Source organism: Sander vitreus, chromosome 13, assembly GCF_031162955.1.
Source record: "Sander vitreus isolate 19-12246 chromosome 13, sanVit1, whole genome shotgun sequence".
Classification (NCBI taxonomy): Eukaryota; Metazoa; Chordata; class Actinopteri; order Perciformes; family Percidae; genus Sander; species Sander vitreus.
This window is the reverse complement of record NC_135867.1, coordinates 4,498,230-4,786,587: the sequence shown is the minus strand read 5'-3', so window position 1 is coordinate 4,786,587 and position 288,358 is coordinate 4,498,230. Positions and strand designations below refer to the sequence as shown.

Here is a 288,358-nt window from a genome sequence, read left to right as displayed (position 1 = left end):
TGCTTGCATCTTCTGCACATTGACCAATTTGAGAATGGGATGATTCTCAAATTACCTGAAATGACCCTTTCCTCTGTGCCTGTACAAAATGACCACAATCTCACTTGGTTACCCAGTTTTGAGTTTTGTCCCCTCTATATTCCTTTCTCAGAAGCATGTATCTGACTGGAAACCAGAGATCCGCCTGCCCCATTACAGTGAGTATGTGACGCTGAACGGCCTGGACTGGAATACAGAGTATGAAGTTCACGTGGTGGCAGAGAATCAGCAGGGCAAGTCGGAGCCTGCCATCATCTCCTTCAGGACAGCTACAGACCCAACTACCATCCCAGGTACTATTCCCATCATCCCACCCCAAGCATCCCCACACACCAGCCACAGTGCACCAAGGCTTCCACCGTGACCAGAAAGGCTCTATTATTTGGATACTTGACTTTTACCAGGTGCTTATTCAAAGCTTGCCAGCTGTAGGGTCTGACGTGACTCATCTGTCTCTGCCTGTTGCATTGGAGATGTGCACCGTTTACATGCATGATGCACAAAACTATGTGAAATGAGCACAAACTGTGAAATGTATGCAGTTGTAGTTGTGAATAATCAAAAAATATATTCCTCCACTTCGAAAGGATTGTATCACAGCAATATGACATTATTATCACATGAAATGTTTACTTAAAGTTAGAAAAGTAAACCCTTGTTTTAGATTAAGATTACGTTTAGGTTCAGGGAACTAGTCCAGTAGGAATGGTTATGTTTACATCCATACTAATTAAAAAAAAGAAAATAAAGATAAATTATGGCCAGAGTGAGGCATTATTTCAACTTAATATGTTGGCATTAGAGTCGTTGCTGGTAGGACTGTAAAATTCTTATTCTTGTTTCAATGCTATGGAGCAGAGAGCAATTTGACATTCTTCAATAGTTAACAATTACAGGGTTTATAGACTAAATGACAAAGCAATTGAAAAGACTGAACATTAAAATAAGAATCAATTTCATGGGCCAAGAAAGTTTAAGCATGCAAGGAATATGACTCTGCTTTTCAGTAGCTCCTACTTTCCTTAAAGACAATGCAAAGGTCAAATGTAAAGAAAGATGCACATAGGCGTGTAGGTACGTAAAGACAACAAGGCTACGTGCTCATGTGTTGTCGTCAAGCAGTTAGAGTGCCATGTGTGTATCAAAAGTTACTGAAAAGTCAAACTTTTGTATCTGGTGCATCCAAAGTTTATTTTCCTTTTACTGTACTCTCTCTGTCTCTCTTTCTATTATTAATGCCAAACTCCTGCTTATTTCCAGTTAAGTCTCCTCCACCTAATCCTTTACTCTTGGAGAAGTACATTTCTCTGTTTTTTTTTCATGCACGTAGCACCTTATTGTCATTTTAAAACATTGTGCTCACTTCACAAGATTTCAGAGACCAGGCTGCACAATAACTATTGGATCCATATGACGAGCAGAGGCATACGCTTGCTGTATTTTTTTTCTGTTCCTTGATGCTCTGCTGCTACAGATAAAACTCAGCATCATGGTACTCTGCTCTCCTAGTCCTCAGTAGCTTCTATAAGGCAGCTGTTACTGCTCAGGTTCAGTGAGCAATGAAGTGGGACCAGATATCAGTCAGACCCAGAGCACTTTGTCCAGTTAGTACCAAATACTTCTCTACCCAGGTGGTCACGGTCAGCCTTTGCACTGTTGTTGTGTGTACGGTGCACATTTTAACTTGGGCTGCCTCCCCATTGCACTATACCTAGGCCATAAAACAGGTTGAACTTATTTCTCATCAAAATATTTTTCTTCTACTGAAAAACAACCCTGTCAGGTTTTCTTTCTCTCTGCATCATCCTCTCTTTCCTACATCCTCCCCTTTAGTCTGAGGGTTTTCTTTTCTTCCCTCACAAAAGAGATCTTGAAGGTCTCAACCATTTTTCCTTTCATCTGTCAAGTGAACATCGAGGAATCTTATAAAAGATGACATCAAAATTACAGACAAAATTTCAGGCAAATTATTGGTCTTTTGCATGACAGATTTATGAGAGATGAGACATATTTATGTGAAAGCAAAAGGAATAATTATGGATTACCATTGGGAATTGTTTACCATTTCATCTTGCCTTCATGCAATGTTATGCCCCATAGTATACTAGATACAATATATTGTTGTTATATTAGAGTACCAACTTAAAGACCACGATGGAACTGTGGTGGAGACTTGAATATGTTAGAAAAGACACAGAGGACTTTTTTGCCAACAAGTCCTCCACCCCATTCAACCACGTAGGTCATTTGTTTCCCTACTGGTGAAAACAGATCAACACGTCATCATACCTAAACATAATGGTCACAGTTTTAAACATATGTTTAATGTTGCGAAACCGTCAGTTTGGTTAGGTTTAGAAAAAGATCGCGGTTTGGGTTTAAAGCTATAGTGCGTAGTTTCTATCTCTCCCATGAAGTATTCTAAGTAATGACAACAAAACTGTCGGCGCGTCCACATGATACAAGCCTTCCGTGGTCGTGGAACATGACAAGTTACGTCTCTACGTAAGTTAAAATAAGTCAACTTTGACTTTAGGGAACATGAGTCCTGTGTTTGTTTGACCCATCCATCCATTCCGACCTCAACCCTATGCGGACGCACATTTTTGTTTTTGCAAGCTGGTAGGGGAAGACTCATGAATATTCATTTGGGAACTCATCCCTGATTGGCTCGCCCTGACATTCTTACCCTAACCATAACCAATCCCACTCCTCTTGCCTAAACCTAACCAACCCAACCAGAGCAGGCAACAAGTACTAGCCATTCAGGGATGAGTTCCCTAATGAATATTCATGAGTCTTCCCCTACCTCCCTGCAAACAAAAAAATAAATAGGCTATGCGGACTCTGTCGCTCTTTATACTACGTCGTCTGACTTACTCCTTTGCGCTGTCATAATTACTACAGCCACTAGAGGTCGCCGCCATAATAAATGTAAATATAGGTCGTAATTAACTGCTTGTACAAACAACCTATGGGGTCATTTTTTGTGGGAGGACAGTCTCTTTCTGCAGGGAGTGGACAGATAAAAACAAACAAATTTCAAAATGTGGTAATACTTAGTGTAATAAATGTGTATGTTTCCAGAACACAGGTCCCTTTTGTGAAGAACAAAAAATAAACTGCAATTACAGTAACTCAAATAAAGACAGAATATTAACCTGGTTAAAAAAAAAACTTACAATACATCCTTAATATTCTAATGATGCCCCTAAATTCCCAAACTAATCCACAGCTGGAAATGATCCACAACCGATGCAATAATTACACCTATTAAAATATTTGTTTCACACTACAGTGCCCAACTGTTTTTTTTCTCCCAGTGTAGATGGACCAAGTAATAGAATACACTTTATTGTCCCTAAGGGAAATTTTTCTTGGGTATAGTGCTACAATCGGTTGCTTCACAACACAAACATGTAACAGAAAAAAGCATTTTAAAGTCAACATAAAAACATAAACATAAGATCAACAAAACATTCTAGGACATAAAAGAAGGACACACATGATTGTAGAGACAATACGACATAGCACGAGCCCAGGTCGCTACAGAGCCGCGCCCCCGGAAGTGATAGGGCATCTTCTCCCACTGGCTTCCCACCAGTGAACATTGACAACTGTGTTTGATGGAGCAGTCAGAAAGACCACTGCCAGGGATTGTGCCTAGTTCCCTCTACAGTGGTGGGCCAAAGCGTTGTCCCAAACAAAAATTAAACCAAAAAAATGTACAATACATTCCCTAAATCCCCTCCCTGTTAAGTTTCAGAACATTTTAAAGTGATCATGTTCCTTATATATTTACATTATGACAAGAAAAACATTTTCGTAAAGAGAATGGGCGAGGGGTGAGGAGGGTCTTCATCTTACCTCCCTCATCTTTTTTCCACATTCTCTCTTCAGGGTCCAGAGCTGACCTGAATATATAGTGTGTGGCCTAGTTAAGTGGGGATGCAGCCCTAACAGTCTTTGCATGGTGCCACTTGGCAAACTGGATTAATCTTGTCTGTTCTTTACTGGAGACCCTTAAAGTCAATGGCTGCCAGTGCATGGCACATCCAGAAAGCAGTTATTTTCTGTTTCATGCACTTTCTGGGCAACAGCCATATAGCAGTGGGAGGTTTGGATCAGTTATAATACTACCAGAGCAGTAGTTCACATGGGCCTCATCCAAGTCGGTACCCCTTTAATTCCCATAATTACTTTCATTTTCTGTTTTTTTTTTTTTTTTTTTTGGGGATGTCTAGTCTAACTTTGAAGTAGCTGCTGTTTTTTCTTCACTTCAAGACATGTGGGGAATTGCTGAGGTTTCTTTTTAGCTACTACATCTGTATTTAATTTCAGTAGGTTCAGTGCTGTTCTCGGTAGTGTTGGCTTAAAACAGCAGCTCTTTAAAAAAAAGAAAAGAAAAGAATATGTACTGACTCTATGCGCTAAATTGGCACTGTGAGGCAAATGTCGAATGCAGGGTTGATCCGAGGTTCAGATTCAATCTGTTTAAATTAGTTTTTGCTTTTCATTTTTCAAACACATGCTCAGAAAGCATTTACACACATACAAAATGCCACAAAACCTATCTACCAAAGCGAATATATTTTAAAATGAAGGTGTTAGGTTGCCTCTTCTTTAAAAGAAAATGATCTGTTCAATCTGTTTCAAAAGCCTTTCTATAATTTGGCTTGTGTAGTTTCTGTTCTCTGCAGGTACAGCTGGGCAGCATTTTTGATCTGGTTGAAATGCTGCCCACCTGTGGAAAGATAATACATCACTATAATTCTCGTGCCAAAACGTGTCACAACTACGAAAATACGGCACAGAAGTGGCAGGTGTTGACAACTGATTCATCCAAATCTCCCCAGCTAAGGCTGAAATTGGAGTTAAACTACAAGAAAAAACAGCTATTAACTTTTGCAGTGTTGATAACATGAGATTGCCCATTCATCCATGTCATAGACCTGACCTTCATAACCAGCTTCTGTTTTGGATGTGTGGTTTTGCATGGGCCATTCTCCCTGCCATGACCAGTGGTGTAATGGTAGCTGAAGAAGTGGCTCTACTGTGAACCTCGCCCCGCCCTCTCCTTTCTACCTGTGTGCACATTCACACCAACCATCTGTCTGGTGTTGGCTACAGTAGTAGACTTATTTGTGCTTTTAGTACTTAATAATCAAACAAAACAGGTGTCAGAATAATGGTTTTCTATTTGTTAAACACAAAAGAGCTGCCGCATTTGTCTAACAACATTTTTTTTTTTAGACCCGATGATCGCTGCTCTTGTGTTACGCCCGTCATACGTGTTCTCTTTTGGGAGATGACGTGCTTTTTCCAACATTGTCTCCTGGAGCATTGATATTCCACTGATTGCAACAGCAAATATGTTTTGAAGGAAGCAAAAATGCCGCCTGGATTACAGTTTGATCGACATAATGAGAAAATGTTTTCGAATGAATGAATCTGCAATGTTGCAAAATGGTAATTAGAACATAAAATGCAGCAAATTTATCAACATAGTTATGTTGTCAGTAATAGGTGAGTATTCCCTGCTACAATTTCACAAATCAATTAAATCTGATTAAAATCCATATCTCATAATTACTAGATTTGTGTCTGTGTGATGCTGTTGCTTTTGCACAGCAAGTCAGGAACTGATGCGGCAGCAGCAAACCAATCCAGCATCACTGTTCTACTGGCTTATAGGGGAGCTGCTGATTGGATGTTCAAATTTTCATTTTTTTTTCTTCTGTCAGTCCGTATACCAGCCTTTGGCTCACACTTCCAAAGACACACGTACAAATATCTAGAGGCCCTACTGTGTCCATAATTTCTCCATTAATGACCCGATGGGTGAATTAATGATGTTTTTGGATTAGTCGTAAGTACTTGCATTTACCTTATACTGTATGTTACACCACTGGCCATTACAAATGAGAGATAATAGCCTGACTCCTGTGGATGTGTTCTCACATCCAGGATGCCGTCTATGTTATCCTAAACTCTGCCACTGATCTGCACCATGACGAATTCATGTAAAAAAAAACTTGTCTTTCTTGTTTAAACTGAACCTTAAAGCAGAGAGGTTGGACTGTAGTGTCTTTGAAACATCTTCCTTTCTGTTGTCATTCCCCATTCCCTTCACTTGTGTGACCTTCCACCCATGCATGCCGTGTGCCATGTGTCATTTTGCCGTGCTGCTAACATGCTATGACTTCTTTTTACTTTGATCCTCTAATTTGGACCTCCCTTTTTTATTCCTCAATTCAGTTGTATTTCTGTAATTCTGACCTTAATTTTTCTATCTCTCTCCCTCTTTTTCCCTCCTGCTTCCCTTTTCTCCGTGTCCTCTTCCTGTCTTCATGTGTGATCTTCTTGGGCACCTATGGACCATGACATTGCCATACACACAAATATCTCTCTCTCTCTCTGTGTTTGTGCTTTTATTATGTTTGCTTTTTCTTCTTGTCACTTGTGCTACGATTATCACTCAAAATACTCTAATGTGGACATTGGACTATATATAATTGTCTTCTGTGGTTGGTCAACAACCTCAGCTACCCTCGGTTGCCAATGTGTGACCTACAGTCTGGCAGCTCTTCTGCTGTCCGTGCTGACTGCGCTCTGGCTCTCGTAAACTGATTTTGTTCAGGGAGAAAGAGGGAAGTCTGAGCCTTTTGAAATCTTTGGGCCCAGACTCCTTTTTGCTTTCTATGCCTTTTGACCCTTGTGCAGCCACACACAAGTTGGGGAAAAAAAAAAAAAAAGAAAAAAAGATGGAAGAGTCAAGACATTGGTTTCATGACGTTATTACAGGGTGCTCAGTAGTTGCATCATTCTCAAATTTGGGGGGGGATTTAGATTCTGTTAATATTATTGTTTTCATCTGTTTAATGTTGTATATGAATATATTGAGAAAGGGAAACATTTTAGAGGGTTTTGTCAACGATACAACTTGGACTCGGGTGCTTTATTGAGATACAGTGAAGACAAAGTGTTGCCACTTTGTCTTAGATTAGTAACACATTCATAATGCCTTAATGTGATCTTAAGAAGGGGTGATACAATACAATAATTACCTTACACTGTTTTGATTATGTGTCTACAATGTGCTAACCAGAAATGGCAATTGTAAAGAGACTTTTATTTTGGAACTTATTGCCTATTAAACAGACACATCATTCCACTGTTATGTCACAAAAGACATAAAAGCATGAACACTGCATGAAAGCTGACACAAGGCATGATCCAGTATTCATTGATGTGCTATATTCAGCTGCTTTGAAGCTTCCCAGTCAAGCATTATGAATGTGTTAACCAGGTGAAGAGTACACATGCTGTGCCTAATTTCAGTTTTTTGGGATACAAGCTTGAAATGTCCTGCTGTACAAAATGATGAGGGAAAGATAACAATTGCAGATAAATTGGATATTGGTTATGGTCAGAGTATTCTTTTTTTTTTTTTAAAGACACTTTATTAATTTCCGACATTATAATATGCTCACTTTCAAATACATTATTATGTGGCCGCTTTGTCAGGAGAGGACAGAAGGTTGTTGCAGAAAAACTAATCATGTTTTGTGAAAAAAGTGTATATACTCTTTTCAAACTGACCTTCAAGAAATACAAGAGATCAGCTGTTAGTTTTTTTTTTTGTTTTTTTTTTGACGGTTCATGTTGTCTTTTTACCTGACAGCAGAGAAAAGTAAAAAAAAAAAACATGCGTGCAAAAGCTGTTAAACACTAAAACTTTCATTTTCAATAATGTGAAATTATTCTATTCTCTTGAGACATTTTTGTAAGTACATATCAGTGTATTTCCATGTAACCATTGTAGGGTTGAAATAAATTGTTTCTTTTTTCTTTCATGAAAGAAATGGCTTTCTGAAACTTTAGCGACTAAACATGCTAAGATGTGTGACACAGTACTGACTTATACTGACTGTTTAAGGCCTGGATTGTCAAGCTGATTTTAGCCCTTTTTTTCCTCTGGAGCTTTAACAAAATGTCTGTATTCTCAACATGGCATCATGACTTTGCATAAATATACACGCCAACTTTCTTAAGCCAAGTGGCGTGTTATCCGTACGCTTTTTGAGCTATCCGCGTGTATGTCTACGCTGTATAGAGCGGGCGTACACATACACGCCATTTGGAGTGTTATCGTCACTTGCCGTGTTATCGGTATTTGCCGTGTTATCGCAAGAAGAAATCTACGGTTGAGTTTAGAAAAAGAACGACGGGGTTGGGTTTAGTAAAAGAAGAACGCGAACAGTTGAGTTTAGGAAACGTCACACGCGGGTCACACGCAGGACAAGGAAAGGTCACATGCGGGGACACGATCCCCGGTCTCCTGGGTGAAAGTCCTGTGTTTGACCCATCCACCACCCTGACCAACCTCCCTACGCGGATTTTCACCCTTTCATACTACTCGCTACGGCGTAAATTCAAACGCAATCGCAAGGTGATGTTAGTCAATGGAGGCCAAACGGCGTTGATAAACACGCCAAAAAGCGAGTATGCATCTTGATAACACGCCAATAATGGCATTCGAATTGGCGTGTCATACATACGCCACTTCATGAGATCAGTCTGGTATTCTGCATTCAGTGTTGCATTACACCACACACGACTGTTCAACCCAGATGTTAAAAGATTAGTAGCCTGGCTATAGCCTAATTGAAGAAGATACAGTATGCATTTGAACAAATAAATGAACAAATGGTATATAACATATAGAGGCTTTGCAATTATACATGACTCATTTTTTGTAAAACTAGAAACTTTAATTCCAACCTCAGCTTCTGTTAATCAATTTGTTTTTGCATACAGGGTTGTTTTTCAAATAAAAAACAACAATACTCAAGTTTGACAAAGATACAACAATGCTCTTTGTTAGCAACACAAGCAGCTACTTTTTGAGCTATATTATAACCTCACTTTTAACTTATAATATAGGCAAAAAATACTGCTGTCAACCAAGAAAGAAACCAACTGTGCAAAAATACAGCTTCCGTTACTGTTAAGTTGTCTCATTTCATGGCAGTACCATCTCTATTTCAAAACATTTAGAGATTGCGTCTTTTTTTTTTTGGCATAGCAGGCTAACTATCCAGCAGCCTAGTATAGCACAAAATGAGATATTCATTTTAATATGCAACTACAAGAAATGCTTTGGTGAGGGTTACTGAGGGATTGTGGTTTGGGTTTTAAGAAAGTACTTCTTAACTTTAAGGTTAGGGAACCTTCATCATGGTTAAAAGAACAATTAGGAAAGATCATTGGAGACTAGAATCATCTACAGCCATGATCAACAACAGTTCAATGTCAGAGCATTAATAAAGCATTGATACATTTTCAGTAATCAGACAGATGTGAATTTGTCTTGGTAATGAAAACATCGTGGCGAGGTTGCATTATGGCAACCAGAAAGAGAAATGCTTTTTCTTTCAAGGCTATAGTTAAAATGTGTAAGTAACTCCAAATAATAGAATATTCTATAGAATAATAGAAAACAAAAAATATTGAAGTATCCACGACTTTTTTGTTCGCATTTTGCCTTCTGCTCTTTCCTTGTACTTCAGCGTGGTGTTAGTAGAAAAACAGAACATTTAAGCAATCAAATAAGAAATTCACTATTTTACAAAAAGAGAATACTTTTGTTGTCAATTGCCTATCAAAGATGTTCTCACTGGGTTTTAAGGGCTTTAACACCAAGCATACCATGTACTCGACTTCCCATTTGAAAAACAGAATCTCAAGGTTCCATTTGAGACAGCCTGTGGCAAAGAGCACTTCAATTCCAAATAAGCAAATGTCAAATGTTTTTCTATCTGATTTGTGACTTTTTGAAGGGGGCTTTTGGAGGGAATGTAAGGTGAATGTACCTCAAGAGGCTCTCTGCCTCCTTTGGATGAAGAAGCACCATACAACTTGCTTCCTTGCTTGCTTCAACCTTATACACCTGAAGGCAGAATAGCATTGATATGTGGTAAAGCTCTGAATCCCCCAACAGGAATTAGAAGAAAGATGAAGAATTATATTGGCAGAAAGTAATAAATAAATAATACTTTTTTTTTCTTCCTTTTGGTAGTTTCCTTTGGACAGTTCGCCCTGCCTCATCTCTTAAAAAAAAGGGCCTTCTGGCCTTCCTTCCTCAGTTGGGATCTAAAACGAGACTTGTATTCCTTCAGTTTATTATCCCTGACACTGCCGTTTCATCTCAACTAAGTTTTGTCACACGGATAATAACAGCTTACGACTCCCTCGAGGGGTCGGTGTTCTTTTTCACTTGTTGGTCCCTGCTGTTGTTCATCAGTACCTACTGAGTAATGACAGTGCTGATCAGTGCTGAGTGATTTGAATTGTTGCTAATAAGGAGCTCCATCTAAAGTGTGCGCATCAGTCTCACTTGCATTGCATATCAACAGAATATTTCTCTTCGGTGAAGCAAACGGTGCAGTCGCCCGCTGCATACAGACTATACAGCCAGAGCGGCTGTTATTGTTCAGGAGTCACTCTCTTCGCATAGCAAACTATTTCCTCCAGTTTAATAATAATAATAATACATTTTATTTAAAGGCGCCTTTCTCAGCACTCAAGGACACTATACAGGATACATAAGGCATTAAAAGGAGCAAAAAAATAAAGAATACAACAACAATAAAAACAACAGAAAGAGGCAGAGCAATTGACATCGAGTGGAAGAGGCAGTTTTACAGTTTTGTGTTTTGAGTTTCAATTTGAAATGGGGGGAATGAATCAATGTTTCTAAGTTGGGGTGGTAATGAATTCCAGAGATGGGGAGCAGAGCGGCTGAATGCTCTGCTCCCCATGGTGGTGAGACGGGCGGAGGGGACAGACAGGTGTATGGAGGAAGAGGATCTGAGGGAGCGGGAGGGAGTGGGGACCCCGGAGGAGATCAAGTTTGTCAGCTTGATTGGGTTAATGGGGTGTTTATATGGATAGGAGTTTTAAATCAAATCAGCCGATTTGCGTAGTGAATGAAATGAAGCGAGTTATTTTTATTCTGTAATCTAGGAATGTTCTCATGACTTTTATCTTCTTGTCATTTTCCACAATTTAGTTTTCGCTATCACAGAGGACTACGTTGTTGTTTTTGTTCTGTAATCGGATGGAAATATATGTACAGTACATATTCTAAATCGGATAGAAACATTTAGTATACAGCAAACATAAAACAATCAGATTGCCTACAGTAATCATCTCTGTAAACAATATTGTCACTCTGTATTAAATTAGAAGTTACATTTTTCTGAACGCTTCCTCCCTGCATTAAAATTAGTCAGCAATTATTTGGGTTTTTTTCAAGTCGATGTACACATCAGTTTGTGGTGCCAGTTGCCTCGCTAGTAAGTGAACTCTGAAATCCTCATTTAAATGCTGATAATCCCATCCAGCCACACACACTGCCTCCGGCATGAAGAGATTTCAAAGATCTTAATCAGTCAGTTGTCAGCAGCACTCTGCTTCCTTGCACCCAAGAAAACAGAATCTGAAGCTCATGTTGTTTTAAAGGTGGTGCAGTGCCACACTGTGGCTGAACGCTGATGGAGGACTTATTGGAAATAAGGTCCATGCAATACCTAAATAAAGGTCGATTAACAGATTAAAAAATATAACCAAGGAACAAAAGGAAAACAACAAGATAGTAGCTATAGTAAAAGCCATGAATAAATAGTTGGGATTGATTTAAATATTTCAGCTAACTAGAATATGGATTGAAGTATGGGGATATTTACAGTTTACACTCGTGGTTCCCTTTTTTAAATTTTCCAAAATTCATGTTCACCTCACATATAGAATCTGTATTTGCTTCCTCAGAATCAAATTCAAGTCATTATGTTTTTGTTATCTGTCGATTTTTCTCATTGATCCAGTTAGTATACCAGGTTAAAATGAAACTATTCTCTGGTTTGTGGCACTTGTTGAAGATATCTTCCCTTCTTTAAAGGCTTCATCAGTGACTTTTTAAAGATTACATTTTTGGGCCTTTATTTGACAGGACAGCTTAGACTTGAAAGGGGAGAGAGAGGGGGAATGACATGCAGCAAAGGGTCGCAGGTCGGAATTGAATCTGCCGCTGCTACGGCGAGGATCGAGCCTCTGTACATGGGGCGCACACTCTACCAGGTGAGCTACCCAGGCGCCCCAAGACCCAGGGTTTTAAACTTGTCAGGGTAGCTCACATTATGAGAGTATGGCAGTCATGTGAGAGTCATCAAAGATTCATCCCAATTCTATAAGACACAATTAGACTAAGCAGATTAGGAGTATGAACAGTGACAGTGACAAAATAAAGTACACTCTAAGGAGTCACTGTGCCTAAAAGATTGCTTGATTTCTGAGTGTGCTGTTGATTTAGGCTATAATATTTTCTATAATGCAATGCAGGAAGGAAATGGAGAGGCTACTCACATCTACACATGATTAAAACAATTGGCTGGCGAGACAGCTCGAGTGATTTTGGAAAACCATAGAAATTCACAGATTTGTCTGTCGGGCGTCATTTCATGTTAGTAAAAACTACATTGATTTCTCGTATGGTAACCTCAGAGACATAATAATGTGACTTTTAGTATATAGTACACAGTCTGCACAATATGTGCAGTATAGAACCCAGCATTAGGGCACCGGTTCAGAAGTACTAAGGGTGATGCCTCTGACCGTTGAGCAGGGCTGCTGGACGTGTTGGAGAATGTGGAGGCGGGCGGTGATGTTACAGCGGCGGATGGGTGGTGTTAACACAATGTCTGCCCCTCTACAATCTTGTAAGCCATCAGATAAGAAAAAAAGCAAAATTGTGTTGGACGATAGCTGATGGGTTTGGAGATTGTATTTCGAACAATGTGTTCTGCCTCTTTTGCTCTCCCCCGGAATGTTTACCTGCATGCATCCAATGCCCGCTTTAACATAATCCAAATATTACTTGGACTACAGACAGAAACCAGAACTCTTCCGATACCAAATTATTGTCCCGTTGCCTACAGAATCTGCAATCGTATGCATATATCTGTTTATAGAGATTTGCCCCTCTACAATATGCTGTGCCATGTATTTTGGGGGGGGTCGGTCTCTGCATTGTAGAGATCGATACAGCCCTCACTGCACGTCAGTCCATAGAGATGTAATTTATTCCCTCCCAGCAATAGACTTGCCCGTCCCAGAGCGACAACCCCATGGGTTTTTTGTAACGTTACCGCGTAAAGCATCAGCCTCATCTGGCTAATTTTCTGTAGTTTCTGTAACGTTAACGTCTGCTGCATTGTCACCCAAAGCGGCAGTAGAGCTTCAGGGGCAGGCTTACCAAAACACTGAGAGAGTGTAGTTTGTAGTTTGAATGTGCTTTCATTTCATAAATCTACTTTAGTGATTCACGTTAGTTAATTTCAAATTTGCGCAGAGAATGACCAAGCATCTGTGTTGTTGTTCCTAGGTGACTCGCAACACAGATGGGTGAATTTATGAACGTAAGTGTGAAAGTTCTCTCACAAAACAATCATAGTTACGTAACGTTATCCTTGCGTTTTTGTACGTGGGTATATGGAAATCCTTGACCTTTCCTACTGGGTATACTCCGTATAACTGCGTGTCACGTAGACTACACCACTGGTCCCTCTGGTGAAACAAGCATTGCCTCACTGTGTTGCCAGGATGAGTGCTGATAACAAACAAAATGTCTTTACCTCTACTTCTACAGGCTAATAAATAGTTTCATTTGGATTTGGCCATGTTAGTCATGGCTGCAGCAATTACCTATTATCTGCAAATATTGCAGACGTGTTGGACATCATTTTATAACAATTTCCTTTTCTGTGTGTGTAACCATGTTTTAACAACATGAGTTTGTAAAGAAAGAGCCACCACAGGGTCAGGCAGAGTTTCTGAGGTGAAATATAAAAGTCTGTATGGATATTGTGCATTCCCATCAGTAGCTATTTGAATGCTCCTTTTGGTGCTATGATATGTACATTAACTGACAATATAGAGGTTTTTCATTAGTGTACTAGCACACAAGTCTGACAGATTTTATATGCTGGACAGTGGCCAGTTATTGATTTCTCAGGAATGTCAGGTTTTTTTAGTGAAATTGAGGCTTGATACATGCAGTCTGTTATCAGCAGTCTTCTGGGAAACTGCCGCAGTACTGTACCTGACAAGCCTGTAAAGAGAAATGTTTGTGTAGTCCATCCTGACACGAAGATTTGTGCTTGCTCCCTCAGCGAGAGAACTCTGTGAGAAAACCCCGGTTTGCCACGGAATACACGCCATGATGTATTGTGTCTGTTAAAATGCAAATGAAGCAATATGCAAAGGAAAACCAAGCGTTGTCTGCGACACTGTAGTCACTATAAGTACACAGAGCTGTGGCATGCTCCTGCTATTTTGATCACAGCCATCAGAGAAAATAAAGTACTACAGTGCAGCCAAGGATAGGGAGATAGTGATTTTAAATGAAATGTCTAGATTAGCCATGGGCTGCGCTTTCACTTAAAAGTATTTCTGTCATACAGTTGCAGTAAACACAAACATAACATGTTTAAGAGGCGTAAAAATAATTGTAATTTGTCATATTGCAAAGCCTGTGCAGCAGTGGCTGTCGGCAAGGTTTGAAAAAATACACGAGTGCATATCATGCGCCATTGAAGGCCACGCTTCTACAGGATTTGTAAAGACGTCAATCCTGAAGTCCGTATTTTAAAACTGAATATGTGTCAACAACTGTCCCACTTCAAAGGCCCAGATCATTTTGTCCATCCTTTGCCCTAATCTGTGTAATAGTTTAATGATGCGTTCAGGTGCGTTCAGACCATGCTTGTGAAGTCTGGAAATTTACGATGTCAATGGTAAATGTGTCACATAAACTGGAGCAATGGAAAAGTAATTGCAGGATGTGAATAATGGAAGCCAGGGTTGAACTAAGTGCCATTCACACATTCACCACCATATGGCTGTTTATATCCTGAGCAAATATTATGAGTGTATAATGAAGTGACATGTCAACTCATACTGTAATTTAAGATGGATCAGTCAAGTGTTAAAAGTCAGGTGTAGTTTTATATGACGGAAGGGTTAGCTGGTCACTCCAAATCACATTTGTTTTTGAGTACAGGATGAGTCTTTCGAAAAGACTAAAACTGATGAAAATTTTAGGTATACTCATTCTACTGTTGGTTGTACACGTAATATTAAAGGTCCAATGTGTGGGAATTTCTCCCATCTAGCGTTGAGATCATATATCGCAATCAACTCTCTCGCACCACGCAGTTCAAAGAACGTATTACAGCTACGGTAGCCTTCACGCTTCAAAAAGACGGTCTCTTGCTCTTTTCAATATCCTTTTTCTTTTTCTGGGCGAAGAAGAAGAAGTCTGGAAATTTGGATTTTGAATAAGTGTGGTCCTCCATGTTTCCTTCTTCAAACTTGCCGGGGCCGGGAAGCTACGATACCCATTAGCAGCAATAGCAGCACCTGTGAGTTTATCATGTGACAGTGAAAACGCGAAAGGCGGAGCAGTATGTCCTGTATGTCCCTCACTGTAACCTAACGTATTTCAAGATGGAGCATGAATATGGAGCGTCTACCCCAGTTCTCTTAATACATCCATGAGTTCATGCAAATGCAAATGTAAAATTTCAAACCAATAGGAATACTTGGAATTGATGGTGGAGGTAAATATTCATGAAAAAAAGGTTTGTGAACGGGCAACACAGATTTTGATAATGAACAACTAAACACGTTACACACTGGACCTTTAAAGTGCACAAACAACAGTGTAACAACCAAACACATTCTCGCTCCCATCGCTTAAAATACGGACGCTTGGCCATGTGCCTTTGAGCCCTTTAGCGTCATATCTAAACGCGGTTTATTTACACGCGCTTTCTCTTTGTCTTCTATGATGAGTGTGTCTTTGTGTGATCAATCAGCTGTATAACAGAGCAGCTCTAAACACCCTTGCACATATGTTTCGTTTAGATCAAATTCTGTTGTAGCTGCAGGAAATATATTGATGTGACGGTTTGGCCAATATCTGTGAACAACATTAAACAACAAAATGGGCACAGAATTTCAGGGTACACCACTTTTAGTTTTTTAACTGTGCTAATGTCTTTTTTGTTCATTTTTACTAAGCTTTTACAATGTGCTGCAGGCTATGGTGAAGCGGCTATTATATATACTGTACTGTATGAGTTCATACTGTAGGTCCAGTGGTGCAGACCTGCAAAACCTATTTGCCGTGAGTCTATTTCCTGCTCCTTATCCCAAACTTCAGGGACATGGGTATTATCAGGTTATATGCTGTAAATTTACAGATGGTCCTCAAACTGCAGTGCTCACATTCTCCTCAGGCAGTTTAATGAGCTCTCAATACAGACACTGGCAAAAGTGACCTCACTAACCTATGTAAGAGAGACTTTCATTTTAATAAAAAAGCCTTAATGTCTCATTGGGTTCTGAAAAGACTGTCTGAAGGGACATTTTTAAAGCCGGTTCTGCATCTGGTTCCACCTTCATGTCCTTTCATGGGACAACATCAAGGTGACCACTTTGAAAAGCATACTGCGCACCACTACTCAAAGGCTCAAAAGGCACCATGCAGCACAATGTGGGTAAGTTGAAAAAGATTCAACTTCATGCTAATGTCATCTGACGCACGGGAGCAACAACCTGTAGACAACCAATCCGTTCATCTTGATTCCCTCAAGAAACAGAAATTAGTTATTTGTAACTCCACACAACTATGTGAAAGTACTTCCAAATTCTCTATATAACTACGGTATAACTTAAATGGGCTCCCGGAACATGAATTAAAAAAAAGGATGAGTCAAAACAACATTGCCAGGCAAACACACTCCTCAAGTGCTGGTACAGTGGCAATGAGAAGGAATAACCACCCAATCAGAACTGAGTGTGAGATATCATACTGCATGCTACTACTTGTGATGTGATTGCATATAACCATGTTTGCCAGGGTCTTTGATTATTTACATTTTGGGGTCCATGCACAGCCATTATGCACTGTGAGTCAGTAAGTAAGCATTGCACCACAAATGTTTTTCCTGTTTGAAGTATTGTGGTAAGTAGCTTGTGTTATGTCTCTGTGAAGTGTAAATCTGGCTGCATGTTGTTTGTTTTTTTGTTCAATCTCTTGTCATCATGAATGGAGAACATGCAAATCATTGAGCAGCAAAAACTTGACTGATGTCATCGAAACATTGAATGCTTTCAGTTTTTCCCTCAAAGAATACTTTTTTTTTTTTTTGCTTTAATGCACTCGCAGGTTGCATGCAAAGATGGGGATTTGGCTACCGTTTGTTAGTCCAGCCTTGTTCATCAAATGCCAAAACGAATGTTGCGAGCTACGAAAGCCATTGATGAATGCAAAGCTGCAAAGCCTGAGCTGCCTTGGACCTCCAAATCTTGTTTACTCCATCCCTTCTACAAACTGCATGTGCATTTGTTTATGTGGAATAATCGGAGGGAGAAAATAACCTGCATTTGCACTTTGCCCTCAAAATGTGATGACTTCTTGCTTATGTTGAGATAAACAGCTGCTCAGATAACCCTCTTTAACCTTTACGTCTCCTAAGAAAGTTTTGAAGCAGCTATAAAAAAGATTGAATGGGTACTGAGAAAAATCCATTAAAGCAGATAGTTTGTATTCACTCTTTGTAGGGGGTATAACAGTGGGGAGGGGAGGGCTGGCCTATGAACCACATCCCCTATATTATCTTCAAATAAAAATCTGTTATGCGTTTAGTTTTTCTGTGATGGATTTGTTGCAGATAGATTGTAATTACAATGTATGTCTAGTCCAGTGGTCTGCCTTTGAAAGTTATAGGGTAAGAACATGGATGCTTACAAGAATTTCTTTCTAATGTGAAGCAATGTTTCCCAATAAGCAAGTTGGCAAAGAATGGGAAAACTGTCACTTAAAAAAATTAATCATTTGACTATTTGTTAATGTTTTTTTGGTATTTTGATCCAAGGCCAAGAAAATGAACAATATAAAAGTCTTTCATTGTCTTTTTTTTTCTGGAAGTCAGGAAGTCACAAAAAAAGTAACTTTTTATACCTCTCTAAAATGAAGCAGGGATTTAATGATTTACTTTTAAAACGTTGAGTAATTAAAAGCCAAATTTATTGCAAGTCAAAATTCAAAGCCTCTGACGAAACGTGCCCAAACTGTCTTTACAACTACTGGATGGATTGCCATTAAATGTGGAATCATATCAGAAATAATATCTGGTTTGTATTTAGTATACTGTCACTCAGTTCTTATTAAAGAAATAAATATAGAACCCTATCAGTTTTGTAGATCCCGTTTGTCTTCACATACAGATTTAGATTGTGATCTGTGTTTTATTTTCTTCTTTGGAAGTTCTGTGATTGTGTGTGCAATTGAACACCTCATGTGTGTAGGCCATAATGTAAATACCAAGTATCTTGAATAAAAGCAGAGATGAGGGTATTATTTTGTTTCAACATATTAGTTTCCGGGTTGTTCGGGCATGATTTGTCTCCAACTTTACTCTCTAATAAAATGACACATTTGAGGTCTTGACAACTGGTACCTGAAGTGCTGTATTAAAAGCTTGACCGCATTCCTCATCATCTTTCTCCCTCTCTCTTTCTAACTTTCTTTCTATCCCCTCTCCCTCATGTTAAACCCTTTCCTCTCCCCTAACACCTGTCCTCCCCCTCTTTTTCCTGCCTGTTTTGCTTGTGTGTCCCCTCTCCCTGTCGTAGACGCCATGGACGGTGGCTCAGGCCTTGGCACCGGAGCTATCGTAGGCATCCTCATTGTTGTCTTTTTCCTGCTGTTGTTGGGCGTGGATGTCACCTGCTACTTCCTTAACAAGTGTGGACTCCTCATGTGCATTGCTGTGAACTTCTGTGGGAAGGCCGGGCCAGGTGCTAAGAGCAAGGACATCGAGGAGGGCAAGGCAGCATTCACGTAAGTGAACATCATCTTATGACACATTATTTTCCATGTATTGCTTAAAGCTGCAGTAAGCAATACTGCACAAAGATTGTTGATGTTAAGGAAAAACTCAGGAGCTGCACAACTCATTTCACATACGTGAAGAAGGTTCAGGAGACCTTGATAAATCACACAAGGAGCATTGAATGAACGCTCAATTGAGGAGACAATTAAGCAAGCAGTACAGTACAACCACAATGTGTTATTGTGCAGTGCCGTCCCAACTCTCTGAAGTTCCTGTCCTCCTGAAGGTGTATTTATACTCATGCTGGAGACGTTACATTTAGCTGAACCTTGAACAAAGATATTGCAGGTGCCGTTAACACAGATACTAAATCGTGTGGCTGGCCCACCCACCTCCAAAAGGAGACATGCCTGAGACAAAACATTCCCTTATCATGCAGCAGACAGGACAGAACAGATTTGGATATCAGAGACTGGATGAATACTCTCGTCCCCTTTCCTGTGACCTATGATGATCTGATGTCGTATAGTGTGTTCCATTTAGGGGGAGCGGGGTGTTTCCGACTTTGACCTCGGAAAATCTGACTTTTGAGTACAAATGGCACGCACTATACGCTTTCCCTTTAGTCTCGTCATACCACAAGATGGTGTTTCTGGAAATTCCACCACAGTTGCTATTAGAACTCAACTGCCAAACAAATACAACCCCCCTTCAGAAGCTCCGCCCCCCAGATTCAGGGATAGATAACTACTGGTCGCCCTTCATTAGTGGTTATGATGCAAGCGAAGGCTATACAAAATGTAAAAATGTGTTGCTGGAAGTTGTAGCCTATTTGTTCACCTTTGACAAAGGTGCTGCTGTGTGACAGCTTCCTGCTTCCAGTCTTGGTGCTAAGCAAGGCTAAATACGCCCTGGACCTATTGCTACTGATCTTGTTTTTTGAATTTGCATTCGTTGCTAACGAGCATATTTCTCAAAACGAGGGCAGTACTCAATCTCAGCTACATGCTATTTCATTCAGCTAACCTATACTACACCCTGCCTTTGCTAGATTATACAAAGTGTTGTAATAATAATAATAATAATAGTTACTATACTACTAATTATTATATTAATTCTAGTTATATAGTGCAGGGGTGCTTTGATCAGACTCCAATTCCAATTCCAACTGCAAAAGTTTTAAAATTCACAGATTGAAATTGTCAATTTGCTTCTGAAAACAGCATGCCAGCAAGCATTACCAGTAAAATCTTCAGAAGTGTGTGTAACATAACACTTTTAAACATCTACTCATGTTTAAATTCATGTATTGCCTTTGTTTGATCAAAAATTCTAAACTGCTCACATGAGCTTTACTGAGAGTGAATCATGATTATGTACAGAGCTGATACTTAGCACCTTAGATCTAAACATGTTATTCCCAGCAAGCAAATAAAGCTCAGCACAATCAGAGAGCAGTGTTGTGATAACAGACAAGCCCCCAGGGGAAGCCTACTACAATCATCGGTGCTGCTGGAGGATGATCCAATGTTGGAATGAGAGAATTAGTGTGTATTTGACAGCTTAAAGAACGATACAGGTGTTTTTGCATGTTTTAGCCACATTGCTGATGATCACCAGAATGCTCCTCAGGGTTTCCCCCAGAAAAGTTGTTTAGCCCTGTGGCAAGTGTCCCTCGTCACAGACTGATGACAGAGATAATGTCCAGCTCAATAGTTTCTGTGATAACAGAATCATGGACGGAATGGCGAAATTCAGAATTTAAAAAAGCTATAAAACAGATTCCATAGGGCCCTACATTAAGTCAGTGCTAAAATATAACTGGAGATTTGAAAATATGACTACGTCTAAGTTTCCAACCAAGCCGCCCCACTGTAACTCTAGTTTAATAAACGTTGTAAAAATACATTAAAGCTTTAGTGCGTAATTTTTTTGGAGGTGGTTCGCGATCATGGAAGGCTTGTATCATGTGGACGCGCTGTTGTCATTACTTAGAATTCCTCATGGGGGAGACAGAAACTACGCACTATAGCTTTAAAGTAAAATGCCCAGTGGCTTGGTCCTGGTGGGCCACCAGGCTTGCTTCAAGTAGACTTTCCTGTTGCATGTGTGTGGTGGGGTGACCGTGTGTTACAGAGCTAGATTTTGTCACTGTGTATGTGGGACACCTTGTGTTGCTTGTATGACCTAGCATAGTAGGCCAAGCTCTTCTGGGATTGTCCGATGTTTAACAGATTAATAGCAAATAAAGTCAGTGTGATAGCTTGCTAACTGTCTGTTGCCATCTGACAACAGGAAGGATGAGTCTAAGGAGCCCATTGTTGAGGTGAGAACAGAGGAAGAACACACCCCAAACCAAGGAGGAGGGGGTCCCACTGAGCCCAACGAGACCACACCTTTGACAGAACCTGAGTGAGTATGGAACAGGACCACTTCCCCAGTCCAGGGGGTGTCCCAGACTTAGGCCTATGTGCATGGTATGTTGATAGAGAGGTGAATCAAATCTTTGGGATACTCTCAACAAAACTCTTTTTTATGAACATGATGTTGGTCAGACCCAAACTAGATTCATATATCGCGACACAGTTCCTAGTTTCAACTATACACATGATCGGCTCTGACATCCTCCGAATCCACATTTATTTATTTTTTTTCAATTAAGAGACCCGCACCCGCATGGACACTCCTCGTCAACTGCTCCCTATGGGATGTATGTAACCGTGATGATATGGTAACATATTACACTGAAGTAGGCTGGTTTTAAATAAATAAATGTACATACAACACATACAACGCTTGCAGCTGTTGCATATGACATTATCCGCTATTAATCAAAAATGTTCATTTTTATGACCCCGGCCCACCCAATCCGTGAATTAACATGCTGCTCCAAACTCCCAACAGTATGTTGTGAAAAGGTTTAGGTGACATCCCTGACTATGGATATCCCAAATACAGACCAAGAATGATTTACACCAAATGTTAGCACTCCAACCTAGTCCTAAGTCTAGAGACCCATTCAGACCAACAACAAACCCTGCTTGTTCCTTTATTGTACAACGCATATTAGCATCCTGATCCTGAAACTCCTACATTCTTTCTATAGTCTATTGTTGTATTATTTTTAGTTTACCCCTCCACAAATATTGTGTTGCTAACATTTTGATTGTGTAGATTTTTACTTTTCCACTGCAGCACAGTAGCACTCACTCTGCCTTGTTTTTTTTCCTGACCTGCACTCTCCCTCTACCCCTTTTATTTCTCTTGGTGTCCTTTTTCTTTCTTTCCCTCACTTTTCTGGTGGCTCCACTCCCCTCTCCTCCCTTGTTTGTCCTGCTCCCCACCAGGCCTGCCGCTGCAGACACCACCTCCACGGTGGTAAACTTGCTCCCCTGCACTGCCACTAACTCAGTTGCTGAGAGCTTTAGCACGGCGCAGAGCAGTCCTGCTAGTGAGAGCACCACGCTAACCACCAGCGCCTCCAGCCCAACCAAAGCCGCCCCTGCCAACTCCTCCCCCAAAAACAGCCCTGCTGCCCAGTCCAGTTCACTTAACGCTAACACCCAACCTGATGTTGGGCCCCTGGTCGACCTGAGCGACACCCCTAAAGTTCCCAACCCAACCCCCCTTGTCTCAGAGCCAGTCAGCACGCCCTCTACTAATGCCGACGGGCCACAGAGCCAGCGTGACGCAGTCAAAGCCCCTGACAGCACCCAGAATAAGGACTCACAAGTAGACGGCCCGACCAAGGATGCGCCCAATATCCTGTGCACAGGCTCGACCACACCAGCCCAAAATGAGTATGAACACTTCCATACCCCCATTATTCAACTTGTCTCCTCTGCTCTGGTAGCATCCCAATAGCCCAAAAGTGTGCCATTTTTAAAGGAAAAATCCACCCTATAATGCGAACACAGTGGTGTTGGTGTCAAATAATCACATGCACAATTAAGCACCTGTCAGGAACAGTAGGCAACTTTTAGGTTTGATCCCACCACAAGTGTTATGATGTTGTACCATGCCTTTACTGTCCCTGCATTTTAGCTGAGTAAGTTAAAATTATTATCTAGCTTCATCATTTTCAGAAAAATTCCAAAGCTTTTGATTTGATTTTTCACTGTACTCGGTCATAAACAAGACAAAGTTTGATTGAGGTCAAGTAAGGGCAGTGGAAGAGTGTTGGAGATAGTTAAAGGTGAATAACAGAAACAGCACAATTGTCAGGCTTTCCATTATTCTGAAAAGCTTACCTGCGCACAAAAAAGGGGAGTTAAATTTTCAAACAACCTTCTAGCTAGTAGCTGAGATCAAAAGATTCTGCATCTTCATTACGTTGTGAAGGAGCTCAAGTGTGCAAAAAAAGTGACATTAAAAATAGCAGCGAAATGTGTCAGTCTCTTCGACATCAGTGCTCCTAAGCGCCGCTGCCTTTCAGAAGATTTTGACGATGTTGCCTGATCACCCGCTGACGATATGTTTGGCTGTAGGCTTGGCACCAGTTTTCGATAATATATGTATATTGTATGAAAAGATCCAGAGGCAGTTTCCACCAACAACAACAGCAGCCGCATTATACCTGAATAAAATGCAGCCAGAAATGATGTTGCCGTTTGTAGAGGGAGCACAGCTGTTCTTGTAGATATGAATAAGTTTTCAAAAGCTGTATGACCATTTGTACATAAAATCACATTTGATTGAAAACATGTAAGTCTTTTCTAGGGGTAAAATATCTTTGGTGACATTTTAGAGTAAACAATTGTTGCTGGTTAAGCAAAATTGGGTACATCAAACAAAAAACAAAAACAAAATGACATCAAACAAAAAACTAAATTATTTGCAACTGAGGTTGATGATTATTGTTGGAACATTTAAGGGTGGATTTTTCCTTTTAAGAAGGCCAGATGGTGGCCATGCAGATAAATGGCACAGGAATACAATACATTGGGATGCCACCAGTGCATGCCTGTCTTCATTCAACCACCACCTCCACCCTCCACCTGTTTGTTTGCTCACTTAATGGAGTCAGCCTTTCTTCTACCATACAGCTTCTTTATATTTCACCCAAATTACCTCTGGGATTATACAGTACAAGCTGCATTTTGTTTTAGCACACCTTGTTCACACACCAGGTCTCACCAATTGATGCTTCTAAACCCAATGCTACACAATCGGACATGTTCCAGCAGCAATGTGATCCGTAAGTGGGGAGAAATTAATAACTTCGGCAGCCAAAATTAGAGCTCTCTCTGACGTTAGCATGTAGCCACATGGAGTTATCAGTGGACTGTACAAAAATAGCAGCAATTTCTACCGTCACAAATCACCAACAAAGACTTCTCAACCAAAAACTACACAACCGGACATGTTCCAGCAGAAATGTGATCCGAAATTTGGGAGAAAATAACATCTGCAACCAAGGCTGCAGGTTTCACTGATGTTAGCATGTAGCTCCATGTGGCAGAGTATGTAATGTAAACACTGCAGTAGCGTGCCTGCCTGGGGCAGATGACCATATATTGAAAACCGTCCCAGTATGACGTCATATCAAGCAGAGAATAGTTAAAAACCAGACTGTTCAGAACAGTGTGAAATCTGAGGTTTTGGTTCACAGGGATTTCTTTTATGTACATTTACCTCATTATTTGAAGCTTTGGCCATGTTGAATATGAACATCCGACATTGTAACATTATAGATATGACAGAAAATAGGGAAAAGTATAATAGGTCTTCTTTAACAGAAGCAAGAGGACTGCCAACATAGATGCGGTAATGACGAAATAGGCATACTGTTGAAGTAGTTGCATGACATGGATTGCATCCAAAAACATTATCGATTTGACAGAAAATCTGGAAAAGCATAATAGCTTTTCTTTTAATGTTAACAACATCCACATGGCTGCAAAAGATAAAGCCAACAGAGCTTAGTTTGTCTCAGCTGGAGTCTGTGAGGACCAATAAGCTTTAAATCCTGCTGCACACCAAGAATGAGAAATTCTTGTTCATTCTGTGAAAGATTAGATACATATCTTTGTGTGGAGAACTCTACAGAAGAAAGCCGTTCCTTTCTGTCATGCAGCGGTGAATTAGCTTGTTCAAGTAAATTCAATACTTGTCACAAAGTGACCTCCAGCAGCACTGCCATTGTTCTGTGTCCTCTTCATTTTGAAGGTGAAACAAAATGCCAATCTCTGAATCACTCCAAGACACCTCTGTTTTCTCTTTTAAATTATTGTAGAAAGTCAGTATTTCAGTAGTTCTATGATTTTAGAGTTACTGTCCCTAGGAGTTTGCAGATGTTCTTGAATCCTGTCAGGCTGTGAGGATGATGAGATAGCTACATTATGGCTGAGGATAGTCTATGTCGACGACGTTTCATTTACAGGATTGTTCCAGTACCATTTTCGGCCGGATGTTCCTCAACTTCCACTTTCTTTGTGTTAGCATTCTAATCTCCAGTCTGTTTGAGAAACATCCTCCGAGCTAGAACCAACACTCAAATTATGTTTACTTTTTTCTTGAGAGAGCCATTTTAATTTCAGAGCTCGCCTCCCTACGTGCACATGTTCCACCGAAACTATTTTGCAAAAGCACCATACCTGCATCCGGTGCTTAGCATTACCCAAGCCGATTGTGATTGGTTTAAAGAAATGGTAATAAACCAGAGCACGTTTTTCTCCCATCCCGGAATGTTGTGGGAACTAGCTCGACCTTCCTGTGGACGAAGGTCTGGCAATGTGTGACTAGGCTGAGGATGAATTACAGAGGCTTACTGACAATCACTCCCCTTTCTCTCCCTCCTTTATCTTACACTCTGCTCACTCAGCTAGCCAGAGGAAGATGTCAGTGATAAAGTATGGGGAGTTGAGAGCTAGTTGGAAGCAGGGCTCTTGTCAGCTCAACATCAACTTGATATAACTAAACTTGTCAGTGGAGGGATTTTTCTTCATAACTCGTTGACAGAACTGAAGCACAGCTCTCTCGCTGATGTATTTGGCGATCCTTCTTCTGCATCCCAACACTGAAATGTCTTGTCAGGCTTTTGTGGGTTCTTGAGGGACATACTCAGCCTCAGGACCCATTTTTCTCTCTTGAGTAGAAAAACATCTTTGCAGACTATTTTCATAGGCTACACACGTTTAAAACATTTCAAAAGAAGCTTTCAATCAGTTAGTGGTGCTTTGAATTGCTCTTGGTTATGTAAGAGCACCCTTTAAAGTGTTTCAAGAGAACAATAGCCTGGATTGTTCTAAAAGGGTGCTTAAAGTACATTAGTTAGAAGTATCATTTGCTTTTGTGCTGTAGTGCCCATTTATTTGAGAGTGACATAGTTGTAGATAGTGCTGCGTGAAAGAGTTTTACATTTTAAAGGTCAGACACTGCAGCAAGGTGGTCATAGAAGAGAGGGTTGGAAATGGTTTCTCTCAGACTCTGTTTAATGTGCAGTGTTACCACTTGTTGACTAAACCGGTCCATTATACTTTGACATTATTGTCTTTGTAAAACTACCGTAATCTCATCGTTGAACTAAACTGAACTAAATTAAGTGTGAGAATGAAATGTGTTAAGAACACTTAAAGGTAACATCACTATGAAGTCAGATTAAAATGTGCCGAAGCACCACAAGGTACAAAGCACAAGAAGTATCCTCCAACTTTAGAATTAGAATTATTTCAACGGAACGTGTCCAGGAAGTGCAGGAGTGCAGATCGATGCTGACAAGAGTATGAATTTGGCACAGTAGTTGAATAGACACGTATAAAACTTTGAATAAGCTTAGTTAGTGGGTTTGGTCATGCCTATGACAGAATTCTGTTGCCTGATCACACCTACAAAGTACTGTAGTTCTCCAGGAATTTAGGACACATTATTTAAAGTAACATTAGGGATCAAAGTTTTCAAGATCACATCTAAAGACATTTATGTAAAGGCTGTTTGGATGTATTTATGGATCCTGTATATGGGACTGTCCCTGGCCCTGACTTTGTAAGGCCAACAGAGAGCATGTATATGTGTCAGCAGGGAAGAGAAGTGTATTGATTTAAATTGTTATTTGAGACCTGGCACAGAGGACAGAAGGAGAGATGACTGTATGTGACACAGCAGTGAAGCACCACTTTTTTTTTTTCAAAATGGAAGCTGCAGCAAAACATCATTACAAATGTATTCCAACAAGGGTACAATTGCAAAAAATGTTCGACTTAAGTGAAGTATGCTTTAAAGTCTCTTTGTCTTGGTTTAGTCCAGACAGCGTGTAATCCTCTTGTGTATTGTAGTTTGTGTTGTAGGTTATGCCCCAGTCTTTCATTCCTTCATACATTGTGCCTACTGTACCGGCCCTGTCTCATTCCACATCAGCATTCATTGTTCCTTGAAAATAGCTGTGACATCCATGTACTCTTATTTGATGTCTGGCTAGGATAGTGAGCTTGATCCCATTATGTGTGAAATGCATTCAGTTCCAGAAGGGAAAACAAATTCCCTCAAAGCATCTTGCATGTCCCCCCCACCTCCCTTTTTTCCTCCTTTCTTTGAAAAATTACACAAAAGGCAGCTCAGAGCAGACAGTTTAGCTGTGGGAGAGAGAGCCTTAATGATTCACTGTTAACAGAATATTCTCTCTTTCTGGTTCTCTCTCACTCCTGTGTTTGTCCCCATAGCGGTAAGACGGTGAAGGACGATAACACCAAAGGCCAAACGGAGGTGAAGAATGCCACAGACGAGGTGAAGACAGTTCCCAACGAGGCTCCCCAGACGAACGGCAATGAAAGTAAAGCATAATCGCCACACCCAAGAGCAGTGGGAAGAAGATGGTGGTTGGGGTAGGGAGAGTGGTCGGGTGTTGGTTTTTAAGGTTAAAAATGGGGGGGGTCACAGTCACTGAAACCTCAAAGCATTGTCACAAACCACCCCACCGCTTCAGAAAATAACAAAAAGCAACAGAAAAAAAATGATTGGTCTCTTTCTACAGTGTCTTCTGACCAGGAAAATGTAAAGACCTCATGCACATGCCTTAGTTCTTTTTACGTCAGTTTATAGTTGTTTATTTGTCATGGGAAAAAGCAAAATTCATAAGTTCACTCTCTCGTATGTAATATTAAATTGATAAACTGTTAAATACAGACACTATTTTCCGGTAGAGAAACATGGTTGGACTGTAGCTTTACTTCACAGATTACTGCCCTTGTGATGTACACACATGTAAGACTGGTACTTTACCAATACTACTATTCTTTATGCAGTATGGTCATCATCGTGGTAATGGAATAAGGGTCTTTCTTCCTATGTCGATATTTTGTTGTGTTTAAATAATGTGCAGACGTTACTGCCTATTTAGCTTTTTTAATGTGTAATTTCCAGGGCTAGAGATTAGAACATTAGCATGCCTGTTTTTTGCAAAGTTACTGTATTTCTGTACATGTTGCTGTCATTTTGGTTCCTCTTTAGATGTTTTTTTTTTTTTTTTTCTTAAATGTCTCCATATGGTTCTGGTCGAGAAATCGTTTAGCCTAAGCTATGAGAAACGAAAGAAGACACCGGTGAAAGATTTATCATGCTATTAAAGTCAATGTTCAGGGGGTTTCAACCCTGTCTCTCTAAAAATTCTGTTTCTACAGTACATGTATATTGGTAAATGGTTTTGCCTAAAACAAATGATTTTGTTACTTTGCAGATACTTTCATTAAAATGTTTATTATGTTGATAAAAATCTTAATCTGGATGACATTATGTTTCTATCAAAGCCGATTTCCTGTTAAAATAAGCTGTATATGAGCGTCTTTTAGGAGACAGGGTTAGGTTGGGTTCGGGGTAAGAAAATGATCACATTGAAGATTATAGCTGTGTTCCTTTCCAGGGGCCACATCCCTCAAAGTCCAGTTTTCAAGACTGAATAAGTCATAACAGATCAACTCGGGTGTCTTTTTCCAAAGGAGGAAAACTGCCTTATTTTGCCTATATTTGATGGAAACTACTGGTGTTTCCTTTGAGTCTAAAGTATCCTAAATTCCACCAGTCAATTGTTTATACTGCTTTCAGTCCTAATTAACTCATTAAGTCCGAAAATATTTGATATGACCAAATATACCAGGTGTGTTCCAACCCGTTCTCACTCCGAACTCGTAAAATACGGACGCTTGGACAGTGGCTGTCAGCGTCAGATACGACGTAAAAAGCACCCTTCAGCGTGTGTGTAGAACTCACCGGGCATAGTAGCAGCTACACAGCGCTTGAAGATGACGTAGTATTAAGAGCGACAACGGTAGGGAGTAGTATGAAAGGCCGAAATTCTGTGTAGGGAGGCTGGTTGGGGTGGTGGATGGGTCTAACCCTAACCCCAGAGACCGGGGTTCGTGTCCCGTGTGTCATGTTTCGTAAAAAACCAACTGTCCCGTTCTTCTTTTCCTAAACCCAACCGTCCCGTTTTTCTTTACCTAGACCCAACTGTCCAGTTCTTGTGCTGTTCTTGTTTTCCTAAAGCCAACTGTCCCGTTCTTAACTGAACCCAACTGTCCCGTTCTTGTCCTACGTGTCACGGAAACATACCTTTTATTAGCCCACCCACGATCTTTTCCTTAACCTAATTGTGTCAAAAGTGACGCCAATAGTCCCGACCAAGCGCGTTTAGATAAAGTCTGTTTAGATATGACGCTAAAGGCGACTTTTAGCGCCAATAACAATGCCAAAGGCACCTGACCAAGCGTCATGTGTTGTGTGTTCAGGTGAGCACTGGTAAATATTATATATGAGCTGGACCAATGAAAAAGGATTCTACAGGTTGTAAATAATGGACTCCAGACTGAAACCCCGTTGTTTCTTCTTGGGAGTTGCCCAGTAGTGGAAGTTAAATAAGTTATATAGACAGATTTTTCCAGTGTGTCTTAATATTAAACTCCAGAACTCTGTCTGAACTATAAACTACTCTGGGCAGTTTGAGGGCAACTTCCTGTTGGTCAATTCTGACCTCACGAGTTGATGAGGACCAAACAATAGTTTTAGTCTCTGTGATGCTCGGGATGAGTACTAGAAATGATGAATCCTCTCTAGACGTCTAATCTCAGGAGCTCGCTATCGATGCCACCACTCGTAAACCACGTTCTTCGAAGGAGGTCGCGCCTGTAATGGGACACAGCTTATGTGCGTGTTGTTAATATTGTCAGTTGGTTTCTTTTTCTCCTTCTCTCTCGCACATACACCTCACCCTTTCCAGAGGTCTTCTTTAAACATTTGGGATCAGTTGTTTACCTGACAGTCACATCAACAGTGACTCAAAAGGCCACATGTGATTTGTTAAACAACTTCAGTCAGCAGGTTTGAGCTGAGAAGTAGACATGTTTGTTGAGAGAAAAACAAGGCCGTCAAACTCGTTGAATTGTTGAGACACCAGTTTCACCTGCCTGCAATTGGTCTTGAATATCACATTCCGTTTTTTTTCCCTTGGGGTTAATCATCTCTACCTTCTTCTATGGTTCATAGCCATTGCTGCCTTCTCTGTGCTAGCCACTATTGTCCACTGCTTACTGTGTAACTGATTGGCCCGAGGGCATTTCTGCACCTCTGAGACATCTGTTTCTCTCAGCCATCGTTTTTTTTACTCTTTCACCACAACTGTTGTCAGTGTGAGTTTGTGTCATCACTGCTTCCACCATCTCACAGTTAAGTCTTTAATTAGTGTGTGCCTGCAGTGATGTGACATGTATTGTAGGTTTAGTACAGTTTATCACACTTTATTCTAAATTCACTTTATCACTCTTAGCACAAGGACCACTTACTGGAAATATGTTCTGGAAAATGTCTGGAAATGATTAAATGAGCTGCAATTGACATGGATATTTGTCTTTATCTGTTATGCCTGGCCAGATATTAAAAGCACTCTGAAAACAGGAAATTTAGATTTGTTAGGTTGAACAAATAGTACCAAGACACAAAGAGAATACACACATTGTATGTAGTAGTGTGTTTGGATGAGTTTTAAAGGACTACACTGACTTACTTGGGCAGTTTACCCAGTCTACCCAGTATCTGAGAGGACTGATTACATGGTCTTTATCGGTGTCTCCTATAGATATATCTGTTCATTGTGCATGGTTAAGACAAATAGATAGCTAGCATTATACTAAATATAACTGAACACTGCATGCTAGGCAGCCAACACCTGTTGTGTATTTATTTTAATGTAAATTTTATAATTTTACCGCTGAAACAAATCCCAAACTGCTACAACCATGGAAGCAGGCATTTAGTTTTACATGTGGCAGTGATTAGCATCCTTGCTATGTTTGGTGGGGCAAGTCTAAGTCTGGATGGTTAGCGCCAGGCGCTTAACATCGTGCGCTTGGATCATTAAAATAGGGCCCCTTAACTTGCTAGTGTGGAACTGAGAAAAATAATACAAAAAAAAGTTTTTTAATTGTCCAGCCAAATGAATTATAGGTAGGACACTCTAAATCTGGCAATTAGATGTTTTAGTAATGAAATGTATCTACATAAAAAATCTTAAGATTAAACTTGAGTTTTTTACTTTAGACCTCTATTTTGAAGTTACTGTACCCCGCCTTTGTATTGTCTGCAAAAAGTGAGAAGTCACGCCAAGGCAAAAGTAAGTAAAAAGTAAGTAAGCAGTAACTTCCACATTATCAATATTTGGTTGCCGATCACCATTTACAAAATCATTATAGCAACACCTGTATAAATTCTAGTGATCATTGCATGTCTTTTTGATGATTTACACTTACTTATAGCCATCTATTTATTGCTATCCTGTACACTAACTCAATTTAAGCATTCCAAAACAAAGTCAAAGAGCGGTAACTGGTGTTAACGGTGTTCGGCCTTGGTTTCTCCAGGGCTTTTGGAAGTTACTGTTATGATGACCCATTATTTTCTGGAAAAAAGACAACGAAATTGACTCAAGATACTTATCCACATGATAAAGGATGTCTTGAATGTCCCAAAAATGTACTCATTTTTGACAAAAAACAAAGTTAAGGCCTTTTGCCTTTGCACGGCAGAATTGGCTATGGTTCTTAGCATACTACATACATGTTAACTTTTCAACATGCACACTGGACAGAAATATCTAGACACAGTTGACTTTGTTACCAGTCCTCTTTACATATAACCAACAAGTTACAAACTGTAAATGAAATGTAGTCTAGCCCTTTCAAACTAATGAAAAAGCCCAAGCAGTCACAGGTTTAAGGAAAACTGCTGAGTAGCATAACTCGTAATGTGGCTTAAATAGAGAGACTAATACTGGGTCTGTGTCTTTAAATGAATGTACACACTCAAGCCAATATGCCTTTCAGTGGTCCTTTTCAACCAAACTGAATGGAGAATAAATCTTTTATGATCTCTTTTAACTAACCAGGAAGGGAATTGGTGTGTGGTGTTTAAAGATGTCTCTTTTTATGCAAAGAAAGTCAATAAAAGGATTTAAAATTGTTCTCTCTCAAGCCATAGTACCCCGCTGTAGATTTGGAAGGTAAAAAAAAGTGAGTCTGACCTGTTTTTTTGTACAGTGTCCCCCCGCCCCCCACTTTAGACTGCAAGTTAGTGCACTGTGAATGTGTGAATCCATTGTGTCCTTCGTCATAGAGTTGAGCAAATAGATTGATTGTGAAAAGATGTAGCTGATAGTATGGGACAGAATTTCCCAACGGCAACATACAGAAGTCTAACAGCAGCAAACTGGAAAGACACAGTGCCTTTGAATAAGAAAGTGGTGGCATGCATTCCATTCCTCTCAGTGTCTGTGCATTCAAAGTTTTACATCTCCAGCTTCCTGCCGATTTGCTTTTTCATTTACTACATTTCACAGGTTTGAGTTAAGCAGTGCTTTGTTCAAATTGTGCCAGATATTCGGAATGGCTGAGTCAGTGTGTTCTTGTATATACGATGGATCCCTAACACTGTCCGTGTTAAATTAAACGATGATTCTGGTTTACTGCTGACATCTTATATTTGTATGTTTTGCCATAATGTCTATCGTTATAATGAACATTGTACTCGCTGAGAACTGGGGAGGTTGCAACATCAGTAAAAAGAAGTCCAATGTAGCAAGTAACTATTAGCAATTCAAAACCAACCCAACATTTCAGATGCGCTCACTTTCAGTCTCATTTTCAAATAAAGTGGTTTACAACCTGCCTAGTCTAGATCCACGACGTTCCACTTCCGGGATTGCTCCTTTGCCACCGGAAATTCCACCGTATGTCCTTATTTTGGGCCGGATTTCCGTTCCCTAACGCTTTCTTTGTGTTGGAATTTTAAACTGCGGTGGATTTCTGAGGACTATGGTTAACTGCTCCTCAGATCTCTGCAGGGTAAATCCAGACAGCTAGCTAGACTATCTGTCCAATCTGAGTTTTCTGTTGCACGACTAAAACACCTTTTGAACGTACACATGTTCCACCAAAACAAGTTCCTTCCCGAGGCTATTTTGTGGCAGCACCGGAGCTCCGTGCGACGCTTTGTGCCGCCCATGATGATTGTGATTGGTTTAAAGACATGCCAATAAACCAGAGCACGTTTTTCTTTCTCTCATCTATGTGGTTTAGCCAGACCCTCCTTCGCAGCGCTGTAGAGGAAAGTCTGGCAAAGCGAGATTACAACCTGCCTGACTGCTTGTTTTTCACCCGGTCAACAATAGCTTGGTTTTTGTATTCAATTGCTGAGCGAATGTTAAGCAAACTTTGTTATGTTGCAAAAAAGAAATGAGAATTAGGCGTGTTTCCATCAACTGGTTAAGAGCAAATAAACTACGCTACAGCGTAGTCAGAAGTTGGTCAGAAGTTGCCACTATAGGCTATGCATGGCTGTAATCCGCTAGTAAACAGAGTAGAAGAAGTAGAGGCTGCTTACCGGAAAGAAAACAAGTCACCTTGGACGTCTAACCATGGATGTATTATAAGAACTGGAAACAGGGTTCGAGGCAGAGCCCCGTTCATTCCTATCAGAGTTGGCTCATGAAGCCTTCACGGAGCCAAAAATGACCCAGATGATTGGCACTGCTTACACATTGTGTGGCCCATAGAGCAGGTGCACTGGAGACCTCTGCCGGCCAAGCCAGATACTTCCGGTTTAGCGCTCCACTAACTTGAATAGGGATTTAATCGTGCGGCTCTTCTAGACTTTCCAAATATTATTGGACCGAATGGATCAAATTCTGATAGAGAAACAAGTCATTTAACGGAGGTTGTGATGATCGAAAAAATGTATCCACTGATTTACAGACATGTCTTTCGCCATGTGAGTCTATGGGGAAAAGTCAAAGCAAAGGCATTTCCATATCCCATTAAGCACATCGACTATTTTTTAATGACGGCAAAAGCCAGCTTGAGGGAGCATTAAAACGTTTTGTTGTGCATTTTAAGGAAGTTTTATTGAATTTTGGCATTTCCGCACAGCTTTTCTAATGCGATATTCCATGCAATTATGTGAATGGAAACACAGCTAATGTTAGCATAACAAATTGAAATTATGGCAAATGCTACAAAAATATGAGCCAAGCTGTAATAAACCAGTATTACTCTTACTAATTTTGATTTGGACATACTGACACCTCAGCCAAGATGACTGGCATCACATGAGAACCACATTTAGTTAACCATTGCATTACACACGTATAAAACACAGTGACACTTTGCTCAGGACCCGTATTCTCTAAAGTATCTGAAATTGTTGGATTTGTCAAAAGAAAGCATGCAAAAATATATTAGAAATCAATACAACTGTTTTTGATATAGAAAGAAATAATGAAGGCTTCATGTATTGTATTGATCTTCCTTCAAATGTTGTGTAACTTGTAACCTGTTTCCCAAACGTTTGTTTGCTTCACAAAGCTCTGAAATGTACTAAAAAAGGGAGAGTTGTCGTAAGCAAATGTTACTGTTTCTGCTGAAATACAGTGTGAAAATAAGCATGTGAGTTGTTGTTTTTTGTCCACAAACAAGCTTGAAAATGTTCTGGAATCGCAAATGTGGAACAAGTTTCTGTGCAAGTTTACATAAAAACTTTTTTCTGCCCATGTCACTGCTCCTGCTTTGTGGAGGACATCGGGGGAGCCTTTCCCCTTTGTTCAGATACCTCAGAAATGCAAGAATGACACAGAGGCAGCCTTGCATTTTTCTCTTTGAGGTCACAACTTGATTCATTCAGAAAAAGAAAAAAAAACATCTAGCAGATTTTTTGCATCTTGCTCAGAGTTTGACAAGGAGACAAAGCCACATGAATTTTTCAGTGTTTGAAAAAGAGAAAAACATCATGCCAAGGTTCTCTGTCTCACAGTAAGAATCACCAACACACAACTGCTTTATATTCCGTCAGTGCCAACAGCGTGTCACTGTCATTGATCCAGAGCTGTTCTTCAGCTCTACTCTGTAAACAACAGCTCTCACACTTTAGGTCAAACATTGGCAGGTCTGCCTGTCCTCTGTCACTAAAGACTGAGTACTAACTGAGGAAAGAAGGAAAAAACATTTTTACTTTGCATTCTGCCATAAATTCCTGTGTTCAATAAAGGTAAAGAAAAACCAACATTGTAAAGCTTTTTTCTTTCATTTCAATGATTATGTAGTACTTTTTAGCATGTAGTACAGACTCATACTATATATATATATATATATATATATATATATATATATATATATATATACTGTATGTACTGAATATATATACTATATATATATATACTGTATGTACTGAATATATATACTATATATATGTATATATATATATATATGCTGTATATACTATATATATACATACACACAGTATATATGAATATGTTGAGTTAGATTAAAAGGCATATTTCTTACAAACAACAAGAGTTAAGTATTATGAATATTGCTGTTAAAATACCTTCTTCAATGTCAGAACAGTAATAAAATATCTGTCTGTACGGTACTGGTAACGTATAGATATTGTAATACAGAAGAACACTTAAAGAATTGTCCAGATGAATTACACGTCAGACATTTTTAAAATGTGTAAGATTTCACCAACATTTTGCTATATTTGTTTTATAGCAGTTGAGATATGGTTAGAAGTTGGTGGATATTCAGCAATAATACTTGCGGTAAAACAATTTCACAATTTAGAAAATACTACTTATACTGAATACTAATCTGCATAAAACTGCTTAAACTATATCCTGAGTTACAGGTAACAGTACACAGTTAAATATTCCCAGGTAAAATATTTTTAAATAGTGGACTTTACCACCTGAATGTCTGTGATCTAAATGTAGCCTATTATCTATAAATAGATATATGAATGTTTCTCAAATCTGCAGCAAAGATCTGCAGAGCTTAGCAATTTAAATGAATTGTTAAATTGTAGTAATCTCATAAGGATTTATTAATGCGCTAAATCAGATCTAGCAAAGGCTGCAGCATGAAGTATTGCACAAAATTAATACAAAAGAAAAATGTCCTGTTCTTGCTTAAAGAACGTCGTTCAACACGCAGGAGCAGCATGTTTGAATGCCTTTTCTCCCCTTTGCTTGAGCCTTGGGTGAACACCAAATATTCCCCAAACTCCAATCATTTATGAAACTAAACACAACATTTCTCTTCATATTTCTATATTTTTTAACATAGAACATACAGAACAAACAACTACAATCAAACAAGAACCAAAACCCTCTCCCACCCCCCACCCTCTGCGGTCTCTGGGAAAACAAAACAAACCAATAAACAAGAAAACAAGACAAAACAGAAATCACACCTCTTCTAGTCCCTCTCCTCTACTTCTTGTGATGCTGAGGTCATTAGGACTGATACTTGTGCTGCTGCGTATTTCCATAGGTCTATAGTCGATGATTTGGCTTTGTTAATTCTTGCTGTAGAGAGCTCCAGCATAACTATGTCTAGGAAGTACGCCAACCACTGTTTTATACAAAGCGAGTGGGGGGGGGCAGCATTGAGCTATCATTTTCTTGGTTGCGGTTGAGCCGGCTAGCCAAACTTTCTTCTGTCTCCCAAGCAGGTGTAATTTAGAGTCGTCATTAAGTAACAAAACAATCGGGTCAGTAGGAATTCGACTTCCTATCAGATCAGATATTATTGATGTTTTTTATTCCAGAACTCATGCACTTCACACACTCCCAGACCATGTGCAGGAAAGTTCCAGTTTGTTCAGGTTGACAGAAGCAGATTTTTATTTTTAAAGGCCAGTTAATTCATGGATCCAGGATACTATGCATCCTGATAAAGTTCCCTTGGCCTTTGGAATTAAAATAGCCCCACATCATCACATCCCCTTCACCATACCTAGAGATTGGCATGGGGTACTTTCCATAAGATCATCTCTCAGTGCAAATCAAACCAGCTATTAGGCTAACTGAAATACAACCATGCCAATATCTAGGTAAAAGAAAATTGGTGTCCTTAAAGGTTGGAGATATATATATATTTATTTTTTTTATTTTTTTTTAATTAAGCCATTAAAATCAATTTCCAAAAGATGATTTTTTATTTTTATTTTTAGTCAACTTTAGAATGGGTGTATTCACTTATGCTGAGCACTGTAACATATAAGCACGGAATCTGAACAGTGACATAAAAGGAGAAGCTGAATGGTATTTCATTTAATCTAATAAACACGAAAGTGCAACTACACTTCATGAGAATCTGATTTAACAGTGTAACTGTTATTTATAATTAAACTGTGCTATCATGTCAATGTTCTTCTCTGGCTTCTCTGTTAAATGGAGAGTAAACAGAAGGGGGAAAAAAAACGTAAAAGCTACATTCATACACACATACATACATCACCTATCATTTAGACCAGGGATCTTCAACAGGGGGTCCAGGACCCGTCGTGGGCCCTCAGAGTCAATGCAGTGGGGCCTCTAAATTATTGTTCATTTTTGAAAGGTTTTTCAAAAATAAAAAGTCTTTACATGAAACCAACATATTATTAGCAAATATAAATCCCCACTGACAATAGGATTACTGGCCTATAGGTAAGGAAGTCACTAAGGTAGCCATCCACAGATACAGGTAATCCTGAGGATTCACTGTGCCACATGTATGTTTTAAAATTAAAACATGATTTATAAAATCATGCCAACAATTATATGGCTATTTTAAAAGCTTAGTATTCTATGCAAAAAGGGTATGTATAAAGGCTTTAGGCAGCCCTACACGTAATTGTAGGCCGAGTTTATTATGCAACTTCATTTTATACACTATATGTAGTATGGGGACCCTGCTCCATCACACTCTCAGTTAAGGGGTCCTTGGCTTAAGAAAAAGTTCAAGACCCCTGACGTAGAAACATAAACTTACTCCCACCCAATCACAAAGGCTGTTTAGTGTGTATCCATGGACCATGCAGCTGTGAATATTGACCACAAGAGAGCAGTGTGTTCCCAATCTAGAGACAGACTGAACCTGACATAGAGTCGGGCCCAACACTGTACAACAGCAACATTATTTACACGATAAAACTTTCTTTAATTATTAAAAAATACAATTGATATTAAATTAAGTGCATTCCGTTATGATGTAGTAACAAAAAAAAAAAGGATGTACTAAAATGTCTAACTAGCATCATCACATACATTGCATATAATTAAATACCAAGTAAATAACCACAACGATCACTGATGCACTGACCTGTGTGGAACTTTCGTTTGTGCTCAATCAGAGCTTTACACATACTTCATTAAAAGTCTTCTATGATTTTAAGAAATTCTTTGATTTGTCCAAAAGGTGGCAGACTAACTCAATTCAGCAGTAATGCCCACATGTTCTGCTGGATGGAGGAACATCAATTAAATGTTGGTCAAAGTGTCTCTAAAGTAAATTAGAAATATGACTAACCACAAATGAAGGTTACTCATACTCTTTGCAAACCACACATGGCATAAAACTGTTTTATATTTATTTACATTTAAACACGCAGTGGTTTGTCACACTGAGACAGAACCCTTAAATGTGCAGGAAGTGTCGTTTTGGATCTGCTCTCCATGTTTATCTGAATGACTAATAAAACTGCAATGAGGACACTAAAAAAGGCTGGTCAATTTGGGTTTACGAGTTGATATATTCCACCACATTTCAGAGGGAAATTCTGTTCTTTTTTTCTCCACAACATTTAGTTGACAGCTGGAGATACAAAATACTTTGTACTGTATAAGCAGCTCATACAATATGATTCACTTCCTAAGAGACTGCATATGGATTTGGGTGTCACATGACATTCATCTGTTTCTGTTTAGCATTGTGAAAGGAATAATTCCACAGCACCAAAGTGCTTTTACGCCTGATGATTGAGTATATTTTATTGCTATAACGTCTGTAAATTTGACTTTTTGAATGCAGGACTTGTAATGGAGTAATTGTAGACTGTGGTTGTGCTATTTTTACTTAAGTAAAGAATCTAAGAAACTTTTCCCAACACTGGAACAAACAATGACACTGGGAGACCTGGAATAGTTGGAACAGGAGTCAGTTGTTTCTCCAATCAGGAACAAGGTTTGAATCACCTGATACACTCTAAACGTGCTCTGTTTAGTCCTTAATACACGTGTGAAGAATCATCCCCCTGTGAAAGACACTGCACCATTTAGAAAGAAAAAACAAATTTGTCCGTCATTTATTTTAGCGATAGCATTGCCGGCTTTGTTGTTAAACTCAACAAATCTTGTTTATTGTGTGTCTATATGGATATCTTTCATGCAGGTTGTTAGTGCTAATGTTTTATCTGTGAGCTGTAAATTAAGCGAGTTCATGGCGACAGTAGTCCCGGTTAGAAAAGGTTACAACCTACCCCAAGCAAAATTGTTGGTTGTATTGTTTTTTGTCTTGGAAAAGAAAGACAGACAGAGGGTACACAGTATTATGTTAAAAAATCATTTAGGTACATTTCACCCCAGTGTACTGTATATCACAATGTTACATTTCACCCCAGGGTATGGTGCAACTAACCCAGACTATGGGGTTAATTGTAACATTTTACTCCTTGTGTTTGAGAGTAAAACATGCAATTTACTGTTTGGGTTGCAAAGATAACAGCTATGCCATTTAATAGCAGACACATGTAACTAGTTTGTATCACATTTCGAACACACAAAAGAGCTCCAAGATATAGCTCTTTTGTGTACAGCTCCAAGATACAGACATAAATGTCAAAAATGTTACAACCAACCCCTGATTCATAGGAACCCTAAAATCCTTATACTAAATAAAAATGATAAGACATTTAGACATCTACTCAAAGCTTCATGTCATTCCTCTCCCCCTCTGCTGCAGACTTCATTTCACTGCCAACACGAGCCCCTACTTTACACACACCAGATTAGGGTCCTTTTCAGGGGAGCCATCCCTCCCCCATGCGATAACAATGGTCCAGTGTGGTCCTCTATGCCCTGGGATTGATCCTACACACAGATAGCTAAAGGCAGATAGCCCAGCTTCGTGGATATAACCTGTCTCAACACTCATTTACTTCTGCAGTCAGACACACACCGCCTGCAGTGAAGCTTGGGTTAAGCCGTAAGGTACACACCTCACCATCTCTTGGTTAGAGGGGACCGTAGTTAACGTGAGGTAATGAGTTAATCAGTGAAGTCCGTGTGCCATTTATATAGCTTTCTGTCAACCTTTCGGCATTATCAAAGGTGCCATGTGTGGCATGTTTTAAACATCGCTTCACAGTCAGATTGATCAAATTGAAAGAAAAAAAGAAACCGCATGTGTCACGTCACCCATCAGTTTCTGGATGGCCATTCTTGTTTGGAGCCAGAAAATTAAAAAAATAAATAAAAAGTGAATTGGGCTGTGAGCTGGTAGGAGCAAGTGAAATCAAGTACAGCTGTGCAGTGGTGGAAGAAGTATTCAGATCCTTTACTTAAGTAAAAGTACTAATAACACACTGTAAATAAATACCCTGTTACAAGTAAAAGTCCTGCATTGAAAATGTTACTTGAGTAAAAGTATGTAAGTATTATCAAGAAAATGTACTTAAAGTATTCAAAGTAAAAGTACTCAATGCAGAAAAACTCACATTTTAGAAACTGGAAACGATCCAAACAGTTCTGTCAATCAAGTAAGTGTTTGTTTGGCTAATCATTTCAGCTGGACTTGTAGGCCGTTATGTTGATGGATAGTTTCATTTATGATTTTGTGTGCAAAAATCTACATTTGTAAAGTAACTAGTAACAAAATCTGTCAGATTAATTATTATTAATCATATTATTTGGGGTAGCTCAGTCAGTAGGGAGTTGTGTTGGGAACCAGAGGGTCGCTGATTCAAGTCCCCATCCGGACTAATAAAGTATAAATTATTATTATTATTAATGTAGTGGAGTTAAAAGTACAATATTTCTCTCTCAGGTGTAGTGGAGTAGAAGTAGAAAGTGACATGAAAAGAAAAGACTCAAGTAAAGTACAAGTACCTCAAATTTGTACTTAAGGGTAAATGTACTTATTTACATTCCTCCACTACAGCTGTGGGATTGGCTGAGACACCTGTCAATCAAGCAAATATGCCTTCTAACACACCCATCTGTAATCCTTAACATGTCATGTTGTAATTTGGAGACAGCAACTTGTAGCTATTTACTGGACCTGCACCCTTAGCATATCACTACGTCTAGTTTCTAGTGTAATTATGGAAGATCTATATGTCTATACATTCAATATTCATTGTAACAGATTATAATCTGGTATTTTGAAGGATGATTTTGGCTCATTACAATGTGGGTCTTATTTTAATGGATTGCCTTATTTGGCCATCATTTCTATGAGTAATTATAACTTTACACTGGTAACATGATGAAGTTGCTACAACACAGTCCAACGGGGCAAAAAAACACAAGCAGTCAGACATTTTACATTAAAACACCATATTAGCATGTAATGGGGTGACAACTGCATTATGGCCAAGTGGTTTGCAATAAGTAACGTTTGTCTCGTGACAACTTAGTTCCCCATTTCAATAGTTGTTTCAACATTTCCTCACTGACTTCCCTTCAGGAACTTAAGGAACTTCCTGAGATGGACCATTCGAGAGATTAGGGAGTGAGTCAACAGCCATGCAGATATCAGTAGCATCTGGTCCTGAATGTGTGGACATGTAAAAAATAAAAAATACTGTAACCAACCGCTCAGGATTCTTTTTTAAATGAACCCATCTGCGATGTTTTGTAAATTATTAAATTCTTCAAATGAGGACCACATTTCCTTACAAATCCATGCACCACACACTGTTGGTAGACTATTCCACTGATTAAGACGGCTGTATTTTCACAGCGACCACATGTAAAAAGGTTGTGTGAAAACCCACATTGTGCTTTTTGAACCCATGCTGATTTTTTTATTTGGTACTTTAACATCACTGCCAGTTAATACTTTAAGGTGAAGCAGTTTTCCCTGCGTGTTAATATGTGTCCCTGTTTTTAGAATAAAAACACAGGCGGAAATGTTATTTCAACAAGAGAAATAGGACATTTCACATTAAACAATCAAAATGTGTTGAAATGCAACTTTTTTTTATTTTATCTGTTCATTGCTGTCAATGCAGAATAAACAGTAGTGAATCATTCCCTTTTCTGAATGTGACAGTCCTGTCTGTTAGGATGGGATTTCAGCACACTGCGGACTCACAGTGATCTCTTCATCTGCCTGGGGAGAATAAGCATCATCATATTCTACAATACAGTGTGGAAAACGGTGGAATAATTATCCACAGAGAAAGCCTGTAAACCGGTGCAAACAGTCTAATGTATTCAGAGAAGCTGAAGTGATTTGATGTAACAGAAGGCCACACTTCCCATCAAGGTCAGCTTTGTTGAGAAGATTAGAGTGCATGCTGAATATACCTGAGGCTGAGCTGCACTTTGGTTCCAAATGCACAGAAGCAGACTCTCTATCTCTATTTTCTCTCTCTTGTCTTTGCGTTTGTTTTTTTCACATTGTTGAGGAATATTAGTTTTTTCATGCAGAGCCACGTTTCAGCCTTCTCATTTCTAGTCTGCTCCTGTCTTGTCCTTTTTTTTTGCCTTTTGCCTCAGCAAAGAGCCAGCCAGCCATGCATTCCTATCCAGAACACTCTGCTTCATCTCCGCTTCCCAACCTTTAAATCACATCGGTGTTACGTCACAGCACACACACACAGCACACACACACACGCATACTTCCTGCTGTGGCAATAATGCCAAAAACTTTTTCCTCACACAATGTTTTTCATTCCCTTTTTTTCCGCTTTTGTCCAAATCTTTCTTGCAGTTGCAAAGAGTCATCATCATAATTGTTTTATCTGGTCCTTAACTCAAGAAGAAGCTGCCAGAATATTTTGGATGGACATAGAGCTCTGTTTTCTCGATATACTAGTGAGAAGATACAATGTATGTGTATATATATAATACAATATTATGTTAGGTTCATGTTTTATAGATACAAAAGAGACAAAATACTCATGATATTCAATTATACAGTGTGCTCTACAGTGTGGACCTACTCTATCTGTAAAGTGTCCTGAGATAACTTCTGTTATGATTTGGCACTATGAATACAATTGCATTGGATTGAATTGAATTAAAAATAGATTATAATGCATCATTAATTGAAGTTATTGCAAAATGTTAAAACGAAAAGACAAAGAGACTATTGACTATTGTTCTTTGTCTACTGCACAGTACCTTAACATGTGGAACAGAACTGAAGGGCATTACAACTTGTGCAGTCATATTTGGATATTGTTGTTTGTTTTTCTCAATAACTTGCCCTGAAAAAACAAACAAAAAAAGTCCTTTTCTTCAGAGTCATAACTCAGTCAAAATGTGAACACATAGAAATCATGCACTTACTGCTGGAATCAGAGGAACTCCTCCTCTCCAGTGATATAATCGTTGTGTCCATTGAGGATGCACGTCCATAAATGTGTGTGAAGTTATGCAAAATAACCTCAGTCATAGTTATAATTATCACGTTTAGTATTTATTCTTCAAAGTAATCCGGGTGATTGTCTGTATATCCATGGTCACAGTGCAAATACACACAGATAGTAACTAATGCAGCATGACTTTTCATGGTGCAGATTCACGTAAATGGATATGGAAATATTGCACCATTGCTTTTGTGTTTTAGTGCTTACATTGTAGACTCTGACCCAACATACTATAATAATAAAAAAAACGCACAGACTAACAATGTTATTCAAGACGGACTCCTTATCAGTGTTTTGAAAACAAATTTATCCAGATCCTAGAATATTCACATATGTTTTTGGTCATTTTCTCTACTGTTTTGGCTTTCTCTTGTTGCACAGGATCTTTCAAAGAAATGCAACAGAAGTTTCGGCAAACTACAGAACATTTCGGTTTTTTGATCAGCAAATCTTCAGACGGGCGCTTCTTCAAAGAAATAACTTCCCACTTCACTTCTTAAGCTGAACAAAAACTCCTCCTAAATGAATGGCTTTTGCTCACAGCTTGTGGCCGCAGCTGGCAGTATTGTTGCCCACTCTCGTCCTCTGGCCACAGAACAGACAGACAGAGGATGAAGGGCGATGGAGGCGGTTGACACAACAGGTACGCACATGAAACGACTGCAATTATTGCCCTCCATCCTTCTCAACACCACCGCCTGACTCGACAAGGTGTTGGTTGATTTATATCATTCTTTTTTTTTTATTCTATTTTCTCAAGTTTCCTCTGGCAACTTTTTAGTCTTTGCATCAGAATAAAAAGCTCAAGCCAATCAAGAAGATGTTTGAGTTTCTTTTCTTTTCTTTTGCTTTAATGATCCACAGAATATCTGAAAAGCACTGCAGGCTATTGATCATCAATAGAAAAAGAAACAATATGTCCAGGAACACAGGGCCTTGACAGATAGATCAATTTGGTTTTGGTGCAACAACAAAAATAGTAATTGGTCAATTACCAAAATGACCACAATTACCCATTGTTTGTCAAGTTGCTCTTGTGTCTGTTGATTTGTGTCTATCCTACTGTCTACTTTATTCCCTTATAATGCCCATATTTAATGCTGTCTTTTTTTAAACTTTATCCTTGCATTGCTATAGTTTTGATGACTTTGTCTACATTATTCTCTTATATTGTCCATATTTAATGCTGGTCTCTAGACTTTATTCTTGCACTATTGGACTTATTTGCACTACCACCATGACCCACACTCTCATAGAGCACCTTACCATGCATACTGAATCACAGGGTCAGTCCCTGCCCTGTCACTGCAAGCATCTCATGCATGCTTACACATCCCTTAATACATTCATGTGGATTTTTTATTTAGTATCTTTTCTTTTATTGATCAAATTATTCATGTGTATTCATGTGGATTTGTTATTTTGTATCATCCTGTTTACAATGTATGTGTATGTTGTGTGTAATGTCTTTAAGCTACTGGGACCTTGAATTTCCCCTTGGGGATCAATGAAGTATCTATCTATCTATCTACCTTACAGTTGGAACTAAAGTTTCTGGTGCAACTCCAATCGTTTCTGAACAAATTAGCAATGCTGTTCTTGTGAGAACAGTCTCAACTCAAGACAGACAATTTCACAAAACATCAGACGGTTCTTCTATGTAGACGATGTCCCCCTAAATATGCCTCTAGTTATTTTGTTGCTTTAAATTATGTTTAGGTAACCACGGGTCATCTCTCTTCTTTGCATTGTTCCTCTGACCTCCAACTTTCTAACCCTTTTACATTACATATTTTGTATGTGTACTTTTTAGCTGCAATGGCAAGTAATCCGTTTTCGATCAATCAATCGTATTTTAGGTCTTTTAAATGGGTTAATGTTTTTGTTATGTTAAATAAAATGTATTTAAAGGTTGGAATTGATTTTTATATTGTGACACCTTGGTATTTATTTAATATTTCCATGAGAGAGGCCAGGGTAGATCTTATCCAGTGGTTCTTTAACCTACTTTTAATATCTGGGTCCCTTTTATATGGCATTTTAGATAACCAAACTTGTTTTTTTAAGGAGTTTTTAAAGTGTGTTCCCACATCAGTGGTCCCCTCCTGCCCGTGCCCCTCGTAGCGCCTATACCAGGCGCTGCATTTTAACCCCAAACTCATTCCACTCTGCACGGTTTACCTGGCCAGCCTTGAGTTACGTTGCGATTGCATTTTTCGAATACATTTTTTTTAATACTTTGAGCAGCTAACTAAATTCCATTTAGCTGCATTGTACTGGGGAAGAGACTGAAACCTCAGATAAAAATACCTCAAAACCAAATTTATCGGCATAGCCATATAACACTAAAGGTAAATTAGGGTGAACCAACCGTTTAATTGAATGTGTTTTGTGAGAAAAGTGTGGACTTGATTGATTGATTGATTGATTGGTCATCTAGAGACCGTTAGAGAAACAGCTGAAGAGGTAGTTTACACAGTGACACATCGGCTGTAAAACCTATTTTCTGCTGGTACAGAACACCTGGCAATGGTCCTCTCTGGTGATGCCGTCTGTATTTTCCTGACTATCTTTTAGCCCTGCATAGAAGTTAAGATAGAGTCAACTTTTTGGGCTAAAGGCCACCGATATGATGTCACAGCCCCTGCCCTGGTATGCTCATTGGCTGCAGGAGGCACAGCCTGGATTATAAAATGTACTGTGTCAGAGCTGTTGTTGAGCTGTTTCAAGTTTTTGTAGCACCTCTGGCCTGTGTGATCACAGCCTAAGGCGCTGCCACATTTGCTGCACCACTCAAACCGAGGTTGTTGCCACTCATCCTAAACGTGCATTGTTCCCGTCCTTTTTGCTAAATGTGTTCTAAATAGTAAATGACAAATGAACGGATTATAAAAATGCATGAATGAGTTACTTACTTTGTTAAAATGACCTTAAATCAGTAACTCATTATCATAAACACTGCTACAAAGATTGGTTATAGTGCATGATATTTAGCAACATTCGACATCCCCTGTTTTTGTCCATCATATCCCACCATTGATTAAGGTCAACCTTTGACTGCTGTGGCTCCACTGATGCAGTTTGTCTGGATTTGACATTGGCAGGAGTTTTTTCAAAGCTCTTCCTCTTGACTTTGAGTCGATTGGACAAATTGTTGATCAATGCATCTGCAGTTTGAGCTCAGATTATTTGTCTTTGTTGCTCTGTGGTCTAATGTTTCCTTGAAAATTCACTAGTGCTGACCGCCAGACTACTTTAATAGCTGACAAAAAGCTGCTAAATTGAATTCGAGCAGAAATATTACGTTGTCCTCTTGCATGCTTCCTATAATATTCTGCAAAAGCTGTTATATATCAGTTCATCACCTGTTATTCCTTACAACTTTTTTTTCTACTTTGTCTTTTTTTCTTTCATGTTATAGAACTTGGTTTTACCTTTTGCCTTCACAGTTGTAATACTGGTTGTGAACTGATGCTCAGCAAACTCATGAATGCAACCTTTTAGTTTGATACGCAGTTGGCACTTCAGTTCTCAAGAATAAATTATATTATATTAAAATTATAAATGAAATGAAATTTGATACGTTGAAGCAGTATACTATAATCACAGTATATCCATATGAGCTCTATTATTATATTGATATTTAATTATATTAAAAAAAGACAAATGTTTATAATATCATTTATAGTATTTTCTATTATCTCTGATATATGCGTTGTGCTCGGGCTGGAGGAAAATTGGTCATTTTGAGTGAAGCTTTGCAAAAGATTTTAAGAAGTTGAGGGAAAACATTCTCCCATACAGCCCAGTATTTATCAATGCATGAACACACATGCACAGAAAAGACGAGGCAAATATAAAATGTTATTTATACTGTTTGTTCTCAAGACTCTCTCAAAGAAGGTCCTGCGTGCCAGAGGAGCAAAGAAACAAATGACAGGATGTGCTTTGAAAAGCAAAGAAAACTTGAACTGCATGGCTCTGTGTTGAATATGTTCTATTCCTTGCAGAAATTAGAGTAACAGAACAATGCAATGTAGTAATTAGATGCCAGCTGATAGATATTCAAGTTTTTCATTCACAATAAATCACTAAAATGTCTAAAAGTTATAATAACATTTTGTGCTTAATGTGATCTGACAATAGGGAGACATTGCTTCGATGAAGTGTGACGGGACAAGAAACTCAATCAGCAATCAGACGATCAGAAAATAAGTTTGTCTAACCTGGGGTTAGATAGTTTGACTTTTCGTGTTCCTTGCCCCACAAGACTCCTTTTTAGCAAAATTCCTAGAGAGCAACAATTAAACTGATGAGTGCAATATTGTTATTACAGTTTTTTTTTCCAATTGCTAACACACTAAAAAGGACATGCATAGCACAATTATTTAAACTGACACATAGAGAGCAAAACCTCTTCTCAAGTCTCCAAAAGTCTAAACACATTTTCTGCTTTACACACATTTTGCTAATTAAAATGGCACTTTTTAAATGCACTGAACACGCTTCTCTGCATAAGACACAACAATCTGACATAAAGTCACGTTTGCCATTTCAAAACACTGCCATTCAAAATGACACTACATGAGCTAATTGGCCAATATATGTGCCACCTGGCCAAACACCTCAATGGTTAATTGTTACCATTTCAATCAGGAAGTAAGCACTCTGATGCCTCTTTTTTTTATGTATTTTTTCTGCACATTTTTTCTGCAATTTTCTTTTTCAGTTTACTGTTTTTTGTGAGCGCATTTTTGTTCAGTCCAATATAAATATATCTGCTGTGCATGCTGACTTGTTTGGTGAAAAATAAAATAAATAAATGTTTCAACAGCATGTGTGTGTATCTGCAAATATTTCTGTGCATGTGAACAATCTGAAAAATGTTCTATGATTTGAACTATTTTAGTATTATGGCAAAGCATACTGAAGATGAGAGTGCTTTTCATTATGCCCAACAGTATGTAGTTGGTTAGACAAAAATCTGGTAATATGAATGAAGTGTGTGCCATTTGGTTCAAACGTTTGATTTTGATAATGCTATATGTAGTTTTGGTTGCAGTGCTTCATTTTGCAGGATATATGAGGTATTTTGCAGTTTGGGTATGTGGTTTTGTGAATTGTGTTAAGTATTTTGATAAAACTAGCCTAGTTTGCAAAATTGTGTTTTAGCAATTGGAAAGAACTGTTACGACAGGAACGAAGGCCAGAACCGTGAAAATCAGTTACAACCCAAGTTGTAATAAACCGGACACATTTCTCATGAAATTCGACTTTACAGTTTTTGCCCGTTGCTTGAACACGTTTTGCAAAACTTGGCTCATTGTGTCAAAACTCTACACACAAGCAAATAAGACACAACGCTGGGAAATAAACCATTCACATCTATGTCAAATTGAAACTCTATCAAAACCTAACAATCCTTTGTCAAAATGTCACTCGGATGACAAAATGATACCCACTTGCATCATATGAATACACTTTCAGATCAGCAGCAACACACTAGTCTACTTTATATAAAAAACTGCAGTCTTTTGTTTTCAATGTTTTTATTTAGTTCCACAGAGGGCATGTTTTAACAACAGCCAAACAACGAAATACTGAATTCAAAATCATTACATTACAGTAGTATATTTTACAGTACGGTGAATTCAGTTAAATCAAAAATAAAACAAACAATATACTGCTGTAAACACAGAAAAACTGTTGGGGTCTGGCCACAGGATCTCATCAACATCACAAGCAATGTCTTCTCTCGCTAAGCATCGGGGAAAATATCCCCTTGTATGCTGAATCCATCCCTGGATTGACCTCACCTCAATGTCTCCGCAGGCCTGTTCCATTGCCTGCAGAAGAGGCATACGGGCATGTCGTTGGCGGTCATATACGCGCCATATCCAAGCGGAAAAAAATTCCTCTATAGGATTTAGAAATGGCGAGTAAGGGGGCAAGTACACAACTTCAAATTGATCCTGGTTGGTGAACCAGTTCTGGACCAGAGCAGCCCAATGGAAACTAACGTTATCCCAGACAACAACAAACCTGGGATGCTCTGGTCCATTCTGTACAACTGCATCATGAAGTGCATCTAGAAATGTGATTATGTGTTGCGCATTATAGGGACCCAGTTTGGCATGATGGTGCAGTAGCCCTCGAAGACTTATGGCAGCACACAATGTGATATTTCCGCCGCGCTGCCCCGGGACGTGCACAATTGCCCTTTGGCCAATTATATTACGTCCCCTTCGTCTGTTTTTCTAAGGTTGAATCCAGCCTCGTCAATGTAAATACATTCATGCGGCTGGGCAGCTCCATCCATGTCCAAGATTCTCTGTAACAAAAAATACATATTGTGGATGGCTTTACTCAAAGCACACACCAACACTACTACACATACAGAACCGACCCACCCCACCACACAGGTACCTGTGTAGCTTTCTGAATGTATCTATGTGGTACTAATCCAGTGGTACATACCCCAGTAGGTCTTCTAGCCATTCTGTAGAAAAATGCAACCACAAATTGTTCTTGTTTGCTTCTTTTTTACAGTACTGTGTATACTGAACTTTACTGTATTTACCATACACAGTACTGAAACATCTCAACACGTTATCACGGTATGTTTCACAAAACTACCACTTTTGTTGGAAAAGGAGCATTAGCCACCCTGGAATACAATACATGTGATACAGTAACGTGATATGGTACAGTACTGTAAATACTCTAGATACAGTCTGAGTAGAGTAGAGAGTTGAAGACATACCTGTTTTCCAGTCCTTATTATGGATGAAACTGTGAAACGACTTAGATTAGGATGGACTCTCTGCCCAGCTTCCCTCATAGTCAGGCCAAGGTTTATGACATGGTCCACCAAAGTCGCTCTTATGTCATCCGAAATAATGGTCCTTGCGTGGCCTCTTCGACCACGTCCTCCTCTCTCTCTCTCTCTCTCTCTCTCTCTCTCTCTCTCTCTCTCTCTCTCTCTCTCCCTCTTCCTCTTCCTCTTCCTCTTCCTCTGCCTCTGCCTCTGCCTCTGCCTCTACCTCTCCCTGCCTCCATGCTTGCAAAGTTCTCAAAATGGCTTAACTGAGGCCTTTTTGTAGCTGGCTGATTGGTGTTCAGTTTTGTAAGTAAGTATTTTCAGGTGTGTGTCTACGTCTTTTCAATTAACCAATGTGTGTTGTATTTTGAATAGGTGTGTTTTCCCAATGGTACCCTGAGATTTAATTTTTGAACTAAGTGTCTTATGTATGAAATACTGTGTAGTGTCTAGGAGCAAGTGTGTTGCAGAAAGGAGCAAGTGTGTTACAGAATTGCAACTAAAGTGCAAAGCAGCGCTTTTGTTTAAGGTATGGTTACAACCACTTCAAGTTATGTTACTTTGGTTTAAGCATGTGTCTATAGTGTTCAAGCAACGGGCAAAAACTGTAATACCACGGACAGACTGCCATCGCACTTTACAGTAAATAAGATCCAAGGGAACAGTGATGGGAGTTTCATGGATGATAAACAAATCTAGGTTATCCTAAATGATTCCTGCACAGATATTGGAAACAACAGGAGAGAGCAGAGGGAGGAAGAAAGAAAGAAAGAGAGAGAGCGAGAGAGATGTGCTAAAGGATTAGCTGCGAGGAGCTTCCCTGTGGTGAGGAGGCCTTCATTTTTCCAAGAACACCAGGAACACTGTGTCGTTTGCCGTTGGTCCACTGGTTTAGCACTATGGACACAAGAGCTTGACAATGGGAACAGAGTTAGACTTTTTTTACATCCCTACATCCACACATGTGTGTGTGTGTGTGTGTGTGTGTGTGTGTGTGTGTGTGTGTGTGTGTGTGTGTGTGTGTGTGTACAAAGATGAAGAAATGGGTGATGAGGGGAGGAGAGGTGGTTCTTTTCTTTTCTCTGAATGACAGCCAGCGGGGGCCTTGCATGTTGTACCTTGGCTAAAGGAGGTGGACAAGAGCTGGAGGTGGACATACACACACCTTAACGCTGAGCAAATGTTACAGCAAAGCCACGGCAGTGGGACAGTAAGCCAGCGTGCACGATACCCTGAAACTGAAACGTAGCTACATGTAATTCAGCCATCAATCATACACTCACACTTTTCTAACTGTGACATGTCAAAATACCTTCTGTTAAAAAGGCCTACTGAGCATGTGCAGAAATAGAAAATGACATTGTGGTTTAACAAGCAGTCAGTTTATGGTTTGCAGGCCAAGCTAACAATCTCTCATCCAACTTCTAGTAAGAATTTCACATTTTAATAGCTTACACTACTCATTCCTGACTTTACTGCCCAAAACTGAGAGTTACTATTACTATACTCTACGTACATCCATGACGTTCCGCTTCCAGGATTGCTCCAATGCCGCCGGAAATTCCGCCAGATGTCCCTCTTTTCGGCTGGACTATGGTTAACTGCTCCTCAGATCTCTGCAGGGTAAATCCAGACAGCTAGCTAGACTATCTGTCCAATCTGAGTTTTCTGTTGCACGACTAAAACTACTTTTGAACGTACACGTTCCACCAAAACAAGTTCCTTCCCAAGGCTGATTTGCAGCAGGCTGAGACTACTATCACTACTACTCCTAGCAAATCTACCTAAATCCTGAATCCTAGCTACTACATGTACTTTTACCACTACAACAACTGCTAATACTATGATGGTAGTCCTGCTACTACTGCCGCTGCTGCTACTGCTCATATGTCGTATGATATATACTGGTGCATTGCCCATTTGGAGTGGGGTGAATCCTTGGTTCCCAGTATTTTGTGTCCACAACTTTATCTAACTATAAGCGTGCGATACAGCTTTCATGTTTCGGGCTATACTGTGCATGCGCGAGACACACACACACATGCACAGAGGTTCCTATATTTATAGTTAGATGCAGAACTATTACAGTATGTATACTGCTAGTACGACAATCACTACGGCTACTAGGAGTGCTGCTGTTTCTTCTGCTAATGCTACTACTACTAATAGTGCTTCCAGTAATGCTTTTACTACTGCTGCCACTGATCTGACTGACTCTGATCACACTGATTGCACCATATTTGATTGCTAACTAAAGGACAACACCAGCAAGCAAATATATTTGTCTAACCATAATCACAGCATGGTCAAACTTTGGAACTTTGGATTTCCCAATTTCAAAAGGGATTTCCGTGTCTGTGTTAACTGGGTCACCCTCTGCATGCACAGAGTCCAAGCCTCCAGTCTCTTTCACCACAGGGTCTTGTGTGAAAATAGACTTGATTGGGAAGAAAAGACAGAGTAAGCAGGACAGCAAAGGATAGACTAATGAAGAGGTGGCTGAATAATATACTGACCTAAAACATCCTTTTTATTTGTTAAGGAATGTTTTGTTAAACATAATTTTTCCTTTCATGAACAATAACAGGGGTAATGAATTTGTTCAGTTCCTTTTTCCGATCAATATAACTGTGCATCCATTGCACTGACTGCACCTTTTGGATATTATTAAGTGTCACTGAGTATTACTGCTGGGAGATGTCGTGGATTCATTTCATTTCATTGAAACGAATACATTATACCAATCATTGGACCTGCAGTTGACTCTTTTTGCTTTTCTCTCAATTCCCCTTTTTTCTCCTTAGGGCCTGTCTTTCTACATTTATTTCTTCAAACACCATTTCACCATTGAGTCTTCCCTTACTCATTACAGTGATGTGAGATTAATTTAAGGACAAGGACCTCCTACTAAACTAGTCTATCTGTGGGCTTTTTGGCCCTTCCAAGATGCCAATGCAATCTCATCTGAAAGGAAAGAGGCTATTAAGCAGCCTGTCAAGAAAGGATGGAGGGAATCAAACCGGGGGCAATTGAACACAGGTAGACAAACAAATTCACACAGTGACACTGGGAAGGAATTGAGGTGTGTTTGTGTGTGTGTGTGTGTGTGTGTGTGTGTGTGTGTGTGTGTGTGTGTGTGTGTGTGTGTGTGTGTGTGTGTGTTCATTTGTTAAACATGCCGTTTTAGTTTTCTCTTCAAGTATTCAACAAATATCCTGAATGTATGGTTACTGCAGTTTCAGTGGGTTAAGGCAAACATTTTTTTCTGATTCATAGAAAACAAAAAAACACTATAATAGGACTAAATGCTGTTGAATCACTGACGATTAAGCCCCAAAGGAAGGCAATATACAGTATTATTTACTATCGGGTGGCAGTTGCTCAGTCCGTAGGGACTTGGCTTTGGGACCGGAGGCCGGCCGGTTTAGTTTTCCTCTTTTGGCCAAGTAAAATTAAAGCCATTTGGACAATGTTGGCATAATATCATTTTGGCATTCAGATCAATGTCCTGTTTCTCCACTGTGCTCACACAGAACAAAAAGTCCAGACGGAGTCATGAGTCATTGGTGTTAAAATCAAAGTCCAGTTTCAAGTCTTTGTTTTGGTAATTTTTCCAAATTAGGTGTAAAGTCAACAGATTTGTGACTTGAGACTGACTCGAGTCCAAGTCATGAGACTCGAGTACATTGTTGCATTTCGACAAGGTGTGTTTACCGCCTCCACAAGTTGATACTCGCGCCATTTTGAATTAAATGGCTTTTACGGCTATAATTGATATTTTATTTAACAATGTATTAAATGGTAACGTGTAAATGGGAAAGGGTTCGTTATGAACCTACAGTTAATGATCAGCTGAATCTGCAGCTCCCCTCAGCTTTATAGAGCTTTATAGAGAGCATTGTTTATCTGTCCGGCCCACAACTTTAATGTTGTGGTTCACTCTCACTGCTCTCATAGTGTTGTTTTGGGCCCCAGCAGGCTGCTGTTTTCAGCTGAGAAGCTTGACAAACCCACTGTACTACATGTGGACATAGTGGAGCATTTAGCAGCTAAAGAGCAGCAGATATTTCCCTCAGGAGTTAGTAGACACCAAAAACAGAACAAAAACAGGTAAATGAATATTACATCAGTCAAATGACCAGAAACTCTAAATCAGAGATCTCCAACAGGGGGTCCTCAGAGTTGCTGCAATGGGGCCGCCAAATTATTGTTTGATAGTAAAATAAAACATAAATATAAATACAACATAGTATTAGTAAAGATAAATCTTTGTTAACGTAAGCAACATGATACAACATTGATGATAGGCTTACTGGCCTATAGCTGAGGTACCCATAAGGTAGCCATCCACAGATACAGTTTAAGGATTCATTGTGCCACATTTTAACATTAAAACATGATGTATAAATATATAAAGATGCCAATAATATTTGTTTTTAAAGCTTAGTATTGTAAGCACAATAAAATGGTATGTGTATAGGCTTTAGGCCGCCCCAACGTTATTGTAGGCCCAGTTTAATATGCAACTCTATTTTATACAATATATATAGTAAGGGGTCCCTGCTCCGTGTCTTTTTCAGCTATGGGGTCCTTGGCATAATAAATGTTGAAGAGCCCTGCTCTAAACAAATTATATATTGCACTGTAAATTCTGGCTGCAAAAGCAAATGTTTGCGAACAAGTTTGCTACATCAATTTAAAAGGTAATGATACTAATATGTCAGCGTTGCGTTCAGTACTTGTTTCCGCTGCCCCCAAGTGGCCAACAGGTATTGCAGGTTAAATGTGTTTTTCCTCTGCCCAAAAGTAAAGAAAATGCCCCAGCAATTTATTTATTTTTTTTTATAAAAAGATAATTGAATGTAGTTTATAAGTTATTAGTTTCAACTGCTTACCGCACACTGATTCAGCACATTTAGTCTTGGATCTTCAACCCTTTTCCTTTTAGACCACATCTATAACGGCCCACGTACTTCCCACAAATGTGAAGCCTGTGGAACGGGATTCCCTGAGGAGAGACTCTGTTCGATGTACAGTGAAATCCCCCTGATTTATTTGGTCAATGTCTGCCTCATCCACTCTCACTGTACATTGCATAAGGACTACCTGCAGGCATGGGAGAGAATTGATCTCCTGTCAGACTGTAACTGGGGCTCTCTCCTCTCAGATCACCACTTTTCTGTTGTGATTTCTTCAACCAAGGAGATCAGCTCACATCGCTGAAGAGTGTAAATGGGTTTAAATATGTTAATTATTAATGAGAAAATTACCTCACCAAAGTCCATGTGGGGTTTTGTGTTTGTCTGTGCAGGTTTGTGCCAGACTCCTTTTCCTGTGTATCACCTGTCAAAACCAGAATAGATTCAGGCCTTGAAGCTACGTTAATGAACTGAGAATTTAATTAGAAATTCACACTGTATGTGAGAGATGATATTGAAACAATCACTAAACAATAGCTTAGTAGCTTTTAATTAACTCTGATCTCATTTTTTCTCTAAGTGTTCATTCAGCAAATATAAACGAATATAGAGGAAAAAGAGATGGTTGTTCACGCACAGATGCAGATAAATACAGTCCAGACAAATAAAACTTCCAGAGAAAAGATGTTTTCTCTGCCCTCTGCCTGCTTTGTGTCTTCGAATGCTTTTATTTAATTTATTTTTGTTCTACTTATTTTGCAGTTTTGTTCTCAATGACTTTGACTCAGGGGTAAATACAAGCTTAAAGCTAGGATGAATCATCATGTTAATGTTGTCTTGCCCTAAAAAAAATGGCAGTCTCAGTGGGGCAGCCTGTCACATAGATATATTTACATACTCACATGTTTTTTCATGGCCATGGCTGCTTGCAATGCTAACTCATACATGTCTTCAACAACGTGGCTAGATATCACAAAGACACATCCAGTATTTTTATATTTACTATAAAAGACCCACTATTTTTTTAAAAGGATACCGTCACTATTATTTGGATTGGAGCTGCTCATTTTTCAGAGTTTGGTTGAATCCAAATGTCCACCCTTGGGTCTTCAGATCATACATACCTTGATATTTTCACTGCTACCACGTCATCACAAAAGGCAGTGATCAACCTGATCTCACAGAATTCCGTGAAATACGGAACACGGCCCCTTAAGTTAAGGAAAAGGTCGTGGGTGGGCTTACTGTCTCCTGGGTGAAAGTCCTGTGTTGTTTGACCCATCCACCACCCCAACCAACCTCCCTTCGCAGCTTTCCGGGCTTTCATACTACTCGCAACCGTAGTCGCTCTTAATGCTATGTCATCTTCTCATTGACTTTACATTGGCATTGTTTTCCGTGGGAGCCACACGGAATTTTCATGCATTCTGTGCCACCACCACGTAATGTGGTGTTAACAGTTTGTGATCATTTCACGGCATTCTGTGAGACCAGGCTACTTTGATGGGTGTGATCAGAAGTGTGCTCGGCCACTAGAAGTCAGCATGAACAGAGTTGTGAAAGCCCCTCCCCCCCACCCCCACCCAACCGGTCGCGTCAGATTGCCGCACACCAAGAGCCAGGTTCTGTCTGTGGTTTCTGCCTGTTAATACTCAATACTTTAGAGGCAATTAAAAGTATTGAATTCGGTACCAAGCCCTACGCCCAAATGCATGCTCTTGGGGGGAAATTGTTGGCTCTCTGTAAATTATAGAGTGTGGTCTAGACCTACTCTATTTTTAAAGCTCCCTGATATAACTTCTGTTATGATTTGAAACTATAAATACCATTTAATTGATTTGATATCTTATTGAAAATTAAATTGTATTTAACTCGACTGGATTGAGCCACCTCAAGCACTTGGTTGGATGCAAGTCCCCCAAAAAATCCCCAGGGGGCACTGCAGTTTCCACAGGCAGGTCAGTTCAGGTCTTACTTCCAGGAAGTTAGAAGTGGACAAATCTGTTGCCATGTGGCCTGTTTATGGTGAGTTTACAATGCTAATCATATTGTTTGATGCATACACCATGACACATTTGATGACTTAGTACATTTCTTTAGGCAGGCTTAACCAATTGGTTATAATGCCCATCAATGCTAATGGGATTTGTTTTTCTTTTTTACTACAACTGAATATTGCCAGGAAATAAAAAGCTTTCATGTAAACTGCTGTCAAATACAATATGATTTCATTCAATAGTTTTGTATGATCTTTAGATGTTTTTGGTGAAACAAATGCCATGATGATACTGCTAATACTGATAAAATGATTCAACAAACCCACATTAAGCACAAGAATGACTGAACCGACCACCCTGATCTGTCCAAATTCAGCCTTCAGGGTATGCCCAGATTGAATTGAAAATACTTTCCTTTTTTTATGTGTGTGTTATGTATGTGTTTTATGTTTTGTGTGCAAGTAAGCAATGCTTTGTAGAACACCAAGAGAAGGATACATAACACAAAGAAATGTCATGCTGCTTTCTCCGTGAACTTGTCATGTTTGAAAACTCTGAAATACTTGAATCTTCTATCTACTGTAGGGAACTGTATAATGCTCTGAAAGTGCTCCTTAAGGCTGCGTGACCCAGTCCAGCTTTTATTCAGTTGTTGAGGCACTCTCTAACCCAAGAACAATTGCAAATGAATAATCTTTTCTTTAGTAAATGAATTCTTTTCTCCTCCTTTTTGCAATGTAGCTGTGTCAGGGAGGAATACATCTTCTTTATACCAGATAAGATATTTGGCCAATAGATATAGAGCCGGTATATCAGCAAACAAATATATTGGTCTAACCTCAGTATGTATCATGAATTTATTTTATTGCTTTGTAAGGTGCAAAGTGCACTCTGCCTCTCAACGGGACAAAGTTATCTTCAGATGATCATTTATTGTCTTTTCACTTGCAAACGTATCATCTTTGTTAGAACCATCCTTTTAACACAATCGATTGTTGTATTGGTCTATCATTGCTTAGTTAAGAAATGATTGTCTTAGGTCAAGGTACTCTTCACCTGAAACTGACCACACAAACCCACTTTTGTCGTGTGTGTGTGTGTGTGTGTGTGGTAAACACAAGAAGCTTGGTCGTTCAGGGGTCAGAAAGGTTTGAAGTGAACTGGCTTTGATTGGATGAAGCACTAGCAGTAGATTTGTATTATTTATTTGGATTTTTCAGACATCTGCCATACGTGTTTCTGTCTTCTAACCTAAACTTTCTTTAAACATTGTAGAATTTCTATTTATTAAATCTTGCAGCACTAACAAAAAAGTGATGGTTGCGCAAAGTGTCGTGTACACTTTATTTGCAGTCGTGTATTTGAGAGGCTGAGGGTTAAACTAAGATCCTAACTGTGATTTTTGGCTTTACCCATGAGCACATGGCGAACGAAAAGTACTTCCCCACCAAATCCAGCAAAAGGTCATAGGTGAGGGTCAGGGGTCAGATGGGCGTGGCCTCAGTGCTGGAGACAGCCCCAGGTTTACACAAGTGTAAAAAGAGTCCATTCAGACTGGCTGCATGGGCAGAGTTTCACAAAGGTCCACTGTGTGGGGCCTATACACCCCCCCAAACACACACACACACACACACGCACACGCACACACACACACACACACACACACACACACACACCTCCTCCAAGCGCAATGCCTCCACAGGACATAGACAATGGGGAGTCTGGTCAGCAAAGCCACATACATGTTAACCTGAAATACTTTACTTCATTAGAACAAAAATGTTACCCATGTTTGCCCGGTCAACCAAATTTGCTATTTACACAAGAACAACATTTCTTTCTCTTTTTCAAACATCTTCCAACCTAATCTTTATATAAAGGCTAGCACTTTAGCTAAAGTCAAATGTTACATTGTGCTTCACCGTGAAGAAGAATAAATCGCTATGAAAGCGTAGAAACTCAAAAACAGTATAGTAATAATTTAAATAATGCATGAAATAAACGGTTTGAGAACAACTGTGTTAGAATTAGACGCGCCAAATATGATTTAAAAAGAATCAGTAAACCTCACAAAATTCAAAAGATCATTCTTGTGTTATTGTATATTTTTCTTATTGCCAACAAAAAACACCAAAATGTGTTCGTCCGTCTTTTTCCAACTTCATGCCTGTCTGTGGCTTTTGACCCCGAGCCATTCATTCCTACTCACGTGTAGTTTTGTTTTTAATAATATATATAATATATATATTTACTCTCTCTCCCTCCTCATGTCTTCACCTGTCTTGTTAAAAATAAAGGCAGAAAATGCCCAAAAATATAATCTTTAAAAAAAAGAAAGAAAATAAAGCACAGTGCGTGTACTCTTGGCAATAAATAAAAAAACATTAAAGATGAAATGAACAACCCAGTGCAACGTTGTGGCTCACTGATGGAGCTCTATGGTCTATGGAGGGATAAGCTGTATCAGGTGTCGGCTCCACACACAATACTTGTTAGTAGGATCAATTCTTTTCATGTGGTTTGATGACAATTGGAAAAATACAGAATTTGTTAGCCTTATGCTTAAAACATTTTTACATGTCGTCATTTTGTATCAATAATTAAATGATATGCCATTACATATTTGCCAAGTCTTTATTATACCTTCAGCTTCCTTGGGACACATCTCAGTCACAGGCGTAATTTACAGGGGGGGATGGGAAGGTTACAACCCCCCAAATAATCAAAACTGGCCAGTGCAACCCACCCCAAAAAGCTTTTATAATTTCCTTTACATAAATGAAGACATTTGCACCATAAATTGATGCAGAAAAGTCACCAGAATGCAGAAAATGAAGTGTTTGACGCTCAAAATTTCAATTTTGCTCAAAAGTGGAGATCTCAACCCCCCCAGTGTTGAACCCAAAGTTACGCCCTTGCGTCTGCTTCATAAGCATTTAGTTTGATCAGTCTGATTACTCCTAATTATTGTCAGGATTAAAGTAGAAATCTGACCTTTTCAAATATCCAGAGAAAACGGCTAATTAACATAAAAGGTTAGTGGGAGGGCACTTCACCAATCGATACCAGAAACTGCAGTAACATGTATTCAACACTCATTTATTTGCCATTACTACTAATAATAATTCTGCATATCCAACTTACTTTTAAATGGAACACTTTGCGATATAGAACTCATATTTGCGTTTATTTGTAGTTGATCACCACACTTCCTCCACAGAAAAACAAATGAAGCTGTGGGAACACAATGGGAGCCCATGCAGCCCACTGTAGATAACCAACCTCTAACTGAAACACACAGGAGCCCCCTCACTGACAGTTAATGGTCACATTTCTAACCTCCGCTACAAACCAAAACTTCCTCCAGGCAAGCTGTCTTTCTCTAACTCTTGGTAATATTTTAAAGTGCAGTGATGATTTGGTTGTTATAATTTAGCTCTCATCTTCCTTTCCCTTAGTAAAACGGTGGATTATTGCCAGATTAAGGGAGTGCCTTTTTCTTTATCCCTTGGTAAGCCTGCACAGCGCGCAGCTCAAAGGTAATGAAGCACTTTGTGATCCGTGCCCGGATGAATCTAAAAATTCCCAGAGCACCACTGTATTTTAAAGGAAATGAGATTTCACTGAAAGCTCCCTTCAAACCGTTTTGAAACAGCTATAAACTGTGTAACTACTTACAACCTGGTGCAAGAACCCAGACCTGTTGCTGTTTTAAAATTAAACTAAATAGGCGCACAGATTTTTTGAATAGTAGTCATTTTGGCTGAGGAAATGTGCTTTAGTGGAAACTAAGTGACAATTACCTTAGCTACTTAGAAACGACATCTAAACCAATATTATCACATTTGTTTACTAGCATGGATTACATTATCATCTAATTGAATTAAGCTTCTACACAGTTTTTCAGTCTGGCACCAACATCCTTGGTTTTGTGAAAGTTACCATAATACAGTTTATTCTGGCAGCAATTAGACTAAATGAAGCTATAATGGTTTCAATGGGGGAAGTAGGTCAATGCAGCAGTGGAAAATAGGACATAGATAAGAATATAACAATATATTGTACAAGAAATGAATAGACACTCTACACTAAATATATTTACCCATTTAGGATTGTACAAAATATTCGTAGAAATCAATTCACAGGTTTGCAAATAAACAACATTTTAACAACATGAGTCTTAGTGGCAATTTTGAGAATCATTAAGATATCAAAACTATGGGTGCTTGGTTGTTTGACCCGTATCCCATACCACATGCAGGAGCCACAGTGGCTCCTGCGTGTTCATCCTAAACTGACCACCAACAGGTCCTCGTCCTACTGGCCCACATTTAATATTGGTGGTCCCAAGATGGTGGCAGCCATTCAACCTAAACCATTCAAACATCAAAACGTACCTGAAAAAAAATGGATGCTGTCCTAGATGTACAGTGTATGTTGTGCAAGTTACTGAAAATTAGTAATTAGTTACGGTTACTAGTTACCTCTCTTAAAAGTAATTACTTTATCAATTACTGCATGTAAAAGTAATGATCTACTCGGGATAGTTACTTTTGCATTACTTTTAAATATCTGCTTCAATTCACTTTTGAATGCACACATACAGTAGCTTTATTTCTTTTAGTGCTGCTTTGGAAGTGTCAGACAACACATAAATATAAATAATAAATATACATATCTATGGTTGTAGCCATTGTCGCTATGATGAAAAGTAAGTAGTGATGACAATAAAACATATGGCCTATTTACCAAGCCTCCACAGGGCTTCAACTCAAGCAACAAAAGTAAATTTTTAATACTTGGCAGAGTGAAATGAAACAATTGTTTCTCAGATTTCTCAGATTTGATGTGATTTCTTATCAATAATGGTCATATTTCCAGGACAACAAGCTCAAATTGCCTGAACTGTCGGCCATTGTGTGCAGTGACAGTCTAATGCTGATTGATTGATTGATTCACATCATTCATTGCGTCTAGGTAAGGCCAAGTGACAGATCGTAACCCGGACATGCCCCAGTAATTGCATTATTTAATTTGAAAAAGTAAGTAGTTGCATTTCTAGATACCACCAAAAAGAGTGGAATTACAGTAGCCGTTACTTTTCAACGCTTTACTCACTTACTAACACTGATGGCCATACATGCAAATGCGCAAACTTTACTGTACATTCTAACAAAGGATCAAGTCTAACAAAGGATGTGCAAAACCAACATAAAACTGCCTAATTTAACACGCTTACATGCCTTTTGTAATATGTGAAATGAATGTTCCGTATGTACTCTAGCTAGACATTTTGACCAGCAGTCTAACTTGTAGAGAAGTGTTAAAACATCTTTTTAACTTAAGGTGTCAGTATGCTTCAAACCAACAAGTTCCTATGTTATGTGGTCCGACCACATCTAAAGACAAAAGTGTTTATACCTGTTCAGAATGGCCACACTCAATGGCGAGTGGAAAAACCTGTGGTCATAGCCTCCTTTTGGTTGCATACCACTGCCTCCCCGAAATCTCTCTCCAAGAATTCTCTCTTTTGCGTGTCTATGTAGTCTCAAAACAATAAATCATACAAATTAATTTAAGAAAGCTTAAGAGAGAAGTTCAACCCCTGCCTTACTGTCACACATTGGACCCGCTGGCCAATCATGCCAAAGAGGGTTGCAGTCTGACGATCACATTTTTTAAAGCATACTGGGGCCTTAAGTGTGATTTATGCTTCTGCGTTAAATGCACGCCGTGGCTACTTACGTTGAGACATGGACCCTACGCCGTAGCCTGACGTGCACCTCTCGAAAAATGTAACTACACGTCGCGGTGACGCACGTCGCTCGGCCGTGGATTGGTAGCGGTGCATTTCCCCCTACTCATTTCCTGGTTCTTCTTCTCCATAAGCAACATGAAATCGAGGAGAGGGTTAACTTTTCCTGCTACAAATTTCCCACCTTGGTCAGAAACCACAGGGAAGACACTTTCGCCCAATTCCAAAGTGAGCCCTGAGCGCTAAGGACTAAAGACTCACAGACTGAATTGATCTCAGGTGCTAAGTGAGTGAGTGTGTGAGGCAACATGGGCTCAGATAGGTATAAATGGGATTGGGACAACACTTCACGAGATCTCATGTTACCTTGGCGACATTTAATAACAAAGATGTTGCTGACACTTGCCGGTTTGGGAATTTTCATTTTAAGTTTGTTGCTTTCCACATGGCCGAGGCACAGGAGACGGCTGCCTGATTCCACATTTTTTCAAACTCTTATTTTACAAGCTGGACAACAGTGTTCCGTGGTCGTGCTGTTGTTTACCTTTGTAATTTCCGGATTTCCCTATGGTCTCCGCAGTAAACGCTTTGAACTGTGGGTAATTCCCTTTGGTGAAGTCTGCATCGATGCAGACTCACGGAAAGGGCTCGGTAAGGGTGTACTCAAACCCTCACGCCCTTTGAAATTCGACATTGGGACAACCCTAAACCCTTACAAATTTCGCGAGAACGTGCACCAAAGTCCACAAGTCTGTGAGTCCCGACTTTGGGATTGGGCCATTGTTTCTCTCGCTATGACTCTACAGTCCGCACTCGCGCTGAAGCTAATCGTCGTCACTCTCTCACTCGCTCTACCACACACTCCCTCCACACACACGCATACCGGCCCTGCTAGTCTCTTAAAGAGATTGACGCACACACCAACGCACAAGTATAAACTTCAGGCCACTTACGTAGCCTATGGCGAAAGCTCTGCGTGGAGCCTCCGCAGAACCATAAATCACGCTTTAACAGTCCAGTAGTTGTTGCATGAGGGTGACTGTCATAGGAACTTAGCCACTTCAGTCACTGGGAAACTCACAACAAACCAGTCCGGAAATTAAAAGATAGAATGTCTTGAATCAGGAGGACCAATGCAAATCAAAAGTTGGCGGCTGTGTCTGAGAGGATGAATAGAAAAAGCTTTGTTGTAGCTGTGAAGACTTTCAAGTAGAACTGAACTTCTGTAAATGTCAGGCCATTGGCAAGCATTTGGCTGACATTAGTTGTTTTGAATGTCAGTCAAAAGACCTTTTTCAGGTCAAAGAAGGTAGCTCTTGAACACAACGAAGAACACTGTCGACCAAACTTTATTCCTTGGCTACGAGACACCTATTGTTTAGAGATAGTCCCAGTTGCTAGAACTGACTACGTTTACATGCACATAATATTCCAGTTTTTGCCCTTATTCCAAAAAATATGATATTCCAACTAAGCTGTTTACATGGCTAACAAAAGTGAATATTCCACTAATATTCCCATTTACATGTAGCCATGCAAAATAGGATTTTTTCAAAGTTTACCAGCGATGGAGGACTTGTTGGAGTGTGGGAACACAGCGTTCCTTCAACCAGCTTCTTGAAAAGGTCGGCGTAGCGATGTTTTCTCATATCCAAAAACCTGTTGATATCCAAGTCTTTGATAATGTTGAAAAGTAACTGTGTTTCTCCTTTTATATCGGGCCTGCAGCCTTGCAAACTGTTGGCTGGTTGGTTTGTGTACAGCAACCATAGCAACGCAGAGCTGACCATAAGCCTGCGCTAAAAACTCAGATTGAGACACATATTCCAAATGTCCAAAGAATGCCTCTAAAACCCGAATAATACCGGAATATCCCACGTCTTAATCGGAACATGCTATATTCGGAAAAAGGCCTTATTCGGAATATCCAACCGGATTATGCTGTTTACATGACCTGTATCAAATTCGGAATATTTTCATATTCAGAATAATAGTGGAATATTGGTGTGCATGGAAACTTACTCACAGTTTTCAACCTTTTGTGAAACATGAACAAACACAAAAAATGAATGTTGTAGAACTTTATTTTATTATCCAGTTCGACAGTCAGTCATAACGGAAAAAGAACATAAATAAACTACTTTTAAAGTAGATTTTCTTGGGGTCTAAATTATGTGGTATTAGATCAGTGCATTTAGGCAGGATCAGAGGCTTTTCCAACACTCGTTTCAGACCATCTCTACTATTGTTATTCGTTCATATTAATGGTAATGTTTTCTCCTCAGCACACCGCCACAAATCAGAGTGTGCTGTCAACCACTGCTGATTGATTGACCACGTTTGATCTGTTGCAGACACTGATCGCCCCTTCCTCCCTCAGATAGTCTGCTCTGACCTGACTTGTCCGTTTTATCAGCCTCAGTCAGTGAAGTGTTGATGTGAGCCTGAGGCCCGACGGATGATGAGACCCTCCCAGCTTCTCAGTCCTACAGCAGTATTTTTTCAAATGGTTCTTCCTGCACCGTATGGCAAAGCTCCTCATATCAGGTACTCGGCAACCCTCAGCTGGATGTATTTTTTTTTTTCAGTCAGTCATTGGTAGTGTAAATATTTATTTGATTTTACCTCAGTATTTCCTATCTAGCTATGAACTGAGACATGAGCCTGACCCATTGACCAAAGTCAGTTATTGACATATGCATTTCATCTTATCTAATCTCCAAACTGTACTATTTATGTGAGCATGATGGCAGAAAATATTCCTTTTTAAAACAAGACTCAAAATGCAAATCCAAAAATGTCAACCTGCTGGTGGCGCTATACAAAAAGTCAGGGAATCACCAACATAATAAGAATAAATTATTGACAAACCATGAATTATGATCCAGTCCATCTAGGACGTGTTGAGATATTTCACTGGATAATTGAAAGCTTTGATTTGCTGGTGGCATTACATAAATATTTGGGGATCAACAAAGCCAATAGAGAACATAAATGTCGGTTCAAACAAACAGAAAAATTATAAATTGACACACACACATTGTGCTCATATTCTTTCTTCTACTGCTTCAACCATAATTTTTAAACCAAACAGAAAACAACAAAGCACTTCAATGTGGGATCATTTGTATTGTTGACTTCTGGAATGCAAAGTAAAAGTTTACAAGGAGCACTCAAAGGGAACATAACAATAGAATTAAAATATTGTGAAATGAAACTATTGGTAAAGAATCGCCTCCAGCCAGTGATAATCATTAAGGCGAAAGTATCAATCAAGTTTATTTTCAGAGAAACTCTTAAGTATGCTTTTACGATAAAAGACTCCCAAGAGTTATATCAGGCCAAACAATAATGAGGTGTGCCATCCACTGCTTCCTAGTAATTGGTCAAGAGAAAAAAGAAAGAGGAAACTTAAAGCTACGCTAAGAAACAATTAAGGATTGTTAATGCACTGCAAAACCTTCAGGATGAGAGTCGTTCACTATATTGATCATCAAGGACGTATTTTTTTTAAAACAACAAAAGAAGTGCCACTGTGCCAGAGTGCTGTTTCTTTTGTTTCATGTTTTTTTCTTTAAATTACTGTCAGTATCTTAAAACAACACAGCTTCTGCAATAGTCTCAGGAAAATGACATTTGATTCTTTAAATTCTTTTTTGCCCTTGTTATGAAAATCGGATTTCAGGACTCAACAATTAGACTTGTGCCATGTGCCAAAATGCGTTTCGACACAAGATCCCCACTGAGGAACGATGAATCTGCAGCCTGCTAAACTTTTCTATAGTTGAATGTTATGCATTTAAGTGATGAATAATATAATTCTGTACTGATCTACTAAATCATTTCATCTAATCTGTTCTCTCCCTGTCTTTCATAGCTTTGCATTTGTTTAAACATACTAGTGTCAAATTCAATAATTCAAACGATAGTAGTAGTAGTTACTTACTGAGAAAGAAGGAGAATGTAAAAAAAGAACGTTTATTCAAACAATAGTTTGAACAGAGAAAGAAGCAGAATGAGGCACTACAATAGAATAAAAAGAAAACAAATGAAACAAGCAGTGTTGGACGGCCCTTGCTCCTCTGCGCGCATCGGACGCCGCTCTTTGCAACTGTGCACTTGCGCAGCACTCAGACACTGCAAATCGTCACCAATGAAAAGGGAACTCCCTGCTGAGTTCAATGATACCTCACACAAGACTCTACCGTAAAGAGTTCAACAGCCATAAAAGGGGGCGTGGCCTGAGTACATGGGCGAGGTTAAAGTATAGGGGCCGACTCAGTATCAAAAGTAGACCACACATTCTAAGTTTCATTAAATCGGATAATGTTTGTCATATAAGGCTGATTTCCTGTTGCCAGCAGGAGGCGCTATGACCAGAAGTCAATATTGGCCTGTATATGTCCACAGGCCTGGACTCTTGTTGATTGTGGGAAATTTCAAGCAGATATGACAACACACCATTTGACGAAAAGTTTTTCTTTTAATAACTTTTTATCTTTAAGGTGTTGAGATGGTACAGACCAAATCTGAAGTCCATCGGATGAAATCTCTAGGAGGAGTTTGTTAAAGTATAGCACCTTGACTTTTAGGCCAACTTCCTGTTGCCACTAGGGGGCACTATCACTTTGAGTAAATATCTGTATGTAGATGTCCTCAGGGTTGGACTCTTATGAATCCTGGATAGTTTTAAGCCAAATGGACAATGTACACTCAAGTTACACCCACTTCCTGTTTCGATGGCGAAACACACAAAATGGCCGCCCCGCCACCGCCATACCCTATGACGAAAAGTTTTTTCTTTAAATAACTTTTCATCTTTAACGTCTTAAGATGGCACAGACCAAATTTGAAGTTGATTGGATGAAATCTCTAGGAGGAGTTCGTTAAAGTACCACATGTGGAAATGGCCAAACTCACACTAATTTCAAACTTTCAATTCAAAATGGCGGACTTCCTGTTGGGTTAAGGGTACGTTTTTTTGTACGTCTTGACATGCTTCATATGTGCACTAAGTTTTGCGAGTCTACGTTAAACGTACTGCAGGGGCTCAATTCTTTTGTAGGGGGCGCTACCAAGCAATTTCTGTGCACCTATTCCTGAAACCCTTAAAATATGTAAGTTTGCACCAGAATTGATGCGGCCGCCAATTTTTGTGTGTTTTTAAGTATGTTAAGCCCCTCAAAAAGGCGATTCATTTGCAGAAAATAATAATTCCTTCAGTTTCAATAGGGCTTTCGCTGCTGTCGGCCCTCGGGCCCTAAATAGATGTGTGGTGCCACACAGGTCCTCCAGTCAATCACTCCCAGACTTTGAAAATGAATGTGAACCCTTTTAATGACTTTAGATGTCAGATTTTAACCTGTGGAGATGCAATACATATAACACATATTTTTGGTTTGTGATAGTAATACCGCCTTTGTGAATATTCAAAACAAATGATAAAATACATGATTTTTTTTTTAAGCATCTTTGGAATGTATCTCCTGTAGTGGAGGATGGATCAGCTGCAGATAATCTCTGCATTCACCTTTGCTGTGCTCTACAACGCTACTACTGTACCTATAGTTTCAACGAATACTGTAGATTGAAAATGGTTAGAGGGGGCTTTTTTTCCTTTGCAATCAAACGGTACAGTCAGCTGTTCAGAGACACAATACAGGCATACATGTCTTAGGGGGTTAGTCCATGGATTTCAGTATCCTCTTAACATCCACTCATAGTTTGCAAGAATGAGCGACATTTATCCAGCAACACAGGGAAGACAGATACATGTAGGCCTACACAATAATAATAATAATAAAAAAGAAGCACAGAAGAAGAAAAAAAACAACTAGTGTTCCCATTTAAATATACATTTACATAAATGGTTAGAGGGGGCTTTAGGAGTAACCATATTGATTTTTCCTACAGGTCCACAAGTCTGCCCCTGGCTGGAGTTTGAGAAACAACTGTAGGCTGTGTGCATTCAAACCGGTGGAGTGAGGGCAATGTCGCTCACCTTTCACTGTCATACTGTAACACAGCCGTTTGACATGAGACAGCCCCCTAGGTGTCTCACTTCCTTAGTGTTTGTATGGCTGGAGCGCAGCTCGAGCCGGCTGCCCGCCTGCCTGCTGCTCGTCTGTCTGACTGGCTGCGTTGACGTCAGCGCCGTGTTGATTTGCTAAGGCGAGAGAAGAAAGGAGTTAGTGCGTGTTGAGAGAGCGGGTACTGCGAACTGCCTTACTATGCTGTAGCCCCACTCCCCCTACACTATACGGAATCAAAACGTGCAACTTAGGTGAGTACCAATCCGGGCTAAACGCAGCTGCAGTTTCCCGGCGACAAGTGCCAGACCCGCTGCTCTGCATGCGTCTACCACTGTTTTCTCTGTGTACTTTCATTCACCATGTGGATATTTTGATGCATTTATAACGCTGGGGCATCGTTTTTTTGCTTGTCCCCGTTCAACCTCACGCTGAAGTTAACAGTAAACCGCGACTTTGGCACGCAAGTTGGATCCGCGCACCGGAGTGCTGGATGAAAACAAGTGTTTTTCCTGATTGCGCTGCAAGGTGTTGAAGTTTACCTTAACACACGGTAGACAATTTTTTAGAGATGTTAAGGTGGACGTAACCCCCCCCCCCCCCCCCCCCCCTCCCTTCTCTCCTCTCTCTCTCGCTCTCTCTCTCGCTCTGTCGCTCTCTGTCTCGATCTCTCTCGGTCTGGTTTAGTATTCTGGAGATCGCAGCTAGAGGACGTGAGGTCTGGCTGTTTCACCGGGGAGACAGACAACATATGACGCCCCGCTCCATGTGACTTTTTACTGGAGAAATCGCGTTTGCTCGTTTTGATGGAAAATTGTGCAATTTTGTTAGACAGCGACACTGTTGCCCGTCCCTTGTGTCTCCAGGCGCACACCAGTGTCGCTCATTTAGCCGTGATGTCGTCATGATGAGGACTGTGGACACTGGTCTTTTACACTGGAAAGCAAACCCAAATCCAGTCACTGTTACAGTCCCACTACAATTGATTGACAGGCAACTAGATGTCTGATTGGTGACCGAGAATCGATTAGCAGGAGCACGCGCAGCACACTGTGAGGTGGGGAACTGGTAACAGATGCAATAGCAAATTGATTTGTTATCGAGACTGTCCCCCTCCCCTTTCACTCTTTTTGCTCTTTATCCTTTAGGTGTCTTTCTCTACATCATCCCTCCTTCTCATCAATTGCAAAGAGCCAGTGTTTGAGTATTTCGTTCAGCCACAAACACCTGTGCGTTGATCAGAGGAGAGCTGGCTTGAATCGGCGAGAGATTCTGGCAGCTGTCTGTCTCGTGTAGGCTACTTTTTTATTTTTTTTAGCACGCTCTAAAAAAAAGATGCCTCTGATTGTCCCCCTTAGGGACGTTGTGCCGTTTCGCTTTCTCCACATTTGTGTCTGTCAGTGTGGCTCGTGGTCTGGAATATTGAACGCTGTTTATTCTTGTTGTGGCTGGGTCGCCAAGGCGCGCTATGGCAGACAACTCGTGATCACATTGATTATGCTGCCTTCTTTACTGTGAAGTCGGCCCAATGTGCTTATTGTCAGCGCTCTACATTGTCCTCCAGCGAGAGAGAGAAAATCTCTCCTGGCTTAATGTACTTAATGTAGTGCGTGTTGTTTTGCATAATGCATATAACGCGCTGTATAATTTGTCTGGTGCGGCTGGCCCAATATTAACGCCGATGTCTAGACGCACGTACTGTAGCCCTGTCCTTTTTTTTAATAATAGAGAACTAACAGACGCGATAAAGTCCCCCCCCCCATCCCCAAAAAAAAAAGAAAAAAAGAAGCAACTTTACATTGTGTCCCAGGGAAGCCACAGCTTGGCTGAAAGCCCACAGAGCGCAACAAGCATTGATCATTTACGGGGGCCATAAATCGCAGCTATATTGGCATACCTCTAATAAAGATAATGTCGGGGTTTTAGGCATGACCTCTGTTGACTGGAAGGCTGAGCTCAGCTAGACGAGAACCTGCGGTTTCATCATGACCTACCTCCCTATATCGATTTTATCAATGAGCCGACAAAAACAAACTGTCCAGTGTCCCAAATGCCTGCAAGACTATTTATTTATTTCCCAACACAAACAATAGCTGCCAGCATCATTTAACGTTTGCATGTTTTGATGTATAGGCTTCTGTGATTGGAGCTTTTTTTAAGTGAGCTTGCATATCTTACTGCATTATCATTATCATCATTACTGATTTATTTATTTTAAAGAAAAGTCGTCGTCTAGGTGGAAGACTGATGATACATCCTCTTTTTTTTCTGTGTCTGAGTGTGTATTGTTCTTAAGTGTGGGGAAAGGAAAATAACTTCTCTTTTTATTTTCTCACTTTTGAAAAGAAAAATTAAGCTCCCCGGAAATTAAATTGAAGATTCTGAAAATGAAAGTTAAGCTTCTGAAATGAAGATTCTCTAAACAGAAAATGATGAACAGAACTCAGTGAAAATGTGTCATTGTCATAGGCATATTTGCCATATACACTGAATGAAAATTGAGTAGATAAAAATTGGACATCAATGAGCTCATCCAGGATGTGGGTCAATGGAGGCAATTAGCCGGTAGCCATTCATTTAGAGTTTATGTAATGGCAACAATGAAGAAAGCATTGTCTCAGTGTATAGGTCATGATGATAGTTGAATGATTGTGTTAACAGTGATCACAGAGACAATCATTCATTTAAAGGACATCTATTGGGGAGACTATTTAATTTAACCCTCTTTTCATCAGTTTAGAGTCGGTGGAAGTATTTGGTAGATATGAGGTGGAGCAACATGTTGCCCTGTTAACTTGGACCAAACGAGTTAAGTAGTCACGGAGACAGTCATTCATTTGGATATTCAACATTAGTGACTGAGAGCCGAGCAGGGTGTTTGGTGCTGCAGTGTTGTGTTCTTTTGCCTCGTTCTGCTTTCCTTTCCATCCATTTCTGGCCGCTGCTCCCAGCTCCCGTCTGTGCTGGGAATACTGAGTAAGATGCTATTTAATTTCAGAAAGGCTGCTGACAGCCTTTGTGAGCCAAGCAGCAGTGGAAAAACCACAACTCACACTTGTTTAACTGTGTGTACATCCCCATCAGATAACCAAATGAAGACATCTTTTTAACATAACATATGTTGGACTGATTGGTATGCAGGGTGAGCCTGTTGGACGGCTCACAAATTGGCTCTCTTCAGAAATCTACAGTTAATACTCTCTACTGGTTTGAGAACAATGCGACTGCACAGTTTACCATCCCTGCAGGATGTTTGCTGTTGAAACTCCACTGGCTTCACACTCTCCATTTACAAAATAAATTGTGGTTTACTTTAAATACATGTATCGACAAATTCATTACTTTTCTTTACAAACTGTAATTAATAAATTTGCCTTGTATATTTTTTTGAAAGATGATTATTTGGGGATCTTGACTTCATATTCATGCATTGTTTTGCATTTCATTAAAGAAGAACATTAATCCATATTGAAGAACAAAAAAACGAGGATTGCATTTCTTGGATTTGGAAGTGTAAAGACTAGTGGATTTGTTTTGCACATCATTTTTGCTCTTGCTTCAAAATTTACCAGAACTGATTTTTATTTTCATTCTGTCTCTCCCTCCAGGTTTCATCTTGTTTACAAAGACGGCTAAAAACACTGCTGAGCGGAGAAGGCGAGCCTCATGAGTCGGCCTCGTGGTTTGCATCGACATAATGGATTTAACTAAAATGGGTATGATCCAGCTCCAGAACCCCAACCATCCCACTGCCCTGCTGCAGAAGGCCAACCAGATGCGTCTGGCCGGGACTCTGTGTGACGTGGTCATCATGGTAGACAGCCAGGAGTTCCACGCTCACCGGACTGTGCTAGCCTGCACAAGCAAAATGTTTGAGATCCTCTTCCACCGCAGCAGCCAGCATTACACCCTGGACTTTCTTTCACCAAAGACTTTTCAGCAGATTTTGGAGTATGCTTACACTGCCACGCTCCAGGCCAAGGTGGAGGACTTAGATGACCTTCTGTATGCAGCAGAGATCCTGGAGATTGAATACCTGGAAGAGCAATGCCTCAAGATCCTGGAAACCATCCAGTCCTCAGATGAGAATGACGTGGAGATCAATGTTAATGACGGGAGCACGGAGGAGGATGATGAGCGCAAAGGCCACAATGGAGCCAAGAACTCCAAAAAGCATTCCATGGAGAATCCCTATCAGTCAGGTACCCAGCAAGTCGCCATCATGGCTGGCATGGTGGACCAGAGTCCCTCGGTGTCTACATCCTTCGGTGTCTCCACCCTGAGCCCCACCAAAGCTGCTGTGGACAGCCTGATGAGCATCGGCCAGTCTCTGCTCCAGCAGGGCTTTGGGGGTGAGCAGCTCCACGGCAACTCCCACCACCTGATGACTGAGATCAAGACCGAAATGATGCAAGTGGACATGGGTGGCAACGGCCATAACAGCCCTCCAAACATGGAGTCCAGTGCATCTAGCAACGGAGAGCGAAGTGGGGAGGACAGGAACCGAGACGGTCCAGGAACACCAACCAGGAGCAGCGTAATCACCAGTGCACGCGAGCTACATCACGTCCGCGATGATGGCATGGGCGACCCTCAAGCTGATATCAGCCAGATGGGGCTTGAAGCAATGGCGGGAATGGCGGAGAAACATTTTGCCTCGATGTACTCCCTACCTGTCAATCATAAATCAGATGGCATCATGTCCATGCCGGCATCCATGGCCTCCTCTCTCCCCATGTCCCCAGCCCTGGCAATGTCTATGGACTTCAGTGCCTACGGGGGACTCCTGCCTCAGAGCTTCATCCAGAGAGAATTCTTCAGCAAGCTCGGGGAGCTGGCAGTGGGCATGAAACCAGACGGCAGGAACCAGCATGAACGATGCAATGTTTGCGGTGCAGAACTACCAGATAACGATTCTGTAGAGCAGCACAGGTAAGCCAAGTTTTATTTTGAGTAGCTGCTTGCATATTGTTTTAGCCTTGAAATGTATGGACCTTTTCAGCCTTTCAGCACAATTTCTTTTCAATGAATCACATTTGTCATTTGGCCTCAGAATTACCAGAACATCCTTACTACTAATACACATTATTAACATGATTTATTTGGGTAACAGGGACTCATTTATAAGGCTTCCCCAGGTGAAAGTCACCTGTTTTTGACTGAGGAAAAAAAAATCTTTTTAAGGCTTGGTTTGTGGAGAATAAAAAAAAATTAGTAGTTCTGTTTATAAGTGACGTAAACCTTAGTACAGACACAAACCTTAGTTCTGTGTGGCTCAGGCCCAAAGATCCACTACCAGGTGACTGCTGTTGTAACATTGTCTAAGACCATTAGTCATGCCTTACAAGATGTGGGTGGCAGCTATCACACACTTACCAAAGTGGTACCCCCTCATCCTGGACTCAACTCACCTCCCCTTTCCCATAACTGCACAAGGGGGGCCCTTATTAGCTTGATAATTAGAGTAGATGGTCTGCCCAGGAAATAAGGGCTGGACCTAGGCTTTGAGACAAGGAGGTAATTCTAGGACAGGGGAGTGGCAGTCAATCAGTGCAGCGCTATTTTAGTCAATGTGTATAAATAAATGAAGGCCTGGAGACTTTACCAAATAGTTACTGTAGACCCTCTCAAAAGTGTCATTGTATATGTTATGTCATTGTATATATCTCTCCATCTGAAATTGCATCAGCCCAGTCAGCGTTCAAGCACCTCGCAGAATGTATAGTTGCATCACTTCTTTGTGGATTTTCTCTTACTTGAAGGCCACCTTTTTACCCTGTAATGTTTGCTTAAATCAATAGGAATGCACAATGGTTAAAGTTCACTTGAGGTTTTGAATCCCATCAACCATCCCCTCGTACTTGAGCCGGTATCTTGTTTTCCATGGCTAAGAGACAAGAGCTGAACTTATTCAGTCCAAGCTGCTCTGTTTATAAATCTGTGTATCAATGTGTCTTAAGAAAATACTGATATTACAGAATGGCTTTTACACCAAAGAGAAATGTCCTTGTTTGCAGCCTTACACCAGGTGTTGTGCAGTGTTCTTGACTCCCTTTTATATGAGAGGTGAAGTCAGATACTTTGTAGTGTTTTGGTGTTGGCAGTTGGTAATGTACAAATGTGTGTGGCCTTCATGATGAGTGCTCATTATTCATTGAATAATACTTGCATGGACTGACACTACGCGTCCGTCTTTTAAACTGCAACTGTGGAAGTAAATTTCGTGCTGCTTTTGATCAGTTCTTCCTAAGCTGGTTTTAACAACGACTTTAACATGCACTATAGCTTCTGTGTAAGACGCTGTGATGCCGTCTCACTGCGTTAAAGGACAGGCTACATTAGTCTCTGTCTTGTGAAAAGTCTGGCGTGTGAAATGGTTGCCTGTGTTTCAAGAGGAATTTCATCAATTCGCTCAAGCTGGGAAATCTTGTATCAAAGGAGATTTCCAAACCGTTTCATGCATTGATCTTCCCGCTTCTCCCCATAGCATACTAATGGGTTAATTTAGACTGGTTGATACACCGACACGACACTGTTTAATATTGTACACGCTGTCCTGACGGCCTCCTGAAGTGTAGAAATCAAACATTACATCATGCGCTGTCTGCTTTACCATCCGCACATGAAAGGTCTGCTGTGCTACCCTGAGATGCTTGATAATTCAGACGCTCCTCGTGTCCTTACAAATTCCAATGTGGGTCATTTGATAGCATATCAGGTCGATGCTTTTATTTTTTTTCTGTGCAGCCTGTCAATCTGCCTGATTCTTTTGATGTGAATACAAGATGTTTTATTTCAGACGTGCGGACTCGTGTTCCCTCTGACTAATTGCACATCATTTCCCCACAGCCACTGTGTCAGGGTCACCGCTGCCTCTGCAACAAACACATAAAAAAAGTTGGCAGAGTTCACTTGGTGCATGCAGGTCAAGTCAAACATGAGTGTAATTGTTTCCAGATGTGGCACAGGTCGTTGGTGTGAGGTGTCTGTGTGTGCACGTCTATGTTAAAATGAACGCACCAGAAAGTACCCACTTCCTGTATAAATTTAGTCTCTGCTCTCTTTCATTCCTCTGTGGCCTGGATTGTATCATAAAAAAACACCCAACCCAGACTAAATACATTGTATATTGTGTGAGGAGTACAGAAATGTATGCCGATCATATGTGTAAGCACAAGCGATGCTACCTTGAAGTAGGGCTGGGTATCGAAACCTCGACACTTTTTCAGACAGATCAAAATGATCAATTGATTGGTCATTAAACGTCAGATTTGTAATTATTTCTTTAACAGAGCTCCACAATGATTTGCCAATTTTAGACTACTTTCCTTAGGTTAAGTTAGTGTATGGCTACTTGTGTTTATATTAGAGAACTTTTGCTTAAGTAAGGTTTCAAAGACAGTAATGAAACTGAGGTATTGTATTGGCCCTAGTACTGAAAGATTTCAAGTGCAGCCCGATCTTTAAGTTGCCTTCCAAAGAAAAGTATGAAGCTTAATGAAAGGCTGCACATTATTCTGTAGTTGTCCTATAGGTTGACTGAATCTAAGCAATCCCACAACAACTCCCCCCCACCACCACCATCACTTACCCACTGACAACCCCTAGATTTATTTCGTAAAGGAAGCCCAGGGTGACTGTTACTGCTTTAGGGAGACAGAATTACAGCAATATTTTAGTAACCCTTGCACTGAGAAAATAATCAACACAAGAAGGGCCTGAGTGATTATTGGGAAAATAAATGCATGATGCAGGGGGCTAATTCTGCAGGGGAAAGAAGGGACTCCACTGCTTGGTATTCCAAACACAGCATCCAATTCACGGGAACTAGCCTTGGGTTTATCTCTTTCACTTAATCGTCCATTCTCATGCAAATGACTGACCCTCGCTGTAATGTACATCACATAAGTGAAAAGAGAGCCTATTTTAAAGGGGAGCTTTTCCAGCATATAGCCGTTAAACATTACTGATAACCGTTGATGCTTTAACTCTTTTCATAATACAGCCTGGGTTTTTTGAAGGGGGGAAGAAGGGGGACCATGAATGAGACTATACAATGAATTTCGGCCTCTCCTCGCTGTTTTTCATCATGTTATGCTTAGTATTGATGAAAGTATTGGGGTACAAGGTGGGAGTGGTGGAGATAATCACCCCTGCATTAACCTCCGCACACGCACACACTCATGCGCCTATTACTTTTAACACACATTTCCCTCAGCGGCGGCGGCAGCAGCAGCAGCAGCAGCCAGCGCTCACTCTTCCATTTCCTCTCCTTTTGTGGCAAAGGGGTATGGAGGGCGCTCTAATACCCCGGGCCCCAGGTGTTTAAACAGTGGGCCCAAGGCACTTATCTGTGCATATCAGAGTGGGACAGATAACCCTTGGCGCTCATCCTCAGTAAACCAAGAGCAGATTGAGCCAGATAGGGGGCCATAGCGTTTGTTGCAGGTGATAACGATGTATGCACACACATACGCCCTGCACGTTGAGGTGAGGCCAGTGGAAGGTGTACAAGCTGTTTCCCTACACACTGACACTTGTGTGCTTTGGCCACTATCAACCATTAACCACTGCTTTTGTACTATACATTAAAGCCACGAGCGAATGGCCACCATGATGACTGCTAATTGTGTAAGTAGTTTAAGATAACGTACAACTAAATGTTTGCAGATGCTGGCTTAAAATAATCTCTACTTGCATAACATTTTATTTAAAAAAAAAATCCCATTTCATCTCTTAGAAAGGCAAACCACCATAATCTTTCAAGGTAACATCACTTCTTCTAGGGCTGAACAATATGAGGAAAGATTGAAATTTTTTGATTATTTTGACTAGTATTGCTATTGCGATATGATTCAAAATATTGGAGGGAATGATCATTTTTGTGTCATTATTGTAATTTATTATAGTGTGATTTTTGCGAGAATCTGTACCAAACAAAGATTTTTTTCTAAAGTCTGTAGGATAGGATTTGTAGGCTGGGACGTCTCTGCAGCACCACAATACTTAATTCAGAATGGTTTGACACACAAAGTATTTTGCCTTTTAATAAATATTAAGGGTATCCATCTACCCTTAATGTTGTCAGATATAGCTTTAGTCTATATCCACGTCATTCCACTTTCTGGATGTCTTTCATTTCGGCCAGATGTCCGTTACCTTCCTTTCTTGGTGTTGGCATTCTAAACTCCGGTGGATTTCTGAGGACTATGGTTAACTGCTCCTCAGATCTCTGCAGGGTAAATCCAGACAGCTAGCTAGACTATCTGTCCAATCTGAGTTTTCTCTCGCACGACTAAAACTTTGAACGTACTCATGGTCCACCAAAACAAGTTCCTTCCTGAGGCTATTTTGCAGAGGCACCATTGCTTCGTGTGGCGCTTAGCACCGCCCAAGACAATTGGGATTGATATAATGAAATGCCAATAAACCAGAACTAAGTTTTTAGATATAGCATGGACCTGAGCATCAGACTGCCCGAGGGTCCGCTTGGGTCTGTGTGACTTTAATTCCGTCAGACATCTGTGGTTGTTGACCAAAATGTATGACTGCACATGACTAGAAAATCTGAATGGTGCTGTTGTAGGTTGTCAGGTAGATTATTCTGCTCAATTTCAGAATTAGTTTCTCTGTGTAAATGAAAAAAGAACAGTGATAGCTGAAAAATTATGGATAATACTGTGTGTTTTGCAGTTGGCAGTCGTTTTCTTCATTGTCTCAGTCTCGCTACCTGAATACAGTACATCACCTTTGGTACAAAATACCTCAAACTAAAACTAAAGCAGTTTCCAGCTTATGATCCTAACCTGTAAAACTGTGCAAGCATTTTACTGCTTCCTGAAAGAAGCCTGTCAACAAAGCATCCATTACATGGCAGTGGATTACCCTCTATTTGAAATCACTCAGTGAGCTAAGTCTCCCCGGCTTGCACTCAGAGGTACAGTACATGTTGGTGTAATAATCCAAAAGCACAAAAAGCCTAACTCCACGAAAACACCTCTCCAAGAAATACCTCAACCACAGACAACAGCAGAGGGCTTATTCAAGTCTGGCTGCCACATCTTGTCTCTTTTTATCCTCACACAGGTGCTTTTTTGGCTCTTATTGGAGGTGCAGTGTTTGTTTATGCCCCTGAGGAACTGGCGCTTTGACCGGGCCCATGGTGATAGCCGCAGCTGAGGCAGCTGCTGGCTGAGGCCCAATTATAGACAGGCTTTAAAAGGCTCCGGTTGAACCGTAAAGATTTACACCGCCATCGCTCTGATCTCAGATCTGGGCTCTGTCCTCACTGTCAGGATAGGGAGATGTATTGATTAAAGACTTAACACAGGGGGCTACATCATGTGGAATGGACTACACACACACACATACACACGCAGACACACACCTTAGTACAGATCAAGCATTTTATTGTCGTGCAGTGTGAGTCATCTTAAATCTGGCGAAGTTGCTTTTTTAGAAGGACTTGAGATGCTTTTTTGAAATGGGATGGAGGGAGGAAAAACAGAAGGGCACCGTCAAGAGAGGTGGGGGGGGGGGGCAGTCTAATATCTAGGCAGTGGCTATGGCAATGGAGGGAGGCGATCTAATCAGTAGGCTGATTAGATCACCTCCCTCTCTGAGATAAGAGTGGAGGGAGGTGCTTGTGCAATAAAAGTTAACAGCTTGACTTGGTGCGACCAGCTGCCTCTGTGTGGCTAACAGCGCTCGGCAGACGTGGCCTTTGCTGATGCGGTCTGGCAGGGGCTGCTATGAAACGAACACACTGAGGCCCCTGTCTTTTGTCCCTGCGGGGGCCTTGTGGTCTGGAGGGAGGGATAAGGATAACATACTGTACTGGAAGTTGGCCTTGTGTGTGTCCATGTGAGCGTGTGGGTTTTTGTTTTTTTGTTTTGTCATGTTGTGGGGGGGGCTCAAGGGGAGTACTAATTACAGCCAGTTATCAGGTGACATGCAAATGTGTTATCAGCCCTAACTTCCTGATGTGTATCTCTACTCCCAGAAGCTGCTGTGAGTGTTGGCAGGGAAAGAGGTTGTACCACTGTTTCTCTGTAAATGCACAGTGAGTGAAATTCAGCAGGGAGAATGATTTAATAGCATTTCTTTCTATTTTTTAAACATTTTACTAGACTTTCAGACCTTCTCCTCTTGGCAGACTTTCTTACTGTATTAAAGTGCATGCATCATTGTCAACTTTCCCATTAAAAAAGGAAAAGTCAATAGAATTAGAATGATCCGGCCCTAAAGCTGAGTGGGTTTTAGTTCTAGTTCATAGAGCCCTGCCCCTGTTCTCCTGGACCTTAACGCTCTGGGTTCTAATCCCATCGATATCCCATTAGCATCCCCTCTCTGGGTCCCCGCCACATGAAAGAAGATGTGTCGGTTCCCCCTCTCTGATTCTATTGCTCTGGCAGACCGTAAGGAGGACGGCCACAATGAGCAAATGTGCTAGAGCCAAAGGGCCAACCTGTGTGTGTGTGTGTGTGTGTGTTTGTGTGTGTGTGTGTGTGTGTGTGTGTGTGTGTGTGAGTGTGTGTGAGTGTGTGTGTGTGACACCGCCACCTCGGAGGCCCCCTAGCCACCCTGGGAAGTATCAAACCAGAGTCCTCCACGGGCTTCCAGCGAGAGAGCTTCTAATTAGCCTCTTTGTTGCCACTTGAATGGTTTGCCAGAGATTGGCAAGGGGCACCAATGGAGTGATACCAGCACGCTAAGAAGCTGGTCATAACAATTACACCCCCCCTCCCCATTCTCTCCACCGTCACCTGTCACAAAGGCGCTCTCAGGTAGGAAACTGAGGCCAGAGCAGCACCATGTGAGCTTTTAATCTAGCTCTTCAGAGCCCATAGAAACATGTTTGCTCAACAAATGCTAAGATAGGGCTAGCTATCTACTCAAAACCCAAATTAAAATCATAGCTTCCAATAATTCATGTTACTGGTAATGCACATTTAGAATGGGTCATTATGCTACTGTTATGCAATATACAAAATATAATTGGCAATGAATGACTAGTGATCCCGAACAGTTTGGATTACACAATGGACGACCGTTCTTGAAGTGGAAATACAGTGAAAACTATTAAGCAGAAATACAGTGAAAACTATTAAGCAGAAATGCAGTGAAAACTATTAAGCAGAAATACAGTGAAAACTATTAAGCAGAAATACAGTGAAAACTATTGGCAGCACGAAAGGACAGATAAGACTTGGTCCAATAATTAGGGGTAATGATAATAATCTGATAAATCGCAATACAAATCTAAGTCAAACTAATTTAGCCTAAACTTGACTTGAAAAACTTGCCTTAACTTGAATCAAATCAGAACTTAACACAGCAAGAATTGTTAATAGACAAAAATACAGATTTTAATTTATCTGGATAATCAGCTTTATATAGGTACCAAATAGTGTAAATGTTTTTTGTAGGATATATACGAACAAGAGTTAATGGCCGTGAGAACACATTGACAGTACGTCAATACTTTTCTTAATATATGTCATAGTATAAAATTATTTAAAAACATTATTAAAATAATTTTTGTTAAGAAAGTAGTCAAAATAATTTCAGTGAAGGACATTAGAGGCAGTGCATGTCCTTTAATGCTACTTAGCAACTAGCATGCTTACTGTTTTACTGGCCACTAGCACCTTTATTAGTAATTAATAATTGTATTCTTTTTAGATTTTATTATTTTTTCACATTTGTTGCCAAAATGCCACGTCTAGCTTGGCATTGTGAAATGTGTCCCTTCGGACACTCTACCGTGGACAAATTTAGGTTGTGACACAAAGAAATCCAAATGGTATTACCAACAAAGACCATCATTGCATTATCACAAAGCAGCCATATCTGCCTGTCAGCCTTTTCCAAATGCCGTCAGGTCTGAACCTGTGGCATCTGACATGCTGCTTGGCGAGCGTCGTGGCTTGAGTGCGATGAATGTCAAGGCGACTTGGAGCTTTAGCGCCGACTGACACGTTTTTAAGCTCCGCTGTAATCCAGGAGGGATCAGTTGGGTAAATCATGGCATAAAGCTTAAAACCATAATTGATTTATGTATTTGCTGACCGAAGACGCCCAGAGAGATTACCAGAAGGAGAGAGCTGATGATGGATAGGCTGGCCCCCTCACACAGGCTGCATGCGAGGTGGGGGTTGAATTCAATTGAAGGGAAATTTGTCTGCTTGAAGAGCAAGAATGTCTAAAAACAGAATGCGAGTCGGAGAAGAAATGCATACATCATAGCAGGTGTATGTACAAAATCATGCCACTGTATTCATATTTGTATATATTTCAGTATTTTAAAGGGCCTTTTCACACGTTTTGAATTATCAATTTTAACTGATAAAGCCTTAAACGGTATGTGCTATTTTAATTGTTTTACAATTGTCTTCTAACACATAGAATTGTGCTTGCATGGAGTTCAAAATCTTGCATCACAGCTAATTCAATGTAAGGGTTTTCTGTAGCCAATGCAGTATTGCCCAGTTCTATAATAAATAATCAATCTGTATTGTTGTACATTATCTTCATCCATTGTACTCTCATGGCTTGCACAAAACCACAAAATAACACACACTGCCCATAAGAAACTACAAAAAAAACAAAGGCTTTTTTTTTCCTAACACTACAACTTTTTATTTTTTATTTTAATCTTTATTTATATAGGGAAAAGTATGTAGCATAAAGTATATGTCACACACCACAGCAGGATTTTGGGGGGGGGATTAAAGTAATGTCCCTGAAAACTTGGTTTTAACATTTAAATTAAATGTGGTGGCAAAATAAGGAACAAACAAAGCACATGCCATCACATTTTTCTCACTGAGCCCAGGGCAGTAACATGAATCTTTAAAAAAAAAAAGAAATGTGAGTTAAGTCCCCAATTTTTTCACTAGCAACCAACATATGTTATTGAAATGATAACACATTTAATTAATTAAATATGGCAAAATATTACATTGTGTTTGGTTTACTGTAACTGTTCAGTTATAGTTTCTGTAAAGGTGATCTGCCTATATAACAATCAGGTTCCAGGTATGTTATTCTAGTGGAAAATACTACAATTTAATTTCATTTATTTGTTGTTTTGTTGCTTAAACGCAATCAAAATTAGTCCCAAAAATGTCAAATCAGCCCTAAAAAAAACCATCGTTTTAAATATGTCAAATCGTAGCATGTAAACTGGTCTTTAGTCATTTCAAACCCCTCCATTTCCATAAATAATGATGATGACGTGACCTTTCAATGATACAGTAGGCAATTACAATGTTTTGTATAGTGATGAAAAGATAAAATATATATTTGTATGTGTGTTTACCGTTAGATCAGACTAGATTGACCCTTGACTGGAAGATGTCAGATTATGACATAATCCCTAATTGACATCATCATTTCCCGATCTCTGATGAGGTTTTTGACAGTAAACGACATTTGATCGGTCAGATGGTTTTCCTGCCGTAATCAGCCCATGAATTTCTCTCCTGACACATCATGAATCCTCTCTTTCTTGTTTACTGCCTGACTGTCAGGCGTCTCCAAGGTCTCTCTTGACCGCTTCCAGATTGTTTTGTGTCTGTTTGTCCCTGGGCCCCAAACGGCGAGAGTGGGATAGTAAAAGAAGAAGAAAAAAAAAAGCCATTCCATTTCCTGGACTGATCACTGAAGCGGGTGGCTCTGACATGTCATGACTCAAACGGCATAATTTCTGCCACTCCTGTCTCGCCGCTGACCTTACAAATGATGCTGTAGGCTCCCACCATATGCCATTAAGCATGCTGTAAAACAGAATGGGCTTGTATCCCCCTCATACGAGCAGCAGCAGCACCCAGACACCCTCTGCGGTTTTCACTCTCTGCGCTCACCTTTTGGAAAAGAAAAGCAGTTTACAGCGGCAGTTTTCTCTCTGATGGTTTTGTCCATATCTTTTTTTTTGTCTTTTTTTTTTTCCCTACCTCTTCCTTCCCTGCTTGTGTTTTATTGCCTCCTGTGAGTGTTGGTCTGAGACGAAGAGCTGGAGCTTCCCAAACAGGTGTTTGGGTGCTTATCGCCCACGTCTGTGCCCTTATCTCTGGCCCTCAGCTTCCTGCATCCTCTCTCTTGCATGCCTCAGAGTGGGGATATATTTCACTTAGCCTCTGACCCGGAACCTTCTTCTATCTCTCTAGGTCTGGGTCTCTCTCTCTCTCTCTCTCTCTCTCTCTCTCTCACTCTCACTCTCACTCAGACAGGACGAGCCTGTAAAGACATTTCATCATCATCCCCTAACTTGAATTTATTTCTTCTTCTCGTCTTTTGAATATCACTCATAGCCAGCAAGAGATCGATAAATTTGAAGATTCTGGAAGATAATTAAACCAGGTCGACAACATTACATTTTTATTTTTATTTTTTTTTTTACAATTTTTACATTGATTATTTTCTTAATTAATCAATTAATGGTTGAGTCTGTATAATGTCAGAAAAGCGTCCATGGTCACACAAATGTTGGTTTTATGCATTTTTGATTATCAAAATAGATTTTCTTTGTTGATTGACTTGATTGATTGATCAATTGATCATTCAACTTTTCATTTCAGCTGTAGATATTACATTTGATTGGTTTGGGCCTGCAATATTGTAAAATATAAAAAAGTTCACAAATATTTTTAGAAAACCCAGTGTTATCCTCCAACTGCCGCAGATTGATCTAGAAGGAAGCACACAGTTGAATGTGGAAATGTCTTAGTGGCTTTAGCACAGCGAGTGAGCTTTGATGCTGTTCGGAGCTGTGAGTTTGATCCAGCATTTTGTCAGAGTGATTGGTCTCAGGCTTTAGCCCCACCTCCACATTCCCTCTATCCTGCCCTGCTCCCAAGCCTCACACAGGGACAAAGGCTAAAGTGTCTGTGGGATGGGGTTGTGATGCTGGTTTGGAGGGGGTTGACCCCCTCGGAGGACCTGACAGGGGCCCTTCCTTTTTCTTTTTTCTAATCCCCATTCTGAGTGGGCACAGAGGGGAGAGAGCCTACAGTCTAACACCCATGAGAGAGTCTATTGTGAGCGGTGGGCTCTGTTACAGTAGGATGGATGCAGGAGTTTCAGGCCCAGATAAACGCCAGGGTCAGCTAGGCCCCCGTTATTTACAGTAGGTCCTTTCATTGCCTGAGTGAAACAGGAACCTATGGTGGAAGTGGAGGTGGTGGGAGGGCTTCAGGGTACGACCACTGTTTGTGCTCAGCCAGGCCTCCACTATAGGTCAAAGAGCACGGGGGTGGGGCCAGGGGTTACAGACCTGACTTTTGTCTGTGGGTAGGGGTGGGGTGGGTAGCTGCTTCATAGAGGAAAAAGAAAGGGGGGGGGGTTGGCTACAGAGAGGAAAGGTGGCAGTGATGACTTCCATGTACACTTCTCTGTGATGTGACACAATTTAAAAAATATGTACCGAAGGTCTGAATGATTTGTGGAAAAAATGTGATCCCAATTTCACCGTCGATAGTCCAGTTTAAATGATTTTCTATGCATTTTTTCAAAGCGTTGAATTTTTTTTCGTGGGTATTTTAGTATTGGTATCGAAATGCAGCTGTCGTATCAGCACTATAACCAAGCCCTGATTTAGCTGTGGACATTTTTAATTAAAGCTGCAAAATTTGACATACAAAATACTTCAAATTGCAGCTCTTGCAATTGGAGAAGTGCAGTCTTTCAAGTCAAATCGTGGGTCAGGAAAAAGGCTTAATTAAGGATGAGAACATGCTGCACCTTCCTACACAAACAGCAATGGCGGGAGTGTAAGAACTCAATAGGTGTTCTTTTGCCAGGGTGTTGCTCAGAAAATTCAACACCATCCCAAATGACTGCATGCTCACTTCAATTGTCCTGAAGTGACTCGGTGACCTACTTAAGCAATGCACATAATTCGACCCGCCGTAGAAGCTAAAGAAACATACACACTACAGTAAAAGAAGGGGGGGGGGGAAAGGGTTCGCAGCAGCTTGCTGTAACCCAATGCTTCAGAATCAGTTAGTTAGGTCATCTTCACTCTCACGTGACATTCAATACTCTGTAATAATCCCTGTTTTCTGACAAATCCAAAACCCAAATGGTCTCAGAGCAGGTTGGAGTGAAACAAACAACAACTTCTTTCACCTCTACACTTAAGCAGTTGCTGTCAAGTACATGTATTAAGCTTAATCCCACACGATCCATTACCAACCCAATTCCTCTTTGTTGCCTTTCATTAAGAAATAAAGAAATTGCCAAGAGCCAGCACGAGAAAGTGAACTGGTACCATCTGCCAGAAGACTCAAGAATAATCTTGCCATAATCTTAGGGTCAAGCTACCATATCAGCAGGCCAGGACAGAGGGAAAAGCCAGCAGAGACGTACAATAAGGACAGTAGTCAGTCAGGCATTTATTTGTCGGAACAGATTTTATTATTTTTGCTCAGACAATGACCGGAGGGGTTAAAGGTCAGCAGGCGAGAACTTTACAGATGAAGCGGGGTGCGTTGGGGATGTACAGCAGTTTGGTTTGACCCCCCCACCTCTCACCCCTATTGTCCTGAGAGAACACAAAGGCTTCTGTCAAACTCTAGTGGTCAGCGCATCGGCCAAACCCGCCAAGCCGCAGCGGCAGAGGTTTTGAATCTGGCTGAAGCCGTCATCGATGACCAATCGGGAGACAAAAGAAAGGACAAAGAGGAAGAACAACTTTTTCCAAAAATGTAGAAAGGGCAGGAAAGAATGGACTTGTTCTTTTTCTGACCTTTTGTTCAGAGACGTAGTCCGCGTTGGATCACAACCAAGCACATTTGCCCAGGTACAATTTAGAGGCTTTACTTCTTGGAAATGTACTCCACTACACACTCCACTTTTTGTTACTTTGCAGATTCATAATTTCCACAGAGAAATATGATGCATTGCTTTTGACAAAACTACCCAATCACATGTAAAATATTTGAAATTGGCTTCACTTTAACCTGCTACGACATTAAAATACTGATATACTTTTATATACATCCCTTTTTCCAAAATATCCACAAAGTACATTAGCTTAAAAATAAAAACCTTCCTACCAATGTAACAAAATAAATGAAATTTAAAGATGGAGAAAAAGAATAAATTCTTAAAGAAAACACACACTATTTCCAGGTTGAATATAAACATGACTAACCATGAGCTGTGTGTAATAAGATGCTGGAGAGTTGAAGGTTGGATGTTGTGGATTAACATTGGCCTTGAAAAGCTACGTTTCAAACGCAAGCAGCAGAGCTCTGCAGCAGCTACTGTCCTCATTCATCCGTCTGTAACAGCAACTGTGGCGGCTCGCATTAAAAAAAAAAATCAGTCTGCAGCCAAAGTCCCACTGACATTCAAAAAAACAAACATGCGAAAGGTAAAAATGTATTGGATCACAGAGCACAGCTGCAGCACGAAAAGGGCTTGCTGGCATTACATTTCTCTGCTTACGTCTCGCTTTCTGTCTTCTAAATACCCTTGACATATTAGAGAGAAGATCAAAAGCCTTGGAGAGAGATGTGGGCTGCATGTGGGTGTCAAGGTACAATGTAGGCCAGAATAAGGCCCTACAAAGGGAATATGCAGTGTGGTGTTTTGATTTGCCGCCGTCTTCGACCAATGTTCTAGTCGATGTATAGTTCACTGACATCGGAGTCAAATTTCTATATTTTCCGGATTAAAAAAGAAGACCGAAAAATTTCTAAGACGTAGATGAACAAATTGGATTGTCATTGTCATTTAGTATAGTTGACAAATTAGTTAGCCAATCAACAGATAATGTGATAATCAACTAAGCTTTTTAAGACATTTCTTAAGGAAAATGCCAAATATTCTCAGCTTCTCAAATGTGAGGGGTTTATTTGTTTTATATCATCGTAAATTGAATATGTTTTTGTTTCTTTTTGGACAAAGCAAGACATTTGAAGACGTCGATTTGGGCTATGGGAACAGATGATAATGGACGTCTTATGGCAATTTATGATTAAAAGGATTATTTACTCGGGAAAAAATATTCCCGATAGATAAAACCATACTGAAAAAAATTTGGGAAAAAAGGATGGAGAAGTTTAACTGTCTGACTGGTGATGACCCCTACTGTATTTATAACAGGTGTTGCAGTCTGACAATGTCATATAGAAAGTAATACTTTCTCAGGCAAAACGATACCATTCACTGTTTGCTTTGTTGTCTGCTACTGTCTTAAAATTGAATTTCATATTTTAGAAAAAAAATATGTAAACAGAAATTTGTAATCCTCAGAATGTCATCTTCTTAAACGTGTTGGCACTTAAACTCTCGTTGAATCCACACTAATAATTCATAGGTTTGTGATCCCCACATACTGAATTGTAAAGGAAGTGCTAGTCACCCATATGAGCTTCGGGAATGAATATTAAATGGTTGTCCTACAATGAAATGGGGTAAACATCCAAAGAAAAACAAAAGTCTGGCCAAGGGTTGTCGGGGAGGAGCCTCATTAACAATGCCTTTATTAAATACTTCATTATAGGACAGTATTGAGCTGCTAATATGAACCTAGCTTCGGTTTGTAAACCATCTCAATGTTTGCCAGTCTTCTTCTTGGAAATTTGCAGAAACTGTACCGGCCATGTTTCCGTTTGTTGGCCGGTCTGGCGGCCGGGCCTGTACAAGCATGCAGAGGTCAGTGGACATGGTACAGCTTTCACATGGCCCCGAGGTCCTGACCCCCACCTTTGTTGGCCATATTCCCCCCCCCCCCCCCTCCTCCCGGCAAGGACCGAAGCCCTTTGAGCCGAGCCCTCAACCCCCCGCAGAGCGCGCCCCTTCAGCACATTAATAGTGGCACTGGAACTAATTGCCCAACCTTAGATGTGCTTGAGACCCAGATTGCCTCAGCTGCCAGTGCGCCACAAACCCCCCAACTCTCCACCCCAAACAGAAGAAAACCTTCAAAAGAAGAATTGCAAAATTGCTGGTTTCTCTGCCCAGTCCTTTGGTAAAAAAGCTCTGCTCTTCAAAGGGCTTCATTTATTTCTTTGTGCTACTGTAAACGTGCATCTATTCAAGCTTGTTTTGAAAACATCACCCTCCCTTTTCTTTGCCGCGCTTTCGATTTTTGTCTCGCCATTCAGCGATGGCATTGGTTTTGCTTTTATTCCTGCAAGAGGACTGACAAGTACTCACTATATACCTCGCGCCTTGGCGAGACCTTCCCACACATGCCATCCACCGCCATTTTGTCGCTAACCCCGTCAGACACGATAAAGCCCCAAATCACCCTTTTGTATGTGGCACATGTATCGGTAATCCTTCCCATCATTCTTAAATATTTTCTTTCAGGCTTGCACTTTGAACTGTAAATTGCAGTACGGGTGTAAAGTGGTGTCTAGCACCAGACTGTTGCTGTTCACACTGTCGCGTCTGCCATCTCCTCGGCTGCATTCAGTGTCACCCGAGTTCAAAGAGACACTGAAAAAGAGGGAAGCAGTCTGAGAGGCGTTTTATGATTTTATTGGGCCAGAGGAAGCATTGTTGGGAAGGTGTTGGACCGTTATCTGTAGTGACATTATGAGAGACAGAGCACAGACTATGGCTGTCTGCTTTGTGTTTGCGGATGCTTGTGTGTATAATGTATTCACATAGCATTTAGTTATTGTGCTCTTTTGTTGGTGTGGAAATGTGTGTTTAATATCATCTAATTTCCAGTTGTATAATTTCAAAACCAGGTCGGGAATATGCCTTTTTCAGCTAAACGTCCAGACCCAAGCTTCAGTATGTCATGTCAGTTTAACTACACATGGGCCCAACTCTTTATATTTGAGTCAGGTTACATGTACAGTTGCCAGATGCCTGAGCAAAAATAATGATACACATTGTACAGATAAGCATCCTGGCATTCAATTTTCTGTCTTTTTCATTGCCAGCATGTGGGTTTGCCTGAATTTCTGCAGCACTGGCTGTAATGGCACCAAAATTCATTTGTCTACAAATGAATCATAATGGCGAAGGAATACAGACAAAAAAAGAAAAAAACGTAATTCTAAGTCATTGATATTTCATGGATCATGTGAGAATGAAATTGGAATTAAACCAAGAACAATTATGTTTTTTCTCAATGTCTGATTGTCATACGTAAGAATATGGCATTGTTTTTCAGTCTTCAGTCAGTTCAATGTGTCTACAGGGGATCCCATTTGCTTGTAATGGAAGAAAGAAAATGTCCATGACGGCCAATTGATGCCATTTTTAAAACAGTTGGGACTCAAATTGTAAACATGTTCATGGTTAGATATAAATGTGAAGGGTTCATTGTGTACATCTGAGGAAGAGTGTGCTCTGTATTGAACCAACACATTCAGGCACAGGGCCTTCATCAGGGTGTTTCACAGAATGGGTAAAAACACAGCCTATGTATTGTTTGACAGAATAATCTCTGCCAAAGGTCCACTTTGTAGATTCTAGTTGTTCCAACAGCCCCACTGGGACGCTCCTGGTGGTTCCTGTTTATTTAGCAGTGTTTGCCGTGTTCTTAGTGCTACCATCCATATCCTCTGCGGTGCAAGCTTCTGAAAGTATGCTTCTTTCCTAAGAAGTTAATATCACACCTCTCTGTCACGGATTGACTTCATAAATACTAATAAAAGAGGTTATTTGAGCACTACGGATGTAACGATGCATTGTGAATTGGTTAAAAATCAATTTAAATATGTAAAGATTACAACCGGTTGAGATAAAAATGAATCGCGGAGAGAGACTCGCTGCACCTTGAGACAGCGTGGACAGTGTTGCGTTTGGGTCCTTCTGCCATCTAGTGTTTCTTCTTTATGTCGTTCAACAGCAAGTGACTGTTGAAAAGAGTTGTTGTTATAAGTTATTGTTATTACATTTAAAATAAATAAATGAAATATAACCATATGGCCTTAGCAATAAACAAGCATTTATTTAGTCTTTAACTTTTTTATTCATTTTTTGTTATTTGAGATAAAATACTATTTCAGTAGCACTTTTGATAAGAGGACACATCTGCTGTGTCACAGTATAAATAAATAAAGGAATATTTTTCAGTCATTTCATCATGTTAATAAAAATCGTGAGAAAATCGCATCGTGAACTAGAAATTGTGAATCGTATCAAATCGTGAGTTGGGTGTATCGTTACATCCCTATTGAGCACCTAGTTGACTGATGCAGTAGTGACACCACAATCTTTCAATTTTTGTGCACATTTAGCCTGGACTTATCAGTGGAATGATCTAGACCTTTGACTATGATATACATTAGGTTACATAACGCAGACAAAGACAACAAATGATGGACCCTAATAAAGAAGAGCATAGCATAGCATTCCAATCCTTTCTTTTTTATATTTTAGTCACAAACATTCACTTCCCCTTGTTCTGAGCCGAGGGCAGCCACAGGAGTTGTGGTCTTTTTTTTATGTCATGTGAATCTTACAGAAAAGTCATTACACACGCAGTCTTCATAAAACCCGTCAGCAACCATGGAAAAAACTGGTAATGTTTTTATTGGGAGAGGGAGTTCTCGTCCAAAAATACCTTGTTTACTGTCTTTTAATTCATTCAATGAGCTCTTAAAGATGCTAGTAAAAATAAACAAGAATAGAAGAGAACACATTCACTGTATGCTGTGCATACTGCTTCACTTTATCTTTATTCATCCATTTGTACTCAGGCTAGTTGTTTCGGTTTGCATGCATACATCTCACCTTGACCTGCATCATCTCAGGCTATGGTCAAGGTGTCAGCCCACAAGAATAGTAGTGGCCCACATGTGTTTTATCATTCATTTATTTTTAAGAATTACTTGGATGGTTTAAAGGATTTGAACTGGTACATGGAGACCCTTTTATACATTAAGGATTTGTCAATGTAAGGGTTTTTACTTGGCAACTGTGCAGGTATTCCAGGAAAAAATCTAAATATATTTTAATCAATTACAAATATTGTACTTGCCGCATTATTAATGGTCAATTTAATTACATTTTCAGGCGAAAAATTAAGGCATTCAGAGAAAATGTATATCAAAACTAAATCCAATACTTTTCCTGTAGGCTTTGACTAAACCAAGGTAACTGTTCCCATACCATCAAAATGCATACAGAGACATAAACGTTGAGTGAATAAAGAGTTGAAAAATAGCTAAATTCCCAAATCTCTAAAATCTCCCTTTATACCTATAAAGTGTCAGTCTGTCATTCTAAGTATTTCCGACATCTTATGTAGTTGTAATCAAAAGTAACCTCCATCCTTTACATATATTTATTCAGCCTTAAGATTGAGAGAGCACAGCAGACACGCGTGATGAGGGCAGGGAGCAGAAGAGGAGTTCGGACATGTTGTGACATCCCCAGCTGGCCTTACTTTTCCCTGAAACACTTAAAAAGCTGCTCTCTTCAAAATATGGCATCTCATTCTTCAGTTTGCATGCTGCCAAATAATCCATCATATGACAAATTTCTTCTCGCTCCTCCAAATAAACTCCCCTGCAGTAGCAGCAGTGTGTCTGCCGGCCGGTCAGATAATCCTCCATGAAAATGTAGCCACTGACAGATGTGTCCATGGCTATCAAGAATTACAGTCCTGATAAGAAAGAATGAACTTTATCCTCTTGTAGCAACAATACAGTGATGGAGCTCTGCACTGTTATAATATGGTAAACACACTGGACATGATGATGTGCCAGCTGTAATCCCATGACCGTGCACTTCAAATCTCCATTCGCTGCTGACGTGGACAGCTTCTGTTCCTGCTGCTGTGTAATTCTTCTGTTCTTCATGCTGACATGTAGCAAACTGAATCGCCCTTCATCTCAGGTTAACCTGTGGATCAGTCTTTTTATGATGTGAGGTGACAGATGCCAGATGAACTGAGCAGGTTTATCATCATGAAAACGACAGGAAACAACAGCCGGGAACACCGCGGCTACCATAAAACTAGCTTAATGCAGTAACTATTATTTTTCCCATGTATGTATTTTTTATGCTTTTATTTATTTATTTTTTTGTCAGGCAGCAGTGCAACAGATCTGGCTCAGTGCAATACAACTAAAGCAAGCAATCAAAAGAATGCACAAAAATACTTACTTTACTAATCAGATTAAAAAGGAAAACACTCTCTGTTGTTTTACAGATGGGCGAACATGTTAACCAGCATCAACTGCATGCAACAACAATCAAGCAGCAGTTGTGGTTTCGCTGATTTGCTTCATCAGTATTACTACATATCCGGCTACATTCACAACATGTGGCAATGCTAAATTTAGCAGCCCTTGGGGTAATTTGTGGTAGGTTTAGTAGATCTACCCATTGTCTCCTAGACTTTGTGTCCATCTTTCCAGCCACGCTGTTTATCACTGCTTATGCCAAATAGCCATATATTTGATTTAGTGTTAGGTGTTGAAAATGTCACAATTTGTTGCTCTTATGTTATCTGATACCAAAGTAATATATTTTTCATTACCATAGTTTTGAAAGTATAAACATGTTGAACCCTGTATTTTTACAAATTATACATTAGTGTAAAGTTCTAAATCCAAATAAAGTCATAGATGCTTTCCTGATTTAAAACAAGAAATATCTAATTATAGAGTAAGTCAACAAGCCATTTCACCAAGAATTTAATGCCTACTTTTGATACCTAACACCTTTCGATGCTACAAAGTTTCCATGCCCAGCCCTACTTTTATGTGGTCCCACATAAAGACAACTATATAAGCATCACTTCCTGTGCACTACACATTAATCTCAGCTACAAAACACTGGGTGTTTAAGAAATGCCAAAGCTCTCCCGCTACATGTTCATCCACTCTTGCATGACATCAAACAGCAACACAAAATGGCCAAAAATTGCAAAAGTGACATTTATTAGAAGGTGAAGATCATCCAATTGCTGTAAAATAGTTTATGATCAGATAGTGTCTGGAATAAATGGAAGCAAACGGCAACAACCCAGCTGCAACTAGCTGTTTGGGACTTCATCCTATATTAGCTCACACATCCCGCACTTTTGGCTTCTTTGATTCAGATAACTGGATCATATTTGATCTAAGATATAGCTTATCCACCATTTAACATCAGTATCTATCAGTCAGTGAGTAACAAAAGTGGCACAGAGCTGTTTATTCTCATACCATCTCCTAATTTGTCGATCACAATATGAAACTAATGAGAGCACCTCTTTATATCTCACTGTCTCTATTTCAAACAAGCTACTGATTTCACCAAAAACAAACATGAGAGCAGAACAGCGGCTCAGAAGAGCAAACAGGGCCTCGGTGACTCATGTGTGCGCCGGAGAACATCCCTTTTCCAGCCCCCGCCTGCGGTTTTGGAGATCATTTGGCCGTAGCGCCATGTCACTGTCACCGTCTAATCTCATTGGTAAGCCCCAGGCATGCCGCTGTGTCCTGGCTGCCCACATCTGAACAAACACCCTCAGAGAGAAAGACTCCAACCTTTCAGTGAGGTGACAGGGGAATGATGAGCGAGGGAGGGAAGCGTTGGCAAAGGGGAAATATACAGTGCAGTCACCTGCACCTGTCTTGATATTCATCTTAGCGCTGTAGGAACAGAATCCTCTGTCCGCCTACAAGTGATACCAGTGAGTGGCTTAAGGCGAGAGCAGCACTGTACAGCAGCATGGAGACTGTCTGGATTCATATACCAGGGGCCTTCTTTTATGTGCTTTAGCAGTTGAAAGTTATGATACAAGTAGGGTCGAATGATGGCAAAATGCAATGTCGATTTAATGAGTCATTCATGTTCCTGAAATTTGAAATCCAGGCTTGTATCAGATTTGTCTGATTTCATGAAGGAACAATAACCAATCAAGAGTGCTCTGATGCCGGCAAAGCTATCAAAATTCAGCAAAAATGTATTCAGACAGCAAAATGGCATGTAAGTCACAAGATGGGCAGGGGAGGAAAGAAAAGAACAGCTGATGCTCATCAACCGAACACATCCGGCAAATCAGGTTTGCAATCAATGTAGCGGGAGAGCCTTGTGTCCTCAGAGAAACATTTGATTAAAGTTGTTTCAATGAAATTCAGCTCGGCTTCTTTGGTATTATTATTTTACTTTGTTGATAGTTTAATGTACATGAAATGGCACTAGTACTTCCACAGAAGGGACATGAGAAAACCAGTTCAGGTAGGCCAGGTTTTTTGTATGTGGGCTAGGGCTGGGCAGTATATTGATATGATATCGATATATGAGGCTAGATATTGTCTTAAATGTTGGATATCGTAATATGATGATGATGTGACAGAAGGGTTGTCTTTTCCTGGTTTTAAAGGCTAGTGATGTCATTTTCTGAAGTGACCAGACTGTTCAAGCTGTTCATTATATCCACATTAATGATGATTATTTATCAAAAATCTCATGTGTAAATATTTTGTGAAAGCACCAGTAGTCAACCCTACAATATTGCTGCAATATCGACATTGATGTATTTGGTCAAAAAATATTGTGATATTTGATTTTTCTTTTTTATATCGCCCAGCTCTAATGTTGACAAAGCTGCACTGTGATTCTGTATCAACCAATAAAGGTGCTCAGACAGGTTCTATTATTCCGTTTCCCCCGCCGTCCTCTATTTTTAATTTTTTTTTTTTTAACAAAGCTAATTAGAAACGACGTGTTTTGTCTGACACAGCCAGTGCCAGTCACAGCACTGACTTTGTTTGGACGACCGGAATGTTGCCAACAGGAATGAGTCCAGAGACTATTGAAAAGAAGGCTCATTTCCACGCTTCAAAATAACACCAGGGAACAATCAAGGTTGTGTTTATTAAAACACATCAGAGAGGTGGTCTCCACGCCAAAAGCCCAGCTCAGTCAAACGCAACGCCCGCTCTGTGATCACAGAGAGAAAAATGCATCCGGGATCATTTTAATAAAATGATAAGGTGGCTGGATCCACATGGCCACGCTGGGCCGTTTGTTTTTACAGCCTTTTTGGGGGACTGTGCGAAATGAATTTCTCCTTTTTGTAATCAACTCCTTTTTTTGTATCGTTTTCAATAATATAGCAGACTGGACTGAGAACACCACAGAAGGGACATTTGACAAAGAGAGGTTAGAGAGTGTGTGCGCACGTTTGTGTGTAAACAGCTACTTCCTGCAGCCATAACACAGTATTGCGTGCAGTATTTGAACTTATTCAGCATCTGGTGAAATGAGCGCAGACCGCAAAATGAGGAAGTGATAGTGACATGGAGGAAGAGGAGCTGCCTCCAGTTACGTTTGATAGACTTTTCCGAATCGCTCACATGAGCATGTTTAATTCTTGGCACAGGCACTTTACACATCATTGAGTTTACTAGAGCGCACTGGGCAGCTTATAAAGGAACTGGGAGGGAGTTTGTCACTATATACGGAGTCCAGCAGAGTTTGTTTGTTTTCATCATTTCTTAAAAACTACGAACAAAGTTTCAAAGCGAAAATTGATGGCAGAGTTGAGGCTGTGATTAAAGCATAATTCTGGTTTATTACAACCTGTCTCTTGAGTACGGAGGTTTGTTCTTAACCATAGCAACACACGTGTGATAAAGTATTCGGAACTTCAGGTTTTAGCTACTTTATTTTTGATCGAATCTCCCAAAAAAATCTAGTCAGCGCGCATTGGGCCCTATCTTGCACCCGGTGCAGCGCAAAGCCCGACGCAAGTGTCTTTGCTAGTTTAAGACTGACGCAGTTGTCAATTTCCCGTCCAGCGCCCACATTGTTTAAACGGCAAATACACCTGCGCCCATCTTTGCAACCATGGGCATGCTGGTCTTACAGGGAGGTGTGTTCAGGTGCATTCTTGGCGTATTGCTATCTTGAGGCAGCGGAAAGTGATCGTGCCATTGACCAACAAAAACCTGGTCTAAAGTCAATAGCGCAGAAGTTCATTATTTTAACAGCGAATTAGTAAAATGCGCCTAGGCTTATGCACAGCGTGCACACTATGCTTATTACACACACACAGGGAAACGCAGCAGCACACAAACATGGAAAAGATTACATATAAAAATATTACGGTGCAAATCCGCCATCATAGCAATGCGCCAAGGTACAAACGCGCCTGGCTTTTAAAGGGAACGGGAGATGATACTCTGATTGGTTTATTGCATGTTACGCCCAAAACACACCTATGATTAATGAAGACACTAAGTACAACCCTTTTTGAACCATGCGACCAGTGCACGGACCCTTTTATTCCGCCGTCAAACTAGCAAAAGTGGATTTGGACGCTTCACGCCGTGCGCCTAGATTGTTAAAATAGGGCCCATTGAGTTTAGAAAATTAAGTCATTTGCTGAGATCTGGGAACATCACTTGAAAAGGGAAAATAAAGGCGACTACTGTAGGTCTCGCGATTGGATCACATCAGCAGCGATGTGAAATCGGCCCAGGGGGTGCCCCCCTACTTTCAGCGCCCTTGCTCAGACCACACCAATTTTTTCCTTCATTTTTCATCTTAACTACACTCGTGACTGCATCTTGCACAGTTGCAACGCCATCGCAGTGACAAAGACAGGCTCACGGGGGGAGAACAACAGCAGCGTCGCTGTCGTGGCTGCTAAACATGAAAGATAAATGGTGACTATTCTCAAAGAGTGGTTCTGCTTTTATCTAATAGAATAAGTCACGTCTTTATCAAATCAAGCAGTAAGTGAGTAAAGTTATCAGTGCAGCTATACTTTCATCAGCTCTGTTTTTATCATTTGATTGTTGCGAGTTCCTCCTCTCACAGGGACTTATTACATGCAGACAGTAATTGCAGTTATGAGATCCAGGCAAGATAGAAAATAAGCACTGCTCGCAGGTAACTCTCTTGTTACACAGGGGAGGCTACAGGGAAAAACTCCTCTGACCAGTTTCCCCAAACTGTACGTGGCCAGTAAGAAAAACAAACATTTACCAATAGCCAGGTTTGGGAGGGTTAAATGTGTTCTCATACAATTACTCATTACCATTTAAAAATAAAGCCAGTAGCCTAACCTAAGTATCGCAATAAAGTAACATAACGTTGTTACTTTGCTTTACTTTTACATTACTTCAATACCAAATATGCAAATAAAGACGATAAAATAAATACAAATAGGATTACTTTTATGTGAACTTACAGTAATACACACTTGTGTATTCTCTTAAGACAACAGGACAATGTGAGCTTAGAAAAGAAGATGCGTCCTCTGCTCAGTGTATTTTTAAAGAAACTTGTGTTTTATTAAGCAGATTCAGGCAGAAGCCTATAGACCTACAGTCAAAGTGCACAACACATGACCACGTTGGTTTCACTCGAGACCAGAGTGAACCATGTTTTGTGGGACTCATGACGTGGTGTAATGGGTATGTACATGGAAGTGTTGAGTTGTCTCTTCGCAAAGGGCTTTTATTGTGAAGGGTAAGAAGGGAAGGGGTGAAGCTGTAATGTGCTGCCGTTGACAATGTGAGAGCAGATAAAGAGTTTGTCACCTTGGTTTAGACTACGAGTTATTTATTTTTTTGTTATTCTTATTTTATAAGTAAAAGTGCAACTCATGGGTGCCTGGGTGGGCTAGTAGTAAAGAGTAAAAACTTTAAAAAATAAATAGAAAAGTGCACTTGTAACCCTCGGTTACAGAAGAACGTCGTTCTCTTGTAATCCTGTAATCATGCTAATAATCCCCATGTTTACTAAATGTATCGGTAATCTGAATAGGTCTATTTTTTTCTGTAACGAAATACAGTACACTCTTTTTGTATCCTAATCGCGTAACGCTGTTCAGTGTATTCCGTTACTCCGCAAGCCTGCCAATAGCAAAAATCATTACCAAAATAGCTTGTGAAGCTGCAAGCTACTCTTCATTGGAAGTAGTTGAGCTACAGCAATACTACAATTCTATTGAAAGTGGGTAACTACATGACAAGCTAGTTTGAAAAAGCACACTGAAGCTATTTTACACCACAGAACTATACTGTTAATAATATAACAATAAATGCACCCATCATTTTGTGATTCGTTATTATAACACAAAACACATTAATCTCTCAGCACAATCTGTCTGGTGGTGGAGCAACATTTCAATCAGGGTTTTTCATTTATTTATTTTTTACTTGATAAGCATGATTTTAGTAGTAGTTAAACTACTAGCTTTGCTGCATGTAGCACTGCAGTGTAGTAATACTCCCCATTACTGGCCTAAAGACAGATTTATTTGACAAACTCCCATGCTGAATGGCTTCCAATGCAATTATGAGGTGGAATAGAAGGTTGAAGTGGTGAAGTCTGGGGTGGGGAACGAGTGAATACCCAACTAGCCAAAACAGGCCTAAACAAGACCTTGTCACCACCTGTCCCCTCACTAGAAGCTGCTGGCCTGCACCTCGCCTCTTCTTGTCCTCTTAGAGCTGGAGATAAGCAATCACCCTGAGCTGATACACAAACTTTTTAAGACGGTGCACATCACAGTCACACACACACACACACACACACACCCCACCCCACGCCAGCTTCCTTCAGAACTCGATTGACATGTTTAGAATTGATGCCTTTGCCGATTCCATTGTCCCACTGTCAAGCTTTGCGTCTTTTCCTTCTTGGACAAAGGTCATTCATCATGACAGCATAAAGCTCTGCCCATTAGCAGTTGATGAATGACCTGGCCTACCGGTCAAGCCTTGACCTCCCTCCTCCCTCCCTCCCCCCCCTCCTCAGTGGGGTAATCTACTCCTTTTCTCAGGACTTAAGTCAAAGTTTGAGAAGTGTTCAGCCTGTTGCACTCGGAAAGTGGAGCTGCAAGATTCCAGTCGGTCAAGTATAACTGTATCTATTTGTCCAGCGGCTGGTATTAGTCTCATACACACACACACACACACACACACACACACACACACACACACACACACACACACACACACACACACACACACAGGATGCTTTCAGTCCTTATCTATGCTGCTTTTAGGGCAGCTGTTGAGTGCAAGCAGCTGACCTCTGACCCCTAGCACCACTAGCTCCTTCCCTCCCACCAAAACCAGTACAACCAGCACGATAACCCCCCACCCATCTATAAATTCCTTCCCCTTCCAGCTCTGAAGCACTTTGTTTTCTGTCTGGTGTTTGTCCAAATAAGAGTTTGCAAGCATACATTCCTTTGTACTAAATACACAAATGCTGAAGATGCATCCCACTGTTTAGCTGGACCATTTACTGAAAACATCTTGAAGTTGATCTTTTTTCTACCCTTTGTCTTTGTGTACATTTCTTTTAACCACACCATATGTAAGGAGTTGAGGACAACCAGCCACTACTTGCATAAATAAAATAAATGTGTGTCTGAAACATATGTGAGGCTGGGGGTCTTTTAAGGGCATGCATAGGACTGAAAACAAGAGAGGGTCTCTGCTTTTCATCTGTGCATTGCCTTTCTCTCTCTTGTAGAGCACAGTCAAACCATTTGCTCTCTGCAGAGGTGGGGGGAGGTTTCGGTTTTCTCCTAGAGGGCACTACTGCCTTCAACATAAGGAACTTCCACGGCAACCTGAACACATACACAAAGATTACTGGATTGTACGCCAAAAGTGCCAGTGGTCATTGAAGTCAGAATGTGTTGAAATCAGCACTGCCTGAGCTAAAAGGAGGCCAATCAACACTTGTTAACACTAGGAAAGTTGGGTCTGGATTTGTGGCGGATCAAACTAACAATACCACAGTAGCTAAATATTCCATTACAAGTAAACGCGTCATTTTTAAAATGTTATTTAACTTGCAAATGTTAAAGTACTCATTCTGGAAAATGGCCCCTACATGATACTTTAGTATTGTAATGTCCCATTACCTTATATACTGTTGAACTGAGTTGATGTTGAAGATAATGGACTTACAATTTTCCCCACATTAAAATGCTGTAAAAACTTTTTTTTTTTTTTAAATTGCACTAAAATGCAGTACATGAGTAGATATACTTTCTACCACTGACTGAAAGTGACTGGTCGGAGCACATTTGTCACACAGGCTTTGGTAATATGGCTGGAGCTGCTAAGTGTGTTGTCAATTATTGCTTCAAGATGCAATGCAAGATTGTGTTCTGTTAAACCTCAAGCCATGCTCATTTATATCAAGACTTGAGTGTGTAAGCACTGCAGTTCAAATGGAAAAATCGTGTTTGGTCCGTAGTGTTCACAACTGGTGCATATTACATTTAACACCTGAACCCTGTTGAGTGTTGTTGTATAATTCAATCAGTTTTAAATTAACTGGTTACAAAAGTAACCAGGAACAGACAGTATATAAGAATTATCACAAGAATGAAAGATAGGCGATGAAGTGTAAATTATACAGTAAAGTACATACTAAGTTATTGTCAGTGAAGACCAGTAACAGTGCACATGCTCATGCACACACCCTTGAAGATTCCTTTGTGCTCACTCAGACTTAATTGTCCCCCCCTCTCCCTCTGCTGTGAGAGAATTCACAGAGTGCCAAATGAAATTGAAATCAACTTATGTGTTAAGCAATGAGCAGAGGAGAAAGAGAGGCACAGCAAACTGCACTTGACCGCTCTTGACAATAGCGCCTGCTCCCACGAAATGCACATTGATTTATTAATTAGAATCCCTTATTAGCAAATTGACTGTCACAGCTGATTATCAAATTCAGTTGCTTTATTAGACACAGCTGCAGTGCCGCTGCTGCCCCGATGCTCAATCCCTGCTTGCTATCTAAGCAGGCCACTCAGCTCCAGAACAGCACTCATCAGGCCGTCTGAAGCAGTCTTCCTCTGTGGAGTTAACAATCAGACTGGACCCAGTGATGATTCCTCTGCCAGCGTCCAAATTTATGGTCTGGGGAGACTGGGCCTTCATGGCGTTAGACCAATACATGGGGTTAAAGGATCATGCCATCATGTCTTCAGCTTCTTAAATACAAATGATGTATACGCTCCACATTTTTGATAACCATGTGACAATGCATGCCATACAGTTTTTGGGATTTTTCTCTTTGTTTTTGTTGTACCGATCCAGACAGCCATTAGTTTATATTCATCTGTGTATGAAAATCATTAAGCAGATTGTTGAAACTTGCTTGAGTTGTGTTATCTTTCGCCAATAAGCATCAAGCCTGCATTCTAATTTATCAATATTTACTACACGGAAATCAATATAAATAAATGGATGCCTTGAAGTGTAGGCAAAACCGAGTCAAACTTTCAAAAACACAGCATCTTGTTTTGCGAAATGGTTTGTCGTGATGCAAAGTATGGACAAGTAGTAATAAATGGGCTGAAACTTGTGTTGTGACCCATTTTATTTTGACCTTTTATTCAGTATAGCAGCCTTCTGATGTTGTGCATCTCTAAATACAGTATTTTTTTTATTTTTTAGGTGAATTTGTTTTTAAAGTATGTGCCCCTGTCTTTGAGTGGGTGTAGCGTCTTACCCTGCTTTATAGTGCTGCTAACTCCCAAGGCATTTGGTAATGTGGGTTTTAGTGGAGAGCTTACAGACTCAGGACGGTTTCTGAGGCTTATCCACCCTGACTTCCATAAAATTCTGCTAGAAACACTCAAGCTTTGTCATGTTATGGCATAACAATGGTCAAATTCATAGATATTGAATATGAGTAAATATCACTGGTGAAGCAGTACGTTTTTAGATTTCTACATTTACTCTAAGAAACAGTAATCTCCAAAACTCCAAAGTAAACCAAACATATCTGCATAACTAGAGCAAAGTGACAAACTATTTGTTTTTGTAATTTGGGTGAGCTGAGCCTTTAACTTAGATCCCAAAAACCCTTATTAGTGTAAGTTTGGCTTGACCACGGACTTGTTCATTTAGGACTGAGAGCTAAAATCAGCATTTTGTAATATAAGGAAGTGGTGAGCATGCATTTCATTTGTCACTTGTGCATTCATTGCTGGTATGTATGCCATTTTTGTGAGCAGGAGTCATATGATGATTTGAAATGGCGATAAAGCAATCAAATAAGGAAACAATCGTCTCATTGACCCTTGGGTGAATGATATGTTGACCTTAGGCAGCATTCTTTACATCCACACAGTTGAGCGGGCATCATTGTGGGCCTCACAAAATTGACCCTGCTCACCCTGGCTGAGCCAGGAGGAAGGAACCATGGAACACACACACACACCCCAACACACACATTGGAAGTGATGGCTGGCCCATAGTGGAGCCGATGGATATCTAGCTCCAGTCTCCAGCGCCAGGGGGAAAGAAAAAGCCGACAGTGTGAGAGCACTGACTGACCGTCGGACCACATTGATGGGCCTGTGTAGGGCCATTGTGGCTTATGCCTTTGTCCAGATGGTTCACATACCTTTAGTCATGCTTTGGGTGAGGAATGCGCTCCCTCGGGACAGTTCCCGACCCTGGAAACAAGGGCCAACATAAACACTCATCCCCAACCCCCACCATGGCGCTCACCTTAAATCCCTCCAATCCCTGGTTAGCTGATAATGAGGTTGCCGCAGGAAGAGGAGTTAAAGAAAACTTATAGAAATGTGTCATGCCACCTTTTAAATGTGTAGGGTACTAGTTGTTGTTGTTTTTTTTACTTCAGAAGTATTTCCATCCTCCTGCTGGAGGTTTGTGCTTGACACATTTCAGAATTAAGAGTGACAAAAGTGTGTTGTCACATGATAGTATTAGGATGCATTGTTCTGAGGAAGACTGTGTGTGCATGCATGCATGCCTGCATTTGTGTGTGTGTGTGTGCGTGCGTGCGTGCGCCTGAGTGTGGGATTATAGCCTGATTAATTACCTCGTAAAATGTTGTTCCTTCCATTTCAAACACAGCAATGCCACAATTCCAATAAACCAGCATTATTCCAAACCAAAAGAGGCGACAGCGCAGCCTGGAACCCTCTGTTCCAGCTGTCTTGTAAACAGCGGTCGTCATGGATGGATGATTTTGTTCCATTTTTATCATTTTAAAATGATAAAACATTTTAAAACGCGGGCATTTATATTTCGCTATCTTTTGCAAGGGGGGAAAATTCCACATAAGTCTACTCAGCTGTTCTGATAGATAAGTGTTTATTCTGACATATTTGTAGAGGGAGGAATTAGAGAGACTACCTGTTTACAGTACAACTCTGTGCCTCTTCTCCCAGAACTGATGGGTTTCAGGTTAACAGGGGAATAATATTGTGTTTCTCTGTGTTTTCTACATGAGGAGTGTTCTCCTTTTTTTAGATTTGTATATAAGCTAGAGCCAAAAGTGACAAAGTCTAAATGAGAGACTGAGCTAAATGTATTTTGGGATGAGAAGAAAGGAAACATCTCGCTCTTGGCTGAGATTTCTCCAACCAGAATAGACGTAGAGACAACAACAGCACAGAGTCAGTGACATGTGATGCTCGTGTTCCTGCTGCAGTTAAAAAATCCTTCTTTTTTGACTTTGCTTTTAAGGGTTTTTCCAAAAGTTTGAGGACGGCTGGTGTCTCCTGACTTTAGCTTCGTGGCTATGCAGGGCTGCTCTCAGTAGCTTTCTGCCAAAAAGGATGACAGCCAGTCGAATTTACAGCCTTGCAAGCAGTGGCTACATATGTCTGAACTGTTTTGATGATTTCTCCCTGATGATTTTTTCTTGGAGAATAGGCGCTGTTATAACCAATTCTAAAGGGATCCTCATGAAAACGTTTGCTTTGTTTGTATCTTACAACTGAACATTAGACATTATATTGTTGTTGGCTTTTTTCCATTGCCGTTCAATATTTTTGAAGCATCGAATAACTGGATTGTGGAGCTGCTTCAAAGCAAGCAAAGATGTAAGTTGCTCTGTAATGAAGCAATTGACAAGATTCAGGTTGGAATCAATCCATATGATGAAAGAAGATTGGAAAATGGGTTTTAAGTTAAAAATGGCTGCAAGCCAGACAGACTACCATTTTCTATCTTCTCCTCCTCTCCTTCCTTTTCTTCCTCCTCTGCTGGTATCGAAGCCTGCGCTCCCTGGCGCATCTGTCGGCATGTATCCGCCGCTCAATCGCTCTCGCTGGGCCGCGGCGGGTTCCCTAACAGCTCAGTATGGCTCTTCCATTAATCAAAGACACTTCCAGTGTCCCATTACAGAAACACTGCTACTCGGCCTGTCTGAAGCTGACAGCTCGCCAATTCATCTTCTACGAGAGAGAAAAAAAGCCATTGTGGCACGCCAGTCGCCTTTACCTGTTCAAACGAAGGGCTGTTAAGAGCGCAGGAAGACCCCTCTGAAATTGTTTTCTCTAGGTCAGGCAAACAACAAAAAAGGTAAATTGCTTGTCTCAGGTAACACACAGGGGAAGTTTGGTGGTGGCCGTGGGTGCGCGGGGGAAGTGGGGTTGGGTGGAGGAGCGGGTCAGCGACAAAATAAGAGGATTGAGATGTGTTTGTTAAGAAACTGATTTCAATGAGGCTACAGGGGATGAAATGGGCCGATGCTGTTTACCGAAACGGCTTAAACACTGCCTTGACACCAAAGAAGAAGACCTTCTGCAGAGGCTGGCTGCCGCTAAGTACATCTCCTTATACCTCCCCTGCTGCCTGAAGGCGGCCGGTCAGGGTGTTTACTTTGTTGTGGTGGTGATGGGGAACACACTGAGGAGGAAATGCAAAACTCTCACAGAATTTCAAAAAGGAAAAATAGAAGAAAATATTTATGCCCTCAAGTTTCCAGCCTTACACAGATCACTCTTCATCACACTTGTCACACCTAATAACATAGTTCTTCTATTTATTTGTTTACAAATTGAAATTAAATTAAATGAATTACTCAAATCATCAAACTAGAGGTGGAGGAACAGTAGCTATATGGTGATTCATTGTTGTTATATCACTGGCCATTGAGGGGAGAAAATCAGACATGCAATTATAAGAAACGTCACAGATCATTACTGTTAAGCAAGGGCTTATTTGTTCCAAGGCAGCATGCACTGTTAATGGAATTAGAATAAAAATGGAAAGTTTCAAGCTGGGGTGGGGATGGCGCAGTGGATATGACACATGCCTTTGGTGGGGGGAGATCTGAGTTCAATTCCGATTGCGATACATCAACCAATGTGTCCCTGAGCAAGACACTTAACTCATAGTTGCTCCAGAGGTGTGCGACCCCTGACATATATAGCAATTGTAAGTCGCTTTGGATAAAAGCATCAGCTAAATGACATGTAATGTAAAGCTGCATTTATTGATTTGTGGCCATTAGAAGGAGGAAAAACTTTTTTTGGTTAAAACATTTAAAAAAAAAAAATTGTTATCTGGTAAAGTTTCTACGGCTCAAGTGTTGGCAAACAATTTCTTATTTACACATGCAGCGGACATGAAGCTATTAGCATTCATGTACGGAGGTTAGGATTCTGATATTTTTTCTTTTAGCTCTGATTTGGTCTCAACCACCCTCCGAGAACATATCTGGCTTTTTAGCTGCTCCACTTTGTTCACCATGCAGTTAGTCGCTGACATTGTCTGTTCACTGTTTAAAGCTGCAGCATGCAGTGGGCGTAACAGGGCTTTTTTGCTTAAGCCAGCTGTGTACAGGAGTGGATCACTAAATTAAACTAAAGTAAATATGGAAAGCTAAAAAAAGAAATAGCTAATAGAAGCTAAAGAAAAGTCCTTTCACATTACAAATAGTATTTGATTCAATATTAATTAACAATATATTGATTAACGCAGCTTTTAAATGTGGCAACGGCTCTGCAATGTTACCTTGAGGTACATGTTTAAAGTTATAGCAGAAAGCATTTACAATGTATTCTTGACACTCAAACAACAGCACATGATCAAGAATACACAGGTCAAACACTTAGTACATGCAACAGTGTGCTGTGCAGACATCATACATGTCCTCTGAACAGCACCAGCCAAACCAAACCTTTTTTATTCGGAACTAACAGGAGGCAGGTCAAATATTAAGAGGAACACACTCATGTGAACTGCCAGCATTGGAATGCTAAGTGGCAGGGAGACTTTTGCACTACAAGTAAAGATTAAGTTAACGTGACAAAGTTTCATTTGTGAAATTGTTTCCACTTAAATCCCTGTTATTATTTTAAAGTAGTTTGCTGGCACCTATACTGTAAATAGTTTAGAGGGGAAAGCCAAAGCGAACTGTGAAAACCCAGCTGCAGCTCAGGGTGTGTGGCTCAGAACTGGCAGCTGGTAAGTCCAACATTTTTAGCTTCTTGGAAGAAGAGGAGTGGTGAGAGGCTGATTAAGGTGCAATTGGGGGGGGGGGGATCAGCGTTTGGCCATTTCCTGACAGCTCCGTGTGGTGACGTTCTTATTAAGATCAAATCTTTCTCTATAATGAACACATGAACAGTGGAAGTGAGTGAGGCCGAATGAGTAAGGACAGCTTGTTCCCTCCCCTCTCTGCTCCACCCCACCCTCCACACTCCCTGGTCGATTTGATTGGCATAATGAGGTGAAGGCTAGTTGGCGCAAAGCTGCTCCGGGGGGCAAATGGAGACATTACTATTGTGTGTGTGTGTGTGTGTGTGTGTGTGTGTGTGTGTGTGTGTGTGTGTGTGTGTAAGAGGGTGTCTTGGCGATTCTCACCCAGGCCCCACTGGGCTATTAATTACCCTCTCTGTAACATGGCATCTGCTGAGACGGGGTGATCGAGCGAGCAATGCCAACATGGGCATTACTGCTCTCTCTCTGTCTCTTGTCTCCGTAGACCCCAGCTGCAGTCTCGCTCCGTGCTTATTGGATTCTATCTACATGTATGATTGATTCAGCACCTGAACTGTGCTTTTCATGACAAGCGGGCCAAACACACACACACACACACACACACACACACACACACACACACACACACACAGAGCAGAGCAGAGAAAAGCACCCCAGCTGGCAAATATTTAACCAACCATGAGACACTCTAAGATGCCCGCTTTGTTCAAGTAGGTTGAGACATTTTTGGAGCAGCTGTTTGATTTGCTGTTTTCTGGAAGAGAAAAGGATAGTTTTCTTTCTAAAAGAAGAAGTGTGTGCGTGCGTGCGTGTGTGTGTGTGTGTGTGTGTGTGTGTGTGTGTGTGGTGTCTTGTACCTCTTAAAGCCACAGTTTTGATTTGATGGGGGCTTAGACAACAAAACCATCGACATATTTCTTAAAAGATGCTGTTTCATGTTTTAGTTGGCTCTTTGACTAAGCTATACTGACAAATAGTACCTCCCTCCCCAAACACACACACACACTCTCTCAAGCGTATGGTGAGTTACAACATTAGCAATCATATTGATTTCCTGCTTTATGCTTTCTCTAACCAGTTGTAAAGAAAAGGTAGACCCACCCCCCTCTCACTGCCAGTCCACACCACCACACCACACCAAAGTTATTTGCAGCAGTCAACTAACTAATACAATGTCAAAATTATTACATAATCCAATATTATGGATATAATGCCCTATAATGGCTGAAATGCCCTGAAGAAACAAGCTGAATGCAGTAGATACAATGGTTTTATTAAACTGAAAGGTCAGTGTCAACCCATGCCAAGGTGCATTAGTGTCACATTTGGACAAGTTAGTGCATTATCTGTCAGATACTACATATTCAGTTGACTGTAGTGGTGTGTGATGTTTTCCGAGCCTGGGTCAGGGAGAGTCTGCTCTCGAGTGAAGCGAGCGACCCCGGCCTGACACCCAGACGCTACTATTTCAGTGTTCTAGCCCTCTGGCCAAAAAGCTGTCAGCACATATTTTATCCTTTTCGCTCACACAGTATATTTTCCCTCTCCCCCTCGTTTCTTGTTGGGAGCCCTTGTCTCATGGTCCTCTTTCCCTCTGCATACATAGCAGTGCCATTGACCCAATACAAGGTGTTGATAGGTCCCTACACTTCTGGTTCTGGGTTGTTGTTGTTTAGTTTTTTAAGAATTATGTTATTATGTTAAATCCTGTTATGAAATTGTCTTTTCACCCAAGTTTTTATGCAGAATTTGTTGGCCTTAAGGAGAACAATATGCATCCTATTCTTTCACTAAACCCAGCAGCTCTTGTTGCTCCTGTCCATTTCACCTGCTGCTGTTTCTTCGTCTGCTCATTTATGGCTTAACAACTTTAGAAAAAGGCTGGTAACGTGTCACAGCTTTGTCTTTTAAATTGGTCTTAAATGTAGTGCCTGGCAGCATTAAAACCTTTTTACATGTGCCTTTCGGGATCTCATAGTTTACCTGATGCATAATACTCAATTAGCTTTTCTAACTCTCTGCATTACACCAACATCATTAACTGCACCGCCACCAGGCAGCACGGCCTGGCCCAGCACAACACAACACTGGTGGAAATTAAAATTAAAGAAATTTGAGAAAAAAGCCACCGATCCCTCTCTCTCTCTCACACACACACACACACACACACACACACACACACACACACACACACACACACCACACATACTCTCATATGACCCTCCACTGTGCGGGCAAAGGCTGTGATTCAAGCCGACAGAAATTCTTGGCACAGACCGCCCACTCCATTCGCTGGCTGCTGTTCAGCTGTCATACTCACTCGCTGAAGTTTTCTCCCTTTAATAGCGTGCTGTGCCGAGATGAAGGTACCAAAATATAAGATGTGGCAGTCAGAGGCAATATGTTTATCCATAGTTAACGATACGTTTTAGGTCAGATATGATGAGGCGTGAAAGATGCTGCCTTTTGACAGCAGCAAAGAAGAGCCATCAGGTATAAATAAGAACAGAGCAAGCTGTGGTTACATAATATACACCAATGATTCCCAAAATCAGGTTTAGGAAGCTCCTGGGAATATCGGGGGCTGCCAGAAATAGGAGCAATTGTCATGCTTCATTATCTTTTTGCTTCATTTTGAGTTAGCTTAGTCTGTAGTAAGTTATATTTAACACAGTTCTTTTTCTCATAAGAGAAAGACTTTATTTTATTTTAGTGTGGATCCCAGAATTAGTATAGTTTACACAATTGACTGTAGCTGTATGACTAGGACTACAAAAACAATGACTATTGATTTATTAAAGTAATTAATAGTTACAGTGTATAAAACGCCAGGTAAAACCCCCCAACATATAACTGATGAATTTTGGTACATATTTTTAAAAATCATTAAAGGGTCCATCAGTTGATAATCCTTTTTGATAAGCTAATCAGCTACAGTATATAATCGAATTATCATTTTGGTACCAACTAGGGTAGTGGAAATTATAAGTAATGTATTTAAAATATGAAAACTATACCTAAATATGAGCAGTAGATGGAAAAATGATTAAAACCATTTAAGCTTGTCACAATGAATACATTGAAGAACATTTGTAATATATAAAATATGAATTTACAGCAAATGTTTTTCATACAGCACCAGCAGCTGTGCATAGTCGATGTGTATTAATAATATAAATACTTTGTCCATACAAAGTCTTTATAGCTGCAAAGAGCACATGTACTGTTTACAACGTGCAAATCTAGGTGGAAGCACTCTGGCCAGGAAAAAGAAGACAAAAATGTATATGCTATGGCACTATGATGTGCACAGGAACATACTGGAGTATCACACATTCTAACCCCCCCCCAACAACACACAGACACAGACACACACTCTCTTTGAGATGAGAGCGACTTGTTTACTGCAGCCCTGCAGAGCTCCGGCTGGGGCTGTTTGGGATGCCCGTGGGTGCTGTGCAACTCTTGGAAGGCGGACATGCGGTGAATGACGGCCTAGCGCCACTGCTGCCACCTGAACCTCCCCACACACACACACATACATACACACACACACACACACACACACACACACACACACACACACACACACCAACACGCACACAAATTCCCGAGGTCAGACGTGTCAAAACAACATGCCTGCGGCCATCTCAAGTGTCAAAATAACTCCCTGCAATTGTATCTTTTTTTCTTTTTTTAGCACTTTCATTTCCCTCACTATAGATACAGTTCTGCTTATAATTTCATCGGTGTTCTTTTGCGTGGAGAGACAGATAAAACCCAAACGCGCACACACTCGCTCTGAGGCACACAAACACACTGGCCTGCCACTATCTTTTTTTTTTTTTTTCCAGAAAGTGGTCTGTCCGGCGTTACGAGGCATACAGTAAATCAATCCCAGAGGCATTGCATAATAGTTTGAGAGCTGTGTCCAAATACCAAAATAATCACATTGTCAACTGGTCTGATCTGGCTCGCGCTGGCTACGGAAAATAAAATCACAAGGTCCCTCTCCCATTTCCAGATAAACAAGAGTGTTTACACTGAGCAGCGTTATGAAGTCAGGACACTGCTGTCAAACGTAATATTGACAGGGAGCCAGTATTTCCTGAGATAAGCAACATCTGGTGGAGCAGTTATAGTCATAATTATGGAGCAATCACATGTCATGTGCATGCACTTCTACATATATACATAGCCTACTCTGCTTATTTAGATTATTAACCATGTTTTCACTCTGCACAGGTCTCAGTTCTGTGATGACGAAAGCTTTCAGAAAGCCAAAAATATATATTGTTTTCTTACCTTTATTTGACCAGGAAATAGTCCCCTTGAGATTCAGAATCTCTTTTACAAAGGAGTCCTGGCCAAGGCAGCAGCATCAAAGTTACATTAAACATTAAGAAAATCTGAATTCTGTAACAGGACATGTGCATTCAGTGGTCAGGAAGTCCTTTCTCCTATCCTTTCCTTCAGAAAGCCAAATGTTATTTTGAATGTATTCTGCAGCTTTTACAACAATTCAAAGTCAATATCAATAATGTAAATCTGTCAATAATCTGTCATTCTGTCACCAGCCTGTTTTTTTGTTTATTTTTTTAACTTCATGGGCAGAATAAAAAAATAATAATAATAATAATAAAAAAAAAGTAGATGACACTGTGAGTAAGGGTATACTGTATAGTTATAGGGTCTAGGCCTTGCCTACATATTCCTTTACAGTGACCTGTCATAGCATGGCCTAGATTGAGAAATCACACTAGCCGTATAACTGAACATAAAGGAATTTAAGATTTACTAAAGTAACTAGATGTACTTCAGTAACTAAAGTACTTTGTCTTGGTCTGTGTGTCAGTAAGGTGCAATTCGCTCTTGTTTTCTTCAATTTAGTATTTGCAGATTAACAAGCATACTTCATATACATTTTCAAACTTTTCTTGTAAAGCTTTTTACACAATTATAAATCAATCAATCAATAAAGTCCCACTGTGCCCTTCCCGTGGAACTGTTTTTGACTCTTAAAGCTGTTTTCACATTAAGCCCCACATCTCCCTTTGCTATTAACTGCAACAGCAAAGACTCAACTTCTCCTCGTGGTCAAACTTTGATCTAAGTCATCTCATCTCATCCACTCAAGTGTACTCCCCGCTACTATCTGCATTTAACCGCGTTGTTTGGGAGTGCTGTGCCATCACACAGGTTGTTGTTGCCGTCGTTCTTGTTGCGAAATGCCGCTTTTATTGATGTAACAGGTGCTTAGCACGACTGTGGCAGTCAAAATAACACATCTCCTCCTCTGTTTGGCTTTCAGAATAGAAGCTAAAGTTAGACATCTTTGAGGTTTTTCTGTCACTTGATGGAAGGTGATGCCAATGCATAATGCATGAGGAGAGAGGGAAGACTTCGTCTGGCTGCTTTTTATAGACCAGCAAAGCTCTGGTAGTGCACACAGACACACACACATCCAGAGACGCACACACATGCATGAGCCAAACGTCTCACTCGAAACGATATAACCTCTCACAGATCAAGAAAGCAGGAGCAGAGGGAAAACAGGAATCCAGCAAACTGGCAGCATTGTAGAGAATAAAAAAAATAAAAAGAAACAACAAGACGAAACAGAAATGTTGACGTGCTATTTTCAGATGGCAGGATCTTTTGATGCACATACCAAAAGAGAGGCAAGGGGAAGAGGGAGCAGCAGGGCTGGTGTTTGTCTCAGAGATGGGCTTTAACAGAAATACTTTATGCATGTGATCTTACAAGCTCTCCTTAGTCTTTGTTCCCACCGTTCCAACACTTCAGTGAAAGTGTCTTTAGGTCTAGATAAAATGAGAAAAAAAAATTATCACACAAGGGGGGTGGGGGGGGACTGGGAATGTCAAATTATTTGCAGGCAAAGCTGAACTTCTACTTCTGGTTGCAGACTTTGCAAACACAATTTACTGCCCTCAAAAGTGGGGAATTATTTTCTCCTTATCCCTCTAATCCTTATTTAACCAGACTGGTTGACTAAGAGAGCACTGTCATTTATAGTAATAGAGAGGGGGGGGGGGAACTGTAGGGAGCTGCGCATATATACCCGCTCACACCTGTGTGCTCCCCAGCACCACCGCCGTTCATCTGCTGCGTTGTTTTTTTAATGTTTTTGGAGTCTTTTTAAAAGTTGTGTATTCATTTTTGGTTTCGTTGTTTTCTCACTGAGAACCATGTTGTTCTCTATAAGAGAATACATCTAGCTTTATTGTTTTGCAAGTTAAGTGGCTGATAACTAACTTAGCACTCTTCCAGCAGCAGCCCCAGCAGTTGTGAGGACTGTTTTTGTGTTCTTTTCCTGTTTGTTCGATCTCGTGATTCAGTTCAGCTCGCTCACCGACGGGAACTGCTCACTTTGAGTGATTTGTTCTTAAGTAGCTGAGAAGCTTGAATGCAACACCTTTTAGAATTTGGCGTTTCTGTGTTTTGCCAAGGGGTTCTTTGATATTTTTTCTCCAGTAAAATTTGCCCGTCTGGGGATTTGAACTGCAACCTCTGGGTCATATTCTCTCCACATTGTCACCTCTTACTGAATAAAAGGAATTTGTTAGAGGGGGGAAAGCACTTCACACTGAGTGGAACTGTCGGAGTGAGGTTGAAATGGCTTCCTGAGTAACGCTGTGGGTATTAGAGAGTGAATCCTACCTTCTAAGCTTTGGGGGAATCCGGGTATCTAACTGGGATTAGCTTCAAATAGTGTTTTAGTGCCCTGGAAGCACAATTGGAAGTTACTTGGATTATTCCCCTTTCTATTACCTGAGAACCCAGGCTCACCTAACCGTATGCGTCGGCTTTAAATGGAATCTTAGTACTACATGGTAATCTTAAATAATACAAATTTTACTCAGTATATGGCATTATAACTGCGTTGTTTCAACCTCACAGTAGCTTACTCATGTCACTATGTCAAATCTCATTCATCTTCTTGCTCTTTAAAACAAGAAGCAGGGAGAAGGGACACATGTTGGCGACTGGAGGCCAAAGGATTTATTGGAAATGTGGTCTTTACAGACACAAAATGCTGTTTGTAGCACCTTCAAGCTAGACGCAACACCATTAGGAGTTTGTGCAATACATTAATTAGCACTGTAGGTTAGGACACGTCTTGTGGGCTAACTCAGACATGACTGATTGGATTTTAATGAAACTTGCAGATATCATTTATCTCAACTACTTTCAGCCAGCTGTCAATTGCACTCATTTTTAAAATTGCACTGATCAGATTTTGACGAAAGTTGAGAGAAATGATATATATCTGACGACCACAATTGCAGGTGACATATCTGCTCCCAATTGGCTGAGACAGGGACTCGAGCAAGGAGACATGTTTACTGTTGTTCATTTTTTCAACATGATTTAGATTTTTTTTCTCCCGAGACGCCTTCAGTGTAAAATCCGGGGTGGCAGCGTCGGTGATAATATAAATAACACCGCGAGGATGAAAGACAGTTGCGCTCTCCCTCCCCATCCCTCTGTCTCTCTCCTTTCCCTCTTGCCCTGCTACTCATCTATGCTCAACACGAGTGCCTCGGCGTTTGCGTGTGTGGCTTGAATTTATATGAACGTCTCCCCGCCGGGGGACAACGGGGGCCAAGTCATTGATATGTGCAGGAGGACTCAGGATAAACAGCCCACGCCGACCGGTGTTACGCCAGCCTGCCTGATACATTTTGATTGAGCAAAGACAGAGGGGTGGGAGGGCAATGGAATTGGGGAGGCTTAAAAGCAGGGATAAAATGACAGAAAGGGAGCTTTTTTTCACTCTCTTCTCCAGACAGCCACAAAATGGACCCATGTAAATGTTCAAGAACCACACATGGTGCCTCGCTAGACAGGATATGTGTGTGTGTCACTGAGCTTTGGAGGAATTCAACAAATAGATGAGGTGGCATGATTTTTTCCCCATCATTGTTTCCATGGGCTGTTATTCAGTTACATCTTTATATGATCTTCCTTTTATTTTCTTCCTGATGATCCTTTTTGTTTCATTGAACCCCACCACTATTCCCCTCTCACCCTCTTACTTCTCCCGCCATGTTAGTCTGTGTGACATGGTCAGCCCCCTAATGGACTGGAAATTCATGTTGAAAATACTCCCTTGCTCCTACTCTCCGTCTCCCTCTGTCAGAAAACCAAAATAAGAGGTGGCGGCGGCACACTGCGCCACTTATGGCCACATTAGGATCAGCCACCAAAGTGTCACTGAATCGCCTCGTGCATCATTTGGCTTTTGTTCACCATGACAGGGAGTTGTGTGTGCGGCAGTGGTCCTTCTTCTGCCCTGTGCTTTTATCCCCAAATGGATGTATTGGTTGGGCTCTTACATGTAGAGTGCATTATCTCACTTATACCATGGATCATTTTTAAAACTAAAGTCTTTTTATTGACCTTTGTTTGCAGTGCAATGCTTATTGACCTGTGTTTGCTATTAACATCCCGTTACATTTTCTGTTCTGCAACTATGCCGGGTAATTGTTGCCTGCTCCTGTCTTTGTGCTTATGCTAGCTTCACATTGCAGCTCCATCTGTATCTTGAATATGTATAGGAATTACTTTACATGCATAATTGTTACAGATACTATATGCATCGCACAGTTTAATAATCAGGTCTACAGTATAAATGTAATGTTTTGTATGTTTGCACCTGGTACTCATTTAGAACCACAATGTGACAGCAGCATTATCATTTTGGCCAATGAACGTTGGTCTACAATCTGACAGTTGAAATAAACATATAAAATTAGCAGTAATAGCATGTTACCATAGCTTACTAATAGCTTACAGCTAACACGTACTTAGCATGGTTTGTTATGCTACCAATAAACCTGAAGTAAGTCCACCAAACCTAAACCAACGACTTTAAGTCTTAAATTATAAAAAAAATCTGGTTAGGTAAATTCTAGTGGTGGGGGGAAAAATCGGGGCAGCATAGTATTGCGATATTTTCCGTGGCAATACTGTATCGATACACAGATGGCGAGTATCGATCTTTCATTATATACATTGCACATGAAAATTTTACCTTTTTGGTACTAGAATAATAAGACCAATTGCTTTTTCAGTCCACTAGATGGAAAAAAAAAACAGACATTTTGTTTTCAGACAAAACAGATGTTTTGCTTTGGGGTAAACAATTTGAAGTTGGAAAAAAGGTTATGAATTGCAATATATCACATAATATCGCAATATGTTTAAAATCGCAATGATATTGTATCGGGACATAAATATTGTGAGAATATCGTATCGTGGGGCGTTTGGTGGTCCCCACCCCTAGTAAAGTCATCTACACAATGTTTCTCAGCTAGAATTGTTTATACCATAGTCACTGACCTAGCAAAGACGTGATTTTGTAGGTTAAACAATAGCGTTTCAGTGCTTTGGTGCGTGCTCTAAAGAGGGTTGTGAGTGAATTTCCTTGACAACTCTTTTCATCCTCACCACGTCTCCAATGCTCACCATCCCTGTGCTACTTAAGTCCGAGCTCTATTCAGCGGCCCTCCTTTCCCCTATTATCAGTTCTTTTTCTTCTGACCAACAAAACTAATGAACAAATAGCCACACACACGCACCACAAAGCCTTTTCTTCAATCCCCCCCCTTCCTCTCTCTCTCTCCATAGCTTTTATTTACGAACATCGTTTCAGGTTGTCTTATAGCTCCCTTCACAAATAGAGGATGGAGGAAAAAATGGAAAAATAAAAGATGTAAGGATAGATCAGGATAGAGGACAACACTCAAGGCTGCTGAGGGAGAAATAGATTGTAGGCAAGCAATGAGACCTGAGTGCAAGTCGTCCAGCATGGCTCAGTTTCTTTGTCAAATAATTTGGTGATATAAAATGGTTATGTGAGCCAAAGAGGATATCGGCAGAAGTTGCAAGCAGAGTCATTTGATTTAAAGAGGTTTGGCAGTAGTTCCACTGCCTCTGTTAAAGCTCGATCATATGAAATCTGGATGATCAAAGCCATCAAAGGACCATGGAGGTCTTTGAGTTTTTGTATTTGTTGCAGTTTAGTATCAGTAGATCATCTTATTTTGACTTTTTTAAGGGGGTATATTACAAGTAGAAGAGCAGGTGGGATGCTTGGGTCTTTATTTCTCCAAACGCAGTGCTAGTTATGATGTATGGCCAGCCAAGTCCAGCGGCAAAATTGGAAAAAAAGTTCTGAATTACATGAGGCAAGCTGTTACGGCTCAATAACCCAGGCCTGTAATCGGCTCACATTTCAAACACACACACTCGCATTCAGACAGCCCTCAGTTGGGCTGGATTTTACGAGGAAGCACACCGCACGAGGTGATCAGCATATGTTTTGTTGACATAAATTTAAAATTTATTGCCGTTGTCAAAAGTGACTGTTGGACAAAGTCGATTATTAACTGAGTAAATGGCCTGAGAGAGTTTTATGTGAACTTCCTTAATGGCTGCAGTCAGTCTGTTTCAAATCACCCTCCCTCCCTCCTTGCATCTATTTCAGAAGCAAAACATGAAAGCAGAGACGTTACGATGGGATTTGAGAGTGTGTGGCGAGGTCTATCCGAGCTAAATCACTGAGCTGGGAAATATGTCTTTTTGTATGCTTTTGCATATCATTAAACCTTGTTGGAGCTGAATTACAGTATATTACTAGCTCTGCTGAGGCACACACAGCATTTCAAAGTGTACAGAATTATTATATTTCACAGGTGTGTGTTTTTGTGTTCACCTTTGTCTACAATGAACTATGTTTCATAAAGGTTGGGGTCTGTCATCAGACCAGATGACAGGCACAATTTTTTTGGGGGGGTTTAAGCCAGATCACATTTGATCCTCTGGGGCAAGTTACAGGTACAGTTACATCTGACGAGTCTTTGTGGGTGTGGACTTTGGCTGATTTGGGCTGAGAATCAGTTCTTTTAGCTGCACTCAGGTTCAGTTTTAGCCTTTGTCACCAGCTGGAATTGGACCATTGTACTTTACCCTGGTTTTGTTGCTTTATCCATCATGAGTCTGGCATGAATCTGGAAGCCAAGTATGCCGGATATAAGCCAGTGCTGGGCCAAAACAGCCTAATGCCACTGCAATACAATTCAAACATTATTTTGTCATTACTTTTCATGAACACAAAGAAATACTTAAGAAAATAAGCTTCATACGCTGTTAACTAAATTGTTAAATGCCAAAAGGAAGGACATGCTGAGTCCTCAACCTTCCTTTTAACCGACTGAATTGGTGGAAAGGTGCTCTTACCATTCTGTTGAACAACAAGTAATGTGCTGTTTCAGTGGGTAGCGCTAGCTATTGCAGTTAGATTTAACACACTCTCAGCTCGCGACATACACACCGCACTTTGCTCATCAACACCACATTTACGGTGAAAATACATGGCATTGCTTCCACTTCTAGTGGCCTTAATAAGTCCATCCATACCTTATCAGTGCTCTGTCTGGGGGGCACAATGGCCAGATTGAGGAGGGACACAAAAGGCCTTTGAAAGGCTTTGTGCTCTGTGTGTGTCGTGTTGTGGTTTACCACTTGCCTGTGTTTCCCCCTTATCGGAGTGAAAGCATTCTGGTACATCACCTGTGATTCCTTTAAAGGAAAAAATCTGGTTCTATTCTTTTGTCCATTTTGTCTTTTGTGGGTGAATTTCTGTCATTCATGTGGATGATTAAAAATCAAAAATTACATTACACCAAACATGAAGGGAAGAATCCCAATGTAGAAGTGGCAGAGATGTCATTTTCTTCACCGAAAGTTTGCCTCAGTAGACCAGAATGCAATGCAGCTGTATAGTGCGAGGGACGATAAGATCCGAGCGGTTGTATTTATATAGTTGCTGGTTGTATTTAGCCACTACAGAGCTCCGGGACGCCGGCTACCAGCGGCAGCTGTTTAGCCACCAATAGGTGACTGTGAGCCGGCTACAGGCACCGCCAGATGACGGTCCTTTCAGGGGCCGTGGTAGTGGAGTTTAGCCAGAAAAAGTGAGCGTCATTATGCGCTGACAGTTAAGTTTAGGCACCAAAACGACTATTTAAATTAAGGAAAAATAATCACATCAAATATCTGATTTGGATTAAAACACTCCCGAGGAATGAACAAGCGTTTTCTGGGTGAAAGTATTTTGTTTTCGCCGCATAGTGAACTCCGCTCTCCGGCTTGATTTATGTTGCCAGCACGTTGTGCTATTTCGTTCTGAGATTATTTTCCATTGTATATTGAAGTGCATAAGTGTTTTGGCATGCCTGGTTGAGTGGCACTTTATCCATGGCATTAGAAGGGGGATTTCATTTTTGCATGTTTTGTTTTGTTGTGCATGATCAAAAAACATCCCCCCCCCCCCTCTGCTTTCTTCACAAAGGGTTAGATTATCTTACATTTACAAAGGCCTATTAAGTTTTTTTTGTCGAGTTTCACATAGTTACTTACATTATGAAAAGGACCTGGCGACGCAGATTCCCATAACCATAGTAACTCGCTCTGCCTGCATGCACAAGACGAGAGGAGAGGGACGTTGCTCTGCTCACAGTGACATGTTGGATGTCAGCGATGTTCCCATAAAATGACAATACTTCCAGCTGTTGAAAGTATTCCTCCCCGTCATCCTTCATTTAGCCCTGTCCTGGCCCTGACCTGCCACGCGCTAAATTACGACAAGCGTACACATCAGGTCATCATATAAGAAAATCCTACCTTGGACAAAGAACTAATCACGGGTAATGCAGTAACGCAGCGTTACTTGGATTAGTAACTGTAATAAAATTACTGTTTTGGAAATTGTAATCCCTTACACTTACTCTTTACTGTGGAAAGTAATAATGTTACAGTAATATATTAGTAAGGAATGCAGTCCTGCCTAACACAAGGCTGTAAGGCAATTGTTATTGATTTTTCCAACTATATATATAACCAGCAGCAGCCTGATCACACTTTGATGCTGTATTGTTATGCTTACTACTGATTGAAAGAAATATACTCTGATTTCTTGGCTGGTTATGGAAGGGCATTCTGGGAAAAGTGGAAATCTTTTAACATCACGATATAACTCCTGGACTGAATGTACCGTCACAGGTTTATATCTAAAAATGTAACGGTATCAATTCCTTTCTCAGTTGTGTCATTCCTGTCTTTGTGTCACTTTCTCTCCCTTTTTAAGTGTCCTTCTTTCCCTTCTGAGGGCATTTGGCATTTATAGAGCCTTTTAATCACTCTCTGCCTGCCAAAGGGCTGTCACTGTGTCTTTGGTTTCCAGGTTCTCTCCACAAATTCTAACCACTGCTATGGCTATCATGACTTTTTCAACCCCAATGCATTTTTTTTTTTCTCCACATCTCAGTTGTTTTTTTTTACCACTCTTTCTGTCATGTTTTCAAGGGTGTTGTGCCACAATTAATAGTCACTGAAGTCAAACTAGACTTCATTTCTTAGTAACTCCTTTAGCCATGGCCATAAGACCCACTATAATCCCTCTCTGCCTGTCTCGGTCTCATCCCCGCTCTGTCTCTCCCTATACCACTAGAGGCACATAAAGCTGTAAATCAATTTGCATTCGACATCTGACATCAATCAGTCATGTTTTTGGAGAGTGGCTCCACCTCCTCCCCTGCGGCTTTGTTGAGAGACGCTAAGATGGATGGCTGTCATCTCGCCCAAGTTGAGCAGATCTCTTATCAAGGGCATTGTTTCCCCAGGAATGCACTTGGCTGATCACTCTGCGCCACCTGACTCATTGCCACAGATTATGAAATCCTTCTGTTTGACGTTGTCTTGTTTTGCCTGCTAGAAGCATACACTATACCTAAGTATAGAAACGTGCACTTGTCCTGGGCAAATATTTTGTCAGCTTTGCAGTTCAACATTATAAAAATCTAGAAACACGCTGATCAAACCAAAGCCTTATCAGTAGCTTAAAGAGTGGTGTTTTTCACCATCTTGATTTAACCTGCCGTAGCATAATTATCAAAAAGGAAACACTTGTTTTTGGCAACAACCCATATGACCAGATAGGTTTGTTTGCTCCTAATGCGACACACAGGAGCATTTCTTAAATTAGCACCCCTACCTGTGGCAGCAGATCAACATGTCCTCATACCTAAACGAAATGTCCGTTTGGTTAGGTTTAGGCAACTAAACCACTTGGTTAGGTTTAGGATAATATCGTAGCTTGGGTTGGGTTACTTAAATTCTATTCTATTTTTAAGGTATTTGCATAAAACCAATCCCCATGTGTTTCATATCACAGTGTTCACAACAAACTCAGCTTTCCGTATAGTGACGCCCACATTCTTTCTAGGGCAACGTGTAAAGAGATAATTTGACGCTAAAGCTGAAACGTTGATGTTCGCTTTTTGAAATTCCTCAAATCTCTTTTGAAAAAAAAAAACCTTAACTTATGATGTGTTGTACGAATTGTTTCGGTGCTTGAAATTAGTTTACCAAAGTGTTCACAAAGTACTGTAATATATAATTTAAATAGTAAAAAAAATCTGAAATGAAATTTAGTAATATCGCTTTTTTTGAGTAGTCGTCATTATTACTACGACCACTGTAATTAGCTGCTTATACAAATTACCTATGGGGTCGTTTTTGAGGGAGCACAGTCTCGTTTTTGGAGCTTCACTGTGAGAAAGGGCAACAGTTTAAATGTGCGTAATCTGAAACAGCAGCAACATGACAAACAATCATTACAGTTGTGGGTGTGTGTACTTTTGTAAACCTCACTCAAGGTGAGGTATTTGAAGTTATCAGGAGGCTTAAGGCACCGTGGCAGTTTGTGTCACCCTTAATTGCTTTAGAGCACTTTCAGATATCTCTCAAGAATAATATGCTTTCTACTGAGCCGTCGGGTCTTTGAGGATTTCGTAACAGAGAGAGTCGTGGGGCTAGACTTTCTGTTGTCAGATGTTATTTAGTTACCTTACCTTCAAGGCCTTTACCACATAATCAAATATTGAACCTTAGTCTTGTCTGACCTTGTGCGCTTAAACTATGTTACAGCCTAATGACTGTCTGTTTGGCAAAAAGACAATCCATTGGAGATCAGATTTTGCTTCAAGCTACACATCACCTTATAGATTAGAGAGCAGTAGTCAAAAACTGGCCCATAAATGGTTCATAACACTAAGTAGCTGTCTTGTGTGTTTGCCTGAATAAATCATTCTATTTCACTTAATAGCTCCTTATCCATCTGCAGCACTTGAGACATAGGTAGTTGATAATACCTCTGCTTGAATAGCATTTTGTGATTTACAGCACCGAGTCATGGTCTGGTGTTCCCTGCAGAAAGAAATGCATTGTAGTTGGTCGGCTTGTTACACTGATGGTAATTTTTTATGTGCTGATATATTATGACTGATGGGATGGGACAGTTCAAATTGCTTAGTTATTAGCTGTAAAAAAAATAAAATAAAAGCTGCTTTGTTTGGGACACAAACATCATGCATGCACCTTAAGCTTTGCCTGGTCAAAACAGAAGAGTTTCACAGAGTCCAGACCATAAAATGTTTGTTCTGCTCTTTGTCAACAGGAAGATGCACAGTGGAATGAAGACCTACGGCTGTGAGCTGTGTGGAAAGAACTTCCTGGACAGCCTCCGTCTACGGATGCATTTGCTTTCTCATTCAGGTAAAGAAATCAAACCAACCCAAATACCACAACCCCACACGATGATCACTGTTGAGCTAGCAGTGCGCCCTGGTTTCATTGCTTGGTTTACTGCTGGTTGTAGGGAATTACTGATGGGATTTTTTTTAACAAGAGAGCATTCATTACTGCTATTACATTTTAGCATTATATGCAGAGTTTCACTAAAATAGTAAAGTTAGGTATTGTTTAAAACATAAATGTGCTAAACATGCAAAAGCAGTGGCATGGTCCTTTAAAGGTAGAATCTCTTTTTCTTGCAGATTTATGCTCTTAAACCCTGAAGCAAGGCCTGACTTGAGATTTTACTTTGACTTTGATTTACTATGAATACATTGTATACCACATCAGTATTAAAAACAGATTTTAACATATCTATTTACAATAGATTTCAACTTTGAAGTTTCTGCAGCCCGAGAGCTGAATAAAAGGATAGCTTGCCATACACATGCTTTATTTCACTATGAATATACCCGTTTTAAAAATGTGAATGTAAAGCAATTCAGTAATGTATTGATTAAAAAACTCTTCAGCCCAGTAAAGCTAAGCAAACTTAATCAAAGAGGTGCCTGCACATCGTCATCCTGTAGCCCTACACGTCGGTGACATTAGAGGTCTGAAAGGCAGTACAAGTCAGAACACAGGATACATTGATTGGTCCAGTTTGACACTATTACACCCACCCCAAAACACACACACATACACACACACACACACACACACACACCCCAGCAGTCCCGGTGCTCTGAGCCTTCTTAGCGCAGTGCTGTTTTAATGGCATGGGCCGTCTTTTATAGGCAGCAAAGAGCTCCTCATTCCTAAAGCCCTAAGTGCAGATGGTTTATTGAGACACTGTAAAAGCCATGGGACCTCTGAGGGAACCCCTTCTGCACACACACACACACACACACACACACACACACACACACACACACACACACACACACACACCCACCCACCCACCAAATCCATGTGTTGACGTTGGCCCAGAGATTGAGCAGTCTGCACAATACTCTGTATGTTTTCCAATAGGTCCCAGTAAGTGGTCTGATTTGTCTACTTGGCATTAATGTTGTCATCGTCATCGTCATTGGTGGTGCGGATACACCCCACCCCCCAGCCAACTACTGACAGTAGGCAGAAAACGATAATTGCCAGGATCATTTGTTTGTTCGTTACTCACCCAAACCTAAACAATGACTGAGATGGATGCTGACACTCCTGCTATGTTGTGACAAAGATGAATGAGAAATTCACGCTGTGCCAGTGAATTGGCTCAGCACACAACTCAGCGTGTCAAACACAAAAAGTTGCTCTGAGGAAATATTCACTGTTTATTTTAGAATTACACCCCATTTCCAGAGTCCCTGCTGCAAATGCGTGCTGCTGCTCTTCTTCTCACTCACTTGTCAAAGCAGAAAGAAGTCGCAGACACTCTGTCACAGAAACATGTTGGGTACTAAATGTTTTGGCGAATGTGTCTCACAGTGTGTGTCCCACTATGTGCTCCACCTGACATAAAGTCCAGCCCTAAAGCCTCTGTCCTCCTGGAGCCGGCTCCTATTTTGTGTAACATCATATTGTGCAATCATTTTGCAAACGTTTTCTTTAAGTCCGGTGTTATGACAGAGTGGAAACTGAGTCGAGGTAATCTTGTGCACAGATACATGTTGTCTGTTCCTGAAGAGTGAGCAGCTCTCTGCATGCTCCAGTGGAGATTAGCCTTAAAGAGCCATGCTCTGGCTGCTGACATGGATCTAAATGGCAACACTAAAACCTAAAACTTGTTTTGGGAATTTGTCATTGTATTAGTTGTAGTAGTTAACAGTAAGTATTTAAGGCAAGTACATTATAGGCTATCTCTGTCCATATAAATTCCCATTGTTCATTAGTTACAGTAGTAGTATCATGTAGTAATACAGTAGTAGTATAATGGAAGTAGCATTTAACAAATCTGAAAATTTCAGGAAAAATTAGGCTTGTGGCAGAAGAGGCTTTTTTCATTCATATTCTGCTATTTTCTTAACTTGGTACATAAACATGTACAGTATTACCAAAAATCATGTAGATGTGTAAATAATGTTATAGTTTTTCTTTCTTCTGGCTTTGTATACGACCTACCAGAAGTCTAATATTTTTGATGACCCCAATTTATATCAATGTGGATATAATGTACATCTGGATTTTTTGTTTTTGTTTTTTGTAACGCATAAAGTTTCTACCCACTATACTCTCATCAACAGTCATGGACTAACAGCTTACAAAATAAATGTGTGTTGCCTTTTGCAACAAAAAAGCATTTTGTTTAAGTTGAATTTGGAGGGAACTATATGGTTTTGTAGAGGTAAGGTATATGGAAGGAAAAGAATGACCGGTACCTGACTCTTTGGGATTTTAAGACCAGAGAGATTAGAGAGATCATGATTCCTTTTTTAATAAAGTGTGAAAGAAGGCGACTATAAATTGTCCTTCAGGAGGTGCTTGTGTTAGCTCAGACCACACTGAGGTAATCATTATCTGAGTAGATTTCCAATAGAAAGTAGGTCATTTAAAAAGCTTCTATGGTATCAACAGGTAAACAGTAAGTCACAATTTGTACCCATTGACATAAGGGTAAAACTGTTGATAGGAGATCAAATGGAGAAAAAAAAAAAAACAACGTTGAAAACTCGAGGAAGAAGCACATTCACCTTGAGAAAGGCAACCAAGCAGAAGATGTGGGCAGTGTATTTTTAGCAACTGTGGCAGCAAGTGCACAAACTTTTTTTTCTTTCGTTCTCTTTTTTTTTTTCTTCTTTCCAAGCGGGGCCGTGTTGACGCACGGCATCAACCTGCACTGTTACACACATCAGTGTTGATTCATAGCCGCTTTGGTCTGGCGTTAAAGGCAAGACAAGCGCTTCTGTCGAGACGGGCGACGGTTAGGGAAGAGACAGCGCTGAGGCAAAGCTTCTTTGATAGTTTTTGTTGTCTTTTTTTTTTTTTTTCTTTTTTTTTCTTTTTTTTACCTCCACCGTTTGACTTTCAAGGCTCGATTTTTATCGTGCCTTTCTGTAATGATGACACTTCACCGGGTCCCAAAACCCTCAACCTCAGCCCCTCCTCCACCTCCACCGCCGCCGCCATCATCCTTCAGCTCGCTTCAGAAAAGACAGAATATTGGGGAGATGAAGCGAGAGAGTGGAGAGGCTTTTTTGTATGCACAGCGTGTCATGGATTTGGAGCGTTTCAGACGCTGCCGCCGATGCTGCTGCTGCCTCCTCCCTCCTCCCTCCTCCCTCCTCCCTCCTCCTCTCTGCTTTCCACTCTGTCTCTCACTCTCCGTCTATCTGTCCATCCATCTGTCTGTCTCTCTTTCTCTCTCTCTCTCTCTCTCTCTCTCTCTCTCTCTCTCTCTCTCTCTCTTGTTGTATGGAGAACTTGGCGGCTCGCCAGTCTGGGCTGCCTGCCACCACTGAGGGTACAGTATGTACAGTCTACCTTGTGCCAGCTATTTATTTTCTTTCCTCTCGTCTCGTTCTGTCTCAGTCCTCTCTCCACGTTGTTTTCTTTTCTTTCTTTTTTATCTCTGCCTGACGTTTAGTATTTGACAGTGTTTGCTGAGCCGAAGCCTGCAGATGGGGGTTAGAGCAGGGTGGAGAGCTGTGACTCAGCCCCTTTTGGGTGCATTTTGAGGTCCTACATGTTGTTTTCTTTAAATCATAGCAGCACTTTCACACTGCCGATGGACAATAAAGCCAGTATTTTGAGTAAACTGTGAAAGATTATCCCAAAAAATCATGTTTCACCTAGATGTGTACTTGATTGCAGTCTTGAAACGGCAGTCACACCACAATAAAACCCCTTAATAATAATAATAATAGTAATAATAATAATTCTGAAATCAATCAGGTGCTGAAACTGGACCTACTATTTTTGTGTTGAGCGAAATGCGTCCATAGCCGAGTCAAAAACTATCTAAAGTTTGCGTTGAATGTCTGGTCAGATTCATAATTTTCTTTACTCATTCTTTGATCCAATGGTTCCTGATCCTGGTTCCAGTTTTAGATTGTATCAAAGTCTTCAAAAAATTTCTAATAAGGGAAGAAGTTCCACTCCCTCGATACTTTCGGCTTCTGAACTGGTTGCAGTTCCACCAGAGTTCCATATAGGGGGCACTCGCAGGCGAGTGCAGAATGAATGGGACTCTATGGAGCTATACCCCTCAAAATCCGTGGCTTTTTTGTTCCAAAAAGCATTTCAAAATGTCAATGACGTCATACACATATATGGCCAGAGATACTGCTTTACGGCAAGCTCTGAGTCGCTTCCTTTGTTCTCTCAAAGCATCGACAACACAGCTGACAGGTTAGGCTCTCCCTGTTAATACACGTGCTAGAAAGAGGTTTGCTAATGTTTTAAAGACCACGCCGAAATATTCACTCTGACATTCTGGTTCCACTTCGGATGCCATTAAGTGGAATCTCTGGTCGTAATCAGTCCTTCACTGACCAATCAGCATTCATTAGCAGCATGCTAGCGTGTTATGGGCAACGACGACTCAACCTGTAAGAAATCGAAAGGACACAAGTACTCGTTCATTCAACTTTTGACCTATAATCCATGTTGAACTTGCAAAAACTACAATCAAATCTGAGATTTCTCAACGACAATCAGGCGAAAGAGACAAATTTAGCCGTCTAGCTCCATAGAGTTCCATTCATTTAGCACTGGACCGTGATCACCCCCAGTGGAACTCTGGTGGAACTGTAACCAAATTCGGTACAATGGGGCTGAATAGGGAGTGAAATGGCTCTCCGTAGACCGGCTCTGATTGTATATTATATTATTTAGTCAAAGTTTGTGTACGGCTGCTTGTTGCATGATGACACACACAGAGAAACACTCTGGTTTAGGCGAGGGGTGGAGCCTGGGTAGAGTGCGCAGGAGGCAGGACATGACCGCGGTACCATCGCCACTTGGTAATCTAAACAACCGAGTCTCTTGCCGTTACGTGAATTTGTCCTATGCCCTTACCGACAGGAGGTCTCTCCAGTTAGACATTTTCGTTGGTGTCCTTGTGTAAATCACCCCTCTTCTTCTTGACCCTCGGATGTTTGTTTTCTAACAATTTCGCTCCAGCCGCATTAAAGAAATTTGATCAACTCTCGCTGTAAATTCTCCGGTCAATGAGCTGCTCTATTCACACATGGGCTCAATCAGACATTACACAGACTTTGTGCTAGGGATCTGCCAGGGTAAAGTCTGTTTAATGTCCGGTCCAACTGCAGTGCATGTGTAAAAGGAACGTACGGTATCTTCAAAAGAAAAGAAGAAAAAGAAGGATCTGTTTGTTATCTATTAAACTATTAAAGCTATAGTGCATAGTTTCTGCCGCCCCCATGAGGAATTCTAAGTAATGACAACAAAACTGTCGGCGAGTCCACATGATACAAGCCTTCTGTGATCGCTCACAGCCCCCACCCCTCCCCCACGCAGTTGCTAGTAGCCAAGGAGGACACGGAGGATTAAAAAAACATGATGGACTCTTCAGAAGATGTAATGATCTTCACTCAGCTGATAGTCTTAATTAGCTTTGTAGCAACTCATTTGGCAATGGCTTGAATGTAACAGACATCCATTAATATCAAAAAGTTACGCACTGAAGCTTTAAAAAAAAAAAAGTATAGAAAAAGTTCCAAGAATATTTAGCACTAATAAAAACATGACATTAGAGTTCATTCAGGTCAAGGGCTTCAAACAGACACACTAGTGTAGTTTTAATAGTATCAGTTAAACTGTACTTTATCTGCCATATCCCAAATAATCGTGTGTGTGTGTGTGTGTGTGTTGAAGCTCATCAAACAAGACCAGACTGATATGATTCACAGTTTGTTTTCCGAGCGAGTTATTGTAGCATAATAAGATTACCCATAAGACTCTCCCTGAACACCAATATCGCCATCTCCGTTACCACAGACTTTTCGTCCTTTATAGAGTGTTAATCCTCCTTTAACATTATGTATACGTAGTAAAGAGTTGCTGGATTAGCGAGATGGGTATGTGTGTGAGACCTGAATCACTTATTTTAAGCAAGTCAAGTCAATTTATTTATAGAGCACATTTAAAACCAACCTGGGCTGAACAAAGTGCTTTACAAAGTTTTATTATGTTGTAAAAACAAAGGAAGACAATAAACGTGTAGACACAATGAACATCATACAAACACTTTTATACAAATGTCCCTAAACATCATACGCCAAAGAATAAAAATGTGTTTTAAGACGAGACTTAAAGATCTCGGCAGTAGAGGAGGACCTGATATGAATGGGAAGTTTGTTCCAGAGTCTCGGGGCCACAAGGAGAAGGCACGATCACCCTTTGTTTTCATCCAAGACTGTGGAATAGCTAAAAGGAACTGATTAGACGATCTTAGGTTCGTGGAGGAGTGATGTAGGATAAGGAGATCAGCAATATATAAAGGGGGCAAGCCATGTAATGCCTTAAAAACAAGTAACATTACCTTAAAATTGATTCTATATTTGACCGGTAACCAGTGAAGAGAAGCCAATATCGGGGAGATATGATCCCTCCTCCTGGTACCAGTCAACAATCTAGCAGCCACATTCTGGACAAGCTGCAGGTGTGATAAAGATGATTGGCAAATCCCAGAATACAAGGAATTGCAGTAGTCAATACGAGACGAAATAAGAGCATGAATAACAGTCTCCAAGTCCTTACGACAGAGGAAGGATTTTAGTTTAGCAATAGTCCTGAGATGAAAAAAGCTACCTTCGACAACAATTTTAATGCTGGGTCAAAGATAAAACCTAGATTTCTGGCAAAAGCACACTAAAAAAGATCCATCTTTATTAAATCAGCAGTGTGTTGCTCAAGGGCACATATTGTGATAATATATAAATGGAGAGATGGTCTCCGTAATGTGCCACCTTGGGAACCAAAAAGAGTATTTAAGTATAAAGCATGGGGGATTGTCTTTATTCACCTTCTTGTTTCCTTTACTGTACTCTTTTACAGTGGTAAATATATGTAGCATCTGTTAAAAGTTAACAGAGGACTTTCAGGTGGCATTTACAACATTCCTGGCAGATCTTCAGCTGCATTATGTAATAACAGCTGATTGCACATATTACAGCATATATTACTTGATTTCTCAGTTGAATTTAATAGGGACAGTTTTTTTGGCTAGTTTCTGCTCCACTAGCCTCCACTGATTTGTCATGAGTGTTCTGTAAAGCGGAGGCATTATATTGCAATCGTTTGTATTCTGGGCTATTTTAATACCAACTTAAACTTTCTCATTCATTGATAGTCAAAAAGTGTCAAGTCCTGGAATAGGGCATTGCTTGCTTGGATCGATTCTTAATCATTTTTACTTTGGATATTACCTGCTCTATATCAGGGATACTTAAAAAAGAAAAAACATTAAAAAAAAACTTCTCTACTTCACATTGATTGGCACTGATTTAGCAAATAAGTGAGAAGAAAAATGTGTTCATATGTTTATACTTTGTAAACAGTACTTAAAAGGGTCTTTAAAATATATTGTTTTGGTATGCATATTGTATTGGATGTCAAGCCCAATTCTGAGGTAAACTGTACTTGCAATCCAGTTAGTCTGACATATCTGTAGACAGAGCTTCTGGGGAATGCAGTTGCTAACCGAAGGAATTATTGATGAAAACATGACTTTACATGATAATCCCCTGGCATTTGGGGTCATATGCTAGCTCTGTCTGACAGTGTGTCACACAGGTTTCATTCGTTTGGTATGCCTGTGTCTGGTTTGTGCATTAGTCAGCCAGTACAGTGTATTTCCAAAGTGAGGTTTGCAGTTTAGAATAGTGTTTCTGACCAGCCCTTAAGGGAGTTAGTTTTCTATGACACCTCAGTTGGTAGCATAGCATTATGTTCCCTGTTGGTTGATCTTTTTTCGGGTTGTCTGCTAAAAAAAAACTGGGATTGGTGGATTACTTAAAGGGTAACCACGTTTTTTTCAACCTGGACCCTATTTTCCTATGTTTTTTTGTGTCTACGTGACTGATGGGAACAACAATCTTTGACATTATTTCTGTATTAAGCAAGATGGCTGCAGTCGGCAGTGGCGAAACAAGCTACAATGTAAGTTATGGGGCAATTGTCCAGCTTGTATTTACCTTCACAGAAGTGCTTGTTTTGCCTCTGACAAGTTCAGATTAATATTCTAAGTGTCTGACAACATTATGGAAAGGATTTCTAAGGAGGTCAACCTTTAAAGGTCATATGACATGCTGCTTTTTGGATGCTTTTATATAGACCTTAGTAGTCCCCTAATACTGTATCTGAAGTCTCTTTATATATACCTTAGTGGTCCCCTAACACTGTATCTGAAGTCTCTTTTATATAGACCTTAGTGGTCCCCTAATACTGTATCTGAAGTCTCTTTTATATAGACCTTAGTGGTCCCCTAACACTGTATCTGAAGTCTCTTTTATATAGACCTTAGTGGTCCCCTAATACTGTATCTGAAGTCTATTTTATATAGGCCTTAGTAGTCCCCTAATACTGTATCTAAAGTCTCTTTTATATAGACCTTACTGGTCCCCTAATAATGTATCTGAAGTCTCTTTTATATAGACCTTAGTGGTCCCCTAATACTGTATCTGAAGTCTCTTTTATATAGACCTTAGTGGTCCCCTAACGCTGTATCTGAAGTCTCTTTTATATAGACCTTAGTGGTCCCCTAACGCTGTATCTGAAGTCTCTTTTATATAGACCTTAGTGGTCCCCTAATACTGTATCTGAAGTCTCTTTTATATAGACCTTAGTGGTCCCCTAATACTGTATCTGAAGTCTCTTTCCGAAAATTCAGCCTTGGTGTAGAATTACAGCCACTAGAGCCAGTCCCACAATGAGCTTACCTTAGTATGTGCCATTTCGGTGTCTGTAGCTTTAAATGCTATTGGGGAGAAGAGAGGGGGGCAAGGTGGAGGGTGGGGGTGTGGCCTTGACCAACTGCCATGCTTCGATTGTTTTCAAGCCATGATCTCACTCTTTGGCATGGGCGAGCCAAATTCTCTGGGCGGGCAAAGCAGAGAAAGGGGAGGTAACCTTTCCCCTTATGAGCTCATAAGGAGCAAGATTCCAGATCGGCCCATCTGAGCTTTCATTTTCTCAAAGGCAGAGCAGGATACCCAGGGCTCGGTTTACACCTATGGTGATTTCTAGCCACTTTAAAAAAGCATATCTTTTAACGTGTATAGAGCCAACATATTTTCACGTTAATCGATAAACTGTGTTCATTTCAACCAAAACTAGGGTTGTGATGGAAAAGTAGAAAGACGACCCAAAACGGCTTTTCATAGTTTTATTTTGTTTGTCGACTTTGAATTAAGTGTATTTTACGATGCTAAAATTATTGTTTATTTACATGGAGTCTGGTGGGTTTAGCGAATGCAATTTCACAGATGTTTTTATGTTTAAAAAAGGATCTTACTCTTTAACAGAAAGGTCGACCTCCTTAGAAATCCTTTCCATAATGTTGTCAGAAACGTATTTCACTTATTCATCTGAGCCTATCAGTGGCAAAACAAGCATTTTTGTGAAGGTAAATACAAGCTGGACAATTGCCCTGTTAACTTACATTGTAGCTTGTTTCGCTGCTGCTGACTGCAGCCATCTTGCTTAATACAGAAATAATGTCAAAGATTGTTGTTCCCAGGTTGAAAAAAAAGATAGTTACCCTTTTAAAGCCACAATGTGTAGAAATAGACAATTTCTACTATATAAAATACTTTCCCAGTCTGACTACCAGAGACAAAAAAAGCATTGACATGATTTTCATTAAAATTGTATTAAAAAATAATAGAACCAAATAATAAAGTGGGTTTTAAAGAGACACAATTTTGCTATATACAGAGAAATACTGCCTACTCCTGTAAGTGTCTGTGCACCTGAGTAACATCTAATTTGTCATATAGTGTATTTGACCTGAGCATTACACAATAACTAACATTATTGTAAGTGTACCAGGGTTAGCCAAAGTCTAGTTTTCCTGCTGTCCCTGACCAGATGTTCATCTTGGCTGCCTAAAATTAAAAGCTTTGTTCCAATCTGATCCCAATCTGACTCCAGTCAGAGTGTGGGAGTAAAATGCCCACGTAAATGTCCAGAGCATTTAGAAGAGGAAAAATGCAAAGAATTTGGATATGAACACGGCGAGGCGGGAGGGCTGCTTTCCAATTGCTCTTTGTCTGTGTTTCTATCTCCGTGGCGTTTGTTTGGCTGTTTGGCTGTCGGATTGTCGGCTGTTTGGCTCCGTGCCGGCTCTTCCCTCACAGTGATGACGACATATTTGTGCCGGCAGGTCTGGATGTTCTGCCAGCATTCCAGCATTTATGATCGCTCGCAGATGTGAGTCCAGGAACACACTGTACTGTACTCAAACCCAAAAATTAATGAAACTTGACTGCCTTCCAGGCCACAAATTCCTAAATGTGTGCGTGTGTGCGTGTGTGCGTGTGTGCGTGTGTGTGTGTGTCAGAGAAGGGAGACAGGAGACTCAGAAGAGGGAGGGGTAGTAGGGGGGGGAAAGCGCTATTAAAAGCAAGTCGTAGGAAAATAAGTAGTTCACAAAAAAAATTAAAGTATGGCTCAAAGTGTTAAGCAGGTTGCATTTACTTTTTTTTACCACAGCCGATGTTCTGTCCTGCATGCATGTGCGCGCGCACACACACACACACACACACACACACACACACACACACACACACACACACACACACACACACACACACACATATACATATATCACTGCTGTTTCCCTAGGTATATTAACACAGATGACAGACCGAGTGGATTAAGCAGCAGTAGCTCATACTTTAGTAGCATAACATTACTCCTTCTCTGCAACTTAAAGCCCCCCCCCCCAACCTTTCCCCTGCACTTCTTGTAATACTTCCCCTGACCTGTTGATTTACTGTTCCAAACACACACACTGGGATTATGCAGCTGGTCAAATCTCAGCTGGGTTATATTACATGAAAGGAGGGCACTTTGAGGACAGAGAAGTGAGAGGTGACACAAGACAGGGGTCAACCTATAATACTGTAGCATCAGCCGTCACTGTCAGACTGATATTTTTATGTTCCTACCAGACAAAGGGGGCAGAGAGGGGGGGTTCTTGTTAGACCCTTTGTCCTGAGCAAATGTGACTTCACTGGAAACATGTGACTTCACTGGAAACGTCTGATCAGCTGCCCTCTTTAACCAGAACTCTGTGAACCTGTGCCTTTGGGCTTCTTGGCAAAGCAGTGTTTTTAAAGAAATAAAACATCAAATTAGCCAGATTGAACAGTATGTGACTGAGTAATGATCCTCTGGGTGATAGGGTCTGGTTGACAGCTCTGTGCCTGGAAGCACAGTCGGACTAGATAGCCAGTTGCCTTAAATGACATTTAACTTGGCATGGTTCTACCTGACCTGTAGCTGCCTTCCTGGAAGAGCCTCTGTGGGTATTATTTGCAACTTGCACTGCTGAGAAATGTGTCACTATACCAGCAAAGAATGTCTCTCTGACTAAATAATGTTTTCTAGCATGTAATTGCAGAGCAGTACAACTCATACTTTGGCATTAAATGGCATTTATAGGAGCTGAAGTATGTGAAATATTTTTGATCTATAGGATGGCAATGTTGGTCCGTCCATCTGTCTGCTCGTTTGTCTTAGAGAGACCGATATAAGAAACCCTTTCATTAAGTTACGCAAGCTAGTGGAACAGCAGCTAACCAGGACTTTGGCAATCTATACACACGGAAAATAATCTAATGGCTTGATTTAGATGAAATGTGCACATTCAGGCAGCCCAGAGGATGAACCCTTTTTCATTGTGGACACTCCATGAGCTTCCCTCCAGCGCCACGCTCAGGACAGTTGTTTTTATTTTTATGCAGGTAAGAATAGCAAAATCCTGAGTATGTGGTTTGCTCCATCTAACACATGTATAAGTATTGTAGCTTATCAGGGTTGTTAGTTTACAAGTTATGATAGACAATGTAATCATAGAACGAGGAAATGAAAATACCTTTCTGGGTGTGATACTAGACCACGAGATCTGCTGTGCTACCTCATATAAAATATGTGCAAGCAAAGTTGGCAAGAAGTGTTGCAGTTCTGGGGAAAATTAAACACTTACTGGATCCTAAAGAATTTTACACTTGTATTACCATACAAGCAAGAAGAGTACCAAATAAGAAATCATTTAGTTCCTGGCAATATACAAAACCTTTTCTCAGACAGAGAGTGGGGGATATAACTTTAGAGGGAAACGTAATTTGAAACAACGGGAATGTAAAGCAAGCTAATGAGTGATAGTGATATTGTTGGTGTTGCTTTTCTTTTTCCCGTTCTTGTTTGGGCAGTTTTGGTGATTATGCATGTTGAATCGGCGTCGGCTGAACAGTCAATCCATCTGATTGGCTGAGAGCGCACACAGAAGGCTCTTCTCATTTTTCATCTCATCTGATCAATTCTATAGACAAGAGAGGTCTAAAAACTTGCCCAAAAATACGCCGTTTTCCCAGCTGGGGTGAAGCGTTGGGACCGTAGTATATTTTCGGTTCTGCCGTTGCTCGATTCGAGCAATCGCTGTTTGTTGTGGGTATCATAGCAACGTTTGTACGCGGTTTCCCTTTTTGAATGACGAATAGATTACCGCCGCCTGCTGGTATGGAGATTTATTTCCTTGCACGCATGCACAGAACATATGTGGTACTTGGCCTCTGGTTGTAGTCTCTGCGGAGTGTTCTAGTGCTAAGTTTTGGCCAAGACAAAGGCGACGCGGGGCTACAGGAGACGACGCCACAGTCAGCCTTTGTCGCCACTAGTTCCTAGCCGTCGGCTTGGTGTGTCAGGGCCTTTAAAGCCTGCCAATCAAAAGTTAGACAGTGTAGCTCAAAGTTGACTTTTCAGCATCTCTCTATTTTCAGACAAGAAGAAAAAACAGGAAGACTTGATCTTATTCATTTTATTACAGGGATATTGCAGCTTTAAATCCTTTTGGTTGCTAAGTAGCGAGTGCCCCTGTGCTCCCTTAATGGGCCTGATTTGGTATTCCGCTCTGATGCCAAGTCTTATTTTTGTATGCGAGACAAAGTGTTTTGATGGAGGGTGATTGCTGAAACGTCTGTGTCTCTACCAAAGGCTGTTTTTTCTTTCTTGTTTGGTAGAGAGTGAGAGTTTTATGGCCTCGCACAGTACAGTACACTTTGTGCCTTCTGCTCAAAACAAGAACACACAGTCGATTGAATTTTGGATTCGCTTCATCATCCCTCCCTCCTCCCAGCAGCTTTGTTGTCAGCAGGCAGAATGTGTGTGTACGTGTCTGAGAGATGTGAGTGCTCGCTGTGTGTGTGTGTGTGTGTGTGTGTGTGTGTGTGTGTGTGTGTGTGTGTGTGTGTGTGTAAAAGTCAATTATTGCAAAAGCCTGCCAATTAATTTGCTCTCCTGGAAATCCAAATGATACTGTAGAATGCATACACTCAAACACATGTGTACACACGAATCAAGCACAAACACTTTCACTCTCAAACATGCTACACACACACACACACACATATATATATATACACACACACACACACACACACACACACACACACACACACACATATACACACATAAACACAGGGGCTCTTACTGGCTGCATTTTGCTCAAGGGGGCTATAGCAGGATCAGGTGGAATTGCTTGTCTAGTCTCCAGGTATTCTGGGAGTGTCTGTCCTTCAGACTGTCTCAGGGTGACAGAAGGCAGGGCTGATTGTGAATCCTCCATGGCACAAATCTGGACACAATAAGTCTTGATTTTTAAGGCAATTGCCAGTCCCTGTTGAAGACCTCATCATCATCATCATCATCATCATCATCATCATCATCATCATAATCATCATAATCATATTCCCCCTGCTAAGATTCTAAGTTATAAGAGAAATGCAAAAAAATGTTTTTGTGTAGGGAAGTGGTATAACTTCCAGACACCTGGTGTTTAATACAGTGTATGTATGTGGCAAACCCATCAGGCCTTTAATGGCACAGTGAGCAGTGCATAATAAGGAAATGCATTCACAAATAATGTATGGTGTGTTTGAGTTATGAAAAACGGAAGCCACAGTTTACCAAGGAAAACTTCAGTTATGTAAAGACTACCAAGCGTGCATGTGAGTGTGTGTACAGTGTGGTCCTGGCAAGTTCCAGTTGTGCAGTTCTGTATAGCAATTAGTGGTACTTGCCACATTTGTAGGAGGTGCTGCTATGTGTGTCTGGACAGCACATGTTGATATAAGCCCTGTTTAAATTGTATTCTTGTTGTTTCCCATTTGTGTGTAATTATGCATTGCAAAGATATTCACCTGGATCATTCAAGTCCTCAAACACATCTCAGTACCTGCATGATGTGTCAAAGTAGGCTACTGTGTGTGTGTGTGTGTGTGTGTGTGTGTGTGTGTGTGTGTGTGTGTGTGTGAGAGAGAAACAGGGGTGGGGGGATTGTTAAAGGGATTCTGAATGCATTACAAACACCCCCCTCCCAAAACAAAAGAGTAAAAAAAAAAAAGCAGTGGCTGTGATGCGAGGTGGGTTGTACAGGGGGGGGGAGATAAGGTTGTGAGAGCAGGAGGCTAAATTTAAATCGTAATTGGCCGACTTCCACAAGCTTGTGGGCATTTTAATGAGTCATAATAACTTCATTTAAAACCAGCTGAGCAGAAAATAGATTGGAGAGGAGCCTGTGGCTAGTATGGATTTGTGTTGCTTTGTGCGAGTGTGTGCCTGGGCGTGCGTGTATTGAGCTCGACTGTAAAACCTACAGACATGCACGTACAAACGCGCACACACACACACACACACACACACACACACACACACACACACACACACACAGTGCAGAAACCAACTGGTGCAACATTTATTACATTATATACATATTACATATTACATATATTATGCACAGAATAACACTGAGCTGCTTTACATGCAGTGTTTTGTTTGTGTGTTGACGCACCGTAGTGACACAATCAACCCGTTTCTGATGTGACGATGTGTGATGTGTTCTGATATGATGACCGTGACAGGGTCAGACACACTAACTCTGTGGTTACAACTAATTCTGCAGGGCTCATTATCCAAATAGTGTCAAGTGTGAGGATGAAAATACACCTGCAAACGTGAAAGAAAAATGTAATTATAAATTCCAGACCATGGTCCACCCCATAGGTGTTTTTACTGTAGCCTGATTGTACAGCTAACGTTGACATACTACACATCTGACATGCTTGTTTTGCTGTACCTGTTAGGGTGGGGCCAGTTACACCTTTATCAATAATAGTAGCACATGGAGTTTCGTAACCTCACATAATCGGAATACTGTTGCTCCACCCTCCTTCAAACTGAGCAGAGAGCATCCCGGTGTAGGAAATTGCTGAATATTATCATTATGGTCTACCACGTACAGTGGTGTCTTTACAGTTATGTAATTTTGTCAGGATGTCAAGTGGTAATTGCATTGTTAATTGCTTACTGGAACATAGAAGAAAACACAGCCTACTGCTTACCTCCGTGCTGATTATTTCACATACAGTATTGTTGGTAGGGCTGTACCGAATACCATTTTTTTTGAGCTTCGAGGCTTCGGTGCTTTTCAACAGCGAATATTCAAAGCTTCGGTGGCAGCGGCAGGGAAAACCAACATTTCCGACCGCACTTGAAGGCAGCTTCATTTTATGGGAAAAGAAAGAAAATAAAAGGCGATGAAGCGACTGCTTCGTTGTTGCAGGACACAGTCACCTGTTGTTAGGGGACTAGCAAGCTGCGACTGACGAGTCTGATAGCGTTACATGATTGTCCACCGCAGGTTAATGTTGGGTTGCTTTTCTCCAAAAGTTGATTTGGCCACAGGCATTAATGTAAGGACCTGAGTTTTTGCCGGACAGTCTGTCTGTTGAGTGACTACAGACGCAGTGTGTGTGAATGAATGCTCAGCCAGCCGGTGCCTCACTTTATTGGCATTATGAACGGTCGTCTTTACCTTCATCAAATCGCCTAAAAATGACACTAGCCTGCTATAGTATAACCATACAGACCTATGCACACATCCGACTGCTCTCTTGTAACTCAACATTTCTGTGTTCTTGGCTGAGATGGATGACACAGCGCTGCATAAATTAGCCAGCGGCTAGTGGACATTTAGCTAGCAGCTTAATCTCGACATAACCACAGTGAATTGTAGCCTTCATGCACGTTAAAAAAAAAAAAAAATGAATATTTGAATCCCAAAATTGAATATCTATCTATTGAATATTTGAATATTCGGATCTAGCCTTAACTGTAGGACTGTCTCAGTGCCACATACCTTTTGTCGTGTGTGCTAATATTCAAGCATGAAATGTGCGGTCTGACCCAGGGTAGTGTGTCATGTAAACTGTCGGGTCTGCTGTGAGCGCAGCTGAAGTTCTGTAACTGTCAGCCTGCTGAACACTTCCTGTCACATCAAATCAGAGCTTCCTCTGACGATCCTGCCCGTGTATTGTTTCCATCATCTACTCGCGAGCTGGACAGGGAGTCACACCTGCAAGTCAAGTGAGACTTATTCCATGAGACAAACGGCGTGTGACAGAGTCTTGAGTAAAACCACTCCTGCTTCAAAAATGCCTCCGATTTCTGCGGCATTAAGCCCAACAGTAAAACATTGTTCTGGTAATGATATAACAGTGTGTCATACATTCACGCTATTAGATTTTCACTACCACTTGTCACAGTTTCTGTAATGAGCCCCTGGTATGCACTGACATTGGCAGAAATGGAAGTCAGCCAATCACATTTGACAGCTCTTTCATTGTGTCATGACAGTGTGTGTAATTAGGCAGGTTTTACATGAGTGCAGACAGTCACGCACTTCTGTGTTCACATGTCCCGTCCGGTTGTTCTTCTGTTAGATTATTGGCCTGCTGATGCCCAGGCCTTTAAAAATCAAGGCTGTATTTAGCCCCATGTTAAACAAATGGCTAGACGAGTAAAGAATATTCACAATACACGACTTTAGCCCTGACTTTCCACTTGCTGACAGTTTTTGAAGCTCCCCGATACGAGGCCCAGATCAGAGGCAAATTGGCATTGGCTCAGCACTCGCAAATTGACGCCAATCGCTATGTGTAAACTGTTTCGAAGACGCTGGCCGAGAGGCTCGCAGATGCACCGTAGACGCATTCCAGATATCTAACTAAGGGTAAATATCTGGACCTGTTGGGGAGTCCAAGAGCCAATGAGAGCACAAGATACCGGTTGAAACCTGCCGGATGGGTCACCTGTAACAATAGGGACCTTTTGGCATTTGCAACACTGACACAAAGTTGTTGTTGCACCTAGAGAGAACAGGCTATAGATAGTAAAGTAAACGTAAACATGTGAAAAAGCTATTTTGTGAACATGTGTGCAAACGACAACAGCAGCAAGCATGACCTACAATGAAAGTTCCGTTGGTTGCTTGAACAAAAAGGTTCGGTCTCGCGCATTTGTCATGTCCCGTGTCACTTCTCGCGTGTTTTTTTTGTGACAAAATGTAGTGTGTTTGGGGACCAGACACTCTCATCAGGGATTCCTCCTGGTGAAAGAGCTTGTAGTGTGTGAGCCCCTGTCACTGATCAGCATGTATTGTGAAAACCACAGCAACTTAAAGCCTCCCAATAACAAGACAGCACGCTGTGTGGTGTGAACCGATCTGAGGGCTTTGAAAGTTGATTAGTGTGAACTATTCATTGAGTGTACCATGTGACTGAATACTTATTAAGTAGGCAACATATGTCATTTTATTTGGCCAGTACAGACAGCATAACTCTCTAATCTGGCATTGTTATGTTGCCTACTCTCTCACTCTGTTATTTAATAAAATAAGACTTCCACTCATTCTTTTGACAGTGTGTCCCAAATTTGCTTTAGCATACCACAATGTGTTTGTAAATTTGAATGAAATGTCATTATGGCTTCTTCTTTTTTTTTTTGCAAATGATTCAGTTCCAGTCCCAACTGGGAAAACAGAGTGGGGGATTGTTTGTTTGTGACACAAATGGTAATAAAAGTAAATATTCTCTCAGGCACGACCTTTTATTGCGTTATGTAAGTTGGCCAATAGCTCTGGGAAACTTTTTAGATCAATTTCGCGGCGCAGATTAGAAAGCTATGAATCCCATTTATGGAAGAGCTCCCTCATGAAATGCTCTTTGAAACTTTTATATTTTCGGATGAAGAGAGAATGAACCCGGCTAAGCAAAGATCTGCCGACGGCACTTTCATGTGGGGGGGAAGAAAGAAAGCTTGAGAAAGTGAAAGGAGACGGAGCGAGCGAGGCAGAGGGAGAAGATAAAAGCACTCCCAAAGCCATCTGGAAGTAGCCAGGACACACAAGGATTGCCTTTATGCTACTAATTCCACAGGGAGGTGCGACATAAAAGCAAAGCATGGATATTGTGTTATAACTGTTGAAAACAAGCAAGTGGCCACGGAATACTAATATGGCTGGTCAGAGGGAAAAACACTTCAATCCAGGGATAAGCAGGACTTTTCTGTGTTGATTTGCAACTATGAGTTGACTCTTGCAGACCGTTTCTGAACACTATAGGCTGCACCACACCTGTACTACGTGTGTATGTATTTCATTTGATAATGAGCTATTGCTTTGTTTACGTGCAGGAAGAATACTTAACAGTGTTATCGTCCAGACTTTGGTTAAGTTATAATTCTTGGGGGCACCGCTGCAGCTTAGGGGTTAAGAGCGTCCGTGAAGCGCAACGTCCCCAGTTCGAGCATCTCTGTCTCTCCCTTGTTTCCTGTTATCTCACTATTTTCTGTTATAAATTCCGCAACAAGGACTTATAATACGTCGCTATCGGATCAAATGCGGAAGACAACATTTGATCATGAATTCTGATGTTAACTGTCTTTTATTAAAAACAACATGAAGCAATAAATCCATCTCCGCCCCTAGCTTTGTTCGTCTGGGCTGTAAACACTTACACCAGTTGCTCTTCTTATGTTGCGTTTTAAGACCGAGTAAACAGCCTACCCCTGTTGCATCACATCAACTACGCAATGTATGATCACACAAAAATAGGTTTTAATAAGTGTATAGCATAAGCATGCCACAAACGACACTATAAAGTGAAGAAAACACTAATATTATAGTTCACGTATGCCTCAGGAGGCCTGTGTGGCGTATTACATTACCCTGCTTCTTTTAACCCAGTTATAAAGTCTGTATGCAGTGTCCCAAAAGCAGTTTTCTTGATTAACTGGTTTAAAAAGGGAGATGCATGTAAATGTACCCAGTGAGAGTTTCTAAGAAAGAGCTTTTGCCTTATGAGGTGTCCACTAAATATGCAAACACATCTCTGTGGATTAAACTGAAAGATATAAAGAGTACAAAGACATAATGAGTGCACCCAGCATGACTACAGCACCGATACAGATGTTTCTGTCAAACTGTCACCCACTTTGAGCCTTGCACAAACTTTTGAAATGTTGCATTACATTGTATGTAATGTTTCCATCGGTTTGGTTGAAGTGAATAAATCAGCTCCTTGAACATCAAAAAGCAGATCGAGCTGAAAAAATGGAAAGTGTCTCAGCCATGTCGCATTTGCTGCCTGTGGCACAGTTTAACACAGATCATTAAAGTTTCATCTTCGCCAATGTTAGAGCTTTAGAAGATGATACGAAACTGAGTGAATCTTAACTGGTTAAGTAACTGCATATTTGATAGGTTTTTGCAGTGAAAGTAATAACAAAATGACCTGTTTTTGGCTTTTCAGAATCCAAATGTATCAAATCCATGCAGGCATAGCTTTGTTTTGTTAAACTATCCAGCAAGTTTGAAGCAGATAACTGAAATGTCACAACGTATAAAATCTGAATTGAGTGAGATTCCATGAATACAATTAAAGGGAATTCACTTAAATTGATCACTATTCATAAGTCACAGACAATTTGTGCTTGATCTTTTGTAAGATTGCTGTTTAGTATAATTTCATGGCTTCACAACCACAATGTAGACTTGTTCATGCTAGAAATAACACAGAATATTCTAATGTACCAGGAAAAAAATGAGTTATCATGCAATTTAACTTAGTGCATTTCAGTTTTTTTAGATTCAGTTGACACACAACAATGCACACCGTTAATAAGATACACAATAAATAAATGGAATGGAACATACATTTTGCATCCAGCAAATAATTTCCAGGTAACAGCAGTAAAAGAGGGTGAACGAAGGTCTACTCAGAGAACAACTAGAGAGGACAGGCGAACTCTTTGAACCATACATTCACCATTTGGCCTATTTCTGCCTCAGATGATTCACCCACCCACCACCACCACCACCACCACCAATACCAACCACACTTATACACACACATTTCCCTACTTTTGGCTGCCTGCCAAGATCTGTCATTGCCTCTACAGTATCTGTTCTGCTGTATCTATATCCAGAGCTGTGTGGAGGCCCGTGCACAAAGTGCCCGGTCTGCAGGACGAAGAGGGCTTGTAAAAGAAACACTTCTCTCTTTTATATCGTAAGACTTGTTAGAGACCTGTTGATCCTCTAGTTTCCTTTTACACTACAGTTAACAGAATGTGTGAACATCAGTTTATCCTTGTCTGTTCTACGCATAATCAGTGATGGAAGAAGTATTTAGATCCTTTTACTTCAGTAAAAGTACTCAGTACCACACTGAAAACACTCCACTACAAGTAAAAGTCCTTACTTAAGTATAGAAATATTATCAGCAAAATGTACTTAAACTACTTAAAGTAATAGTACTGAGTGTGCAGTGAAATGTTCCCTGTCAGTGTTTTCATCTTCCATCTGATGTTTCTAGATTAATACTCCTGCTGCATTAATGTTGCATGTTATTGCTGTAGATGTTTTAAGGTTGTGCTCATTTGAACTCCTTTATATTCTGTTGGGTAGTGTAAGCTACAGCAATGCATCATATTCTACCGTATAAGATCATCATATGTTTTTAGCGTCGCTGTCCTGTGAGACCCATGTAGCTCTAAAAAGTTTTAAACTTTTCATGGTGAGAATAACAGCCCCGTTTTCAGCTTTGTGACGATGCATTTTCCAGCTGATCCAAGAGGCTTTTTTAAAGACTTTATTTAGCTTAAGAAGTAGGAGAATCTCCTCAACACATAAAGGAACACTTCATCCTTCAGTTTATCACAAACATTCGACATCAACACATCTGGAGATACGTGGTTTTCACTGGACAGGGAGGGGAGGAAAAACTGATGAAAAGCTGTCATCTGCAAAGTAACTGAAGCTGTCAGACAAATGTAGCGTAGTAAAAAGTACAGTAGTTCCCTCTGAGACGTAGTGGAGTACAAGTACACACCTGAATAAAATGGAAATACTCAAGAAAAGTACAAGTACCTTGAATCTGTACCTGAAGTACAGTACTTACGTGAGTTAATGTACTTAGTTATATTCGACCACTGTGCGTAAGCAATGTCTTTCGACTTTATTGTAGCTCAAAATGAAAGCAGCTGATGAAGGCAGCCAGAAAGCTGAGCTCAGGCTCTCATAAATGATAACTAATTGGATCCCAATGTCGTCGGTGCTCTGGGTCTGGACAGAATCGGAACATGGGGGGGGATTTTCCTCATCTTTTTCTGACTTTACTCACCAAATAATATCCTCGCCCCATTTGCGGAAAAAACGGATGACTTAATGGAAAAGAGTTAGTAACATCTGTATGGTGTCATTTGGCAGATAGTACAGGCTTGATGACTACATGTTGTATCGTGGTATTTGAGGTAAGTTTATTCCCCTAAATAGCTCTTGTTGTGCGATTTCCCTAATTGATCCGATTTGCCCGTTTGAAGTCTGCACTTATGTTTTATGTGGAAGATTTAACGGGATGAAAGAGAGGATTTTGGAATCAAACTAAATAAACAAGTATGTAAATCAATGCACCTGAGTGCAATAAAAAAAAAGAAGGAAAAAAACGCTTATGTTTCAAGCATTTCCTGTTGTTTAGCCATTTGGATATCCTATCATCTGCACTCGCAGCCATGTCCCCTGTTGTTTCTGTTGGCTCAGCTTTGCCTCTTTCCTGAGTTTAACTGACTCGCCCAACAATAGTTTAACTATGTCCTAGTTGCTTTTTTGGTCATTGTATCATTAACTAATCTTCACACCATGACATGGGAACATGCAGACAGAGTAGAGACATTTAACTTAAGAAACTACCAACTTTTTATTCTTCTTGAATAGTTTTAGAAATAAATGGATCACACAACAGATTTTGCACTGCAAAAAAACTAAATCTAAAGTATGTTCATCCTATTTCTAGTCAAAATATCTAATAACACTTAATATAAGACACAATCACTGAACAAGTTATGTTTTAGTGAGATATAGGGACTTGTTTTTAGACGGTACTTAAATATCTTGTAAGTGAAAGTCTTTAACACCGTGTTTTAAGTCGTATCTCAGATGAAACGAGCTTTTTTTTGACATTGTGAGGTTTTCACGCTGCTGTGTTATTTGTAAAAGATGAATCATGCTGTTTGAAGATTATATCTATTTTTTGTTTTACTTATTACAAGCAAAAAACACAGTTTTTTAACTTTATTTTTGAAGTGGCCTTTTTTCCAGTGTGCAGCAATGGTGTTTAATTCCTGTCAAGTTCCAGTTTAGAATTCAGAGTATTTCTTTGCCAGTTTACACATTTCCCTCCTTTTCTCTTTGTCACACAGTTTTACTACCCAGGTGATCACTGTATTCCCTGCTCCCCACTCAGGCCCTGTGACTCCAGCCTTAATAAACTCAGCATTGCCTTTGACAATGTGTGACTTGAAAGCAGGAAATAATGGGCCCTAAATCTTTACAGGTTATTGACCTGTGGAAAGGGAGGGCCGAGTGTGTATAGGGGCCATCCACCAACTTCTGCCATGATTTCTCTGCTCTTGTGGCCATTTTGGTTCACAGTATACAAAAAAAGGAGAAAGGGTGGCAGAGGGAGATGACTGGACAGAAGGACAGTGAAAGGTTTTGTAATGCAGTAGACAATAGTTTCCTCAGCATCTGACAAGAATGCTTATGCTAACATGAAACTGCAGAATGCACTGTGTCCACCATGCAAGTTTTTATTGAGCAGGAGCTTGGTGTCTCCTGTTAACGCTGGTAAAAGTTCCAGGAACTTCCTCCTTTGGTTTCATTCTCCAGCACTCCTTGGCAGTTATTTTTTTGCCTGGTATTGCAGATAAAGACAACTGAAAACAGCAAGGCAACAAGTGTTGCTTCTGTTTCTCACTTTGGAACCATCACCTTAAACCTCAGTGCACCACCTGCACCCCCCCCAGGCAGCAAACGGCAGCCTAAATGAGTTTTCCTTCCCCGATCAGCAGCCATTTCATCCCTTCCTCTGTTGAACTATAAATGCATTTACAGCACTGTAAAGAGGATGTCAATTGCTGAATTCCCAGCAGCTGGCTGGGCAACAGTCTGTGGTGGTCACAGGGGTAAGGGTTCAAATGCTGGTCAGTCTCAGGTCTGTCTGTATGTCTCGCTTCCCAGCACATATAGAATAAAGACAATATTGTATGAAAATGTTGGCCTAAAGCTGAAGATGTCTGCAAGGTTTGTCAACTACAGACAGGCCAGATTACTATAAAATCTTCTATAGATATTCATGGTCCCAGAGGATGGAACTAGTAGGCTGTCCTAATGACAAAAGGCAGCATTGGTTGTTTGTAGGGATGTATATTTTTCCCGAAAATTTGATGTTTTCTCCCGGGATCAGAAGCACACTATCCTGGGAATCCCGGGAATTGACTTGTTTTTAAGGTATAACTTCATCTGCAGTCGAAACGCATTGGTCATATTTAAAGCAAGACTAAATGCAACTAGGACAAATGCATAAACCCCTACGTTTGCAACCTGGCCGCTTTAGTGTATTATTTGGTGGTATTTAATAATCACGGCAAAGGAACACCATTTATGAAAATCAACATTCAAATGAGCATAACTTAAACTTAGCATGCAGCTTGAACTTTGCGCTGAGAACATCCTCATGGAAGTGCTATTTGACATTTTCAAAGTCATTCCATGAAGCTGTGATGGATTCCATATTCGTTTAGCGTTTAGAGGCTGCTGATGCTTGCTGGCCTGGATTCCACCGGGCACAGCTGTGCTGCAACCCAGCCGCCACAGCTGATTACGACCACTCGTAAAGCACTTACGTAAACGAATTATGGGTTTCTGTAGTGATACTTATATTTTGTACATATCAGCCTATTTGGTTTACGCCTAGAACGTACCTAGTTTTTCCCATTTCCCAGTTGTTTTAGTTCTTCTAGAAATTGTTTGGATGTGTGTTCCAGGGAATCCCATTTCATGCTATCAAGGTGATAAACCATCTTGATTGTGGCGTCTCCATGGTCTTGCCTCTAGTGCTTAAAAAGTAAAATTGTTCACTATGTTGGTGGTTCTGTTGAAATGAACATTGCTTCTTTAAGGTGCCACTAGCAGGGCTTTAGCCGTATTATCCGTATTCAAAGCAATCCAAGATCTGCAAATATCAATAATTTCTTTAAAATGTGTTTACACTCCGTGGACACAGTGTGCATGTGCAATAACGATCCAGAACTGCTGTGTGGTTATTTGAGGGGTGTTGCCAGCGTCTGTATAATGTCAAATTGATTTGGAAAACTACTGTAGAGTAAAGGAGCTCGTGTGAAGTTTTAGGCAGTGGAAACAGGAACATTCACTAGCTGTTGAAGAAACAAACGAGGCTCAGAATTGAGCTCCTCGAGAAGAATTAAAAGAGCAATGCAGGAAAGAAGATGTCAGGGTTTGAAAGATGTTGCAGCAGCTTTTATCACCACACTTGCAAGATAATACTGTTAAAAACAATGTAACTTCACATTGACTTGTTCCTAACAGTGTTATCTAAACTCAGATGCATGACAATGCATCATCAATGTACAGGTGAGTCTTTTCCTTTCACCTCTCATATTTAGTCAGTCATTCTTCTGGTTGTTCTTCTGTGAGCAGATTATAAATGAACCCACTGAATCACTGTAGTTGCTCTAGATTGAGTAATGTGAATAAGAGACTACCACAAAGGGACACAAACCGACTACAAAGAGACGCCAAATGACCACAGAGACCCAAAACAACCCCAAAGACAACACAAATGACCAAAAAGAGACACAACACGACTACAAAGAGACTCAAAACCCCACAGAGACACAAAATGTATGGGGAAATTGCTTTTTGTATTGAAAAATGTAAAAAGAAATTGAGGAAGGGCGCCTAAACCCCCAGCCAAATACGCACACCTAAGTCTTTCACAAACCGAAGGAAAAAAAGGCTTTGGTTCTGCTGCGGCCATTTCAGCTTAAACTGTCAACCGTGTGTGCAATGTTAAATACGTGGAGTTGTCTTTAAGCAGTGGTGAGTGAACACCCATCACCAAACGTAGCCCTGCTGCAGAGCTTTATGTTTACATAATACAGTCCTGTCATCACATCAGCACATTTTTCTGCTCAGGTTGAAGGATGTGTTGTAATCGTCACTGTTCCTTGTCAGACGAATATTGCAAAAAAAATGCAAAGCTTCTGCATTTAATAAATTAAAGGTGATTGATTTGACTGATTGAAAAACACTTACTCAGCCACACCATCTTACACAGGCTCTGTTTACTGTTATGCATTTCACTAGTAGTCCATGTCATATTTTGAGACACTGCCTGCATGTCACATTAGCTTAATTCCTTCTGAGAAGTTGATATTTTTTTAGGTTTTGCATCACAGACTGCTTTGGTTGGTAAACAACAGTACTGTGTGCATTTTCCATCGTTACCTTAGATTATTTCTGGTAGCGATTTATCTCAAATTGTGCTTAATCTGATCAAGGTCCATTGGAACAGACTTTGGTAGACTCAAACTGCAGTAGGTCACTCGTGTCAACGTATATTCCTCCAGAAGCCCACCCACCCCTGTCCAACCAGGATCTATTAATACCAGGCCCTGAGGCTTGTGAGAAATGGTCCACTTTGGCATTTTAGAGCAGCCTAACTTACTTCCTGCCTCTTCACACCAGGAGAGCCCCGGGTGGTTCCTCTATGCATCCAGCTCTTGTTTCCTTCCCTGCACTTCTTCACACACATCCATGTTTGCGCACGCAAATACACACATACACCAAAGGCCCTGAAGATATCCTTGCGTCTGTGGCCTGAAGGAGCACACGGATACATGTCAAAGCCTTATTTTGTCTTCTCTTCTTGAAAACAGAGGGGGTTGAAAGCAAAGCTGAAAACACATGGCACCTTTCACCTCTATTGGGCAGCCAGGGAGGAGGGGAGGCCAGGGTTTGGAGAGGGTGGGGGAGTTTTGAAACACTTGGTCAGTGTCTGGCAACGGCAGGGTAATTGCTGTAACTGGACAGCAAAGCATGGCATATATGGTTGTGTGTGTGTGTGTGTGTGTGTGTGTTCTTACACCTGGGAAAATTACAAGTTTTAACAACCTGGATCGTTTTTCTTTATATCGCCATCATTCCTAGCAGTTGTGATCGCATTTCATTAACTTTTTTTTCATTTTACAGACAAAGGGATGCGACACTGCTTGACGGTTTTATGTCACAGACCACGGGCCATCACAGACAAAAGCCATCAGACAACAATAAACATTTGCTTTAAAACTGTCTTGTGTGAGACCTTTCGCACTAAGTAAAGTGTAAAGTTTTTCCACTGTCTTTATGGCCTGGTTTTTCTATAGTGAGTCAAATGTTTTCTGAACTTTAAAAATAAGGTGTGTATAAAAAGAAAAAAGCCTTATACTTTTATATAATGACTTGATGATGGTGCTAGATAAAAAGTCAAGGGGTTGCCAAAGTTATTACAATTCATCCTGAGGGGGAACATGAATATCTTTGCCAAATACCATGGCAATCCATCCTATAGTTTTAAGACATTTCACCCAAAACCAAAATTGTCAACCTCATGGTGGCCCTAGAGGAAAAGTAAAGGGATCACCAAATTCATTACAATGCATCCTCTTGGGACAATGAACGTCTGCACATAATGGCATGGCAATTCATCCAGTACTTCTCAGGATATTCCAGTCTGGACTGACTAATTAAATAAAATAGAAGAAAACTAAGCCAAGCCTAAGTCAAATCAGGATAAGGTTCAGATAAACATTTGTTTTGAGAAGAGATAAGACACTGTTATCATTATGTTACCAGTTGTCTCCAAAGCCCCATGCTGATACTATGAACTCAATGCCACCTTAACAGTAATCTGATTGTGCAGGAAGTTACAGTATAGCACTTTACAAGGCTAAATAAATAGGTTTAAATGATGCATGTGTGTTCATGTCTATTTGTGTCAGTGCACACTTTAAACCAGGTTTCTCTGACGTCTAGAGAGTTTGAAAGTAAGGAGGACGGGAGAGAGACAGAGAGGGGGCGGGGGGGTTGACTGGAGGAAGGGACTGCAGGAAAGGAGGGAGGAGGAGGAGGGACTGTGGACTGAGATGCCCTCGATCTCCCAGGGGGCAAAAGCTCTGGAAATGGCTCCGTCTTTCAGAGAAAGTAAGGCAAATGAGAGGGAGAAATAAACAGTGCAAAAGAACAGGGAACAGTGAGGGCAGGAAACTGTCTGTGACCTACTGGACAAACAAATTGGTTTGCAGGCAAACTGGATTAAGAGGTTGAGCTGGGCAAAAAACCAAGGGTGACAGATTTTGCAATGTGAGCTCATCCATTTTGAAGGGGGGCTGAATTTGGAATCTTCATGTGGAAGTGTTTTGTGTATTTTCCGTGTGCGTGTGTGTGTGTGCACGTGAACGCTCTGCAAGTCAATATTTGTCTGCTTTGCCACGTCCCTAGACATCCCATTCGGCGCAACAGACCGTAAAGCTGTCAAATGCGACCTGAATATTCTCTGTCTTCATCTGTTTCCTCCTTTTTCTCTCCCTCCCTCTTCCGCGTGCTCTCTCACTTCCCTTTGATTTATTTATTTGTTCCTCACCGTCGATAACAATATCATCGGGAGCAAACATGTTCCTGCGCTTTTGATGGCTTGTCTACACCCCCCCCCCACACACACACACACACACACACAGAAAGGCAAGATTATGTCCTCTTATCTTCGGCGTTTGCACCTTGTCTTTTCTGCTTGTGTGAGTCTGTATATGACTGACATTTGTGAGAACCAGCATGTGCTTTATAGTTACTGCATTACCTACATAATACATTACCTATGTTCCATGTTCCATGTAACATAGTATTCCATGATACTTTGTGTTTGCTCAGTACACTTTGATTGTAATTGTCCTGTGAGTTTTTTATTTTATTTATTTTTTTACTACAGTTACATTACAGCTAACGGTCTCATCCGTTTCTTGGTATTATCATTTGTGTCAACATCTCTTTTTGAGCTAAGATCAATCAAGGCTCAATCAGTTGTGTTTCTCACATGGTGGCCATCTTGAAAGAAATTGGTAACTGTTTGATAAAGCTAAATTCAGGCCAGCTACTTGTTTCCCTCTGAGTTTTTAAATACACATAAATAAATTGATAAATAGATTAAAAAAAATCTTCGTATTATTTGTCCTATTGGCAAACAAATTCTCTTCATGACTAGATGGTAATTTGGGCTATCAAAAAAGCTAGCTAGCCAATGAATGTGGTTGTGGTGGTAGGTTATAATTTGATATTGCATGTAGCTAAATCCTGGATATGTTTACATTCCTAGTGGACCTATTGCCGTCAGGGCAACGACCACTTTAACATCACTTCAGTTTTGCAGCAAAGCCTGAAGTCTGACTTTTTATTTATATATATATATATATATAAAATATACATTGCATTGGTTACAGACATCGGAAAAGCAGCCCGCCATGTTAAACTTTTCAGTTTTATGCTTCCACGAATTGTGCCAACATTTAAAACTCCTGAAAGCTGACACACCTTCTGCTGTTTTCTGAAATCATTAGATAAGTATTGTTATGATTGTTTCTATCACATAACAGTAGTTTTAAAAACATTTTCCTGTGGCAAAATATATTTAGAGAATTCTGTCGTGATTGTGTCAGATGTTGAGCTCAGCCGTCTCCTGCATGTTGCCATCTGTCACATGCTTCCCGCTACACATAAAGATTTAGATCAGATTTAAAAAAAAAAAAAAATTGCTAAACTATTTCTTCATATGAAAAGCTGGTTTAAATGACTTCAGGTGGTTTACCCCATTTCATCCTTAAATGGAAACCCTCTCGATTGTATGTGTGCTGCAAGACCTGTGTAATAATGTGCCTGTAGTTGCGGTGACTTATTGCAAACTCAACCTGTGTGTTTATGTGTGAGTGTGTTTTATTATTGTGAGAGGCAGCCTGGCGCGGGCCCAGTCTTTTCGGAGCCTTGATAAAAACGTGCTGGGAGCATGGCGGTACACACCTACTCCACTACAGGGTACAGGCAGTACCGTGGCCTGTCCTCTCCAATTGGCAGTCTCTGTGCTGCTGTACCACTGATAAGAGGCTGGTGTAAATAAAACTGTACAGCACGTCTCGTTATAACGCTGAAGGTAGAGCGAGGCAGAGGAGAGAGAGAGCGTGTGGTGTCTGTACTCATTGTTCTGACAGCATATTGCGTCTGTGGTGACGGATGGGTGTGCGTGTGTGTGTACTTGTTTTGCTATTTGAATGTGAACCAGATTGAGTTTTAGATGTTGGGAATAAGGATGCTTTTGATACTTTGAATGTCATTTTGCCCATTGCTTCACTGTTCAGTGTGAGGATTGAGGACATTAATTTAGTGGAGACGGTGGATATTTTTTATGGTTATGAGAATGATGAATGAAAGTCCTCGCAAGTGGAGGGAAACCAACGTGTGTGTGTGTGTGTGTCTGTGTTTATGGATTTTTGCTGTTTTTTGGTACTGAGAGTACTGTTACGTAAGCCATTTATGTAGGCTCAGTGAACAGCCAGGCTATGTTTTTGTTGGTGACTGCGCTTGTCTGCCTCCCTCCCTCTGTTGCGTACATACACACACACACACACACACACACACATACACACACACACACATTCTCTCTGTCTCTCTCTCGCTCTCTCTCCTGCCTTGTTTACACTGTTAAAAACCATTAAGTGTGATATTGGTCGGCCATCGACGGATACACTGTAATTAGCCTTTTTAATTTCCCATTTAGCCTCGCTGACTCTTGAGCCACTTCCTGCAGAAATATGTGCACATACAGTAAACTGTGTCCTGCCCTGCAAGAACCGAGGCTGCACAGGAATTAGAGTGGAAACAAATCTGAGCTGAAGCTTTCTCATGTCAACGTGTTCATTTCGGTGCAAAAATCACCCAGCCAATCAGAAAGGCCTCTGTGACTAATCTTTTAATGTTTGACCTAACTCATGTTGTTGTGAAATTATATGACTTTTCAGGTCAGTGTGACCTGTGCATATTAGAGGGTGAGGCTGTCCTCGACTAAAGAAATTCTTAGCCGTCTAACACTCATATTATTTTGTTGACTAATCGATCAGTTGATTTAATCGACAGATCTGTAAAACTTAATTCCCCCACAAAGAATCACCACTCTAAATATGTGTTTAACAGAGATTTGCTTATAAGTTTCTTGGAAATAAGTCACGAAGTTAGAATGAAAAAGCATAAAAACTTACTTACAGACTAAAAAAATCTTAGTCGCCTAAGACCAAAACGACCGATTAGTCGACTAATTAGAGACAATGTGTGACTTTGGTCAGGTTTTTTTTAAGATCATTTTTTTAGGGCATTTTAGGCCTTTATTTCCATAGGACAGATGAAAACGTGAAAGTGGAGAGAGAGGGGGAATGACATGCAGCAAAGGGCCGCAGGTCGGAGTCAAACCCGTAGCCGCTGCGTCGAGGAGTAAACCTCTATATATGTGCGCCTGCTCTACCAACTGAGCTAACCCGGCCACGGTCAGGTTTCTAAGACAGATTTAAACCCCTACTCTATACTAACAGCAATGTCCACTCTCTAATTTTCTTTTTATACACTGTTGAGTGGACACTTTGTCCAAATTGACATTTTCAGATTCCCATTAAAACATTTTAATTGTGTAATCTAGACAAATGTCAATCCTTTTTTATGCAGAATACAAATATGTTAGCCCAATATAAATGAACTCCAGTAAACCTTTTTTTTTTGTCAGTGTAGACTAGCCACTGCAGCCAGAAATGCACACTGTGACAGTTTATGATCAAGCTTCAGTCTAGACAAAGAGAGCAAATGTAGCATTTTTAGCTCTTGGTTGATCCCAAACTTTTACACAAGGCACAGCTTTACTAGCTCTAACTAGATGCTACTGATGTATTTACCAGCAAAATGTCTCTGAGTCTCACCAAATGGGGCTGATACATTTTGTTATAAGAAAGAGCAAGTAAATTCCACAGGTTTACTACAGTATAGTCATAAAGACAGCTGGCATTTTATTCATACGCACCAGAGCTGTGTGTTTAACATGCTGTGTTTTACATGTGGTGGGTTGTCCAGAGTTGAATTTGGCATTTTATGTATTACAGCAAGCTTATTCTCTTGGAACAGTGGAGCTCTGTTGTTAAACCTCTCCTGAATGTGGAAGCTCTGGAAGGAAAGGTTTTTTTTTTTGTGTAATGGTTGCTAAACAGTGCCATGCCATCTCATGCAAGCGGACACGTGAGACCATTTGACAAATGTTTTGATGACTATTTTGCAGGAAACAGAAGGTATTTGATGACTTTGCTGATTTCCTGAAAAATTGCACTTATTTGTCAGGGTTTTTTTAACACTGCATTTTCACTTAATGTCAATAACATGTTAAGCTGGCAAACGCGTGTGCTGCAATGGGAAATGACCATCAGTGGTTAAAAAAGAAGCACGTTTTTCTTCATCTCCCATGCAGATGAGATGTTTGAAGTGCCTCGTATCAACATGGTGTCCTACTTTTTGTGTGTCGCTATCAGCAAAGACAGGCTCTCCAACTCTTATGTTTAATTCTGCGATTGTCTTTGATAAAAGATTCTGTTTAGACTGTGATCCCCAAGAGGGGACATCTGTTGCAAACTTAGCATATATGCTCTACCTGTGAAAGAAAGTAGGTTGGAACAACAAGTGTCAAGTCTGAGTGTGGGCATACTGTCACAAAAAATATTTAGTCTTCCACAGGAGGCAGAGAAAAGCAGGGCACCCCAAACAAACAGGGCCTTTCTCTGTCTCTGACAGATTCTTTTGAATGAGGAGAGCTTCTGAATGGCGGCATTATGAGATCACATAGCTGAGCTGAGTGATGTGAGTGTGGTGATAGTGTGTGTGTTGTTGCACCCAAATGCACTAATCACACCCACAAACCCCCAAATAGGCATTGAGGTTACCTTTTTCCCTGGTCTTCGTCTCTGCATCATAACCTAACGGTGGTTTGCGTTTTCGCATTCAGATCCCATGCACACGTGGATTGAGTGTAACCGCAAATAGGACAATGCACCATTGCACACCACATTATTTAGGCAAATGGGAGAACGAGCACTTAGTATGTCAGGGGAAATTACAGGCAAGGGAGTGCACCATCTCTTCCCTGTGAGGCCTGTTCGGTTCCACAATCCTTATCATGGCTACGTGGTGAAATGTTGCCAGTGCTGGGGAAACCCCACAGTAGTTAACTTGAAGTGAAATGCTCTTGAATAATGCCAAGATAGTGGTGAGAGTACCAGTGAACTAGACCCAACAGTAATCACAGGTTTTATTTATAGGGCACTTTTTACAACGGAGTAACAAAGATATTTACAAGTTGAACTAAAATGTGAATGATAGGATTGTTTTAGCGTGAGATGGGGACCCATGTCGCGTCATTGGAACCGGCCGACTCAAGCCATTTTTTTGTGACTGTGCTGCTTGGGATTTTAGACTTAACTTGAAAAGCTCATGACCAACTTAAATAGTAATATTTACACTTAACAGGGCCGGCTTTGTTAACTTTGCATCCAAAAGGACTTAGCCCACTTAAAAGAAGAACACTACCGCAAAACCGAAGGAAGCAAAAGAACCAGATATGAACCTTCTACTACCTAGCATAAACTATGCTAATAAAGCTAGCTAGGTAAAACTAGCATTAGAGCTGTAACAATTCCAAATTTTGCTGTACAATTAATTGTCTCAGAAGTAATTGCGAGTAACAATATAAGTGTCTCTTTCAGTCAAATTTAAAAGATATTTATTTATTACTTTTTTGAACAAATTAAAATTTTGAATGCATTCCAGGATACATCTTTAGTTATAACACTGTCATGTGACCCAGATAATGTTATAACACAAATACACAGCATATAATGTAAACAATGCCTCTTTATTATAATAAAACAGTTTTGAAATGTATCCCCCCCCTTGTCATTTTTGTTGCTATGAACTAATTAGGGTCAAGTGCCAACAACTAGCATAGCTTTAGCTCAACAGTCCGACCAATAATCACTTATATAATTACAATTTGGCACATGTAAACGAAATCAACCATTACCAACAGTCATAGGACCTTAGCTAATGTTTGCAATTAATTGCGGTTCATCAAAGAAACCGTGATTATGTTAAAACATTTGCAATTAAACAATTATGTAATAATTGTTACAGGCCTAACTAGCATTAACAGAAACAGTAGCTAATCTAAACTGAACTAAAATCAGTGCCGTCCACTGAGACGTTTGTGCTTCTATAAAGTTTGAAACGTTGCACCATATGAAGGAAGGTTTTCTTTATCAGGGGGATGCAGGGCCTGTAAAAACAGATCAAGTTTACAGTACATAAAGGGTGGTTATATTGCTTTTTGCTGCCAGGCTTTGCAGGAAGTTTACTTGATTGGCAGGGAGCCCTCTCTGGCTTGTTCTCTTTTATGGCCCTTTATGAAATAACTGAGCTGCACTGCAACAATAGTTGAGCAATATTCCAGAGAGGGAAGCGAAAAGGGAAGCAGCTTCAGTGGCATGTGGCACCTGATCACCACCCCATCCCCACCTCCCAACACACATGCAAACACACACACACACACACACACACACACACACACACACACACACACACAATCTTAGCATGGGTTGTGCAACTTTTATTATGTCAGCTAAGTACTGAATCTGTGGCAATGTGACAAAGGACTCCCTACTAACAGAGTTGACTGGGGAAGTCTACCATTTGGAGTAGGGTTGCACGATATTGACAAAACGTGATATTGCGATATTGATTATGAATATTGCGATATTGATATTAATTTTGATATTTTTAAACATGTCAAATTACAAAAGTTATGGGAAAACGCATCAAAATAGATTCATAACAAATACAACACAAGGTTTATTTCAACTGAATAAATAAATAAGGACCATGTCTACAGAATAGTAGACATGGTCAACCATGTTTTACTGGTTGGACAGTATAAAATAAATAAAGAGAACAGGACACTACTTTTCTTTTGCTTCTCTGATTCGTTCCGTTTAGTTGTCTCTATCTATTTCTTCACTTACACTGCCACTCTGGTGAAATATGCACAACGTGGTACACAACATAGGGTTTGTCACGTAGTGGACCCGTGCTCCAACGTGCACTAACATGTGCAAGTGGCACGGTAACTGGCCAATGAAATGACGATCATTACAGCGTTTCAAGCGGTTTCTAAATCAAACACAACTAAGCCACACAGCCAACGGACGGGACTCAGCGCTCCACAAAATAAACTAAATATTGCATACTTATCGCAACACTTTCGATATAATATTGCGCAACGTGATATCGCGATAACGATATTAAGTCGATATATCATTCATCCCTAATTTGGAGAATCCGTTTTGTTTCTCTCTGGTCTTTTTTCATTTTCTGATGGTTAGTTTTTATTCACTTCACTTTAACCGTCTTCATTCATTCCTGTGTTTCCTGATGAGCGGCAGGAGGATGCCAACATTTCATTTCAACAGTTTGTTTTATGTGAAGGAAAATCTATTTCAATGTTGAAATAAAGTGCCTTTAGATTCTGCAGCGTAATTTTGAATAGGCCCCAGAGTAGAGTGCGGTTTTTTTGTTCACAGAGAACTATTATTTAAAATGCACGTGACATGAGTTCCAGCTGATGTCAAGTGTGTGTGTCCTCTGCGCCGGTTACCCCGTCTTTTCTAACTAACAAGTTCACCCTCTTGCGATCAAAGGGGCCTCAAGATTTATTGCTTTAATTTGGCAGTAACCATGGCTGATGGTGGCTGTTACCAAGCGTAGGGCCCCCTGTTAGCACTTAGCTGGCTAACTGGAGTGACGGGCATCTGGCTGGGTGGCTGCCTGGCTGTGTGTACCCTCAGTTCCTCCCCCCTTTGCCCCACGGTGACCTCACACAACTTCATTCTCATTGAAGCAAGGCACCATGCAGGCATTGCCTGACAATTTATGTCCTTGTGCCACAAGCAGGGCATGCCCTGCACTAAAATCCTATTCCAGGCCCATATAGCACACGCGCCTTGGCCCCCCAGAAGACTGGTTATAGTGTTGCACCACTGTCTGTAAGGCAGAGTCATTACTTGCGGTAGCCATGCTAGTCTTAAGCTGATTTACTACAAATTACCTATATTTTACAATACTGCAAACCATAGCTGTAAATGGGTTTTCTGACCTTCCAGGCAGCTATTGGTGTCCATTTGATTTTTTTTAACCAGATTAGAGCTGCTGAGCATGAATGCTCTTTTCCAAGAACACTCAACATCACACACACACACACACACACACACACACACACACACACACACACACATTCACACCTGGAAGCTGCCCAGTACAATCACAGTTTGATCCTTTGGCCACTAAGGAGCCAACCTGGGGCAGCCGGGGGTTAAGTACCTTGCTCAGGGGCATTTCAGTAGTGAAGTAAGGGAAATAGTAAATTGAACGTATTTTCAAGTATCAATTAACTGCACATGGATTTTCATAGATTACAGAACTTAATTTAGCTCAGTTAGTACCTGCACAAAAAAAAAAAAAACATTTTACATCTAAGAAACAACATAATGTTTTGGAAATGGTCAGCAGTAATGTAAAGTATGCACATGTGCATGTAGTAGATGGGCTAAAAACACAATATGGGCCTTTTTTAAGAATATTATGTTGGAGGTTAAAACACGAATGTGTATAGAGCACTGATATTAATCTATGGATAGCACATGATGGAGCGGGTTTGCGCTTGAATGGGCATAAAATTGCCCCTGCAAGGGCAATCAATGAGCTCAAATCAATATGATGGAAGAAATCCAATGCAGTTTAGCAGGGCAACCGCAGCCCGTTAAAAAAATAAGAATTACAGTTGATCCAACAATGATGAATCAGGGAGTCAAAGAAGCAACAGAGGGACTATGTGATTAATGCAAATTAGGGACATCAGTGGGTGTGTTGGGGGATTCTGTCTACATCTCCACTACATGTCTTGTTCTCTAAAGGTTAAGTGGCTGCTTTTGCCAGCTAATTCGGCCATATGCTCATCTGTGCATTTGACACTGGCACGCCATACGCTCACATTACAAATTATGCCTCTTGAATATGCAGCCAATTAAAAAGGACATTGCTCACCAGCTCAGTCTACTTGGTGTAAAGTTGTTAAATCTTGTGATAGCGCAGACGAATCTACGATGTGCTGGTTTTAAAGGTTGCATTGCAGTGGCTTATATTCTCTAGTCACGCTCACTTGTGCACCCTACCGTCTTTTGCATAACTTGTTTCATAAGCACTCTACTGGCAGGCACACTCTGTCATGTACGGTCCGTGTCATTTCTGCTTTTGGTAGGGCTTATTACAGTACAGGCCGTTCCCTAATCTCACTGCAGTTGCAAAACTACACAAGCCATCTCGCCCCGACTTTTTTTTTCTTCTGTCATCTAAGAATTGGCTTCCTGTTTTCATTGTGTTCTCTTCTCTCTCTGGAGGTGTCGTAACCCAGGAGGATGTGCCAAGAACAAACCAAGGTCTGGTCGGGAGAGATCGCTCTGTGCTTGCACTGGGAACAGACGCTCACGCCCACACACATGCACGCCTAGTTTGCACACACACAATATGACAATATCCAGATGTTAACTGTGTGTGTGTTCTTTGGTGCGTGTGTGCGTGTGTGCGCGTGCGTGCATCTCTTTGATGTGTGATGTGTATGGCATGTACAGTGCTCATTGCCAAGCCATAAAAAGTCGTTTGCCTGGGCCTGATCTCATGTGCCCTTCAACAGCACCCTGTACGTGTGCATGCCAGGCTCCTGTCTCTCCTTTTATTGTCGTACAAGGTACACATTCATAAAATATAGGAACGGTGAACATGGCAATCCATAGCCATGGCCATAGCCCAAGGGCTATATACAAGCAGAGAGTGTGGTGCAACAAAAGTGGAAGAGTACTCAACAATAACTTTATTACTTTGAGTCAATAGCAGGAATGCATCAGTCTTGCATATTAAGAGTAGCTGTTTGTGCACAAACTAAATAAATTAATTTGGGTATACAGTGTATGTTAACATAAAAGTGTTCACTTTTAAATATTTCTTTGCTTGCAGAATAGTAGAGCTGGAGAACAATGTGCTTGTGCATACTTAGAGTGTGTCACACAAACTGAATGATGCACTCTATGATTATTACTGTTAGACATTTTTTGGCAAATTAGCCTACATCAAGCATGTATGGGCAAGAAGATGACACCTCCTGCCACTATTTGCATATTCATATTATTATATTTGGAGCGGAATCTGACCAGTCTGAAGGCGGATCATTTGACTCATCAAATTATAAAGCTGTTGTAGGCTAAATTATATATTACAATACACCCATTAATCAATCAAATAATGAAAAAGACTAAATCTAAATTCTGAAAAGTCGAAGGGGATCAAATAATGAACCCATAAGCCAATACTAGCAGATAACACAGTATCTGACTGCAAAACATGAGCAATTTTTGAAAAATAAAGTTATCAGTGCTCTCTGATGGACAAACTATGGCTTTTGCATTTCTGTACTGACATGTCTTGTTACTTATCAGCCGACGTTTATGCAACATATCTGCAATAAGCTCATTTTATTGTGGATTTATTGGTTATCAGTGTTAAAGATTCACTCCTGATTTTGTTGTAGCTACTGTATCTAAAGTTCCCCAAATCCAGACACTTCGTTCTAGTTCACTATTTGTCTTCAAAAGTTTTGTTCAAAGCAAGACATTTTGGAATATGGGTTCCCTGCTGAGTGTTTTACGATTGCATTTTTTAACCTAAACTAGACAGTTCCAAGGGATTTAAAAAAAATTAAATTTATCTTTTCTTCACCTTAACTTTAAGATGCCTCGTATTCTCTCCATTTCATACAACTTTTCCAAATGTGGTACATGTGTGTGATTGTTAATATGTGTCCTCGCTCTTTTCTTTTGTTGTTGTGCAGCTGGTGAGAAGGCCATAGTTTGTGACCAGTGTGGTGCCCAGTTCCAGACAGAGGAATCCCTGGAGGCTCATCGGCAGATCCACACCGGTATGAACACACACACAGCCAGACATATCATCATGACACCAGAGACATAAACAAAAAGATATGAGCTTCCCTGCTACATCTACATGTTTGCATTGGTTGAATTTGTAGAGAGGTTCCATTTTGTGGGAAAGGCATATTTTGGAAAAGACAGAAAGCATTGAAAAAGTTTAAGGAAGTACTGTAATAAGATCACATTGAACCATTAGGTCCCTTTCACACTCCCAATCTAGCTCATTAAGCCCTCTCTGGCTAACTGGAGCCATGGATAGACAGACAGATAGATTCCATCATCTTGGATTAGTCCCACTCGCCCTAAATCAAGACAGACCCAACAGTAATCAACAAACCCGGGAAAACTTGGCAGGTCGATGTTGTTTATCAGTGCTCAGCTATGAAGATGGGAAGATGAGGACGATCTAGGTGCCAAGATGTAAATAGGAAGAAGTAAATCCCTCTTCAGCAGATGTGTGATGGCCCAGAACAGTTTCACTGCTGGAGATGAACTCTTTAATTTGGGGGGAAAGGATTGTCTCAGATTTTCACCACTTTGTTACCAAGATGATGTGCTTGGGCCATTCTGTTTGTGTGTTTGTGAGTCCTTTGGTTTCACTTAGTTGCATTTATACTTCTCTGTGGACCAGATTTTGACTGTAGATCCAACATTTTGGACAATGACTCCAGATTAAAAATAAATAGACCCCGTTACGAGCTGCCTCTCAGTTGCATACTACGCGCTGCCATACTACTAATGATAGGACGGCGATAGATAATATTGCCCCGTAATGTAACATGCTAAAGATATGGAAGAGCTATTAGCAGCTGTAAACAGGTCATAGAATTACCACATTTAAAAGGGTCCAGTCTTCCTCTGAAACTGCTTGTGTCTTCAGCAAACATTATTGTAGTCTATTACATTTTACAATACCATGAAATTCTGCTTTAAGGGTGGTGCTAGAGGAAAGGCCACAGGATCTGCAAGTTCAATAGGATTCATCCTCTGGCGAACATGAATGTCCACAGCAAGTTTACTGGCAATGTGGCCATTAGTTAGTGATATTTTGCATACACAGCTTAGGACACTGGAGGAAAGTATATGTCCAAAATGCAAACAGTTCATCCTCTGGAGAGCATGACTGTTGTTGATCATGTTTATGGCCCATCTGCCCAGCAGATTTTGGCCTAAAAGGGGCATCAGAGGAAAGGTCAGGGAGTCACCCACCAACCGAACCAATGCACATTCAAGCCCGAAACCGATCCCCAAAATAGCCACACATGATCATTATCATCATCTTGTGTTTTGTCCTTCATCTGAAGCCGTGACCCTTAGGCTCCCATTAGCAGCTCCCATTGCGTGGCTCCACTTCTTTTCCTTTTCATTCACACACTTGACATTTGAGAGGGGAAGGCGGGGCGGTGTATATGGGGGTTACTCCTGAGGGGCAGGCCCTCAGCCAATCAGCTCCATGGCGGTAAAGAAGGGTTAAATGAGGCTAATGATCCAGCAGCCATAACAGCAGAAAGGAGCACTCTAAATATAGGCATTCCAGTCTGAAACCAATGTTAGGGTTTGGGGAGGGGGCGATTGGCGCTGCAGCCAGGGCCAGACGTGTCTTCCTGCCAGACAACTGGCGCAGCAGCAGTAATACTATAGTAATCATCCATGTGTTGAAGCCCTCTGAGGATCAGAGTCTGAAAAATTGACTGTGTTAAAATATGACAGGGCCGTTTCAATGCACCATATGATTCTCAGTTTCAGTGTATCCATCTCTGTGCACTTTAAGCTACTGTACACTTACAGTATATTATGACATCTCTGGACCTGGATTTGAGCACTTAACATTGTACCCCCACCCACCCACTGTGAAAGCATGGCTCTTATTTTCAATATTGCACTCAGTGATTGCTGTCACTACTGTGACTCTCAAAATCAATAGTGAGCTGAACGTTGACAGCATTTAGCTGGTTGGTCTGTTTCCAGCAGGGGAGTGACTGATGAGAGGAGAGTGAGAGAGGTAAACAAACAACTCCCTTTCTGTCTCTATCTTTAACTTTGTGGAGACTTAATAGGAACTGGTTGAAATTTGCTTTGATGGAGTACGTCGTCAGAATATGAAGTGGAACATGCGCTCAAGTGCTGTTCTGGTTTGACTGTAGGAGTCTATTTTGTATCCTTTCAGTTAATTTCCCACCTGATGGGCCGATCTCTCCAGCTAGTTATTTTATAATTTATTTGAAATACATCAAAGTCCAACAGGTCCACAAGAAATATGAAAATCTAAGTTAATGAATAGATTCATGCTCCCCAGAGGCTGAACTATTTGATTTCGTACACACTATTCCTCTGGCGCTATGATTTTTTCAGACTACATTTCATGGTCCTAAGGGGACCAACCATTTAGATTGACCTACTGGACTTTCCTATATGTAGTACCTTTACATCCTAGCATAATTTACTTTTTGAATCCCTTAAGCTCTAAGAAAAGCTAAATTGTTACAGATGTTCATTCGGTCCAACACTTTTTACCAATGGGTTTTGATAAATAAGGCATCCTCTCAGGACTGCTAGCTGGGTTTTAGACTTTTATTCTATTTTTATTTATATATGGCTTTCATCATATGTCAAGACAATGCAAATAATGATATCTCAGCAGAATATACAGGGACAGACAAAACATGGAAAATCCATCCGACACAAGAGCAGCCCCACTGGACAGTACTGTGTTAAATCTGTTTGAGCTAGAAAGCTTAACAAACAGGGATTTATTTATACAGAAATGTCTGTGTGTACAGTAACCAAGATGCAAAACATCAGAGAGGGCAGTGGTGGGAGCATGGGGTTACTGTTGGCCATCAAAGCCAGATTTGATCTCTGCCTGCCTCTTGGCAGCCCTTCAGCCCTTGGCTAATGTTCTCTGATGACAATATTTGGCCTCTGAATCAGTGTTTCTTGCTGCTTTGAATGGGAACTATTGTGGCGTATCCTCTGTTGTCCTGATCAGCTGCAGTCTGACTTAACCTCTGCCTCTTTCTCAGTTTGTCTGTCCGCTCTTGCTTTTTAAAAGGGCTGACCTTGGTATATCACACACCTATGTTGCTCAACAGCCTTCATACTTACATACGTACTGTATAGTGGGTGATTATCCAAAACCATGGGATAGTTTGGAGGTCATTGTGGCATTACTGAAGCTGTCGTCATTCCTAACGGACAAGCTCTTTTGCCCGGAGGGTGGGGCCGCTACACATCATGTGGCTGTTTTTACCCAATGAACTCGTGCAAATACACATGCACAAACACCCACTGCAAACTATCTCCTTCTTTGGCAGTGCGCACACATACAAATCAATCCAGGAATGCCTGTGTTCAGGAGCCGAAGTCACTTGTGAGTTGCATTACATCCATTGACAGCAAATTTTTGTCACATATTTTCCCAAATTGGATGGCATCGCATCAGTCTCTCAATTTCTCTAAACTGGGACTCGCCTCAGGGCTTTTGCAAGCAAAGAACACAGTCTGTCTGGCTTTCATGGACCTCTCATCCTTAAAGAAAAAAAGAACTGCTGTCGTTTAAAGTTGTCGCCCATTTACTACTGTCTCTCTGGCTACAGCCACACTCCTACTTTTTATTTTGAAACGGAAATGGTTTCCGTCCTTATAAAGTGTTTTAGATATGTTACAGAACTAATCTCTGTCCATACCAACATGCTATTCCCGTACACTGGGTATGCGTGTGCCGGTGTAAACACGGTGTAAGGCTGACAACGCCACCGGACACGGCAATTGTCGCAAATCGCTCGAATAATAGCTTGCCTCTTGGGCGTGTAGGCAATGGTAGCATTGTAAAATGGAGAATTTAACTGTACAACAGCATCAACGACAAGGTCAGAATCGGCGATGGGTGTCTGCATCATTGTTTCCAAATGTCTCAGTTTACGGGGCTCGAAAACAGCGGAGTAGTGTGGATGCTAGGCGTAAACGTAGGAAAAGTTGTCAATTTTAAAACAAACAAGTAGTAGTGTGGATGTAGCCTCTTATGTCCTCCAATTGCTATGCAATGTATGCGCTGAGACTTGGATTCTGTTTTAAGGCCTAGCTTTGCACTGTTGGCAGCCTTCCAGGCAAACACAGTATGTAAAGTTACATGCTTATAGGGAGGATTTCTTGGTGGATACTTCCATTTCATCATTCAGATGACTGGCAGGAAGCAGAGCGTGATGTAATGTGAATACTGATATGGGGCCACTCCAAACTGCATTTTTATTTTTTTAATACTGTCTAAATGGAGAAGAAAAAACTAATATCAATTATTCTGATACAGCAGATAAGATCATCATATTAATAGTAGCCCTGATTCAGAACTGTTGTACTAAGTGTCATGGCCTGGATGGTAATCTGAATTTTTCTGGCATTCATCGAATTTGTTACAGGACCAATGTTGAAAACACCCCTACTGCATACAACGAGATGTGATTTCACTTAATGTATTTCCAGTCTGCAGCCTAAATGTCCTCAAATGCCAGTATGCTTCTTTTTTTTTTTCATTTGAGCAACATTGTTCCTTTCGAAGAGATTTTCTGTTCAAAATGCAAAATGACATACCTGACATGTGGGAGCAGCCGTGCCCTCCTCATCCTCTGTGATCATATGCAGGCACACGGATCAGGCTTTCATCTAAAGCAGTTTTTTTTTCAATGTCGACATGGGCGTCAGAAGTAGCTGTTGAATTTTGTAACGTTGACTTTCAATTTATAGGGCAGAAAAAGAGGATTTTATATATTAATGAGACAATAAAGTGCTTTAACACATAATGTGAACTCCGCCTTTGACAGGAACAGTAACATTTAAGTAGCTAGTTATTGTTTAATATGGACAGTCATTGCATTCATAATTCATTCATTGCATTCTCTATTATAAATCTTGGGACATTTGGTGCTGTACACTGTGAAATTTGTTTCCTCTTTGTAATATCAGCTGCAGACTGTTTCCAACGGCGTTTCAATATGAATTTTGTCCCACACCATAATTTCATATTGGGAAACAGTTGTGCTCATTTTAACACGGCCACCTCCAACGTGTCATTTTCAGTTTGCATTTCCAGTAAAACCTCTACCCGTCGGGCTGTAGGCTAGAAGACACTGAGCTCTGAGCCGCAGTTTTGTTTTTTCCTCATTCTGCCTTTATATCTAAACCTCTGCCAGCTATCTTCATCTCTTTTTTCTCATTAGATTGTGTTGGTCCCAGCCATAAGTTATAGCCCTTGTATTTTATTGGTAAAGCCCACCACACTCACATTCCACTTGATTAAACTGTAGCTTGGTGCAGAAAAGCAAAAGGTCAGAATATGTTTACAGAGAAAGTGGCTCACAAACACAAAAAGTTAGCAATAAATTGAAGTTAAATTACTTTCTTGTGCTTTGTTTTTTAGTCTCTCTGTGGATTTAAAAAAGAAAAATGCAATACAAGTGATTTATGCATTTTACAGGCTCTGCAGGCTCTATAACTGCCAATCTGAACCGTATATTCACAAGTGCACACTTTGTAATTTCCATTGAAATCTGCACATTCATCCGTCAAACTAAGGCCACATTTAGTACAAGCAGTTGCCAGTTATTCAACATGAGCTGTAGAGTAGCAGTAGGAATGACAGGGACTACATCTCCCATATGACCTGTGTAGAAATGAGTTCGGAAGAATTTGTTGTCCGACTGTTGGTGTTCCTGTTTATACATGAATCATCTCCATGTACACACACACACACACACACACACACACACACACACACACACACACACACACACACACACACACACACAGTAATGCCAGAGTAAATCCGCATATAATAGGAGGGGGAGGCTGCTCTCTCACTCACTCTTTCTTTCTTTCTCTCTTTATCTCGCTCCGTCCTTTTTTAAAGTCTTGTAATACAGGGAAAATATGCAAACCATGGAGTGGCAATAGTGGGTTTAGCCAGTGGGAACACAGCGTGATTCCAGCAGGCCTCCACCGCAGAGTAAACACTTTCTTTTCTCAAGCCAGAAATAGTTTGGCTGGAGAGAGAGTGGCAGAAAAAGAGGGAGGATAGAAGGACAGACAGAAAAAGTGAAAGTGAAAGAGAGGGGGGTGAAAAGGAGTACATCAAGGTTATGAGAGTCAGATAATAATACAAATAAGCTCTTTTTAGTCACATTATTTCTTTTCTTCCTTGTCTTTTTCTTCCTTGTAATTTGTTCGCTGGTGGGTTTGCAATCAGTCAGCCCAAATACAAACAGACACACAAAACACACACACACACACACACAGTCCAGTCATGTCACTCAAGCAAATTAGGCCAATGGCAGAGCTACACAGGGGTCACGTCAAAAGTGCCGATTGTCTCAATCACATTAGTCCAGCACTGGCATCTGTTTAGCATTTAGTTAATTGTGATGTTATTAAGTTGTCAGTGAGCATTAGGGTGGCGATAAGCAAAGCAAATATTCTTCCAGCACGGCAGGCTGTGCTACACACGTGTTGCTGATACACACGCACACACACACACACATGCACACACACACACACACACACACACACACACACACACACACACACACACACACACACACACACACACGTGTGAATGGGATTCCACTCAACCTGCTGCTCTAAATGCATTAAAATATCACCATTAAGGTAAAATAACCATGTTTTAGAGGCATTCAAGCTCAGTGCAACTCGTCGCTAAAGGCCAGATGTGCATTAGCATTATAACTTTTGATCACAAAATGTTAGCATGTTGAGCTTCACGGCGGTGTCATCTGGTGAGTCAAAACGCTGATTAGCACCAGGCTTGTCGCCGTTTCCCCATCCCACTCATAATTAAGCAAGCTGTCCACGGTCGAAGGCACGGTCGGTCGGTCTGTCTGTCTGTCTGTCTTTCTGTCTGTCTGTCTGTCTGTGTCTCTCTCTCTCTCTCTCTCTCTCTCTGTGCCTGTGTGTCTCTGTGCCTGTGCCAGGCTGGACAGAGAACATTCTGGCATTCTGGGTCACATCGGGCACCTTGCCAAGCCAACACTGAGACGTACAGAGTAGGGCTGCATGATATGAGGAAAATATCTTATTGCGATTATTTTTGACTGATATTGCGATTGCGATATGATTCACGATATTGAAGAGAATGATCATCTTTGTATTATTATTCTCATTTTCATTGAAAGAAATGTAAACAAAAAAATGATTATATTGTGACTTTTGCATCTGTAGGATAGGATTTGTAGGCTGGGAGGTCTCTGCAGCACCACAATACTTAATTCAGAATGCTTTGACACATATTGTATTTAATCTTTAACAAATCTGCAGCCCTAGTACAGAGACATGCAGAGATCAACGTTGTCTTCTGTTCACATCAAACAAACAGGCAAAACACTACAGAGTACATATTTATTGCTCCGTGTTCAATCTAGATCACGCTCAACCCTTCATGAGGGTATAAATGTTATTTTGTCTGTTTTACACGCAAAAAACATGAAATGTCAGACAAAAATCCACATTGTCACGAGCCCAATGTAACCTTCTTCAATTTGCTTGTTTTGTCAAAAGGCCTCAGTACACAGTAAAACTAATCAAAGCAAAACATCCTGGAAGCTGTAACAAGCAGCCTTTTGGGGAGTATTTTTGGTGGAAATTTTACTTTAGCAAATGATTGATTATCAAAATTGCCATTGATTGATATTCTGTCGGACAATCACAGCATTATATGATGAGAAAAAAATCTTTAAGACAGCAATACCAGAAAGTGGTTTCTGTCCAGAATATCTATTCAATGTTGAAATATTTGTAAGATGAGCATTTCAAACCCCACGGATCCTTTACCTCGGTCTCTGTGAACAAATACCTCTTTCTTTCCTTCTCCCTCTGTTTCCCCCTCCTTGACACTCACTCACCTTCCAAAATAAGAAGAGTACAAGTGGTCAGAGACACTATCGGTGGCTAAATTAAATCAAGCGGCACTAGCTAGACTACAGTCACTTCTCTTGCTACTAACCTCCTCCCTCTCCCTCAGCAAACAAATTTTTTCCCCAGATAAGATCTAAATGAGTTTTTCCAGGCAGAGAAAGATCCTGCGTTTGGCTGATGGATACTGTGTACAGCTTCGGTGTGACCAAACACCCTGTAGAAATCATCCGCCACGGCCATAAGTGTTATGCACAGCGGCCAATGTGAATAGGGGCATGTGTGGTTTGTGTGTAAATGAGATAAAATGTGTGAATGAGAGTTGGCACTGCTACGTTCCCCCGCACCCAGCTTCATTCATTGAGAAAGACCCAACTGGGCCTCTGCACTGCAGAGCCTCAGTGCCGAGGCTTAGTGTCATGGTGGGCACAGTCGCATTGATGCATCACCACAGGAAACCATGGGACAACAGCATGTCAGGGAGGGAGGTAGTATTCTTAGAAGAGGGAAATAGGTGGGTGGGATCCAGTAGCAAATTGGGATGTCCATAGTGGTGCAACAGTCTTGCTGCGGGAGAATCCCCACATGGATGGATCATTGGAAACCAGGGACAGCAGCCACACATCCAGAGAGACCAATAAAATGATGTGGTATGGGCAGTGGGAGCGGGGGCGGGCGGATTATAGACTCCCAGAGGGCTCTGCGATTCACGGGCCATAAAATGGAAGTCAGCAGGACACACTGCAAATCTGGCCAGCCAATATCCACCATCCTTTTCCTCCCTGTTTCGACCCTGAGGATGTGTCTCAGCCGTACATCACAATGCCGCCCCGGCGAGCACGTCCCGTTGTCGGACAATCTCAAATCCTTGGATGGCGCTATTCTCCCCCGTCACATTTGCATGTCAGCTGCTGTGGCTTTGTTCAAGATCTGCTTGGTTAAAAATAAAAGGGAAGATAGATAAGGAAAGAGACAGGTGGAAACGGTGGAAATCTACGATGGCTTTTGCCATCCGGGGAATAAAAAAAAAAGCCAGCTTTTGTCAGGAGGTTCCCTACTTTCAGATATCCCATCGCATTTTAACCTTGGTCAGGTGAGGACTTTGAATATAAAAGGATTTGCCCAAGAGAGTTAAAGAGAGAAAGAGATGTGGAACACTGGCCCCACGTCAACAATAGCCAGGGTTCTTTTGTCCATGGTGTTATTTGAAGTAAATCTCCGTCTGTAATTAGATTGGAGCTGTTTGTGGACATCTTAGGAGAGCGCGTCGGTGTTAAAACAGCAACGCGCGAGGGCCCTTTTAATTTACAGTGCAAATACCTTTCGATTAGCGTGGCAAGGGAGGAGGGGGAGTAGGGACTGAGGAGGAGGGACAATAGAGGAGCCTTTCAATCCTTTTCTTTTTGTTGTTGTTGTTTGAGAGCGGGAAGAGGTTCGAGCAGCTCTCCTGTGTTCCTTAATTGTGAAGCAAGGAGATTAGTACGAGTGCTTCCAACCTTTCACCCCAAACAAAGGAGCCATCAGATCCAGTTGCCTAGTGACACAAGGTTTCAGTCCGGCAAATTTCGCCACTGCCTACACCACTCCAGCACCTCGTGGAACATCTTACGAGAAGGAATGAAATCTCCGGCCTTTGATCGTTGTGCAACCCTACGCAAACCATTTCTGTCCCTGTCCGTCTGACGGCACCCGTAATGGTACCGAGCAGCCACGCTAATGAAAATGGCCGTTCATCCTCACTCCAAGTCTGTCTCTCAGACTCATATAAAAGTTAATGTACCCGTGACAATGACATTCAGAAGACCGTTTAGCATTGAATAAATGCTGCATTTCTTGGTGGCAAGAGCAGCCAGGCACACAGAAATGTCCTTTTACACTCAATCAAAGGGCACTTAGCAGTGTCATATTGATTATAGGAGCTTAACCCTCGTCAATCTTTAATGGGTCATTTTGGCAGCCTTCCCGTAGATGGCTTCAATGGATAGAACTGTCTCAACAGGAAGAAAGGGTTTCAAGTCAGTGCTGGTCACTTTTAACATGACAGCCATACATATATGCTCATCAGAGGGAGACAGCCGGGTGGTGTGTGTGTGTGTGTGTGTGTGTGTGTGTGCGTGTGTGTGTGTGCGCGCCTGCGTGCGTGCGTGCGCGTGTGTGTCTTGAAGCAGGAGAAAATTATTAAGACAAAACAAGCACAGATTCTGGACTATCCCAATTATGAAAATGACATGTAGACCTAATTAATTATCGTTCCATTAGAATGTGATTTCGGCTCCCAGTTGATGAGCTGACTTCATCTCTCTATAAAGGAAATTAACTACTTACCAGCCACACTAAGAAAACAGTTTACACACACCAACAAAGAGGCTTCAATATAATGTTAGAAGGTTGTGTGTTGTCCAATGCTTTTAAAACTCTCCACAGCAGCCCATATGTATGGACTAATAGACGCTACATTACAGTTAGAGTTAAATGGAAATTTCCACGCTGGTGGACCTTAATTGTAACTTGTTTTGTTCCAGTGGTTTATTTCAGGAAAACCAGGCGAGAAACATGAATGCTTCCCAGATTTTCTTTTCCCAGTGGAACATCTTGTTCTTTATACATGGTACTAAGCCCAGCTTTACTTTACTAGATTTACAGTATGTTAAACTTACACCTGAAAGGCCAGTAGTTTTGCATGCTAATTTATTACAAATATCATGGGCTTTACATTACTGCTTACCCTTTTCAAATCATGCTTCAGTGTTCAGTATTGTTATAAAAAGATCTTTAGGAGTCGTGTTTAACTCAAAAAGTCAACCCTGACGTGCTTAACATGCTATCCCTTTTTAGATCCAGCTGCAGTGTTTTCACAGACATTTTAATGACACACGTTGCTGACACAATGAGAGAATATTATTCCTGAATATTCTTAAACATAACCCCCGTATTGCTCAGTGAAGAAGAGTTATGACGTTTCTTGGCTGTGGAGGAATGAAGTCTCTCGCCTCAAATGGCCCAGCTGAATTTGGCTCTTGAAGAGCTGCTGTACTTTTAAGACAGGGAGGAGTAAAACAGAGAGCAGTCATTGAGTTGAGTTTGTCTTGGAGGTGGCCTGCCAGGGCAATCCTCCGAAAAGAAACTCAAGTGGGACCCATTACACCCCACCGAGGACAGACTCTTATCAGTTAATAGCAGGTTTTCCCCTGAGAGCAGATTGTTTTGATAGATGGCACCTGGTCAAGGCCTTCGCAAAAACACTAGTGTATGCAAGATAAGCTCTGTGAGGGAATAAACAAGCGTCCTATGAATTTGTACATGGAGTGATGGCGTAAAAGTACACGTGTGTCTGATGTTTTCTGACTGAGTCACTGAACTTTCTTATTTCTCTTCTTGGTTCATTATTTGCTCGGAGTAACGGTGAGTCATGTGCATGTTTGCTCAGGTGTGGAGTCATTCAGCAGTTCACCTGATTAGACAGCATTCTTTGCTACAAATGACACATTTTATTTGCTCTGTTTCTGAGAGACTACTGTGACCTGGAATGCTTTAATCTTAGTTGCTGTTGACTTCAGCATCCAGTGTTGTACATTAGTCAGCTTTTTATCTTAGTTTTTAGTCCCATATTACAGATAGAATGACCTTTGCAGTGCTATTAGGGCCATTCCTGCTTGTAGCTGCCATAAACAGATTGGAGAATGAGTTAATGTGCTTCATAGCTGCTGCCATGAAACAATGTTTTTTCCAGTAACAAGGGAACATTCAGGTTCAGCTGTTAAAGATGTCATTTCCAACTCAGCTTACTGATGTAATGAAACACAAGTGGCTGCAAAACTGGCACTTAGACACATGAACAGGCTATTTAAATATCAAAGTCAATCTAATTACAGTAGCAGAGAGAGAGAGTTAAAAAAAAAAAAAAAAAGTACGTACTGCATGATGTGTTAGTAGCCAGCACGATCATCTTTATATCAGATCAGAGCTCACAGGTCATCATGAATGTCTGTTTGGCCTGTCCTAAACTGGTTCAACAAGATCCATGACTTTTATCTAGCAGAAAAGCCTTTGTTTACATCAGTGCGTTTACATGCAGTTTAAAAAAAACCTGCATATAAAACAAAGTTATCAGTCATCTGACGAGAACACTGTGCTCTCCTACGCTGTGACAAGAGCGTGTCAATGAAACATTAAGTTGTTAAATTTTACTAATTTAGTGGCCGTTTGGTGTAATTTTGACATAGGTCAACCAGAAAAAAAGCTAGTTGTGCGTTGGCAGAGCGCCACCTACTGTACTGGAGGTAGAGTTACTCCGTCATTCTTCCCATTCTTCCCCGCTCATGTATACTGGGAGAACTGGCATAACCCGGAAATTCACTAACTGGGTTACCCGTGTTACTGCTGATTGTGACTAAAAGATTGCTGTAGGACCAGAAAACCTGAATCCCAATTTAGATTTTTAAATTACTGTTGTGAAATCAGTATATGCTCTATGAAGTGTGTCAGTTTTGCTATCATTTCTTCTTAACAGCATAATGAGAATCTTGGCTGAAGCACGTAATGAAAAGAAGGGGGAAAGGTCATGCATATTTAAGGTTGAAATGCAATGTTTTGTAAAAGCAGAGGCTTATTTAAGAGTATTCAAAGCACCTGATCCTGTGGCCAGGTAGCTCAGTTGGTAGAGCAGGCGCATATATATAGAGGTTTACTCCTTGATGCAGCGGCCACGGGTTCGACTCCGACCCTTTGCTGGATGTCATTCCCCCTCTCTCTACCCTTTCATGTGTTCATCTGTCCTGTGAAAATAAAGGCCTAAAATGCCCCAAAAAATAATCTTAAAAAAAAAAAAAGCACCTGCTCCTTCCCATGCAGTGAGTCACTGATCACTGTGCACCTTCCCTTATTGTCTTCGCTGCCCTTCGTTGCTGCTCTCCCGACTCTAATATGTTAATATTCTCTTGGAAATTACCTTTGCATTTAATTCTGTATTTATTCACAAGCAAATATGGCAAAAAGTCTCTGTAGTGTCAGCAACACACGCGTAAGTCAGCGGCCAGCTGTTCACTGTACACTGACCTTGACCAACTTTTACAGCTAAACAAGCAATACCAAATTTTGATGCATACCAAAAAAACTTGACATGATATTACTTCATGATATTTATTTACATTTCTTTTGCTAGTGGAAATCAGGCTCCACATACGTTTGTCACTGTAGTAGAAAACGATATAGTCTCATACATATAAATATACAGTCTGACTTATATATATATATATATATATATATATATATATATATATATATATATATATATATATATATACATACACATACAGTGGGGAGAACAAGTATTTGATACACTGCCGATTTTGCAGGTTTTCCCACTTACAAAGCATGTAGAAGTCTGTAATTTTTATCATAGACACTCTTCAACTGTGAGTGACGGAATCTGAAACAAAAATCCAGAAAATCACATTGTATGATTTTTAAGTAATTAATTTGCATTTTATTGCATGACATAAGTATTTGATACATCAGAAAAGCAGAACTTAATATTTGGTACAGAAACCTTTGTTTACAATTACAGAGATCATACGTTTCCTGTAGTTCTTGACCAGGTTTGCACACACTGCAGCAGGGATTTTTGGCCCACTCCTCCATACAGACCTTCTCCAGATCCTTCAGGTTTCGGGGCTGTCGCTGGGCAATACGGACTTTCAGCTCCCTCCAAAGATTTTCTATTGGGTTCAGGTCTGGAGACTGGCTAGGCCACTCCAGGACCTTGAGATGCTTCTTACGGAGCCACTCCTTAGTTGCCCTGGCTGTGTGTTTTGGGTCGTTGTCATGCTGGAAGACCCAGCCACGACCCATCTTCAATGCTCTTACTGAGGGAAGGAGGTTGTTGGCCAAGATCTCGCGATACATGGCCCCATCCATCCTCCCCTCAATACGGTGCAGTCGTCCTGTCCCCTTTGGAGAAAAGCATCCCCAAAGAATGATGTTTCCACCTCCATGCTTCACGGCTGGGATGGTGTTCTTGGGGTTGTACTCATCCTTCTTCCTCCAAACACGGCGAGTGGAGTTAGACCAAAAAGCTCTATTTTTGTCTCATCAGATGACATGACCTTCTCCCATTCCTCCTCTGGATCATCCAGATGGTCATTGGCAAACTTCAGATGGGCCTGGATATGCGCTGGCTTGAGCAGGGGGACCTTGCGTGCGCTGCAGGATTTTAATCCATGATGGCGTAGTGTGTTACTAATGGTTTTCATTGAGACTGTGGTCCCAGCTCTCTTCAGGTCATTGACCAGGTCCTGCCGTGTAGTTCTGGGCTGATCCCTCACCTTCCTCATGATCATTGATGCCCCACGAGGTGAGATCTTGCATGGAGCCCCAGACCGACGGCGATTGACCGTCATTTTGAACTTCTTTCATTTTCTAATAATTGCGCCAACAGTTGTTGCCTTCTCACCAAGCTGCTTGCCTATTGTCCTGTAGCCCATCCCAACCTTGTGCAGGTCTGCAATTTTATCCCTGATGTCCTTACACAGCTCTCTGGTCTTGGCCATTGTGGAGAGGTTGGAGTCTGTTTGATTGAGTGTGTGGACAGGTGTATTTTATACAGGTAACAAGTTCAAACAGGTGCAGTTAATACAGGTAATGAGTGGAGAACAGGAGAGCTTCTTAAAGAAAAACTAAGAGGTCTGTGAGAGCCGGAATTCTTACTGGTTGGTAGGTGATCAAATACTTATGTCATGCAATAAAATGCTAATTAATTATTTAAAAATCATACAATGTGATTTTCTGGATTTTTTTTTTTAGATTCCGTCTCTCACGTGCTTTGTAAGTAGGAAAACCTGCAAAATCGGCAGTGTATCAAATACTTGTTCTCCCCACTGTATACACATGTAAATATATAATACATATATATAAATGATACAATCCAAAAAATCTTTTAGGGTATAGACCTCAATGTGAATTAAAAGGAGGCTACAGTATTACAGTATATTTAAACTTTAGATCCTATATTTTGAAGATTGAAAAAAAACAATCAAACATATTCTCAAACCGTGGCTTTGTTTGAGTTAAAATGCCTCTTCCTTTTCAAAATCAACCCAGTCTGCATTAAGAAAAATATTTTTACTTTTGTTGGAAACATGTTACAAAATGTACTAGTATTTTAAATAATGAAATTAGTGGAATTAAGACAAAAAAATGTTTGAATTAAACCCAAACTTCTGATATATTACTGAACAATCTTGACCAGCTTAGCTTTCAGTGTCCCCCCCCACTAAAGTTTCCTACCAAGGAATGTTCGGGGGAGGGTGCACTGGACTGACTGTGGTGTCCCCTTACAGTCCGGCTGACCAGCAGGCTCTGGGAGGTGATTGATTGGGTGGTGCTGGGGCCACCAAGGACCCTTTCTGCAGCTTTAGAGGTTAGGGGTCACCTCCTCTGCAAATCTGCTTCCTTTTGTACAGTCGCAACGCCAGGAGAGCCGTGTCCCATCACCCCATTCCTCGTCTCTCCCCCGCCCCTCCTCCCTCTGGTCTTCACCCTGGGAAAATGGGGGAGGCATCAATTAAACCTTTTCTCTCTTTCGCTCCAGTTCTCTCTATCTTCTGAAGTATCTCCTTTACAAAAAAACAAATAAAATCTTTAGGTTTAAATGCAAAGAGGCGCTCAGGGCCAAGCCCTAAAAATAAATAAAAAAGGTTTGTTAAGGTGTTCCTCAGAATAAAATGATAATGGAGCATGCAAGCTGTTGTAGAAACACTCCTTAATGGATTACTTAAGCAAGCAATTAGCGGTACACTAGCAGCCAGATATCAGCATCTCAGTGGTTTCAAAATATGTCAGTCGTAATGATGCTATGTAGCAATTACTCTTGTCAATAGATTGATGTGAAACTGCTTGGACTGATGCATTGATATCATAAAAAACACTGGTCTGGTGCTGTTGACAAGTTCTCCAACTAGACCCCAGACAAGTTTAATTAGAATTTTTTTTATCATCTCCCCCTACAAAAAACCAAACTAAAACCATAACTGATTGAGGGAAGACTTTAAACTTCCTGGCCATCATTAAACACCAGAGAAGAGCCCTGCAAATGTAATCCTTTGATATATAGTCAGTCCGAAGGGTTTGCTAAGGGATAACATTGCAATTCAGAAAATGTGGCTGGTCCTTGGCCCTCAGGGGCCAAGCCTTTGTGGTCACAAGACCAGGATTACACTTTAACCCCTACCACCAAAAGCAACCAGCTCCCCCGACTCCCCTGGCTAAGTCCTGGGGTCAGGTGAAAGGCCAGGAATCTTAAAAAGGGTAGAAAAGGAGGGAAAAGAAAAAAGAGAAAGTCCGTCTTTTAAACATCCCAAAATGCAGCTCTTTGACTCAGTTCTGGATTTCATTTGGAATCCACCACTGAAGACCATAGCATGTGCTTTGTTTCTCACCAACAAGTACATGCCGGTTCTTTGTACATCTCCATTCAAATAAATGTAAAGAACTGGGTTTTGTTTGAACTATAAGAAATCCCTTTGAATCAAACTCCAAGAGGAATAGCCTTGGTCTCCAGCAGCAGCTCTGAAACAAATGAATATTAAGACAGGCATGCATGCAGAAATGGAGCAAAATGCGAATGTAAAAAAAATAAAAAACCTTTTATCTATAGTCCAACAAAATAGGCCTTTAAAGCATCAAATGAGTTCCTAACAGCAAAGAGGAACCAATCACTAAATCTGCTTTGTTAAAGGTCCAATGTGTGGGAATTTCTCCCATCTAGCGTTGAGATCATATATCGCAATCAACTCTCTCGCACCACGCAGTTCAAAGAACGTATTACAGCTACGGTAGCCTTCACGCTTCAAAAAGCCGGTCTCTTGCTCTTTTCAATATCCTTTTTCTTTTTCTGGGCGAAGAAGAAGACTCCTGTTCCTGAAATTTAGATTTTGAATAAGTGTGGTCCTCCATGTTTCCTTCTTCAAACTTGCCGGGGCCGGGAAGCTACGATACCCATTAGCAGCATTAGCAGCACCTGTGAGTTTATCATGTGACAGTGAAAACGCGAAAGGCGGAGCAGTATGTCCTGTATGTCCCTTACTGTAACCTAACGTATTTCAAGATGGAGCATGAATATGGAGCGTCTACCCCAGTTCTCTTAATACATCCATGAGTTCATGCAAATACAAATGTAAAATTTCAAGCCAATAGGAATACTTGGAATTGATGGTGGAGGTAAATATTCATGAAAAAGGACAAGTTTGTGTACGGGCAACACAGATTTTGATAATGAACAACTAAACACGTTATACACTGGACCTTTAAGCTTTTAATTTGTGAAAAAAATAAAGTGCACACATCTGAAGATAATGTGAATAGCGGGGGACAAACCAGTGTCTCTCTCGGCACATATTGTCAGCAAGATGTGTCCAATGTCTAGCAATCGCTGATGACGTGTGTGTCTCTATTAGATTTCTATCTGTTGTCGTGGACAGGAAGTTAAACAGAGTTGAGGATTTTTTTTTTTTCTCCAGTTTTTCAAAGTCAAGGATGCTCCTGGAGTTAATATTGAGGACAAATCAATAGCAGTGTTTCTACTCAATTGTCAAGCGAATTTGAAGCGTTTCCATCAACTGGTTTGGAGCTTTGCCAGACCTTCCTCCACAGCGCCGCGGAGGAAGGTCTGGCGAGTCCACACAGCATTCCGGGATGGGAGAAAAACGTGCTCTGGTTTATTGGCATTTCTTTAAACCAATCACAATTGTCTTGGGCAGTACTAAACGCTGTACAGAGCAACGGCACCTCTGCAAAATAGCCTCGGGAAAGAACTTGTTTTGGTGGAACGTGTACGTTCAAAAGTTGTTTTAGTCGTGCAACAGAAAACTCAGATTGGACAGATAGTCTAGCTAGCTGTCTGGATTTACCCTGCAGAGATCTGAGGAGCAGTTAACCATAGTCCTCAGAAATCCACCAGAGTGGAAGGATGACACAGAGCTGGTTTGAAATCGACAAAGAACCCCCTTTTAAATGTTTGCTACGTCAGAACTTTTTTTGGCAAAGGGGCTTCCATGTCTCATTTAGTGCATCAACTCTTTTTCGACAAAGGCAAAAAAAGCACATGAAGCCTTTGTCGAATTTCCATTTCCATACAACTTTTCTAATGCGATACTTTAAGATGCGTATAAAAGTATGTGAATTGACACACGGCTACTGCCACTGTCAAGGCGCTGTTCTTGGTCAAAGTGCGATTATGTCTATTCCTTTTTCTGTTTTTTTTCTTCTTCCTTTGGATCGTCTGTTCTTTTTTGAGTATGTTCTACTACGAACAAAATCTTCTTGGCTTCCATGTCTTCTTTACATACTTTCTTACCACAAAATCATTACACAAAGGAAGAAGTACTTATAACAGTTGGCAGTCTGGCAGCTGTTTTACTCCAAGTGTTTAATGTTAAACTTGCATTATCAAATTAGTGACGGAAGAATGTAATGTTCACATAATTTCTATCAACAACACATGATCAGTGTTTCCATACTTGTGCTAATTTAATGGAATTCGATGAGGTTGTGTTGTCTCCACGGACAAATCGGCCCATTGTGGCTTCATGGCACTGCTCAGTCACATGTATAAAGTTAGAGATGCTGCCGGCTCTGCTTCTGCGTTAGAGGGTGACAATTTTTTGGGACTCCCGCGGGTCACGGTATTTCCGCAGGGGTCCCGCAGTACAGGAGTCAATTTCACTGTTGGTAACATGATAGGGATGGAATAGAGCATAGAAATCAACGGGAGTGGGCGGGAGCTGGACGGAGTCGGAGATTAAATAAAAAAATGACACTGCAATGCGGTGAGCGCGCCCAAAGATTGCGCGGCATTTCATTCGAGAAGATCTCCGTTAGGAATTACGTAATGAAATCGCCTAGGCTTGCAGTGCAAATTTAGGCTACACTATACATGCATTACGCATGTATAGTGTAGCTTAAACTTCCGGGGCAACCTCAGTGATTTGACCGTGATTAACCAAACGTGCTACAGGGGGGCAACAGAGTCTGATAACTTCAGACAACATAGGGAACAAAACAGGAGCAGTACGGGATTCGGGAGTCTTTCTCTCTGGATTTTGCAGGACAGGATTTCTTTTTGGAGGGGGGGGTGGGCGCACAGTCACATGATCGGGATATGACGGGAGTATTTTCATGGGCTCTGGATCGGAGCGACAATTGATTCCCGTGTCACCCTCTATTCTGCGTGTGTTCTTGCCCACCCAAGCGTGTGAGCAGAGGTTGTGTTTGGTGTCTGGTGTGTGTTGCTGTCGAGTGTGTGTCAGTCAGCTTGTTTGCATGCCAGATGTTCTGTGAAAGCGATGTGGTCAAGGTGGGAGAACCCCCACCCCCCCCAAAAAAAAAGTGTGGATTTGTAGCAGCAAGTCTGGGTTACAGAGCTAGTGATCTCTTCCTCCCACACCTCGCTATAATTTCCTGGGCTCTGTCCATGGAGAAACATGGCCTGGAGACAGAGAGGGAGAGGAGGAAGAGAGGAAGCGCTAAAGATAGAGATGATGGAGCAGACACAAAGTGGCAACACAAGGAGACGAGGAAGACGCGGTGGGAACGGTGTCAACAACAGGTTACACATTGTTTTCCATTAAGCACAAATCTCACAATGTCTTTCATTACGATCCTTAATGATTCTTAATGATTCTCAAGGAACAAGTATAAGGCTCATCACAGAATTGTTCTGCTTCAAGAGGTGAAAAGAGAAGTGTAGGCAAATACCACACACACACACACACACACACACTGTAGTTTATTTTAAGTCAATCCCACATACACCGTGCTGTAAATACTCATACATGTATTAATCTGCGGCTGAATATGATATTGAACTTTTGTTAAAAAATGACCTAGCCATTTTTTTGTTTTTTAAGTCAAACTATATTTAAGAGCCATTTTTAAAGTTGTACTTGTTAAGTAGGAACAAATGGGCCACAGACAGGATAGGGAAGTATTTTTGAGATGGATAAGTTATTGTTGGTTTTGGTCTTTTCATGAGATTTGTTGACATTACGGAAACTCTAGAATAACACCATTCTTATCCTTTATTGGGACCCTCTCATTTTATCGTTTACTCGTTTCCCTGTAGCAGTGTCTTCTAAACGAACCCTGTCATTTAAGACACCATAGAGTTAATAAAGGTCATTCAGTGAACCCTAAAATGTTATGGGAGTTCTCTGTGGAACTGTTGAAGTTTTCCTTCTGAATTTTTGAACATCAAATTGTGTTGCTTTCTTTTTCCAAACGTATTCAGTTGCTTTTGTTTTCGGTTGAATGGCTATAAAATATGTTTAAATTTGCGCTTTCTAAAAAAATGGAGAAAAAAAAATAATACAATTGGGGGAACTAAATAAAGAGCAAAATTAATTCTTTACAAATTACAGCTGGCCTGGCAACTATTGCTACAATATGAATATTAACCAGTAATTCAGTCTGATATTGACTCCTAAAATCTTATTTTAATAAGATTTGGCCAATGGAATGAGTTTAAACTATCCTTGATAAGGTTTTATTTTTTAAAGAATTTTCCAACATATATTTTATTTATATATAGTGCTTTAAAAGGTCCTCAAAGACACTTATCAATGTAATAAAAAACAATGACAAAAACAGTGTACAACTAGAGCTGCAAAGATTAAACGCATTAATCGATTAGTTGTCAACTATTAAATGAATCTGCAACTATTTTATTGAGTAATTCATCGGTTTGAGTAATTTGAGAAATGCTCTGATGGGAATATTTTTAAGTTTCTTCACTCCTCTGTGACAGTACACACAATATCTTTGAGTTGTGGACAAAACCAGACATCTCAGCACTTTATAACTTGGTTTTACAAATAAAGTTAGTATTTGAAGGCGTCATCTTGGGCTTTGGGAAACACTGATCAACATGTTTCACCATTTTCTGACATTTAATAGACCAAACAACTAATCGAGTAATCCAGATTCATGGACAATGAAAATAATCATTAGATGCAGCCCTAATAAAAACAATGAATATCATTTTCTTTGGCAGCCATGCACCTCATACTGTCTTGTTTCAAGATATTATATATTTTCAGAAAAATCCCCCCAAAAAAAAAAAGGAATTATCTCCCACCATCAACAGAATAATAAAAGTTGCTGATTTGAGACCACCTCTCTTGTTAACCTTTGTGTTGTCTTCCCGTAGACCGTGAACTTGTTGTCCTTCCGGGTCAAATTTGCAAATGAACGTTTTTTGAAACGTTTTTGTCACTTTTTTAGACGTTTTTTTTTTTTTAAATACATGGTCAATAAACATAATTTAAATGACATAATACCTTCTTTTTTTATTTTTTTTAAATTATGGATTATTTTGACTGATAGTTAAGATCAGAGGATGTTGAGTGGATCTATAGTTTATTTCAAATGCTATAAAATTGCCAAGAATATTACATGGCTTCCATACAACGTACGCTCATGTTATTTGGGGGCAATTTGGTTCAAAGAAACCCATAATTCTGATATAAAAACGGGTCAAATTTGACCCGAGGACAACACAAGGGATGGCTGTAATGCATCTTTATCTCAATTTAGAGTTTAGAGTAATCTGAGTTAACTCCTCAGACTGTGGCCTTATTAGAACAGCATGTTAGTGAAACAGAATTAATCCTCGGCAACCCCAGTGCTCCATAACAAACACCTGACCCTCTAAACTACTTTCTAATCTCCATCGTCGCCCGTTAACTGTCTCCGCTGTGGACACTGAGGCTGTTAAGTCTTACCATATTCCATATAAGAGGCTTTTTTTTTTAAACTCCTGTGAACTGAAAGGTCATATGAGGACTTCTCCCCTTCCCTGTTGCTCTGGCTCTCCAGTGGGAACCAGTGAGTGTGTGCGTTTATGTCTGGAGACAGAGGAGCACCCCCTGCTGGCCAGAGGCAGCACTGAGCCCCACACACACACACACACACACACACACACATACACACAGCTGTCTCACACATGCTACCCAGCTCAAGCACTTTAATGCTTTATTCCCACTCATCTGCATCGCCTGTCTTTTTTTTATTTTTATTCAGAGGTGACTTTATGGGGTCGTTTTGTTGCAATCGGTGCTATCATCGCCATTATATGATTATCTTCCACTAATCTCTCCAATGTAATAGTCCTGCAGGACCAATTTCTGGTGCAGGATCGTTTTTTAGCTGCATTTTTAGGCAATCTGGGGCAGCAGGCTTCTCACTTCTCCCCCGAGATGGAGGCTTAAGATGATGGTCTTTTAGTAAAGATTTCATTTCCGCGTTCAGTGAATCCAATTTTGATCATAGTGAGTGAGAATATTTAGCTTATAGCCCAATGGAATTTGGCAGCATTTTTTGGCATTTGCAGTATGAATGTGTAGTTAACGCTCATGGTTGAAGAGTCTATATGCGTGTGATAAATCTGTATGCTTGCACATTTCTTCCAAACCTAACCATGTCTTTGAGTGAATATTTTTTTCAGTCTTCGTTCAAAGATTATTTTAGGATTAGTTTTTTAATTCCTCCTGGGTGCCGGCTCTTTGTGTGAGCGATTTCAGGAACCACAGATGGGCACATACAGGTGGTCGTTAACAGTCCTGGCATCGAATGCACTGTTTTTTTCTCTCCTCACTCTTTCTATCTGAGATGTTTTTGAGCCTTTTTTTTTTTTGAGCCTGCCTTTGATTTTCCTGTACAAATGTGGCAAACATGAACCTCCTCTGCTCTCATCTGTCTGACTGTGCACACCGCAAAATGACTCTAGAATGAATCTACAAGCTGAAGCATTTTGATGAGGGGAGTTCCCCGGTGGAGGAGGAAAAAAAGATGAAGATATGAATTGAATCAAAGCCAGAATTTAGATGTGTGGTATGGTTTTCTTTTTTTCCTCTTTTTTTGTCAAAGAGATTGGCTTTGTGTGATGAGTGAATGAATGTGTGCATGTCCAGTTTGTTCTCCTCTCAGTCTGATTGGAATCGGCAGTTCAAACTGGCTGAAATGTGCAGGCAGCTTAGGCTGTAACTTTCTAGTTTCTGGAAACATATTTGAATCCATCTGTTATCGTTTCTATATCAAAAATTTGGGTTTCTTTCAACCAAATTGTCCCAAAAAAAAAAAAAAAACGTGGATGGTTCCATACAACCATTACTCTTCACAAGTAAAATAAATGATCAGCTCACTACTTTCATTGAATTTGGGTGTTTTGTTCAATTTCATAGCATTTGAAGAAAAATTGACAAAAGAATGTTGAAAAAAAAGTGACAAAACTGTCAAAAAGCTTAGAAAACGGCGGGAAAAGAAAAAATCGTTAAACAAAAAACGCAGAAAAAATCGACAAAAACATCAGAAAAGTGACACAAAATGTGAAAAAAAAGAGTGACAAAAACGTCGGGAAATGCTTCAAAAAACAACAAAACTGTCAACAAAAAACAATTATTAATTTTAAATTCTGACCCAGAAAAACAAAAGGTTGCATGGCCGACAAAGACAACACAAGGGTTAATGCTTCAGCATACAGTATATACGTACATAATATATATGTACAACAGTATATGTAACAGATAACTTCTCCTCTCTTTTGTTATGTAATTTACTTTAATATGATAAATATATCATAATCATAATGAAATATAGATGATGATGATGATACAATATTCTCCTACACATTAAAAGAGAATTGATCAATATTTATTATATAATGAATACACCGGGAGATACCGGGCCATTGCAGCAATAAAGGAATGTAAAAAAAATAAATAATAATAATAAAATGCACTATTTCATTCACGTTGTATCTTAATCAGGTCCTGCCATGTAATTCACTGAAATGTGAAGGAAACATGGGTTATGATACAATATTCCTCTAAACCATTAAATGGAAACTCAAGTAATATTTATAATATAATGGAATAAGGTGAACATGTACAGTATGTGTAGCTGGGGATACTGGATCATTATAGCAATAAGGGATGTGCAGCAGGAAAGAACAAAATAGCAGATTTAAGAAATATATAGACACATTTTTAAAATCAATCTGTTACAAATTCCGATTGAAAGCGCTAGTGATCCATGTGTATAGTTATCCATGGGTAGATACAGTTAAAGTAAGGGTTTTTATTGAAATTGAATCCAATATTTAATACTTAACAAGCAAGGTACAGTATGTATTTTTTATTGCACTCAGTGTAGTGACGGAATAGCTTTCTAAGCTTGCTAACAGTTATAAATAACTTAAATTTGGTCTTTAAAGATTAATAATTTTCTCCAGAATGGAAAGAATTGAATAAAAAAAAAATGTCTTTGCTATTAATTCGAGTTAAAGTATAATTTGATTAGAGTTGTGATAAAAGATTTGAAAAGACGTTTGTAAGATTAAAAGAAACGGGTATGTGCAACTTGCATAGAGCAGCCTATTGGTAAAAGCCTTCCCATTATGTTGGAGTGGGAGTTGTTGTGCTGCACAGAACCCTGTATTCCATCCTTCTCCCATAGTGCTCATGCATGTTCTTCTGTTCATTGCAGCAGTTGCATGTAGTTATGCTGCGTAACCCCTGTCGGCTGTAATCCTTATTTATATTCCGTTTTAATATTTATGTTCCATTTTTTTTTTTTACCTGCTACTTGTTGCTGCAGTGAGCCACTTCCCCCTGCAGGGGTCATAATGTCCGTGCCCCCCACCCTTCTTTTTGTCCTTATTACTGTATATATTATAGCACAGCAGCACACTGGATGTTGTATGTAGCATCAACAAAGGACACGAATGAAACGAGGCCAAGACTTTGTAATGGAGAGAGAGAGAGAGAGAGAGAGAGAGAGAGAGGCCCTGTGCACTCTCCCCACATCCCCCCCCCCCTCCAACCTCCAAATCAATTTCCTTTAAATGGAATTAAGTGAGATTGAGGCACACCACTGTATTAGTTCTTCAAAAAGCAACCCTCCCAGCACACGCGCACACACACACTTTCCCTCCTCTTCTCCGACGGCTGCCGTTTCCCCCTGGATGGAGTTTGATCGACACACAGCTGATCTATAAATAAAGGCTTTTCTTCCAACCCACAAAGTCATGTCGGCCGCTCGCAGTTTGGCTCCAAGGTCGCAGCTCCCCTTCATTGCGTTCATTCACCACTTGTTTGGGAAACGGCTTTAAAAGCACTTTAGGCAAATGTGAACGTGTTGTTCGATGGACATGGACACATAAAATGAACATATGAATGCATATTTTCAATGGCTTAGATTTTTAGATTTGGTCTCTGGTGGGATGCAGTAAACCCACCTGAACATGTTTTTCGCACCTATAATCACCAATTTAACGTTCGTACACATGCATCACACTTAGTGGACGCTATCAGCCAGATGTTTCACACAAATGGGGCTTTAAAAATGATATGAATCATTAGGTGTTTGTTTTGTTTTTAGTGTAGTTTGTAACTTGCCTAAAGCTATTTATTAAATCTAATTGAATTGAGTCTGATCTCTTTTTCTCACTTCATTTGAATCACCAGCCCAACTTAACTAAAATGTCCACTTTCCAATTTTCCACTACACCCAAAATGGCTTTTTAGAAATAAACCATATGATGAAACACTGCGACCGTTTCAACATAGCCTACTACTTTTATAACACTGTTGCTGCAGCTGACTTCAGGCAGATGCAGTGATGTTTAGTGTTTGGGGTTTTTTATACTTGTATTGTTGGGTTGCCAGGTAATTTCAAGATATATAATTTATACAATATTTAGTTCCATTCTAAAATAAAGTGGGGGGAGGGCCTGGGTAGCTCACCTGGTAGAGCAGGCGCCCACATATAGAGGTTTACTCCTCGACGCAGCGGCTGCGGGTTTGACTCCGACCTGCGGCCCTTTGCTGCATGTCATTCCCCCTCCCTCTCCCCTTTCATGTCTTCATCTGTTTTATAAAAATAAAAGCCTAAAATGCCCCAAAAATAAATTAATTAGTATTTTTTTTTAAAAATAACAATTTAGCGGAACAAAATGTAGCTTAATATTTTAATCACAATTCTGATTATAAGCTTAGAATTTTCTTGATTGACTTTCTGATTTTTCATTCTCTACAAACTCAAATATTAATCGGAATTTAATATAAAGTCCTGTCTGTACTCCTTTAACCAATATAACCCACAGTTTTTCATCAAGTCATAATAACACAAGTCACTGTACACCCTAGTCAGTGGTTTACTTAACCCTTAAGCAGCTTCTTTTTCTGTTTTTCTGTTTAATAAATAAATTACTGGACAGTATTTCAGTATTTTCTCTCTAAATAATCTGGATCTTCGTTCAGGTTCCTCTGCATCCTCACCACTGACGATTACCGCTTTCTGATGCTTATATTACTATTTAATTTACTGCTGCTTACTAATTTAGCTCTTTCCCCTCTTCGCCATCTCACTTATGGCACAGGCTCAAAGTCTGTCTGAGGGTCCACACGGCTCATCTCGAGTGCAGTCTGTTTCACTGTCGCATTCTGGCTGAGAGTAGCCGCTTATGATGCAGTTCACAATTGAAGTGTTTAGATTCCATACAAAGGTTGTTGCTTTTTACGCAGGGTTTTGATCTCATCGAGATGAATTCATTGTGTGTCCCACTCTGTGCCTGAGAAATGGACTGCGCAGCGCTGCGATCTCAAGGCCCTGCCGCTTCTTTGTGGTGGACGTACGTTGACGACCGTGTTGCGGTAAAAGAAGGGCTCAGCCTTCATCTGCTCTCCGCGTTGTTCTCACAGCATTTCTTCTGGAGCGAAAAACCCTCCTGTATGTGTGTTCAATGCGAACATCCCCAACAATGGAGGCTTGTAGTGCACTGTGACTTTCCTCTCAGACCTCCACCCCTGTACTCATCCTCCGCTTCTCCCAACAAAAGCCCTACATTAACTACATTAAGCCGGCCGAAAAGCATGCCGTCCCCATTGTACCTAATACCTTTATCATTCAGGAGCGACTCGGCTATGCTTTTCCCTGATCATTCACGTATGATTTGGTCTTCTTTTTAAAGTTGCACACACACAACACATAGCCACCTTCTCCTAACACCCCTCATCCTTGGTTCCTTTTTTTTTCTCCCACCCCTCCCTTCCCTTCTTCCCAAGCCGTCTGAGAAAACAAAACAAACACCCTATCCTGTCCTGTGTGTGTGTGTGTGTGTGTGTGTGTGTGTGTGTGTGTGTGTGTGGTCAGGACAGTAGAGTGAGGTGCTAAAAGCCTTTTGTCCAGCAGGAAAGGCGATGTCAGCAGCCACAGTGAGGGGGAGCTGGGGTCATTTGGCTTCAGTCTTTTTTGTGCGTGTATGGGCCGAAGGTCCTAAGAGCCTGTGACTAATGTGAGTTAGGGTTACCCACCCCCCAAACCCCCTTTTCCTTTTACATTGTTTGCCCCCACTGTCCAGATGGCCAGTGAGAAGAATAAATCCTGGGAAGGCGAGGAGAGATTTGAAATTCCATTGCAGGACGGGGTAAAGGTGGGGGGTGACGGGAGGTTGACAGGGTTTGGGTGGAGCTGGGTAAGTCACTCCCAGTCTGTCTGGCACAAACCCTTTTTTTATTATTATTTAAAGTAAGAAAGTGTCCTGTGAATGGGAAAAATCACCTTTTTTTTTTTTACTTTTACTTAAGATTATGGATCTTTTATTGGGATTAAGCTGTGCAGTAAACAAAAAGGGGCACAGATGTTGACATTTTAAAATCTAGATTGAAAACCCACCTCTACTCTATTACACTACAGCCAACCATAGCACACCATCCTTTCTGCATCCTTCACATCTTATGTTGCTGGTTTTTGTTTAGTTTATTATGACTGCTTTAATTGCTGTTCTATTGTTTTGTTGCTGTCTGTTATTCCTGTGTTCCGTTAATTGTAACTGAGACCATGTTTAATGGTGATTTTACACTTTAAATAAAATGTGATTGAATAAATAAATACTCTTAGATGACAAGCCAGCAGCTGCAGATGTGCAGGAATGAAACATCTTCTTAAAAAAAATCTTAGAAACTCTTGATCAAGAGGGTATGAGAAATAAAAAAAAAATAGAAATATAGACAGGGCTCATAGTCTTTTTCGGGCCATAAGCAGAATGTGGTTGTTCTCCATATCACACTTTGCTGTTCAGGGAAGCATTAAAACAGCACAAAACTCATAACATCACCTATATTCAAATAAATAACCTAAGGCTACACATACCTGTTTAGTGGCAGAAGAACTGAATGGAATCATAAAATAATGACCTGTAAACAGATCCTGGAGCTTTTTGAATACATTTCAGTTCTTCGGTTCTTTCAAGTGTTTGTATGCCGAACGTACAAAAAGAAACGGTGTCTCATTTACTTGACTTCTTTTTTTTTTTAAAGATTTTTTTTGGGGGGCATTTGTAGGCCTTTATTTGGATAGGACAGCTTAGACTTGAAAGGGGAGAGAGAGGACTGACCTGCAAAGGGCCACAGGTCGGAGCCGAGCCTGTGGCCGCTGCGTCAAGGAGTAAACCTCTATGTAGGGGCGCCCGCTCTACCAGGTGAGCTAACCAGGGGCCCATTTACTTGACGCGGGGGCCGCATTTTTCCAAATACGCCGCACTTTCACCACATAAATTGCCGATTTCCGTGCAAAATATGCGGGGCTTGCATGATTTCATAATCCCCGCATTTTCGTTGCAAAAAAGTCACATTGAAAAATGTTTCGTTTACTTCACACAAGAGTAGCCATTTTCCCCTGTTGCCATGGGAACGTTATGAAGTGACATAATTACGCGCCATGAACATCACCGAAAAGCTGCAAACCCCGCGATGAAGCCGTGATCAAACCGCAGTTTTTGCAAGTTCCCACAATTTCATCGCATAAAATTGCATAAATATCTCGCATATTCCATCGCATTTTTTAAGAAAACGTGCCGCATAATCAAGGATTTTTGCCCGCAACAATCACAAAAATACTCCGCATTTTTCTGGAAGGACTGTCTAAAACTGAATAGAAACCAATATGACGTATCACAATTGTAAAATGTAGCAGAACCAGCAACTCAACAGCAATTTTATATTTCCTGCTTCCACATCTACAGTATAGGAAGCAATATTATTTCTACCTATACCTGATTTAAAAAAACAAAACAAAAACAACTTTCCTATTTATATATTATTTACCAAATGTGTTGCTGAAAGCAAAAGCTGTTTTCCTAACTGTATTTTATTTGGTGCGTGTGGGTTGATTATCTTTAGAGATCTTTAATTGCATGTTTGGGTAACTGGCTAAACATGATGTTTGAAATAAATCAGCTACGCTTCTTTCTTACTTTTAAAATATATATATATATATATATGTGTGTGTGTGTGTGTGTGAGGCAGAGTGGAAGTATAGACGGGCTCTTTTTGAGGTGAATAAGGACATAAACAAAACTTTTTTCAGAGGCTGTACGGAGAGGAGAGGAAGGAAATGAAATGATACAAGCGTTAAAACCGTCAGAGTTCCCCCAATCAGCAACACAGTAGTAATTAACTTGTACAGATGTGACACACACACACGGCCAACGTGAGGTGACATTTTTGGCACATATCGGTCTAGGACCGCTTCCTTTTCGTCTCGTCGTACACGTCTCCAACTCTAAATTATAGACTTTAGGTCTGTTTGTTACTTTCAGTGGTTAGCTATCAAAGCTGAAATCTCTTTGTGAATGTACACGGTTTACAATTGTATCAAGGTCTTTGCAGATTTTGCAAAGCCTCTATTGTTGTACCCAGTGAGTCAGTTTCTCTGAATAAGATCTGAGAGGTTTTTGTTTTTTTGTTTTTTTTCGTGTTCAAGATCATTAATCCCGGTGACAGGGATTTACGTCAGCCAACAGATTCACTGATATATTTAGAGTGAAAATGTCTCCATTTCCTGTTAAAGAGAAAAATAGGACTGCACTCAAATGTGGTGCTTCATCTGTAAACACACAATTGAGCATTTTATGTGGAGAAAACTGGGGATACAAATGACCGAGCTGTGCAAATTTCTCCGTGGGATACTCGAACCTCCCACTGAATGCTGTCATTTATTTTCATTGGTTTCCTTCAGTAATGGACTTCGCTTGAACAACATCTTTGTATTTAACCTTGAGAGCGAAGCATTTGAGTGCATATGTGCATTATGTTTACACACACACACACACACACACACACACACACACACACATTCGCATACACACACTTTACTATGATCATCTCACTTACTATTTTTTTCTCTCTAAAAGCACATTTGTAATCTTTAGAAAGGTCGCAATGAAAATGAAATTTTAATTTACACCAAGTCAGTAATGCTCTATTAGCCACCGTTATTAATTGTACAGGTATTAGTCTTGGGGACATTGGTGCACACAGTACAGTACATATTGTCATATAGAACTAATAATATACGTACTGCATTATGCTGTATAGACATTAAAATGCGTACACAGTACTTGCAACTGCATACATATACTTAATCCATACCTTGCAACAATGTGTTAATGCATAATACAATGCATGTTGTATTTAATCAAGTATTCAGTGATTTTGCTTTTCACTTACATAAAGTTTGGTGACATACGAGAGACAAAAGAGGCTGAGATATCCTGACTTTCAGTAGTATGGGTCAACCTCCAATATCCTTTGATCCTACATTTCCCATAATGCACTTCAATAGCATTGCTTTTTTTGGTATGAACATTTTCCCTTGATTATAGCCTGCATTAGCACTATTATTTAGCACTTATATTGTTGTAAATGCAAATGAAACGTACATTTGAAATCAGATCCACCTCACTGGCCCATCCCTGGTCAGTTGTCATGGCCAGGCTGGCTGAGAGTGAGGGAGGGAGGCCAGCTGTAGCACAGGAGCTGTTCCCTCTCATTTCCACTTCATTTATCCCCCCCCCCCTCCATCCATCCATCCATCCATCCATCTATCTATCCCTTCTTCCTTTCCTCTGCCAGTGGACTCTCTCCATGCTGCGCTCCACTGTGCCCAGTCAGCTGTGGCAGAGCAAATGGCATCTCTTTGTTTCGTCACTCTCTTCCTCAAAGACTCAGTTTAGGGCAGTCATATGTGTCTATATTTATACACATTACGAAGTTAAATCCCTCAGATACTGTGGACACTCAAAGCCACCCATTAATGGGTTTTTTTTTTTTTGATAAAGCACCGCTTTTGTTTGTCACTTTTGCTCTTTTCCTAAGCGTCAATTCTTTTTTTCCTTTGAAGGGATCAGATGTGTAAGAGACTCGGGGGCTGGGTGGAGGGTTTTGGTTATAAAAAAAAAATAATAACTGAAGTCATGCAGGAAATAAACAAAAGTAAAGGAAACCAAATCACTTCCAGATCTGACCCACTGTAGAGCAGAGCCAGGTCCAGACAGAGAACTCTCTCTGTTTCCTTTTCCCTCCCTCCCATCCTCCCTCCTCTCCTTGGTATGAATCTGCCGTATCTCATTCCCCAGCGCTAATTCCAATTTAATTGCCAGTAGCCCGAAGCCTCCTCAATAGGAGTAACAAATGGTTTGATTCTGTAGACTTCATCAGACTGCATTTTAAATGCGACACAGTAACCCGGTGCGAATGCCAATGAAGCCTGGCGAGTAGCTCCTCTGTTTACTAATTATCCTTTTTCTTACTCCGAGCCACACTGCACAAGTTGTCTGATTAAATCGGATTTGTGAGGATTGGAGGGTGGGGTAGGTGGGTGCTCCGGCGGCGGTGGGTGAGGCGGGGATGTCAGGGGGGGGAGGGGGGGGGTTTGGGGTGATGGTGGTGGTGGGAGAGCAGGTGGATTGGATGGCAAGTATGGTCCGTCTTTGTAAATGATCCGCAAGTCCACAAGAAGGAGAAGAAGGAGCCAGCGGTGCAACTGTAAATCACGATAAAGGGCTTTGCCACTGTTTCTCACGTTGACATTAATTCCCAGCTTGCGTCGTTTATGATCTTTACAGTCAGCATGGTGGTGAGGGAAAAAACAAACACATGCTGGTAAATAAATTCTACTGACATTTCAGAATTTATATCTACTGCAGTCGTGCAGGGGAAGGGTTTGAGATTCCTTTTAAGGTTGTTGAAGGTGGATGTGTTATAGGAAGACAGATTTTCCTTTTTCTATATACTGTACATGTCCCGTATTCTCCAGTTAAATTATAGGATTTTAGTTAGTTGATTTTCTCTTTGACAACAAACCCCATAAAATGTGTTAGTCCTTCTCTTAAAGTGCTCATATTATGCTGTTTGGCTTTTTCCTTTATAGTGTTATATATCTTTTTTGTGCACATTATAGGTTTACAAAGTGAAAAAGCCCAAAGTCCCCCCCCCCCCAAAGGGACTTACCATCTCCAACAGAAAACACTGTTCACAAACTGCTCCAAACAGCTCTATTGTAGTCCAGCCTTTACTTCAGAGACGAACGTGCGTCACTTTGTAACACACGTTATAATGCTCGCCTAGCTGCTAGAATGGCACGCCCTCATAATCTGCTTCTGACTAGCTAGTAGTCCTTACCTAGGTACTGCGCATGTGCGACTCCCAACAAAGATGGAACAGAAGTAAGATGTCTCACTCTGTAGCAATGTGCAGTACAACAAAAAAATTTTTTTTTAAATTAAACCATGTTAACCTATTCTGGTACAACCTCTAAATACAATTATGAACCTGAAAATGAGCATAATATGAGCACTTTAATACTAACCCCACTGACATCACTGCCCTGTCTGAGGCTCTCAGCCCCAAGCATATGTGCTGCCACTGAAGACGTTGTTCTTTAAAAATGGGTCACAAATATATAGTTTCGTTGTTGAAAAAGCCTCAGTAATTTCCTGAAGTGGATGGCAACTGTAGTTTTCAGCAAACATGACTCAAACTGGAGTAAATAGTACAATTGTTGTGGGGGGGGGGGGGATATTTCCATCTGCAGATTAATACATATTTGATGCTCTGCTGAGTATTTATGGCAGCAGGAAGGCGTATGTGGAATTGCCTCAAAACAAACCACATGTTCAATACTTTTTGCACAGCAATGGAGCTCTATGGGACAGAGAAATCAGCTTCTATATTAGACTTTGGCTACACAGATATTTGTTATGGCATAATTTCATTGTTGGATCTCTAGATTGAAACTTGATTTTTTTTTATAAATACTGAAAAACATTTGACCGTTACATATTCCTTATGTTACTATCTTCTGTATCATAACATCCTACCGATCCTGAGTTAACGCTACAATAACCTAAAGCAATAATGTGAAAATAGCAGTGAAGTGCTCCAGTTGCTACAGTAGGGAGAGAATATGGCGAGGCTGTGATGTTGTGCAGATGAGGAAATTTGCACTGCTATAAAGACCTCTCCCTGTCAACTAAATGGCCAGTTGAGCTGCCATATGGTTGTGCTGACATTATCTCTGGGTAATTAATATGGCATCTCGCCTGGCATCTGGTGGCATTAATCTAGCTGCGAGCCGTTCATCTTACAATGTCAGCGCTGCAGCGAACCCGACGTGAGTTATCACTGCCCGATGGAACTGGGAGGCAGGGACCAAACACAACAAGACACAGCAGGACAGCCTGGGTTTGTTGCATTTCCTCATAGTAGAGATGCTTGGTTGTTTTTTTTCCTGCGTAAATATTGTGAAGAGTTATTGGTTCTTTGAGCTGATCCCTATTCAGTAAAGCTCTGAAGTCACTACTGGTTTGATCGTATCAGTGCGCTAATGTCATTTTGTCAGGATGTTTTTCTGTGTGAAACAATCGATGACTTGTTCTGTTGTGTTTAATTGAACTTGTACGGATATAGTACAGTGTGTCCTAGTTCCATATTATTTACTAATACTAAAAAATCCACTCTGAATACTAATGTTGAGTGTGTATTAGTGTTTACAGGCACGTACTGTCATTTAATACTAAGAAGAAAGGTGTAAGGCAGTGGTTCCCAACCGTTTGTCCAGCTGTGGCCACCATGTATAGAGTATGTACTGTACAATATGTCAATAAGTGACTGTGTGTGTGTGTGTGTGTGTGTGTGTGAGATCTGTTTTGCTGTAAATGTCTGATTTAAAAGCTCTCTAATGCCTAAAATAAATGTATTTTTTCTTGTCCATTTTTTTGTGTGTAAAAAAAAAAAAAAACTATTATTCAGTCCCTAATACACTAAATAAGAGTTAAATCTTTATCATAGCTAGCTGTCTGAATTTACCCTGTAGAGATCTGAGGAGCAGTTAACCATAGTCCTCAGAAATCCACCGGAGTTTAAAATTCCAACACAAAGAAAGAGGAAGGTAACGGACAGCCGGCCGAAAAGAGAGAAATCCGGCAGAATTTCCGGCAGCAACGGAGCAATCCCGGAAGTGGAACGTCGTGGATATAGACTAGTGATGATCTGACTACACATGCCAGACTTCTTTTAACTCGGTAACAATGCTCTTATTACTGATACGAATGCTGGCCAAAGCTACTAAAATAAGATTCACAGTGTAATAAAACTGAATTATCCCTTAATGGCAGTGACTGCAACATATGAAACCTGTTGTTTGAGAAGTATAACAAGTCTCTATGTCAGGGCTTCAGGAGAGAGGAATGTCCCATCACCACTAATTTAGAGGCCACAGGACACAAATGCAAACAAGCCTAAACCCAGGAGGGAAATCCCAACTGTCTCCTGAACAGCACGACAACAAGAACAACACAAAGAAAGGTTAAGGAAACGGCCATCCGGGCGAAAAGAAAGTGAACCGGCGGAATTTCCGGCAGCACCGTAGCAGTCAAAACTAAAAGATTAGGTACACAAGAAATCTTCATAAGCAACAGGTTAAACACTGAATTCCTCAAGTTCACGTGACAAATTGACAGCTCTTGGCGTGGAACTTTCTGGATTTCGAAGAGACTTCAGGGCCCGAAATAGTCATAAAAGTAATCATAACTTGATCGCGGACCTTAACCAAGATTGTTTACTTGCCTAGATTTAACCATTAACTACAGTCTGCATGTGACAGATGATTTGCCCAGGTTGTGTGGAGTGATGTAATTTGGATGCAATCCATGTCTGCAATTACTTCAACTGTATTCCTATTTCCTCATTTCTGCTTCTGTGCATCACTATGTGGTAGCTTCACTTCACAGTCGATCCACATGTACATGAGTTGCTCAGAATTAAATGAAAGTTCTAAAATGGTTTTTCATGTGCATCATGATAACATTTAAAATAGTTTAAAAGCTGGCCATTTCTTCTTTCCACCGGGAAAAACAAATAACAGTGTTTCGATGGCTAGACAGCGAGGCTAAGAGTTGGGCAATCTTCAACTATTTTGATCATAATATAATGAGAAAATTGCTGATCATGTGGAAAGCAAGAAATTAGTCTAAAAACACGTAGAATTATTTACTATCTAGCCATCAGTCAGAGAAATTAGTTCTCATGACAGCACTAGGTGTTTTTAGTGTTCTCCTGGGAAGACATTTTATTGGGTATGTTTTCAGTTTCAGAGTTAAAGGTCCCATGATGGGCCTTAGTGGTCCCCTAATGTGGCCCTGACCAACTGCCACTTTGCTTGTTTTCAAGCCATGATGTCTCTCTCTCATGGGCGGGCCAAATTCTCTGGGCGGGCAAAGCAGAGAAAGGGGAGGTAACCTTCCTCCTTATGACATCATAAGGAGCAAGATTCCAGATCGGCCCATCTGAGCTTTCAATTTCTCAAAGGCAGAGCAGGATACCCAGGGCTCGGTTTACACCTATCGCCATTTCAAGCCACTGGGGGACCATAGGCAGGCTGGGGGAACGCATATTAATGTTAAAAAAAAACCTCATAAAGTGAAATTTTCATGCCATGGGACCTTTAAATTGTCCGTTTGTTTGTCAGCAGGATTATGGAAAAACTACTGGCCTGATTGGGGGCCAAGGAAAAAACCCATTGGATTTTGAAGCAGATCTGACAGTGTGAATTCCTGAGTGTCAGGGCCGTACCCTAACATTACATTGGGGACCTTTTCCGATTCATATGAGAGTAAATTACAGAAGGCATTTATTTGTTTGCTCGTGACATTTCTCCATTGACACCCCATGGAGGCGTATAGGTACAAAGGTGCTTGGCGACCTTTACAGAACGCTTGTGACCTGATGTGCGATGAAGCCTGATTGTAGATGAGAGTAATAGCAAATACTTGTTGTCCAGACTAATCTAAAGAGCAGCGGGAATGTCACCTCTGCTGTTGTTTCTCACGCCTTCCTTTGCCAACACCGGCAGGACTGTTGTGACTGGTGTTTGTGGTGTCTGGCAGTTAGATGGTGGCAGCTAGCAAAGCTGAGAATTCAACAGAGCCCCTGGTTGGTTGGTTGGTTGGTTGGTTGGTTGGTTGTTTGGATGGATGTTGTTGTGACTGGTTGTTGATACCTGTGTTAGCTGGTGTAAAGCAAGAATAGTCTGAGGCAAGAAGGGAATGTATTTTCACTCTGTGTGCTACATGTGATGCATGTTTTCTCAACAAGAAATGAAATACTACTTTATTATATTCATATTTTAGTGATGCAACAAACTTCAGTTTCTCACATTAAATGAAATCTCCAAAGTTCGAGGTTTCTGCCTGTTAAAAGGACGTTTTTTCCTCGCCACTGGCGCACTAAGTGCTCTTGGGGCAATTGTTGGTTCTCTATAAATTATAGTGTGTGTGGTCTAGACCTATTCTATCTGGGAAGTGTCTTGAGACAACCTTGTGTTATGTTTTGACACTATAAACAAAGTTGAATTAAAGCTGGAAGAAGAAATCTCTTACTTTTTGCTATTAGAATGATCACTTAAAAATATGATAGATCATTTCTTTTATCAAAAATAACCATAAAGGATACATATGCTCATTTTTAGGTTCATACTTGTATTTTGGGTTTCAACTATGCTTATATGTTTAAAAACACATTCTTTTCCCATACTGTCTGTCTGAATATACCTGTATGTACGCTCTGTCTGAAACACGTCGCACTTTTAGCCCCGGTCTCTTTAAGCCCCCCCCCTCCTGAAAAGCCCAGTGCTCTGATTGGCTTGGGAGTTCTCAAGTCCTGGGTGGAGATACTCAGATGGGAGGCGGTATATTCTAATGAGCCTGCTTGTGACACAGGAAGGGGAGCCAAATCTGAATCCCATGTTTTCTGATCTAGGCAGCCCACAAAGACTTTTGTGTGTTGGTAGGCACTATGTAATTATGATTAGTGATTTAAAGGCATATATAGGCTATATGTATACACCTTTAAATCACTCAAACCACTTAGTAGTAATGTTGATCTCCCACTGAGATTGAACTGAAACCCCTACAATGAATGTGGTTGTTTTCGGATACAGAAGCCTACATTTAGTTCCTCTCTCTATAGATAAACTATAGCTTATTATAGATTGCTATTGACAAGAGCAAGCAGTAACAGAGGTTGGGGGCTGTGGTAATGGCCTGTAATTGAACACCTTGTGCTGAGGTCCCGCTGCTCTCTGCCTCATTAACTCTGGCAGGTCCTCCGTTCAGCGCGCTGCATTGCAGGCTACAGTCGGGACGCATTTAACTGTCTAGACTGCAGTCCAAGAAACACAAGCCTTTCAGGAAGGATTTGAAGCAGGAGTGTAAGAAGTGCGACGCTCATCCTGATGCATGTATCTGAGTTGTTAAAGTCAAACATTGCCGCGTCCCGTTGAGCCTCTAAGATAGTGCTGCGTGCAGAAAACATTTAGGAAATTCTGTGTGTTTGTCCACAGACATTTAAAGTGAGTCATGTTTTTTTTTGCATGTACAATAGGGAGCTTTTCAGAGCAACTAAAGTTTTCTGAGATTCAGAAGCATAGACTGTAGAAAAACCGGCAGGTAGAACCCGAGTGGCGTCATGTTTAGGTCTCTGAGGGATGTTTTGGTTTTACTTCTCACCTCCTTGTGAGTAAGTTGACCGAAATGTACTGATTTTCAAATATAGTCAACCTCAGTCACTTCTCTTTAAGGTCTAATTCTTCTTAATAGAGCTGTAATTCTCAAAATGATCGTCAAGACAAACCGTAAAAGGAGTAGAATCACCCATTGAGAAGTTATTATAAAAAAAATAGAAGTACCTTCAAGTACTTTACACAGCCATCAACATTTTTACACATCCTGCACTAATCCATACAGCTTTTTCTTAATGTTATATAGTTATATGTATGTATTATTTGTTTCTGTATTAATGTTAAATATGTTTTTATGTGTGCACCATCAACCAAAGCAAATTCCTAGTAAGTGCTACTTACCTGGCAAAAAAAATCTTTTCCTGATTCTTGTGGCCATTGGTAGTACTGCGTCTTAAGCCACGTCAACATTTGATTCAGTTTTCGGCCATGGTGGTAGCATTTTTAAATGTAACACTTTTTATAGTTATAAACCTTAACATTTTAGTCCTGGTTGGTTTGTTGTGTCACATGTGGTTAATAGTGATAACAATAAGAGTTCCTTTGGAAATGAAAATCTAATGCATTATAAGTTTGTGTTAAAGGCCATTTACTGAGACCTTTTATGACTTTATCACACTTTCTTTAGAGGTGGGTGGGTGGGAGCTTGGTTCCCCTGCTCAACGGGTCCATATGATATAGTACGAAAACGTATGCACACCAAAACGTTAGATATCGTACGAAACTAGAGTAGGAGACTAGGAGAGGTGTCTTTGAGCCGGGTACAGAGCACCGCAAGCTGCTGGTCGTTTCGCCGGTTTATTACGGTTAAGTTTAGGCGACAAAAGGTGAGCATTAATGTGGCTACGAAATTTAAGTTTAGGCACCAAAATGACTAATTAAGTTTAGGAAAAAGATCGTGGTTTGGATTAAAACAATCCCAAGCAACACGCATTTCGTGCGTGAAAGTCTTTTGTTTTCCCCGGGAACCGAACTCTGCTATCTTGCTTTAAAGTCCTGTGTTTTATGACCCACACATACACCCCAACCTCCTCCCTATGCATTCTTATATAGCAGCAGTTGTTGGGGTGCATACAGCAACAACAAAAAAAACGTGGAATGCTTACTAATTATACTGCTTAACTTTTCTTAGCTTTTTGAACATATAATTAATGAGAACAGGCTACCCTTTTGCACATCAGAATCAGTAAAAGTGCCTACCGCTGGCCAGCCTCTACCCCATTTCTCTGTTCAGTGCCCATCCGGCCACTGTCACCTCCCATCGGGGAGTATTCCTCTCCATTACCGGCCTATGTCCGTCCTCCACTTAAATAACAGCAGCCCTGCCACTCCAGGCCCATTAAGATACTGGCGGCACTGCCGCGGCCACACACACAAACATCCACAAGCTGCCCGAGCCTTTTATAAATAGATGGCGGGAGAAGGAGAGAGAGCTGGTTAGAGAAGGTAAATTATTCCAAAACAGCCAAACAGGACTGAGACTAAGAACCCCCCACCACTCTGGCTACTTCCAGCTCCTTCTTTCAGGTGTCACTTTGGGCTGACTCAATTTTACACTGTAATGGACCTCCTGGGTCAACTACTTTTCTCCCACCTTTCCTTCCTTTTTTATCTCTCCACTGCTCTCTTCACCTATCAGCGGCCGACAACATCTTTCCTCACTTTCCTGCAACACACACATACACACACAGTATTCCCTGCACTGACTGTATAGTTTGCACCACTTCATTTTGTCTAACACTAATCAGGGTTTGCACTACACTTTACTACCAACTGTGGTTTGCAGTTTGCAAGAAGGGGAAACGACAGCAAGTAGCTTTCAACATAGACTGTTGCATGATAGCAAGTAGCTTTCCACAGACTGTTAAAAAGCATAAATGTAACATCTGCGATGTCACCAACAGTTTTATGAAAGGATCTTTCAAAGCCTGGATTGCATTTACTACCTACCACCATTTGGCGGTTGCTAGAAAACCCAAATTCACAATGTGTTCACACATACATACATACATACATACATACATAGCCTACATACAAATGAGGATCTCGTTCAATAGGCCCCGAGTTTAAGATAAAGGTTTGAAATGTAATGAAATACAGATCTTGTCTCTCACAAGTCTGGATCTTGCAAGTATGTTTACATTAACTATACGGAGATTCATGTGCGCAGTTATGACCTCCGCCAAAAAGTTAATGTTCTCGGTTTGTTTGTGTGTTTGTTGGTTTGTTTGTCCGTTAGCAGAATTATGAAAAAAAAACTACTGGCCCGATTTTCAGGAAACTTTGTGGAAGGTTGTAGCAAAGCCAAGGACGAACCCATTACATTATGGAGAAGCATCCGAATGACAAGGCAGATACACAAGTTATTTTTCACTTTTGTTACCATTGTGAGATAGGACATGGCCCTGGCGGAGGTCTGCTCTCTCTGAGTGCCATTCTTTTTTCTTATGTTGCTACTATACCGGTGTTTTATTGTTCATTACCAAAGCGATATGTTTTAATGCATGTTTTTTCTTCTTACTGAAGTCCTTGTAGTGGTCCATGTGTGGCAGTGAGTGTATTAAACATCAGACCCTTCTTGAAGACAGAAAGCATCCAGTTCTGCGTGCGTGCGTGCGTGCGTGTCGGTATGTAGGTTACATATTTCCACCATGTCCACATCTTAGCCTAGACCTTAGGTCACAGGTCTGATAACCTTTTACATTCCAAAACCTTTCCCCTCTAATTCCAAAATCTCTCTCAATCCCCCTCCCCTTCTCCCTTACTGTCTCTTTCACTTATTCTGGCTCTGAACCACTCAGGCCATTTCCATTCTCTACCCCTCCAAACAACAACAATAATGGCATGTTACTTTATGACTTTAATGTGACTATATTATTTGGTCTGAAGTGGTCTGGAGAAAGAAGTCCTCTGCTTCCACTGACAGTGCTGAACCTAAGATAAACGATAAACTAAGAGGAGGAAAGTGAGGTAGAGTGAGAATAGAAGTGAACAGGAGGCATGTCTGTCAATCAAAGCCATTTCAGTACCTGGAGTCCTAGAGGGATTCCAGCAGCAATCGACCCCAGTCAATAGCCTCTTCATTGATAAAAGCAGAGAGGAGGAGATGAGAAAATCACGACACAGGAGAAAACTAGCTTAGCACTAATTACATGTATGAACTAGTCTGCATTTACAATCGAGTCTGCTTCTAGTCACTGAAAGTTTTTAAATGTGCTGTTATATTCACAGTGTGCCTCAAGGCTTTTGGCAAAAGTCCAGGGGTATAGAAGAAGGGATGCAGTTTACGTTCCCAGTATACAAAACAGGGTTGAGAACTTGTTGGTAGTTAGCATGAGACGAGTAGTGGAATTTAACATAGCTGATAGGTAAAGAGCGCCACCTACTGAACCGGGACGGCAGCACCTTCAAAATCGTCGAATGAAAGTCAAAAAGAGGTGTGAACATTTTAAAGACCCATGCAGTATGAACATTTTGCAAAAAGGTTTACAACATACCAACCTGTTCACTGCAAACATTTTCATATCCAAAGCCTAAAAAAAAAAGGTTTATGCAGACCCGTTAATGTTCGAGCTTGCATAAATGTGCTCAGCAAATGTTCTGGCAATCGGCTCCTATAGAATTAACTATATCTAATGTAAAAGTATCTGGCCTAGAGGAAAGGTCAACGGGTCGCCAACATGTTAGGAATCATCTTCACCTGTAGGGCGGACAGATTAGCACCTCAGGCTTTCAGTCATGAGTGTTCAACAAGGATCTTATAAAAAGTTCTACACTCCTGCAGACACAGCTGCTTTCTTTCCTGTGCAAGAGAAAATGAAACATAGGGACGGAGCTTAGGTCAGAACGGGAAGATTTGTCAATATTTATTTCACTCCCCTACATGCACCGAAATTACATTGTTTTTTTTCCCCCCTGTTGGTTTGTACATCGCCGTACTCTACTGCAGACTGAATCTCTTATCTTTACTTACTATCTTTGCAATCCAGCAGCTCTTCTCTATCCTCCCTGCTATGATCATCCTCCAGCGGTGCATCTTCCCTCCATCCCTGTTCCTCAGCGTGTAGAGCAGCCGAGACAGTGATTGATCTGGCGTGGAGGCTGTCGTGGGCCCGCCTCCTCCTCCAGTGGTTATGAACATGAGGCGGGCTGCTCTTCATAGATTTTTAAATTAGTGTCAGCTTTGCCCCAAAGATGTGTTATTGACTGATGAAATAGAAACTGAGCTCCAAACACTCAGTCCTTCCCTAGAGTTTTCCCCAGCCTGGTAATTGAAAAAGTGTGAAGGGAGTGTGTTCAAGGCAACGTGCAACTGTGTATGTCTGTTCCTGTGTTTGTGTGCTTGCAAGTGTGTGCTCTTTATCTCTGCTGGAGAAAAATGCACAGTGCTCGCTCGAGTCAAGATTCGATTGAAGTATTGCATAGGAGATCTTTATCTCCTACACACCCACCCTGAAGCATGAGTACTGTGTGCACCTTTAATCCTATAAATACAGCTTGCTTCATGTAAACCTATGAAGGCACGTTTTTTTTTAAAACTGTATGTCTGAGCCCACAACATCGCACCGGAGTTTTAGTGTATCCTGTGTTTTAATCATTGTGTGCATGCATCAACCTTTAGTGGGATTTGTTTGAGCAAAGCTAGCATTTGTTGTCTCTGTGGGTTTATCATGAAGTGCTGTGGGGGAAGGTGACAACCACTGGCTAGTTCCACAATGACAGCACTCTTTTTCCTGCAATGTAAAGCAAAACTCTCATCTTTATTACAACTAAGGTCTGGACATCACTAAAGAAAGACAAAAGAAACCTGAAACCATGAAAATAAGTCCCAATAAATCAGTGGTTTAATAAATGCAATCATGCTTCACGGATCTCACCACTAACTCAACCTGTTGTGTCTTTTGCTCTGCAGGGTCGGACATGGCCATCTTTTGCCTGCTTTGTGGGAAGCGTTTCCAGACCCAGACGGCACTGCAGCAGCACATGGAAGTCCACGCCGGCGTTCGCAGCTACATTTGCAGCGAATGCAACCGGACTTTCCCTAGCCATACTGCACTCAAGCGTCACCTACGCTCACACACAGGTCAGTGGAAGCACTCACTAGCCATCTTCACTACGGCGGTAAGGCCTAAATTTCATCTGTGGTTTAGAATGAAAGCTTTGGTGTGCTCCACGGCATATTCATTTTCAGCACATTCTCGGCTCATTCTAGGGAATCCCTTGACCCTTCTCATATCAGACGGGAATGTGTAATCCCCTCTGGGTCGGCTCGCATTTTAACTCCAAGTGTCCGAACAAGCCTCTGGGAGACATCATTATCAGATGTCCAAACCATCACACCTAGTTCCCTTTGACATGAGGGAGCAGTTCGATCTTATTTTGCACTTCTTGTGTAGTCTGAGCTTCTCCCTCTGCCCTTAATGCCTGTGAAGGAAACTTTTGGCAGTCACTCGTATCCACAATCAAGCGGCACTCACTATCCAGAGCTTAGACCACAGGTGAGGGTTGGAAGGCAGACTGACTGACACATAAAGAGCCTCATCTTCAAGCTCAGCTCCCTCAGGGCCATGATAAAATTATTGGTTTTTAACCTATTTAAATATTGACTACATTTAGGAGAACAAAAAAGCCAGACCTAGGTCATAAAAATCCCACATTTCCTTTTTAATTTACCATACTTGCTAGCTCCTGCCACACCTACTAATAATTCATTCCTCCCGGTCCAACCCAATTTACATCAGCGCCTCAGGTGCACCACTGCAATGCTGCAGCAGCATCTTCGGTCAGGGAATTACTCAACTCTGTTGGTCATGCTCAAATAAGAACTTGCAGCAAACTTGCATCACCATTTGCGTCTGCCCCTTTCTTCTCAAAGGAGCACAATTGGATTTATTCAGTGTCTACCCATAGGCGTAATTTACAGGGGGGATGGCGGGGGGGTTACAACCCCCCTCAATAATCAAAACTGAAGCCAAAGAGTTTAAATGCTGTGGCAAGCAAATACTTGTTTAAGATGTGCATAATTCCTTAAAAAAAACATCCCGAAACACGTGCAATGTTGTGAATCTGCACAAAGTTTTGAACAATACAGCAGATATATTACTTAATATTAATAATAATATTTACATAAACAAAGACATTTGCATGCAAAAAAGGGCACAAAATCTGCCCCCCCAATGTTGGACCCAGGGTTACGCCCTTGTGTCTACCAAACCACTAAGAGAGCAGAGCAGATTCATATTGACATCAAGGATTTGTAATACAAACTAAACAAAATGAGTGTTAAGTCACAGAGATCAGTGCCATTTTAAAGATTTATTTTTAGACATTTTTGATCATTGGAACAATTTGAAAAGAGGAAGAGCATAAATGTCTGAGTTCTTCCGTAGACGAGCCACGCCAGGGTTTTTGCTAACATTAGCATTAGGTTGTTTTTTTGTATGTACATATCTATGTAGTCCGCCCAGTGCTAATAATAATAATAATAAAATAACAAAAGCAACCCTCATATTGGAAGAAAAATAGAAATTAAAAAAAGTAAGGAAATATATCTATGTATAAACACATACACATACATCTGCACCCCTATACACTTCTAATCATACATCTATACATATATACATACATAAGGTTTTTGCTAACATTTCAGGGGAAAATCAGCACTAAAACCTGGTTCTTGAGCTGTTAATATTTTTTGATATGACCTCCACATAATTGAATATCAATCTCTGCTTAAAGACAGTCTAAATATTATGACATATTATTATTATATTGCATAATAGCAGGGCATGATTATCATCTGCCCCAGAGTCCCAGATCCCCAGAGCAAAGCCCCAGGTTCACTCTGTGGCAGTAGGACTTTGCTGTGGTGATTCATTTTAGCTTTGTTTGGGTATATGGGAATATGCTTCACTAATACACAATATCCGCTGACATGATAAAGAGCTTAAGGTGTGACCTGCTTTATTACGGGATAATGAGGCCCCGTGTTGAAGAGGGTCAGTTGCACTAGAGTAATCATCTCAAAAGCACGTGTTTATTACATGTAAAACACAAAGTACATATTATTCACACACGGAACACCACAAAATATCCCACACAGGCACATTTTGTCAGTCATTTCACATGTGATAAAATCACGATATGGCCACGTGAATTTAATGTGACATTTCACATGTAAATGTAACATTTATTTCATAAAATTTCAACTTTGTTTTCTGATTTTCCCATGTAAATATCTAACTAGTCACACAGACAGCCCTTAATCTTGGATATGCGTATTTCTCATTTTCTTCACACAAATAGTTTCTTCTAAGATTCTTTGGGCTTTCGCATAGAAAGTCTTCTTTTCATATTACCACCTCCCATCCGGGTAATAAAATAGCTGACCATGAAAACAGTGAGTACTGCACAGCCACAATAGGAGATCACCTGCAAAAAACCTTACACTCTGGCCCACAACTAGGATCGTCATTGACAAATATACATCTTACAGTATAATACAAAGTAAAAAAAAAAAAAAAGCCATGTTGAAATGGGAATGAATTATGTTATCTGCTACCGAGTAACATTGGTGTGCTGCAGTGTAGAGCGAAATAAACGGCATTAATTCAGGTCAAGGCCAAATGGATTCTGCAGCAGTCAGACGAAGCTTATTTACAGTGAGTATTTTTTTCTTTTTTGTTTTTGTTTTTTTCCCCTTCAGTCCACTAGTAATTCTCTCAGTGCTGGCTCTCTACTGAGGCGATGCCGGGATACTAATACATTGTTGTGAGGGAGCAGAGGTAGCCTGACGGATGCTGCTATTCAGAGTGGAGAGGAAAAAAAAAAAAAAAAAAACGTAACCATGACAGAATATGAACACATGGAAATGAATCCCATTTCACCGGCGAGGGATGGATGCTTTTTTTCTTCCCCATCTCTCTCTCTCTCTCTCTCTCTCTCTCTCTCTCTCTCTTTCTCTCTTTCGCTTTCTCTCAACCAGCCGCCTGTCTGTGACCTTAAATAACAGTCTCGCTGTCAGAGCCGATTTAGCTCACCGGCTCACGGATAAATATTTGAAACGAAAGGCAGGGAGATGAGAGCAGTCGGCCCTATTTACAAGTCAGGCGAATACACCATTAGTGTGTGATGGTGGAAGGTGCCGGGGTGGGGGGAAGGCTGTGGACCAAGCTGCTTGAGCCGCCTGTACAGTAGTAATGCACACATCTGCTCCGTCTACCGGACATTGGAGAGGACACGAGCAGCGCCTCTGATCCACCTGCCCACCCGGCCAACGCAAATATCACCTCGGCTTGGAGCAGCAGATGAGACTTTGCACCGCGTCCCGCTGTGGCTGCGCGTTAAATCTCAACGAGACAGCCGCGAAAGCAATCATTTAAATATGATGTGGAGCCTTTTGTCAGGGGATTATACAGTCAGCAACTCACACAGCCATCATGGGCGCCAGAAATAGGTCCTAATTTACCATCCAAAAAAAAAAAGAAGTAGAGACATGGTGTTCCTCTACATTTACACTTTGATGTTAATAATCTCATTCACACTTTGCTGTGTAACAAGGCGAAAAATAGTGTTTTAAAAACAGGCACAGCCTCAGGGAATCAGCCTTCACCTTTTTATACAGAGACACATGGGCACTGCCTTCATCCAACAGAGTCCATCCAATGTGGACATTTGTCCACATCCATATCACAGGATTTGTGTCCTACATGCACATTAACTCCTTTGTTGTTCAAGTTTCCAACATGCATCCAAAACACAAACAATGTCTCATTAACGAGGCTGTAGATTTAGTCTCAGACATGAAGAGGACACAATAAAATCAGGGACTCATCAACCCAAACAACATTAAGCTTTTTTGTAATAATGGTACTCCAACAAAGAATTCTATGTATAAAAAAAATCTATGTAAATTGCTGTATCAAAAATGCACAGACTTTTTTATTGGTTTCAAATTCTATATGTGCATCTTTACTAAAGAGCACTGCCTTTTACTGGCTTGTCTTTGACTGGCGTTCAATTACAGTGTCTTTTTCTGAGAATATTTACTCTAAATCAAAACACAGATTAAATAAGTCTTTGGGGTGTTTTTCCCCCAGAAAACATGCAAAGGGTCTGCTAATCTTCCCCTAACCCTGCATACAGCCCCAACAAGCGCCCCTCTCAAAGGTGAAGGCTGGCTAAATGTAGCCTGAGAAGCAAACCTATGACCAGGGGTTATTACTGCATGCAGTGGCAGAAAGGTTAGGTCCTTTACATGCAGCTATTTTGGCATGTTGTTTAGGTGATCTAGGCCATGGCAGTATTACGCTTGGTTGTTTAGTTTCAACACTAATGTTATCTTATTCAGATCTGATTCAGCTACCTGTTGAACCATCTACAAAGTTTTGTTTTGCACCCTGCTTTGCATCCTCATTCCCACTTGTTAAAAAAATATATATCTTGCCACTCAGCTGGGCTCTAGGCAGCCATTGTAGCATTTAAAATAAATGGGGGGGGGGGGGTTGTGGGAGGATACCAGAGCTATAAGAGTATGTACAGTAGTCTTTAGCACACAAACAAGCGCACACACGCAAAATGTCACGGGTTCCCGCAGGTATTTCACCCAGGAAATTGTTGTCAATTTTGGCAAGCATTCCCTGCAATTAACAAGATCTCAATTCCCAGCATTCACCCTAATTTCGTGTGGCAGCTCCTCTACTATAGAAAGCTTTCTAGCTCAGTTATTGGTTAAATCACCATTCTGTTGCATCAAATGACAACAGGACGCAGCAAAAAGTACTTTTATGGACATTCATTATGTGTGCTTCATTTTACCTGTCTGCTGGCTTATCTTTTAAAAGCAGCCTTGCTTGTGCGGGCTCTGACACTGGATCACCATTTAGGACAAGAACAAAAAAGGGGGGAACAGATTTAATGGTGTTTATTTCAGCATCTAAATCATGCCATCTTGCCTGGTCTCCCTCACTGCGCGTCTTCTCATTTTCCTCCCTCTACCTGCCGTTTCATCACCCTCTCTTCACATGCAACGAGATTACACAGCTCCATGTCGCCTCTTTATTTTGTTTATATGCCTTTATTGCATGTATGTACACTACAGTATAGGTCCAAGCACTCACAGATAAACACACAATGTGGGCTTATAACAGTGGCAGTCATGGCAGCTGTGCTATTCCCCTTCCCTAACACCCCACACGCAGACAAACACACTCGCTTTACAGACCAGGCCCTCATTAATATTCCGTTGTTGTGCACTGTCTGTGTGTAAGTGTCTGTGTGTGTTTTTTTTTTTTGTTTTTTTTTAACTCGGAGCCAATTTGCTGTCTGCTGTGGCGTGGTGTTTTGTGTTCGCAGCTGTATTTGATAGTGCTACAGCCAGAGAGGAAGAGACAGAGAGAGGACTGAATTGAATTTGGAGAGAGAGAGAATGAGCCAGTTCTGGTCCTGGCAGTGATGGAGCCCGGTGATTTACAGCCTCTTAGTGTGTATAATGAACACGCTCCGGGTGCCCATGGGCACAGGCATCCTCAGCAGGCCCTTGGGGTGTCAAAGGAGCCGATGGGGGCGGGGGGTGGTGTTAATGTAGAGGTGGTGGTGGTGGTTGGAAGGGGTCAGGAAACGCAGGTGGTGATGCTCGGGGGCACCCAAGGGTCCACTCACCATGCTGTGGTTCCACCTCACTGTGCTGAGTCCTCATCTGCGGCCTCCCTGCCATGTGGCCACAGCAGAGAGGAAGAAGAGAGAGATAGAAGAGAAGGATAGTAAGGAAGGAAGGAAGGAAGAACAGGGATGAGAGGAGGGGAGAGAGAGAGAGAGAGAGAGAGAGAGAGAGAGAGAGAGAGAGATATGAGGCAATAGTGCAGATTTGGGATGGACAGAGGACATGTCCCCATTATTCGCCAGCCCCCCTGAGAATATTCTGACAAAATGAAGTCCCGTCTGGCCCTTTACATTCTCTCACAATGTGATTATTGAATTGTGTCTGATTTATTTAAAGCTCTGCGGTGCAGCTTTGCACTTTGGCGTCCCCGAGTGGCTACAGGAGATAACGTGCATGATATGCATCCCGGGTACAAACAGGATGCTGGAGCCTCCACAGCAACCACTCAGTATTTTATACCACTCTGTTCTTTATGCCTCGGCTGATACATTCTTGCATCTGCACCGTTTTTTTTTTTTTTTTTTTTACTGTGTGGATGTACAGTATGTTCTAATGCATAAACACTGTTATATTATTTTAAGTAAAACAAAAACCTTATATTGAAATGAGAAAGACAGTGAGTGAAGACATTTTTGAAGGTGTTCGCTAACAGCAGACGTTAGCACAGCAACAGGACATTAAGCGTAAATAACCCTCCATAGGTCTTCTCTGAGTGTTAGCATCCCACTCGCTGGTCTGATCGGAGGCCCTAATTAAAGGCAGGTGAATCCGAGCTCAATTATTATTCCTGTAGCGTCTTGCGAGCCCACCGAGCTGCGTGATGGATTGTGATCTCTGCTGTGGTTGAAACGCTAGAAAGAGCACAATGTCTTACAGCGGGAGCCACTGATAACTTCACGCAGACAAATAAAGACTGTCACTTTTATTGATTTTTACCCAGCCCCCACCGCCGCCGCCATATACACCCACATCCCCTGCTCCATCCCTGTCTCAGTTTCTCCCCCAACCGCCTCACCTCACCTCCATCCCCATCAAAGCTTCCATTTAATGGAAGGGGGTCCAACATCACAAGGCACAGGAAACGTTTCGTCCATGAAAGTACAGCACGTCCCAGAATGTGATCAGCATTTAAGAGGTGTCCATCTCTCATCCCTCTTCCATTCCTCTGGCTCTCAACACATACATACTGTATACACAGACATAAAACCTTAAATAAAATATGCAGGAGTGAAGTGAAATTGTCTCTTAACAGCGGGGCAGCGGCAGCAGCAACACATAACGAGAAAATGCAATTTATTCCGTGGCACGTTGCTGCTCGGACAGGCAGATAATGAAAGGCATAGGTCATCGATGGTGACTTAAACCTGCAGCGGTGGAGTGAAATACATTAATAAATATCCACAACATTACGTGTAACCCGGGGGACGGGGGGGGGGAGTAAATGACGCAAGAAGCAGGTCCTCATCAAACACAGGAATACAATTAGTCTTTGGACTGGTGGTGAGAGCCTCTTGCAAATCATAATATCCATGATCATTGACAGGGGAACTGTAGAATGGGATGCATGTTGTCAGTTACATTTCTGGAGACACACATACTGTACATCCACCAGCAAGCCTGGTGTCTGAAATAAGTCTTAATGTTTAAGAATGGAAATGTGTTGCTCTGAAAATAACAAGTGAGAATACATTTACCCAGTGTGAAAGCATTAGACAGAGGAGCCATGAATAGAAACGGATGCTATGCTGACAATGAGGTAATACATTGAAAGCCAGATAGAGATACAGTTGTCGACAACTTCTTTTCTGTTGTTTTTATTTAACCACGACCAAAACGGTACTCAAAATGTTTGATGTAACACTGAAGATATACTGTAAATCGTTTGAGTCACTGCAATCTACTCTATGCTAAATGAAATTTAGCTTGTTCTAAAACTGATGTCCAATAAACAAACAAAAAAATATTCTTACTCCATGTCTGTTGGATGCCATGTGCTGAATAACATTGTCTACTGTATGAATGAATTAAAAAAAATGCCACCAAAACAAGCATAGTGTTCTACTCACATTAGTTTAAGGCAAGACATTACAGGTGAATAGGGTAAAAAAAAAAAAAATAGATAGAACCATGAAACTTCCCCCTCAGTATATACATTGAGTTATTAATGATAAATGAGCAAACCCAAAATAGACAAAGTGTAGAAAAATAAACACCTAAATGTGTATTTTTTTGTTTTCTTTTCACTAGTCTGAAAGAAGCCTGTTATGGAAGCGAAATAGCCCAATATCTGAAAATGAGAAAATGTTATTTTTGCCTGCAGTGTCTGGCCTTTACAAGAAGTACCAGTTAAAAATCCAAAAACATTTTTAATGGGTTCAGCGCTTCAACCTGCAACACTACACCAGTTCATGCCAAATGCAGTGCTTCTCTTTTGATCTGCAAAATATGAACGTTTTAAATACTGTATCTGAACTCAGAGAGATGGTCTATCAGAGAGATGGATGACAGCTCTCCGCCTTCTTCCAAGTGAACTGTGGTATTGTTCATTTAGAGCAAGATGGTGATCCAAATTAAGTACATGATACTACCCAGCGCCCCTTTTCTGACTCCACTCGTTAGCCTTACATACAATATTCAAATCCACACAGACCGAGGGCGGTGATTGGCTTGCCACAAAATTTACTTCAATCCCTGTATTTTTGACAGCTTTCATTAAGAAACCATCTGCCTAGAGGAAGTAGAAAATTGCATTAAAGGCAAGGCAAGTTTACCTGTACAACACCTTTCAACAACAAGGCAATTCACAATGCTTTATATAAGATAAAAGATGTAAAAGAAACACAATGCAATAGAAAAAGACAAGCATAAATAGGGTTTCAGTCAAATAGAATAAGACAAATCAACAGTAGGTTAAAAACATGTATATTCATATACATAGATACATTCATTACTGTATTGTGAGACTGGGACGGGCAGGTCAATAACACATCTCATGGCCAGTAAACAGCCATGACAGGCTCCAATTATTTTACACAAAGCAAAACAACCGTGCAGGTGGTTAGTAGAGGAGACAAAGGATGGGTTGCGTTGTCTGCTGGTAGTAAAGCCATTAAGTGGGAATCCGTTCGAGCAGAAACACCTATTGTTCTGGCCGTGTGCGTAAACCCATCAAAATAATCAGACAAAACATTCAGTAATGTTGCTCCCTTTAAGTATTACAGCTACAGTGTATGCTATAGGATGTTTACATTTTTTGGATTGGTGTGAAGCATCCAACCATGCGCAATGCTTGTGAGAGCCAACCATACATAAATGTTTATAATCCTAGTCTTTCACGAAAATCTGTATATCTGTATAGGTGCCTGTGTCCAAACCGGCAGCGACAGATGCCGCCCACAAAGAGCCTGGGTCTGTCTGAGGTTTCTGCCTAAAAGGACGTTTTTCCTCGCCACTGTTGCAACTTGCCTGCAGATGAAGTTAACTTTGCTTGTGTTTCTCCACATTACAGCAGGGGACCATCCATTTGAGTGTGAGTTCTGCGGGAGCTGCTTCCGAGATGAGAGCACGCTGAAGGGCCACAAACGCATCCACACCGGGGAGAAGCCCTATGAATGTAACGGCTGTGGGAAGAAGTTCAGCCTCAAGCACCAGCTGGAAACCCACTACCGTGTGCACACAGGTACTGCGATTAAAATAAGTCCAGCCGGCCGACCAAAGAAGCTGTTTGAAAAAAAAAATGGATTAATTGATGTTGATAATCAAAGGATTGGGGAATTGTTTGTGGTCTTACCGGAAGCTATGTGCTGGAACTATAAACTTTTTTGTGCAGCATCTCAAGCTATAGCACAGGTTGCCAGATATGGTCTGTGAGCAGAGGTTTTGGTTTTGATCTCTGGGCAGGCACAATGGTACCAAACCTGGCAACCTCACTGTGACAAAAAATAGACTCTGGGAAGCTGCAGCTTTTGTCTGCCAAGACAGTTTCACAGTTTAACTCGCTCTAAAACAACAATCTATCATTTTTTACCCATCGAACAACCACAATACAATATGTTAACTGGCGAGATTTACAGGGGCTGGTAGTTGTCAAGTTGAGCCAGGCTAGCTGAAATTAGGTCTTGTGTTCCTACATTTCCCTTCAAGGGTTAGGGTTAGTGTGGGTTAGGGGTTAGGCGAACATAGGGCCTAATTTTGGAAAACAAATCTTAGAAATGTGGGAACATAGGGCTGTGGGAACATTGGGCCTAATTTTAAGAAAAATCTTAGAAATGTGGGAATATAGGGCTGTGGGAACATTGGGCCTAATCTTCAGTGGAAAAAAAAAAAGTTTCTTAGAAATGTGGGAACATAGGCACGCTCCCAATATGGTTATCCACCTAAAAAATACAGTATATACAGCAACGTGGCACTAGACATATTAATGCAGCTTTTGGTGTCTGATAAAGGACTCTGTTGCAGGAAATCCAAGCGGCAAAGCACAGACCAGACCAGATGAATATCTTTGTTGCTGTGATACAGTAGATGAATGTCTCAGAAGACGTTGTATTGATCCCAGTATATTTAGAGCCCCATAAAGATGTTGACACAGTGATAAGCTGGGTGCCCTGGAGAATGAGTGTGCGCTTACGTGGCAGACTGAGTGAGGATATCACGAACGCTCACCAGGATGGCACACAGCCAGGGCGTTATGCTTCCTCACCATCTCTTTTTCTCTAACACACACATGCGGTAGCAGCAGCACCCTCCCATCTTCCATTCAATAAGCCAGCTGTTAAGCCACACTATTAAGGCAGCCTGTCCAATAATTGGCTCCCCCCTTGTCCACCCTTTCCCCTTTTGTGTGGGGGAGGGGGCTTTGCGTTAAGCCGGAGAGCAACAGCAGATAACAAGAACAAGTGACAAGCTCCCAGTCAAAGGCCACCTCGTACAAAAGGGAGCAGCTTGATGAATCATCGACATTGGCAATCCAACCAACAACACCACCCCCCCACCACCACCACCCACACATCCCAAATGCCAATGGTGGATCAATACCTGGGCCCAATTTGCAATTCATTATTAGCTGGTTATGGTTGAGGCGACCCTGTTTACAGTGTGGTTATCAATATCAACATAATGCAGGTGTCCACACTGCTGCAGAGCAACACACGCCAACCTGCAACACTGTATTTATGCTTATTGGCTGAATGGCGCCCCAACCCAGCCGCCAACGCAGGGCAAGGTTAACCAGGGCTCCAAAACGGACAGGGAGAGCGAGCAGCGGAGGCACGAGGCCGCCCATTTTGCCAGCACACATGTGCGAGGCTCCAGCTGAAAGGTGACAGCGAGCGCTGGGCTAGATCACATCCGACAGCTCATTTCAAATGCCATTGGTAAAGGTCAGCATTTACATGTCTAATTTGCGTCTGCCGGCTTTAGCGCTGGTGGATTATTCCCTGCCATCACTCAAATCATTAGCACATTTAGGATGGCTGCTGTGGCTGAATTGAAATGTGCTTCTTGAATATTAGCAGCCCCCACAGCAAGAGAGCAGCGCCAGACTTTGATTTATGACACCTTCAGGAGTTCTCCATGGGGAGGGGCTGTATTTTGTGTAATGTACTACATTGATTATATGTGGCTTAGAATAGAAATAGCAGACATTTAAACGCCACATATTCCTGGGATTTTAGCCCATTTAGATTGTATCTTAATTCAGGTCTGTGTGAGTTTTCTCACAGTCAAAGGATACCTCTGGTTTATTATGACTCCGTTCTTACTCTCACTGTGTTGACCATGTCAGCTACCAGTTATGATAATTACACATACCAAAGTAATGGGTGAGAACTTGGAGCATGTGACATTGCTAACAGTCAAACCGGGAAAGAAACACACTCAGAAACCTGAGCCTTTTCTGAAGCTTTCAGCTGCATTTCACAGTCTTCTTGTGTCTCAGTGGATGGAGCTCTAGTCTCGCATTGCCAGACCTTATTCCACAGCGCTGTGGAATAAGGTCTGGCCCCTCCACCCATACACTCCTGGATAGGAGAAAAAACACTGGGTTGTTTGCATTTTCTTTAAACCAATCACAATCGTCTTGGGCGGCGCTAAGCTCCGGACGCAGCGACTGTGGATCTGCAAAATGTTCACGGGAAGGAACTTGTTTTGGTTGAACATTTGCACCCCGCAAAAGAAAACGCCAAATAGAATATTAAATGAAGTTAACTGTTCACACAAACCAATACAGTAACGTGAGCAATCTAAATTAGCTGAATATATTAAAAACGTTAAACGTAATTGGCTCTTCGCTGTGTATATTTTGTCCACAGCAATCCGACCAATCGGTTCCAAAACGTCCCAGTTAGAGAATAAAAGCCGTAAACGTATTCTTTGTAAATCTTTACAATCATTCCCTGAAAGAACCAAGCAGGCCTGCCTTGTTTCAAGATCCAAATTTTCTTCGAAACGTGACATTTTCAGCATGCAGCTTGCTAGCTCGAAGTTTGTTGTGGTTTCCCGAAACGCACAAAGTTTTGCAAGGCGAAGGACATCCGGCGGCGCCGGTAAATGAACTGTCGTTGATTCAGACTAATGGAGCTCAGATTTTGTACTTGGAAGTGTACATGATCATTAAGGTCTGCTGACCAGTTACTCTTTGTTGTTCCTAGAACGCGACTCAAAAATAGGGCCGGTCGAGCATTCTCAGTCGTGGCCCCAAGGCTGTGGAATGAATTGCCTCTGCATGTCAGATTGGCCCCCAGCCTTCACATTTTTAAATCACGACTTAAAACTCACTTTTATTCATTGGCCTTGAAACCTGCTTGAGAGTTGTATTCTGCATTTTCATTTTCTAGTTTGTTACTTGTTTTAAATGTTCATTTTTGTTACTCGTGTGTTTATAATCTGTCCGAAATCATGTCAATGTCCAGCACTTTGGTCAACCTGGTTGTTTTAAATGTGCTTTACAAATAAAGTTGGATTGGATTTCAATAATCACCCTACAAGTACTTAACATAGTGAAGAAACCAAAGGTTAGCCTGGGTTTTTATTATCATTTATTATTATTAAATAGGGCCTGTCTTAATTTAGCAGTTCGGAAAACACTTGTGCAGGCAAGTATTAAGTGTTCAAGACTATGGGGCATTATTTACATGCATGCTGCCTCCGCTACGCTTCGATGCCTCAACTCTAACTGTATCACAGTTCTCTACGTTTTATATCCAACTCACTGTACCCAATACTGTGTACTGTATTATCTGTTTCCTGGCCTTTGTTAAGCCTTATGGGACAGCAGCATCATATTTTTATTGACAAAGCAAATATTCAGTGAATGATTTAATTTTCTGTTTGTCACAACTGAGTGTTGTCTTTTTGAAAACAAGCTCTAAAGAGTAGCCATTAAAAAACAAAAGCAAATTATTCTCTGTTGGTGTCTTAGAAGCCTCTGCTGCCACATTTGATGGTTGCACATACGATATCTCTTTTTAATTTACTTCTGTTGCACGACATGAAAAGCAGCCTTGCACGGTTTCAAAATCCCATTACAGTTGGGTCTTATTAATAAAGGCAGTAATGAGGATTGATAACAACTGAACACAAAGGATTTCTATCCCCTCAACCACAAAAATAATTAGAAGATCATTTGTTAGCTGCTAGAGGGATAGTTTGATGGACCTGACTGGCACTGTGTTAATACTGTCTCTCAGAGGGGAACAAACTCCACGGCTGCTTTTATTTTATCTTCTTTCTGAGTTGTACCAATTATTGGGGGCAGTTGGAGTGACTTTTTGAGCCTGTGTGGTCTTTAACTGCTGCACGCTGCTGTTCAGGAGACAGTTGGGATTTCCCTCCTGGGTTTAGGCTTGTTTGCATTTGTGTGCACAGTCCAATTATCATAACATCACCAGAATTTCTTGTGGGCCAGCAGGGCGAAATCTGCGGCCTCCAAATTAGTGGTGATGGGACATTCCTCTCTCCTGAAGCCCTGACATAGAGACTTGTTATACTTCTCAAACAACAGGTTTCATATGTTGCAGTCACTGCCATTAAGGGATAATTCAGTTTTATTACACTGTGAATCTTATTTTAGTAGCTTTGGCCAGCATTTGTATCAGTAATAAAAGCATTGTTACCGAGTTAAAAGAAGTCTGGCATGTGTAGTCAGATCATCACTAGTCTATATCCACGACGTTCCACTTACGGGATTGCTCCGTTGCTGCCGGAAATTCTGCCAGATGTCCGTTACTTTCCTCTTTCTTTGTGTTGTAATTTTAAACTCCGGTGGATTTCTGAGGACTATGGTTAACTGCTCCTCAGATCTCTGCAGGGTAAATCCAGACAGCTAGCTAGACTATCTGTCCAATCTGAGTTTTCTGTTGCACGACAAAAAAAACACTTTTGAACGTGCACACGTTACACCAAAACAAGTTCCTTCCCGAGGCTATTTTGCAGAGGCACCGTGGCCCTGCCCGGTGCTTAGCGCTGCCCAAGACGATTGTCATTGGTTTAAAGAAATGTCAATAAAGATGTCAGAGAGGGGTGGGTGGATGGCAAGGTAGGGAGAAAAATTGTTCCGCGTTTACAAAATTGAAACTATAAGTTTGATTAGCGTTTTAGTGTTCTGAGCAGAGGGTTGTCTCACCTTGTTTTATTTTATTTACAATTATTTTGGTCCAATAATAACAATCAGATTTTGTAGTCTATTGGCACACACGTGCACCCATGGCAACCCTGAAACCACAGAGCCACCCTACATAACAAATCCCAATTTAACCCCTGGAAGATAAGGGAATTCTCACATTGCATTAAAATAACGGGAAGGTCTTTGGGTGTGAAATAACCAGAACACCTCAAAAACTAATCCACCATTTCCTTGTCTTTCAATTGATAGTGGTATCAAATGCATTTAGTTACTGATTAACAGGCACATCACGCCTCAACAAGGACATAATACTGTCACCGAATGGCACTTTGGCTAACATAATTGTTGTCCTCAACCCCACCCTTATCATCCTTAGGTGAGAAGCCATTCGAGTGCAAGCTGTGCCACCAGCGATCCAGGGACTACTCGGCCATGATCAAGCACCTGCGCACCCACAACGGTGCCTCGCCCTACCAATGCACCATCTGCCTGGATTACTGCCCCAGCCTGTCTGCCATGCAGAAGCACATGAAAAGCCACAAGCCCGAAGACGTCCCCCCAGACTGGCGCATAGAGAAGACCTACCTGTACCTTTGCTATGTCTGAGGCCGCGGGAGTGAATGAGGAGAGGGAGGGTACGTGGGAGGGCGGGGGCGCGGTCGAGAGGTAAGGGGAATGTAATTGAGCGGATAGGAGGCTGTGGTGGAGTGTTGGCGATTTAGGAATGTCGACGACGAGATCCGAAAGCAAGAGGGTTTGTTTTCTCTTTTTACTTTTCATGCAAAGGCGGCGGCTGTGGCAACGGCGACCGACGGGTTAAAAGAGTGGTGACGGTGCAACAAAAGTGCTAAGAAGAGGAAGACATGGACAGGGAGAGAGATTCTCCACCATAGTTCGGATTCACCGGGTCATTCACTACATCTGCAACCGTGTTATTGTTTTAGGTCATTTCATGAGGCGCCATAAAGCAAGCGTGCTGCAAGGAAGTGACTTTTTTTGGATGCTGCTGCAAGTGAGAAAGCAGATTCTCAAGGGCTATCTCATACCTGCACATACTTGCCACCGCTCCACTTCTTTCTTTCCAAACAGGGAAGCAAGTTTTTTTTTTGTTCTACTTCGGTATTGGTTTGTTTACATTCGCCCTGCTTAGTCATACTAGTTTGGCTCACATGAACAATGTGTGACTATTGCGTCTCAGTTTAGCCCCCAGGTTCATCATGTCATGATTTGCTTTGCGAGTCTTGAGGAACTGCTGGCTTTCAGACGCCAAAATCCTTCTCCACAAACCTGTTATGGTAGTTAGGAACCACAACAAAGTTATCTTGGAGAAGGACTGACATATCATCTCACATTAACAGTATCATCTTGCCACACAAACTGAAATAAACGCACGTAATCCTTTCAATCCCTAATGGAAGATGTATCTGTTTAGCAACATTTCTGCCTGCACAGTACAGAAATATCCCAGAAATCTGCCAGTATAACCTGTCCATACATGAGACCCTTCAGATCCCAGCGGTGGCAGTGAGGTAGCCCTTGAGAATCTGCAGCGGAGCCGGTAGGCGTATGCAGTAGACGAAACAGTTGAGCTGGATGAATGGGAGCACTAAAATACTGCAAACCAAGCACCTGTTTGCTTGTTCTGGGGGGGTGGGGAGTCTCCCCAGTTTTCCCAGTAGTCTTTCTGGTTCTGGATCTCTGTCAGAGGAGGGCTGGAGAAGGTCCAGTCACCACTGGCCACCCACGGTTCTCCCCAGAGGGCCAACTTGTGTCACTTCTTCATCGTATATATTTTATTTTTAGCTCTGCATCGTAGTTTATCATGGCTTTGATTGCACAGGTAAAACAAATTACGACAACAGTCTCTGTTTGAGGTCTGCAAGTGATATATTTTTTTCATTAAATCATAACTGGCTATTACAGTATACCACATTAAACCCAGCATATCCACCTACTCAGCAATAGATAACTGGACTGCTTTTATCCATGTACATTTAATCCGACGACTATCATTATCTCACACTAATGATGAACCACACAAACTGACACATACACAGTAACACTTTGTAACACCACAACAGATCTGTCCATTCACCACAGTGATGGAAAACAAAATGGGGAAAAAGGCTGCTTTCCGTGGGAGTCGTGTGACTTCGACTGCTCGTTGTGAATGTTGAAGAAGTGCAGGGAATGCCTTAGCTGCACACCTTAGCGTTTGTCGAAGGTGGCGTGGCAGGTTGAAGACTGTTATATGGCATCAAAACATGAATGTTAGCGACTGTGAGCCAGGTTCGCACTAGGCTGTTGTCAGAAAACAGAAGGGTAACGCTGCCTTTCATTGGAGGTCAGAAACCTAGAAGTCCCCCCTTGCTATTACTCGTAATGCTTTCCAGCGGTTCAGATTTTCTCCATCCAACATCAAATGCTGCTCCCCATGCAATAGCTCCTAGAAAGCGGAAAATGCTATTTTACATCTTAAAATAAATATGCATAATCATTTATCACCAGGTGTTCTGATAGACTGGACAAAACAGATCACATATCGGGGCCGTAGGGGTACGTGATCTTCACATTCAAACTTGAACGTACGTTGAGATAAGGCTGAATTACTAACTGGGCAAAGCAGGAGAGGGACCCTTGGCTCCCAGGGGCCCCAGATTCACTCTGTGTCAGTAGATTTTTGTTTGATAGTATGCACTACTGGAGTAGAAGGACCTAAAGGTGGGTGCTGCGTTATCTGGGTATCCTGTCCTGTAGTTATATTACAGATTAAATGGTGTTTAAATGGTGCATGTTCCTAAATTTATTTGAACTGATTTAAATTACCACTGGGGCTTTGTTAAAAGTCATGTGTAGCACGTATATGCTGTAATGTTGACACAACTGCATCTCGGAAGAAACTCCAAAAAAAAGAAAAAGAAATCTGCGTAGAGCCCAAACTGACAGGCTTATTTTGTTGAGAAGGAGGAGGGCATGTCCGACTTTCTGACGTCACTGAAATGCAGCATTAGACCCGTATGACTGACGCAGCCACAGGTATTATGGTTGAACGGAATCACTGCATGTCACAGCATTATGGGGGGCGATCACATTTCCAAATAGCCGATGGAAAAAGGGGGAAATCACTGATAGGACGAGACACTGCCCAGCAGCTTTTTTTTGGGGCAACCAGTAAGACGACAGAATAAATCGGCTCTTTCTCTGTGTTTTTTTGTCCCTGCGCTTCGTCTCTCTCTCGTCGTCTCCTATTGTTGTTGTTGTTGTTGTTGTTGTTGTTACTATTGAACTTGAGTTTGATCTCAACACTTCGTACTTGAATTACCTCGTTTTGTGACCTCATGTTGCTTGTGTATTTTAATTTTCCCTTTTTGTTTCATTTGTACACTTTTTTTTTTTTTTTTGTGTCCACAAGTCTATGTCGAAAAAAGATGCATTGCACGACGTGATGAAGCAGTGTGTACGCAGAAAAATTAAGTGCCACGGTGAAGAGATTTTTTTTGTTTAGTTGTTCTAATGTCGTGTATTTCTTTGTGCATTACGTGTTACCAAACTTGGTATTATTAACCCCGCTTGTTAAAGAGACGGAAGGTTTGGTCATTTGTTATAAAAAGCTACCTCTAAGTTGTTTTCATTAGTTTTTTTTTTTTTTTTTGCAAAAACACATTTTTTTGTGTTTTGCATTATTTCATCATTGCTACTTCATCTCATGCTTCTTCGTTTTTGTTTTCAAAAGTTGAATTATGATTGTCTGTGTTTATTTTTTAGCAAAATGTACATAAAAGCGTAAGCGATAACAAAAGTCGAGGTTGACAGGATTTGGAAAGTTATTCAAATGGTGGTTTATTCTTCTCTTATAGTCTCCCCCTACACCTCCTCCAACCACAGAAGAGCAGAGAGAAAGAGAAACAAAAAAAAAATAAAATAAAGCAATTTTGAAGCCTTAAGTGATGAGTAGGGATGCGGCAGATAAGAGGAAGTACTATTGCTTTTTAAGAGGGTTTAAAAATAAGAATTAAAACTTGAAAATATGTGAATAGAAGTGTAGTTTTGTAATGTGAAGAAAAAAAAAAAAAAAAAAAAGAAGGTTCATCAAAAATGCTGAACCGCCCGGGACAGGTCATATTTGCAGTGATGCAGAGTGCGTTGGACAATTTGGAACTGCAAGTGGTAATCAAAACAGAAAAACAAGAAGGTTAAAAATAGAGATTGTCTCAGCTGTCAAGCTCCCTTGAGAAATGAGCGTATTCCTGAACAAGAGCCAACAGAGGCAATTTGATATATAAAAATGGTGATATTTTTGTATTCACTGTCAGTCCTTTTTTCCATTTGTGGAGGGTTACAAGCAGGGCACAAATTTTTGTATTTCCTATTTCTTTTTTTTTCTTTTCTTTTTTTACCTGTTTTTTGTTTTTCTCTCTGGGTGTGAATCATTTTTGCCTTGCTCCTCTTTGATATTGTTGGACAAAAAAACGTGTGTGAACATATTGTAATAAGTGTTGCTTTCTGGATGTCAATTGCATTGTAGGTGAAGGACTAAATCTATCCGCCACAACTTTTACGAGTGTATGTGACAAAGTTAAAAAAAAAAATAAAAAAATAAAAAAAAAAAAAAAAAAAAAAGGTTGATAAAATACGGGACGGCAGGGTGGCGCTGCCAATTAGAACTTGTCATTCACAATTTTTCAATCAAACTTGACTGTCAACATGTCTCTGGTTTTGTTTTTGTATTTGAAGAAAAAAAAAAAGAAGAGAAGAAGGGATGGCATGTCCCGTGGTGTGTTGCCATTTTATTCTCAAACACTGTGAGCTGAGGGTCTTTTTCACCCTCATATAATATCCACCCGCTATAATATACCCAGTCACGGCTCAGTCTGAACCACCACAATGCAAGACCTGATCAGTCACATTATTCCCGTCATCGTCCTCTGAATGTTTTCTACTTTTTCGTGCGGGTGAAAGAGTGCGTAACTATGTGTGTGCGTGCGTATGTGTGTGTATTAGTGGAAAAATGCACTAATCGGATCAGATACAAAATAAAATGATACCCTATGCCACTTTTTTTCTCTATGTTGGAAAAAAAAAAATATATATATATATACATTGGCATCGATATAGTTCTTCCCTCAGTGTTCCTCGGATGTTTCTGTACTATCTTTGTGCCTAAAAATGGAACTTGTTCAACAAAAATATCCATCTATATCTGCTTAGTTTTCCGTATTTTCAGAAGAAAATAAAAATGTGTCTCCAGCACCCTAGGGATGTCATGACGCTCGAAAATGACCTGATTTCTATTTTTTTTTTTTTTTTTTTTTTTTTCTTTTTTTTAAAAATCCTGAATAGAGCAGGGTGTGTTTTTCAAGGACTGAATAAACCCCTTAATGCTATTGAGATAGCAACTGGGATTCTGCATTAACTTCTTTACTTAGGCCATACGCTGTGATTGGCACCCAAAAGCATTTATTTAGCAACACAAAGCAAATCATAGGGAAAATGTACTGGAATCCAGACAGGACAGGCTGCCGGGGACAAAATCTGTTCCAGGAAATTGTGTGTCCAGGAAGTCTGGTTCTCCACTCAGATTGTCTACTCTATATTTGTTTTCCTCTCTTCTTTTTTTTTGTCAGCAACAGGTTTGCTGACGAGAACTTTATATTGCTCTTGAAAGAATAAAAAAAATAAAAGAAAGGAGAAACCTCCATTTGGGTAGGTTGGCACTAGGGGAATCCCCCCCCCCCCACCCCCCCCCCCTCCTGCTTCGCTTCAGTTTTTTAAAGTACTTTTTTTCTTTTCTACAAAATGCATTTAGAAGGGGATGTTTAAAAATCGACCCGAGAGGAATCATGGCATCCCTGGAGCTGGCACTCTGTGTTTTGGTGTGGTGTTTCTAGAACAAAGTAGCCATTTCATGCAGTTGTTGCAATGCATGTGCCATCGAGGTCTAGACTTAAAAACTGTTTGGAGTAACAAAGCACCAAGACATTGTATTTTTTTATATTAGCACTGAGGACCAATTGCCCTGTCGGACCAAGCATAACAAAGCTTTTTATGTAACAAAGCTTTTCTCTCTTTCTCTTTCCCTGGCTTGTCTGTGCTACTTTCTCTCCTCCATTGTTGTGATAGCACAAGTGCCAGTCAAGTTGCTCTGTATTAAGAAAATAGTGTTTTTATTATGATTTGAATTGTTATAGTTTTTGTCTACCTCAGCACCTAATCTTAGCCTAATCTTAGAAGGTGCCCAATTATTATTTTTTTATTTTCTTTATTTTGTTCTTTTATTGTATCTTAAATTTGAAATTTGCATTAGAGCTTTGCAAAGGTCCTTTGTCTTTTCCAGCGACAACGTGCTATTTTATTTCCGTGGCGGTACGTTTCCTGTTGAGCTGTGCCACCAATCTATAGCCACCGTCTGTTGATATAGAGGTTGTTCTTTTTTGTTTTGTTTCTTTCCATGTAGAATCAGACACCTCTCTTTGTAACATTTCAGTGTTCTCTGATGGAGTGTGATTAAAAAAATAAAAAGGAAAAATAAAAGATTTAATGCTGCAGGTTCTCTTCTCCATGTTGTCACTAAAGTCAATGTCGTGCCTTTGATAGTGAAAATATAAAGAATATTTCTTTTCTTTTTCTTTTTTTTACATCCTACTAACGGTAGATTGTTTTTTGTAGTGGATTTTTTTTTTTGTATTTTTTTATTTATGAGTCTCATAATAAAAATCCAATCATGATGTTCAGTTGTATACTTTCAATCTGCGGTTAGAAAAAAAATAAATAAAAGAAATGGACTTCACCTTGTCTGTCTTAGCCCTCTTTCTGGCTCGCTATTTGTTCCCTGAATATTTTAAAGAACAGAAGGTGACAGTAGGGTCTAACACTAAACAATTATTCTGTGGCTGTGTTTGATCAGCTCTTGTACTTTTTTAGTATACTTCATTGTGGTAATTGTGTGATGAATTACAATGTCTTAAATATTTCAGTCAATAGAATCTAAAAAAAACAAACTGCTTCAGTGGCATCAAATGATTTTTATTTTATTACTTTACTTTCTATATAAACAAGGTGCATTTTCTAATCCCTCATACATCCATGTGTCCATGAAAAAAAGACTGACAAGACATTCCTTTGGACTTTAATGATATACATACAGCACCTTTTAACTTACATTGAAACACAAGAAACACGGAAAATCATATTTGTGTCAGAAAATGCTGACTCGCTTCTGTTCAGCTTGAGTTCACTGAGCACATTCATGCTCCCAGGAGCAAGATTCCTTTTGATTGTAATGACCCCATAACGTTCCTCCGAGCACCATTCAGGGTAAACTTTAATCATTTTATTTGAGCTTGAAGGTTTGCGGTAGCCTGTGTTTTGCTGGTTTTACAGCAGTGCCCGTTAGTGCTGGACATGGAACTCACATGACTGATGCCGTTTCCGCCATTGTCGTTGCGTAGCCCTTGCTGCATTACAATAATGGCATTTCTTAGTCTTCGGACGTCTTCTTCGTCTTCGGACAGCATGCAACATGGCCAATACTAATTGAAATGCCAGGACAATTACAGCATGCCCAACACATTCCTGAATAGGCCTACCTCTCTCCATTTAGCCAAAGAACTTAGCTTCTAAACTCTTTGATTTAGTCAGCCGGTTTGCAATCTACAACCACGCGTAACGGTAACTTGTGACGAAACTACTCTTTGCCTAGTCTAGTTTATTCGCTCTAAACCAGTTGATGGAAACGCTTCTAATTCGCATTTTCGTTTTTTTGTCTTTTTTGCGACATTTTAAAAGTTTGCTTAAAGGGTACCGCTTTTCTTTCAGCCCTATGTTCCTATGTTTTTGTGTTTAAATGACTGATGGGAACAACAATCTTTGACATTGGTCCAGTGTTAAGCAAGATCGCTGCAGTCGGCAGCGGCGAAACGAGCTACAATGTAAGTTAATAGGGCAATTTTGTAGCTTGTATTTACCTTCACAAAAGTGCTCGTTTTGTCACTGACAGGCTCAGATTAATATTCTAAGTGTCTGACAACATTATGGAAAGGATTTCTAAGTAGGTCGACCTTTAAAACCTCTTTGAGACCTTTCTGTTTAACCAAAAACAGCTCTGAAGTTGCTAGCGCTAAACCCACCAGACTCCATTTAAAAAAGCAATACTTTTAGCGTGTATTGAGCCAACATATTTTCACGTGAGTTGTGATGGTTGGAAAAAAAGTGGAAAAACGACCCAAAACGGCTTTTCATAGTTTTATTTTGTTTCTGTCGACTTTGAATGAAGTGACAATTAGATGGAAACATGGCTACTGACTCTGATGAGATTTACTCCTTAGGTATTGAAATTGGGTATTGAATGACAAGACATTATTCATTTCTTAATACTTTAGAGGCAAGTCGGTCGGTGCCTAAAGAGTCTCGAATTCGGTACCCAGCCCTATTTGATCAGATTATCTTTTTATCTGATGCTCAACGAGGAGTGTTCCTACAGCTTCTACCCTTATGATAGGTATTCAACACAAATACCTGCAGGCAGTTTACTGTCTGCTGCTATACAACATGTCAGCCAGGCCAAATGGCACACGCTTAATTGTTTTACTGACAGGTGAGGTCCAGGAAGTGCAGAGCAAGAACACCTCAGTTTAGCTCCAAAGATTAATACAAGGGTTAGTTAAAAACAAAAACATTTTTGTAGAAAGTAGTTCCAATGAAAATGGCTCACAGTGAGGTCTGTAATAGGGACACTGTTTCTGAAAAGACGTCACAATTCTTTCTTTTATGTCATTTTTCAATGCTGTGAGCAGCACAAACTCAATTCCGTTCACGTCCATTGTGAAATATCAGCGACAGACAGCAGAGAGGGAAGTGGGAATTTGTTTTTTGGAATTTGAATGAACTGACAAGTCACTCTCTACTGAGATAAAATATGTCAGTATTCACAACGTGTGTTGAATCATTTCTCCTTACAGAATGACACAATGAAAATGTTCAGTATTATAATAATAATAATAATTTTATTGTATATACAGCACCTCCATAAAGTGACAGCCTGCTGATTTGCTGATCAGTCTTCCTACTATTAAACTCTAGGAGAAAACCTTATGTGTACTAATCTAGTTTAGTTAGATTCTGCGTGTGGGTGGCTTTATGCATACAAAACAGCAAAACGTCCTAAAGACATAAATTGATACATTAACTTTTATTTTATTCACCTTACAGGCAACTCATTAAGAACAGGTTCTTATTTACAATGGCGGCCTGACAAGTGGCATAGCCACTTGGGTATAGGGAAGGAGGGCTAGATAAAAAAGAATATACATTACAAATACATACAGTTTAGAAATTACATAAAATACAATTTGAAATACTACACAGAAAACAATAAATATTTAATATATAATAAAATATTTAGCTGGAAAAATTATTATGTAGAGAAGCAACTGCATATGTCCATGAACAAGGATGATATGATAGTTTTGAAGGATGAAATGGAAATTAGTTCATCCAGTTTGAGAACATTTTGCAGAGCGTTCCAGTCGCGAGCGGCAGCAGATTAAAAAGATGCGAGACCAAAGGCAGAGTTGGTTTTTGGAATGCTTAATTGAAGATGAAGTGAGGACCGGGTGTTGTATGTGACAGACTTTGGCTGCAGCAGGTGACCTAAGTAAGGAGGTGATCGGCCAAGTAGGGTCTTGTAAATGAAAGTGAACCAGTGAATCTTACGGCGAATGTGAAGGGAGGGCAGGTTGACATATGAATATAGGGTGCAGTGTGTTGAAGGGGGCATTTGTGGCAAACCTGATAGCGGAGTGATAGTGTTGAGTTTTGATAGAGTGGTCTTGCAAGCAACCCTGTATATAGTGTCACCATAGACTAACATGGGTAGAATGGTCATTTGAATGAGAGTGAGTTTGGCAGAAGTGGTGAAAGTGGAGTGGTTTCTGTAAAGGAAACTGAGCTTGGCCTTGACATTAGATTGCAGCTTTGATATGTGGATGGAAAAAGAAAGTGAAGTTTCCAACCAGATGCAGTATTTATATGCAGTGACTTGTTCAAGAATAGCCCCCTTGCAGGTGGTGATGTTAAAGGCGAGACTTTAGTTTTGGAGGTATTGAGAGTGAGTTTGAGTTGGGAAAAAGACTGCTGTAGTTGGGAGAAGCTATCTTGCAGGGTAGCTTGAACAGTATCAGGGGAAGGACCAGTGGCATGAAGAATTGTATCATCAGCATATAAGTGAATTGCCAGCTGCCTGAGGAATGTTATTAATGTAAATTGAGAAAAGTGTGGAGCCAAGTATGGAGCCTTGGGGGACACCCTTGGTGACCGGGAGAGAATGGGAGAAAAGGTTTTCAAATCTTACACTTTGCACCTAGTGAGAGAGATAATTGGAAAACCAAACCAGTGAGTGATCAGTGACACCAATGTTGCTAAGTCTGTGGATGAGTGTATTGTGGTCCACAGAGTCAAAAGCTTTGGCAAGGTCAATGAATATAGCAGCACAGTGTTGTTTGGTATCTAATGCAGATGTAATGTCATTGAGTACTTTTGTGGTAGCTGTAACACAACCATACCCAGTTCGAAAGCCAGACTGTGCCCCAGAGATGATACTGTTCACATTTAGGTGATTGGTTAGTTGTTTGTTGACACGATTTTCCAGAATCTTAGACATACAAGGCAAGATGGAAATTGGCCTGTAATTGTTTAGGTCAGCCTGATCACCGTCCTTAAACAGAGGAAGCAGGTGAAATTTCGGCTGTATGGAGGGAGAGATTAATGAGGGCTGTTAGGGCAGCCGCAATGACAGGGGCCGCAATTTTAATGAAAAAAGCGGCAAAATCATCTGACCTAGCTGTTTTATTGGGGTCCAGAGCGATCAATTCCTTCAGGACCTCCCCCACGAAAACAGGCCGGATGGAATAACTGTGAGGAGGTGCTGAAGGGCTGCAGGTACTAGGGGCTGCATGGGCTGTAACAATAGAGAGAATAAGCTTGAGAATTTAAAGACTCGGAAACAAAGCCAGAATTTATGAAGTGACGATTGAATGCTTCAGCCATAGAGTTTTTATTAGTAACAACTATATCATCCACTCTTAGAGACAATGGTACGGACCGGGGTGTGTTTTCAAGTTTTTTTACCGTGTTTCAAAATGCTTTAGGATTGGCACTACAAAGTGAGAACTGCTCTTTAAAGTAGCCGGCTTTGGCCTGCTTCACTGCTTGTGTGGCAGCAGAACAGCTAGATCACGATTAATCCATGGACGGTTGCGTTTTTTTATGCATATCTTTTTGTTTGGGGCATGTTTGTCGATCACAGCAGTAAGAAGATCTCTAAACAACAACCACGCATCGTTTACGGTGGGAATCAGGCTGACTCTATACCAGCTTACATTGGCCAGATCACGTAAGGAAGCTTGAGCATCAAAATGTTTCAAAATACGTTTAGTGGTGATTACGACAGGCTGTTTGACAGAGAGGTGTTTTCTAACAAAGGCAACGAAACAGTGGTCGCTGAGGTCATTGCAAAATACACCCGATAGATACATGAGTGGGGCATTTGTAAACACATCTATCAATGTAGCCTTTTCACGGCTTTTTGGGTTGTATCTGGTTGGAAGGTTTATAATTTGGTGAAGGTTTAGGCAGTCAAATTGTTGTACAACTTTCTCAGGGGGCTTAAGCATGTCCCGGTTTAGGTCGCCGAGTGATCACTAAAACTTGAGGGTTAGAACTCTCAACCCATACTTTAAGCTGGTGCAGTTTAGGTAATATGCTTCTTGCGTTTACATGCAAAAACCCAAGGTTAAATAACATATGTTATTTGAGGCCACATGAACCGCAGGGAAAGCAACACCAGAAAGAACACCAGAAAAGGGTCCAGGATGGACATGAACATTACCAGAAATCATAAGCAGTAATATTATCAAGGCCGGACAGAGAACAGCTGAGGCACTTCAGTATTGTTATTTTAACAAAACAGTTGTATGCAGTTTGTTGGGTAATGCAATAATTTTAATGAACATTCTCATAATAAAACATGACAGCAGAGCCGGAGTGACAGAGAATCTGTCAGGCATTAACCCAAAAGCACAAGTACAAGGTAACAGGCGTTCATTTCAATTATCCTTCTGTAACTATTTCAAACCACAGCACCTGACTGAATGCCACCGCTCACCGTCGACAGCCTGTTGTATGTTTGTTTCCACAAACGTTCACTGTCGAAGCACGTTCAGCTGTCTGGTGTCGCACTCACTACCTGGCTGTGATGTGCTAATGGTAACTACTGCAGCACTTCAAGCCTGGCTGCCTTTTGTCTGCTCTGCCTCTTTTGCATGCCATAGAGGTCACAAAAGCTATCATTAGATATACAGGGCCTGCGTATGTGTGCACCTCTATTGTCACGCATGCATCAGTGTCATTACAGAGGAAGCGAGCCGGGACACAAAATGTTCAGCTTTTGCATGGCGATGGATTGACCTGAACCATGTTCACATGAGTCTTTTTGTGGCAGGTTGATGCTCGCGCTTGCCGCCCTTGTTGTGTTTTCATTGCTTTAGCAGTTGATCAAACATATCATTTTGTATCTCTGCTTAATCTCACGTCTACCCAGCAAACATTTTGACATATAGGTATTGAATTATGTCCTGTCTTGTTTCAGTGTGTAAGTACATGTAAATACAGCACCAAAAGCAAAGTTAAACCAATAGGTCAACATTTGGGGAGAGACTTATCTCTGCCTTTCCAGTAGGAACACGAGAAGATCGTTATGGAGCTAATGTTTGTGTGTTAAATACGAAGCTGGACTCAGCTTAGCATAAGGACTGGAAGCAGGGAGAAAAAGTTATGAAAGGAAAACATATGAAATACATAATCAGTTATCAATGAAATACATTTAGTGTTAACATTTTGTGATTTTCAATGACTACAGTACGTTTACATGTACACTAATATTCCACTATTATCTCAAATATTGCAATATTCCTAATTTGATACAGGTCATGGAAACAGCATTTTCCATTTGGATATATTTCAAATTAGGACTCTTTCCAAATGATGCATTTTCCGATTAAGACGTGGAATATGCCGATATTATTTGGATTTTTGGAGCATCCTTCGGACATGTTTACAGCACATTCAGAATACATTTATGCGTCTCAATTGGGGTGTTTACCGCAGTTTGCGACACACGGCGTCTTGCCTGTTTACAGTCAGATTTGTGTGACGTACAACACATGGGAGAAGTTAGCCTTTAGGGCTTTCTGCTAGGAAGCCCTTTCTGCCACAAATCTTGTTAGGACAGGAAAGGATCATGGTTTGGGTTAGCATAGACCCTTTTTGGCAGAAAGCCCTGAAGGCATACGCAAACCATTGTAATTTAATAGAGATGCATGGCCAACAAAAAGCCAACATTTCTGGTCGAAAGGTAAAAAACAACTTCTTCTAAACATTATGAAATACTCAACAGGTTTTTGGATATGCGTGAACATTACAACACCGACCTTTTAAAAAAGGTGGTTGGTGGAATGAAAGACAGAGGTTGTGTTCATATGATCGAAATAGGCGGTCGCCGGTTGGAAACTTCCTATTTAAAAATCCTATTTTGTAAACTGCATGTAAACGGGAATATTAGTGGAATATTCATTTTCATTAGCCAGGTAAATAGCTTAGTAGGAATATTTTCTTTTGAAAATGAGGGCAAGAATTTAAATATTTTGGGCATGTAAACAAAGTCAATGTGGGTGGCAATACATTTCTTTCAAATCTTATTTTCTTTTGCAAATTAGTATATGAACAGTTTTAGGAGACAGCGTTGGATTAATATACTATCGCGAGATTGCCATGCTATTTGGTATGAATAGAATAGTGGTGCCCAGAGGATGATTCACAATGATTATCTGTGTCCTGACCTTTCCTCTAGTGCCACCATCAGGCCAAAATATCCACATGCTCCCCAGAGGATGGACCCTTTCCAAACACAAAGGCATCATTTTTTACTTTGTAATAGGCTGACTGTAGAGCTGGGAAAATAATAGCTTCCCATCCAAAACCTCTTCATTTGGTTATTTTAGTGGTCTGTTCTGTAGCACAAACCATAGGACAAATTTTAAAATGGTGATAAGGTTTGAACGTGCATACACACCATTGTGGCAGAATTGGAAAAATGCAAAAGAATCCCTCACTTTAACTACCTTTTAATTGGCACAAAGAGCAATTAAGTGCACTGATAATGAGGTGTTCTCACTCCAGTGCAAAGTGATTTCTGCTTAATTTTCCAGTCGTACATGGCAAACAATATACTGTACGTGCTTTGGAAGTAATGTTACATATATTTGATTACTAAGGTGCTGAAACATGCCCCAGTATGCTCTTTCAATGTGTTGAACTTTGAAGTAATACATTTTCATTGTCATCTGGTTGCTGTCATGTTGTCCCCAATAAAGCTCGACAAGAAAAGTCTGTTTGTGTGTCCAACAAATAAAATTCACATCAAAAGTGTCCCAATAATGCCACTATATTTGCTCATTTCCTCTCTCTGGCACACAGGATCAGATCTTGACTTCAGTGTATTGGAAACTAATGAGGTGGCGCTCCACTTTCCCTCTCCACTTATGCACTCACCCGAGTGTTTCACCCAAAACGCATGGCAGATCTGTGGGATTTTATTTTGTATTTTTTTAGATTTTGGCAGAAAAGAAAAACAGGAAATGAGAGGGAAAAAAAGCTCTCATTGTGAAGGGTTTTGTTGGACCTGTTGCTGTAGCGTGACTTTGATCTAATTTTGGGGTATAAGGAAGGAAGGGGCAGGGGTTGGTGAATGGTTTGTCAGGATCGTAATGCGAACAGTGAAGGGCCTTTGTGTAGCAGCATGAGGTTTCAGCACTGATCTTTGACCCACATTTTTAAAGGCTGGATTGTTTAGGTTGCCAGCCTTCACTATCAAAGTGATTATCCTGAAGCTCCGTGTTTTTAGTGTTTCAAAAGGAAGGCTTGAATGAAACTCTATTAAAAGTGTTGAAACCAGAATTTATGAAACCAGACCATATGACATCTGGTCTGGTCAGGGTGGTGGCAGAGCATAAAAATGTGTTTGCCTTCGACATCAGACGCACACGTTCACATCCTGTGTCACGCTGTCTCCAGCATTTTATTGAGTAGTTTGTTTCATATAGAGACAGCAATGAATCAGTTGTAGCTCAGTTGAACAACTATACAGCAAAAGATGTGTAATGCCGATATTCAATCACTAGTTGAAAAGCATAGCAACATGAATAACTAAACCGAGGAGAAAAACACCCTGTGTATCTTCACTCACATTGTTTCACGTGAAGAATATTATGAAATGTTGTATTATAAAGGTGTAAAATGTGGATTGTCTTCTAATTTTAAAGTGCAAAATACTTAATGAGGAGTTGTTGCATCATTTCTCACGCTATGTGGACCAAGTCCTGAGTCCCTGTTTATGAATACAATCCGACTGCAAAGGGCAACAAAAAAAACCTGGTTGACAAATTCCCATCTTCTTCCAGATGTCATATCACCCAACACTAAAGTCGCTTTTCCATTACGTGGTACCTGCTCGACTCGCCTCGACTCTACTCGCCTTTTTTGGTTTTCCATTACGAAAAAAAGTACCTGGTACCTGCTAACAGGTACTTTTTTAGTACCACCTCAGTCGAGGTTCCAAGCGAGCTGAGGCGAGCCGAAAAGGTGATGTGATTGCGACAGACGGGGGTGTCCTGAACAAACCCGCTATTTTTAAATAGTTTAGCCAGCTGTGTTTTTTTTTTTTTTTGCTGCCTCCAGCTTCATTTGAGACTAAATGTGTCTTCTGGCTGTGGCAACAACAACACACCTTCTACGTTCTGTGTGTGTGTCGCGTTAGGTCACGACAGTTTCCTGCAGCGCCGCTTGTTTTACAGTTCTGCGGAGGCTCCAGGCAGAGCTTTCGCCGTAGCCTACGTACACACACACACACACATGGCCGGCTCGACGCATGCACCAGCGCACAAGTATAAACATCAGGCCACTTGCATAGTATACGGCGAAAGCTCTGCGTGGAGCCTCTACAGAACTGTAAAACAAGCTCAAGTGGCCTGACGTTTATAGCCGGCATATAACGACCAGCCACGCTGAGGCGGTACTAAAATCTGCAATGGAAAACGGACGCACAGTGTGTCGAGTCGAGTCGAGGCGAGTCGAGCAGGTACCATGTAATGGAAAAACGCCATAATACTACCAGACATTGAAAGAGCAGTCTCGCTTTGCCAGACCCTCCTCCAAAGCACGCTGAAGGAGAGTCTGGCTACTCCACATAGCATTCGCTGCAAAATAGTAATGCGAGAGAAAACTTACATTGGACAGATAGTCTAGCTAGCTGTCTGGATTTACCCTGCAGAGATCTGAGGAGCAGTTAACCATAGTCCTCACAAATCCACCGGAAGTTAGGACGCCAACACAAAGAAAGCCGAAGGAAACGGAAAATACATGCATCCGGCGGAATTTCCTGCGGCACCGGAGCAATCCCGGAAGTGGAACTCGAAGTATATAGACTAACCAGTTACATATTGTAGGTTGTGAACATTTTTGCAGATGTGATCAATATGAACATTCTGTGTAATAAATTAAAGAAATATAATCCAGGCAGCATGTTGTTGATGTAAGATACTTGCAGCATATTTAGTAACTGATGTTTGACTGAACTGACACAGTTTGATGAAATGTTGGTGTCAGAAGAAGCGAGTTTACGTTTTGGTAGAAATTAAATTTAAAAAAAATACACAAATAATGTATACACTGTAACTGTATCACCACAGTGTATAAAGAGTATATCATCACCATATTCTTTATTCAGGACACACAAAAAACGGTCCATGTTCAGGTTTTTCTATTTGTTTTATGCTGTTTGTATTACTGCAAAATAGTTTTTACTGCAAAAAAGACCCTCCTAAGGCCATTCTTGCAATAGCTGCAATAGCTTGCAATAACTGTTCTTTTATTATTCTAAGTTGACTCATTCTCCACACAGAGTATTGCTGGGCTGTTTTGGATAGTGCAAATATAAACCTGATTTGACTCTAAACTGCAGGATCTCTGGTGACATGACAGGTCCTTCTGGAACAACCTAAAACTTTGCTAAAGAAAAAGAAAAAATGCCTCAGGTTAAGTCACCATGTATGTATTTGTGCAATGTATTAATTCCCTTACCAGTCACCAAAAATCTGTGCAAATGTTTTTTGCATTCAAGAGACCTAAATCCAGTTTAAAATGTAATCCTATAAGGGGGCTTGGACTCTAAAGGAAGACATCTCACATTTGAGATCTTTAAACCCTCTTCATTCATTCATTCATTCATTCATACATACAATTTTTATGTTGTCATTGATCTCTTTCACATTGTGATTTTATCTTTCTTCCTTTCTTTTTAGCTACGCTGATTAAAAAAGGGACTGATTGATAAATGCTGTTAACGTTCAGTGGCACTATTCCAGTGGTAGAATGAGAAAACCTGAGGGAAACTGATGCTATTGTGCATGGTGCCATCCTCTGGCCGCTGTGGTGAACTGCAGGAGTTCACTCATAATGAATGAGCACTGTGGTAATCATACCTTATTAACAGGTTCGTAGCAAATTATGAGTAGTAGTGCACTATTGTCCTATTTGTGTCTATATGGATATGTAAACTTCTCAAGTCACAGAATAAACAATAAAACATCAGCAGTGAATTGATACATTTTGCAAAGGGATCAATTTAACACAGATCACATGGATCACAGACAATCATATTACAGTAAGTCGCCTAAAATAAGATGAATCAGTAGACCTAATAATCATTTTATTCTTATTAGATACATATATCATAGTCATTTACTGTCTCCTAATTGATTCATTGATTCATGACATAAGTTCTTTTTAGATCATTCAATCGGTGGATGGATATTTTTTGGTGAATTCTTTTAGCCTAAGATGCAGGTGAATCTGTTCAAGGCATGGAGCATTTATTCCTTCAGTTCACCTGAAAACTGAAAAAAAAGAACAAAAGCACTAAATACAGAGATACGTATTATTTACTGGACTTTGGACAGGGATACTTACTAAATACACACTTTGCATTTATTTTGTAAACAAGGCAACGCAATCGGCCATGTATTACAGTTACAGATTCAGTTGAGTGATGGCGGATCTTTCGTAGATAATATTTTACACTCAATTGATTTTATTCACCTGTGGCCATTTTAAACACACAGAGTCCATGTGGGACTAAACTAATTAAATCAAAAGGGAAGCTTTATTAAATAAATAATTAGATTCGTAAACACAAAAAAAAGCATAAATCAACCAGTTAGACACAAAAATATACTAATGAATTAATACTACTTATGACTTGTAGTTACGGTTATTACTTTTTACTTATATTTATTTTTAATATTTTTATTAAAGCCTGTTTTCATTTCATAGTGACACATGCTATCACAGGGTGAGCTGCAAGGATAGCAGCTAGTCGAGTTTTAATAACATATTTCAATTTATTTTAAAGTTTATCACCTCAATGTGTTTTATTACTTTTTTGTTTCTATAAATATGTCCCACGTGGCCTTTCATAAAAGTAAGACAAAGACGGTAAATACTTTGTTTAGTCGCTGAACACTTTTGTTAACTGCAAAGGATGAAATATTATCACATTTATTGAAATACAATTCCGTTCCTTCTCTTTCAACGTGTATAATCACGTCTCTTGACACAGCAACACAACTGAATAAAACCACAGCACACATCTGTATTAACAGAAACGTGTTGAAACACTGTTATCCAAATCCTATTCAACAATATCGTTTTTAGACTATTTTTATTACATGAGGTGGCACATTAACGTTAAACATGACATCGATTTGAAGCGCTACAAGTTTACATCATTTTACTCACAGACTTTTGAGTTACAATTACATGAAAATAAACTAATAATATGCCTCAACAATCTGTGTGAATATGTATTTCTATCTATCTTTATGTAAGACATTTGACATTCAAGGAAAGGGGACATGCAGTCAAATGTTTTCCTTAATATACATGTAGTGCAAAACAGGTCGTAATATGCATTTATTGCCTTACTTATGTAAATTCCTTATTTATTGATCCATATTTCATATATTTATACAGATGTTTTACACTGCAACAAAGACTTGATAATGTACAAATACCCTGCTGCTCACCAACTTGTCTCTAAGTCCAAATTTTATTCTTAAACAGTATCATTAATGCTGATATATCCAGGTTTGACCTTTATCACAACAAATTGTCTGGTTTTTCTTCTCAGGTTTTAACCAATGTAGCCTTTAAAAGACAGTCATTACTGTGGCCATCGTCAATATTTGTTTTAAATTGGCTAATTTTATCCCAAAACCTTTTTCCCAAGACTTGTATTCTTCTAAACACAACCAGACCAAAACATAGTAACAAGTAAGTGATGCTTGTGTGGCCCAGTTTTCCTTTTTTTTCCACATAGTTTAAGTAAATAAATGTATATTTGCACTTTATATAAAAAAAACACATTATACTTTTATATACTTTTAGTATACTTTTTATACTAATACTACGTAGCAGATAGTTACGTTTTACCAGGTTAATGTATTTGTTGATGTTTGTTGATTTTATTGTATATTCATCTTTGTTTGGTTGTCTTATAGGGAGATGGGCTGACATCATTAAAGTGGATCCCTTAGCTAAAGTATCTATGTCTGTTGTGTTACCACTACTGCTATCCTTTTAAGCCTTCATAATGACAAATAATAATTGCATTTATAAGTGTCTAGGGACATTTCTGCCTGGGCATCTCAAAAAGCCTTGGGCTGGCCCTGAAAACTTCTTAGATTGCAATCGCATCATGGGACTTCAACACTCTCTAAACCTACCTAAAATGATGGTAATTATAATAATAAAATGTGTAGGGATATAGTGGCAAACCTAGTTGGTTAATTAACCTTTGTACATAGGCCCCAGCTACAAGCCTTTCCCTGTTCCATTACTATGCGAGTGCCTCCCTGTATCCTCTGAGCAACGCAGGGCATAAAGCCACTATCTCTGGCCTTTTGAATTCAACGCTCCACCCACTGAGCTTGTGTCCACAGCAGTACAGTGCTGAGACTCAGGCGACCTGCCACACTGACCACAGCGTGCCCAGTGTGATGCTGTAGGCCACCACAGCCACCAAGTAAACTCTGAAGAGCAGCACGTCCAGCACGTAGCCGACCTGCAGCCACTCCTTGGCAACTTCCCGGCACCTGTCCCTCTTCTCCAGGAAGTGGCGTATCGCTGTCACTTCCTGCAGGATGTTGTCCATGACAGGCGGGGTGTGGTCCCTGGAGGGGGGCAGGCCCAGTCCCAGCAGCCCGCCTTCTCTGTCATGGTGGCTAAGCCTTCGGCCTATCTCACAGGTGTGGTGCAGGGTGCACTGGGCTGCAGGATAGGACAAGGGTATAGACTTCATTTTAGTTGGAAATTTGTATTTCATTGAAGCAGGTCTGAAGATTGAAGCAAAAACAATGAGCTTCCTTCTTCTTCATTAGAAGGAAGAAACAAATGTGAAAACAAAGAGGGAAACTAATCAGTGAAATTGGCTGTTGTAGATTTTGGTTACACCTTTAACTGTTTTAGGCTACTGTACATGCATTGACCTGTACCTTACCAGTCCCATAGCTGTTGTCTTTGTAGTGCTCCAGGTCGGCGCCCTGGGAGGACAGTGTTGAGCAGAGCCGGTGCTTCTTGTGGATGCAGAAGAGGACTGGAGCTCTTTCCAGCACCAAGTACTTCACCCAGTGGGGCACAGGGGGCTGCAGGTCCTGCTTGTGGACCAGACGCACAATCAGCACGGTTTCTGTCAGGCTGATCACCAGCAGGGCCATGCAAACCACAAAGTACACACCTACAGAACAGGTAAGATGAGACAAGGTGTTTGATGATGATCCTCTTACAGATATTATTTGAAAGCAGCTAGCAGGAGGGTACATCCTTTTCACATCTAAATGACTTGGTTTGGAGCGTGTCTCATATAGACATTAGATTGCAGGTTTGAGTTCAGACTCTTTTTGGAGATTTCCAAAAAGTGGTATACTGTTATAGACCCATGATGTAATAGTAACTTGTTTCCCTGCCTTCAACCCAATGCATGCTGGGATAGTCTCCAAAATCCTGAAATTAGTGCTTGAATTTAGCCTGAGTGCACTCTCAGAAGTTGCTTTGCCCACACCGATCTGTCCCTGCATGCTTGACTTGCAGAGTAAATGTCACTCAGTTTTGTTTTGTGCTCTCCTGACATCTCAATTTCCAAAGCCCTTTCCTTTTTTATTTACACATGAATTTAAAGGCAAACTATTTTAAAATCCTGAGCTGACACTCCTTGCAGAAATCCTGTTCTGAATGCAAACGGCTGATAAGCAGCAATAGGTCCCAGTCACCTATCAGCGGGGTTCCTATGGCGGTGGCAGGCAGAGTGTCAGATACAATGATGAGGAAGACAGAGTAGCCCAGCAGCAAAGTGATCTTGAAGGAAACCCTCTCTCCACTGTCTGGTGGCAGATAGAAACCCACAATGTCCATCACCATCAAGAAGATACTGGGCAGCAGCAGGTTCACAGTGTAGAACAACGGCCGCCGTCGGATCACCACCTGGGAAATGTAGGTTTTAAGTCAAGTCAGTAGGTGTACTGTGAAAAAAGGCAGAATGTGGTTAGCTTAGCTAAGCAAAGACACTGGAAACAGGGGGGAAAAACAACATGGCTTTGTTCTAAGACTGTTAATAATTAACACGTTGTACCTCATCCGTACAAACAGAACTGTAAAAATAACAGTTTATCCATCTGAGTTCTGAGCAGTATTTTCGTCTATACAGTGAGCGGTTGGTGTGTACATGCTTTTGGTTTGTTGTTATGCCAAACTACAGTATGTCCTAACTCCATCTTTCTATCAATATATCAATATTATTATTAATATTATCAATCTTCTCATCTCACGCTTACAAAGAATGCAAATAAGAATATTTTCCAAAAAATACACAATTATTTGGGACCACAGTTCCTTTTTATTTAGTATTATTTGGGGAAATATTTTTTTACAGAGTTGACAGTAGAGAGACTGTTTGAACCAGGGACCTGGTTTTTTAAATATTTAAAATATTTAGAATGTCCCTTAACATGTTGCTAAACAAAAGATAGCCCCAAAAAAGTAAAAATAATTTTGTTTTGAATAAAGTTGTGTGAAAACAGCATAAGATTCATTAAAAACGGAAAGTAGCCTAATTCAGTTTTAAATAACTCAATAGGAGCTTAAATGGTGAGTAATTCAGTTCTAAATAATATGTTATCAGAGGTCAAATAAAAACACAAATTACACCTTTACACTTTTAGTTTGTATTGGTCAATCAGTGGTGAGTTAGTAGTCAGTTAGTGATACCTGTTGTGACTGGCAGAAGGTGAGGATACGAACGAAGAGAGGGCGGAATCGGCAGATACACACTACACAGAACGCAAACGAGCAAAGGAAAATGTGAAACGAAATGGAGGAACAATTATAGTAGGTAGGACACCAGCACTAACTTTTCATTACTTAATTTCAGATGGATAGCCTAAGAGTGTGTGTGTCTGAAGCATACAGTCAATGGTCTGAAGTCTGAATTCTGTGAGTAGCCTAACTGAAATCGCTTAGCAGCTAGCCACTTAGCTAGTGGGAGTAATGATGCTAACAGTTCGGCTAACGTTAATTAATTGTGATGAAGGCACCTGTTGGACAGCCAGATAGCGCCGTTTGTGACCGGAAATGCCTCTTGGTGCCTGGGATCTTCGACACAAGCCATCTCCAGGACTAAAACCGAACTGTAAGTGGAACTTTATTTGCCTTTTTAGTAGTGTGAGTGAATATTACTCTACTGTAGTGTAACGTTAAGCCACACTGCACTCCAGCTACATACAGGCCTGCAAGATTTAGCTCTATGTATTATTTGTGTGAGGGGAGTGGGGGGCTTGTATTAGCCAATGCACAGTAATTTCTCAGTAAGATGTGTAAATCCTAGAAGAGCAATTAGGGAAATTGCCATTGAGACTAATTCATCTCTGTTTATTTTGGTGAGTTTGTGTACTAGATACACCACCCCACATATGCTACTAATAACATACACACAAATCGTACAATCAATATTACAAATACTTACATGGAACTTCATCTCAGCATAATAGTCATCATTGTCCACACTGAAGATCTTGTAGTTGGACAGTATATGAAGCAGCTCCCACTCTCCTTGGTTCATGAAGACACTCTTGTCCTCCCTGAGCTCCTCAGGGCTTCGCATCAGGGTGATGTTGATGTCATCAACTACAGATCGAACACAATGTCGGGAGCAGCATGAAACGGCCGCGGCAACAAGTTACCTTTCACCCTCCACTCTGCTTTCTAAGCACATGTCACAGCAGGGGAGAGTTCATGGATGCACAGAACAGAGCGGTTGTTCCACTCAAGTCTTAATGAGAAGAGTTGAAGAGAGAGTCGGATGTTATTTTCTGATGCCGGTGAATATTTTTCTCCACTTTGCCAGAATTGCATTGAAAGTAGCATAATGGCAGATTATTCTGTTAAAAAAAAGCTGGCAGTTCAATGAAGCATTGCTTGATAGTCTATAGGAACGGAAATAGAATATTGAACAGCCAAATCCGATTTGACTGACAACATTCGAATTTGGTACAGTCCTAAATTTTACAATGGAGAGTTTGGGGAACAATTGTAGCGTTCTCCTTAGTTTTCTCTTCCAAATAAGTTTGGCTTACCTGGGGGCTTTGTGTATAACCTGTCAGCTCGTCTGACTGCTTGTGTTTATTTCCCCATCGTTCTTCTTATTATTATTATTATTATTGGGGGTGTCGCTGACCACACAGAGCTCCACAATTAACTTGGTGAATACATTATTAGTACTGATAGAATTGATGGACAAAGATATGAAAATGGGACTCAATTTGTAATAAGCTGTTATTAAATGCAGGTTTAAACAGATTAATTAATAAATTGTTTCTAAGGGAAGTGGGTTCCATTTTGTGTTCATTTTGGAGTTAAAACAAAGAAACTCTGTCTTTCTTAATGCAGCTAGGGAAAGCACCTTGCGATCATTTTTTATGTAGTTGGAGACCTTATTTTTTTAGAAACCTTAACCTGTTAAAACTAGGGCTGTGTATTGGCAAGAATGTGGTGATACGATACATATCACCATACATGGGTCACGATTCAAAATATTGCAATACATTTCGATACTGTGCGTAAGGCAATATATTGGGATTTTAGATTGGGAAGTATAATTTTAGAAAAACTAATATTTAAAAGAAAGACGTGATGTTCATAAAAGTCCAAGAAGTTTACTTTAGGTAAACAATTCTGTACACAGAAAATCAAACTGCCAGTTTGGGATTGTGGTTCACAGGTTCTTAGTGAGCTAATGTTTATATGCTAAAGTAGGCCAAAGTTCAGCCATAGCTACATTGTTAGCTTCTAGCAAAAAGTCAGGCACTGTTAGGCAAGGACACTAGTGGTGTCTCAGCATAGCCATCTAGTGATAGGGGGTTTAAACACAACATAAACGTAAAAAAAAAAAAAAAAGAAATCGATATTGCCTTTTTGAAAATCTATACAGTATTGCAAAATAAAATATTGAGATACTCGTGTAGCGATTTTTTTTCTTACACCTCTAGTTAAAACTACACACATGGAGAAATGCAGATCCTGATGATTGATTTTCAATTTATTTATGAAGGCTTAAATGTCCCTTTAAAACCAATTAGATTGCACAGGTGATGTTTTACCCAAAACAAAAGTTGAATCACACATTGTACTGTAAATGTGTGTGAAGTAAGTGAAATATGTCTTACTGGTATGTAGCCAGCTCTGGAAGGTGAGGCTGCATTTCTGGACATCAAATGGGAAGTTGTAGATGTTGAGAGTGCAGGCTGTGACCACCTGGATAGGTTTATAGTTGCGCACCAGTCCATCATGTGTCACATAGACATAAGGTATGTCTGGAGACTTCCCCACATCTACACTGCAGGTTAGAGACAAAAATGTCAACAACAGTTAGTTGAGGAGTAAAGACAGACCCTGGTAGAATAACTGCAGTAGCAGAAATAATCAACGGGAGCCGTTCTTACAACTCATTGATGAGGATGTCAGGCACCCACACATTATTGGTAGGTAAAGAAACTTGTTTGACTTCATCAAAGTCTTCTGGGTTCCACACCAGGAATTCATCCGTCCATGACTAAAATATTGAAGAATGGAATAAGCAAAATTAGTAAATATTATAGCATTAGTGTCCTAGTAACAGAAAATACACATTTATATGTATAATGTTGTGAAGTCATATAGCCAGGGTGCGATCTGTGATCATGCACAACGAAAGAAAACATGCAATAATTACATCCCCATTTCAATACCATGGATAGAGTGCCACTCAGCCAGCCATGCCCAAACTTATTTCTGAACTTCAGTGTTCAATGAAAAATAATCTCAAAATGTCAACATAAAACACAGCGCTTTCAAAGCGGAGAGCAGAGATCACCTCGCGGCGAAAAGCAAATACTTTCACCCAGGAAACGCTCGTTCGTTCCTCGGTAATGTTTAATCCAAACCACAATCTTTTTCCTAAACTTAACTAGTCATTTTGGTGCCTAAACTTAAGTTTGAGTTTATTGAAATCATGCTCAACAGCAACAACTATATAAAAAGCAGAATTTACATCAGTTTAAAACATAGAAAGTCTGATATATATATATATATATATATATATATATATATATATATATATATATATATATATATATATATATATATATATATATATATAGATAAGATAGAAGGGAAATCACGCATCCCCCCCCCAGCAAATCCCACCATGCATACTGTATAGCCATAAGGTAAAACTGGATTTGAAGAGGTATACAATACACACATCTCACACAATTATTAAATGGCATTGTCAAAGTACTAAATGTAATCACAAATGACCCTACATTTGCTATTATAATCATAAACAATCATTGCGTGTAATCATGCAGTAAACCAAAGTAGCTACAGTAAGCAACCTACAGTATGTGTGAGGATTTTTTTTTATTGTTTTATTGTTGTTTTACCTGTCTGTACCACACATATGTTGTCAAAACCTGGTTCTTCTCATCCTGCAGTGGAACACAATAAGACATCTGTTTTCAGTTTTAATCATTTTATCTTTCAGATCAAATATTTTTTACATTTAGTATATTGTAATATAATTCATTGTATATTTTATTCATTGTTTAGTATTTATAAAATATATATATATATATATATACTTTGTTCAATTAATATATTATAGTTACAACATTTACAGATTTAAATGTAACACCTTGTTTATGGAGTTATTTTAAATAAAGCTTCAAATTAATAATATTCTAAAACATATATGCTTTAATGAATTAAACCCATCAGCTCTTGTAAGTTGTAGAAGAGGGAGCTACTGGTCCACCCTCAGCATATTTAATCGAAAAGCTTCTGCATATTTGAGAAAATGAGATGCAAAACCAAGTGTGTGTGTGTGTGTGTGTGTGTGTGGGGCTCAATTATGGGAAAACGAATCCTAATCACGATTATTTAACACAATTACTCATTGACTTTTGGAAATGTGTTGCATTTATTGAACTTAAATCAGTGAAAACACCTTGAACGGTGAAATTTCCCCTAATACTTTTCCTGTTTGAACCTTTTTTTTTCTCATTCAGAACAGAAGACAAAATAAGTGTTAGCTTGCAAAACATAATGTGCAAAATATTAGTTTTTCTCGATTACATTGTTTTTTGTGATATTTAGGAGCCGTAGTCGCAATTAAAATCCAATATGATTGCACAGCCTCACCCTATAGGCCCCTGAACTCCAGAACCAGACTCCAGACTTAGTGATTAAGTTGGTTGGTGTATAATCTTGAAGTCCTGCCTTGAAGATGGTCCCTGTCTCAAGGTTTGCGTTTATGCGTATTTCTAAATTAATGCGCTAAATCATTACCACACAGCAAACCTTGGGCCAGTACAGTCGGCACAAAATCGGCAGCACATTTTTTGCCACAGGGCCCGTAGGAGGTTAATCCATTCATTTTTCTGTATTCATATAAGTGTTGCAAATCAAATTCACCTCGTAAAGCCTCAAAGAGGTTTGCACACGTTTGAATGTGTAACGCAGATAAAACAATAATAAAAGGAGTCATGACACAGTAAATAGTATAAATAACACTGCATTGCGCTTCACTGTTTGCAGGTTAGTGTGACATTGTGGTTGTGTGTAACTCACCACATTGAGGATGGAGTAAACCATGAGGTCTATGGCCACTATAGTGGACGTCCTCCAGTCTTTCACTGGCCTCACTCCCTTCTTATATCCCGCACTCAAAAACTCAGATAGCCGCACTAATGTGGCGTTGGCAAATCTTCCTGTGCTGCTGCCCAGTTTCTTCACTGAAAATGTATACAATACGAATTGTTTTATGTGCACTGACATAAAGAAGTCAAACATACAGTTTCAATCTCTTATATTGTCAGCAGGAGATGAACATTTTTGAATAAGTAAATAAAAAGCTATATATATATATATATATATATATATATATATATATATATATATATATATATATATAAACACATTTAAATACATTTATTTATCATTAGACCTTTGTGTAAACACAATTTATCACAAATGAGCAAACCTAATCTTTATTGGAATAAATAGCTTCTTAGTTATAATAAGATCTCGCTGATTAAAATGCTTTTTAAATGTAGATAGTGTTTAATTGCAAATAAAAGGTGTCGCACAGTTTAAACGGCAGCAGAAAAAACTAAATATCTACTGAATTCTATTCTAATTAAAACTGGACCTTAAAGAAAGTGAAAAGCATAAAAACAGCGTAAAAACAATTGTAAAATGAAATAACAATTCATTTAAAAACTGTATTTATACTTAGTAAATGTTCCTAGCTGGATGACTGTTAGCAATGTCACTTGTTGTGCCACAGTATATTAAATTGCATTTCCATGCAATGAAATGTGATATATTTCATGCCACTAACTTTAACTCAAGATAACTCTTATCCCGGTTTTGTAAGTATCACTTTTATTGGCAGTATTTATTTATACAAATAAAACAAAACAAGAAATGCAACATCTATATTTTAAAGCTATATACTGTATTTAGAAACAAACAGTGCCATTCATACCTAATGGCTTGGTAACTGTCTAATTCACCATTCTAACATTTGTAAAACTAATAATTTATCACAATGACAAAACACAGTAAAACATACATTGTGTATTAGACATTATGTTGATGTGTTTTAAATGAAATGTATTGTAATTGGGTATAAAATGTTATTTATTTTGGCACTTTAGCTTCGATGCAATCCTAAATGATCTGATAAACAACCTTGTAGATACTACTACTACTAAGATCAGGTAAATGTTTGAAAGCATATAATGGAGTGTAAAACAGAAGCTGTTGTACTGTACCTGTGCAGGCTCTTGATGCTCCTTGAATAAGAAGGAAGATGAGTGCTGTCCCGGCTGGCGAGAGCCTCATGGTGCCAGTTCACCTGTGTTTTCTTCTCCTGCTGTGGTAGGTCTGCCGGCTGCTCTGATGAAAGGCCTCGGGATGCCTGACACCCATCTCCTCCATATCCAGCCACTATATCCATCACTTGACTCTCATCCACTATCAAAACCTTGTTAGTGTCACTCAGCTCATAAGGGTGTATCCATCTGCTCTGACGCCACTCCTTGTTCAATAAAGCAGCAGCTCTCTGAGATAAATGGAGCTGAGAGACTGCAGAAATAAAAGCTAGTGACCGGATCGTTTGTCATGTCTGAGTAATCATTTAATTATGTAGTACGCCAACACCAGGCCAATGTGTTACAGTGATTTAGCACAATTAAGAGACTGTCAGGCAAGAGTGTTAACTCACTGACAGCAAAGTTTCAGCATTTAATTATTTGGCCTTCATCACATAAAACCCACAGTGGCCATAGTGGGCTGCTTATCTTCCTCTCTTAATATTGCTATCCCAAATGTTGAAGGCTTTTGAGGCTAAAAATAATTTAATCAAATGAATTTTCATTTGTGTGTGCATAATGTATAGGAAAATATGAATACAAATATTGTCTTAATTTCAGCCACTAGAGGTTGGGCAATATGATCTGGTTTGCAGTCGTTCCAATGCAAGTCAAGCTTTATTTGTATTGCACATTTAAGACATGGTGTTGGATGGAGTTGAGGTCAGGGCTCTGTGCAGGCCAGTGACAAAACACATATGCTTATCCAGTAAACACTGCATCTCCAAATGTGTTAATTTTTTTCAGATAGACTGAAAGATGAAGTTTTCATTAATGGTATGAGAAAATCCTCATACTTCCTAAGATAAATAATAAGGGCACTCGGAGAGCACGGACCGCCGCCATGGCTCGCCCTATCTCACAATGTTAATGCAGGATGAACTTTCCCAGCTCATTCTCCAATTTTTCCGACACCACATGAATGGGGATTTGGATCGGAACCAAAATGTAATGTGTTCTTCCTTGGCCCATGCTACACACTTCCACCAAATTACATGACAATTGGGCAATAGTGTTTTTCCATAATCCTGCTGACAGACAACCAAATCAAAAACAGACAAACTGAACCAAAAACAAAAACAGAACCTTCTTGGGTAAGGTAAAAACCCCATTGGATTCTCTGAAAAATGCATCAATGCCCCAAAGCTTAGCTCATAAAATTTTTGGCATTTTGGAGACACATGGTTTTCACAGGACAGCAACAGTATCAACAATTGCTCTAGCAGTGTTTCCTTTAGGATTTTTTTTTAGCAGTGGGGCAGGTCTGTCCAAACGTAGCAAGTAGTATGAAAGGGCAAAAATTTAAACACAGGACTTTCATCCCAGGAGAGCAGGGATCGCGTCCCGCGTGTGACTTTCTGTCCTGCGTATGTTTCCTTTCCACGATTGTTTTCCTAAATCAAACCCCGTTCTTCTTTTCCTAAACCCAACCAGTTCTTTTCCTAAACCCAACCGTAGCCTCGCAATAACACGTAGCCTTGCGATAACATGCAAGGCCACGTGGCTTTAGAAAGTGCCACGTGGCGTGTATGTTTACGCTGTGACGTTGCAGACTGCCGTCCGCTGTATAGAGCGTAGACATACACACGGATAGCTCAAAATGCGTACAGACAACACGCCACTTGGCTTTAGGAAAATGGCGTGTATGTTTACGTGAAGTCATGATATCACGTTGCAAACGGCTATAAAACTCGATTCCTGAACATCAAACACAAATTTGGTTTAAATGTCCATACAAATTTATTTGGTGGCCTACGTTTTGAGCTAATGAAACTGTTTCTCACAATGCAAAAATAATGAACATTGCATGAACATGAACAATGCAGCCTCTGAGGGCTCATTGATGTCTTTTAAAATCTATACGTAGACTGATCTCTCATGACTTAATGTAATTCAGCAATAAGAATTGACAGGTTCCTGTTTGGTTTGACTCTATAAGGCTTTTATTTTCACTTCTGTCATGTAATATATTTATATTCACAAAACAATCAGCTTAAAGGCTTTTCTTTTATTACAAAATGATGTTAGGATGACATTCATATTCACAACAATGTGAAAACCTAAAGCCTTGAACTTGACGTACAGCCATTACGTCATACAGACAGGAACAAAGCATTGATTAAACATTTAGCTTGGTTGCATAACATCATGTAACCAGATCCCCTGGAAGAAGAGGTTTACACATACTGTGAAAATTGCATTTATATGGATCTTTCCACCAGCAAGTTTGCTATGATGCACTCTTGATATTCTAGTCATGACTATTAGGAAACCAACAGGGAATAGAGACACAGCAGCTGGGCTTTGAATGGGTTATATTGATCTATTTTGTGGCTGTGGGATGGAGATTAAAGTATGAATACAATATCATAACATCACACTGGCACTGAGGATTTTCTCCAGAGCGCTGCTTTATTATACATTATCCTTGAGTAAATCTACACTGTCGGGAATTCATGATAACAGGCGATACAATAATGTCTCTCTAACTATAATGTTGCTATACAGTGGCAGTGCAATATTTGGAGGATAGGAAAACATAATATTTAGGCTCGTTTGAGATGAACTGCGTCTCGCCTGTAAAGTGGACGAGAGCAGGCGGCAAGTCGGACAGTTTCCAGCCGTTTCCAGCAGCCTTCGGGCTGAACAGGAAGTCGGAAACACTCACATCCTGTTAGGTCCGATTCTGATTTAATAAAATGTTATCAGACCCATATATCAGCTTGTACACAGTCTCCGGTTGTTTTTATTAAGACAGAGTAGCTGTCAAAATGCTCTACATGCGATCTGTTGCTGATGTTAATAGACAGACTAGATGATCTGTAAGCTGAACGGATTTAGTCTCTAGCTAAGTTTCCATCCACTTGTCAATCGAATTATCTGAAGTTCTGTAAAAAAAACTCATGCGAATAAAGCTGGTGAAAGTGTGTTTAACGGCTTTAAAGCGAATAAAAACCTGTGCGTAATGACGTCACATGCTGTTGCGGTCAAATTGGTATATTGAATTGATTTGAGACATTTTGAGGTGTTTCCATTCATTTTCGCACTGAATCGCACAACATTCAAGCAAACATTTGCGAACAACATTTTGCTAGACAAAATGGATCGCGTCATCTACCAACAAATGATCAATATTGCACAAGTTGTAATAGTGCTCATGTGCCAGCTGATAGCAACATATCAAGCTATAATAAGAAAACGACGCTATCAACACATTGCTATGATGATGCAGATGCAGATGCACGTACAATCATGTGAACAAATTAGGACGCCCATGCTAAAGTTGACTAAAAAGAGGAATAAAAAAAATCATCTTTTGGAAATTGATCTTAATGCCTTAATTAAAAAAATGAGGAAAAATCCAATCTTTAAGGACACCAATTTTCTTTGTGAATGAATAATGTATCGTAAATAAATAAATGTTCTTCCTTAAAATACAGGGGGCATAAGTCAGTACACCCCTATGTTAAATTCCCATAGAGGCAGGCAGATGTTTATTTTTAAAGGCCAGTTATTTCATGGATCCAGGATACTATGATCCTGATAAAGTTCCCTTGACATCATCACATCCCCTTCACCATACCTAGAGATTGGCATGGGGTACTTTCCATAAGATCATCTCTCAATGCAAATCAAACCAGCTATTAGGCTAACTGAAATAACTAGTCAACTTTAGCATGGATGTCCTAATTTGTTCACATGACTGTAAATGCCCGACGACAACGGAGGCGGCCTGTGGTGTGGGAACGACAGCGTTATATTTTGCTCGTAAATTAAATTCAAAAAGTCTCTCGTCTCCTCGTTCGTCCACTTCCATCTGTCTTTGTTGACACCTGCCATGTGTGCAAACAAAGCGGAAATACTGGGCAGAAATGAACTAAAACTTCTTCGTTTTGTGGCGGGTTGCAATCATAAAATAACCTAAACCTTAATCGCAATTCATTATTTATTCGGCAAATAACGTTTCCATCAGCGTTTATCGCATAAGCCGCATATATCGATCAAGATAAAATCCGATGAGACTGAAGTGTATTTCCTTTGAGTCGATATTCATGAAATTCAATCGAATTTTACTGTTTCCGTAAATCAGACAAATAGTAATTAAAATCCCTCCAATTAAAAACAAACAAAAAAAACGTCATGTTGAGTCGATTCTGAACCAATCAGCTGTTCGATCAGCTGAGAGCCAGGCGTTTCCCAGCATGCCCTGGGTCCCCCTGAGTCTTGCTGCAAGTGCACTGCCTGCGTCTCAAACCTGTGGCCGCCTTGATCTCGTGAGGTTATCGTTGCCCACGTGTGCGTGACGTCAGAGCAAGTCGGACACAATCTAACATGCACTGGGTGCCGATCGCCGGTGATCAATTCTGCACAGACCTGGCTCATCTCGAAAAAGCCTAATATTTAAAGGATAGTTGTAGTTTCAGACAACTTGAATTTTTATTTTTGTAGTTTTGGCAATCATTTGTATTGGCTATCATCAATAGCTGGGATCTGGGAACATAGTGACGTTACAAAAAAAGAAGTTAGACGGGGCAAGAAACATGACCTGAGAGGTTGTAAACTAACACATAAGCCAAACTTATTTGGAAGAGAAAACAAAGGCAAACGGTAAAATGATTACCCAAATTGTCCATTGTAAACATGTATCATAGTTTACAGATGGTTTTCCGGCTTCATCTTTGACCTTCCATACTTATCATAGCGCGTGTACAGTTTTTCTGTGCAATGAGGGAATATTACCGACACTTAAAGGAACACGCCGACTTATTGGGACTTTAGCTTTTTCACCGTAACCCTCAGAGTAAGACAAGTCCATACATACCCTTCTCGTGTCCGTGCGTGTTGTAACGCTGTCTGACGGTCCCACCGGTAGCTTAGCCTAGCACAGAACCTGCAGGTAACTGGTTCCAACTAGCCTACTGCTCCGAATAAGTGACAAAATAACGCCAACATGTTCCTATTTACATGTTGTGATTTGTAGAGTCACAGAGTGTACAAAAAACAACGTAACATGAGACACAGCCATCTTCTAACCGTAAACAAACCGGGAACTATATTCTGAGAAAGGCGAAGCTCTGCTACTTGGGCGGAGTGATTTTCTTTGTAGCAAGCCTTTCTGAGAATCGACTTGTCTTACTCTGGAGGTTACGGTGAATAAGCTAAAGTCCCAATAAGTCGGCGTGTTCCTTTTAAGGTGCACTCCAGGTTTTACCTCCAAGACACCTACAACAAAGAATTTACCATTTATTACAGATGGTTGCACAGTTAGATTTGGTGGAAAAGGCTCTGCTGTTTGAGAGCTCTCAATGAATACGAGCAGCGATGGGGATTCTGCTGAGAGAGCTAATCCCCAAACACTTAGTGTACTGCGTCAGATACAGAAATATACATCAAGATTCAGCAAGATAATACGAAAGCTTTAATGACATGAGAAGGAAGTTGCACAGCAATCAGTGTTGGCACTGAAGTGGTGAATCAGAAGAGTAATAGACCCAGTTTATAAAGGCCACTTTTATGAACATGACGAAATGATACTAACAAGCAAGCGCGTGACTTAAGTGTTCTCCCTTAATTTATATAACCTAAGAGGTCAATTGTAATGATATATTTTAAAAGCATTGGTTAATATCGGCACAAAACATAAAGTGTACCCTATTCTATAAACTATTGTGGGAAGGAAATTAAACAGGACCACTTTTTGAAGTATATTTTAAATACATATTATTCTGTCTACAATAATACTTCTGCATCCTTCCTTTTGCATTGTAACATATTTAGGCTTCTCCAACAGAATAAAGTACTGAATGCAGAATCACTGTAGATATGGTAAACATCACATAAGAACTTCACGAAGTCGCTGATTTTGCGGTCATGCAAAGCTCCAACTGGCCCAGAGCATCAGCAGCGTACCAGCATACGAGGCCAGGACCAACAGGTAAAAGCGAAACAGGAAACAGTCAAGCTTCGAGCAGAGGGCAAGCCATTCAGCCTGAGCCGAAGACTCATTGTCCTCCTGGGATAAAGCCAAGCGGAGGGAAACCAGCTCCTGGAGAAGCCACTCCAGCCCAGATGGAGCCTCCTGGATCTCATTCAGGGACAGCAGATCCTCCTCCAGTGAGGGCTCAAGCTCATAATCTATGAGAAGATGAAAGATTCTAGTTTAAAATGTGAACAATTAGTATAGATTCATTCAGTTTCTATAAATAAATGTGGACAATTGAAACCAATCATCATGGATTCTTGACATCAGTATTGCTATACTTTCAAAAAGGCTCAGTTTCCAAACACTTTTGATACAGACTGTTGATCTGTTGTTGTTGTTGTTGTTGATCTCAGCTGGCCATAGAACAGCTCTTCCTCCTCTTTTATCGTTATTAATAGAAAGCTTTCAGATGGGATTTTACAGAGATTAAAAAGAAATACTTCGACAACCTGCTGCTCCTCCGACTCTGTCTTAAGGGTCTTAGAAATGCTTTTGTTACAAAAAAAAAAACTTCCTCAAGCTGAAGTGTATATATAGTTTAAGATCATCTTAGCTCTGAGATGATTTCATAATATGAAGCACAGAACTGTGGTAAGCAAACAGTTTTCAAAGTTGTCAAGTAACCAAACAGTTCAAGACTGGTTGCATTAAGCAGCTCCCAGGGTGAATGTATGGAACTGATCATTAATAAACCTTGATAGTCAAGGTTAACAAATATTACTAGTCACCGTTTTCCATCTGCAACACATTCTCATGAACAGGTTTGTATGATATCGTACGAAAACGTATGCACAACAATTCGTATGATGTCCTACGAAATAACGCCAACGGACGGCCATTCACATGACGGTTATCAGCGGGCGTCGCCGTTAATTTTAGCCGACAAAATGACTAGTTCAAATTAGAAAAAAAGATTGTGGTTTGGGTTAAAACACCAGCCCCCTTAAGTCCTACTCCTGGGACAGGAATAGGGTTGAGCATCGTTTAGATTTTAACGAATCTGATTCCATTTCCGATTTTTCCTTTCAATTCCGGTTCTTGACGATTCTCGATTCCAATTCTTTGAGGGGTGGCGTTGAAACGGGTCACATGCCTATTTTCACAAATAAGAGGAAAGTTTTATTTTGATTCAATGGTGGTTTGCAGTTTTACTTCTTTTTCAATGTAAAATAAAGCCAGACTAGAGCGCCGCTTACTGTGCTCCAAGGCTGCAACACAACAAGCACCTGGCCGCTTCGGAAACCAAAACTTATTAAACATATTAAATTGGGAAGCGATGATCGGATTTGAAACCAAATCCTCTAAACGATTCCAAACGATTCCAATAAAGAAACGATGGAATCGTAAATGTTTGAAACGATTCCAAGTAGGAATCGGTTCTCGATGCCCAACCCTAGACAGGAACACCCGTTTCCTTGGAGAAAGTCTTAACTTCTTCTGGGACACGGACTCCACTCCCCAACTTGAAAGCCCTGTGTTTTAAGACCCAACTATCTACCCCAACCTTTTCCCTACGCGGATCTTCGCGCACTTATAAAGCGGCAGTCATTGTGGTGCATACAGTAATAAATACATCCAAATTACAGTGTATTACTTTTCGTAGCTACATTATATGTACGAATGGTTCATGAGGACAGCCTGTTTCCATGCATTAGTCAAAATGCATTTGTGTGGCCAACAACAATACCAGAACATGTGTAGCATCCAAAATGTTTTAGATTTTTAGAGTTTAAGCTTTCTCGCCGACAAGGTGCCTTGGCTTCCTTTAATCCAAGTGTTCTTTTGCCCTTGACTCCCATAAACACCTGTTTTTTGCAAACGGACCTTTTGATTTGGTGAAGCATTAAGCAAAAACACACCTGCCAGCAGGACCTTTGGAAAAAATCTCAATCTTTGAGCATGTAGCTTACCTCCGGACAGGTTGATGTGATCGAGGGTCTTAATGGAGGTTAAAGCGCTCTCTGTGAAGCCGTGACAAGCTGAGCCATACTTGTCCAGCAGGCAGGCAGACACTGACATTTGTCTGACCTCCTTCTCACTGTGGTGGAGCAGCTTCACCACCAGAATAGACTTGATCAGGCTGAGCATCAGCATGGCCATGCACACCGCGAAGAACACACCTGGATGGAGATGGGAGAGAAAACAGAAAAGCTCCCAATACTGGCTACTTCCACAATACATTATGGTCAATACAAAGAGTACGACGTTACAAGTGTCATGGACTGAAACTAAGAATATGACCCAGTTCTTTTTTCTCTTTCATCCCTTATTATTCTATTAGACATCATAAACCAGGCCGGGCTGGTAAACATGAGAATGCTCTGTACCGTTTATTGATGTCATTCTAAGGAACTCTACTCTTCGCTCCTCTGACGCAAACCTCCTCTCCCCACCACTCAGGACCACGCACCGTACCTGGGGTGACCGAGCTATCACCATTGCAGCCCCCTCCCTCTGGAACTCCCTACCCATTCACATCCGTGACTGTACTGACCTGGACACATTCAAAACACTAATCAGAACACACCTCTTCAGATTAGCTTTCCACATACAATAGTCTTACATTTCTCACCTGATAGTTACTGGTTTTATTGTTATTTAATATGCTTGTCTTATGTGTTGGTTTTATTGCTTATCTGTTTTTAATGTGCTAAATGTGCTGGTTTTACTGTAAAGTGTCTTGAATACCATGTAAAGCACTATATAAATAAAATTTATTATTATTGTTATTATTATTATTATAGAGGAGTTAAGGCTTTTCAGACATTTTGGAATGTGTTCAATATGCAATAACAACAAAATAAACAACAACAAGACAAAATGTATTGTCCATTTATTTTAATTTAAAGTATACCAAACAGACAAAATCAAGGTGACGGAAAAAAAAATATGACAACCAAACTGAGGACAAAATAATTGGGTCTATAAATAAAGAAAAATTGATAGAATGGTTAAAAAAACTAAACAAATATACTGAAATGATCTAAACAACAAACATTATAAAACATCCCACCTATGAGTGGAGTTCTGACTGCTGTGGCGGGCAGGTCATCCATCAGGTTGACTCTGAAGACGGTGTAGCCCAGCAGTATGCTGACCTTAAAGGCAATGCGTGTACCGCTGTTCAGAGGCAGGTAGAAGCTGATCACATCCACGAGCATGAGGAAGATGCTGGGGATGAGGAGACCCACCACATACAGCAGGGGGCGCCGGCGGATCAACACCTGAATGACAGATGAGGACAGAGAGCTGAGATCTGATGGACACACTCAAATAATATCATTTATTCAAACACATGTTCCCTCTAGTGGTGTCTAGCCATGCAGATAGTTTTTGCTTGTATTTGTCCAGGGTTTGAAATAGTTGTTAGTTTTACAGATCTTTATCAAGTTTAGTTCAAATTAACATTTTTCACAGAACTGGAAATGGACAAAAGCATTTTCCATGAGAAACCCTTTTCATGGCATGAATACCTTTTTAGCTACAAAACTGCCACAGCATAACAATATCCCAGTGAGCCATGAAATGCTCCGTTATCAGAAAGCCTTTTTGCTCTTTGAGCTGAATAAATAGCAGCCCTCGCTGCTCCACCTGCGATGGGCTATGGGACCATTTTCTTCACCACTAACAAGAGGTCCATTGATCAGGCAGCCACTGAGACACTCTCATTATGGTCGCTCACCCTCCCCTGTCTATCAGCCTCCCTCTCTATCTGTCTTTTTACTTGCCAGAAAGGGTCTCGCTCTCATCGTTTGGCATTAGCTCACTAGTCCGATCCATGAAGGTCGCGGCCAATTGCTTTACACTTTACAATTCCACCGCACAGTACGGAGGGGGGATAACCCACAGAGGGACTACAGTTTAGAGCTCACCATCGATAAGCAATCACCGTCACCCCAGTGCAGCTACTTGCTCACTTGTTACAGAGCTGTTCCACAACACTACACCATTAGACATCGGGAATATAGGGATTATATTCAAATAACCGACAGTATGGTTTCTGTCACAATTGTACCTTTGTACTCTTTTACTTCACTTTAACTAATTTAAATAATTCCCTCTGTTAATGTGACGAGTGTACATGATTGAGACAATGAAGCACAGACATTGAACTGGATGTGGGCATAGTCAGTGTTGTCTTGGTGGATCTGCCAATAGCTGGAAGGAATGGACAACAGTTCCCATTCTCCGTCATTCATGAACTCCCTCTTATCATTAGCGATGGCCTCTGCACTCCTCCACAGCGCCAGGTCTATTTCCTTCACTGCAAGAGGGAGAGATAATGAAGGACAAAAAGGAAAGCTTTAAATATTTGCTTTTCCTTTTGAATCAAGTTCGTCACTTTTGCCTCACAGTAAACACACACAGAGGATGTTTTTTTTATGGATTTCATTTAAAGATGTGCAAACAAGGTACATTTGAAATTGTATATCCTGTCTTTCTATTTCATTCTTCCTGCTGGTATCCATCAGAGTCCAACCACCTCAGTGGGTAAGCAACGGATGAAGAATGTGTCACAAAATGATCTCAACTCAAGGTTCAGTGGAAGTTTGCTCAGTTATGCAGTAAGTAAAAATGCTCTGATTCCAGCTTCTAGTTTCTTCACTCTGTGACAGTAAACTGAATATATTTGAGTTGTGGACAAAACAAGACAATTGACCATCTTTAGGGTGAACTAGCAGAGATCTTAAGGTGTTGAAATGGTTTCTGAGAAGTGATGATTTTTTTTATTGAAAATTCTGGCTAGATGTTCCAACACCCAGACACACGAGGGAGTCTTACTGGAAAGCTCCTGGTGGTCTCTTGATTTAAAAACTGACTACTAAATTCACTAATGAAGGCTGTTGAAAGCTCTGGGAAAAGTTACTAAGTTGACATAGACCCCATCAAAAGCAGAAAACACACCTGAGTGAAGCCAGCTGCGGAAGGTAAGGCTGCAATTCTGCTTGTCAAATGGAAAGGCGTACATCTCCAGGCTGCAGGCCAGTACCACCTGCTTGGGCCGGTAGTTTTTCACTGAGCCAGAGGAGTTGACATACACATAGGGGATGGGTAGGGACTTCCCCTCATCCACACTGGGAACACACATGAAAGACAGGGGAGGAAAGGGAAGACGTGGATAACAGGGCAGAATGTGAGACCGGCCAGGCTGTGGTGGCCATTTGATGGTCCAAGTGTAGTCTCGCATTGCCAGACCCTCCTCCACAGCGCTGCGGAGGAGGGTCTGGCTACATTTTAAAAATAGCCTTGTTACTACTATTTCAGTTCAGCTTGTTTTTATTCTGGCTTGTCATTGTTCAAAAAAACACACAAAAAAAAACTATCCAGATAAATCGCGCCATCCAGATAGAGTGAATTTGATTGTGGTTGGATGGGAAGTATAAACATATACCTTTCCGACACCATATTGGTTTGTACAAGATCCATCACACCAGCACATGACACAAATCACATCACACTCCAGCAAGGAAATAGCAGACGTTTGTAGCCTAGTACGAAGATGTCCGTGGCAGGGACTCGAGAGAGAACTCGAGCGAAATGTCCCGACCAAGCGCCAGCGAGGAGGTTGGTAGCCAGGAAGACCAGCCAACCCTTCTACATCCCTGGCCGTACGTGGAAGAATTTTTCGAAATGGTTGGATGCAAAAACAACTCCTTTTCGAATGCGCTGCAAGCTCTGCACACCCAAGTACCACAAGCTAATTGTTTCCAAAACTCGCCGTCTAATTTGAAAAAGCATATTGATATTTTGTTTCCATTACATTACTTTTATACTTTAAGTAGTTTTGAAACCAGTACTTTTACACTTTTACATTGCGCAAAAAAGCTTGAGTTGTTACTTCTACATTAGTCTTTTTAAACCCTAGTATCTATACTTCTACCTGAGTAAGGATTGTGAATACTTTTGACACCTCTGCCTTGGGGCAGTTGCAACACCAATCACAAATAGGTAGGACAGAAGCAGAGCAGAGGACATAATTAGGAGGAACGTTAAGACCTATCGGCATGCTGCATAGACCCTACTCTGCCTCTGATTGGCTTCATCACAGAATGCGAGAAATAGAACAGTTCCTGAGCGGGCTCGGTTAGATGATGGCAAATGTAATGCTGATATGGCACACTGATTAACAAGAAGATTGTAAATTGGCACTTCATATTAAAAAGGTTGCCCTGCTGTAGACTGAGACTAAAATGTTTTAGGATCGTTTGAGTAATTTCTTACAATTCGGTTACGATAACATCAGGTATCCAGATGGCATCAGATGACAGTGAGATCTCATTGATGCCATCAAACTCCTCTGGGTCCCAAACCAGGAACTCATCTGTCCAGATCTGAAAACAGAGGAGCAGGTTTGTGCTAAAATTGTAAAATGTACCACGTATGCAAATATTTACAAAAACATTTAAACCAAAACGTAAACTTAACTGCTTTTGTTACTAAAAATGAAGTGTATTAGGATAATTCACACACACTGAGATGAGACAGTTGCTGTTAAATTCCCAAGGCTTGCAGCATATTCTGAAGAAACTCTAAAATAAAATAAAAAACAGTGTATTGCATAAGTTGTTTAATGCTTACAGTAGAAGTCGGTCACTGAGGAGGTAGATAATTGGAGCTCTTTTAATTTTGAAGAGATTGATTTTATGGAGGAGCAAAATGCTTGTTTTCCTGAAGCTTTACAGCGAGAAACCAAGAGGAAACACTGAGTGAAATGAGAGGCCAACCTACCTGTCTGTACCAAATACTTGTAGTTATGCTCTGAGTCTTTCCGTCCTGCGAAAAGGAGAAAGTCTTAATGATACTTTTTAATAATACTTGTTTTATATTAAGACTCTGTGGACTTTTATGATATCAGATCCCCCTAGTCACTACACTTGCACTAACCTTTATCCTGGACTTTACATCTGCCCATTGCATATACTATATATTCTTTGCAAATTTTGCACTCAACCCATTCAGCCTTTTTTCAGTTACTATGTATATAATAGTTTCTGTATTTATTGTTTATTTCATATTAATGTTTAATATGTTTGTTTGTTTGTTTGTTTGTTTATGTATGCACCTAGGCAAATTCCACATAAGTATACTTATTGTGGCAATAAAACCTTTTGTGATTCTGATTCTGATCATAGCATTGTTTGCATACCACATCAAGGACAGACTGCAGTATGAGGTCTATGTAGATAGTGGTAGGACTGGTCCAGTTGTGAACAGGTCGAACTCCGCAGTCATATTTCCTGAGGAGGGTCCTGGTCAGCTGGTTCAGAGATGATCTCTTTGGCTTCTCTGGCACACATTCAGCCAGATGAGCTGAAAAGAAAAGATAAATTATTAATTTGTTTGTGGTAATGTGATTAAATGCTAATTGGTTTAGTGATACTGTGTGTACCATCTAAGCACAAAACAGAAACGATCCAGGAGGGGGGCAGCAGTGGCCCCCTGGCTCAGTTTTACCCAGTTAGTTCAGCCTTACTAAAAGTTTGAGGGATCAATCAATCACTTTTATTTGTCATGTGAAATCGATGAGTGAAATGTGACCCCATCAGCTCCTTAAACTTGTGCATGATTTATCATAAAGCAGTGGTTCTATACAATGCAATAGTGTGCATACTGATGGTAAATGCAGGTTGTATTGATACGTTTATCACATTTTTACATTGACAGACCTCAAGGAAATTAAGTTTATAGGCTACTCTTATCAGTCAGGAGTGTTTAAGGCAAAACACATTACATGTGTGCTTTTTATAGCTTTACAGTTCATACAATAATATGAATGTATTTGCTTACACTGGTGGTTGTGGTGCCTTAGAATAACCAGTGATTAAGAGGATACAACAACTTTTCTTTACCAATGCGGTCATTAGTGCATGTGTCACACGAAAAATGTGAAAAAATACCATGATCACACTACTGAAACTCAATCTGTGAGAGACTGGCCGCTGACCTAATGTAAGTAAAATTAGCAGAGTCATAAAGCTGTCACACTCCAAAGAGCAAACAATGTTCCTTTGACAAAGGAGAAATCTTTGGAACAAAACCCTTCAGATTATTTTGAATTTACAAATAAATACGTCATACTAGAAAATGCAATCGTCATTTCTTTAGCCAAAAAGAGCATCTTACCTGAGAACATCAGCGTCAACAAAATGAGAAACATCAAGCTAAAAAAAAAAATATCAACCTTTAAGATGGTATTATCCAATTGTCATATCAAAGGATCCGCTCTGTTAACACAAAAAATATCCACAGTTTCAAGAGACGCGGTACTCTGTGTAGGGGAAGAACAATGAGCAGGGAAGTGCAGACATTTTGGTCGCACTGATATTGATTTTCCACTGCCCGGGTAAGGTGATACATGACTCCCTGAAGGTTTTTTTAGTGCCAGTGTATTAGTGTACTTACCTGTTATTGTAAAGGTGTTTTTTAACCCAGCCGAGAACACACCAAATAGAGCATGTCATGATGCTTGATCCTTTTAAAAGACCCTAAAGATGCAAAAGATGAGGGAAATGGGATTATGCACGGGACATGTAGAATATTTCCATCAGATGTAATGATGCAGCCATAAGAAAACACCAACGCATCTTGGGTTTAAATATTCACTCACAAGTGAATGGGAACAGTATAGGATACATTACAAACTACATAGGCTACATTTGGAACCCCCCCTCCCACACACACACACACACAATGTATTTTCAGATGCTTTGAGGCACCAACAAGGACAATAACAAGGTACAGATCAATAACAAAAATACTGTAATGATAACAAATAGAACAAATGTAGTGCAAATAGAAATTAAAATATGTAAAGTACCACAGGATGAGTAATTAGCAGCAGTTATTGTAGTGTTCTGTAAGTGGCTAGTGCTGAGTGTAGGCATGTGTGTGCGTGTATGAGTTTGTATAAAGAAAGTTCTCACGGCTTGTGCTGTGTGTGAGAAAGGTAAATTACAGTCCAGACTTTTTGGAGGCAGAGGGGAGAGAGTTCAGCATCCTGACAGCCTGGTGAGGCTAACAGTACTCGAGTAAATTGGTTTATTAGTAAATTAGTAACATTTCCACCACTCCTACGGTTTAAAAATCTGTCACAGACACCGGAAGTATTGTATTACGTTAAAAACTGTCCCGTCACGTTGTGAGAGCGCGCGCGCGTTAACTTTAGGGGTCGTTCTCGTGCACTCGCGTGTTCTGACAGGTGAGCGCGCGCAGCTGCCTGGTCGCTCTGCGTTTGACAGATGGAGTTGGTTTGACTTGGAGTCAGGGCAGAAGCGTTTGGTTAAAAACAGGACGAAATTGACGTCTTTTTTTATCTGCAATGAGAGGTGAACAGACTGAAAATGGAGAAAACTCAACGAACTCGGTGAGCGCAAAGGATGATGGAACCGCTATTAACATAACAAGTGGCACGTTTGCATCGGAATGGCCGAGGAACTAACGTTAACACTAACCCCTCTGTTGTGCGAACAAACCTGTAGTCTACTAAAAATGCTAAACTCTTTAGCTAGCTAAACACTGGGTAGCAAAGAAAACCTTTAAACATTATGATACTTTTTAATTTTGACGTCTGAATTCGGCACACAGAAAATACACAACAGTTCGTTTTAATAAAATTAAAACTTTGGATATGAATTAGGCTACTTGTCCCACAATCGTATTTTAATGATGTGGCTGATTAGCTAGCTAACAGTTAATCACATTCACAGCCTATTTATAAAAGCTTACATTTGTTTTTAGCTTCTTATAAGAAGCTAAAATCAAATCTAAGCTTTTGCCTATTTGCTCGCTAAATCTCTGGCATTTGCTGGTCTCATAGGGCACAGGACCTCAGTAGCCTACAAATACATGCTATAAAAGATTTCATTTCTTTTTGACCATGTTATTGTAGAGTTTAGCATTTACACTTTTCAATAGGCTATTTGGTTCTGTCGCCGGCTATTGCTTTATCAATAGGCCTTTGTAGTTGCTATTGCAGCAGACAGTACATTGAGACAAACTTCTAATGATGTTATGTACTAAAATTAAAATGTTCACATACAGTAGAACTTCTGTGGTGTTTTTATACTGTTTGTCTCTGGACATAGGAGGTGTGTGTGTGTGTGTGTGTGTGTGTGTGTGTGTGTGTGTGTGTGTGTGTGAGAGAGAGGTATGGTATGGTGGCATGGTGAGTGCAATGATAAACAGAAGCCTATGCTATCCATGTCAGTAGCCTAAAATAGAGACTAACCAAGAGGGTCTCAGATAGCCCCTAGACTCCATATAAGTCTGGTCAGTCTGCTCTTGGCTTCCTGTGTGTGTGTGTGTGTGTGTGTGTGTGTGTGTGTGTGTGTGTGTGTGTGTGTGTGTGTGTGTGAGAGAGAGAGAGAGAGACAGACAGACAGACAGACAGACAGAGAGAGACACCCTGACATGTCCACCTGCTGTTGGGGCTTTATATAGTGCCTCTGACTCAGAAGACTTATGTTGTTTCTTTTTATTACTTCGCATCCATGTCTATGAGGTCAAAACATATGACAGGCTTTGAGAGTTTGTGTTTACATATATTTTTAAACGTGGATAATGGGATGTTTGGTGGAGTGGTACACAATTGGTTGCCTCAATACATTTTGTAAGTTTACTTTAAAGAAAACAGTAGGCTAAAATGAGTTTATTCAACATGCCACCCCCACCAAGGATACACTTGTTAAAAAAAAGGTGATAATTCATAGTTAGGAGGGCAGGGGGGCAAATGGGCCCCAATTTCTTCCCAACAACAGTACGTGGTGCAATATATAACTGTGCTGGTTAACACAAGCGTTAAACACTGGTAACACTGGCTAGTTCAACCATTTGAAATAGTAAATCTACCTTTTATGGAGAAGCAGTGGAAGAAAATAGGCCAAATTGCCAGTGTATATATATATATATATATATATATATATATATATATATATATATATATATATATATATATATATTACTGCTCCCAATATATAGCCCACTTATGGCCCAGTTTTGCCCATTTGGTCAGCCCAAATGGGAGTCAAATACCAGTCCATCACTAACCCAAACTATGCGAGTGCGAGAACACCTTGGCTGGTGCGCTGCATGAAGGATCATAAACTTAACTATTGTTTTCCCTTTGTTCAATCCTTTCCCTCAGGAGAGCAAAATCCTGATGAACCAGCTGATGGAGATCACTGGCATCCAAGACCCACAGATTCTCTACACAGCCTTGAATGTAAGACCTAAGAACTCATCATCAGCTTTTAGGATCCCTGACACTGTGTGCTAAGACAAAGGATGATGACTCCCTTGTGTGTACTAGGAGGCTATTTTTGCCACAATGCAAGCCAGTGAATGACCTTTATAAAGCAAGTGGAACATAATTACAGCATTGTGATTTTCCAAATACTAAACGCTACAACCATTTTAAGATAGACAACTGTGTCATTACACAGTTTCAAAATGACCAAAAGGCATTTTTGGTGGATCTGTTTGCTATAAGTATGCTATAAGATTACTTATTGTTACTAAGATTACGTATAGCATACTGATTACTGTCCAAGCCCAATTTAGTTTAGTTGCAGTTGGACAGTAACACGGCCTATCCTCTACTCCCTACCTTGATGAAGTGAAACATGTTTACAGGACATTTTGGAAATTATGTATTAGAGTGATCAGATTTGATCAGCGCATGTATATGCAGTAAAGTTTGATTACATCAAAATGTCTAAGGATGTTTTTTGTTTTTTTTTAACCAACAGGATCTGCAGCAATGCTCATGAAGCTGTAAAGCTCACTGTTAAGACAACCAAATTACCAAGTTTAAGTTGCTTTTTGAGCCCTCGCAGCTGTGGTGTATTACATGTAAACAGAGGATGTTGTAAGAGAGAAAGGTCTTTGGTGACTTATGGTGTGTGTCATGTTATGAGTCTAAATGCGTTCTTACAATCCATCATGTGGAGAACATGAACGTCTATGCTAGTGCTGCAACTAACAGTTATATTAATTAATCGATTACTTGTTTGGTCTATAAAATATCAGAAAAAGGGGAAACGTGGATCAGTGTTTCCCAAAGCCCAAGACGATGTCCTCAAATGTCTTGTTTTGTCCACAATTCAAAGATATTCAGTTTACTGTCACAGAGGAGAGAAGAAACTAGAAAATATTCACTTCACTTCATATTCATTCACCCAAGTTGGAATCACAGAATTTTGACTTTGTCTTTTCATAAAGAATTACCCAAGCCGACTAATGGATTGATAAATAGTTGCCGATTAATTTAATAGTTGACAACTAATCGATTAATCTTTGCAGCTCTAATCTATACAAAATGTCATGGGAATCCAGAAGCATTCTTCTAGTTGGTTAAAAAACATAGCCCTTGCTGTTCTCGTGTATTTAATGTTAAAGGAACACTCTTTGATTACATTAAAAGCACCCCCAGGGGGCCTTGTTTCCAGTCCAGCACACCGCTTATGTTTTGAAGCACAACTGCAAACTAAAAAATCCCTAGGAGCTTGAGTTAACAGGAACCTCATAAAAGTGATAATTGACTAACAGTACAATAAACAGTCTGGCTGACTGTGGTGCAGGCATGGTCCAACCTGTTGTACCAGGGGCAGACAGAGAAACAGCAGGAGCTCGTAGGTTTGGGAGGGGCACAAGCTCTCAGAAATGTTTGTCTACTGCTGGCTTCAAACACAAACAAGGATTCTTTTCTCTGTTATCTTAATTAATCAACTTTTTGCGAGCACATAGTTGTATTATTGCTTGGGCTGCAACTAACAATTATTTTCATTGACGATTAATCTGTCCATTATTTATTTATTTTTTTTAACCTTTATTTATCCAGCTAAGTCGATTGAGAACAACTTCTCATTTGCAACGACGACCTGTCACATTCACACAGTTCCACATTCTTACCTGGAAGCTGCCCAGTGAGCTGCTCCACTGGAGCGGTTGGGGTTAAGGGCCTTGCTCAAGGGCACCTCAGTGGTGGTAATGAGGGAGGGACTCTTTCACTTTCCCCACCCAGATTTTATCCTGCCGGTCTGGGGATTGAACGGGCAGTTGGCGGTCAAGTTAATAGTTGAAAACTAATCGAATAACTGATTATTTTTGCAGCTCTAATTATTTCTGCATACTCAGCATTTGCTATATTTAGTTTTGTTTGTATTTCATATGTGTTTGTTTCATACTTGTGGTGTATTGTAATTGCTAAATCTAATGCAGACACTTATAATATCCGGAATATCTGCCCTTATCTTGTCCTTGTTCCCTGTCTTTAAGGCCAGTCAGGGTGACGTCGGACATGCTGTTGGACTGCTGACAACCCAGTCTGCAGAGGTTCAGGATCCTGGAGAGCCACAGGAGTCAGGGACCTCTGCAGAGGCCTGGGAGGGCCAGAAAGGTACACTGGCAACAAAACAAGCATGCACAAAATTCTGACTGCATTCACTTTAGTGTCAAATAATTGTCATATTTAAAACATGATAGTTGGTTTAAAGAAATACAAACAAGCCAGAGCGTTTTTTTCCCTATCCCAGAATAGATCAGCGGTGTAGCCAGACCGTACTCCAGCACTGACACACGCTATTGAGCAAGGCCTGGCAATGCGAGGCTTGTATGTTAGTAATGGAAGTATTATTATAGAGACAGAGCGCATCGTATCATACTCTGAAAGATTAGTGTCAGGATTCCACAGTCTTCCCATTCTTCCTGCTGCTTCCTCACGTCTGTATCCACTTTTGTCTTCATAACAGCTCAGTTTTTCGGGTCGGCAGCTTATAAAAACTTAAGTTATGGGTTCTTTACATATCACCACACAGCACCCTTTAAGCATTTTTCTGTTGTTCGCTAGCAGACAAAATCGACGAGGAGGAACATTCACGCAATACAAATTAATGGAGAGCAGAGGGTTCTTTTCCCCTCCGGTGGGGGCGGGACTTAAATGCATTCTGTCTCTATTGTAAACAAATTAGTCTACTAGAAACAAGAGATTTACACTTCAAACACCCATATTTACCAAATATTATGCTTCATTACTTTAAGGAACAGGGGAAATTAACAGGGACACACTGCTCTTCTACTCTTCTAATGTAAAGTAAGCTAAAGATTTCAGGGCTGCGTCCAGGATGTCGGCTACAATACAATACTACAATAACTAAATCAGTAAGGCTTTGTTCAGTTTAGAGCTCGACTTCTTTGGACCATTTGTAGGTACTTTCAGACATGGAGTCTGTAACATTGCTTGGTTAATTTATGTGTTAAAGAGTAACTGAAAAACAAGCTGAAAACAATGTCATTGTATACTGAGCACACTTCACACCCATACCTATCTACATCACTGAAGCACGTTCAGAACTTGAACCACTGGAGGTCAGCAAAAACTAGGTTTTCAGCTTGTGTTGTTTAAGTCTCGGGGCCCTATTTTAACAATCTAAGTGCACGGCGTGAAACGCATGGCGCAGGTGCGTTTAGGGCGTGTCCAAATCCACTTTTGCTAGTTTGACGGCTGAAAAAAGGGTCCGTGCGCGGGGCACATGGTTCCAAAGGTTTGTACTTAGTGTCTTCATTAATCGTAGGTGTGTTTTGGGCATTACATGCAATAAACCAATCAGAGTGTCATCTCCCGGTATGGGAAAGATTATTTCTACCTGTCTTTAAAATCTCAACAAGATTAACTGTACAAATGTGGTTAACAGTGCATACTTTGAGACACTATGTCCTCCAGGGCTGGGCAATATATTGGTATTATATCGATATATGAGGCTAGATATCGTCTTAGATTTTGGATATCGTAATATCGCAATATGACACAAGTGTTGTCTTTTCCTCGTTTTAAAGGCTGCATTACAGTAAAGTGGTGTCATTTTCTGAGCTTACCAGACTGTTCTAGCTGTTCTATTATTTGCCTTTAATCACTTCAGTCATTATATGACATTACTGATGATTATTTATCAAAAAATCTCATTGTGTGAATATTTTGTGTAATGTAAATGTAATTTTGTTTATGTAATAGTCAACCCTACAATATTGCAATATTGATGCATTTGGTCAAAATGATTCCAATATTTGATTTTCTCCATATCGCCCAGCTCTAATGTCCTCGTATTTGGCGTGTTGTACTTCACACAATTAGTGCCAAAAGTAGCTGCGTGACGAATGAGAAAAGAAAGTAGTTCCAGTTCTTTGTACTTTCACACTCGCGCACACCTGGCTGAACTCTACGAGATTTTTGTATTTCAGGAAGTTGTTTGATGCAGCCCTCCTAGCTTAAGAATCTGAAGCGGTTTCAGACGAGAACTGAGGTTTTAACTTTTTTAAGTCCTTTGGCTTTCAAACATAAGTGTTTGTATGGAAACATTCTCTGTTGATTCTGATATCTGAGGGTCAAGCTTTCCTTTTAAAGATGTTCTCCAAAATGTAGACAAGAAAGAGTGGAGTTAGTCAACCGTTAGTTATGCCCCATATGTTAATATTGAACTTGAAACTTTTTAAGTACACCCTGAAGAAGGCCATTTCTGCGTGGGTCGTTACTCAGCTCTATTTTAGCATATACTAACAATTTGAACATGAAATAATCACCATCTAAATAAAGGCTTTTTAACATTTTGCCAGCAGAGTCCCTTGGACCTTTCTTCTTTTTTGAACTTTTGTGTTCCCTTTAGGGCTGCAACTAACGATTATTTTCATAGTCGATTAATCTGTTGATTATTTTCTCGATTATTTGATTAGTTGTTTGGTCTATAAAATGTCAGAAAATGGTTAAAAATGTGGATCAGTGTTTCCCAAAAGCCTTAGACAACGTCCTCAAATGTCTTGTTTTGTCCACAGAGGAGAGAAGAAACTAGAACATATTCACATTTAAGAAGTTGGAATCAAAGAATTTTTACTTTTGTCTTAAAAAATTACTCAAACTGGCTAATCGATTATCAAAATAGTTCGGCGATTAATTTAAAAGTTGACAACTAATTGATTAATCGATTAATCTTTGCAGCTCTAGTTCCCTTCCAAGAAGCACCTCCATTGAACTTGAACGCTTGAACTTTTGAGCGCTCCGGACCTTTTCTGTTTTGTTTTAACTAGAATTGTGGGTTGTTGGTTGACTCGTTGTTGTCTGTTTCTTCAGGACTTCCTAAAGATGAACTGCAGACCGCCATAGAACTCAGCCTGCAGGAATCCCACAATGCCCAGGAAGAGGAGAGAGAATTTAATAGGTACAAGACAACCTACTTTTTATAAAATCCTTCTTTGTTACTGGTGATTTGTTTTTGTTTTTTATTTACTGCTGACTGTCATGGAGAATAGTATGAAATTGGAAACAGTGGATGTGGACACTTGTGAGTTTTCTTCTTCTCTGGCTCACAAACTGCTAAATTAATGGTTATACCAAGATTATTACACAGCCGGCAAAAGTATCTGCCTACAGCTGAATGAAAACACATAAACCAACCATTACCAGTGGTAAATTAAACTAAAACTAACCAACTAAAATAAATATTCATAATGTCTATAAATCAACCTGAAGCCTTGCAGTCGATCAGAGGACATCACAAAGGAAATTCGGCTAAAAGCTTAAGTACATTTACTTTTTAGCCACCGTAGCAGCATTGCTTTAGGGTTGTCAATGTCGTTAAGATAGTTGAATGGTTGGTCCAACACTTTTGGCAACGACCGAAATATCTCGACACCTATTGGATGGATTCTTGTCATTGATGATCCACTAGTCTATATCCACGACGTTCCACTTCCGAGATTGCTCCGTTGCCGCCGGAAATTCTGCCGGATGTCACTCTTTTCGGCCGGATGTCCGTTAACTTTCGCTTCCTTTGTGTTGTGATTCTAACCTCCGGTGGATTTCTGAGGACTATGGTTAACTGCTCCTCAGATCTCTGCAGGGTAAATCCAGACAGCTAGCTAGACTATCTGTCCAATCTGAGTTTTCTGTTGCACGACTAAAACAACTTATGAACGTGCACATGTTCAAAAGGCGAGGCTATTTCGCAGCGGCACCGCGCCTCCGTCTGGTGATTAGCACCGCCATTGACGATTGTGATTGGTTTAAAGAAATTGCCCCTGGTTTTTCTCCTATGGTAATTTTCGGCTAAGAGTGAAATGTGTCAACAACATTTGAAGTCATCCAATACTTTTGTTTTGTGGTCAAATAGCTCAAAAATATTGACATTCTCATCAGCTTTGTATTTGTGTTTTGCGCTAAAAAAGAAAATGCTATGCATTAAAAAAAACACTAAACTAGGATGGCGTTCATTATAATCATTTCCTGCTAAAGATCAACATGTTAACATTTTCATTATGAAGTAAGCGTACCAGGCATTGGCTTCTGTCTTGCAATACAGTTTGTGTTTTCCTGAGAGACTTTAAAGGGATTATACCTTTAACTTATAAAGGTCTTATTAATCAAACTTTACACAGGACAGGGAGTCTAACTAAGTCAACCTGTGTTTAATAGAGTTGTCAGTTCAATGCTTTGAAATGGGTAATTTAATGTCCTGCAGGGCTCTGGAGGCCAGCGCAGAGGAGAATGCAGCGAGAATGAAGAGGAAGAGATGTGAAGCCCAGAGCGAGATGTGCAGCCCTGCAGACTGGATCCGGCAGGACGACTGGCCCGTGGGCATTCGCAACGTTGGCAACACCTGCTGGTTCAGTGCTGTCATCCAGGTGAGGATCAGTGTGTGATTAGTTACATCAAAGTGATGAGGATGTACTAAGTTTTGACACATATGGATACAGGACCATATGTTTTCTTCTTCTTACCTCTGTGCATAGTCTCGCATTGCCAGACCTTCCTCCACAGAGCAGCGGAGGAGGCTCTGGCTAGTCCACACAGCATTCCGGGATGGGAGAAAAACGTGCTCTGGTTTATTGGCATTTCTTTAAACCAATCACAATCGCCTTGGCCACGGTGCCGCTGCAAAATAGCCTCAGAAAGGAACTTGTTTTGGTGGAACGTGTACGTTCAAAAGTTGTTTTGGTCGTGCAACAGAAAACTCAGATTGGACAGATAGTCTAGCTAGCTGTCTGGATTTACCCTGCAGAGATCTGAGGAGCAGTTAACCATAGTCCTCAGAAATCCACCGGAGTTTAAAATGACAACACAAAGGAAGCGGAAGGTAGCGGACATCCGGCCGAAAAGAAGGACATCCGGCAACACCGGAGCGATCCCGGAAGTGGAACGTCGTGTATATAGACTACTCTGTGCATACTAGCAGTAGTGTTCTTTAATGTGGGATAGGCAGTCTTGAATGTATGACACTTGAATAAAAGTATTCATAAAACAGGTGCACAGTGCACACCTAGCATAGAGTTTGTGAAGTGCACTAAGCTCTGTCTAAATGTCCACCTGTTCTAACAGTGTCCCACATCCTTTACTGCTAAAACTTTAAATAGCCCTCGCACTTGGTTTAAGAAACGTTTATAGACTTGAGTTTCCCTTCCAAGATTTCTAACTTTAGTCCGTCAGAGGTGTTGTACCTTGTGTTCAGTCAGCAAAGGTTTGTCTTTTTGGCTTTCACTAATCTCGGTAACATAATTCCGATCGTTTCCACTTTAAAATAAGTGCACGTGTGGTTAATTTATAAGTAAACTCATGTATTTTCTTTGACCTGCTTCAAAATTATATCCCCCATGAGTTCGGTACCAGACATGTTTTTAAACTAACAGCAGTAACACTGTGACAACAGAGAGATCTCCCTTCCATCTCACATGTTCACTGACTCTATACCATCTTAATAGAGTTATTAGAAACATCAGGAAGAAAAGAAAAAGGTGTGGGCATATTCCTGCTAAATGAGTACATGCCGTTTTTCTCTGAGCTGCTAACTCTATTACAGGTCCATTCCAGACTGAATTTAGTCAGGCCTAAGCTATCAGGTGGCCCGGCTGAAACTGGAGCCCTCATTGAGATGTGCAGGCTGTGTGGATAATTAAATAGCGAGTGATGTGATGATGGATCGAGCAGTGGACTTCCTAGTATGAGCCTGAAATGGACAGGAGAGGAGACGCTAACTGTTTGTCTGTGTTGAACTCCGATATGCCTCCACACCGATTTTGAAGTCAAACCCCCAAAGGACAGGGGTTATTATCTGGGCATAGAAATGTTGGGGAAATGCAGTGTTGTTTGCATACAAATGGCGTTCAAATGATACCCTTTGGTTTGGTTTTTTCCATTTTTTCATTCTTGTGTAGATACTTTTTGTTACCATTGAACTGATTGTTGTAGATTCAACAGAGCCCGACTCTTGATAAAGCAGTCTCCCCTTAAAAAGTAATTATGCTATCAGATTGAGGCTGAGTGACCACACAATTCAGTTGTCAGCTCATATTCCCTCTATTTTGTGGTATAATTTACAGTAAAACGGAGATAAGCCGTAATAGAATTTCCTTCTCAAATGGAAATATATATCAAGCTCCACTCACCACCACACATGACACATAAGAGTAACTTGAGTGATACTAATGCATTTAGTTTATCATGGGAAACACAATCATCTTATGTATTATGTGTCAAATGAAATAAGAATACTCAAGATTGTTTTTCCAAAAGTTGCTGAGACACTAGTAATTCCTTTGTTATATCCCTGAAAGTAAATGAAATATTTTTATTTTATTTTATTAGGGCTTGGAGCCTATTCTGAATTATATTTAATTCACTGAGATAATTTTGATCAAGTTGCAACCACCCCAGCTGAGTGGTGAAGTCAGTGCAGAAGGGTCTACAGTTCATCTAACGAGTAGTCTCACATTGCCAGACCTTCCTCCACAGCGCAGCGGAGGAAGGTCTGGCGAGTCCACACAGCATCCCGGGATGGGAGAAAAACGTGCTCTGGTTTATTGGCATTTCTTTAAACCAATCACAATTGTAGCCCTAGGCAACAGATGTCCGTCCTAAATGAATGTAATTGAAAGTTTTTTCAAAAATGAAAATGTCTTAACATGAATCCAACATATTAATAGCACCTATAAATCCCCACTGATGATAGGCTCACTGGCCTATTGGTAGTCACTAAGGTAGCCATCCACAGATCCAGTTCATCCTAAGGATTCACTGTGCCACATGTATGTGTAACATTAAAAGATGATTTATAAAATCATGCCAAAATTATTATTTTAATAGCTTAGTATTCTATGCACTAAAAAGGTATACGTACAAATAGGGCTGGGCAATATATCAATATTATATCGATATTGTGATACGAGACTAGATATCGTCTTAGATTTTGGATATCGTAATATCGTGATATGACATAAGTGTTGTCTTTTCCTGGTTTTAAAGGCTGTATTACAGTAAAGTGGTGTATTTTTCTGAACTTACCAGACTGACTCTAGGTGTTCTATTATTTGCCTTTTCCCCACTTAGACATTATGTCCACATTACTGATGATTATTAATCTAAAATCTAAGTGTGAAGATATTTTGTTAGAGCACCAATTGACAACCCTAGAATGTTGCCGCAATATCGATATCGAGGTATTTGGCCAAGAATATCATGATATCTGATTTTCTTCATATCACCCAGCCCTATGTACAAGGGCTTTAGGCCGCTCTACACATTATTGGAGGCCCAGTTTAATATGCAACTTCATTTTATACAATATATGTAGTAGGGGGTCCCTGCTACGTCTCTTTTTCAGTTAAGGGCTCCTTGGTTTAAAAAAACGTTGAAGACCCTGCCTTAGGACATTAGCTAATATTAGAAACTGTGATTACGTAAAAATATTGGAATTAGACAATTATGTAGTTATTGTGGCAGGCCTATGCATGACCACTGTAATCATGATCTGCCGCCTGGTGATCTCCCACATCTGATCTGGACCGGAGCGCTGCATTAATGCTCCTTGTTTTGTTTTTTTGTGTCTTGTCACAGTCACTGTTCCACCTGCCCGTTTTCAGGAGGCTGGTTCTTAACTACCATCTGTCTGAGAGAATACTGGAGAAGTGTAAGAGCCACTCTGTGAGTAAACTACTGCCACTGCCATTTCCACAAGAGAGACATTTGTTGGCATAATTTCATTCATGCAGATTCATTTTTTCTAATTCATACTAGGGCTGCATAATATACTGTTTTTTTATCGTCACCTTGATATAAACTGGCGCAATAAACACATCGCGAAAGGCTGCGACATATCGCGAAAATCACTCCGAGATTTTTTGTGTGTTTAAAGAAAATAGCAGTAGAAAACTTTAGGGCTTCGGGTTAGGATTAGGGTTGGTGCCCTTTTATGTTCAACTCAATGGGCAATTTGTTCAACAAAAGAATGTCGGCAATGGTTTCCTTTCATTTGTTTTAAATTCAACCAGCATTTTTTGGTGTTTTAGCAGAATACTGAAAGCAGCAGAAATGCAGAACTGAGTACACCTCAATAAATGTTTATTTATCGCAAGTAATATCGTTATCACATAGCATATTTTCCTTATACTGTGCAGCCCTAATATCTTCACATAAATGAGAGAGGTGAAAGAGCTGTGGGGATTTTCTGTTGATATAAACATAGCTACTATGTGATGAAGTTTGACTCTGAGCTTGTGTTAACAGGACAAGAGGAACATAGCTTTCATGCAGGAGCTGCGCTGTCTGTTTGCTCTCATGGTGGGCTCCACTCGCAGGTTTGTGGATCCTTCTGCTGCAGTGGAGTTACTGCGAGACGCCTTCAGGACCAGCGAGGCCCAACAGGTACATCACGTTTCGGTCTCAAGACAAAAATCTTAATTTAAGGCAAGGCAAGGAAATTTTATTTGTATAGCACAATTCAGCAGCAATGCAATTCAAAGTGCTTTACATAAAACATTAAAACAGTCAAAGATTAATACAAATTGATAACAGATTGAAAGCAGTTAATAAAAAATAAAAAAAATACATCATTAAAAACAATTAAAAGTAGAGTAAATACAAGAGTAAATTCACAATGGAGTGCAATGAGTTAACAAAAGGCAGTGTTAAAAAGAAAGGTCTTCAGCCTTGATTTAAAAGAGCTGAGACTAAGTCCGCTTAAAGTTTAGAGGCCTCCCGTTTGTCGACAAGGCTGGCTTGTTTGTCAGAATACATATCTAGCAACATGAAATCATGAAATCAAGTTGCTCTTGCTTGGAAAAATGGACCTTTAGTTAATGTTTTTTTTGTCAATCTACTGTCTTTACTGTGTCTACACGAGTTAATACTCTCCAAGCTGTAGTGAAAATCTTGTGTATAAATTGATTTGCTTTATATATCTTGGTCATATCCAACATCAAATTCAGTACTGTTTGTTATCAGTCTCAGTTATGGAGACAGTGGCACAAATGCCTCTTTTTAAGTATAGATGCTGTATTATTATTTATATATATATTTTTTTTTAGATACTTAATATGATGAAATTGTATTATGCCTTTGGGATTTTTTTATGTATTAAGTGTTTTATGTGTCGTGCTGTCTTTTTATTGGACCATGAGTCTGGAACGAAGTCTATTATTATTATTATTATTATTATTATTATTATTATTAAGACTGACTATAGGTGACTATATTGATTCTTTGACCCTGACTCTATCCTTTACTATTACAACTACACAGCTTATATCATCCTTTTGTTTCTAATGTCTTCATTTCAGGATGTCAGTGAGTTCTCCCACAAACTGCTTGACTGGCTAGAGGATGCATTTCAGCTGGCTGCCAAAGAGTTAGTTATATGTTGATGTCATCCATATGCATGGACTATTGTTCTTCTCTCTTTGTTTGCTAAATTGCATAAATTGAATGTCGTGTTTTACTTTCAGTAACGTGGAAGACAAACAACAAAACCCCATGGTTCAGCTTTTCTATGGTACCTTTGTGACAGAAAGAAGACACGAGGGTATGAGTTTTGTATGCGTTTTTGTCACAGTGTCAATCAATATGAATTCTGTTCTCAATCACTCACATCTGTTTTGCTCTGCTTAGGTAAGACTTTGTGTAATATCGAGCAGTTTGGCCAGTACCCCCTGCAAGTCAACGGCTTCAACAACCTGGACGAATGCCTAGAAGGTGCCATGGTTGAGAAGGAGATTGAGTCACTACATTCAGATCACAGCGTCACATCTGGCCGTGAGGTAAAGAATTTCATCAACTGACTAGCAATAACACTTCTATGTATGTATGTATGTATGCTTTGCTAAGACAGTCATGTTTTCTCTTGGTTGCAGAGATGGTTCAAAAAGTTACCACCAGTCTTGACATTTGAACTGTCGAGATTTGAATTCAACACCCAGCTCGGTCGTCCTGAAAAGATACACAAGAAACTGGAGTTCTCACAAATCATTTATATGGACAGGTGAGCATTGTACAGATAACAACAATCACAGCTGGGCAAGTTCATTTAGTGTCACCATTTCCAACAGGGTAAAATAAGCGTCTACAGTAGGCATGGGGATAACTTTAAAGGACACACGTCTGCAGGATTTCATATGTATCGTCTTTTTTTTTCTTCTTTTTTTTGCGAAGATTTTTTTAAATTGATTCTTTTCCCTAGAACAATATTTTTCTTTATTTATTTTTTTTTACCAATGATTCAACTAAATATTTTCTGTTCGGCGACTACATCGTATACGTTTCCGAAAGCAGAAAATACATGTTATGTACTTCTTCTACAAATTGATTGACATCTTAGAAAACAATTGGTTCGTAGGACTGTCTCATGATATATTGTCTCTACAAGTGTATTATTCAACTTTTGTTTTTGTAAAAGAAGGAAAAGAAAATCGCAATACTCAATACTCTCGAATAGCAGTACTTCTAGAATTGCAATAAATGAAAATCGCAATACAAATCGAATCGGCACCCATGTATCAAATCGGGACAAAAGCATATCGTCCCAGTCCTACAAATGTAGAAAAGAAGAAAAATCTACCCTGTTTTATGTCTATTTAAATGTTACCCACATGTACTGGTTTTCTGTGGACAGATATCTTCACAAAAACATACAACAGACCCATGAGAGGAGAGGAGAAGTGAAAAAACTCAAGGAGCAACTTGCAGCCCTCCAACAGAAACTTGAGTGGTAAGTCTTAAAGCTTAGGCACTTCTCCACTTTATGGGAACAAATATCGTGCTAACTGTGTCCTGTCTTTATTCACAGCTACAAAAATTATGGCTCGGGACCAACCAAGTACCCTCTGGCTGATATGCTGCAGTTTGTGCTAGAGTTTGCTACCACCAAGCCTACAAGTGTTTCCCCAGCTGAAGATCTAAGACCAGCTTCTCCGACTCCTGCCAACCACCCTCTCAGTGAACAAGTCTCCAAAGACAACAGGTAGAGTACACCGAGGACCAGAGAACTGTACCAGGCAGTGGCCAGTCATCAAAGACAAAAGCACAATAAGATATTGTCTTCAGACTTTTACTAGCCATACCCTGGTCCTACCAGACTCTCGTACATTTAATTTGTACAGAGAGTCTGGCCACTCTCCATTGACAAGTGTTAACTTCCTTGAAGGCGGGTACTCGTAATCGCTAACGTTTGGTCGTGACGTCGGCTTAGCATCGCTAGCGTTCGCCTTAGCCAACTCCTTCACCACTAACGGAGCGAGCTGGAAAATCTAACTTTTTCCCGAACCCCGTGGGGAGGAGGGCCACAACATCATGGCCACCAATAAAACTCTGCAAAGATTGTTCTTGCTCTGGCTTTAACTTCTGGATATTTGGCAGCGTTGCCACAACGCACCGAATGGCTTCGCTCGCATCTTTCTTCGCCGCCATTACGAAACTACAACTCAAACTAGCGCACGACCTCAACGTCATCGTTCTCAGCCACTCCCTCTGTTCGCTGATTGGACCGGTAAAGATTTGACCGGAGAAAACCCAAGAATATACCGCAAACCCAGACGTAATACTGAAGCAAAATGAACATTTAGTGGAAGTACGTAGGAGGGCGGAGCCAGGCTATACTAGCACACCATAAACAGTCAAAAACAGTGAATGGCATGTTAATCGTTGTGGTTGAAGAGAGTAATATTTAGGGGTGTTGAAGTTGATCATTGTATTGATGCATCGCGAAGCGGACGTGGAATGGAGGTTCATCTATCTGTTTGAATTTGCTGATGAAAACCTTGTGTTGCAGTATATAATAATATTGAGGAGGTGACGCATTGTGATGCATCGTGATATCGAATCAATTCGAATCGTTGACAGGTTAATCAAAATTGAATCGTGAGACCAGTGAAGATTCACACCCCTAGTCTTATCAGAGCTAAAAAAAGAATACTCACTGATGATACAGGTTCCTTCTTTACAAAACGTACATTACACCATACTGTTCTTGCAGTACTGAACACATTTGACAGACCTCCAACGTGTCTTTGATGCTTTTCTTACTCCCCTCAGTGAACCTGAAGACCCAGATTCATCGGAGGGTGTGGTTTCTAGTTGCCAGCGGACCCCCATATACAAGCCCTTCACCCAGTGCAGACACCCCATTGACTGCGCACCCCACCCAGCCCCACACAGCATCACTGAAGAAGAGCTGCACTTTGTTAAGACCTGCCTACAGCGTTGGAGGACCGAAGTAGAGAACGACATAAATGGTCAGCTTATAATACAGTGTACAGACTTATATTGTTTTTAACACAAGTCTTGATGTGCTTTAGCTATCTTGGCATTATGGGCTCTGACCAATGGGTTGAGAAGAGCAGTGAGAGCGATCTAAAATAGTGAAGTTGTGCCCCATAAAACCAAAAACAATGAGGTGAAATGCGATCAAATGCTGCAGAGAGCTGAGGGGGACTGCAGAATAGGGTGATAATAACTTTCTGTTGGTTTGTCACTATGAGTGACACGTTATGCATTACACATAGTTATTTCATCATTTTTTAATTAAAAAAATTATTGATTAGACAGGTGGTGCAGAAAGTGGTCAATCTTGACACTGAAATTGCAGTGAGCTCCTGACTTGCCAAAGGCACATCCTCTGCTGCAATTCTTCTCCCACTTGGTCGCACCAAAATACCTGGTATATTAAATGTAGTGGTTTATATATATATATATATATATATATATATATATATATATATATATATATATATATATATATATATATATATATATATATATATATATTATATTTTTTATTTTTTCCTCACTTGCACCACTTATATATATATATAATATAAGTGGTGCAAGTGAGGAATTATATTACATATATTATATTATATATATATATATATATATATATAATATAAGTGGTGCAAGTGAGGAAAAAATCTGAGTGCGCCTCGGGAAAATAGCACTTCTGTGGCACAGAGCTACACACCTGCACGAAGAAAGAGCTCAATATCTCTCTCAGCTGACTGTGACTCCTGCCTGTCCCAAGCATTAGATTATAATATATGTGAATTGTTGAGTCATATTCCTCTGAATTGAACCCTGCTCACCCAAACCTTCCCAATATGAGGCAAAGCAGCTTTTATTTATGTAGCAAATTTCATCCACAAGGCAATCCAAAGTGCTTTACATAAAACATTAAAGATCAATTAAAAACAATTAGACATTCATTAAATGGAATATAAAAACAGTTCAAATAGAATAGGACAGATATGAAATACAAGAATAAAAGTTACAGTGCAGTGTAAGAAATTAACAATTATTTTTCAAAAAGCAGCATCAAAAAGAAAAGTCTTAAGCCTTGATTTAAAAGGACTAAGAATTGCAGTTTTCTGGGAGTTTGTTCCAGATATGTAGAGCATAAAAACTGAACGCTGCTACTCCATGTTTAGTTCCGACTCTGGGGACAGAAAGCAGAGCTGACCCGGACCACCTGAGAGGTCTGGATGGTTCATAATATAGCAGCAGATCAGAAATGTATTTTGGCCCTAAACCATTCAGTGCTTTATAAACAGTAGTAGTAGTATTTGAAAATCAATTCTTTGAGAGACAGGAAGCCAGTGTAAAGACCCCATTACTGGAGCGATGTGATCCACTTTCTTGGGCTTAGTGAGGATTCGAGCAGCAGCCTTCCCAATCAGCTGCAGCTGTCTAATAGAATAGATTCTAATAGACAGGGAGACCTGTAAATAATAGGTAAAAGAATAAAAAACATAAAAGATATTGATTTTCCCTTCGCTGTAGGTGCATTGTGTTAATTTCTGTTTTCTCTCTGTTTTTCGTTTTTTTTTGTGTGTGTGTCCGTCCGTCCGTCCGTCCATCCGTCCGTCTGTCCGTCCGTCAGAGCTAAAGGCCAGTATTGACAGGCTCACTCAGATGCTGGAGGGCATGTACTCAGACAACAGTCTCTGCCAGGTAAGACTTACAGTACACTCCTAATTCACTCTGACAAACAGCAATCACATGTTTACATCTACCACTGCAGAAAGTGCATTGGGGTCAGATTGGATGAAACGTTATCGATCTCCATGGAGAAACAGAAAACAAATGTAATGTAAACAAGTCGACAGAATACAAATAAGAACAGACCAGATGATTGGCTGTGGCTCAGGTGTTAGAGCGGTTGTCTACCAATCGGATGGTCGGTGGTTCGATCCCTGGCCCCTGCAGTCCCATGTTGAAGTGTCCTTGGGCGAGACCCTAAACCCCGAATTGCTCCCAATGTGTGAATGTTTATCTGATGATCACCTTGTATGGCAGCCTCGGCCACCACTGTATGAATGTGCTCTGTAAAGCACTTTAAGTAATCCTTAAAACTAGAAGGGAAAAAAAAGCACTATACATGAATGTTATACTGCAGTGAGTCACATCTCAGTATTCTGATATTTGGTCCAAATGTTGTAAGTGTTTTTATACAGCAAGGATTCAATGCTGTCTCCCACTCTACTCTTATTAAGGCACCCTACAGACTCCATGCAGTCCTCGTTCATGAAGGCCAGGCGTCAGCAGGCCATTACTGGGCCTACATCTACGACCATGCCAACCAGCGCTGGATGAAGTACAATGACATAAGCATCACTGAGTCATCATGGGAGGAGCTGGAGCGAGACTCATTCGGGGGCATGACCAATGCCAGTGCCTACTGCCTGATGTACATCGATGACAGGCTACCCCAGCTCATTTCAGGTACAGCTCTGTGTGTGTCAAATCAAAAATCAAAAAGGATTAATAAATAATGTTCTTCTTTGCGAGCAAGAAACAGGATTAAGCGTGTAAGGGAGTTAAAACAACACATAAAAATAAAGAGGTTATAAATTATTGAAAACCCACTCACATATAAATGAATATTTAGTTACTGTTATTTATATGTAGCTCTGACTCTAGCCTGATATTGAGAGCGTAGCTATTTTTATAATGTTAGAAACTAGAATAAGAGTAAAAGTAGAGTCTTCTGTATTCAATTTTAAGTACAGTACAGTTAGTACAGTAGCATACTGGAAAAATGCCAGTTTGTATAATTATAATTACCTAATGTTAGTGTCAGTAAGTGGGTTTTACTGTGAAAGTATATTAAGTGACACTACCCCACATCCACTCAGAAGCCACAGATGATGAGACAGGCCAGGTGCTGAATGGCATGGACTCGCTGCCATCCATCCTCAGACGCTACGTCCACGAAGACAACCGCTGGTTCCAGCAGGAGCTCAGTGAATGGGAGGAGCAGTTCTGCCAGACCGCAGCCCCACAGGGAGAGTTTACACCCTCTGCAGAGCCCCCAAACCCCATTCCAGACAATATACACCCAATACCAGTTGAGCCAGCGCCCCAGTCAGGACCATCCACTGAGGAACTGGAGCAGGGAGCTTCTTCAGAGCCACAACTAGACCCAGAGGCAGCGAAGGATCCTGAACCCGATTCCAGAGAGAAACCTGAAGGTCTGTAGTGGAGACTAGAGAAAAGGGAATGGGGTTTTCATAAGCCTTAACAAGCCATTGTGTATTATTTTCTGATAACGGCACGATCATCATTCCCAATCATTTGTTTAAGTATAAAAAACGATCTGGGGTAGCACTTTTCAAATCAGAGGCTGCAGATTTATCAACATAACCGTCTTTCTGCATTCAGATGGCTGCAAGGAGTTCAATTAACTGAAGGATAAACTTTTCATACAGTATGAAGCAGCTGTGTGCAACATATACTGTAAGAATTACTTCAATTGATTTAAAGATAATTGCAGACTGATTTCCTAGCATTCCTACTCTAACCACATTAAACGGTAAGAAAACCAGACGGGTTTCTGAGATGTCTAAGACCCAATTTCCTCCAAAATACCAACAGCTCGCTGCACTGCTTCATTTCAATCAACATCCCACCTGTGCAGCACACACTGGGTACCAAAATACCACACAGATGGGCAAAGTGAATTTTAAAGGAAATAGTAAATGATCTTGCGCTGGTTGTTGCGCCGCCACTAAAACGGGGCCTCCTATCTGTGTCTATATCTAGGTAATCTATATCCACGACATTCCACTTCCAGGATTACTCTCGTTTTGCCTGAAATTCCGCCGGATATCACTCTTTTTGGATGTCCCGTTACCTTCCGCTTTCTTTGTGTTGTAATTTTAAACTCCGGTGGATTTCTGAGGACTATGGTTAACTGTTCCTCAGATCTCTGCAGGGTAAATCCAGACAGCTAGCTAGACTATCTGTCCAATCTGAGTTTTCTGTTGCACGACTAAAATAACTTTTGAACGTACACACGTTCCACCAAAACAACTTCTTTCCCGAGGCTATTTTGCAGCGGCAGTATGGGCTCCACTCAGCACTTAGCCCAAGACGATTGTGATTGGTTTAAAGAAATGCCATTAAACCAGAGCATGTTTCTCTCCCATCCCGGGATGCTGTGTGGACTAGCCAGACCCTCCTCCGCAGCGCTGTGGAGGTAGGTCTGGCAATGCGAGACTAATGTCTAGGCAACACTTTTGATTGCATTTCTCCAGACCTCTGTTAGGTTGAAAAGACATACAGTGGGGCAAAAAAGTATTTAGTCAGCCACCAATTGTGCAAGTTCTCCCACTTAAAAAGATGAGAGAGGCCTGTATTTTCATCATAGGTACACTTCAACTATGAGAGACAAAATGAGGAAAAAAAATCCAGAAAATCACATTGTAGGATTTTTAATGAATTTATTTGCAAATTATGGTGGGAAATAAGTATTTGGTCAATACCAAAAGTTCATCTCAATACTTTGTTATATACCCTTTGTTGGCAATGACAGAGGTCAAACGTTTTCTATAAGTCTTCACAAGGTTTTCACACACTGTTGCTGGTATTTTGGCCCATTCCTCCATGCAGATCTCCTCTAGAGCAGTGATGTTTTGGGGCTGTCACTGGGCAACACGGACTTTCAACTTCCAAAGATTTTCGATGGGGTTGAGATCTGGAGACTGGCTAGGCTACTCCAGGACCTTGAAATGCTTCTTACGAAGCCACTCCTTCGTTGCCCGGGCAGTGTGTTTGGGATCATTGTCATGCTGAAAGACCCAGCCACGTTTCATCTTCAATGCCCTTGCTGATGGAAGGAGGTTTTCACTCAAAATCTCACGATACATGGCCCCATTCATTCTTTCCTTTACACGGATCTGTCGTCCTGGTCCCTTTGCAGAAAAACAGCACCAAAGAATGATGTTTCCACCCCCATGCTTCACAGTAGGTATGGTTCTTTGGATGCAACTCAGAATTCTTTCTCCTCCAAACACGACGAGTTGAGTTTTCTATTTCTAGAAGTTCTATTTTGGTTTCAGCTGACCATATGACATTCTCCCAATCCTCTTCTGGATCATCCAAATGCTCTCTAGCAAACTCCAGACAGGCCTGGACATGCATTGGCTTAAGCAGGGGGACACGTCTGGCACTGCAGGATTTGAGTCCCTGGCGGCGTAGTGTGTTACTGATGGTAGCTTTTGTTACTTTGGTCAGCTCTCTGCAGGTCATTCACTAGGTCACCCCGTGTGGTTCTGGGATTTTTGCTCACCGTTCTTGTGATCATTTTGACCCCATGGGGTGAGATCTTGCGTGGAGCCCCGGATCGAGGGAGATTATTAGTGGTCTTGTATGTCTTCCATTTTCTTATAATTGCTCCCACAGTTGATTTCTTCACACCAAGCTGCTTACCTATTGCAGATTCAGTCTTCCCAGCCTGGTGCAGGTCTACAATTTTGTTTCTGGTGTCCTTTGACAGCTCTTTGGTCTTGGCCATAGTGGAGTTTGGAGTGTGACTGTTTGAGGTTGTGGACAGGTGTCTTTTATACTGATAACAAGTTCAAACAGGTGCCATTAATACAGGTAACGAGTGGAGGACAGAGGAGCCTCTTAAAGAAAGCCAGAAATCTTGCTTGTTTGTAGGTGACCAAATACTTATTTTCCCGAGGAATTTGCAAATAAATTCATTAAAAATCCTACAATGTGATTTTCTGGATTTTTTTTCTCATTTTGTCTCTCATAGTTGAAGTGTACCTATGATGAAAATTACAGGCCTCTCTCATCTTTTTAAGTGGGAGAACTTGCACAATTGGTGGCTTACTAAATACTTTTTTGCCCCACTGTATGTCTGGCTGCACAAGATTGGGATGATAATGTTTTATATGAGGGGAGAGATGGAATTGTTAAAAAACTGTAACTTCATTATTGCATTTTTATTGAGGCCCTATACTAAATGATGAGGTAGCCTTTATATATCCTGCAAGTAAAAGTAACTACTGAACAGTACTTTTCATCATATTTCACTCAAAGCCTCTTTCCTCTCTATTTATTTATTTTTTTGACCCCAGAAGAACCAAGAAAGTTAACACCACCACCACCATCACAGAGCCCCGGCTGCCAGCCAGACGACACCAGCAGTGCAGCAGTCACTGACACCCTGGGGCCCAGCCAGAGCTCCGCCTCAGCTGAAAAGGAGCTTCAGAGTCAGGTGGGCACTTCTGTGACACCCCGACCACCCGCTCCCCCCTCTTTAGAATATGGGTCAGAAATTCTAGACCACAAAAATAAAGTGAGTTCATCTGGCTCAAGGATCTCATTTCTCCACTTAGCATAGCCATGGAGATCCATGCTTTATGTCAGGCAGGGTGGAGCATAACACACAGATAAACTAAAGGTTAGGAGTAATCACTGCTATCAACTCATTTGCTATAGTGTGTAGTTTCTGTCTTCCCCATGAGGTATTCTAAATAATGACAACAAAACTGTCAGCGCATCCACATGATACAAGCCTTCTGTGATCGCGCATCACCCCCCACTACTCCTCCATACAGTTGCTAGTAGCCGCGGAGGACATGGAGGATTAAAAAACATGATGGACTCTTCAGAAGAGGTCATTATCTTCACTCAAGTTTATACAGAGATATACAGAGAGAGTTGTGTGGAGCTGATAGTCTTAATTAGCTTTGTAGCAACTCATTTGGCAATGGCTTGAATGTAACGGACGTTAATATCAAAAAGTTACGCACTAAAGCTTTAATAGTCAGTAGCTTGTTCAGAGGCATATCATATCATTTTCACTTTATCACTTTCAGTTTCTGTTCTGGTCAAAATACTAGAAACACGGGGCGTCCTGATAGCTCACCTGGTTGAGTGTGCACCCCATGTACAGAGGCTCAGTCCTGGCTGGGGATTCAATTCCGCCCTCTGGCGCTTTGCTGCGTCATTCCCCCTCTCTTAGCTGTCCTCTAATATAAAGGCCTAAAATGCCCAAAAATTAAACTCTTAAAAAAAATATATATATATATATATTTATATATTAGAAACACCAGTGCAGTCCAATACCAGTTGAATCAGCACCCCTGTCAACAGAAACTGATTATAAGCTTCATAAATATAATATTTATTGTAAGCTGTACCTTTAGATGCCATTAAATGGTTGGTGTTAAAATAGAAAAACATGCTGTATACTGTATACTCATTATTATCCATATATATTAACTTTGCTCCACAGTTTTTTGTAATACATACCTATGTGTTGATAAGTGTAGGTGCATTTCTATATGGAGGCAGACTATGCAAAGCCCTAAACAGAATAAGTGGATATAAATAGTGGATGGATAGAAGGAATAGTAATGTGCGTTTTCTTAAATCTTTCTGTCAGACTCCTGGCCCTGAAGCAGAGCTTAGTAACCCGGCACCATCTGACCCCTATGTGGAGAAGGACGACACACAGGCGGCAGGCCTCGGCCCTCAAGCTGAAGGTGAGTCAGAGGCTTCCAGAGAAGCTCCTGAACATGAAGCAAAGCTGGAGGATGAGCCGCAGCAGCAGGAGGTCCCGGCCAGACAGCGACAGACTGAGAACGAGGTCTCGGAGGTGGAGATCCCCAACGTGGGCCGGATCATGGTGAGAGCTGATGCTGACGGATACAATGAAGAGGTAAGCACGTATCACAATGTGATGTGAATTCAGTAGCTTATACCACATAGCAAAGTTAGTTAAACCTAAGTTACTGCCTCCAAATATAAATGAAAATGGGGGAAATTTGAGGATAAATGTATTGCATTAAAGGAGTAAAATACATAGCTGCATTAAGATATATTAACAGATCTGATGTTTTCTGATGTTTATGACACCATCAGATTGATAAATAGTTAATCAGTTCAAAATGTAGCCAACTTTGTCTTCCAGTTTTTCTGAGCTTGGCCACTGAAACACAGCATTTATAATGAAAGCATATGCGTGGGATTTAGAGCTTCCTAGTGCTCATACACTGCTTTTTGGGACACATTTAAGCTGTTTTGCAGTTTTAAATTCTTACTTTAAGGACGTTTCCCACCGTTGACACAACCACCACCAGTCTGATTTGAGCAGAAATCATACATTTGCAACATCTCATGTATGTGGGAATGGGATGCAGCCCTAAGCCCTATTTCTCAGCGGTTTGCTGCCCAGTTGATGTTATAATCTCTTGTTTCTTCTTATTTCCTAGATGATGCTGACTCCAGCAATGCAGGGCGTCATTCTAGCCATAGCCAAGGCCAGACAAACCTTTGATAAGGAAGGCCCTGAGGCTGGCCTCATCAAGGTATGGTCCTCACACCTCCACAGTTCATAAAACAATGAAATAATCAATACGTTTTCTGGAATCGTTTTACCAGCCAACATCAAATATTTACATTGCTACATTAAACTGCTTCTTTCAAATATAGGAGCAACATTTTTTCTCACTATGTAAATGGGTTTTAATGTGCCCTGTCTGTATGTGATATGATTTGTTTTAATGTACCCTTTTTAATCACAGATTTTGCACATGCAAACAAAAAGACACATTTCTGCTTTTTTGCACACAAAAACGTAGATGATAAAGTATTTTCTTTTCTATTCTATTCATCTCTTCCCCATATATTTATTAGAACCAAGACATAAACACAAAAACACCCAAATGTAATGGGGGACCTTTTGGCTACAAGTTAATTCATTCAGGATCAGAGGATCAGAAGCATCCCAAATATTTTCTTCTATTAATGATAAAGAACAGATTCTTTTGTCAACTATTCCAAATGTAAGAAGGTCAAAGTCAATAACAAGACGAGCATTTTAACCTTGTCTTTTGACTCAAAAAATCCAATAATCCCCACATCTTAATGAGAACAAAGAAAATACTTAAATACTAAAATATTACAAATTGTGTTCCAGTGTCTAAGTTAAAAAAAAAAATCCATTTGCTCTCCTCCCATGAGGAGATACTTGGGTTGATCCTTGAAGGCAAAAGTCAAATAAATTACTTTTGTCTATGTATTGTTGCTGAGATTTTCAACTTTAGTAACCCATTATGAATGTGGGATGCAAGAAGAAGAAGAAAGCAAGCATTATCACTTAACCTCTGTTAATATACAGTACTCGGTTGTTGTATGAGTCATTCTGAGTTCAGTCACTGTGAGGTTGCATCAAAAAAAACACATCTATCTGGCACTTTTACATGTTGCCAACTACCAGCATTGGCTT

General features: G+C 40.5%; 5 protein-coding genes across 6 annotated transcripts in view; 3 read left to right on the top strand and 2 right to left on the bottom strand.

Annotated features, from left to right (window-relative positions):
* The window catches only part of ncam1a (neural cell adhesion molecule 1a), a 270,441-nt gene extending 241,734 nt beyond the window's left edge, over positions 1-28,707 (top strand). Inside the window, exons 18-22 of the mRNA XM_078265516.1 lie at positions 152-332; positions 18,802-19,009; positions 21,297-21,413; positions 22,349-22,801; positions 27,659-28,707. Of these exons, the coding sequence (XP_078121642.1) occupies positions 152-332; positions 18,802-19,009; positions 21,297-21,413; positions 22,349-22,801; positions 27,659-27,779 (1,080 nt within the window). The 3' untranslated portion in view covers positions 27,780-28,707. The remainder of the gene's footprint in view (positions 1-151; positions 333-18,801; positions 19,010-21,296; positions 21,414-22,348; positions 22,802-27,658) is intronic.
* A 40,761-nt stretch (positions 28,708-69,468) lies between these two features.
* zbtb16a (zinc finger and BTB domain containing 16a) lies at positions 69,469-224,013 on the top strand. Of its 2 annotated transcripts, none has more exons than XM_078265677.1 (7): positions 69,469-69,669; positions 73,024-74,347; positions 123,131-123,228; positions 161,721-161,807; positions 204,554-204,724; positions 213,810-213,980; positions 219,298-224,013. In XM_078265677.1, the coding sequence occupies exons 2-7, from the start codon at positions 73,113-73,115 to the stop codon at positions 219,525-219,527; spliced, it is 1,992 nt and encodes a 663-aa protein (XP_078121803.1). In that variant the 5' UTR covers positions 69,469-69,669; positions 73,024-73,112; the 3' UTR covers positions 219,528-224,013. The 2 variants fall into 2 exon arrangements, with proteins under 2 accessions (XP_078121803.1, XP_078121804.1); XM_078265678.1 differs by lacking the exon at positions 69,469-69,669 and adding an exon at positions 69,719-70,472.
* Positions 224,014-239,046: 15,033 nt separating this feature from the next.
* Positions 239,047-247,638, bottom strand: htr3a (5-hydroxytryptamine (serotonin) receptor 3A). The gene is made up of 9 exons (XM_078266678.1): positions 247,449-247,638; positions 246,246-246,409; positions 245,060-245,104; positions 244,079-244,188; positions 243,803-243,972; positions 242,104-242,264; positions 240,356-240,566; positions 239,576-239,823; positions 239,047-239,382 (listed from the first exon to the last, which is right to left on the bottom strand). Exons 1-9 carry the CDS (start codon positions 247,636-247,638, stop codon positions 239,047-239,049), a joined length of 1,635 nt encoding a protein of 544 aa, XP_078122804.1.
* Positions 247,639-253,421: 5,783 nt separating this feature from the next.
* htr3b (5-hydroxytryptamine (serotonin) receptor 3B) lies at positions 253,422-261,693 on the bottom strand. The gene is made up of 9 exons (XM_078266042.1): positions 261,660-261,693; positions 260,683-260,846; positions 260,265-260,309; positions 259,758-259,867; positions 258,441-258,610; positions 257,642-257,799; positions 256,549-256,759; positions 255,446-255,655; positions 253,422-253,687 (listed from the first exon to the last, which is right to left on the bottom strand). The coding sequence occupies exons 1-9, from the start codon at positions 261,691-261,693 to the stop codon at positions 253,422-253,424; spliced, it is 1,368 nt and encodes a 455-aa protein (XP_078122168.1).
* A 1,161-nt stretch (positions 261,694-262,854) lies between these two features.
* usp28 (ubiquitin specific peptidase 28) overlaps positions 262,855-288,358 on the top strand; it is a 31,830-nt gene continuing 6,326 nt past the window's right edge. Inside the window, exons 1-20 of the mRNA XM_078265725.1 lie at positions 262,855-262,899; positions 264,679-264,756; positions 266,811-266,931; positions 269,653-269,740; positions 271,040-271,202; positions 274,408-274,494; positions 275,077-275,214; positions 276,129-276,196; positions 276,294-276,370; positions 276,457-276,605; positions 276,699-276,826; positions 277,457-277,552; positions 277,631-277,804; positions 278,875-279,074; positions 280,715-280,785; positions 281,328-281,556; positions 281,970-282,305; positions 285,201-285,340; positions 286,514-286,789; positions 287,343-287,438. Of these exons, the coding sequence (XP_078121851.1) occupies positions 262,855-262,899; positions 264,679-264,756; positions 266,811-266,931; positions 269,653-269,740; positions 271,040-271,202; positions 274,408-274,494; positions 275,077-275,214; positions 276,129-276,196; positions 276,294-276,370; positions 276,457-276,605; positions 276,699-276,826; positions 277,457-277,552; positions 277,631-277,804; positions 278,875-279,074; positions 280,715-280,785; positions 281,328-281,556; positions 281,970-282,305; positions 285,201-285,340; positions 286,514-286,789; positions 287,343-287,438 (2,760 nt within the window). The remainder of the gene's footprint in view (positions 262,900-264,678; positions 264,757-266,810; positions 266,932-269,652; positions 269,741-271,039; positions 271,203-274,407; positions 274,495-275,076; positions 275,215-276,128; positions 276,197-276,293; positions 276,371-276,456; positions 276,606-276,698; positions 276,827-277,456; positions 277,553-277,630; positions 277,805-278,874; positions 279,075-280,714; positions 280,786-281,327; positions 281,557-281,969; positions 282,306-285,200; positions 285,341-286,513; positions 286,790-287,342; positions 287,439-288,358) is intronic.

Bases quoted from the DNA above. Each gene is read 5' to 3' on its own strand.
- zbtb16a (XM_078265677.1), top strand. From the start codon at position 73,113: ATGGATTTAACTAAAATGGGTATGATCCAGCTCCAGAACCCCAACCAT. The intron at 204,725-213,809 runs GTCAGTGGAAGC...TCCACATTACAG, and splicing joins TCACCTACGCTCACACACAG to CAGGGGACCATCCATTTGAG. The intron at 213,981-219,297 runs GTACTGCGATTA...TATCATCCTTAG, and splicing joins CCACTACCGTGTGCACACAG to GTGAGAAGCCATTCGAGTGC.
- htr3a (XM_078266678.1), bottom strand. From the start codon at position 247,638: ATGGATATAGTGGCTGGATATGGAGGAGATGGGTGTCAGGCATCCCGA. The intron at 244,189-245,059 runs GTAAAACAACAA...TCAATATTTTAG, and splicing joins CATATGTGTGGTACAGACAG to TCATGGACGGATGAATTCCT. The intron at 242,265-243,802 runs GTAAGACATATT...TTCGATCTGTAG, and splicing joins CCAGAGCTGGCTACATACCA to TTGATGACATCAACATCACC.
- htr3b (XM_078266042.1), bottom strand. From the start codon at position 261,693: ATGTTTCTCATTTTGTTGACGCTGATGTTCTCAG. The intron at 260,847-261,659 runs GTAAGATGCTCT...TTTTCTTTTCAG, and splicing joins GTTGACGCTGATGTTCTCAG to CTCATCTGGCTGAATGTGTG. The intron at 255,656-256,548 runs GTGGGATGTTTT...ATCTCCATCCAG, and splicing joins AGTCAGAACTCCACTCATAG to GTGTGTTCTTCGCGGTGTGC.